The 288358-nt window shown below is 34.5% G+C and overlaps 4 protein-coding genes, 1 long non-coding RNA gene and 1 pseudogene across 7 annotated transcripts; 2 read left to right on the top strand and 4 right to left on the bottom strand.

Annotated features, from left to right (window-relative positions):
- Nucleotides 1-62932: 62932 nt before the first annotated feature.
- On the bottom strand, nt 62933-83881 carry LOC120208642 (protein CHAPERONE-LIKE PROTEIN OF POR1, chloroplastic-like). Of its 3 annotated transcripts, XM_039207861.1 has the most exons (4): nt 83499-83874; nt 82622-82973; nt 81792-81979; nt 62933-62944 (listed from the first exon to the last, which is right to left on the bottom strand). In XM_039207861.1, the coding sequence occupies exons 1-3, from the start codon at nt 83826-83828 to the stop codon at nt 81804-81806; spliced, it is 858 nt and encodes a 285-aa protein (XP_039063792.1). In that variant the 5' UTR covers nt 83829-83874; the 3' UTR covers nt 62933-62944; nt 81792-81803. The 3 variants fall into 3 exon arrangements, with proteins under 3 accessions (XP_039063792.1, XP_039063793.1, XP_039063794.1); XM_039207862.1 differs by lacking the exon at nt 62933-62944 and having other exon boundaries at nt 81635-81979; XM_039207863.1 differs by lacking the exons at nt 62933-62944; nt 81792-81979 and adding an exon at nt 82447-82491 and having other exon boundaries at nt 83499-83881.
- Nucleotides 83882-90660: 6779 nt separating this feature from the next.
- On the top strand, nt 90661-91590 carry LOC120208619. The gene is made up of 4 exons (XM_039207848.1): nt 90661-90738; nt 90974-91018; nt 91260-91340; nt 91423-91590. Exons 1-4 carry the CDS (start codon nt 90661-90663, stop codon nt 91495-91497), a joined length of 279 nt encoding a protein of 92 aa, XP_039063779.1. The 3' UTR covers nt 91498-91590.
- A 232-nt stretch (nt 91591-91822) lies between these two features.
- LOC120208636 (histone-lysine N-methyltransferase SUVR4-like) lies at nt 91823-118489 on the top strand. Its single transcript, XM_039207856.1, has 10 exons — nt 91823-91888; nt 93020-93110; nt 114847-114917; nt 115061-115235; nt 115482-115554; nt 116134-116890; nt 116958-117223; nt 118112-118178; nt 118261-118311; nt 118403-118489. The coding sequence occupies exons 1-10, from the start codon at nt 91823-91825 to the stop codon at nt 118487-118489; spliced, it is 1704 nt and encodes a 567-aa protein (XP_039063787.1).
- Nucleotides 118490-119360: 871 nt separating this feature from the next.
- Nucleotides 119361-193517, bottom strand: LOC120208637 (annotated as a pseudogene).
- A 44154-nt stretch (nt 193518-237671) lies between these two features.
- On the bottom strand, nt 237672-238317 carry LOC120208639. Its single transcript, XR_005524327.1, has 2 exons — nt 238096-238317; nt 237672-237804 (listed from the first exon to the last, which is right to left on the bottom strand). It is a non-coding gene; the product is annotated as an uncharacterized LOC120208639 (long non-coding RNA).
- A 38600-nt stretch (nt 238318-276917) lies between these two features.
- LOC120208613 (sm-like protein LSM5) lies at nt 276918-278400 on the bottom strand. Its single transcript, XM_039207843.1, has 3 exons — nt 278298-278400; nt 277440-277512; nt 276918-277199 (listed from the first exon to the last, which is right to left on the bottom strand). The coding sequence occupies exons 1-3, from the start codon at nt 278378-278380 to the stop codon at nt 277167-277169; spliced, it is 189 nt and encodes a 62-aa protein (XP_039063774.1). The 5' UTR covers nt 278381-278400; the 3' UTR covers nt 276918-277166.
- Between the last annotated feature and the right edge of the window lie 9958 nt (nt 278401-288358).

Below are 288358 nucleotides of genomic sequence, written 5' to 3' on the forward strand. Positions count from 1 at the left end.
TTATATCATGTTCCTTGGTGATTTAAACCTCCAATGATTACAATGTCTTCATCAGCATGCTCTTGGATGTAAAGGCATCTTCATGGGTAACATCATTCATGAAAGGTCACAATGTTTGATAAAGGTGTCCCTTCATGTTTGAGCTACTTATGGTATGAATGAGCCAAAGATGAGCTGGCCATAGGTGACCTGTAGCATGGTGAACATTATGGAAGCTCCTTGTGAAAAGGTATCTCTTGAGTTGGCAACTATTCGCGGAGAGGTACGATTTCACAAATTTTGACTTAGGACATATTTGAAGTTTCCTAAGTGGTAATGATGATGGTATAACTCCCCAGCTGAAATGAGATCATCTTGTAGCTCAAATCTTTAGCTCAATCCAGCTATGAGCTCATGACCTCAAAACAACTTTTCACCAATTTGCTCCTTATGCTCTCCTAATCTTTCCCATGTAAGTATCCTTACTTTTGCATGCTCCATTTAGCTCCAATGTAGCTCCCAAGTGTTGGTCGAATGTGTCTACATGCATAACATAAAGAAATAAACTATGTAAATGAACTTATATAATGTATAATATAAGAATGTGAACTATAGTATATAATAACTTATATCTCATATATTAATGATTAAGTTATTATAATAACCATAGATATTATATGTATGAAAATAACTATGAAATAACATATATATATATATATATATATATATATGTGTGTGTGTGTGTGTGTGTGTGTGTGTGTGTGTGTGTGTAGAGTTAGAATGTTTCTTCCCTTGTAAGGGTGGAATAGACTTGGTAAACATGACGCTGAATTGGATCACATCAGAATTTGTTCAAATATTGCAAGCACATACATGGTGAACAAATTAGGGCTTACAACGATCAAATATTCCAGCCCATATGAATTGCAATGGTTGAACGACGAGGAGGAATTGAAGGTTACTGAACAAGTACATGTTCCATTCTCACTTGGAAGTAACAAAGAAGAGATTCTATGTGACGTTGTGCATATACATACGAGTCATTTACTCTTAGGGAGGCCATGGCAATTTGACAAGCGGGTTGTCCATGATGGTTTCACAAACCAATACTCTTTCTTTCACAATAAAAGAAAAATCATCTTGACTCCACTATCTCCTAGCTGAGTAAATGAAGATCAAAACACCTTGAAGAAGAATATTGAAGCAATGAAATAACAACTTAAAGACAATGCAACTGAAGAATGTTTGGAGAAAATTCAAATGAACAAAATAATTTTGAAGTTGAACAAAATGATGGAGTTGAAAATGATGAACAAATAGTGGATGTCGAAACCATTGGAATATAAAAGAATAAATCTGTAGGAAAAGAGGAGAGTGAAGAACAATTTTTATCTAACCTTACTTATTCTCCTATTCTCTCTTTTGTTTTGCAGGATAATTCAAGAGATATATCTTTTCAAGGAGATGATTCAAAAATCATGGCTTTTGGAAAACCAAAAGATGTGAATTTTAAAGAACCAATATCCATGACTTTTGGTGATTCACAAAACATGTCTCTTGATATTACAAAGGTTATGCAATTTGAAGTTCCAAAAGAAGCATCACTTGAAGTTCTAATAGTTGTGTTTGTTGACAATCCAAGTGCATTGTTAATCGAGAAAATAATTAAGCAACCAACTCCCATTAAACATCCACCCAGGTTTGATATTTCTATTTATCTACTCAATAAATTTTCCTTTACATGTTTTTATTTATTTTGCAACAATTCAATTCATATCTATGGTATTATCTTTTCACTTGGTGATGGCAAAGTCATTCGAGAATGCCTATGGATGAAATGAAAGATCAAGGATGATTATTCTAATCATGAAATTGCATATTTTTTCTTTGATTTTTCGAGTGTTCTAAGCAACACAACTTGTCAAATTGGGAGGCTAGGGGACGTGACCTTCAAAGAGCAAAGAGATACAATGCAAATGGAGACATTTTATTATCCAAAGGACGTGACTTATGAGGATTCTAAGGACATTTCCATTCCAAGAGTTATAACCTTTCATGATTCAATGAATACACCTATTGGTGGACCAATGAACATGACTTTTGGGGACATGATCGTTCAAAGCAATATATCTTGTGATTCAAAAGACATCACTTTTAGCCATCCAAAAGATGTGAAAAGGGATTAAACCTTTAACTTTATAATGATTAATATTTCCCTTACTTATAAAAGTCTTTTTTCTTTTCAGGACAAGGAGGTTCAAGGTACTAATTCATGGTTCATAACTTTTCACTAGGATCATTTCATATATCTTTTCGAAAGGGAATGTGTTGAACAAGTTGCTATTGAATGGATACATTTTAAAAACAAATCAGCGACATTTGAATGGAAAGACACTAAGGAGAAGTCATATTTCGATTTGATGACAAAACGCCTAAAAGAAGGGGATGATGATGTGAGCCTGTATAGATCCAACTTTCTCCATGACTTGATCACACCGTGGATGTTATTCAAAGTTGGTTCTAAGGGAGTTCTTCCTTACTTTATCCTTTATTATCTTCTATATGCATCACATAATGTTATAAGCATGCTTTTGCTCCTAAAATTATGCTTGAATAATCATATGTTATCATTCACTTACATAATATATGATTTTTCATGCATAACATATGTTCTCACATCTTTACTTATCTTTATATTATGTTTACATACGTTTTAGATTCATTTATTATGTTTTTATATCATTTATATATCATGACAACATGTATTCATTCATTCATTAACTCATGTCATGTTTTTTCTAGCTCATGTTATGTTTACATTAGCTCACTAGCTTTAAATCCATGTTTCTTTAACTCATTTGCATGCATGCATCTATTTTCTAGCTCATATATGTTTTCCTAAATGTCATGAACATCCTATGCCTTTTATCTAGCTTATATACATGTTATCTTAGCTTCTAGAAAATCAGTCATAGCTCATATCACTCAAACACTTCAGGACATCATGCATTTTACCTTAAATGAGCTCACACATTGCTTACTTGATTTGTTTGTTGATTCATATAGGTGAAACACAAAGCAAGGCATATTATGGTAGATTGGTTAGCTAAAAGGACAAGCATAGCAGCTCACACTAGCTCATGAATGTTATGGTAGCTCATTTCATCATTCAAGGAGCTTCAACATATCATGTAATTGAACTTAACTGGAGGAGAGCTTTGGACAAAATTACTAAAAAGTGGACTAAAGGTAGCTGGAAGTAGATGTGAGTAGCTGAGGAGCTGAGAAGACCAAAGCTAACTAGCTTAAGTTCATCAACCTATAACTCACCTAATTAGCTACCAAGACACTCACCTAGCTTACCTCGAAGCTAGTTCATCTCTAGGCTGCCCATGGACTTCAAGACATCATCCTATGGTTGCAACCTCACCAAAGCATTGCAAGAAGACCCATGTGCATTCATGTAGGCTGCCATGTGAATCATTCAAGCATGTGCGATCAATGTGACATCAAATAGGCGCCAAAACACCAAGGGATGCTTCCTATTCGGCCAAAGACTCCTTCATCTCCATTTTGGTGCCAAAATAACTTCCAAATGCATTCAAAGCATCCTTAAGACCAAACCAGCACCTTACCATTCGTCCAAAGCATCATGCAGCTTCAAATAGTCATGTATTTAGACAATTAGACATCTAATTATTCACATAGCCCTCTCATTTCCTATAAATTGAGAGGCTACCATCATTTGTAAAACATCTCATCTCATATATAAAAATTACTCTTATGAGTTAATTTCTCTTCAAAGTTCTTTGTGAACTTTATCAATTAAACAAGTATAATTCCTATACTTGTGGTGTCATTTCTTCCATACTGATTCTAAAATTCCTAGATTAATATCTAGTGGGTTGAAGACATTATCACCACCCCTCAAACAAGTTTGTGAAGACCAGGATTGTGCTCCTTAGCATTATTTCTTCTTTAGCGTGTTTGAGATACAACAACAACACCATCTCCATTTCAGCATCAACACCATCATCTTCATCCATCAAGACCATCAATTCCACGGCCATCTCTATCATTTATTTATTTCATTTAATTACTTATCTTTATCATTTCATTAATCTTCCTTTATTAATCATTCTCCTTTTCTTATCTATGTTGTAGCAAAGCTTATAATTCAAGGACATCGGTACTTGTAAATCCTAAATCAGGACACAATAAGGCTATCTACTCTCTTCTACTAAAGCGTGTAGATCACCTTACATCACCTCAATTCAGCTGGAGAGTTGCACCATCATCTTCACCACACAGAGCACTACAAATATGGTCTAGGTTAAATTTTGTGGATTTGTATCTTCTCGCGAAGAGTTGTCATTCTGAGAAGTGCCTTTTCACAAGAAGTTGTCCCAAGACTTATACACATGTCCTTCATCTACGGCCAGCTCATCTTCAGCTCAAACCCATGGGAAGTAGCTGAAATGATGAAAAGTTACCTCACTCAAATGTGCCAAATCACACCTAGTTGCTGCTCATCTACATGCCAAGGAGAAGCCACACATACGCACCCTATGCCGCCCATGTGAGTGCCTCATGACCAGCCCACACATGTGCCATATGTATGGATGAAATGGGAACCAAAATGAAGAGGGCTCTCTCTATTCGACCGAAGCATTATCTTGTTTCAAAGTTGGCGCCAAGATGAAGAGCAAGGCGACCATTCAGCCAAGGACATCTCCTTTCATTAAAACAACATGTATTTACATTTAAAAGTCATGTATCTAGTCGATTGAACACCTATTTATTCAGCCAAATCTATGCAAGCCTATAAATAAGGTTTTGGCATTTCATTTGTACACAACCCTTTGATAATATAAAATTCGTGTGAGATTATTCTCTCTTCAAGTTCTTTTTAGAACTATATCGATTAAGTAAGATTTTCTAAAGTTAGTGGCGTCAAACCCTTCTTTGATACTTCTGGTTCCTAGTTCATATAACTAGTGGGTCAAAGTCCTTGCTACCATCCCTTATAAAACTTATAAGAAACGGATCTTTGCTCCTTTATAACATTGGTTCCTTCTTAGTTTTATAGGATACTATCTATACCATCTTCCATCTCTATATCATGCCTATATCATCACCATCTTCCATCTCCATTTCACGCCTATATAATCACCATCCCATTATCATCTATTCACCATTAAATCATCCTTCATCATCAACAAGGCATATATCCATTACCACCATTGGAGGTCGAATTCATCAACAATTGAAGGATATTTATTCAACTCTTCTGCATCATACTTTGATATCATTTCTTTCCATTTCCTTTCTTATCATTTCCTTTCTTCTTCCATTTCTTATTTATATTTCCATCTTAATCATTTCTTTCTTTTAATTTTTTGCAGATTACCTATCAATTTAAAGTGTAACATTTGGTGTCTATCCTAGATCGGGAAAAACAAGGTTGCCAACTTCTCCACTATTAACGAAGCATGGTTAGCCTTACATCAAGCGATAATCAGAGCTTTATTGGATTGAAAATCAAGTGCTACAACAAAAGCAACAATAAAAAAGAAAAAAAAACAAAAAGAAGAAAAGACTCCTACAACAAATTTAGAGTGCAAAAGAAATAAAGAAAAAGAATAAAATTCAAAGAAAAAGAAAAGTGAAGTAAGTTGCAAAGTACACTAAAAGAGAAGCACATTACAATATGCTCCAACATCAAACTAAAAGGAGGTATCCTTGTTGTTTCTTGTGAAAGAAGATAGTAAGTGTTGCAACTTGAGTTGTAAGTTATCTTCATTTTCTCTTTATTTCATTTCCTTTTCTTTCATCTTTTCTTATTTCATTACATTTTCTGTTCTTATCCTTTCTATCCTACCATATCCATTTCTATTCCTAATCATTCATAAACCGACGCACAAACTAAAGAGACTTGCTCAATCTTGAGTTAGTTCTTAAAAAAGACCCACAAGAGAGAATTGAACTGAAAAAGGCATAAGAGAGGGTGAGATCAGAAGGGGGATCAGAAAAAGCCAAGATATATATCCCTGAGTATAAACACGAGTGTAGTAGAGTGTGATCTGAAATTTTCTTTGGAGTGATCAAGTGAGGTTTTGTGAGTATGCTAGTAAGGTTTTTAATTTTATTTTATTTGCACTAACTATGTCTCAAAGCACCATAGAAAATGCAGGAACACTAAACTTACAAATGCAGACACTCATTGGCGAAATGATGAGAATGTTTCTTGAAGATTTCGATGCTCTTCATGAAAAGATAGATCAACGCCAGGATCTACCACCAGTCCATAATAATGGAGCCCATAGAAGACAACAACAACCATCACCTCCAGAAGAAGATGCTTAAGAAAATTTAGACGATGGAGAACAAGCAGTATTCCAAGGCCCTAGACGTGCCATTGTTGATGACAATTTGAGCAATATCAAGATCAAAATTCCTCAATTCCAAGGAAATACTGATCCTGAAGCCTATCTCGAATGGGAAAGAAAAGTATAAGACGTTTTTAGTTGCCACAACTATTCCGAGATGAAGAAAGTGAGATTGACAGTCATGGAGTTCATAAACTATGCCTTAATATGGTGGGATCAACTTACCCTTAACCGAAGAAGGAATGGAGAAAGACCAGTCTCAACTTGGCATGAAATGAAAGGTATTATGTGGAAACGATTTATTCCTGTTCATTATCACTGAGACTTGTTTCAAAAGTTATAGAATCTTAAACAAGGCCAAAGGAGTGTGGAGGACTACTACAAAGAAATGGAAGTGGCAATGATCCGAGTCAACATTGAGGAGGATTGTGAAGCATCTATGGTGAGATTCTTTGCTAGACTTAATCCCGATATTGCCAACACCTTGGAGTTGTATCATTACATTGAAATAGATGAGATGGTGCAAATGGCAATGAAAATTGAAAGACAACTAAAGAGGAGACATACATCTCGCAATATTGTGCCCACATCATCCAAATGGAGTCCAAACAATAACAAGAAGCCAACTCTTCTCCTATTAAAGATCAAGCCGAATCTTTAAAGAATCAGTAAGTAAGTAAAGACCCCAACCGAGGAAAGCAAATTGCTGAATGTTCAAGAGACATTAGATGCTTTAAATGTCTTGGAAGGGGTCACGTATCTACACAGTGTCCTAACCGGAACATCATGCTCTTACATGGAAATGGTGAAATAGAATCTGAACCTGAAGAAGAAGAAGAAGAGGCACCCATTGACGTCAATGAATAAATAACTCTTGCAAATCCCGTTGATCAAGGAGAAGTTTTGGTAATTAAAAGAAGTTTGAATCTTCAAGTCACGGAAGACAATGCACAGCGAGAGAACACTTTCCATACCCGATGCCATGTGAATGAAAAGGTATGTTTTGTTATTATAGATGGTGGAAGTTGTACTAACGTGGCCAGTACAATAATGGTGAAAAAGCTTGGTTTGAAAACAATGAAGCTGATGTTGATGCAAGCACGTTTGCACCTACAAAAGGAGTACTCTTGAACATCTTTATATAGAATTTACTATATATAAGTTATATACTATATGCTTTTATAATACATTTCATGATAAGAATTCTTGTTATGTAGTTAAAGAATGACTTAGTATGAACACAACATGCACATTGATATTTAAGCATGTTAGGATAGTCTTATAATCATATTAAGCATGATTATCATATATACATCAAGGCAGCATCATTATAATTCATTTCATTAGTTCATATGCATTCATATTAGCTCTTAAGCTTCATGCATTATCTTACACATATTTTGAGGAGATATAATTAGCGCATGACCTTCAAACATAGCTCAAATCACCATAATCATACTTGGCAGCAAGGTATTTAGCTCATTACAACCCAATATCATTGACTTACCTTGTTTCCTTGCACATATAGGTACATTGGAGTGTGATACACGATGAGGTAGCTTGGTGGATGATTTGGACATCATATGCAACTCACAAATAACTCACAAAGTACAAGGCAGCTCATGGAACACTAAGGAAAGCTTGATTCAGCTGGAGAAGCTTAAGGCTAGCTAAACTCAGCTAGTTGGACTATTTGGAGCTGAGTTCCCAAAAGTGATGTAAAAGGTAGCTGAATGTAGCTGAACATGTTGTTATGGAGCTCATAAGGATTCGGCTAGGAAGCTTGTTCACAAACAACCCATGCTTGCTAACTAGCTCCACACTCAAGCTAGCTTGGAAGGAGACACATGCACGCCCAAGATGGAGCACATGACCAGCCATCATCCCATGCACAAGGCACCAAGATGAAGAGACCTCTCCCTATTCGACCAAACATCATCTCCCATCCAATTTGGCGTCAATATGAAGGGACACAAGAGCTATTCAGCCAAGGGTTATTACCCTCCATTTAAACTGAAGCATCGTCTCTATTTGTAATAAAATTATGTCTCTATAGAAAGGTACAAGGCTGGCTGAATCCCCTTGTAACCATTCGGCCATGCCTCTTCATTTCCTATAAATAGGAAAGCATATATCATTTGTAACCACCCTTAACCTTCTCTTTTTTGAGCCATTCACTTGTGCAGGTTGTTTTTCTTCCTTCCTACATCCACAATCAATTGTTAAGGTACAAATTTCTTACATCAAGCGGTAATCAGAGCTATTAGTGGAAGAAAGCAACGTGCAATAACAACAAAAAGAAAAATACAAAAAGAAGTGCAAAGTCAAAGAAAAAGAAAAATCAGAAAATAAAGTGAAGCACTCAAAAGAAAGAAAAATCCAGCACTAAAAAAAAGAAAAAGCAAAGAAAAGAAAGAAAAGAAGTTGAAGCACTCATCAACAATTATCATCACCAAGCAATTCAAGTAAGCCTTTTAAATTGATTGTGGTGATAGAAGGTTGTGAAATGACTTGAGTAAGTAACCCTTTCTGTTCTCTTCTTTATATTTCTAAGCCACCCTTTCATTATATTTGTTTTTCCATTCCTACTAACCCTTTTGCAGTCGACGCCAAACAAGTAGAAATTTACTTGATACGGTCTTGAGTAAAGTTCTCTAGAACTTGGGACAAGAGAATTGAGAGGAAAAAGGCTAGAGCATGTGTGAGATCAGAAGAGGACAAGTAAAAACCATTAAGTCCTAGAGTGCAAACACGAGCGGATTGAGTGACATTCAAGTTTCCTTGGAGTGACTCATGAGGCTTTGTGAGAGTACATTCTGGTAAGGTCTTTTACACATCTTATTATTTTCTTATTTTACTAACCATGTCTTGAAGTCCAGGACGAACCCCTGAAAGACAACAACAACAACAACAACAACAACAAAACCCAATTCCCATATGTATGGGGTAAGGGGGAGGTAGGGTAGTAGGCTGCCCCCAACGCCAGGTTGAGAATAGCTTCCGTGAAAGACCTCCGGCAGTCAGAAAATTAAATATATAGATAAAATGCAATGCATGTATAAATAATTACATAAATACATAGCTAAACAGTATTCATATGCAGTCATTAATATCATATGTGCTTCTGTAATGGGGAGTAATCCCTGCAAAATAATCCCTGCGAAAGAATCTCTACATATAGACAGAAACCTAAGACCCGGCTAAAATTAACAGAGGAATCATGATGAGAATGATACACATGAGACAACGATAGCAAGCCCAGTTCTAATCTTTCATAAATACCAATAACAGAAAAGTATAAAAAGTAAAAGTCATGGAAATTACTACAAATGCATTTAAAAGAAGACAAAGATGATACCCTATAGATGTGACCCACACTACTCGACTACCTAGTCTTAAGCCTCCATAATTTCCTATCATAGGTCATGTCTTCGGTAAGGCCTAAATCCATCAAATCAGATCTCAAGCAGTCATCCCACTTCCGCCTTGGTCGTCCTTTCCTTCTGGCACCGTCGACTGTAATCGACTCTACCCTCCTGACCGCATCCGACGGTAGTCGCCTAAGGACGTGCCCAAACCACCGTAGTCTTCCCTCCCTCATTTTTTCGGAAACAGACACCACCCCTAAGGACATCCTAATAGCATAGTTTTTCGTCATATCCCACAGAGTCCTACCACATGTCCATCGAAGCATTCTCATTTCTGCGGCCTCTATCCTCCTTACGTGATCCTTCTTGGGTACCCAACATTCTGATCCATACAACAGCGCTGGTCTTATTGCCATTCTATAAAATTTTCCCTTAAGTTTTAGAGGCACCTTCTTGTCACACAAAACTCCAGTAGCGGCCCTCCACTTTAGCCATCCCGCCTTTATACGGTGTGTAACGTCATCATCGATGCCCCTAATTTGCAAACTCAAGCAATCATGCATGAAATGGCCAGATTGCTGAAATTAGAATTGGAGCCTTTGCATGATCATATGGACCAATTTGAAGCATCTTTAGGCAATCGAATAGTAAATCTCCCTAGAATTCGATGAAGAAAAGGCTGAAGTAACATCAGTAGCATGAAGAGATGCTCATCGAAATAAAAATGACAACTTCAGCAAAATCAAAGTGACAATTCCTCCATTTCATAGATGAACTGATACTGAAGCCTATCTCGATTGGGTAATCAAGATTGAACACATTTTTTAATGCCAAAATTATACGCAGCAAAAGAAGGTCAGGCTTGCTGCTATAGAATTCATGGACTATGCCTTAGTTTGGTGGGACCAATTGGTGAGTTCAAGAAGACAAAATGGTGAACTCCCTATCAATACATGGGAATAAATGAAGGACATTATGAGGAAAAGGTTCGTGCCTACTCACTATCACTGAGATCTTTACCATAAATTACAAAATTTGAAACAAGGAAGGAAGAGCATTGAAGATTATTTAAAAGAAATGGAGATAGCCATGATCCGAGCCAATGTTGATGAAGACAGAGAAGCAACCATTGCAAGGTTTTTATCTGGCCTAAATCCGGTTTATTACTAACCTTGTTGAACTTCAACATTATGTAGAGATTGAAGAGATGGTACATGTTGCCATGAAAATTGAAAGACAACTCAAAAGGAAATCCTACACTAGGAGCAGTCCAAGTTCGGCCACCAAATGGAAGCAAGAGTCTACCACCTTCAGGAAACCAATTCCAGCACAAGCAAGGATCATATAGAAGTTTCCAAAGCAAAACAAGTGGGCAAATCTAGTAAGGGTAGAGAAAAGCAAACCGGTACTTTTTAGAGATCCAGAGACATCAAATGTTTCAAATATTTTGGGAAAGGACATATTGCTAGTCAATGTCCCAACCGAAATGCCATGATGGTACTTGATAATGGAGATATTGTATCAGATTCTGACGAGCCTATTTTTGATGAGGAACTTAAAACAATGCAAGATGAAGAAACTGAAGAAAATGCAGATCATGGTGAGATGCATGTTTCGAAAAGGTGCCTACAATCACAAACACCCCAAGAGGATATTCAAAGAAACAATATTTTCCATACAAGATGCCATGTCAAGGACAAGGTTTGCATAATGATCATCGATGGAGGGAGTTACACAAACGTAGCCAGCACCCTTATGGTTGAAAAACTTAGTTTGGCAACATTAAAGCATCCCACTCCATATAAACTTCAATGGCTAAATAAAGGAGGTAAGTTAAATGTTACCAAACAAGTTCTAATTCCTTTTTCAGTTGGTAGGTACAAGGACGAGGTGCTTTGTGATATTGTTCCTATGCATTCTAGCCACATCTTTCTTGGAAGACCATGGCAGTATGACAAAAGGGCCATTCATGATTGTTATCAGAATCAATACATTTTTAAGCATGATGGACGTAAGGTACCCTTGATGCCTTTGACGCCAAAAGAGGTACAACAAGATCAGTTCCATATGCGAAAGAGTGTACAAGCATGGCGCAAAGACAAAACCCCAATGAAGAATAAAGAGGAACGAAAAATGACACCAAACTACTTCATAGAGAAACACGATGGTTCAAGGCTGGAAAATGAAGGAGCTCCTACGAAAATTGGTGATGGTTGCAATTTAAAGACACAACTCTTTACTAAGGGTTTTAATCGCCAAAAGGTAAGTAACCCTTCAATTAAAACCTCTTATCTCCTCACTTTTCAAGACCAATCACGTGAAAGGTCACTTCCAAAAGGGATATCCTTAAAGGAAGATCATTCTCAAAAGGTGTCTGTTGGTATATCATATTCCAAAGAAACGCCTAAAGGGAAATCTTATGAAAGGATACCTAATGGAAGAACACAACTATTCAAAGGATGCTTTCTTTTAGAAAGGATATGTGAAACTATGCAAGGACAAAATGAACTCGATTTGAGGATAAATCGCCCTAAAGAAAGGGGGATGATGCAAGCACGTTTTCACCTACAATGGAATACTCTTGAACATCTTTATATTGAATTTACTATATATAAGTTATATACTATATACTTTTATAATACATTTCATGATAAGAATTCTTGTTATGTAGTTAAAGAATAACTTAGTATGAACACAACATGTACATTGATATTTAAGCATGTTAGGATAGTCTTATAATCATATTAAGCATGATTATCATATATACACCAAGGCAGCATCATTATAATTTATTTCATTGGTTCATATGCATTCATATTAGCTCTTAAGCTTCATGCATTATCTTACACATATTTTGAGATGATATAATTAGCTGATGACCTTCAAACATAACTCAAATCACCATAATCACACATGGCAGCAAGGTATTTAGCTCATAACAGCCCAATATCATATACTTACCTTTGTTTCCTTGAACATATAGGTACAATGGAGTGTGATGCATGATGAGGTAGCTTGGTGGATGATTTGGACGTCATATGTAGCTCACAAACAACTCACAAAGTACAAGGAAGCTCATGGAACACTAAGGAAAGCTCGATTCAACTGGAGGAGCTTAAGGCTAGCTAAACTCAGCTAGTTGGACTATTTGGAGCTGAGTTGCCAAAAGTGATGTCAAAGGTAGTTAAATGTAGCTGAACATGTTGTTATGGAGCTCATAAGGATTTGGCTAGGAAGCTTGTTCACAAACAGCCATGTTGCTAACTAGCTCCACACTCAAGCTAGCTTGGAAAGAGACACATGCACGCCCAAGATGGAGCACATGACCAGCCATCATTCCATGCACAAGGCTGCACCACAAGGTTCCCTAGAATACCCATATGAGTGCCATATGACCAGCCCCCATTGGCCTTGAATGTGGTCTCATTTAGGCGCCAATATGAAGAGCCCTATCCCTATTCGACCAAGGGTTATTACCCTCCATTTAAACTGAAGCATCATCTCTATTTGTAATTAAATTATGTCTCTATAGGAAGGCACAAGGCTAGCTAAATCCCCTTGTAACCATTCGGCCATGCCTCTCCATTTCCTATAAATAGGAAAGCATATATCATTTGTAAGCAGACCTTTTTTTATTAATATAAGTGAGATTATTATCTTCCTTAAGTCCTGGTGACTTTTATCGACTTATCAAGTATTTATACTTGTCGTGTCAACCCCTTTCTTTTCACCTTGATACTTCTGGTTCCTAGTTCATATAACTAATGGGTCAAAGTACTTAATACCACCCCTTGAAGAAGTAATATAAAGTTTGGGCCTTTGCCCTCTATAACATTGGTTCTCCTTTGAGTCTTCTTTAAGATATTATCCTCAGAACCATCCCTTTGTTTCATTAGCATAACCATAGCCATATCAACCATCTTTCGCTTCTATCTCTCATTTTAAAATGCCCACCTATTTACCATACGTCTACCACCCTTAACCCTCTCTTTTAGAGCCATTCACTTATGCAGGTTGTTTTGCTTCCTTCCCAGATCCATAATCAATTGTTAAGGTACAAATGCCTTACATCAGATGTGATCCTGTCTAGCTCCAACTTTCTCCATTATTTGATCACACCATGGAGATTATTCAAAGCTGGTTCTAAGGGAGTTCATCCTTACTTTATCTTATATTTACTTATTTATGAACTATGTATTATTATGAGCATACATTGCGATTAGACTATACTTGAATTATCATAACATGAGCATTCATTCATTATATGGTTTGCATCACTGATTGATATTCAAGCATATAATCTATAGTTATAATAATGCTTAGCTTATATAATGCTTTCTTTTGTAGGTACATAGGTGGCCACATGATCGGAGCTAACTTAACGCTAGCATTGGAGTCCAAGAGCTATGGGAACTTAACTAGGACAACTCCGGGATAGCTCAAGATCATTTTGGGACAAAGTTGCCAGCTGACCCCTGAGCTCATAACTGACTTGAGCTGGATTTTTGAGCTAGCTAGAGACCTCATTTCAGCTGGAGAGTTGCACCATCATCACCACCACACAAAGCACTTCAAATATGGTCTAGGTTAATTTTTGTTGAATTGTACCTTTTCGTGAAGAGTTGCCATTCCAAGATGATGTAAGGCTAACCAGGCTTCTTCAACAATGGAGAAGATGGAAACCTTGTTGTTTCCCGATCTAGGAGAGACACCAAATGCTACACTTTGAATTGAAGTAATCTGCACAAAAAAAGAAAAATTGATTAAGTAATTTGATAATTAAAGAAATGAAATGGAAATAATTGAAATAAAAATAAATGTTATCAAAGATGGTTGTGGAAGTATTGTAGAAGAATTCTTCAAGAATTGATGAATTCGACCTCCAAATAATGTTGATGGGTGAATGCCTTGATGAAGAATTAAGGATGATTGAATGATGAATAGATAGTAAGGGATTGGTATATATATAGGCGTGAAATGGTGATAGAAGAAGGTTAGGATATAGGCGTGTAATAGTAATGGAAGATGGTGATGTTATAGGCGTGAAAATGGTGATGGAAGATGGTGATGTTTAGGTAGTATCTTATAAAACTAAGAAGGAACCAATGCTATAAAGGAGCAAAGACCCGTTTCTTATAAGTCTTATAAGGGATAGTATGAAAGGACTTTAACCCACTAGTTATAGAAACTAGGAACCAGAAGTATCAAGTAAAGGGGTTTAACGCCACAAACTATGAAAGCTTGCTTGATCGATATAGTTCTAAAACAAACTTTAAAGAGAGAATAATCTCACAAGAGTTTAATTTATCAAAATGGTTGTTTTACAATTGAAATGCCAAAGCCTATTTATAGAATTGTATAGGCTTGGCCGAATAGATGCATGCCTTTTCAGCAAAGTACATGATTTAAATTGAAAATGCATGATGCTTGGTTGAAAGGAAGTGTCCTTGGCCGAATGGTCTTCTTATGGTTCATCTTGGCGCCAACTTTGAAGTAATGCCTTGGTTTAGTCGATTAGGGATAAGCCTCTTTACTTTGGCAACCATTTAACACACACGTTTGGCACATGTGTAGGCTGGTCATGAGGAACTCACGTGGATAGTGTAAAATACTTATGGTGTGGACTCCTTCATGGCGTGAAGATGAGCAGCAAGTTAGGTGTGAATTGGCATCAAACATGTGTCTAAATGACATGTCATCAATTGGGCAGCTACTAATTATGAAATGACACATTTGTGTGAAGCAACCTTTCATCATTTGAGCTACTTCCCATGTGTTTGAGCTGAAGATGAGTTGGCCATAGATGAAATACATGACGATGAGTTTTAGGACGGCTCCTTGTGAAAGGGAACTTCTCGGATTGGCAAATCTTCGCGAAAAGGTACAAATTCACAAAATTCGACATAGACCATATTTGTAGTGCTCTGTGTGGTGAAGATGATGGTGTGACTCTCCAGCTGAAAAGAGGTCTCTAGCTAGCTCAAAAGTCCAGCTCAAAAGAGCTATGAGCTCGGAGGTCAGCTGACAACTTTGTCTCAAAATGTCCTTGAGCTGTCTCGGAGTTATCCTAGTCAAGTTTCCTTAGCTCAATGATTCCAATACTAGCTTTAAATCAGCTCTAATGATGTGGTCGAACATGTAACTACAAAAGAAAGCATATAATAAGCTAAATAGTATAAGATATAATCATGTAAATATATGGTTCATAATAATAACTTCATACATTCATAATATCATCATCATAACTATAAATATAATGTATGTAAGTTATTATCATAACTATGGTATAAAGAAAGATTAAGTTAAAGAAAATATCCCTTTGATTTTTTACAAAGGTTGGAGATGCAAGTCCATATTTGATGTTGAATTTGATCACATCATCCCCCTTCTTTAAAGCGATTTGTCCTCGAATCGAATGGTGTTTCTTTTCAATGTTCCTCCATTCCATAGTTGTTGTTTCGTCAGAAATTGGGATCCCTTCAATAGGTTCTTGAGTGAGATATGTCCATGTAATTTTTCTTTGAACGTTTATGTCCCTTGATTTCCCAAAAGTGATGTCTCTTAATACTCCAATAGGCATGATCATTAAATCCTCATGGTTCACGTCCATTGGTTCTTCCAAAGACACGTTCTTTGAATGAAAATTTGTGTCCTTTTGATGCTCAAAGGATATGTCTTTTGGATTTCCAAATGTCACATCTTCTAAACCTTCCTTTTGGCAAATGACGTCTCTTGATACATCCTGCAAGTAAAAGAAAAAATCTGCATGTTCAAAGTTAGAATAATCATCTTTACCCTTGCATTCTGTCAATAGACATTCTATAATCAAACACTTTGAAGAATAAGCACTAGTTCTCGGATCATTTTCCTCCATGGTTGTTGCCTTTCCTTTCCTTATAGCTTCAACACTTTGCTTCATTTTGGCTTGATCATTCTGGACTTGTTTAGGCGTTATAGTAGTAAGGATAATATTCTTCCATTTATGGCTGAACGAGTATTGATTGGTAAAACAATCATGAATAGTTCTTTTGTCGAATTTCCATGGCCTTCCAAGAAGTAGATTGCTAGCGTGTATAGGGACAACATCACACATAACCTCATCTTTGTATTTGCCAATGGAAAACGAAACTAACACCTGTTTACTAACATTGAGTTCTCCTCGTTCATTTAGCCACTGCAACTTATATGGCTTCGGGTACTTCATTGTTTTTAAACCAAGTTTTTCCACCATTATTGTACTGGCCACGTTAGTACAATTTCCACCATCTATAATAACAAAACATACCTTTTCATTCACATGGCATCGGGTATGAAAAATGTTCTCTCGCTGTGCATTATCTTCCGAGACTTGAACGTTCAAACTTCTTTCAATTACCAAAGCTTCTCCTTGATCAACGGGATCTGCAAGAGTGATTTCTTCATTGACTTCAATGGGTGCCTCTTGTTCTTCCTCTGATTCAGATTATATTTCACTATTTGCAAGTAAAAGCATGGTGTTCCAGTTAGGACATTGTGTAGATGCGTGACCCCTCCTAAGACATTTAAAGTATCTAATGTCTCATGAACGTTCAGTAGTTTACTTTCCTCGGTTAAAGTCTTTATTTACTTGTTGTTTCTTTGAAGATTCAGCTTGTTCTTTGACAGGAGGAGGAGCTGGCTTCTTGATGTTGTTTGGACTCCATTTGGATGATGTGGGTGCAATATTACGAGATGTATGTCTCCTCTTTAGTTGCCTTTCAATTTTCATTGCCATTTGCACCATCTCATCCATTTCGATGTAATGATACAATTCCAAGGTATTGGCAATTTCGGGATTAAGTCAAGCAAGGAATCTCGCCATAGTTGTTTCACGATCCTCCTCAATGTTAACTCATATCATTGCCACTTCCATCTCTTTGTAATAGTCCTCCACACTCCTATGGCCTTGTTTAAGATTCTGTAACTTTTAAAACAAGTCATGGTGATAGTGAACAGGAATGAATAATTTCCGCATAATACCTTTCATTTCAAACCAAGTTGAGACCGGTCTTTCTTCTTTTCTTCTTCGATTAAGGGTAAGTTGATCCCACCATATTAATGTATAGTCTATGAACTCCATAGCTGCCAATCTTACTTTCTAAATTTCGGAATAGCTGTGGCAACTAAAAACGTGTTCCACTTTTCTTTCCCATTCAAGGTAGGCTTCAGGATCAGTCTTGCCTTGGAATTGAGGAATTTTGATCTTGATATTTCTCAAATTGTCATCAATAATGGCATGTTTAGGGCCTTGGAATGCTGCTTGTTCTCCATCGTCTAAATTTTCTTGAACATCTTCTTCTAGAGGTGGTGGTTGTTGTTGTCTTCTATGAACTCCATTATTACGTCCTGGTGGTAGATCATGGCGTTGATCTATCTTTTCATGAAGAGCGTCAAACTCTTCACAAAACATTCTCATCATTTCGCCAATGAGTGCTTGCATTTGTAAGTTTGGTGTTCTTGCATTTTCTATGGGGCTTTGAGACATGGTTAGTAAAATAAAAGTAAATAAAAAACCTTACCAGCACATTCACAAAACCTCACTTGATCACTCCAAAGAAAATTTCAGATTGCAGTCCACTCACGCTCGTGTTTGCACTCGGGGATATGTTCTTGGCTTTTTCTCTATCCCCCTTCTGATCTCACCCTCTCGTTTACCTTTTACCGCTCGATTCTCTCTTGTGGGTCCTTTTAAAGAACTAACCCAAGATTGAGCAAGTCTCTTTAGTTTGTACATCGGTTTAGAAATGTTTAGGGATAGAAATGGTTATGATAGGGTAGAAAGTTAAAAAAAAATATGGTAATGAAAATAGAAAAAAAATGAAATAATAATAAAGTGAAGATAACTTACAACTCAAGTTGCAACAATTACTATCTTCATTCACAAGAAACAACAAGGATACCTCCTTCAAGTTTGTTGTTGGGCAGATTGTAATATGTTTCTCTTTGAGTGTACTTTACAAATTTGCTTCACCTTTTTTTCTTTTGCTTTGAATTTTCTTCTTTTTTTTCTTTCTTTTGCACTCCAAATTTGATGTAGGAGTCTTTTTCTTTTCTGTTTCTTCTTTCTTTTTCTCTTTTTATTACTTTTGTTGCAGCACTTGATTGTCAATCCACCAAAGCTCTGATTATCGCTTGATGTAAGGTTAACCAGGCTTCTTCAATAATGGAGAAGATGGCAGCCTTGTTGTTTCCCGATCTAGAAGAGACACCAAATGCTACACTTTGAATTGAAGTAATCTGTACAAAAGAAGAAGAATTGATTAAGTAACTTGATAATTAAAGAAATGAAATGAAAATGGAAAGAATTGAAATGGAAAGAAATGTTATCAAATATGGTTGCAGAAGTATTGTAAAAGAATCCTTCAAGAATTGATGAATTCAACCTCCATATAAAGTTGATGAATGAATGCCTTAATGATGATTGAAGGACGATTGGATGATGAATAGATGGTAAGGGATTGGTGGTTATATAGGCGTGAAATGGTGATAGAAGATGGTTAGGATATAGGCGTGCAATAGTAATAGAAGATGGTGATGTTATAGGCGTGAAAATGGTGATAGAAGATGGTGATGTTTAGGTAGTATCTTAAAAAACTAAGAAGGAACCAATGCTATAAAGGAGCAAAGACCCGTTTCTTATAAGTCTTATAAGGGATGGTATGAAAGGACTTTGACCCACTAGTTATAGAAACTAGGAATCAGAAGTATCAAGCAAAGGGGTTTGACACCACAAACTATGAAAGCTTGCTTAATCGATATAGTTCTAAAAAGAACTTTAATGAGAGAATAATCTCACAAGAGTTTAATTTATCAAAAGGGTTGTTTTACAATTGAAATACCAAAGCTTATTTATAGATTTATATAGGCTTGGCCGAATAGATGCATGCCTTTTCGGCAAAGTACATGATTTAAATTGAAAATGCATGATGCTTGGTTGAAAGGAAGTGTCCTTGGCCGAATGGTCTTCTTATGGTTCACCTTGGCGCCAACTTTGAAGCAATGCCTTGGTTTGGCCGAATAGGGAGAAACCTCTTGACTTTGGCGCCCATTTCACCCACACGTTTGGCACATGTGTAGGCTGGTCATGCGGAACTCACATGGATGGTGTAGAATGCTTATCGTATGGACTCCTTCATGGCGTGAAGATGAACAGCAAGTTAGGCGTGATTTGGCATAAAACATGTGTCTAAATGACATGTCATCAATTGGGCAACAACTAATTATGAAAGGACACATTTGTATGAAGAAACCTTTCATTATTTGAGCTACTTCCCATGTGTTTCAACTGAAGATGAGCTGTCCATAGATGAAATACATGACGATTAGGAATCTCGGATTGGCAACTCTTCGTGAAAAGGTACAAATTCACAAAAGTTGACCGATACCATATTTGTAGTGCTCTGTGTGGTGAAGATGATGGTGCAACTCTCCAGCTAAAAAGAGGTCTCTAGCTAGCTCAAAAGTCCAGCTCAAGTGAGCTATGAGCTCAGAGGTTAGCTGACAACTTTGTCTCAAAATGTCCTTGAGCTATCCCAGAGTTGTCCTAGTCAAGTTTCCTTAGCTCAATGATTCCAATGCTAACTTTAAATCAGCTCCAATGATGTGGTCGAACATGTACCTACAAAAGAAAGCATATAATAAGCTAAATGATAAAAGATATAATCATGTAAATATGTGGTTCATAATAATAACTTCATACACTCATGATATCATCATCATAACTATAAATATAATGTATATAAGTTATTTTCATAACTATGGTATAAAGATAGATTAAGCTAAAGAAAATCTCCCTTCGATTTTTTAGAAAGGTTGGAGATGCAAGTCCATTTTTGATGTTGAATTGGAGTACATCACAAGAGGTGCCTTCTCACAATGAGTTGTCCTATGACTCATCTTCATGTAATTCATCTATGGCCAGCTCATCTTCAGCTCAAACACATGGAAAGTATCTCAAATGATGAAAGGTTACCTTCCACAAATATGACCTTTCATGACAAGTTGTTGCTCATTGAAGACCATGATCCTATGGTTGCAACCTCACCAAAGCCTTGCAAGAAGACCTATGTGCATTCAAGTAGGCTTCCATGTGCATCATTCAAGCATGTTCACTCCATGTCACATCAAATTGGTGCCAAAACACCAAGGGATGCTTCCTATTCAGCCAAAGACTCTTTCCTCTTTATTTTGGCTCCCAAATAACTTCCAAATGCATTCAAAACATCCTTAGGGATGAACCAACACATAACCATTCGGCCAAGAGCATTTATCTTCATTAAAATTATGTATTTTCATTAAAAATCATGTGTTTCAAAGGGTTTTCAACATTAGCCGAACCATCATGTGTCTATTCGGCCTAAACCCTTTGAAAACTATAAATATGCTATTGTATTTCCATTGTAAACTCAACCCTTTGATAAATTAAAACTCTTGTGAGATTATTCTCTCATCAAGTTCTTTTTAGAACTATGTCGATTAAGAAAGCTTAATTCTTAAGTTTGTGGCGTCATTCCTTCGCCTTGATACTTCTGGTTCCTAGTTCTTATAACTAGTGTGTCAAAGTCCATACTACCATCCCTTATAAAACTTATAAGAAACGAGTCTTTGCTCCTCTATAGCATTGGTTCCTTCTTAGTTTTATAAGATACTATCTTTCATCACCATCTTCCATCACCATTTTCACGTCTATATTATCACCATTGCATGCCTATATCATCACCATCTTCTATCACCATTTCTCACCTATATCATCACCATTCCCTTACCATCTATTCACCAATAAATCATCCTTCATTATTAACAAGGCATACGTCTATTTCACCATTGGAGGCCGAATTCATCAACACTTGAAGGATATTTATTCAACACTTCCGCAACCTACTTTGATATCAATTATTTCCATTTCATTCCTTATCAATTTCCATTTCTTTCAATCCTTATTTTCATTTGATCATTTATTCTTTTCAATTGTGCAGATTACTTTCAATTCAAAGTGTAGCATTTGGTGTCTCTCCAAGATCGAGACACAACAAGGTTATCAACTTCTCAATTATTAAAGAAGCATGATTAGCCTTACATCAAGCGGTAATCAGAGCTTTGTTGGATTGATAATCAAGTGCTACAACAAAAGTGACAAGAAGAAAAAGAAAGAAGAAAAACAAAAAGAAAAAGACTCCTATAACAAATTTGGAGTGCAAAAGAAAGAAAAAGAAAATAAAAACAGAAATTCAAAAGAAAAAGTGAAAAAAGTTGCAAAGTACACTCAAAGAGAAGCACATTACAATATGCCCAATAACAAACTAGAAGGAGGTATCCTTGTTGTTTCTTATGAAGGAAGATTGTAAGTGTTGCAACTTGAGTTGTAAGTTATCTTCACCTTCTTACTATTTCCTTTCCTTATTCTTTCATCTTTTCTTATTTCATTACTTTATCCTTTTCTTAAACCTTTTTTTTTCCTACCCCTATCATAACCATTTCTATACCCTAACCATATTTTTAAGCCGCCGTACAAACTAAGAAACTTGCTCAATCTTGTGTTAGTTCTTTAAAAGGACCCACAAGAGATAATAGAACGGTAAAAGGAAAACGAGAGGGTGAGATCAGAAGGGGGATACAAAAAGCCAAGACTATATCCCCGAGTGCAAACACGAGTGTGAGTGGAGTGACATTTTAATTTCTTTGGAGTATTACTACGAGGTTTTGTGAGAGTGTTCTTGGTAAGGTCCTTTTACACATTTCCATTCTTTATTTCACTGACAATTTTTCATCTTTTCAATGGAGTATGAACAGCAAAGAATGAATGCATTTCACACTCGTTGCAATGTAGATGGTAAAGTTTGTCTTTTAGATATTGACGGAGGAATTTGTGCAAATCTTGGAAGAACATACATGGTCACGAAGTTGGGACTTACAACATTCAAATATCTCAGTCCATATGTTTTGCAATGATTAAATGAAGATGAAGAGTTAGAAGTCACAAAGCAAGTTGTCATCCCGTTTTCAATTGGAAAATATCAAGATGAAGTTCTTTGTGATGTTGTACCAATGGATGTTGGACATATACTTTTGGGAAGACCGTGTCAATTCGACAGACGAGCAATCCATGATGGTTTTACAAACAGATTTTCTATAACCCATAATGGCAAGAAATTCACTTTGACGCCAGTTTCTCCTAGTCAAGTAAATGAAGACAAGCACCATTTGAAGAAAAGAATGGAATCATTCAAAAACGTTGAAAATGATGAAAATCAGAGAGTGGATGAAGAACACATTGGAATTAAAAATGAGAGGAATGAGATTGGAGCATAAGAGGAGACTTTTTAACAAATTTTATCTAACGTTACTCCTCCTATCTTTCCTTATGTTCTGCAGGGAAATTCAAGAGATGTATCTTTTCAAGGAGATGATTCAAGAATCATGGCTTTTGAAAAACTAAAAGATGTGACTTTTGAAGAACCAATAGTCATAACTTTTAGAAATTCACAAAACATGTCTCTTGATATTTCAAAGGTTATGCCATTTGAAGTTCCAAAAGAAGCGTCACTTGAAGTGCCAAGAGTTGTGTTCGTTGACATTCCAAGTACATTGACAATCCTGAAAAGAATTCAACAACCAACTCCCATTAAACATCCACCCAGGTTTGATATTTCTATTCATCTACTCAATAGTTTTTCCTTTACATGTTTTGATTTATTTTGCAACAATTCAATTCATATATATGGTATTATCTTATCACTAGGTGATGGCAATTTCATTAAAGATCAAGGACGACTATTCTAATCATGAAATTGCAGATTTTTTCTTTGATTTTTTGAATGTTCCAAGCAACACAACTTGTCAAATTGGGAGGCTAGGGTAGGTGACCTTCAAAGAGCCAAGAGATGCAAGGTAAAGGGAGACATTTTATCATCCAAAGGACGTGACTTATGAGGATTCTAAGGACATTTCCATTCCAAGAGTTATAACCTTTCATGATTCAATGAATACACCTATTGGAGGACCAAGGAACATGACTTTTGGGGGGATATGATAGTTCAAAGCAACATATCTTGTGATTCAAAAGACATCACTTTTGGCCATTCAAAAGATGTGAACAGGGAATATACCTTAAACTTTCTATTGATTAATATTTCCCTTACTTATAAAAGTCTTCTTTCTTTCCAGGACAAGGAGATTCAAAGTACTTATTCAAGATTCATGAATTTTCACAAGGTTCATTTCATAGATCTTTTCAAAAGGAAACGTCTTGAACAATTTTCTATTGAATGGATACATTTTGAAGTCAAATCAGCAACATTTGAATGGAAAGACGCTAAGGAGAAGTCACATTTCGATTTGAGGACATATCGTCCAAAAGAATGGGAGGATGATGTGATCCAATCTAGCTCCAACTTTCTCCATGATTTGATCACACCATGGAGGTTATTCAAATCTGGTTATAAGGGAGTTCTTCCTTACTTTATCTTATATTTACTTATTTATGCACTGTATATTATAAAAGCATACATTTGCAGATTAGAGTATACCTGAATTATCATAACATGTGCATTCATTCATTTTATGGTTTGCATCATTGATTGATATTCAAGCATATAATGTATAGTTATAATATAATATTCATTCATTATCATATGATGCATGAGTTATTATTATAACCTATAGTCCACATCTTTATATTATAACTTATTTACTTTAAATACTTAGCTTATATTATGCTTTCTTTTGCAGGTACATATTCGACCACATGATGGGAACTGACTTAAAGCTAGCATTGGAGTCCAAGAGCTATGGAAACTTGACTATGACAACTCCGGGATAGCTCAAGAACATTTTGGGACAAAGTTTCCAGCTGACCCCTCAGCTCATAGCTCACTTGAGCTGGACTTTTGAGCTAGCTAGAGACCTCATTTCAGCTAGAGAGTTGCACCATCATCATTAAGACACATAACACAACAAATATGGTCTAGGTCAACCTTTGTGGATTCGTACCTTTTCGCAAAGAGTTACAATTCCAAGAGGTGCCTTTTCACAAGGAGTTGTCCTATGACTCATCTTCATGCAATTCATCTATTGCTAGCTCATCTTAAGCTCAACCACATGGAAAGTATCTCAAATGATGAATGTTTACCTTCCACAAATATGACCTTTCATGACAAGTTGCTACCCATTGAAGACCATGACACCTAGATGCACGTTGGAAGCTAAGTCACGCCTAGTTGCTACCTATCTTCATTCCATGGACTTCAAGACATCATCCTATGGTTGAAACCTCACCAAAGCCTTGCAAGAAGACCCATGTGCGTTCAAGTAGGTTGCCATGTGCAACGTTCAAGTAGGTTGCCATGTGCAACATTCAAGCATGTGCACTCCATGTGACATCAAATTGGCGCCAAAACACCAAGGGATGCTTCCTATTTGACCAAAGACTCTTTACTCTTCATTTTAACGCCGAAATAACTTACAAATGCATTCAAACATCCTTAGGTCCGAACCAACACATAACCATTCGGCCAAGAGAATTTATCTTCATTAAAATTATGTATTTTCATTAAAAAAACATGTGTTTTCAAATGGGTTTCAACCTTAGCCGAACCATCATGTGTCTTTTCGGCCTAAAACCTTTGAAAACTTTAAATAGGCTATTGTATTTCCATTGTAAACTCAACCCTTTGATAATATAATCCTTGAGAAATTAATCTCTCTTCAAGTTCTTTTTAGAACTATATCGATTAAGCAAGCTTATTCTAAGTTTGTGGCGTTATTCCTTCCCCTTGATACTTTTGGTTCCTAGTTCTTATAACTAGTGTGTCAAAGTCCTTACTACCATCCCTTATAAAACTTATAAGAAACGAGTCTTTGCTCCTTTATAGCATTGGTTCCTTCTTAGTTTTATAAGATACTATATGTTCATCACCATCTTCTATAACCATTTCACGCCTATATCATCACCATTCCCTTACCATATATTCACCATTAAATCGTCCTTCATTCATCAACAAGACATACGCCTATTTCACCATTGGAGGCTGAATTCATCAACACTTCCGTAACCTACTTTGATATCAATTCTTTCCATTTCATTCCTTATCAATTTCCATTTCTTTCAATCCTTATTTTCATTTAATCATTTCTTCTTTTCAATTTTGCAGATTACTTTCAATTCAAAGTGTAGCATTTGGTGTCTCTCCTAGATCGAGAAACAGCAAGGTTATCAACTTGTTCAAAGGTAAATGGAAGTGTAGTGTATAATGAATATTGGTTAGGAATCGATTAATGATGAATCTTGGTTAGGAATTGATTAATGATGAATCTTATTGATGTATTTATTCCATGTGTGATATGGTATGAAATGTGAACATGTTATGGGAATAGTGAATGTGTTGCATTGATGCATAGTGATTTCAAAAGTGTGATTGAAAATGAATATGTATAAAGTGATAGTGAACATGGATGAGACAACATTCTCGTTGTCCATAAAAGTATGGTTGATCATGACAACCAAAAGTGAAAGTGTTTTAAAACGTGTTTGAAAGTGTATAAGTGAAACTATGCATCATTTACAACTACTCTTGTTGAACTTGGATTAATTGGCTATTTATTCTTAATGCGACCTTTGGATATAAAAGACATGCCTAGGAAAGAATACTCTAAGTGTTTTGTACAAGTGTAAGTGTTATCGAGATTATAAAAGATAAGGTTGGTGTATTGATCTTTGCTCCGAGAAGAATACAGGGCAAGGTTGGTTCGTCGAGCCTTGCTTCGAAAGTCATGGGATTTGGTCCTATATGATCACATAAATAAAATGGGAGACGTATAGAATCCTTTTATCCAATGAGTCAGTTGTATTTTGAATAAATGCCATTGATATTTTAATGAAATAAATTTTGCATCGTGTGTGACTTGGCCAAAAAGGTAATTGTGCATGTGTATATGTGATGGCTAGTGGAAATATAACAATTATAGGCGTGCATACATTATGGAAATTTTGTTTATTTATGATGCATGATGCCATAACTTGAGCTTATATATGTTGAAGTGAATGTATATAGGGCCTGCCTTTAGCTTTGAGTGGTACATTACTTAGAATTTTTGTTATTCATTGGGCTTCTAGCTCATACTCGCTATTTAATACCTTTTTTAGAAGACTAGTTGTTGTGTCGGAGACAAGGAGCATACACTTGAGGTTATCGAGCAAGGCAAAAGTGAATAAAATTTATGTGTTGGTTTTCCCTAAATATAGAAATATGGGATCCTTGGGATTTAGATTTTCTTGATATATTTTGATGTAATAATGATGTTGCTAGTTGTGGAACATTGAGTTATGATGATGGATGTTACTTGGTTGGATTTAAGGAATTGAATTGTTGTAATTCAGGCCTTAATATGCTTGTGTGTGAAGAGTTTCCAAACGTTGATGTAAGATTTAAATAAGTGTTTGGTGTGCATAAACAAGTGACATTAGTTGTACTAAGCCTATTAGACTTATAGAAAGCATTAAATACCCACCCAAAATGTGTAATTAGACTAGGTGACTTGTGCTTTAAGTGAAACTTTATGCAATATTTGACTTTTGATGCCAAATTCTTGTATAGTGTTGTATTTCTCTTTATAAAGGAAGCTACAAGTGTATTTTTATATATTTTATATGATATGATAGTATCCAGGCATGTATCTAGCCCCTATGAATAATATGTGGAAGTTTGGTAACTTAAATATACATGTTCTTGAGAATTATGCACTTTTCCAGAAAAATGATCGATCCCTTTGGTGAAATGATTGATCCCTTTTCAAAAAGGATCGATCCCTTGGTTTGAAGGATCGATCCCAAACTCATTGTTTTGCTTAGAATCGATCCTCATGAAAAGAATCGATCCCTTCACTCTATAACCCGATGAAAAGTGGAGAAATTATATTCATTAAATGTATGAAATGTTTCTAAGTCTTATGTTGACCCCTTCATGTTTGTGTGAGTTCAAAATGGTCTAGAAATTGATTTGTTAATTAATGATAGCCCTTAAATTATATTTTGTTGATACTTGAGTTTTCACCCTTAAATATATCTAATTTCATGATGAGATTTTCAATTGTATGTTGGTTATTGGTACATGACTTTTGAAATGTTTACATCTGGTCCTTACAATCGCATGATTAATTAAGTACTCAAATGATGTATGATTGGTATGAAATTTTGTATGTCATTAATTAATAACTAAATAAAACTGATGGTAATCCCAATTTGATGATTGATTGTCGAATTGTCATGGTGATATGATATATTGATTTTACCCCCATTTTAATAATATTGTCATTTCGTGTTATTTCGTTGTTAGTAAACGTTGTCTTTGATTTGATACTTTGCTGCCACGTGTTTTAATATAATGATTTAAATTTATTTGTTTTCACGTAGTGTGTATGATAGGATTTTGTTTATCCAACATGATCAAAGCCTAATGTGCACTCATGTATCAGGGTCTATTTCTAGACCGAATATGGGGCGTTACATTTGTTGAGCATTGTGAATGTTTATGATTATCTATGCATTGTATACTAGGTAGGAAATCGGAACCACATTGACATAATTGGTTTGAAAGTTTTTTTAAGTTTTGTCTTGATCATCGGTGCACTTTTTACCTAGTTTGTTTGATTTTGTAGCGTTTAGAATAGTTTTGATACCATCGTGTCGTGCTATTTTGGGTGCTTTTGGGGGTAATTATCCTACCACCGAAGGTAATGCAACTAAGATAGGGAGTGGTTCTTATGGACCCCAACCAACAGCTCCATAATCAAATCCTCCTATCGATGTGTTAACCGAGGCGATCATCGATGCCCTTCACCGAGTCATTCCTAAGGTTGTACATGCTCTTATGCCAATGCCAGTGGGTAGAGAATTTGTGGTGTTTATCGGACGAAGTCGATAGTTGCTGAGGATTGGCTCGAAAGTGTGGTGTGTATCTTGGATAAAATGGGTTGTCCTGACGGTGAGAGGTTGGGTTGTGTGGTATCATTGCTGCAAGGTGATGTGCATCATTGGTGGATAACAATTAGGAGGAGTTTCACTGAGGATAGGTTGACTTGGTTGTATTTCCTGGAAGTTTTTAGGTGAAAGTTCTTGGGTGTGTGGTATACCGATGTAAGGTTGAGTTTGTTTATCTAAGTGAGTACACCAATGAGATAGTTTTGACAGAGCTAGAAAGGTGTAAGACGTTCAAAGATAGTCTCATGAAAGAGATCCATCCTTATTTGGTTACCGGTTCTTCAAAAGTGTTCAACATTTTAGTGGGCCAGGCTAGAGATGTTGAGAATACCTTGGGTAGTAGTTCTACTCGTGAGTTTGCTGGAAAGAGACTGGGAGATGTTAGTTCTCAAATTCGTTAGGCAAAAAGAGGTCAGAGTTTCGATCATTATGATTCTCGTCAGAGATAATTCGATTACGTATCTTCTTCGATATGTGGTTGGCAGTAGTCTCCACTTTGTTTGATATATAACTGGAGGCATGCATGTGAGTGTTAGAGACTCACTGGTGGTTTTTTTTATGGAGATGTGGGTCATCAGTTGTGATATTTTCTAAAAAGGCTTGAGTTTCTTGATAATGCTCATGTTCTTGCTAGAGGAGGCGGACGTATTGGTTATGGAGGTAGAGGTCGTGGACATGCCGGTGCAGTTTAGACTGGTGGTCCTAATGTATGTGATTCGTGAGATACAGGATCGTGTTCCGAAAGATATGATCACATATACTTTTCTGTTAGAATATTTTCCTTTATTGGCTTTGATAGATTCCAATTCTATGCATTTTTATATTCTTAGTTGTTTAGCTAGTTCTCTGAGTGTTCCTATTAGTGTTAAGAATATGGGTTTGGTGGTGATTGAAGCGTTAGGAGAGAGTGCACTCATGGATCAAATGTATTGGATGTGTCATTCGATTATTCAAGGTGAGGTGTTTCCAGCAGATTTGATGGAGTTGTAACATGCGATTTTAAAATCACCGGATGGAGTTGAGTTCGTAGTTATAGGTGAGAGACCAGAGTTCCTTTCTAGTGTGGTGTAGGTGTTGGACGCGACTAAGATGTTAGATCGTGGTTGTGACGTTTTCTTTGCTTAAGTTCTTAATTCGGGTGGTAAAGACTTGCGGGTGCAAGATATTCAGATGGTTAAGGATTTTCCTAATGTGTTTCCTAAAGAGCTTACGGGTTTACCACTGGATCGTGAGGTAGAGTTTTGCATTGAAACGTATATCGATTTATCTCCTGTGTCTATTGCTCCCTATCAAATGGCAACTAATGAGTTGAAAGAGTTAAAGGCGTAATTGCAAGAGTTGTTAGATTAAGGGTTCATTTGTCTGAGTATTTCTCCATGGGGTTCTCCTGTATTGTGTTTTAAGAAGAATGACGGTACGATGTGCATATGTATCGATTATCGTCAGTTGAATAAGTTGACGATCAGTGACCAGTATCCTTTTCCGATGATATATGACTTATTTGATCAGTTTCAGGGTGCTAAAGGGTTTTCTAAGATTGACTTTCATTTAGGGTATTAATAGTTGAAGGTTACTAAGTTGAATGTGATGAAGACAGTGTTTCAGACGCGTTATGGTCATTATGATATTTTGGTGATGCCATTTGGGTTGACAAATGCACCTGCTACTTTTATGGATCAGATGAATCGTGTGTTTCATTCGTTTCTTGATCATTTTGTGGTGGTGTTTATTGACGATATTTTGGTGTATTCATGTTCAAATGAATAACACGATTCAAATCTTAGGATTGTTTTGCAAGTATTAAGGGAGAAGAAGTTGTTTGCAAAGTTTTCTAAGTGTGAGTTTTGGTTAAGTGGTATTTCTGGGTCAAGTTATTTGGCTAAGGGTATTGGGGTTGATCCGAATAAGATTAAGGTGATAGTTGAGTGGAAGTCGCCTAAGAGTTCATTGAGGTTCGTAGTTTTCTTGGGTTAACATGTTATTATCGTCGTTTTGTGGAAGGTTTTTTGCTTATTATTGCTCCTTTGATGAAGTTGTTACAAAATAATATTAAGTTTTAGTGGACGGAGGAGAGGCATAATAGTTTTAAGAAGTTGAAGTTGGTGTTGATGGAGGCTTTCGTTTTGGTGCGCCAGTGTCGAGAAAAGATTTTTTTGGTGTTTAGTGATATATCTATTACCGATCTTAGGTGCATGTTAATGTAAGATGGTAGGGTGGTTACTTATACATCAAGGCAATTGAAGTCGCATGAGCGTAACTATTTGACTCTTGATTTGGATTGTGCCAAGGTAGTGTTTGCGCTAAAGATTTGGCATCACTACTTGTATGGTGAGAGGTGTATCATTTACATTGATCACAAAAGTCTCAAGTTCCTCCTTACTCAGAAGGAGTTGAATTTGAGGCAAAGGTGTTGGGTTGAGCTGTTAAAGGAATATGATTGCTCGATTGAGTATCATCTAGGTAAAATGAATATGGTTGCGGATGTTTTGAGTTGTAAGTCAACGAGTTAGTTGTGGGCTTTGATTGCATGTTTGATTTTGTCCGAGGATGGAGCTTTGATCGCTGAATTGCATATTAGGTTTACATGGTCACAATGTATTCGTGATTTGTAATCTAGTGATAGTAAGTTAGAGGCAAAGTTAAAGCTCGCGAGAGATGGTTCCGATGGTGATTTCTTGTTGAATTCTGAAGGTATATTATTATGTTTTCGAGGTAGGTTGTGTGTTCCTGAAGATTCAAGTTTGAGGCGTGAGATTTATTTAGAGGTACATAGTGGGCCATTTATGATTTATTCGGGTAGTAAAAAGATGTATCGGGATTTGAGAGAGTTGTATTGGTGGCCGGCGTTGAAGCATACAGTTGTTGAGTTTGTTAGTCAATGTTTGGTTTATTGGCATGTAAAAGCCAAACATCAGTGTCCCTCAGGTTTACTTCAACAAATTAGTGTTCTGGAGTGGAAGTGGGAGCGTATTATATTGGATTTTGTTATGGGTTTGCTATTGACGCCATCAACGAAGGATTCTATTTGGGTGATTCTTAATCATTTTTTAAAGAGTGCACATTTTCTATCGGCGTATGATGTTTTTGCTTCAGGGTTTGGTGGAGTTGTAGATAGTGGATATAGTATAGTTTCATGGTGTTCATTTTTCAATCATTTTGAATTGGGGCCGTAGTTTACGTCGAGGTTTTGGAAGAGTTTGAATGAGGCTTTGGGTTCGAGGCTTAGTCTTAGCACAACTTATCATCTGCAGATGGATAATCAGTCGGAGCGTATAATTCAAGTTTTGGAGGATATGTTTTGGGCTTGTGTTATAGATTTTGTTGGTTCTTGGGAGCGATTTTTTCGTTGGTAGAATTTCCATATAATAATAGTTATCATGCGAGTATTCAGATGTCACTTTTTGAAGCGTTGTATAGTCGTAAGTGTCATGCTCCTTTGTGTTGGTCAAAGTTGAGTGGGAGGCGTGTTGTTGGACCAGATCTAGTTTGGGAGGTGGAAGATAAGGTTAAGTTGATTTCGGAGCATTTAAAGGCCGTTTTTTTTCAGGAAAAGGTCTTATGTTGATATAAAGCGTCATGAAATCGAGTTTGTCGTGGGTGATTTTGTGTTCTTGAAAGTTTTACCTAGGAAGAAGGTGTTATATTTTTTGCATAAGGGTAAGTTTAGTCTAAGGTTTATAGAGTTGTATGAGGTGCTAGAGCGCATTGATCCAATTGTATATCGTCTTAGGCTGCCACCAGAGCTTAAGCGTATTCATGATGTGTTCCACGTGTCGATGTTGTGTAGGTATCGGTCGGATCCTTCTCATGTGTTTGCGACAGATGAAGTGGAGGTTCGTGCCGATCTTTCTTATAAGGAAGAGCCAAATAAGATTTTGGTTAGCGATGTGAAAGTGATTCGTAATAAGTTTGTTTCATTAGTAAAGGTATTATGGTGTAATCTAAATGCTGAGGAATCAACATGGGAGTCTGAAGAGCTTATGAGAGCTCAATTTTTGCAGGTTTTCTATTAAGGTAATTTCGAGGATGAAATTATTTTTAGGGGAGAGTGTTATAATATCCCGAAATCGGGTCTCATAGTTTCGAGTCGATAGACGGGTTAGTTTCTGGATTTTTGGTAAAAATAATAATTTAGTGATTTTGAAGTGGTAAATAATTTTGGAAGTGGTTTAAATTGTTTGGAATTATTAATTTCTATATTTGGAAATTAATAATTTAATTTTAATAGGTGACTAAATCGAATAGTTTTAAAATTATGATTTTAGTGATTAAAATGTAAACATCACAAAATCAAAAATATATGAAGCTTATTTTACCAAGGTTTATGTTAAGGGTTTCTTCCTAAAATATTTGTGTCTTAATTCCTCATTTTTGCCAAAATTCCATCTATATTCATTTTCTAATATTTTTCTCATTTTTATTTTTGTTTGTGCTTAACTGTTCATTTCTCTCTTTTCACAAATTCTATCGCATCTCTTTTCTCCCAAAATTCTCTCAAGCCTTCTCCCTTGGCTGAAACCTTTTTCATTTTCTTTTAATTCCTTTGTCAATGATTTCTATCTCTTTCTTCTTAATTCGCTTTTATAATCAAAAGATTGTTCATTTTCCTTTTCTTTTGATTTTTTCTTAATCCTCTTTGGTGATTTCCATTGATGATCATTCATTTCCTTTCTTCTCTTTTTACAACGAAGTAATGGTTCTCCCTTGGTTCTTTTTATTTCTTCAACGATTAATGATCTATGTGATTGATGCTTTTGATTTATCACTATTTTTTAAAGAGGATTTGTGGATTTAAAGATGATTTTCAGAGTTAATTAAAGAGCTATTTTTTATGAATTGATTTTGAGGTTTTCTTGACATAATTGAGGTTTTTTGGAGTGATTAAAATCATGTTAAATCAGCTTTTCATTTTATTATGGTTTGGATATCGATTTAATGAAAACAAGTGTGATTTCAATTTTTTTGAGAATCCAGTAATTGATTATGGTTTCTACTAATTTGGATGGGTTAAGTGGTGTTTTAGAGTTAATTTTAGTTGTTCTTGATTACCTTTAGGTGAGGCAAAGTGGTGTTAAGGAGTTAGGAAGCTTTGATTGCAAGATCAGTAAGTTTTTCAGTTGTTTTGATGTTATTCACTATAGTTTGGCAGCAGAATTTTAGACTCTATTTGAGTGCCTTTTTGATGTGTTGAATTGCTTTTCAAAGTGTTCAATAAATTGGTTGTTTAGAAAATTTGGTGCTTAGTGTATTGGTGATCGTTTCCTAAGTGTGTGGAAGTCGTTTTCCTTAGCGGACAACAAAGGTGAGTAACTTTCATTCTTTGAGTATGGATTTGTTCAAAGGTAAATGAAAGTGTAATGTATAATGACTCTTGGTTAGGAATCGGATAATGATGAATCTTATTGATATATTTATTGAATGTGTGATATGGTATGAAATGTGAACATGTTATGTGAATGGTGATTGTGTTGCATTGATGCTTAGTGATTTCAAAAATGTGTTTGAAAATAAATATGTATAAAGTGACAGTGAACATGGATGAGACAACATTCTCGCTGTCCGTAAAAGTTTTGTTGACCATGACAACCAAAAGTGATAGTGTTTGAAAGTGTATAAGTGAAACTATGCATCATTGACAACCGCTCTTGATGAACTTGGATTAATTGGCTCTTTGTTCTTAATAGGACATTTGGATATGCAAGGCATGCCTAGGAAAGAGTACTCTAAGTGTTTTTTACAAGTTTAATTATTATCGGGATTATACGGGGTAAGGTTGGTGCGTTGAGCTTTGCTCTGAGAAGAATACGGGGTAAGGTTTCGTCGAGCTTTGCTCCAAAAGTCGTGGGTTTTGGAACTATGTGAGTTAAAAAATAAAATGGGAGACGTATGTAGTCCATTTATCCAATCAAAGAGTTGTATTTTGAACAATGACCATTGATCTTTTAATGAAATAAAGTGTGCATTGTATGTGACTTAGCCAAAACAATAATTGTCCATGTGTGTATGTGATGACTGGTGGAAATATGAAAATTATTGACTTGTATATATTCTGGAAATTGTGTTTAATTATGATGCATGATGTCATGACATGAGCTTACATATGTTGAGGTACAAACAAGTGAGAAGCGAATGCATATAGGCTTGCCTTTAGCTTTGAGTGGTGCATTACTTATAATATTGGTTATTCATTGGGCTTTCAGCTCATACTCGTTGTTTAATACCTTTTCTATAGGACTAGTTGTTGTGTCAGAGGCAAAGAGCTTGCACTTGAGGTGAGCGAGCAAGACAAAAGTGAATAAAACATATGTGTTGGTTTTCCCTAAATATGGCAATATGGGATCCTTGGGATTTAGATACTCTTGGTATATTTTGATGTAATAATAATGTTGTTGGTTTTGGAACATTGAGTTGTGATGATGGATGTTACTTGATTAAAGTTGAGGATTTGAATTGTTGTAATGCATGTTTTAGTATGCTTGTGTGTGAAGAGTTCCAAATGTTGATGTGTGCTTTAAATAAGTGTTTGGTGTGCATAAATAAGTGACATTAAGTGTACTAAGCCGACTAGACTTATAAGAAGCCTAAAATGACCCAAAATGCATAATTGGACTAGGTGATTTGTGCTCTAACTGAAACTTTATGCAATCTTTGACATTTCATTCCAAATCCTTGTCTGGTGTTGTTTTTCGTGTTATGAAGAATTCTACAAGTATACTTTTATATATTTTAGGTGGTATGATAGTATCCAAACATGTATCTAGTCCCTAGGAACAATTATGTGGAAGTTCTTGAGAATTCTACACTTTTCTAGAAAAATGATCGATCTCTTTGGGGGAAAAGATCGATCCATTTTCAAAAAGGATCAATCCCTTGGACTGAAGGATCGAACCCAAACTTATTGTTTTGCTTAGAATTGATCCCCATGAAAAATGATCGAGTAAGCTATTTTGGTACCGATACTATGTCAGTATTGATACCAATATTGATTATCATAGTGGGAGTACTAATACTCTCCTTATGTTTTTGAATTTTTCAAAATCCAGTATATCATTTTGTATTGATACTCCTTCCAATATCGATACTATTTATGATAGTATTAATGATACTCCCTTGATCAATATTGATACTATCTTTCCCCCAACGACTATACTTTTGTATTTAATGTAGGTAGTACCGATACTCCAAGAATGAGTACTAGTACTCAAGGCATTTAGGAAACATCTATTAACTCCCACAATTACCCAAACGACTAGAATTGAATGAAGGGGGTATAAAAACAAGATTTCAAGTCATATGTGAAGACAATAGATCAAAGAGAAAACCAAAGCAACCACATGGAGTCAAAAATTCAAGTCAATATTCTCAAATATTCTTTTTGCTTTTAAGAACACTTGTTTACTTCTTTGTTTTATTATTTTAAAGTGTCATATTTGTTCTAAATTTTGTAAACACATTTCTTGTAAGGGATTTTTCAAAGTTAGCTATTTGTAATTTCTTCTTAGGATGGGTTGTACACTTGAGACTTTGGGGTATAAGACTAGTGTGTTATAAGATTACACCTTATTCTAAAAGGTTTGAACAAATTAGTGAATTTGTTGAAATCCTTAGTGTGAAAGCTAAGGTAGTGGATGTAGACTTAATTGAAGAAGTTAAACCACTCTAAAATTGCTTGTGTCAAAATTTTCATTTTCTTACAAAAAGCTTTCATCAATCTTTTTATGCCAATTCACCCCTCTTGATTATTTCATTGGTTCGATTGAATCAACAATAATGCTTGTTTAAATAAAATAGTTTAGCATTGTAAAGTTGGTAAACAAAAAATAATATAAACATGGTAAATAAAACATCTTTTTTGTACATAATTGAAAATTATTTATAAATAACTTCACTTAATACAATAATTACTTAATTAGTAAATACATATTCATACATAAGTGAAAACTATTTATAAATTAATATTTTTTCAACAATTATTTTAATTTTTATCAGCCATATCTTTATTTTGTTTACTACTTCGGATTGGTAAGTCTTCATATTTGTCTTTTGTCTTCTTCTTCTTTTCATGTTTCCTATAATTATTTTTATTTTTCATAACTCTCTATAAGTCGTTTGCTACATTGAATTATTAAGTTGTCTTCTTCTTCTCGATTTTCATCGACTTTTTCAACTCTTCTTCAGCTTCCGCCTTCTTCTTATCTTCTGAATATGAGCTTGAATCCCAATCCTCAAAGCTCGAGTCATCAAAACCATAGTCATAATTCAACAAATAATACCCAACTTGATGCCACAGATTCATTTTTTGATTCTCAAAACTTTGTCTTTTTTCTTATACAAATACCATCAACTTTATACTAAAAATTCCCAATATGTACGTTGTCGATGTGATGAGCTACACTTTCATTATCTATTACCCAACAGTCAGGTAACGACTTCAAATTTTAAATTCAAAATAAACTCGTCACTCCCACGTGACGAGTTCCACTGATTTTTTCATATATTTTAAAATAAATAAAAATATATTATTTAATTTTAAAAAATATATATATTTTAATGAAACTCGTCACATTGACATGATAATATTTGAAAAATATATTAAAAAAATTTATGATACAAAGTAAATAAAATATGTTGTAAGACATGAAGTAAATTTGAGTGTTTGTTCAGTGATAGGAGCACGACGTAACAACATTGAAGACCCAAGTTTGATCCCTTCCAACTACTGTTTTCCTTATAATTTGTTTTCCAGAAGGTCTTTAGTTAAAAATCAAATATATAAAATGTTGTAAACTATTATTAAGTGGGGAACTTGCTCAGTAATTTAGACGAAGGGAGCTCTAGGTTGTTGGCTCAATTCTCCATTGGGTACCCGTACCCCAAGATTTTCGGGTCACAAAAACTAGATGCGTCCCAGCTTGTAAGAGGCGGGTACCCAGGTTTACGGGTACCTAATCAATTTTTATTTTATTTTTTTATTTATATTATTTTTTAAAAAAAATCCACATGAAAAATATAAAATATAAAACTCTAAATTTTATAATATATAATATAAATATAAAATTTATAAATCTAAATTATATAATCTACAAATAAAAATTTAAAAATATGAAAATTAAAATAAAATTATAAATAAGTTTAAAATAATTTGTGATTAAAAAGAAATTATTTAAAAAATAATATAAATGTTAAGGTAAAAATAATTTGAAAACAATATAGAGATATAGAATGGATAGAGTGAAATAATTTTGAAAATAAAAATGAAAAATTTAATTTAAAATAAAAATAGTAATAAAAAAAAAGGAGAATCAGGTCGTGGGTAGCGGATATTCGATTAAAGGTAATTTTGTGACCCGGGCCTAATCCAAAAATCTATAAAAAATAATAGGCCAAATACCTGACCCAAAAACACATGGTCGACAAATAAGCATGTCGGTTTCTTTTGAACAACCCTACCCCAGTTGCAAATGATAACTTCACAACATTTTGTATTAAATAAGGTGGTGACATGTGTCACCATCTAATTGGATACGAAATAAATAAATTGAATAATTAAAATTAAAAAAATATCCTCTAATTTGGTTGTGACATGTGTCACCACCTAATTGATGTCTAAATTTATTAAATTAAATTATGAAGAAATTGATAAAATATATAAATATTGAGGATCAAATGTGTATTACATCAATTTTATTAAATGTTAAGTCAGTACTTCCATTAAATGTTAGCGATAAGTAACTTGATTGAATGTATTTAAATAATTAGATGATCTGATTGTTAAATTTAGAAAATGATGGTCAAAATAACAAGATACAATATTTAATTTGTCAATGATATAATTTACCTAATTGATGAACAGTGGATAATTTCTTCCAAACGGCGAACAACAAGGCTCTTGGGATTTGTTGCCCTTGTCTGAAAGCAACTCGTAGAATATATGGCTTTCTTTAAGTAGTTTAGGACCTGTTTGTTTGTTTCTTGTACTTGAAATTTTGAAACACGCTTTTTTTTCATTTTTAAGTGTTTGATTGCGAAAAATAGGTTGTTAATGTAATTTATTTTTCTAATCAATTCAATTTTCTTTTCTTTTTTTTAATTTTTGAAAAATTAATTAATGTATGATTTTTCTTAAATTATTTTATTAATTTTCACTTTAAAGTATAAACACTAAATATATTTATTGTTTTATATATTTAATATTCATATATTATTTTACTATACTTTAATAAAAATATTAATTATTAAATTATATCTATCGATAATTTTAATAATATAATATTTTTTAATGTTATAATTACATTATTATAATATATAGTATTGTATTTTTTTAATAATATATACTAAATTATTAATAAAATTAATATTATTTTATTAATTCTATAAAAATTAATATTATTGAATTATTAAATATTTAAAATATACTCCTTAAAATATAATATAATATAATATTTTTATTTTAATATTAATTTTTAATATTTTTATTTTAATAAATGATTAATATAATTATGATATATTATTCTTATTTTAATAAATAATTATTATAATTTATAATTATTTTGTTTTAATAAAATATATTAATTTTAATATTTTTATTTATAAAATTATAGATATAATATTTTAATAATAATATTGACATAAATAATATTAGATAAATTATTCTAATATTTTAAAAGTAATATTATTTTTTAATAAATATTTTTTTATATTTATAATAAATAGTTTCGAAAAAAATTTACAATCAATGAAAATGATTTACGCAACATCATTTACTCACTGTAATAAAATGATTTCTAGAAAATATTTTTCAAAAGATGTAATTTATTTTTTAGAATTCATTTTTTCTCTGCTTTTCGTAAAACAAAATACGATTAGTTTGAAAGCAATATAGAAGAGTAGTAGAGACACGAGACAATCAGTAATCATAAGCAAAAAACCAACGACTTATAAAGCAGTTTGTTCAAGTTTTATACTTAATCTTAGGTCATGCAATACTTGCTCCTCCAACTTATCTCTCATTTCTTTACTTTAATTTATACATTTGATTGATATATGCGTGTGTGATGTGCCAAGTTTGAACTTCTTTCTCATGCAAGCACTGCATTTTACCTACCAAGTATCAAAACAAAACAAGCTTTCTTTCTGACTATAAAAATAATGCAAGTTGACAAAAGGGTTCATTAAAAATTGAGTCTTTTTCTTCATCATAGGGTATTCATATTTTGTTCCTTGTTTTAATTTAAAGGATGATATAAGTGTATGTTTGAATTTGATGATGATGCAGTTAACCATTGCTATCAACTCCACTTTGTATGCATCTCTGGTTTTGTTCTTTGTTCTGTGTTGCATTGTCCGTTTGTTGTTTTTCCAATTCCGTTAAGTGAAAAGAAGCAAGCACTTGCGTATTGGAACTTGTGAGAGAAATACCAGGTTTCTCTTCCATCACTCTCTGCTATTTGGTTTTCAGTTTTCAACAAAAGAAGCTATCAATTACATGCATTTTTTCGAACATTTTTCTGAATATTATTGCAGGTCATTAGGATGAACATCTTTCAGAACCTCATGGAGAGACTAAGGCAGCTGGTGGGTCCTAAAGGATGGGACTATTGCGTTCACTGGAAACTGAGTGATGATCAAAGGTCGCGTTTACATTTGAAATTTCGAAGGATGAAACTAATTGAGCTTTTTGTTGCCAGACAAGTATATATATAGTTTTTTTCTCTCATTGGTTGCAAGAAGATTATGCTTCTAGGTTTCATAAATGGACATTAAAATTTAAATGTTTTCAAAACAGGTATGTGAAGACCAAGATGTGTTAGATTATATTGTGACCCTATGCAACGTGTCATTAGAGAAAAGCTCAATGCTGAATTCAAGTTGCATGGATGTACATTTCAATGTACTTGGTGCCCAAGCATTGAACGAGTTTCAAGCAAAGCCTCATTCAAGCACTGATAATGATCAAAAGGATCCCATCAATCATTTCCATTCGCCATTGGTGACGACACTGAACACTCTAAACCTGTCGTATGAATTCTCCATCGATCAAATTCGATCGACAAACACCCTGCAGCAGTGCCATTATCTTTCAGACGATAAAACCGACAAGATGGATGCATGTATTGAAGGGTCTCACGATGTATTCCTTTCGGACAAGGTTTTTAATCCACATATGGATAATGGACTTCAAGAGATGGATCCATTGGATTCGATGATGACCAATGAATCAATCCTTATCCAAGGGAATGAAAAGGATGTTAGAAAAAACGCACACATTAATCCGTGAATGATATAGAAAATAATAATGAATAAATATCATTATAAAATATCAAAAGTACGAAGTGATAAAAAGAATAAACTAGTTTACTCTTATCTTGAGATTGTTATCCGAGGTAACAATTTGAGATAAAATCAATCCTGAGAAAATAAACCAAAAAGGTTAAACTTCTTAGAAGATAAGATAAAAATAAATGGAAATAAAATACTCCTATCGGAAACAGTTGAGGCATGTCGCTACACGGTTTCCTTAAGACATATTTTTGGCCACTTTTTTGGTGCTTGAGTTCGTTGATCGTCTGTCTCCTAGGATACAACAACTAATGATTAGCTACAGTAGCACATCTGCACAGATAACGAACGATTCTTTCCTTTGACTATCACTGAAAAAATTAAAGAAGAGAAAACTTTTTCATGATAAAAGAAGTTCTTGAAAAATTGAGTTGTGAGATATGTTAAGATGTGAAAAAACTAACATTTTACTAACTATTTATAGGGGATTTTCAAGAGATATTTAATCCAACAAAATATCTTTTAATATTCAACATTAAACAGATAACAATATCTTTTAATTTGAAATATTCTAAAGATAAATCTCCTTTTACCATTTAAACTTAAATAAGTATTATTTTAATTTGAAATATGCAAAAGTATAAAATTATCTTTAATAATCAAAGTTAAAAATGTAACAAATACATTTTTAAGTTGACATATTCAAAGAGTAATTATCATATTAATACTCAAATTAAATAATATATTTAATTTGCAATGATCAAAAGGTAAACTCATTTTATTAGTCAAACTTAAACCAATATTATTTAATTTGAAATATGCAAAAGTATATAATTATCTTTTAATATTCAAAATTAAAAATATAACAAATACATTTTTAAATTGACTTATTAAAAGAGAAATTATCCTACTAATATTCAAATTAAAAATTATCTTTTAATTTGTAATAGTCAAAAGGATTGAATTTAATATAAATATTAAGTCCATCAATTAAATTCACCATTTTTCCAACAATCCCCCATATGAATGAAATTGATGATTTAATCAAAAACATTTTGGCACGATATGGTGATAGCCTCTATGATTGATAGTTGCATAGGATAGATAAGTGTCCTCTTTTGAACCTTCCCTTGTGACAGTATGTTTACTTTACTGTTAAACAATAGACGTGATATCCTTGAACTGTTCTGTCGTTTGTGTAAATGATGACATACTTCACAAAACTACCCCTCTGACAAGAATTTAATTCTCATGGGTATGTCCTTAAACCCATGGACATCTGTCTGATTCTGTAAGAGTTTGAAAGAACTATGCACAATAGTCTCTTTGAAGCGGTCCCACTTCACTCTCATATAAGTGACTTATGTTGCTCAGCTCACCGCAACACACAATGATCATTAAAATCCTAGCTTAGCCTATACCACTTTGATCCTTGTTTACATTATAGGAACATACTTTGGATAAGAAACCCCCACAGAGACAGTACAAAAGTTATACAATTAGATTATCCCTTTGAACCTAGATCTTGGGATCTCCAGTCAACAAGGTGGGGTTTTCCTTCACATAACACCTTTAAATTTCATGGGCTTTAGTCACATTCCTTTAGATGTTTTCTCAACTTGATCTCAATTTAACCCATAGGTTAGCAAATCCATAATGTTATCCTTTAATCTTACAAAATCAACAGAGATAACTCAATTTAAGATCAGTTGTCTATGGTATTATGTCGACGACACATTTGTCTCGACTTACCATTATACTTGCTAGTCACAATATAAGCATACTATAGGCACATGTTTAAGCCATTTAAGAATATCCTCTAAGAAATTCCAAAGATTTTCAACTTATTCTCCATACTTATCTAGAGATTCAAACTCATATTTCATTTTGAATATGGTTATAATCATTTTCGTATGGATTTGTGTAGCTCGACTTTTCCTTCTAATGTGAAATATATTCACTTGTGTCGTTGATATCTTCAAATTCCAACTAGCATCACTTTATCCTTCTAAGATAGTAGGATAGTCAATGAAAATACAATCCATCATTTAGTATTTATTTTTATTTATTTTGGCAATATGACAATTACCTTCTCAAGACACCCCACATTTTCAAGTGTTTGTATGACACATGTTTTCAACCTTTACATAACTCACGTGATGTCTTGTCCTTTTTCCTTTCCTGGGTACCTTAATTAAAAAGTAATTAGTTGACAGAACAACTTCTCTACCCCACATGTTATGTGACAACTTAGAACTTCTTAGCATTGTTTTCATTGTTTAATTTTTCTGCTTTGCTACTCCATTTACTAAGGAGAATATAGTGATATCACTTCATGAGTAATATCATGTTGTGCACACTTCTTACCATCTTAATCTATTTATTAAGTTGGTTTTCAACTTAATATTTATAGAAAATATTTTTTTTCTATAACTTTGTTTTGCTCTTTTAGCAAATACACATAGCAATACTTTTTCTATCATCAATGGAGATAATAAAGCATGTATTTTCCCTCGTCTATGCCATTATTACGAAGTTTAAGAACTTGGTCACATAATTTATTAGTATCAGCGTCTTCTGTTTTGTATCTATGTTTCAATTGTACACCTTATATTGTGTATGTGATAATACAATCAAGATGTATTTCCAACATAGGAAGTCATAATACTTCCAAAATCTGGTAACAATGTTTACCTCGTCATTTCTAATAATAGAAGGATCATCTCACATTTGGTCAAATTCACCATGACCAAATAAAATAACATTCTTATGTTATCACATATTTAAATTCTATTCATATAATTTTACAAGTTTCTCATCGCGACTCATAATCACCAACAATCACGATTTTGTTCAACACAATAAACTAGAATTAATAATAATTCCAACAATAAACCAAAATTAAATTTTGATTTATTCTATCAACAGAATTTAGTCATGAACTAAACTTCTGAAACAAATCAGTAACACGGTTGTTGCTTTCCAACGATTTCTATAGAAATCAAATAATTCTATTAGACGACAGAATTAAAATCCCAATTGATTTTAAACAAAAAATCAAAAGATTCCAGTAAACAGAAAATTAATTCTTGTTTATTTTCGATTTTGTTATTGGACAGAATCAAATATTCTGAAACAAAATCAGTAACCAAAGTTACTTCCACGACAATTTCTGTTATACAGATTTGTCCAGTTTGAGATTTTAGCAAACCCGTTAAGACGGCAGGATAAATCCCGAAACAAATTTATTTGCTATCTCAATTTCCCATGATATCTGAGTCGTTTCAAATTTAAAGAAAGGTAGAAGAAAGAGTTCGGAATCATTTCAGATTAAAGGGAAATATTCAAATTTCACCTACCTGATTGACTTCATCATTGTCAATCAAAACTTGAATTCTTGATCATTAACTTCACCATTGTTAATCAAAGACCAAATCATCAAGATTCAAGGTGTGTCCCACAAAGTGTGCAACAGCAGAGATCTTGCAAAGATATTGGAATCCAATTATTTGAATCCCTACACAGAAATTAATAGAGCTATATCTCACATTAAAATTAAATTCAAAAATATTCCTCAAAGAATTTGAAATTCATAAATTCAAAATTGAAAGAAACTTATCTTTGGCGTAAATTCCTCTTGATTTTCACCTAATATTTTTTTTGCCGAATTTTTGGCACTTCCTTTATACACAACTAGGATTAAACTCACAAATTCTATATCATGTCGGAAAAATAAAAAAAATGAAATATGTCTTAAGATTGTTCGAAAAAAATACGCACATTAATCCGGGAATGATATAGAAAAATAATAATGAATAAATATCATTATAAAATATCAAAACTACAAAGTGATAAAAAAAAGAATGAACGAGTTTACTCTTATCTTGAGAATGTTATTTGAAACAACAATTTAAGACAAAATCAATCCTGAGAAAATAAATCAAAAATGTTAAACTTCTTAGAAGATAAGATAAAAATACATGGAAATAAAATACTCCTTTTATTTTGATCTATCGATTGGAAAGAGTTGAGGCCTATCGCTACACAGTTTCCTTAAGACAAATTTTCGGCCACTCCTTTGGTGTTTGAGTTTTTCGGTCGTCTGTCTCCCATGATACAACAACTAATGATCAGCTACAGTAGCACACCTGCACAGATCATGAACGATCATTGCCTTCGAATATAACCGGAAAAATTAAGGAAGGGAACTTTTTCAATATAAGAGAAGTTCTTGAAAAACTAATTTGTGAGATCTGTTAAGATGTAAAGAACCTAACATGTTTACTCACTATTTATAGGGGATTTTCAAGAGAGATTTAATCCAACCTAATATCTTTTAATTTTCAGCATTAAACAGATAACAATACATTTTAATTTGAAATATTCAAAAGATAAAACTCCTTTTACCATTTAAACTTAAATAGGCGTTATTTTAATTTTAAATATACAAAAGTATATAATTATCTTTAATATTCAAAGTTAAAAAGGTAACAAATACTTTTTTAAGTTGACATATTCAAATAGTAATTATCCTACTAATATTTAAATTAAATAATATATTTAATTTGCAATGGTACAAAGGTAAACTCATTTTACTATTCAAACTTAAATATATATTATTTTAATTTGAACTATATAAAAGTATATAATTATCTTTTAATATTCAAAAGTAAAAAGATAACAAATATATTTTTAAATTAACTCATTAAAAGAGTAATTATCGTACTAATATTCAAATTAAAAATTATCTTTTAATTTGCAATAGTGGGAAGGACAAATTCATCAATTAAATTCACCCTTTTTCCAACAAAGGACTCTGTAAAACAAGAGAATGGACGGTCGGATTTGATTCAGATTGCAGCGATCAGAACGATGAAGAAGATGATTCAAGGTACCAATGGAGAGCAGGGTCCAAAGGACAGTCCAAAAACCTTGTTGCTGAGAGAAAAAGAAGGAAGAAGCTTAATGAAAAACTCTATGCTCTTCGATCTTTGGTCCCTAAAATCTCTAAGGTGCTTAATTTTCAACTGTCTTATGTAGATTTACACCAAAATATATATGTTTTGACACTGCAAATTCTTCAATGTTAGCTGGATAGAGCTTCAATACTAGGAGATGCGATTGAGTTTGTGAAGGAATTGTAAAACCAAGTGAAAGAACTCCAACATAAGCTTGAACATTTAGATAACGATAATGGTGCTAAGAAAACAAGCACGAAATCGGAGATCTTCTTACAAAATGATCAAATCCATGTATATTCTAACCCGAACACGTCAACGTATCCCATAGCTATCCCATTGGAGGCAATGGCATTGTCTCAAAGGCACGAAACCAAGATGTGGACATTTGTACCGACAGGACACGGCAAATGGAGGTAAGAACAAATACATATACATATATTCTCATCGTTTTAATGGCGTTTTTTTAAAGAGTGTACTTTGTATTAATAATGCAAAGTACACCACCTCAAGGATTTCATTAAAAAACCTCCTTAACCCTAAATGGAAGAAAAAGAGTGAACCAAGAGGTGGAAAGGATCATATATAAGGGTAACACTTACATAAAGCATTGCATACCCCAACCCACATCAAAAACTCACACAATCACACATACAATCCAATCAGCATAAAGAAATAAGAGCAGAATGGACAACCGAAACTGATCTACCAACGAAACAACATCAAAGTGGAGTGACCAAAACTAACACAACATAAAGTCTCTTTGTAATCAAAACCATATTCGTGGGTATATATTTTGATTATTAGGCGAGCTTTATATCATTAAATTGTCACATTAGAGTAAATTTTAATTTTATAGATCTAACGACATTTAATAAGTGACTTACATGAAGGCAACTTATATGTTCTAGTTTTCTCTATAGCATGCGATTCTTTTAGAAGAGTTGTTTTCAAAATAAATTTAATGACGCCTCATAAAATGTTCGAGATTGTAGAAGAGTGTGAACAGAAAGGATAGTCTCTTAAATGAACGAAAGGAGTTCTTGGGTAATACAAGAATTTGAAAGAATTTTGGTTAAGGTGACACTTGAATAATCAAACATGAAAATCTCTTTGAAGGATATATCATTAGTTGTTGGAGAGATCTCAAGAGAAAAGCCTATATTAGTATCATTAGGAAACAACTCAACTAAGAGATTAATAAATGAAAATACAGAACAAGGTGTAATAGAGAATTGTGACATAGTAGAAAGCATCTTATGTTCTCAAAAAACATGATGAGAAATATGTAACTTTTTGAGATTGAATCCCAACATCTATATTCTTTATGAGTAGCGGAATATCCAAGAAAGTAATATAAACTAGATTAAGGTTATAATTTATTATATTCATGAGATTCTAATGAACAAAAACACATTTAAATGTTTTAAGTAAAACATAATTAGTAAAAATTCTAAAAGAAGTTTATAGAGAGATTGATCATTAATGATTGATGAAGGAAGTCTGTTGATATTGTAAAAAATTATATGAGCAGCCTATCCTAAAAAATATGTTCTGGACAAGAACAAGAAATGAGCTAGGTGTGACATATATGTTTTTGTTTAGCCCTACCATTCTGTTGTGAAGTATTAGGAATAAAATGTTGGAAAATAGTACTCTGTTCTTCTAAAAATCAGAGATGATTATGTTCTTTGTACTCAATAGTATTATATGTTCTTAAAATTTTAATAATGCAAGAAAATTGAGTCTTGATCATGCAAGCAAATGTTAATATAATTTAGATAATTCAAAACTATTATGCTTGGGGGGAAAACCAAGTAAAACGAGAAAAATCATCAATAAATATGATAAAATAATATGAACCACCATAAGTAGCAATAGGAGTTGGTCCCCAAACGCCAGAATGAATCAAATCAAATGGTACTAAAACAACGAAATTACTAATAGAAAACGGTAAAGAAGTTTGTTTTGCAAATTGATTGACAATCCAAATGTTCATCATTCACATTGTCTAATTTATCATTGAAAATTAAATGACATGAACAACTAAAAGAAACATGATCCAATTGAGAGTGTTGTTAGGAAATTGGGAGTGAAAAAATAACCAAAGTGATATATGTCATAACCATTTTTTAAAACAATTAAATATTATTTAAAAACAATTATGACTTTTATTTGAAAAATTGACGATTTTGAATTGATTAGAATTAAATGGAAAAGGAGTTGCAATCGACCTTTGGGTTAGGTAGGTTGAATACCTAAAAACATCTTTTAAAAACAATTTTAAGAAAAAATCATTTTTAGACAAAAAAACCGGTTTGCGTTTACAAAGATTCGATTAAAACGGTGTCGCTTACATGTTGTCGTAATGGTGGAAAGTATGAATCGAATGTAAAGTTAAAATATGATCCGTTTATTGAACGTTAATTAATTTGCTTCGAATTAATTAATTAGATAAAATTCTTTAACTCGAAAAGATATCTCAAAATTAGCAATCCTCCATCGGAAAAACTATCTCGCCTATTTCTTATCAGTAAAAGAATATTCCCTCCTCATCGATTTTAAAAACGCGAATCAAATATAAATAGAAGATCAACTTTTGTGTAAAATAAAATGAATTGCTACTTAGAAAAACAAGCATTGAATTATCCAACTTAAAATAAAAATGAACTAATTACTAAAATAAAATCATTTAATTTCAAGTTCACATTTCGTTCAAATGTCGTATCAGATCGCACTACTTCAACCAAGCAGTGCTTTCCAGGCTCATTCTACAAATCGGTATTCTTGAAAAACATTCGAGTAATATTTAAATAAAGAAAAACCATGGAAACAAATACGAATGGAAAAATGTGAAATAAAACATATACAATAACCAATAATATACATATGTTTACAAATAACTACATAATATGTAAAATATTCATACATAAATGATTAAAATAAAACTAAGTAAATATTATAACCCAAAATACAAAATAAACACATAAGATGATTTCAGGGGCCAAAATGATATTTAACCAAACTTGAGGGGCTAAACAGTAACTAAAAATAAACCAGAACCCAGATCACAAATGTCAGATAATACAGGTACTAGAAATGAAATAAACCCATAACTAAAAATAAGGACTAAAATACAATGAAAGTAAAACATACACGCATAATTCAAGATTCAACCCAAAATACAAAATAGTGACCAAAATAAAAGTTTTATAAACACAGGGTACAATGTATAAAGTAACAAAAATAGTAACAATAAATAGCCCAGTGACCAAGATGCAAACTTTATAAATACAGGGCACGAAATACAACATAAATAAAATACAACAACTGCCCATAACCAAACTTTACAAAACACGGAGACCCCCCGAACGTAATTTGACCAACCATTGAAATTACATCTTGATCCCTCTTCAAAACGATGTCGTTTGGACCTTACATATAAGGCTAAACCAAATGCCTCAGCTCGTTATGTTTCCCATTTCTTCATCTCCCTCCCTCTCTCTAAAAATCATATAACCCCAAACGCTCTCCCCTACCTTATCCTCTGTCTCTACCTCTCCGTCTTCCACTGAGAATGACAGCCCCCAACTCCCCGACCACCATAGATCGATGGCCACGGGGAGTTACACATACCCCAGAAACCACACTTTCAACCCTGAGACTTCATTTACCCTTAAAGTTATCCCCCTTTGCTAACCTAAACCCCAGAGAAAACCAAATAACCTTGAACCTAACAAGCCTAAAAAAGAGACAGTATTTACCTTCGGAGAGGGATGGATTTGGCTCCGATGATGTCTCTACAGTCCGATCTACAAGGTAAGGTTTGTTTTTCTTTCTTTCATTTCTTTTTTTATAGTTCTTGTTTTCTTTTTCTCTCCTTTTTTTCTAGGTTAGTTCCCTGTATTTGACTTCGTGTTCCTTTGTAATCTTTTTGTCTCCTTTTTTTAAAACCCCTCTCCCTCTTAGATCTAAGATATCATTTTCTTATGGTTTCTGAAACCTAGGGTATGAGTGCCCTGTTCTAGCCTGTGATATTCTAGATATCCTCGGGATATCTATAGATTTATTTTCTATTTTTTTCTCTGATTTGTTGTCTATTTTCACTATTGACATGATTCTTTGTCTTCATTGGTTACACAGCGACGTCAAAGGTAGTTTGTGGCAGAAGCAACAAAAACGACGACGACAACAGATGCACTGGGGTTAAAACACTAAACTCACTGAGTGATCTAGACCATTGGATGGGTCCATATCCAAGGGCTGCAGTTGAGCGACGCTGGAAATCCACCTCAAACCCTAATGTGTTTAGCATTTCAGGTCAGGTCGGATCTGGGCTCCGGGTTGCAATCGGGCTGAGTCTGATGGGTTATAGTTTTGTTGGGTCTTGTACTGGGTCGGGTTATTGGACCATCTCGGGTCAGGTTTTGTACTGCTTGTGCTTCGGTGGTTTGGGCTATACAAAAAATGTAATATGTAAATAAGAAAATAATAATAATAATAATAATAATAATAATAGTAATTAATTAAAATAAAATAAAAAAGGCCCGGACAAAAGTGGGTGTCTACTGCTACCCCTCTTTGTACATTCTTATGTTAACAAGAATAGGACAAAGACGAAAAAGACAACCAGTTTTTGTCCAGTTCTCTTTTTTGGTTTTGTAAATTTTATATGTTTATTGGTGGGGATGACACTACTCATACATGATGAAGAGGTCTGGTCTTCTAAGGGTTACACGACTCCTACGTGATGAGGAGATCTGGTCGATGGATGACACGGTTCCTACGCGATGAGGAAGACTAGTTATCTATGGGTGACATGACTCCTACGTGATGAGGAGGTCTGGTCGGGGGATGACACAGTTCCTACGTTATGAGGAAGGCATACCATCTAAGGTTGACGCAGCTCCTACGTGATGAGGATATCTGGTCGGGGGATGACACAGTTCCTACGCGATGAGGACGGCTGGCCATCTTTAGAGATAATGGTTTCAAGAGAAACCGACTCAAAGATGATGCTTCAAGAGAAGCTGTCTCAAGAGAAACAAAATTCGTTTCAAGGGAAATGTTCTCCAAGATTCGTGTTTCAAGAGAAACAATCTCAAGGGAGAAAAAACTTTGTTTCAAGGGAAACGTTCTCAAAGATGGGTGTTTCAAGAGAAATCGTCTCAGGTGAGACAAAATTCGTTTCAAGGGAAACGACTCAAAGATGATTGTTTCAAGAGAAATTGCCTCAAGAGAGACAAATTTCGTTTCAAGGGAAACGACTAAAAGATGATCAATTTTGTTTCCAGTGAAACAATTTCCGAATTTGTGTTTTAAAGAAAAACTATCTCAAGTGAGACGAAATTTGTTTTGAAAGAAACAATCTCAAATGAGATTAATTTTGTTTCAAGTAAAATAACTTTTATAATTTGTGTTCCAAGGGAAAATGTCTCAAGTGAATCAAAATTTGCTTTGAAAGAAACAATCTCAAGTAAGACAAAATTTATTTTTAGAGAAAACTGCCTCAAGCGAGACAAACTTTGTTTTTAAGAAAAATTGTCTCAAAAGCGACATGCATTCTGCTTGTTCCTACATATCGTGGAAACCTTCAAAAGATTTGATCATTCACTTCAGGATGTTGAATCTCCAAAGATTCTCCAATATTCGATGTTGAATCTCCAAAGATGCCTTATCATCCATCATTTCTTGCTTCAACACTGATTCTAAGCATAAGGTTTGTGTATGAGAGCCACATGTCAACTACCAATATCTACTTGAGAGAGATTGTCTTATTTGGAAAATGTTTTTCTTCTTCTTTTATTTTTAAAATTCTAAAAATCTCAATTAAAAGGATTTTAAAAAACGTTTAATCAAAGATTTTGAAAATATTTCCCCTTTCTAGGTTTTACAATTGAGGTAAATCATAAAATAAGAGTTCATTAGATATCAAAGAATTAATTACACTTTTAATCCTCCAGTAAATTATAGTTATTTGACAAGTGTCAAGATCAATGTTATCTTTAAGGTATGGTTAAGAAAGGATGGGATAAAAATGTCTCAGGTTGTTATCTTTGGTCAAAGGTTTGGCTTTCTTATTTCTTTGATTATTCACTGATCTGATGGAGTAGCTTCTTTGCTCATCTACTGGAATTGTTCTCCGACTCCAAGCTCTCATGATCACATTCGAGTTGTGCGATGCCTTATCAAGGGATTTGTGATATCATCTTCTATACAACAGTTGCACAGTCTTTATATTTTAGCCACCTTTTCAAGTTTTCAAATCGAATCCTCCTTTGGTTTCAAGACGTTATTCAAAATTTACATCTTGAACCCCCATTTGTTATTTTTTTACTATCATGCATTAAATATTTTAGAAAACCTTTTGTAAATAAAAGATTAATCCTGACGGGCGGGATAAGATCTGAATATAGTCTCTTCTTCTTAGAAATCCATGTATGATTAGAAGGGACTTTTTAGGAACGTAATGTAGGCCATGGTTGGTTATGAAAGAAAGGGATAAATAGGCCAAAACAAGTGTTTAAGGGTAATTGAACCAAAGATCAATTCATTCTAATGCATTCAATCTTGTCTTGCTCAATTGAATCTGCTCGTATGCGTCCTTTATGATCTTTTGGTGAACTGATCTTCGAACCGGTCGTACTTGATCAATCTTATGGTTTGAAGCTCGATGTGTCATTTGACTCGAGGGAATATTTGCATGTACTTCTTGTTCTTTTTTTATTTGTTTTTCTTCTCTTTGTTTTTTCTCTATTTGTTTCTTTCTCTTTGTTGTTTTTCTTTCCTTTTTTCTCTTTGCTCTTTGTTTTTTTTCTTTCTGTGCTTTTATCTTCGCCTTGATTTGATCTTCTCACTTTGCATTTGGTTCACCTTTCGGTATCTTATGTGGATTGATGTCTTCACTCATACGGGCAGATTTAGGCTCAAAGGGGACACAAGGGATATATATTTCCTTTTGTGAAGGGATAATAAAAGAAAGCCATTCATCATTTCATACACAGAAGTCTTTACAGAAGAGGTATCCCCAGGGGGATAGATTTTCAGGATTAATTTTACTTACATGAAAACAATGTAATTGATGTATGATAAAATTATTTTGAATTAAATTTCTTTTTTTTCTTCTTGCTTCCAGTATGTATCAATTGTACAAGCTTAACTTAAGAAAATTGATGTGATATGCCCCACGTTTTGTCTTCTTAGAAGAAGATTTATGTTCAAGTGAACATCTTGTACTTAATGCCTTTAAGCTTTATTGGTAGAAGAAAATGTCTGTTTTGCATCTAAGAATACGATGGTGTTACTTTATTGGCTCAAAGAAAGGTACGGATATGACTTTTTATGTCATGAAAAAGATAAAAGCAATATTTTAAAATCTCAAAGAGATGTAATGTCAAAATTTGGTCCTTTGGTAGTGACCATGAATTATTTCAGGAAAAGAATCGAGAGATTTTATTTTAGGGGTTTAGATAAGATAAGAAAGGTATAATCTTGCTATATGTCAAAAATCCATAATTCTTGAAGAAATAAAAGAATCTGTAATTCATTTGATATTTGAAGAACTAAATATTAAAACTTGTTCAATTATTCAACCTTAGAAGGTAGCATAAGTTCAATCATTAAAAGATTAAGCAAATATGAAAGACAGAATAAAAATGAGTCCAAACAAAACAATGCTCTCAAAGAAAATGGTAGATGTAATGCCCCTATCATTCTTCGATTGTCCATGCCCTTAAATCCATTGGGTTCTGGATCTTGCGCTTCAGTGCTTTACAGTTTTCAATGGAATGTCTGGAGCTTCCTATGTGGTAACTGCACATGACTTCAACAACATAAACCTCAGGTTTGGGGAACTCTTTTCTTATATCATCCTGGAACGCTCAGTCCTACAATAAGCAAAATAGCTCCCACCGTACTGATTTCAGCTTCTTGCTTCTATTCTCAATGTAGTTAGGACCACTTCATCAAATCCTCCATGGATTAATTTCATGTTTTTATGAATGATGCATGTGAAAAATGCTTAAAAATAAAATACAGATGAAAAATGCAAAGATGCAAATAATGATGCAAAAATGTTGATCCCAATGATGAATATCTTAGAATAATTTTCACCAGAAATAAAAGCTTTCACATTACAAGGCAGACGACTTTACAGACATGCATTCGCTTTGATGGTTGAGTCTGAAGTGGATCACTACTTCGTCTTGGATCTTCGTCCTTGAAAATGATGCCCCTCAAGCATTGTAGCTTAACTCCGTTAATGCCTCGATGGTGCTGAAGTCAATGTGTCTCTCTTTATGACTAGTAATGAAATGATTGTAGATAAGAATCTACAGCTGGATTACTTCTCGGATCAATGAATCATCATTTCAATCTCAAATGATGCACGATATTCGAGTAAGTCTCATTTATGTACTCTGAACTTCTTTTAGTCCTTGGTGCATGTCTGTGTATTCGACTGCTTGATTGAAATTTTTTATCTCTTCTTGTGAAAATTTTCTCTCGAATATCCCCTTGCTGATCAACACTCTTTCATTATGTCATGTTGATGCAAATCAATGCAAAAAAGGTTAAAATGACACAAACAAAAGAAAAGAATGAGTTAATACAAGTAAGATAATTGATACTAATAAAATGTTATTCAGAAATAAATATAGCACCTACCTGACATGATATCTACCCGAAAAGATTAATTAAATAACAGTCCTACCCAGACATACCATCTACCAAAAATGATTTTTCAAGAAATTAATCCTAACAACATGGTATCTAATTCGCATGCTTTTATTTAATAGAATTTAAAGAAAAAAAGGAAAGGTTAAGAAACGCACCTCCTTTGTGTACACTTAGTTTGGGTCCCTACTGACGGACAGAGGTTCGATATGTCTATACCTAGGGTGATTATTCTACGGTTCACTATATGCATGGTTTTGGCTCTTGTTGAGACGTTTCTCTGTCCGGCGATGGAGAGTGTAAATAGTACACCGAAAGATATAACTAGTCTCGAAAAAATAAGTGTTTATCCTCCTTGAATCAGATGGAACACCAAGTTGTAGAGTCGCCACCAATCTTTTAATTTGGTGAGATTGGTCACCAAAATGTCATATTATTCTAATAAAATTCCTAAGAATAATATTAAAATAATATAACTCGGGTCTGCTTACCAGAAAAATGAGTTCGGGAGTCAATTACGTATGGGGAAGGATTAGCACCCCCATAACGCCCAAAATTAGTACCGGTATTTATTAATTAGTGTCTTTGCAATAAATTTTAAATTTGTTTTTTAAATTTAAATTTACAAATAACTTAATATAGATAAATACTTAATATTTAATATAAATATTATTAATTATAATATTTAATATTAAAATCATATCAAATTAATTTAATAAATTATGTATGATAATAATCCTAATAGTAAAAAAATCAATAGTAATTAACCATATAATAAATATAATCGATGATTAATACATAAAATAATAATATTAACTATTATAATTCGAAATAATACTTAATGTACTAACTATGTAATTTACCCTAGATTATTAATCATGAACCAGAATATAAACTTATAAATATTTAAGGGCTAAACATGTAATTTAACCTAAATATGTAAAAATATAATAGTGATTAAAAACATAAATAAAAAAATTGAAAAAACGAATTGATAAGAGTAAAAACCTGTTTTGTGACCATAATTGAATTTTACAAAACCTATAGGGACCCCAGAAGTGATTTGCCCACATGTTAATTACTCAGAAGCCCCTCCCCAAAATGACGTAGTTTTAGAGAGGGTATAAATAAACCCTAACCTAGCCATTAAGGCCATTTCTCACCATTTTCCCTCTTTTACTTCTCTCTAGACTTCCTCACCGGAGAAAGAGTCGACCACTAGCCGGTCACCGATCTCCATCGTCGACAGCCACCGCCGACCACTGCTCATGGTGGCCGAAAAATACCAAAACATACCAAATCAAAGCCCAAAATATTCTAAACATAAATTCGGTCTCCTTTTTACCTAAATCCCTACCAAAATTTGTAGATCTACGTAAATACGTTTGGCTTTTAGAATTCCCAATAACGTCGAAGCTCCTCGGACAATGGTAAGCGTTCCTTTCGACTTATCTGCTGCTATGGTTCTTTGTTTATTACTTGCTACTCTCGTTTTTCTATTTTCATCAATGTAGTTGTGTCTCTCTTCTTTCTTGTTGTTGTCTCTTTTCTTTTTTGTTGTTGTCTTTCTTCTTTCTTGTTGTTGTCTTTTGTTTGTTTTCTTGTAGGGTCGGGGTTTATATAGCCCCTGGAAATCGACCATCGTGATTATCCCTACCAGTGAGTCACCGGACCTACAGAGGTGACTCACCCTAGGGTGATATGCTGTGTAACTCTTTTGTGGCATCTAGAATCTTCGGGATAGATCTGGAGAGGCGGCGACGTTGGATTAAAGCAGTAGAGGCGGTGGCGAGATGATAACCCTAGGGTAATGAAATCCTAGGGTTCCTGCTGGAGGACTGTGGATCCTTGGATTTTTCCTATGATCGTGAGGTTGTGAAAGAGCGGCGGCACTGGAGAAGATAGGACAAACCCTAGCTGCTGATGGGTTTTCTCGTGGTCCTGGTGGATCTGGGCCTAAACTGGTTGCTGAGCCTGGATCAAATCTTTTGGGTTTGAGTCTATATCGGGTTCGGGTTTTATTGTAACCGGGCCTGAATTTGCTTTGTAACCGGGCCTCTTCACTTGTAATTTGGGCTTCCAATTATAATATTATTTAATATTAATAATAATATTATTATATAATAATATACATAATATTAACGTTACTTGAATGAAAACTACTGTCGACAGCTGCCCCTCTTTGCTTATTTTTGTGTTAACAAGAATAAAGCAAAGATAAAAAAACAAGAAGTTTTCGTCGAGTGGTTTTCATTCTTGGTTGAGAAATTCATTCCACTACTATTTAGTGGAGATCAAACTTTGATCTCGTTCTTGCTTCACTACTCTTTTGTGAAGGCTGAATGTGACTCGAAAATAACTTGCTTCACTACTCTTATGTAAAGGCTGAATTGCATTACTTCATTACTCTTTCATGAAGGCTTAATACTTTGCTGAAAAATCCGTTCCACTACTCTTCCGTGGAGAGCGAATTTTGATCTTGGAAATAATCTTTATACTTCACTACTCTTTCGTGAAGGCTGATTCAAGGTTGGAATACTTCATTACTCTTCCGTGAAGGTTGAGTTGCATTGCTTCATTACTCTTTCATGAAGGCTTCATACTTTGCTGAAAATTCGTTCCACTACTCTTCCGTGGAGAGCGAATTATGATCTTGGAAAGAATCTTTCTACTTCACTACTCTTTTGTGAAGGCTGATTCAAGTTTGGAATACTTCACTACTCTTCGGTGAAGGTTTGGTTGCATTGCTTCATTACTCTTTCATGAAGGTTTCATACTTTACTGAAAAATCCATTCCACTACTCTTCCGTGGAGAGCGAATTATGATCTTGGAAAGAATCTTTCTACTTCACTACTCTTTCGTGAAGGATGATTCAAGGTTAGAATACTTCACTACTCTTTCGTGAAGGTTGAGTTGCATTGCTTCATTACTATTTCATGAAGGTTTCATACTTTGCTGAAAAATCCGTTCCACTACTCTTCTGTGGAGAGCGAATTTTGATTTTGGAAAGAATCTTTCTACTTCACTATTTTTTTGTGAAGGCTGATTCAAGGTTAGAATGCTTCACTACTCTTCCGTGAAGGTTGAGTTGTATTGCTTCATTACTCTTTCATGAAGGTTTCATACTTTGCTGAAAAATCCGTTCCACTAATCTTCCGTGGAGAGCAAATTTTGATCTTGGAAAGAATATTTCTACTTCACTACTCTTTCATTAAGGCTGATTCCAGGTTGGAATACTTCACTACTCTTCTATGAAGGTTGAGTTAACTTAAGAAGAATCATCTTGCTCGAGAGACTGACAAATGACCCAAAGGATTTACAAATTACCTGAAGGCTTTACAAATGAGCCTGAGGCTTTACAAATGACCCGGAGGCTTTACAAATGGTGGGAAATAATTTACTAGGTAAGATGCTTCTTACTTTTCAAAAATTTCATTTTCTAAGAAATTAAATGAGAAACTTGTTGATTAGGCATGCCCCAAAAGTAATGATTCTTCTGTGGACTACATCCAAATGTCTGCCTTTTAAAACATATTTCATGTATTCGGGATTTGGATTCCACCTTACATTTATAAGGTATTTTGTCCCTGCACCTTCTTAAAAAATGTATTTATGCAAATACAATCAAATGTATCAATGAAATGCATGATTTTTATACAAATAATGTTTTTACGAATGCATCAATCTTCATTTGACCCCAAAGTTTGACCTTCTTTCACTCAATCATTCCTTTGATTTCTGAATAACCATCTGGTCAACTTGTATCTTTATGTCCTTTTTTATTTTAAGAAACACTGTTTCATTTATTTAACTCTTGCCATATTTAGAATTATGAGCTTATTGCCCCATTTTGTCTTTGATAAAACCAGCTTTCTTTACCTGAACTTGTGTAGAAATCATTAAAGCTTTATGTCTTTGAAAAGAGAATCCACCATCTTTGCAAAATGTAGATATGACTATGCCAAACTCAGCAGATATTTAATCAAGATATCAACCATGTCTATTATGACTTGACTTTTGAAACACATCAAAAGAAGGATTTATCCTAATTCCTTTCATGTCTTCACATCTAATCAAATCTCAAAAAAGGCTATTCAAATCATATCGTGTCGAGATGTTTGACCCATCGTTCAATCATAGTCAGTTCCTCTATTTTCTTATTATTAAAGTTCCAACGCTCTTTCATGGAAAGAAATCTTAATCATTTCTAACCTTGGAATTGAGGACAAACTTCATCTTATATCAACCACATGATCGTAACAATGGTTCAGCACCATAATCATTGGTTCGTAAAACATTTGACAATACATTCATCCTTTCCTATAGCTTATGCCTAGATTTCTCAATCAGGGAATTCTTTACATGATGTTCAGAGCTTTTTATATTATGTCACAATGATACTTCAATAAGAATACAAGTGAGATGCTTTAACTTGTTAGCATCATATTAGGGAACATTTGACAAAACATTCATCATTTCTTGTGAATCTTGTAGGGATAATGTAATCACATGGTAAACAAAAACAGTTAGGTATGGTCAACTCTACTCATTGTTTCACCATTTTCATTCTTCATACCTTTCTATCTCATTGAAAATATTTGCCCAAATCAATTATCTTTCCATGAATAGGGTTTTTAGCATGCCCCTGTATTTTGCTAATACAAACGTTACTGATGTGATCGTTCAAAATACCCTGTTGGATCATTTTTGTCTAAAATGGGCCTTCAGCATGCCCCAACTCTATTTCATGATGATGTGAGCTTTCATGATGTCCCAACATTCGAAGTTGTAAGGTTCACTCTTAATGTCCACTTGATTTGAATCTTGTGACTCCCTTGTGATCTAACTTTGATATTATCCCATCGTGGGTACTTGTGGCTCTCTTGGTGCCAAAATTGTTCATTTTAAATGTTTTCATTCTTTCTTGTGAATGAGGTGATCATCTTTTCTTTACAGGTTGTCACACAGGGAATATTATAAGTCCATTTCCCCAAATTTTTTATTTCTCAGGCCACTTGCTTTCAAGAGTGTGAAATGTTTCATCATTCTGGCCTTACTCATTCTTACTTTAGGATACTTTCTCATTTGAGATTATCCTATTTGAAAATGTTGTTCCTCCTTTCTTTATCAAAGAATGAAAGAATTTTGGAAAATATTGCCGCTTACAGGTTCACAATAGAATCAAATCATAACTTCAAAGAATATAAAAAATCAACCACTTTTACTATTTCAAAGTTATAGTTCTTTGACAAGTATCAAGATTGAGAGGTTAGTTTCAGGTTGGCTACCCTATTGTCTATGTTTACATCTTAGTGAATATGTCACTCATCTTTCACTCTTTTGTGAACATTGTCACATGCCTCACTTTCTTGACTTGGTATTTTTTTAACCAGATGTGTACAAAATGACACAACTAGCATAATAGTTACTAGACCTTCTAAAGTACTTCCATTTCAATTCTTTGAAATATTTGATTCTATCCAAGGCAGTGTGAAAAAATCGGTCTAGCAATGAAATTTCTGTGTGCACATGTGTGAAGTAGACTTCATTGGCTATTTTAAACTTATCCATAAAGCTAGGGCTATTAACCAATTGCTCTAGAGGGACAACTTTACTACATATATGACTCTTACTTCTTTAAAGAGAACCTGTATATTCTCTGTGTTTGGTGGAAATCAGAAAATTTCATCACTAAATTTCAATTCACCAGCAATTGACTTTAAACTATATTTTTCAAAGTTTCATCATTGAATATCATCAATAGAAAAGTAATCTAGTCAGCTTTGCAATTTCACAAAAAGATATCCCACATTGTACACTTTATGTGTAAATACCAAGCTCTTTTGTTTAATTCCTTGCATTGGAGAAAGCTCTCTAATATTTGTAAAAGGGTAGTGTTTGGGATGTATTTCTTTTGAGGTAAGGTCAGGTTCCTTTTTTTACTTGTGTTCAATCTTGATACTTTTGTCAAAGATGTATAACTCTAATTGTAAAAAAGCTTTTAATCTAATGATATTCAATGAACTACAAGATTGCAAAAATGATTCAATGCTCATAACCTTAAAAACAACACATTTTTATTACAAAAGGTGGAGAAAGGAACAAAAACATGTTCAAACAAGATGTTGCAAAATGAAAGGTACAATAGTGGTAGATAACAACTTCCACTGTCTCATTATTCCTTGGCTGTTGGGGGTATAGTTAGACCAGGATCTTTGTCCATATTTGCCCCCCATTTCTCGATCATTTCTTGGGTTGCTTCTTTGGATGAACTTTCATATATACAAATTTTTGCTTTCTTCTAAGCTATTTCTTGGCCAAATCCTGTCATCATCTTTCCTGACTGACAGTTGGGCTAAGTTTGAATTTCAGAACCAATCTCTTTGTTGATGATATTTGTATCCTAGTTCTCGATATTCCTTACAGATGTGATTGGAGTAGTACTCTCTATACTATTTAAATTACCCCTACTTCCCTTGATTTCAGAAAATCTGATATAGGTGTCAAAGGTGTTTTCATAATTGTATTTGCTCTATTCCTTTTTAAACTTGTTGGCCAATCTCAAATTACTTTTCCTTTTGTTTTTTCATTTCTTCTTTTTGTTTCACTCATCAAAGAAGTATCGAGAATTAAATTAGCCATGCATACTTCATCTTCCTTGGCTTTGCCTTGTTCCCCATTTGTTTTGACACTATCAACTTCATTATGGGAGTTAACTCCCAGATGTTTGATCAAAATGGATTGACTATTGGCATCTACTTTTAATACTCTATGAGCCAGAAGATCTTGAACTCGTCGTTTGAAGTTGCCACAATTTTTGATGGAGTGTCCTCGGATTCCGACATGATACTCAAAAAAGACTTTTTCATTATACCACCTTGGGTAAGGAGGTACTAAAGGTTTAGCCAGACATGGAGCAATAAGTTGGGCTTCATGTAATTCAGCATATAACTCTTGTTGCATGAGACTAAAGAAAAATAGGGTAGAGATTCCCTTGATATGACCGTTTCTTTACTATTACTTTCCTGAAAATGTTTGCTTTGAATGTTTGACTTTTGACCATTTTCATGAGAGAGATGATGATTTCAAGATTTCTCTTTCTCGACTAACTTTGAGTTTCTGAGAAGCTTAGGTTTCCCATTTTTGAAACATAACAACCATTCTACCATAAGGTCTTGAACTTTTATTTTTAGAATTATGCAATTTTCTGTAGAGTGACCAAAATCTCTAAAATGATAATTGCATGAATTCTTGACATTTTTCCAATTTGGATGTAAATAAGTACTAGGAGGAATGGGTGTCACAAGACCACTTTCAAAGAGAAAGGGTAACAACTCTGAATATGAGATTGGAATTGGAATGATATGTGTCGTCATCTTTTCCTTCTTTCCTTTTTTAATCCTTTTTCAATGGGACTTATTCCATATTTTTCTTCTTTGAACTAACTTCAATTTCCATATCCTCTATCATATTTCCTGATCCATAAAGATGAGTTAGATTTCTGAGTTCCACAATAGGTTATTGGTCATTTGTCATAATATCAGTAATTGCATCATTGAAATCTGGACTTTTTCCCAAGGCTTTTATCTTTTCATGCTCAATAGAGTCTTCTAACATCTTCTCCCCATACAGTAGAGTAACCATCGTATTCATTAGCTTAGAGATCTGTTCCCTGGACTCAGCTTGGAACATTCTTGTTTCTTTAAGCATTTCTCGTTGGATTTCTATAAGTTGTTCTTGGATTCTTTTGATCTTTCCAACTCGAGCTAATATTCCAATTATTGCTTTTAATCTTTTTAAAGACTTGCCCCTGATTTTCAAAACTTCTAATTTCAAAATATTTCACTGATTTCTTCCATGTCACACGTTATCATACTATGCAAAACATGAATCTAAATACAAATATAAATGTAAATGCATGTATGAAAGAGTGTAATTCAAGTGTGATTATCTTAAAACAAATTCAATTGAACACAAAAAAGGTTTTTTTAGTACATCCAGAGTATAATTACATATAAGGGATAACTTTCACTCCTAATTTTTCTATTTCCTTAAAAAGCCAAGTTAATTTCCATTTATGCTCCAGAATTGAGTTATCATTCTACTCCAGCTCCTTTGTAAAGTCAGCTAAGTCTACCAGCTTGAGGGCCACCTTGCTTGCTTGAGCAGCAACTTTCTTCATGTCATTATATTTCTTTTGAATCTTACCTGCCATTTCTTAAAGTTGTAGACAATATTGCTCATTTTCTTTATTAGAGAATCTTTGTGTTCAAGAAGTTCTTGTACCATATCTCCATAATCATCCACTATTTTCATCAATACGTGGTTTTGAGTTCTGATAGCTTTCAGTTCAGCATTAATCTCACATTGATGGATCATATATGAAGTTTTCATATTGGTTATATCCTTCTTCAATATCTGGTTTTTAGCTTGACATTTTTCCAAATTGGTGATGGCTGCATTGCACAATTCTTCAACAATTTGTAAGTCACAGGAAAACTTCTTTTCTTGATCCTCATGTATCTTTTTCCAGTGATTAGCATCACTCTTCAATTTAATGATTCATGCTATCCATTCTTCTAGGACATTTCCTAGTCCAACATATTTGAAGGTTTGACTGATTTTTTGAAAATAATTAAGCATGGCTTCGACCTCTGTGCTCAATTTCTTGTTTTCGTCTTTCCAAAAACGAGCTTGAGCTTCATAAAAACTCTTTCCCTTGCAACTACTTCTATTGATGCTCTTACCATAAAATGCTTTCGATACCAATTTAACAGGATTTTTATGTGGATACCCCTCCATTATTTTAAAAGCCTTCTCAAGATACCCTTCTTTAGCTACTTTTCAATTTACTTGATCATGAAACCCTTTGTCCATAATGAAAACCTTTGATTCTGATAATCACTCTTGAATCCACACCCTTGAGTATGTCATGATTATGCAAAATACAAACAGAACAATTAATATATGCATCTCCAGAATAAATAAAGATAAGAAAACTGGTTAGTACCAATTAATGAAAAGAAAAGATCATATCTATTATATATATACATCCTAACCTCATGATTTCTAGTTCCATTCTTTATTTAGAAAATAAAATAAAAGGATCAACGTGCTTTCCCTTGTGTGCTAACATTTTAAGACATATTTGGGTTAAGTTCCACTTAGACTCAAGTTCTAGATTATATTATATGCTGAGTTTTGGTTTTAGGGTAGAAAGGTCAACGAATTATCCTTTGTTGGTGTCCCCTTGGACTGTCAAGCGCTTAATCCTGGTCCATTACAGACTTTCAAATTAAGTTCAATTCGAAGGAACACACTTCCTTATGTCCATACGGAGGTGAAAACCACACGAGGAACATAAGGTGTGAGTTCAAAGAATGGTTCCCTATCCCATACGGAGGTGAAAACCATATGAGGGAGTAGTTTCTCATTCGAACTAAATAGGATAAGAGTGGGGTTTTATCTCATGTCATGAATGCAGTGCACAGTGGGTGAGGAAAAGCATAAAAAGGAATAAAGTAATGTACACCCTATTATTCTATTTTAATGACCCAAAATTAAATCTGTATACACAAAAAACAAAGAGTTAGTAAGTTAATTAAAATAATCATAACAAAATTAAAACAAATTTATTATTTTATTGCAAAGACAAATAAAACTGGTGGCTGGACTCTCTTTTTTAATTCCCCAGTGGAGTCGCCAAGCTGTCGAGACGTTTCTCTTCCCGACGATGGAGAGAGAAAATAGTACACCCAAAGGTGTAACTAGTCTTGAAAAAGTAAGTGTTTATCCTCCTTGAATCAGTTGAAACACCAAGTTGTAGAGTCACCACCAATCTTTTAATTTGGTGAGATTGGTCACCAAAATATCATATTATTCTAATAAAATTCCTAATAATAATATTAAAATAATACAACTCGAGTCTGCTTACCAGAAAAATGAGTTCGGGAGTCGGTTACGTATGGGGAAGGATTAGCACCCCCATAATGCCAAAATTGGTACCGGTATTTATTAATTTGTGTCTTTGCAATAAATTATAAATTTTCTCTTTAAATTTAAATTTACAAATAATTTAATATAGATAAATACTAAATATTTAATATAAATATTATTAATTATAATATTTAATATTAAAATCATATCAAATTAATTTAATAAATTATATATGATAATAATCCTAGTAGTAAAAAATCAATAATAATTAACCATATAATAATTATAATTGATGATTAATACATAAAATAATAATATTAACTATTATAATTCGAAATAATACTGAAATAAGGTACTAACTATGTAATTTAACCCAAATATATATAAATATAACAGTGATTAAAACATAAATAAAAAAATTGAAAAATCGAATTGAAAAGAGTAAAAACCTGTTTTGTGACCATAATTGAATTTTACAAAACCTATAGGGAACCTGAAAGTGATTTGCCCACATGTTAATTACTCAGAAGCCCCTCCCCAAAACGACGTAGTTTTGGGGAGGGTATAAATAAACCCTAACTAGGCCATTTCTCACCATTTTCCCTCTTTTGCTTCTCTCTCTTAGAGAGAGAAGCTCTGACTTCTCTCTAGACTTCTTCACCGGAGGAAGATTCGACCACCAGTCGGCCACCGATCGCCACCATCGACAGCCTCCCCCGGCCACCGCTCATGGTGGTAAAAAAAATACCAAAACACACCAAATCGAAGCCCAAGATATTCTAAACACAATTCCGATCTCCTTTTTACCTAAATCTCTACCAAAATCCGTAGATCTACGTAAATACCTTCGGCTTTTAGAATTCCCACTAATGTCGAAGCTACTCGGACGATGGTAAGCGTTCTTTTCGACTTATCTGCTGATGTGGTTTTTTGTTTACTTCTTGCTGCTCTCATTTTTCTGTTTTTCTCAATGTTGTTGTGTCTCTTTTCTTTCTTACTTTTTTCTCTCTTCTTTCTTGATGTTGTCTCTCTTCTTTCTTTTTGTTGTCTTGTGTTTTTTTCCTTGCAGGGTCAGGGATTATATAGCCCCTGGAAACCGGCCATCATGATTATCCCTGCTGGTGAGTCACCAGACCTACAATGGTGACTCACCCTAGGGTGATGTGTTGTGCGACTCTTGTGTGGCCTCTAAAATCTTCGAGAGAGATCTGGAGAGGCGACGACATCATGGCAGTGTTGGATTAGAGTAGTGCAGGCGGTGGAGAGATGATAACCCTAGGGTAATGAAACCCTAGGGTTCCTGCTAGAGGACTGTGGACCCTTGGATTTTGCCTCTGATCGTACGACTATGGAAGAGTGGCGGCGCTGGAGAAGATAGGGTAAACCCTAGCTGTTGATGGGTCTTCTCACGAGCCTGCTGGATTTAGGCCTGGATCAAATCTGTTGGGTTTGAGTCTAGATCGAGCTCGGGTTTGATTGTAACCAGGTCTAAATTTGCTTTGTAACTAGGCCTCCTCACTTGTAATTTGGGCTTCCATTTGTAATATTAATTAATATTAATAATATTAATAATAATATTATTATATAATAATATATATAATATTAACGTTACTCGGACGAAAACTACTATCGACAACTCTAACAGGAAAAGGGTACCCGAATTATCCTTGATGTCAGTGCCCCTTGGGCTGCCAAACCCTCGATCCTCACCCATTAGAGGTTTCGAACAGAACTAGTTTAATTCGAGGGGTGACAACTGTCATTTCGGTGTCAAAATAAATTCCTTTTTCTCAATTAATAAATAAAGAGATACGTAGTATAGAGAAATAAGGGTTGAATCCTCAGGGACTTAGAAAATCACAAATTTATGTTTGAATGGTTTTTAACCAGACGAAAAATAGTAAAATGGGGGGGTTTGCAATATGAGATTTAAATAGTAAAAACGAGTAAATAAATTAAAGCAATTAAAGTAAAAATAGGATGATGAAGATTGTGAATAAATATGGTAAAAATTGCCTCAAGCTTCGCTTTGATTCAATTTCCATTAGATCATCGAATAAGATTTTCTCTTCGAGATTCACGTCGGTTACTTTGTCTACAAGGGCTATCCCCGTGACTCTATCTTGTATACCAAACACCCAAGTCAATCTTTGATTCCGGCTTCAATAATTGATTCTAATGACATCAATTGTCGTAGATCAATTATCATTTAAGTTCGTAGCGTCTGACTCCGATTAAGGGGTATTTTATTTCTTCAACTCAAATTACCTGCACGTTGACAATTATCACACGACTTGCAAAACAAGTAAGCATCACAGAAAATATGAGGCCAAAAAAATCCGCATTCCAAAATTTTATGAGCAGTTCGCTTCGGTCCAAAGTGTCCGCCACACGAATACGAATGACAAAAATTTAAAATTGAGCTTACCTCGCTTTCAGGAACACACCGTCGAATTACCTGGTCTGAACAATGCTTCCAGAGATATGGATCATCCCAAATGAAGAAACGAGATTCTCTCTCGATACGGTTTACATCGGATCTCGTTAAATCAGATAGCAATTTACCTGTAGCTAAGTAATTAACTATATCTGTGAACCAAGGTGTTGACTTTTGCGCCATCATCAAGCTTTCCTCCGGGAATTCTTCACGAATGGGAGGATCAACTATAGTGATTGGAAGCCAGCTTAAGTGATCGGCCACTAAGTTCTCACATCCTTTCTTGTCCTTGATTTCCAAATCGAATTCTTGGAGGAGTAAGATCCAATGGATTAGTCGTGGTTTCACCTCTTTTTTGTTGAGAAAGTACTTCAAGGCTGCATGATCAGAGAAAACAACAACTTTAGTGACAAGAAGATGTGATCTAAATTTATCTAATGCAAAAATAATAGCGAATAATTCATTTTCGGTAGTCGAATAATTCCGTTGTACGGAATCTAAGGTACGGGACGCATAAGCGATAACGTGAGGCTCTTTCCCGATCTTTTTCCCGAGCACAGCTCCAACACTTCCATCCGAAGCATCACACATAACTTCAAAGGGAAAGTCCCAATTTGGCGGTTGGACTATGGGTGCCGAAACCAACTTTTCCTTTAATATGTCGAATGATTCTTGGCATTTTTGGTCGAAATTGAAGATTTTATCCTTCTGTAAGAGCTCGCACAATGGTTGCGCCACCTTAGAGAAGTCCTTAATGAATCTACGGTAAAAACCTACATGACCGAGGAAAGAACGAATTTCCCTCACCGTAGTGGGGTAAGGAAGTGAACGTATTATATCGGTTTTTGCCTTGTCTACCGCAATTCCTTTAGATGAAACAATATGTCCTAGAATTAAACCTTTATCAACCATAAAGTGACACTTTTCATAATTCAAAACAAGGTTAAATTCTAGGCACCTACGTAACACATTTTTCAAATTTAATAGACATTCCTTGAATGAATTGACGTAAACAGTGAAGTCATCCATGAAAACTTCAGTACCTTTCTCAATAAAATAAAAAAAAATACTAATCATACATCTTTGGAATGTGGCAGGTGCATTACAAAGTCCGAAAGTCATACGTCGGTAAGCGAAGGTGCCAAAGGGGCATGTGAATGTCGTCCTTTCTTGATCTTCAGTTGCTACTGGAATCTGGAAGAAACATGAAAATCCATCAAGACAACAATAGTGAGATTTACCGGCTCATCATTCTATCATCTGATCTATGAATGGAAGAGGAAAATGGTCTTTTCGAGTTAAAGAATTCAACTTCTTGTAATCGATGCAGACTCTCCATCCATTCTAAACTCGTGTTGGCACAAGTTCCCCTTCAGAATTTTTGATCACAGTAACTCCTATTTTTTTAGAAACTACATGTATCAGACTTACCCATTTGCTATCCAAAATTGGATATATAATATCTGCATCTAGGAGTTTTTGTATCTCCTTTTTTACCACTTTCATCATTGGTGGATTTAGCTGGCATTGACCCTCACATGTTGGTTTTGCGCCTTCTTCGGTTTTAATTTTATGCATACAAGTAGATGGACTCAATCCTTTTATGTCAGCGATGGTTCATCCTATAACCTCCTTGTATTGGCGCAAAATCGAGATCAAGTCTTTTTCCTCCTCCTCGTATAACCCTTTTGATATGATTACTGGCAGAGTGTTGTTTGATCTGAGGAAGGCGTATTTCAAGTGATCAGGAAGCTGTTTAAGTTCAACTTCGGGTGCTTGCAGAACAGAAGGTAAAACTTTAGTCTTATAATAAATCAAATTCAATTATGTATGATCATAATTCACGTTTTCATCATGACCCTCTAGCTCCCTGCATATATCAAAGGAAAAATTAGTCTTTAAAAATTCATCAGCCAAAGGATCAATTAAATCAACAGAATTTAAACTTTCCACTTTATCAGGATATCTCATTGCCTTGTATACGTCAAATTTAACGATCTCATCGTCGAATTCCATAGTTAAAATTCCGCTCCTCGCGTCAATTTTTGTGTGTACAGTGCTCAGAAAAGGGCACCCCAAAAGAATATCAGATTATGTGCTCGTGAGATCATTCTCCATGTCGATTATATAAAAATCGATGGGAAATATCAATTCGTTTACCTCCACCAATACATTCTCTGAGAGTCCTTCAGGATAGATCACTGACCTGTCGGCAAGCTGTATCGAAATCTTTGTTTCCTTCAAAGGATCGTTAGTGACCATTTCATAGAAAGATAGAGGCATTACATTAATTTATGCACCAAGATCACACATAGCTCGCTTAATCTCAACCTTGCCAATTTTACAAGGGATTGGGAACATACCTTGGTCCTTCAGTTTAGGTGGTAACTTTCGTTGGAAAACGGCTGAGACGTTTTCTCCTAGGCTTACTTTCTCGACTCCAGTAAGCTTTCTTTTTGCTGTACAGAGATCCTTTAAAAATCAGGCATACCTTGGAACCTTCCGAATAACCTCAATGAGAGGTATGTTAACTTTCACCTTCTGAAGTACGTCTAATATTTCCGTTTCCTCAATTTTTTGTCCTTTTTAACTAACCTTGATGGAAAAGGTCATCGTAGGGGGATGGTGTCAGGTTGTCTATTTGTTCTTCGTTATTCTTTTTCTGGGACCCTGAATCATCAGTCTTTTTCTCCTTTTGGGTTGCTTCGTTTGATGCAACAGGTGGTGCCACTACTGTACCGCTCCGAAGAGTGATGGCACTGACGTTCCCCCTCTGGTTTACTTCAGTTTGAGATGGAAGTTTACCTCGTGATTCCAAGCGACCTACGGTTTGAGCCAGTTGGCTCATCTGCTTGTCTATCTCTTGTAAGTGGGCTTTAGTATGATTCTGGAATTTTTCCTAGGATAGTGCTAACCTCTCGACAATCGACTCTAGTGATTTCTTTTGCGGTTGTTGTTGTGGTGGAGGTGGTCTCGCTTGACAGCCTTGATTTGGTCTTGAGTTCTGAACATAGCTGAAATTCGGATGATCCATCCATCCTGGGTTGTATGTATTGTCGTAGGGATTATAAGCTCTTTGGGGAGGACCCGAAAAATCCCCGATTGTATTGACTTGAGATGCTGCGTCATCTTGAATCAGTGGACAACCTTCTGTCGAATGATCAGGTAATACACATATTCCACATAATTGGTTTTTTCCTATCTTTCCTGCAACAAGAGAGTTTACGACTTCGGTTAACTTGTCTTTTTTATTTTCTAAGGAAGATGAACTTATCTCATGAACCCTTCGAGAAGGTTCATTATTTGCGTGAAACTGTTGGGAGTTTGCAGCCATCGTCGATATTAAGTGCCTTGCCTCGGTGGGAGTCATATTCATTAAAGCTCCGCCGCTGGCAGCGTCGATCATCTTCATTTCCAGGGGAGATAATCCTTCATAAAAGTGTTGAAGGAGTGTTTGTTCAGTTAACCCGTGTTGTGGGCAACTAGAACATAACTTCTTAAACCGCTCCCTATAGTCGTAAAGTGACTCTCCATCAAGCTATTTGATTCCGAGTATTCTTCTTCGTAGTTCACTTACTTTTGCCGTAGGGAAAAACCTGTCAAGAAAAAGATGAGTCATGTGAGCCCACGTAGTATTAGAATTAGGAGGAAGATAAAATAACCACTCCTTAGCTGAATTGGCTAAGGAAAAAGGAAAAGCTCTAAGTTTTATTTGGTCCTCGGTTACTCCCTGTGGCGTTATACTGGAGCAGACCATGTGGAATTCCTTGAGATGTTTGTGTGGATCCTCGTTTGGCAATCCGCGGAATATAGGGAGGAGATGAATAAGGCCAGTTTTCAACTAGTATGGAGTTTCGCCTTGGGGAAAATCAATGCTCAAAGGAACTTGTTCAGTAGGTGTCGTGGCTAACTCCCGAATAGTAAGTTCGGCCATCGGATTTGTATTACCTGAATTTGATTCTTCTTCTGGGTTTGTTTGTTGTCTCTTTCTTTCCCGAAGTGTCTGTGCGTGGAGTCTCCTAGCTTTAGCTTCTATCTCCGGGTTGTACTCCAGTAATGTGCCCGGATTAGTCCTGGTCATAAATCAGAAACAAACAAAAATCAGTAACTTTGGCGAAGTCCCCAGCAACGGCGCCAATTTGACAACTGTCGTTTCGGTGTCAAAATAAATTCCTTTTTCTCAATTAATAAATAAGGAGATACGTAGTATAGAGAAATAAGGGTTGAATCCTCAGGGACTTAGAAAATCACAAAATTATGTTTTAATGGTTTTTAACTAGGCAAAAAATAGTAAAATAGGGAGGTTTGCAATATGAGATTTAAATAGTAAAAACAAGTAAATAAATTAAAGCAATTAAAGTAAAAATAGGATGATGAAGATTGTGAATAAATATGGTAAAAATAGCCTCAAGCTTCGCTTTGATTCAATTTCCTTTACATCATCGAATAAGATTTTCTCTTCGGGATTCACATCGGTTACTTTGTCTACAAGGGCTATCCCCGTGACTATATCTTGTATACCGAACACCCAAGGCAATCTTTGATTCCGGCTTCGATAATTGATTCTAACGACATCAATTGTCGTAGATCAATTAGCGTTTAAGTTCGTAGCGTCCGACTCAAATTGTTACTTTGTCTATTTTATTTTCTAAGGAAGATGAACTTATCTCATGAACCCTTCGAGAAGGTTCATTATTTGCGTGAAACTGTTGGGAGATTGCAGCCATCGTCGATATTAAGTGCCTTGCCTCGGTGGGAGTCATATTCACTAAAGCTCAGCCGCTGGCAGCGTCGATCATCTTCATTTCCAAGGGAGATAATCCTTCATAAAAGTGTTGAAGGAGTGTTTGTTCAGTTAACCCGTGTTGTGGGCAACTAGAACATAACTTCTTAAACCGCTCCCAGTAGTCGTAAAGTGACTCTCCATCAACCTGTTTGATTCCGAGTATTCTTCTTTGTAGTTCACTTACTTTTGCCGTAAGGAAAAACCTGTCAAGAAAAAGACGAGTCATGTGAGCCCATGTAGTATTAGAATTAGGAGGAAGATAAAATAACCACTCCTTAGCCGAATCAGGTAAGGAAAAAGGAAAAGCTCTAAGTTTTATTTGGTCCTCGGTTACTCCCTGTGGCGTCATATTAGAGCAGACCTTGTGGAATTCCATGAGATGTTTGTGTGGATCCTCGTTTGGAAATCCGCGGAATGTAGGGATGAGATGAATTAGGGCCAGTTTTCAACTGGTATGGAGTTTCACCTTGGGGAAAATCAATGCTCAAAGGCACTTATTCAGTAGGTGTCGCGGCTAACTCCCGAATAGTAAGTTCAGCCATCATATTTGTATTACCTGAATTTGATTCTTCTTCTTGGTTTGTTTGTTGTCTCTTTCTTTCCCGAAGTGTCTGTGCGTGGAGTCTCCTAGCTTTAGCTTCAATCTCCGGGTTGTACTCCAGTAATGTGCCCGGATTAGTCCTGGTCATAAATCATAAACAAACAAAAATTAGTAACTTTGGCGAAGTCCCCTGCAACGGCGCCAATTTGACAACTGTCGTTTCGGTGTCAAAATAAATTCCTTTTCTCAATTAATAAATAAGAAGATACGTAGTATAGAGAAATAAGGGTCGAATCCTCAGGGACTTAGAAAATCACAAATTTATGTTTGAATGGTTTTTAACTAGGCGAAAATAGTAAAATGGGGGGTTTGCAATATGAGATTTAAATAGTAAAAACGAGTAAATAAATTAAAGCAATTAAAGTAAAAATAAGATGATGAAGATTGTGAATAAATATGGTAAAAATTGCCTTAAGCTTCGCTTTGATTCAATTTCCTTTAGATCATCAAATAAGATTTTCTCTTCGGGATTCACGTCGGTTACTTTGTCTACAAGGGCTATCCCCGTGACTCTATCTTGTATACCGAACACCCAATGCAATCTTTGATTTCGGCTTCGATAATTGATTCTAACGATATCAATTATCGTAGATTAATTATCGTTTAAGTTCGTAGCGTCCGACTCTGATTGTTGCTTCTATAACCGTCATTTCCGATCTCAATTCCCTCTTGGCAAAACTATCTCGCCAAGTGTGTTCCCAGGAAATCAAATTGCTTTCTATAAGCCGAATCTTTCTCCCACACATTTAATCATGACAACCTCTTGACCAAAGTCAATCTTTGATTTTGAAAACTGTTTTGATTTTGAAAAATAAGCGCAGAGATTGAGAGAGATATTCCAAAGATATTAAGGGACCGTTTCAATTCTCCCATTGGAATTGAATCATCGTGACAGCTCTCGGCTTTTGAAAAGTTTAGCTAAGCATGACAAAAGTCATACTTAGCATTTTGAAAACAAAGCTTGAAAATAAAAGAAAAAAGGGAAAAACTTGAAAAGTAAAAAGAGAAAACTTTAATAAAACTAGAGAGAAAATAATAATGTAATTTGAGTGATGGGTTTAGGCTTACCCCAAGTGGGTATTTATAACCTCTCAAAGCCTAAAGGATAAGTAAAGAAAATAATAAAATAATACAAAAGATAATTGTTTTTAAATTTAAATTCAAACTTAAACTAGTCTCCAAATGCAACTCTACTCGTCAATCTTTCAAAAGGCGTGCGGATGAAGTCTTCTAGAAACCGCCGCTGACTGGACCTTCTAGAAACTGCCACGTCAGACCGCGTCGTGTCCAGAGTCGTGCCCATGTCTCCAGTCATGACCAAATAATAAAAAAAAATGTAGAATTCGCATGTTTTATCACTAATTTTGGAAAGTAAGGACGTGCACGAAAATAGGCATAACACAACCAAATCAACAACAATGACTTCACAAAACCGAAGAAATAACGAGCAAAGATTAACTATTCTGAACACTCATCAAGGGGATCCGCTGCCTTATACCCATATGAGGAATAAATCCCTGCGAAGGTATAAGTATGCATCCCATGGGTTATTTGCTAAAACTCATATGAAGAATAAATTATTACGAGAGTAAAGCATTCACCCCTGACATAATTGGGTTGAAGCTCGTGTCTAGAGCTCATGTTATGAAAATGCACGTGATGTTTGTGAGGAGGAACGTACCTACCTTTGACTAAAAAATAGAAAAGAAAAAATCTCGACAAAAACTTGGACAGAGCTAAAAGAAAAAAAATTCAAATGTTAGTATGACAATTAAAAATGAAGCAATTAAAAACTTCAATAAATGGATCATAAGTTAACTAAAGACTCAAACTCATAATTTCCACCACAACAACAATGTGTAAGCGGCTTACAGCCTGACTCTCTAAAAAAAGTCCCCAGTAGAGACGCCAAGCTGTCATAACCATTTTTTTAAAACAATTATGACTTTTATTTGAAAAATTGACGATTTTGAATTGATTTGAATTAAATGGAAAAAGAGTCACCATCGACCTTTAGGTTAAGTAGGTCGAATACCTAAAAACGTCTTTTAAAAATACTTTTAAGAAAAAAATCATTTTTAGACAAAAAACTAGTCAGTGTTTACAAAGATTCGATTAAAATGGGTTCGAGAGTTAGTTATGCGTGGTGAAGGATAAGCACCCCCACAGCGCCCAAAATTGGTACTGTGTCGCTTACACATTATTGTAATGGTGGAAAGTATGAATCGAATGTAAAGTTAAAATATGATTCGTTTATTGAACGTTAACTAATTTTCTTCGAATTAATTAATTAGAGAAAATTCTTTAACTCGAAAAGAAATCTGGAAATTAGCAATCCTCCATTGGGAAAGCTATCTCGCCTATTTTTTATCAGTAAAAGAATATTCCCTCATCGATTTTAAAAACGTTAATCGAATATAAATAGAAGATCGATATTTGTGTAAAATAAAATAAATTGCTACTTAGAAAAACAAGCATTGCATTATCCAACTTAAAATAAAAATGAATTAATTAGTAAAATAAAATTGATTTATTTCAAGTTCACATTTCGTTCAAATATTGTATCGAATCGCACTACTTCGACCAAGAAGTGCTTTCCACGCTCATTCTACAAATTGGTGTTCTTGAAAAACATTCGAGTAATAGTTAAATAAAGAAAACCCATGGAAACAAACACTAATGGAAAATGTGAAATAAAACATATACAATAAATAGAACCAATAATATACATATGTTTATAAATAACTACATAATATGTAAAATATTCATACATAAATGATTAAAATAAAAATCATTAAACATTATAACCCAAAATACAAACAAAATAAAGACATATGATGATTTCAGAGACCAAAATGATATTTAACCAAACTTGAGGGGCTAAACAATAACTAAAAATAAACCAGAACCCATATCACAAATGTCAAATAATACAGGTACTAGAAATGAAATAAACCCAAAACTAAAAAAAAGGACTAAAATATAATGAAAGTAAAACATACACGCATAATTCAGGATTCAACCCAAAATACATAATAGTGACCAAAATAAAAGTTTTATAAATACAGTGTATGAGTGCCCTGTTCTAGCCTATGATATTGTAGATATCCTTGGGATATCTATAGATTTTTTTCTGTTTTTTCTCTGATTTGCTATCTCTTTTCACTGTTGAAATGATTCTTTGTCTCCATAGGTTGCACGGCAATGTCAGAGGTAATATGTGGCAGAAGAAACAATGACGGTGGTAACAGATGCACTGGGTTAAAACCCTAAACTCCCTAAGTGACTTAGACCGTTAGATGGGTCCAGATCCAAGGGTTGCAGTTAAGCAGCGCTAAAAATCCACCTAAAACCCTAATGTTTTTAGGTTTTGGGTCGGGTTGGATATGGGCTCCGGGTTGCAATCGGGTTGAGTCTGATGAGTCACGGTTTTGTTGGGTCTTGTACTGGGTCGGGTTATTGGACCCTCTTGGGTCAAGTCTTGTACTGCTAGTCTTCAGTGGTTTGGGCTCCAGTATTGGGTTACACAAAAAAAGTAATACGTAAATAAGAAAATAATAATAATAATAATAAATTAAAATAAAAAAAGACCCGGACAAAAACGGGTGTCTAAAATATCAACATAAATAAGACATGCACGAGAGACGAGATTTAACATGGTTCGGTCTTACCTACCTCCACGAGCGAGATGAACATTAATTCAATATAAACATAGAGAATACGAATAGTACATATACATGATATCACATTTATCCCAAAATCCAGTATAGATACTAAAACCTTGTATATCCTAAAACACTCTTCCAACGTTCCTACAAAACTATATCTGCAACATAAACCCAAAAGTTACAGAGATTATAAAATAATTCTTTCTCACATTACCATTACTCTAAAGGATAAGACATAATCTCTATTTATATAGTCAAATAGGTCACCAAGAATAATTCTCTCTCACGTTACCATTACTCTAAAGGATAAGACATAAACTCTAAAATAAATATTTGTTTTATTAAATAAACTTAAATACCAATCTTTAACCACTATAATTGTAATACAATTTAACTTAATCACCAATTATAATTTAGGTCAAAATATAACAAATCTCCTCCTGGACCAAAATTTCATTTAAAAAAAATTGATCTCCAAGTCTTCAACAACTTCGATCTTTATGTAAGTCGTATATTCATTGAAACACTGTTGTCAAGTCTTCAACAACTTTAATTCTTACGCAATATCCATCGAAGTATCACTAGATCAATCAGGAATTACTCCCCTGTGACTAAAAACTCATTGTATCAAATTTTTCATACATGTCTCCAAAGTCGCTAACAAAATCCGTATCAATTAACAAATTCCTTCAAAACTCCATAGCTCGAACCATAGCCAATGATACCAGTTGTTAGGAATTTGGAAGCGAAAAAATAACCAAATTAATATCAACATAAAATAAGACATGCATAAAAGACGAGATTTAACATGGTTCAACCTTGTCTACCTCCATAGGTGAAATGAACAATAATTCACTATAAATTTAGAAAACATGAAGAGTGCAAATACATGTCCAAAACCCAGTATATCTAAAATACTATTCCAACGTCCCTACAAAACTATCTCTGTAACATTAACCCCTAAAGTTGCATAGATTCCAAAAAAAGATTATATCTCTCCAAAATAATTATTTTTTATATTACGCTAAACAGGGGGGTTAGAAAAATTATTTTGAGGTGTCAAATTTAATTAAAAAATATTTTTGACGTGTCAAAATATTTATTTTGGGCAGTCAAATTTAAAAAATATATATTTTAAGGTGTTAAATTTGTAAATTTCAAAAACTTTGGGGTGTCATATGACACCCCTCGTATAAGGTTGGCTTCGCTAATGACTCTAAAAACTAAGACATAATCTCTATTTATAGAGTCAAATAGTTGGCCACCAAGAACTCATATTCTATAAGAATTCTTGCCTAAAATAAATATTTATTTTATTAAATAAACTTAATTACTAAGCTATCTTTAACCACTATAATTATAATAAAATTCGACTTAATCACTAATTATAATTTAGGTCAAAATATAACAAGTGTGAATAACAAAAGATGATGCAACATCTATTGAAGAAGGAAATATTTAAGGAGAAATGAGCTCAAACTAGCATGTCCCAATAATCTATTTTGTTTAAGGATCTTGAACAAAACAACTAGAAGAAGAGAAATGAACTTCAGAACTCATATCTCATAATTAACATGCTGACATAAATTAAGATTGAATTTAGGAATAAGATATCGAAAGAGGGAGACTGGCAATTAACTTATGGTAAAACATTTTTTAGTTAAATTGTGTCATATGATAAAAGAATTTTCATTAGAATTAAATTTGGATCGACATACGATCATGTTTAATCAAATTTTACGGAAAAAAGAAGAAAGAGGCCACTACTTAGATGGTGATTTAATAAAAGAGGCCTTGAACTTTGAAATTTTCTTGTGAAGTATGTGATGCTATCATATTATAATGATAATTCATAGTTGAGGGTGTTCTATTAACTCATAATGAAAAAAATTATAGTTGAGGAACATTTCCTTTTTGTGATTGTGGAATGCAATGTCAAAAGAGGGCAAGGAAAACTATTTCAATTTGAGACATAACTCATGACTATGTGAAAAATCTTTGTTATCTTACAATTGGGTATCATGGATGAATGTGAGAAAGAGTCAAGATGCTTTGTTTCCTGCAAGAGTTCAAATCTTACTCCACATCTGATATTTTGAGACCAAAACAAAGTAGGATTAGAGAGTCATCAAGCATAAGTTTTGGACGGATTGTATGAGATAATCAAGATGACCTGTGTTGGTGATGCTTAGACACTATCTCACATTGAGTGGGAAATACGAGTGGCACGGGTATTTATAATGTTTATTATTCCCTTACTTGTTGAGTGATAGAGCCCGACTCGGAACGTGGTCGTGATCGTATATAATGATTTGCTGTTTTATTGTGTCAGTTATAGAAGTTAATTACAGAAAGACTGCTTTGTGGCGGTTCACTTGTTTATGACAGTTATTTAAACAAAATTAAAATCAGATTTATTTCTTATTTTCACTTTGTCCCTAAGCTCAGCCTATAAATAGAGAGGCAATTTTAGCTTCTCAAATAATCACAATTACTCTCAATACTCTAAAGCTTACTTCATTTTTCTAGTGAAGAGAAGAGCAGTACCGTCGGCAGTCCACTCTAATTTTAGGGTGTATGAATTCTTGGAGCGATCGTGTTAACCTTGGGGGACAGTTCGCCTATTGAATCGATTACACAAATCAGAATGATTTTTTTTCTAAGGCAATGGTTTCACCACGACATGATTTTTCGTTGTTCACTTGTTGATTTTATTTTTAATCTGCTATGTCAATACTAATAGTGTGATTTTGCAGTATTCTTTTGCAACAACCTAGAGAAAGCTATCTTTTCATTTTGACAGACCATCTAAATGGTTGAAGTAAGGTATTACGATATCAAGTGGAAGAGATTGTTATGCCTTAAATATAAAAAAAAACATAGTTTTGTATTCATGACCACGATGTCACGAGATTGAAAAATTAAAATCAGATTTATTTCTAATTTTTACTTTGACGTTTTTGTCCCTAAGCTCAGCCTATAAATAGAGAGGCAATTTTAGCTTCTCAACTACTCACAATTCTTCTCAATACTCTAAAGTTTAATTCATTTTTCCGGTGAAGAGAAGAGCAATACCGTCGGCAGTCCACTCTGGTTTTCGGGTGTATGAATTCTTGGAGCGATCGTGTTAACCTCGGTGGACAATCCGCCTATTGAAGCAATTGCACACATCGGGACGATTTTTTCCTAAGGCAAAGGTTTCACTACGACACGATTTTTCGTTGTTCACTTGCTGATTTTATTTTTAATTTGTCATGTCAGTACTAACTGTGTGATTTTGCAATATTCTTTTCCAACTACCTAAAGAAAACTATCTTCATTTTGACATACCATCTAAATGGTTGATTAAAAGTATTACGAGATCAAGTGGAAGAGAATGTTATGCATTAAATATAGAAAAACATAGTTTTGTTTTCATGACCACGATGTCACGAGATTGAATAAAGGAGAATATTATGCTTGGAGAGAGAATTTCACCAATTTGGATCACAAAGAGAATCCAAAACACACCCAAAACTACTTTTATACCTAAGTATGGACATTTAGATTTCTTGTTATTATATTGTGTTAACCAATGTTTTTGTTGATTGTGTTTTTGTTGATTGTGTTTCTGTGTTTAATAATGAAAAATATATTTCATTATTGTTATAAAAGAGTTGATGGTTTTCTATTTTGGATGACATCATGATTTATAGCTCAGCTTTGAAATAACATTGGGAACTTTTTCAATTGGTGTTAGAAGAGAACCAAGTGGGTATTAAATTTGTGAAAGATTACTCTCTAAAGATTACAACACTCAGTCATAACCCACAATAAGACAGTTAGGTAATAAGAGTTCATAGTGAATTCAACTACAACTTTGAGCATAAGACAATATCTAGGGTGATCAAATATGGCCTATGATGTGGGTAAAGCCAATTGAATTTTTTCAAGGTTGTCATAAAATTTGTGCTAGAACAAGCCTCACCCTGAATTGGGTATTGGTTCAAAGGGAGCTTTTGGCTCTTATCGAGGATGCTATTGTTGGGTACTAGTTGATCAAGTTGAATATGTTTGGACAATGTATTCATGGAAGGGGTCGATATAATTTCAGTTGGGATATGTCTAACATGTTCTAATTCTCATAGATTAGAACCATTATAGTGCCATCGGAAGTGGTTAGTCTAGACCTTATCATGCGTGACACATCTCCGGAGCTGCCATAAAGTGGTAGGTCCACGAAGGGCAACACTCCAAGAAATTCATCATATGATTTTAAAGATGTAATGTTGTTTAAAGTGCGAAGTACATAACAGTGGAGATTCCTCAAGGTTACAATCTTAAAAGCATCAACTCAAGAACAACACACAAGATAACAATGTGAGGTAAGTGGGTGTACTCTACCCAAAGCTATGGTTTTGGATGTCCCATTAAATGAACCACAACCTTAATTCTTAAGGAAAAGTAATGGATCATATGAGAATGGTCAACTCTATATAACAAGATGATTAAGATGTAGTTCAGTGTTGATGAAGACATCGACATAGTAAGTGGGGAGGATGACACGACTTATCATAGACCATGATATCATTTTGATTATAATTTAATAGTGGATCAAGCAGATATGATCATAATTCATTGGATAGGCAACCCCGATGGTATATCAAACCTTGGGAGCATTATGCAGGGACAATCGAGTGGGGAATAGTGACGCAACCAGGTAATATTAGACAAGGACACGCTTGTAGAATGACCATTGCAGTCCTTTACAAAGTGTCCCGGATTGAGACATTCTAGCATCCATTGGTGTCATATTTAGTACGTTTATTTATATTTTTAGGGGAAATGATTTGATGTCAGGTCTCCACCATCTCCTTACCTTGAGCTAACAATTGGAGCTATTATGGTGTAAGCGACATTCTTTTAAACTCACGTTAGGTCTACGTGTGCAAGTATTGAGATCAAATGGATGGTAAAATATCTAAGACAGAAAGAAATGATTCAGAGCCTAAGGGCGCAATACCACACTATTAGTTGAGTTGTGGGGATAGATTATAACTTTCACTAGATCCCGCGAGAACTCCCATCCAAAGTCTTTCGGCACTTAGGATCATATAGCTAGTGTACTGATACGCAGGTCGTCTATTTTGAACAAATCATTACATGAATGGATAAATTGACTGGAGAGTATCCCTTTTCTAAGTGTCGCGTAGTTTAATGACCAAATAAATCTAGATTCAATCATCATGTATAAAATTAACTTGTTTGGGATACATCCTTTTCAAGAGTCGACATAAGAACCTGACCAATAGGTTATGTCCGTAACACATTGCAACACGTTAAACCAAAACCCAAGTGTTCGATGATAGACGTGAATGAATGGATAAATTGATTGTCGGTAGTAACTCTATCGTGTATGAATTTTAAAAAAAAATACCATGGTAACCATATATGAATAAATTGATTGTCGGAAGTAATGTTACAAATGGTAATGGCTAATACAAACAGGTACATACAGAAATCCACCAACAATTTGGTAGGAATGCATGAAAGAAGTGATCGAACAAAAATAATAATCACATATTAGAGCATAATATTTTATCAGGTTTTCAGAGGGAAGGAAGTTTCACCATCTTCTATTTGTAGTTTTGTACAACATGCAATGATACACATCCTAGAAAAGCTTGATTATGATCATGCAAATGAATAATTACAGGTTCTACAATTTAGATTCCAGTCATTCCACATTCTCTTATTCCTACCTTAGATACAGAGAAACCAAGAACTGCAAGAAGAGTATGAATTCACTAACAACGGTAGCCGGTAAGTGTATTCCGAGAAACGGGACGATATCTACCTGCAACCAGTTTTCAACAGCTGATCCCACCACTGCACCAGCAACAAGTCCCCCTATAGTAATCAATGTAGCCTTGCCTGCAAAGATAAGGAGGAAAGGAATTAAGATGTTTTTCTCCAAACAGAAGTTTAAACAAATTCAAAATTTGTACAATAATTCAGTCTAATATATTGGCATGCTTTGGCATAAAGGGCCATAAAGTCTCAATGGCATGCCAACTTCCGTTGGCTTTTAAGGACTTCAATAGCATAGCCTAAGTTCGACTCAAGGAAAACAGAAAAGGTATGCTCAAATAGAGAAATGAACTAAAAATCCTGAAAAATCACTAGACAGGAACACAGAGAGAAGGGTTGGAAATACAGAATGATCATAAAACCACTACAAATCTTCTTCCACGCATTATGAAATGAAATTCGGAAGTTTTTTAGTAATGTGTTTCCGCAAGCAATATACCCTGCGAAATATAAGTCGCTAATAAAAAATATGTGAAATTTGTAGTAAACTGCCAAAGCATCATATACACATTTCACCATTATATACAATTTTGTAGGTTCTTCTGCTCTTCTCTTTTACTCCCCCTTCATCGTTTCTTTCGTTGAAATGGAAAAAACAAAAATGTACCAAGTAGCAATTACTGGATTTTCAAGTTTCACAAAAGTAACAGATAATTAAACTTTCTATAGCAAGCAATATAATCCATGTGCAAGAATCCTCAGTACCTAACTTCACATTCTTTCTGGTCATAAAGTACAAGGAAGCTCCAAAGCTACTTGCTAAGATAAGCCCCGGAACATCAGGTCCGGCGTAAGGAATCACAGAGGACTCATTCACATAAGTTAGAACCATAAGAGCCCCATACACACTGGCTTGTATGCCCAATTCAGTTGAAACTGGAGTTTCAACTGACACGGGTAAATTCTTCAAAGTTGTTTGCACCCACCGAGGCATTGATCGCACCCCGGGAGGATTAACAGGTTTAACATCTGCATATCTAATGCTTCTGTCCACGACATTCCCGGCACGTCGTTGGGTTAAGCTCCGCATGAGCAGCATATCATAAGCAGCCTCAACCTAAAACAAAAACACAAACAACCATATCAAGCCGATACTGAAAACATACAGTTCATACTTATTTTGGGGGGGGGGGGGGAATCAACATTTGTTCTTTGCCTACAAGCATCATAATTTCACGTCATGGAAACAATGTAACAAGCATTTGTCTAATCTAGAAAATGTGAAATGCCCATCAAACACTATCCAATTAGATAGAACAGTAACAAATGGCAAATTACATGCTATAAAGAACACTTTTTTTTTCTTTTCCTTTTTTTGGATGGGTAGCTGTAAAGAAAATTAATTACTCTAAAACGAAAAAAAAAATCAAATCCAGAAAACCGACACAAAGAAAAAACTCAAACCCCAATTTCGAGAACAGAAATATATGCAAGAATCTGAAAATTTAAACAAAGAAGATTGGAAATGCTAACAGTAGCAAAATAAACAAATTTAGACAAGAAAAAGTTGAATATTTAATTACCCAAATCTACTGAACTTTAGAAAATTCTCAAATTGAAAAATGAATGGCAAGGAATTAACCTGAGCAATAGCTTCCTGGTCATCCTTAATAGAGGCCACAATCGAATTCTTGGCGCGAAGAATATCATCAAAAGAAGCACTTTCGGAAACTCCAAGGAGCTTGAGAGCGTTCTCAACAGACATCTCAAACGGAGCGGAGTCATCAGCTCGTGAACCAGCTCGAGCGGCTAATATTCGCGGGGCGTGGACGATTGTCGCGATTCTCCAAGGCTCGGTGTTCGCGGGCTTAAAAGAAGGCTGGGTTTGGTTGGGAAAGTTGACCGGTGGTCTAGGAATATGGGTGCCTGGAATTAGACGGTTCGGCCGGACGGAGAGTGTGGTTGCAGCCATTTTTCGAAAGAAAAAAAAGAATGAAAAATGCCTTCCTTTTATTTTTGGGACAATCAAAGAAAAAAAGATTATGCTTGAACTTTGGTCGGCCGTAGGTTTTCTTTTGATTAGGACCGTTCGGTTGCCTGACCAAACAGTTCTTGTAAATTTTGAGTAAAAAAATAGTGCAGTAAAGTTTGATTTAAACAGTTCTGAGCTCCTAGTGGCGTCGCTTAAGACAAAAGAGATGATATGTTAAAAAAACAGCTCCCTCCCCCATATACGGTTACGAGAATAATTATTTTCTCATATAAAACATTTATCATATTATTTCTTAAATTAAATTTCTTTTATTGATTTAAAGATATCATATAGTCTTAAAATCTTCTCCATTTATTTAAAAATGTCATATAGTTGTGGAGAATTCTTCATTTATCTAAAAGATAAAATCTTCATATTTAACTTAAAAACATATAAAACATATGACGTCTTTAGTTTAATACTGTACAATCCATCTTAAATGAAGAAATAATTTTTAAATTAAATTATATTGAGAATTAAAAAAGCCACTTATATTATCTCAGCAATTTTCCAGTTAAAAAACATTCAAAATAAGATTAAAATTTGTGGCCATTAGAGTAAGCAGTACGTGTACACGTCTCAAATATTTGGACAGTACCCTAGCAAACAAAAGAGACAAGGAAAAGTCATATGGGGGCAGTTGAAAGGCGTTACTTGTTACGACATTGAAGAACAAATGTCGACAGATATAGCAATGAGATTTGGATTTATTTTTACAGAGCTAATTCTGTTAAGAGTCCATTTTGATGGAGGAGACAACAAAATTAAAATCAACGCAAGAAAACAAAGTAGTTGTGGTTGGGCTGCTCACCATCTCTGCAATCAAGTTCTTACTATATTTGCTTGTAGGGTACTGCTGCCTTTCCTTGATTAACTTTTCATTAGGGCAGTAAATGATATGATAAAGATAGATTGTGGGTTATTCTATATCAATTATGCTAAACTTGATCAATTTTTAAATAGAATAGATTCAATTTGAACTTTAACTCGACTTGAATTCTTAACGAGCTAAAAGTGAGCTACTTAATATCTAACTCGAAAATTGGCAAGTAACTCGAAAGTACAATATGTTATATTTTTAAATTAGTATTAATATTAACATTTAAGTTATTTTTAAAAAAAATATAATATAATGTTTTCATGTACTTACGGTTTAGGTTCGAGTTCGAGTTTAAGCTTCAATCAAGCTAAGTCTAAGAATATTTTGAGTTCAAGTTTTTTCAAGCTCGGGTCAAGCTTCAATTTTTATTTAATTTCAAGTTGAATTTGTAAATTTTATGCTCATATGCTTTCGAGTCGAGTTGGACTTCAATTTTTTTATTTTAAGTCGAGATTGACAATTTTAAACTCGTAAGTTTTTTAGTCTAGTCGAACTTAGTTTTATACTTTTCGAGTCAAATCGAACTCAACACTATGAATGGGCACGAGACCTTTGTAGATATTATTTTTTGGGTTAACTACATGATTAATCATTTATGTTTGTGTTTTGTCCACTTTTCCTCACTGATTTAAAAAAACATAATATATGGTCACTTTCGATTTATTTAATTAAGATGTGGTCATCACGAGTTAACTGTCATTAAATATTTTGATATAATCACATCGGTCCCTATTATTTATATATTCTCTTAATTTTTTCCTTCTTTTAATAAATTAAAATAATTTTAATCTTTCAATCGAATGATGCCATGTGTCATTGGTACCACGTGTCACTAGTACCACGTGTCACATTCGGTTGGAGGACTAACTTTTCAAAGTATTGGTGAAAAATAAATATATTAGATTAAATTAAAGTTAGTCCTCCAACCGAATGGTGATAGTGACAGCAGTGACATGTGGTATCATTCGATTGAAGGATTAAATTTATTTTAATTTATTAAAAGTATGACTAAATTGAGAGAATATATAAATAACATAGACCAAATGTGTGATTATACAAAAATATCATGTCACTTAATATGTTAACTGTTAACGATAGTTAACTAGTAGTGACCACATCTTAATTAAATAAAAATAAAAATGACCACATCTTAATTAAATATAATCGAAAATGACCATACATTTTTTTAAATGAGCGAGTAAGGTGGATCAAATATAAAGATAAGTGATAAATCATGTAGTTAATCATTTTTTTTCAATTAAATCCTTATTTTTATTGAATAAAAGTAATATTTTGTTATAAATATATTATTTCGAGTCAGGTTAGGTCGGGTTCGGATTTTATCTTAAAATGATGGATCGAGTTCGAGTTGGGTTGTAATACCCCAAGTATCCGATCGGTGATCATAATGAAAGGAATTAAAGTTTGGATGATTAAATTGAATAAATGATAAAGTATAAGAAATGATTTAAATTTTTTTATCAAGACCAAATAGTAAGAATGGAAGATTGTAAGGGTGTTTTGGTCCCTTAGAGGGAAATGGATTTAAGATTTATTTTTAATAGAATATTTAAAATAAAGGAAGAAGGGGAAAAAGGGATAAACAAGCTAAGTTCTCTTCTTCCTCCCCTGTTGCTCGTGCTCTCCTCCATAACCAAAGGTAAGGCTTCATTTAGCTAGTTTTTCCTTTCGCTTTTGGTTTTTTCTTGAAGCCTTAAGTGTGATGGAAGCTTAAGGAAGGTTTAAAGAAGATTAAAACTAATAAATGGATGACATATTGGAGATTGAAGAAAATTAGTTTTTAAGTGATTTGTTGAAATATGAGTCTTTATTAATGTTTACAAGCATAATTGACTTGTCAAAGAAGTAGATAAGAGATTAGAAGCCTTGGATGTGATTAAAAACATGTTAGAAAAAGTAGTATGATTCTTGGTTGGAGATGTTCTTTGGAGATTTTAGATATTATAAGAAGCTAAATGAAGGAAAGTTAGTTGAGATAAGTAAAAAAGAGCTTAATAGTATTGTTGGAGGTAAAAGTAAGGGAATTTGACGAAATTTGGGTAAAAATCGAGCTAAAAAATAGAAAATCTGGGTAAGGGTATCGATACTGTAAGAACAATACCGATACTATAGGTTTAAATTTGAAGAAATATGATGAACATTATCGATACTAATACAATTAGTATCGATACTGATGTGGGTACCGATACTAAAAGAAAGGTATCAATACCATGGATTCCAGAATACGTAAATGGTATCGATACTGAAAGGGAGTATCAGTACCATAGTATAAAAGTATCGATACCATAGGAGGGGTACCGATTCCAGTCAGCCTGAAATGTTAAGATATGATGAAATTTAATAGAATTTGGAAATAATAGTACTTTTGAGTATTATTATAAGTATAAATGTTAGGAAGTATACTAATATTTGTATTGTATGTATAATTATGGATACTTGTGTAGATCAAAATCAAGCTCATGAGTCTAGCAAGAAAAATGGCAAAGATAAAGTTGTCGATTAGTCGAACATCAGTAAGGCATCCTATTGAGGCATAAAAGGTGAGTACATTAATTATGTACTTATATGTTATGATAGTCATAGATGCATTTTGCTTAATGTTGTATTGTATTTACCGAATGAGCATTATGTGTGCAACCTAATAATTCATAATAAGTTTATGAATTTTCGTATTGGCACTATGTGTGCAACCTAAGAAATTCATAATAAGTTTATGAATTCCGTATTGGCACTATGTGTGCAACCTAAGAAATTCATAATAAGTTTATGAATTTCCGTATTGGCAATATGTGTGCAACCTAAGAAATTCATAATTAGTATATGAATATCCGTATTGGCACTATGTGTGCACCCCACGTAATTCACAATGAGTTTGTGAATTATCGTATCCGCACATGTGTGTGAAAACCACTAAATTTATAATGAGTTGAAATATCAATTTATATTTTGATAGTTATGGTATATGGATTTTCTAAAAGAACATTTACCTCATTGTTATTACACCTCACTAAGTAAATACTTAACGTGTATTTATTTTACGCGTAGGTTTTAGCAAGCAGAGTAAGGAGTGCATCTGACATTGGAAATCAAGAGTCGCCTCATCAGTAACTGTGCGACAGCTATGTCTATTTTTGATAATATTGTCGGCATGTAATAGAATTATGATAACGCTTTGAAAAGTATTTGGTTTATAATGATGTAAAAAGATAAAATGTTTGAACATTAGATTTTTGTTTACATAATAAAGTTTAATGAGTGTTTTATTATTATTAAATTAAAATGTTTTATGAAAAGAAACAAAATTTTATTGGTTTTCAAAAGAGGAATTTTTTTAAGAGTAATATGACATCTGTGTCTCGTATACGAAAACGTATGTGAGAAATGGGTGTATAATTTTTTGATCGGGTTGGCTTGACCAAAAATTCGAACCAACCCAACTCATGCCCATCCCTCCTCAACACTACTCGAATTCAACTCGACTCGCTTATAGCCCTACTTTCCATTTTATGGTGTTTGTTTCATGGATTTGATGATATTATTGTTGATTGTGATGGATGTATTGTCACTTGACACGATTTCCAGGGACGAAGCTATATAGGGATTGGTCCCTCCCAAAATATTTTATTTAATAAGATTAGGTCCTTATCATTTTAAATTTAAGTAAAATTAGACTTGCTCCCCTTAAAATTTCAGATTAAATACATAATAATTTCTTAGAATATTGTTTTTCCCAATATATAATCCTGGTTTCGTCCCCAACCACTGTTACATTAAAACAAAATCAAATAATTGAAATATTATGTTTGGAGATATTTAAATTCAAATCCTTTAAAGATTAATGTTAAAGTTGAAGTACTAGATCAACTTTTGAGTTTTTGTTATATTTTAACAAAGATAATATTTATATCAAACTATAAATTACACTAGATCCTATTAACTTTAGACGTGTATCATTTATGCCATTAAATTTTTAATTATAGCACTAAATCTTAATTTTGATTTCAATTATATCACTTGTCTGTTAAAATCCAAAATGTGTGATGACATGAACAAAACATAATTGTTTTGTTGTGACTATTGATGTCTAAAACGACGTTGTTTAGGAATTAATCTTTAGGGTGTATTTATTTTGCCACTAAACTTTTAAATAATTTATTTTTAAGCATTGGACTTTTTCTGTCATTATAAATAACCAATCCCTCCCATCATCTTCTGCGAGAAGATTAGTACCAAAACGTTCATATTTCACCCATCTTTCAATTTTAGGAGTGGTTTTCCACAAAACCTACTAAAAATCATTGAAATTAAACAAAAAAAATCATCATTTTTAACAGTTTAAGGGTTTTCTCATATTTGAGTGGGTTAGGGTGTTTGTTCAAAAATCTGAATGATGAGAAGCATCATTTCAAGAAGACGATAAATATACCTCAAATCTAGCCTTATCAGATAACCATCAGATGATATCGAAGTATTACCACGTCGAACATTAAACAAATTTTCATCAATTTTGAGTGATTCTCTTTAAAAACAATCTTATAAACAGAAAGAGGAGTGAAACAAGAACCTTTTATACTAATCTTATTGCGAAAGATAATCGGTGATGGGAATGATTGGCATCCAACGGGGGTCAAAAAATTTAGTGCCAAAAACTGAAGCTTTTAAAGTTTAGTGGCAAAATCTATATACTCATAAAGTTCAATGCCTAAAACGATGTTGTCTTAGTCATCAGTAACCATTCCAAAATGATGTCATTTTATTCACTTAATCATAGTGCCTAACTATGATAATGTTCTAATCATAATATACATCCATATAAATAAATATTTGTAACGCTCCTCATTGAATGTATACAAAGTTAATGTGTTGATTAGAACCTAACTAAGATAAAATCCTCATGGGAAAAATATTAATGAAGGAAAAAATACTACATCAAAATGGGTTTTTAGCGGCGTTTTTAGAACAAATACTAGTAAATACTTGTATTTTAGTGGTGTTTTTATATAAACGCCACAAAATATTGTACTTTATTGGAGTTTTTGTATAAATGCCGCTAAATATTGTACTAGCGGCGTTTTAAGCACAAACACCATTAAATACTCGTACTTCAGTGGCGTTTTTATATAAACAATGCTAAATATTGTACTTTAGTGGCATTTTTATATAAACGCCGCTAAAGACCCATACTTTAGTGGAATTTTTATACAAATATCGTTAAAGACTCATACTTTAGTGGCGTTTTTATACAAATTCCGCCAAATACTCATACTATAGTGGCGCTTTTATACAAACCCCACCAAAGACTCGTACTTTAGTGGCGTTTTTTGAATAAACGCCGTAATTTATCAGTACATTAGTGGTGTTTGTAAATACAAATACCGTAAAGTTATAGTTTCTAAGTCCCACACTCTTTTTAACCCTTTTTCATTTTTTTCTAGAGATGTACCTGAAATACAAATCCAAGATGATGAAACCCCGAGATCTAGCGAAAGAAGCCAAGCTAAGGACCCACAAAAACCTGAAGATGATTACAAAAGGGGGAAATTTTATTAGCTTTGTCTTTCTTCTCTGTCCGAACCCTAGAAGAAGAAGAAACACCTAAAAGTTCCAGCTTTCTTCTTCTGCTTGCTTTAGAATTCTCTTGAACTTTCTCTGATCTACCATTTCTACCCTTTTACTCTCTTCAATTCCTTTCCATGTCCCTTCTCTTCCAACCTTTTTCTCTCACTCTTCATTTCACAGCTCAATTTTTCTTCTTTCCTTTTTAGTTTTAAATTTTGCGAGGTTTTGGTTTTTATTTGAGTTTGAAAATATTTTTGTATTCTTTTTACTGGTATAGAAGCGTGAGTGAGTTGAATATAAAATGCAGGTTATATGGATATTCGAGAGAAAGTTCAACTTCAGTTAGGTCGCGTTGAAGAGGAAACTAAACGTTTAACCATGATTCGTGAGGTAACTTTAAACAAAATTTTACATTTCTCCCATTGTTTTGACTTGAAAAGCTTAAAACTTTAAGACTCAATTTCTGCAAAATTCAGAGTTTATAGGCTCACATAGTGATAGAAATTCATGATCTTGGGATGGATTCGAAAATTATGGAAAAAGGTGTCTCAAGTTTAGCATTTTATGTGTTTTCCTCCATCATAGCTATTAAAGAGTGCCTTATAAAACCATGTAAATCTTTCAGGAGCTTGAAGCACTGGCAGATCCCATGAGAAAGGAAGTTGTCATAGTGAGGAAGAAGATCGATGCAGTCAAGAAATAATTGAAACCATTAGGGAATACCTGCCAGGAAAAGGTACAAATTCACCACACTTTGAGACCATTCAACATTTTTTAAAATTCATCGAAAGTAATGTTATTCTCCCTAAAGCATCTGAGTTGTTCACATCCGAGTTGGAATAGTTGTGTCCTCAGTTTTTATACAGAGAGTATTAAGTATTTAAAATCCATGGTATTGAAATATGTTACAGGAAAGGGAATACGAGGAAGCCCCGGAGGTGTTTAACGATAAGAAAAAAGAGAAAGTACAACTCCTCACCAAATTAATGGAGGTTAGTTTCTATATTGTAATGTCAAAACTGAATTCAAAATATGCAAAAAAATTGTTGTTATATGTTTTAACTGATTGAACAGCTAGTGAGTGAAAGTGAAAAGTTGAGGATGAATAAGCTGGAAGAACTCAGCAAGAACATAAATTCAATACATTAATCTAACCCTCTCATGTTTTTAACTGACTAGGTTTGTGTGATGTATCTAAGGTTACTTTTATATTTACATATGGTTGTGTTACTTTTTTTTGGGTGTTTGACGTACTGTATGGTGAATCTTTCTTTGTATTGTTTTTCCAATTAGCAATTTTTTTGGGTCATTCAGGTTAGATAGGTTACTGTTGTCTTATATATGCTTGTCCTAAACTCTTAATGTAGTGGTGTTCATGGGCTTGGCCGGATTCGAGCCTAGTTTCTCATGTGGTGAAAGTATATTGTATGTTTCAGATGGAATATGCCATATATATATTGATAAGTCTGTTAATATGGATATGATGAAGCAGATTGTTTTGGATGCAAAAATAGATTATCCAGCTGCTTGCAATGCAATGGTAATTTATTATTCATTTGTCTATTTATTTCTGAAATTTATTCTTTGAGGCTATATTATGTTTGAATATTTTCATATCGTGTTCAGCACATTGCATAGTTCTTTAATGATTCACTTTTACTTCAGGAAACTCTTCTTGTCCACAAGGATTTCAATCTTCGTTGCATATATAATTTGTTTATTTAATTTTCTAGATTTCTCTCAAATAAGTGATACTGATTGCGTAAGCTTTTTTTTCTTCTAATTTTAGTTTTTGCTTCCCAGATATTAGCTTAATATATCACATGATTCGTGGGCTAGGAACTATCAAACTCTACGTGGCCTATAATGTGTTGGAGGTGAGAACAACAGCTTAACCTAAGAACTATGAATGCATTTAAGAAGCTCATAACAGACGATGAATATTTACCATGAACAAAGTTGTGGACTGTCTGAGATTTTGGTGCTTCGTGGATTTAGATTTTAATCTTTGACTAGAGATGCTAGATCCTAACAGACTCAAGGTGTTTACAATGTGACATCTCGGTGGTGTCAATGATTGGAGTTCAAATTGGTTTTTCTAATGTAAGGAGACACCAACTTTAGGCAACTGATTAACAGATTTTTAGACGTTGAGAAGTAAATATTATTTAAGTTATATATTGAAAATGAGAAATTTAAGCTCTCACTCTCTTAATCATTAAACTTGATAAGTGAATTTTGCTTAAACGATTGCCTATTATATCTGATAGCATGTAATTAGAATAGTGTTATTTAACAATGTCTTTTAAAGTTGTGACTTGGGAAATTTCTCTTCTGAAGGAGAAAAGCATAACTTTTAAGTGAAGAGTATCTCAAAGAAAAGGATTAAGGTCGTGGATTTGGAGTAGTTAGCATGGCTTCTTATGCTTAAAATAAGTTCTTTTCGTTTGTAGTACATTAAATATTAGATAGTCTTTTAGGGATATTTTTGGATTAGTGACATTGGTGGTTTCATTATTTTATACCTCTGTTGTAGAATCTTTTTCTATCGCAATAAACTGTTGTGTATGTGTGTGATTTTATCATCCATGTTGATTCCACAGAACTTTGTATATTTGGCTGGTATTCTTGCTGAATTTTGTATAACATTGTCTCTTGTGTCCATATGCAGATGTTTCTTTCCTCCATTTGCAGTGCACATACTGATTGTATCATTACAGAAGACTGGGAAACTACAGAAGTCTTCCTGCATCAAGTCACAGGTAAGACCAGCATGTATAATATTATACACATGCTAAAAAAATAACAAGAGAGAAATCCCCAATCAAAATTTATCATTACAAACTTTCAATAGTAAACGTTAACTAGGAATTTATAATTTATTCTGAAAGTTACATATGCTATTATTTATCTTGTTTTGGAAATTAATACAAAGGTATGGTCAAAAGTTTAACCGGGGTAATGTAGTTTTTAAAGTTAGTGTCATTTTCCTTATACTGAATCCATATGTTTGAGGCTATTGGTGCTTTGACATGTTCAATGCAAATATCAATCCTGGCTTTGCCTCTATTTTGCATTTTGATCTGAAAACAAACATTTAGCTGATTACCAAGTTGGTCTTCATCAGATTTACTTCACATATCTTTTTCCCTAATGTGCATATCTTTTGGTACTTGTGATATGATTATTTTAATATAAATAAATTGTAGAAAAGATGAGGGGGAAAATTAATTGCTACATTAGAGAACTATATTTGATGTGAAAGTTAGCATTGGAACTGTAAGCTGCCTGTTATTTGTACAAGTGCGAAACAAAAGGGCAACAAAGTGTATAAGAGATGTACTTACCATATGTATGCATGCATTTTTAGTTTTAATATGTTGTAGCCCTTTTACACTATGTAGCATGCTGCATGTGAATCTTTATTTAACCTTTATAGATGTTTTGAGTTGATATTCATGGATATTTTCCCTGACTTTTGACTAAAAATTTGCACTTTATGATAGTACATATTTCATGAATTATTAACACATGGATCCTGAAGGCAAGAAATTTGGAGGAGGTAATATTGTTTAGAATCATGTTTTTTCTTCTAGTTTATCTTCTTGTAATATATTGTCTCTGAATCTATTGTTTTCATTTTTTGTTTGAATTGAAGGTACATTCCTGATGTAAATAATCAACTGAAGTTGCAGGTTAATACAAATTGCCACTAGAAGATTGTTTTTTATTCTAGTGAACAATGTTTTTTTAATTGAAAGAGAAAGAACCTAGACTAAACTCTAGTGAACAATTTTGAACTATGTTACATTTTAATTTAATTATATAAATTTTGATTTATTTTTCAACATAATTTGTTTTGTAATTAAATTTTAAGTTTATTGTTATTAGATAATGCTATAGAATATTAATTTTACGTAATATAAAGTAGAAAATGATATATGCGAAATCAGTTAACTATAGTGGCGTTTGTAAATAAAAGCCACCAGAAGCCAGGTTGTTTTGCGGCATTTTGTGAAGAAAACGTCACTAATGGCCACATATTTGTGGCATTTGTAAAAAAACCACTATATACATAGTTAATAGAGGTGTTTTTTTAACAAAAACGCCGCTAAATATCATAACATTAGAGACATTTTAGAAAACAAACACCACTAAAGATAAGGTAATTAGTGACACTTTCTTAAAAACACCGCTATAGATCTTGACCTTTTACGACGTTTTAAGAAAAATGTTGCTATAGAGCTTGACCTTTTGCAGTGTTTTTAAGAAAAATGTCGCTATAGAGCTAGACCTTTTGTAGCATTTTTTGTTCACAAACGTCGTTACCTTTTGCGGTGTTAGTTTTAGCAACGCTTCTTGCGACATTTTTACATATGCTGGGAAAGTATTTAGCGGCGCTTAAAAACTCCGCTAAAAACCTATTTTGCTATAGTGAATAATATACATATATATTCTTTATACACGTAATGCGTTGCCTCATTGAAAACCTTATCAGAAAAACTCAGGTCCCGTTTCATGTGGCTTTTTAAACGCACTTTTAGGTAAAAAGCTCATTTTGACCGCAAAATTAATGCTTGGTAAAAAATTTAAAAAAAATCCGGTAGAAATAGTTGTTTCCCAACCGCAAAAGCTATGATTTGTAGTTTTTTCATTTTCAACTTTGCATTAGGAAACAAATTATAATTTTACCCTTACTAATGCATGGGCTCCACTCAATTATGTATTTAAAGTTTATTTTAATAATTTTATATTAACATCCTTAAAAAACAATGTATTATTTAATAATTTATTTTAATTACTTAAAAGTAAATAAAATTCATGGTTTATATATAAAAATTCACTGTAATTTGCAAGCACTAATGTATTTTTTGTAATATTCTTTTTGTCAAAAAAATATTTAAAATATTATTTCATAATAATTTTAAATTCACATGTTAAAAAGTATTGATAATATATTTTTAATAAAATATTTCATTTATAAAAATATTAATATGAGTTTGTTGAAAACATTTTGATATACTAAACAATTTTGTAAATTAATTTTTATAAATTTTAAGATTATATTCGATTCAATTATTCGAATATACACAATTATTACTTAAATTTTTAAAACATCGATTTTTACTCCTTAATGAAAAATTGAGATCTATACTGGAAATAATTTTGAAAGAATTTTTGCTAAAGGTTTCAAACTTTAATCGAGTCAAAAACTCAATTTTAATATGGTAGTATCGATACTGCTAAGGCAATACCGATACCGTGCTTATAGAATCTCAAAATGGTACTGATACCATGCATGGTATCGATACCAAGCAATATAGCAGTACCGATACTATGGTTTCAGTACCGATATTACTCCTTTGGTATTGACTCTAATATTTTATAGAATCTCAAAATGGTACCAATACCATTCTCTGGTATCGATACTACTCTATATAGTAGTATCAATACTCCTTGAGAAAATATCGATACCATTGCTTTACAACGATCAATTTTTTTGTATTTATTGCAGATAGTATCGATACTATAGATATAGTATCGATACCAATAGCTTTTGAGCAACATTTAATGCGGAAAAATTGCCCCCAACAGCTCTATTCATTCCCACAACAACGCAAACAGTTGGAATTGATTGAGGGAGTATATGAACAAGATACCAAGCCATTTGTGATGACAAGAAACAAGAGAGAAAGCCAAAAACTTCAAGTGTGAGCTAAATCAAGTCAATATTCTTCAAATATTCTTTTTTCTTTCAAAGAACATTACTTGTACTCATTTGTATTCATTTCTCAAGTGTTCTTATTTGTTCTTGAATTGTGCAAACACATTCCTTGTGAGGTTTTTATAAATTTGCAAATTTGTAATTTTTCTCTTTGAAAGAGTGTCTCAAGAATTTGAGGTAGAATTCTTGAGGGAGTTGTAATGTTACACCTTATCCTCAAAGGTAGATACAAATTAGTGAATTTGTGAAAATCCTTAGTGTGGATAGCTAAGACAGTGGACGTAGACTTTGGTTGATAAACTCGAACCACTCTAAATTCTTGTGTTCATTCGTTTTAAATTTTTTCTCTTAAGCTTCAATAAAATTTTAATTGCTAATTTACCCCCTCTTGGCTATTTCATCATTCGATTGACTTAACAATTGGTATCAAAGCTAGACATATTGGAAGGTTTAACCACCTCTTGAGAAGATTCTAAAGGAGTTCAATCGTCATCAAAGTCATCAATGGCCTCTTCATCAAATTTCGAAATTGTTTGTGATTTTCAACCCATCAACAAGCCTTAATACTTTAATGGAGCCAACTATGCCTATTGTAAGAATAGGATGAAGTTATTTATTCAAGCTAGTGATTTGGGAGCATGGAGCATCATAATGAAAGGTCAATTTACTCCAACTAGAGATATGGAGATGTGGAGTGAAGAAGAGAAGAGACGTTCCAGCTCAACGCAAAGGCAATGCACATTCTATTTTGTGCACTTGGGCCCGATGAATATGGGAGAGTATCATCTTGTTCCAATGCAAAGGAAATATGGGACAAACTTGAAGTTACTCATGAAGGTACAAATGAGGTAAGAGAAACTAAAACTAGTCTTCTCAATCATAACTACGAAAACTTCAAGATGAGGCCGGATGAAGACATAAAATCTATGACCGATCGATTTTCGATTATTATCAATGGTCTCAAAGGCTTTGGAGAAGATATTCCAAATGATAAGGTAGTTAGAAAATGATCTACAACATTCCCAAGTCATGTAAATCCAAGAAGATCGCCATAGTTGAAGTAAAGAATCTAAAGACTCTCACCTTGGACGAGCTCACTGGTCTTTGCTTACTCATGAAATGATGGTAAAAGAAGAAGAAGATCAAGAAAAGAAATATGAATAAAATAAGGAAATGGAAAAGAAGAAAAAGATTGGGGTTGCTCTAAAATCCACTAAAGATGAGAGTGACTCAAATGATGAAGATGAAGATGAAGAAATGGAAATGTTTGCCAAAAGATTCAAACGTTTCATGAAGTCAAACAAAGGAAGAAGATTTTAAAGAAAAGAAAGCTTCAAGAATGAATCCAATGAGAATTACCCCATAATTTGCTATGAATGAAAAGCTGGGGCATGTTAAATTTGATTGCCCATAATTAACGAAGAAGTGATCCTCCAAGAAGAAGAACAAAACACATGTAGCTACATGGAGTGATGATGAGTTATCCAACGAAGAGGAAGAATAAGTAGCTCACTTGTGTCTCATGGCTGATGCAAACACTTTTTCACCACATGCAAAAGGAGTATTCTTAAACCTTTTAATGTTTTACTTACTTTATATTATTATTATCTATATCATAATCATACATATCATGCTAAGGTTATTAGTTATGTAAATTAATAGCTAAAGAGTAACTTAGCATATCCACATCTTTATGATTGATGCACATTATTATTTCAAGTATGTTAAGTATGTTAGATTAGCCTTGCATCCATTTAAGCATGATTCATTACATTCATGAAATGGCAGCATGCTTAATCATTCATTTGTTAGCTCATGTGTATTCATTTTAGCTCCTATGTCTTAAACATTTGCTTACATATGTTATATAATTATGTACTTAGCTCATGACATGCATACATAGCTCACCAGATCATATTCATGCACGACAGCAAGGTAATTGGATCCTATAAGCTCAATGCCTTTTATTTACTTTGTTTTCTTTACACATGTACGTCCATGAAAGATTGGCACACATTGGGGCAGCTTGTTGTAGTATTTGGAATCCATATACAGCTCACAATTAGCTCACAAACATCATGGCAGCTCGTGGAACACAATGCAAAGCTCAACTCAGCTTGAGGAGCTCAAGGCTAGCTAATCTCAGCTAGTTGTACTATTTGAAGACAAGCTGTTGAAAGTGACATTAAATGTAGCTGAACATAACTGAGTGTAATGCTAGGAAGCTTGGGAAATCATGACTAAGAAGATCTTTCACCACCAACCCACGCATTGCTAGCTAGCTTGACACATGCAAGCTTGAAGATAGCTCAACTCACGCCCAAGTCTTCATCCTATGCATAAGGCTACACCATAAGCCTCCTAGAGAACCATGTTCACTCCTTATGACCAACCAAGCCATGAGCTATGTGTGTTCCTCTTTTAGGTGCCAAGAGGAGTTGTTGCATAACCATTCGGCCAAGCAACCCTTACCATCTAAATTGGCGCCAACATGAAATGACTCAAGCACTATTCAGCCATGAGACATGCCCCCTCCATTCAGCCGAACCATCACCTATGTATTCATGTTAATTATGCAATTAATTATGTTATTTTAGAGGGACACAAGGGTTGGCTGAACCACCATGTATCCATTTGGCCATGTCCCTTCAAACTAGAAATAGGCTATTACATTTCATTTTTAATCACACCTTTCATTTTATATAAGTGAGTTTATTCTCTTTTCTCAAGTCCTTGTGACTTTTATCGACTTATCAAGTAAGTTAATTACTTGTGTCGTTAACCCCTATTCATTGATACTTATGGTTCTTATCTCCTTATAGAAAGTGGGTCAAAGTCTTTTGTTACCACCCCTTAGATAGATTTGTAAGGCTGGGTATTTGCTCATTATAGTACTGGTTCTTCCTTGGTCTTTCTAAGATACTATCCTCACCAACCATCCTTTGTTTCATCACCCATACCATAGCCATATCAACATACTTCCCCTACCAACTTCATAAAATAAATAGCCCTCTAATTCACCTTTACATCTACCACCAAGCCATCTCTTTGTACCATTCACTTATGCAGGTTATTTTGTTTCCTTCCTAGACCCACAATCAATTTAAGGTAGGATTACCTTACATCAAGCGGTATTCAAAGCTTTTGGTGGAAGAAGAAACGTGCAACAACAACAACAAAAATACAAGAAGAAGTACAAGTGAAAGAATAAAAAATCAGCAAAGAAATTGCAAGCACTCAAAAAAAGAAAATAAAGAATAAAAGAAAAGAAAAATGTAAAGAGAAGTTGAAAGCACAAATAACAAGTTCATCACCAATCCATTCAAGTAAGCATCTAAAATTGATTATGGCTATAGAAGGGTTGTGAAGTGACTTTGTGTAAATAACCCTTTTATTCTCTTCTTTTTTATTTCTAAGCCACCATTTTCATTATATTTTGCTTTTCGTTCCTACTAACCCTTTTATAGCCGGTAAACTTTACTTTGGTATAGTTTTGAGTAAAGTTACTTAGAACTGGAGATGAAGAGATTGAGAGGAAAAAGGCTTGAGCGTGGGAGACTAGAAAAGGACTAGTAAAAGCCTTGAAGTCTTAGAGTGCAAATATGAGCAGATTGAGTGACATTCAAGTTTTCTTTGGAGTGAACTCGTGAGGCTTTGTAAGGTCATTATTTGGTAAGGAATTTTTACACATTTTATTTTCTTCATTTCACTAATCATGTCTCGAAGTCCATGACGAACCCTTGGAAGAGAAACCCCTAACTTGCAAACTCAATCAATTATGCATGAGATGGCAAGATTGTTGAAACTAGAGGTGGAGCCCTTACATGAAAGGATTGATCAAGTTGAAGCATCTTTAGGCAATCAAAGGATAATTCTCCCTAGAATGGAAGAAGAATTTGAGGAGGAGTCTGATGTAGAGCAAATAACCCAAACAGCAAGAAGAGATGTCCATAGAAATCTAGGGGAAAGGTACTAAAATGATAACTTCAACAACATCAAGGTAACAATTCCTCCATTTCAAGGACGAACTGATCCTGAAGCTTATCTTGACTGGGTAATCAAAATTGAGCATATTTTTTAATGCCAAAACTACATGGAGCAAAAGAAAGTAAAGCTTGGCACTATGGAGTTTGTGGACTACACCCTCGTTTGGTGGGATCAATTAGTTAGTTCAATAAGAAGAAATTGTGAATGCCTAATCAATAATTGGGAAGAAATAAAGGCCATTATGATGAAAAGGTTCATGCCTACTCACTATCACCGAGATCTTTATCATAAGCTTCAAAATCTTAAACAAGGGAACTAGATCGTTGAAGATTATTTCAAGGAAATAGAGATAGCCATGATTCGAGCCAATATTGATGAAGGTAGAGAAGCAACCATGGAAATGTTTTTATTTGGCTTAAATCCCGAAATTGCTAACTTTGTTGAACTACAACATTATGTAGAGATTGAGGATATGGTACATGTAGCTATGAAAATCGAACAACAAATTAAAAGGAAGGTCTTCAATCGGAGTAGCCCAAGTTCGACCACCAAATGAAAACAAGAGCCTAATATTTTCCAGAAGCCAGCCCCAGCCCAAGTGAAGGAAAATGTTGAGATATCCAAAACAATTCAAGTGGGTGAATCCAGCAAGGGTAAAGAAAGACAAACAAACACTTTCGAGAGGTCTAGAGACATTAAGTGTTTCAAGTATTTTGGAAAAGGACATATTGCAAGCCAATGTCCCAACCGAAATACTATGATATTGCTAGATAATGGAGATGTTATCTCATATTCTAAAGAACCTGTCCATGATGAGGAACCATAAGCAATCCATAAAGACAAAACGAGAGAGAATGCTGATTATGGAGAAATGCTTTTGTCAAAAAGGTGTCTCCAATCACAAACAATTAAGGAGGATCTACAAAGGAACAACATTTTTCACACAAGATACAATGTCAAGGAAAAGGTGTGTATAATGATTATTGATGGAGGGAGTTGCACAAATATAGCCAGCACTATTATGGTGAATAAACTCGGCTTGACAGCCTTAAAGCATCCAACTCCATATAAACTCCAATGGCTCAATGAAGGAGGTGAGTTAAACGTTACTAAACAAGACCTAATTCCTTTTTTAGTTGGTAGGAGGATGAGGTACTTTGTGACATTATCCCTATGTATGCTAGCCACATTCTACTTGGGAGGCCTTGGTAGTATGAAAAAAGGGCCATTCATGATTGTTATCACAACCAATACTCCTTTAAGGATGAATGACATAAGGTAACTTTGGTGCATTTAACTCCTAAATAAGTCCAACAAGATCATATACATATGAGGAGGAGTGTCAAAGCCTTGCGAAAAAATAAACTACCATTGAAGATTGAAGGTGGACAAGACATGAAACTGAACTTCTTCATGAAGAAGTATGATAGTTCGATGCTAAAATTTGAAGGGATTCCAATGAATCATGGTGATTATTGGGATTCAAAGTCACAACTCTTCATCAAGGGTTTTGATCCATATCTTCAAAAAGTAAGTACCCATTCATTTGAAACATCATATCTCTTCACTTTTTCAAGACAAACCAAACGAAATGTCACTTCCAAAAAGGATATCCTTAGAAAAAGATATTTCCAAAAAGGTACATGTTGGTAATTCATATTCCAAAGAAAGGCCTAAAAGGAAATCTTGTGAAAGGGTACCTATTGGAAGAACACATTCATCCAAAGGATACTTTCTTTTTCCAAAAGAACGTAAAGCTATGCAAGAATAGAATGATAAATACTTTAAAGGCTTCAATTTGAGGACAAATCGCCTTAAAGAATGGGGGGATGATGCAAGCACATTTTACCACATGCAAAGGGAGTATTCTTAAACCTCTTAATGTTTTACTTACTTTATATTATTATCATCTATGCCATAATCGTACATATCATGCTAAGGTTATTAGTTATGAGAATTAATAGCTAAAGAGTAACTTAGCATATCCACATCTTTATGATTGATGCACATTGTTATTTTAATTATGTTAAGTATGTTACATTAGCCTTGCATCCATTTAAGCATGATTCATTACATTCATGAAATGGCAACATGTTTAATCATTCATTTGTTAGCTCACGTGCATTCATTTTAGCTCATAGGTCTTATACATTATCTTACATATGTTATATCATTATGCACTTAGCTCATGACATTGATTTACTTTGTTTTCTTTGCACATGTATGTACATGAAAGCATGGCACACATTGGGGAAACTTGATAGAGTATTTGGGATCCATATGCAGCTCACAATTAGCTCGTTAACATCATAGAAGCTTGTGGAACACAATGGGAAGCTCAAATCAGCTGGAGGAGCTCAAGGCTAACTAATCTCAACTAGTTGGACTATTTGAAGACAAGTTGCTGAAAGTGAAATTAAATGTAGCTGAACATAGATGAGTGTTATGCTAGAAAGCTTGGGAAATCATGGCTAAGAGGATCCTTTACCACCAGCCCATGCATTGCTAGCTAGCTAGAAACATGAAAGCTTGAAGATAGCTCAACTCACGCACAAGGCTGTTGCACATGTTTGGTCTTCATCCTATACATAAGGCTACACCATAAGTCTTCTAGAGAACCATGTGCACTCCTTGTGACCAGCCAAGCCATGTGTTATGCGTGTGCCTCTTTTAGGCACCAAGATGAATGGTTGCATAACCATTCGGCCAAGCAACCCTTACCCTCCAAATTGGCGCCAACTTGAAAGGAATCAAGCACTATTTAACCATGAAACATGCCCCCTCCATTCATTCAAATCAACACCTATGTATTCATGTTAATTATGCCATTTTAGAGGGACACAAGGGCTGGCCAAACCATTATGTATCCATTCAGCCATGTCCCTTCAAAAACTATAAATAGGCTATTATATTTCATTTGTAAGCACACCTTTCATTTAATATATGTGATATTATTCTCTTTTCTCAAGTCCTTGTGACTTTTATCGATTTATCAAGTAAGTTAATCACTTGTGGCGTCAACCGTTATTCATTGATACTTATGGTTCCTATATCCTTATAGATAATGGGTCCAAGTCCTTTATTACTACCACTTAGAGAGATTTGTAAGGTTGGGTTTTTGCTCATTGTAGCACTAGTTCTTCTTTTGTCTGTCTAAGATACTATCCTCACCAACCATTTTTTGTTTCATCTTCCATAACTTATCCATATCAACATACTTCCACTCACAATTTGCTCACAAACATCATGGCAGCTCGTGGAACCCAATAGGAAGCTTAACTTAGCTGGAGGAGCTCAAGGCTAGCTAATCTCTGCTAGTTGGACTATTTGAAGACAAGTTGCTGAAAGTGACATGAAATGTAGCTGAATATAGCTAAGTGTGATGCTAGGAAGCTTAGGAAATCACGGCTAAGAAGATCCTTCACCACCATCCCATGCATTGTTAGCTAGCTAGACACATGTAAGCTTGAAGATAGCTCAACTCACGCCCAAGGATGCTGCACATGTTTGGTCTTCATCCTATGCATAAGGCTAAACCATAAGCCTCCTAGATAACTATGTGCACTCCTTGTGACCAGCCAAGCCATGTGTTATGCGTGTGCCTCTTTTAGCCGCCAAGAAGAATGGTTGCATAACCATTCAGTCAAACAACCCTTACCCTCCAAATTGGTGCCAACTTGAAAGGACTCAATCACTATTCGGCCATGAGACATGCCCCCTCCATTCAGTCCAACCAACACCTGTGTATTCATGTTAATTATGCAATTAATTATGTAATTTTAGAGGGACAGAAGGGCTCGTGGAACATCATGGAACACATTAGGGCAGCTAGTTAGAGTATTTGGGATCTATATGCAGCTTACAATTAGTTCACAAACAACATGGCAGCTCGTGGAACTCAATGGGAAGCTCAACTCAACTAGAGGAGCTCAAGGCTAGCTAATCTAACCTAGTTGGCCTATTTGAAGACAAGTTGCTGAAAGTGACATTAAATGTAGATGAATTTAGCTAAGTGTGATGCTAGGAAGCTTGGGAAATCACAACTAAGAAGATCCTTCACTACCAACCCATGCATTGATAGTTAGCTAGACACATGCAAGCTTGAAGATAACTCAACTCACGTCCAAGGCTGCTGCACATGTTTGGTCTTCATCCTATGCATAAGGATACACCATAAGCCTCCTAGATAACCATGTGCACGCCTTTTGACTAGCCAAGCCATGTGATATACGTGTGCCTCTTTTAGGTGCCAAGATGAATGGTTATATAACCATTCGGCCAAGCAACCCTTACCCTCCAAATTGGTGCCAACTTGAAAGGACTCAAGCATTATTCAGCCATAAGACATGCCCCCTCTATTCAGTCAAACCAACACCTATGTATTCATGTTAATTATGCAATTAATTATGTTATTTTAGAGGGACACAAGGGCTGGCCGAACCACCATGTATCCTTCCGGGCATTTCCCTTGAAAAACTATAAATAAGCTATTACATTTCATTTGTAAGAACACCTTTCATTTTATATAAGTGAGATTATTCTATTTTCTCAAGTCCTTGTAACTTTTATCGACTTATCAAGTAAGTTAATTACTTGTGGCTTCAACCCCTATTTATTGATACTTGTGGTTCCTATCTCCTTATAGATAATGGGTCCCAGTCCTTTGTTACCACCCCTTAGAGAGATTTGTAAGGTTGGGTATTTGCTCATTGTAGCACTGGTTCTTCCTTGGTCTTTCTAAGATACAATCCTCACCAACCATCCTTTGTTTCATTACCCATACCTTAGCCATATCAACATACTTTCGCTACCAACTTCATAACATAAATAACCCTCCAATTCACCTATACATCTACCACCAAACCATCTCTTTGAGCTATTCACTTATGCATGTTGTTTTGCTTCCTTCCTAGATCCATAATCAATTTAAGGTACGAGTACCTTACATTAACGGTCATCGAGGGAGAATCTAAGGTAACCTCTAACTCATCTACATTAAATGAATATTCCTTTGATGAGTTACAAGAGGTTTATGATGAGTTGGCCTTGAAATTTGAGATCATACTTTCAAAACATAAGAAAAATATTTCAAAATTGAAAAATGAAAATGATCTCTTATCCTAGACCAACAATGAACTCGAAAGTAAGGTCAATGATATAAAAGTCAAAATAGAGGAGTTTGAAAAGAAAAATCATGACTTGCATAACCTACTTTCAAAAGGTCACGATGATCATAAAAAGAAACTTGATGATCTTAAAGCTTCTTTTAACAAAGTTGGATCAAATCAATTTGAAAAAGGAAAAAATTTAAAATCCAACTATGTTAGAAATAATTTTAGACCATACAATCATAGAGGTCACCAAAGAACCTCAAATGGGAAAGTTATTTAAAGTATATGGATCCCTAAAGAACTCATTACTACTAAAGACAAGGATATCCTAGAAAAATGGATACCTAAGGGGACTAGATTATTGGGAACTAATGCCTATAGACCCAAAAGAATTTGGGTACCAAAAATCAAAACTTAATCTATGTTTGTAGGTGGAGGAGCATTACTACAAGACACAAAACAAAAGCTCAAAGTCATGGTACCTTGATAGTGGATGCTCGAGACACATGACCGATGATAAGAGGTGGTTCTTGGAGCTTAATGCTAAATGTGGAGGAGTAGTAACCTTTGGTGCCAACTCAAAAGGTTACATTGAATGAATATGTTCTATTGGTAATAACTCTTCCATACTTACTGAAAATATTTTATATGTAAATGGGTTAAAGCATAATCTTCTTAGTATTAGTCAATTATGTGACAAGGGATACAATGTCTTATTCGATTCTAATGGTTGCAAAATTGTTGACATTGCATCTAATAAGATTATGCTTGTTGGTCATAGAATAAGAAACATTTACATGGTCATCTAGGTAATATTGACATGTCTAATATATGCTTAGTTGCTAAAGATGAGCATGATTATTGGTTGTGGTATAGGAAACTTGGACATGTTAGCATGAGTGTTTTACAAAAACTTGTTCAAGGAAATTTTGTAAGAGGCTTGCCAAAATTGAAATTTAATCATGCTAAAATTTGTGATGCATATGCTAAAGGAAAACACAAAATAACTTCCTTTAAACATATTAATGATGTATCATCTAGTAGAGTATTACAATTGATCCATATAGATCTTTTTGGACCTATTAGAACTACTAGCTTGGGTGGAAAATAATATGCATTTGTATTGGTTGATGATGACTCTAGGTTTACTAGGGTTCTTTTCTTAAGTACTAAAGATGAAGCTTTAGAAAGTTTCATCACTTTCTCTAAGATAATCCAAAATGAAAAATGTTACTCTATTTCAAGTGTTAGGAGTATCCATGGAACCAAATTTGAAAATCTTGGGTTTGGTGATTTTTGTAATTCAAATGGAATTACCCATAATTTTTCAGCCCCTAGAATCCCTCATCAAAATGGAGTTGTTGAGAGGAAAAATAGAACTTTAGAAGAAATGGCTAGGACCATGCTTTGTGAAAATAATTTGCCAAAATATTTTTGGGCGGAAGCCACAAATAACGCTTGTTATGTGATAAATAGAGTAATGATTAGGTCTATTTTAAAGAAAACTCCATATGAACTTTTCAAAAATAAAAAGCCTAACATTAGATATTTTCATTCTTTTGGATGCAAGTGTTTTGTTTTAAATAATGGAAAAGATAATCTTGGCAAATTTGATGCAAAAAGTGATGAAGGGATTTTTCTTGGTTACTCTTTAAATTCTAAAGCTTATCGAGTATTTAATAAAAGAACTTTAGTGGTAGAAGAGTTAATACATGTTGTTTTCGATAATAATCCCTCTCCGAGGAAGGATTCTTCTGTTGATGATGATGTAGGTATATTAAATCCAAATGACATGGGAGAATCATCATCTAAAGAAGAAGTGAAGAATGAGGAAACTCAAGAAGCTTTCAAGAATCTAACTATAGAGGAAAAGGAGGTCACATACCCAAGGGAGTACAACTATGTCAAGGATAGTGAGATTTTGGGTGATCCATCCAAAAGGGTAACCACTAGATCTTCTCTTAAAAACATTTGTAATTATGTTGCATTTATCTCATACATAGAGCCTAAGAATATCAAAGAAGCATTAAATGATGAACATTGGATTATGGCTATACAAGATAAGTTAAATCAATTTGAGAGAAGTCAAGTATGGACATTAGTTGAACGACCTAATAATAAGTCTACTATAGGTACTAAATGGGTATTTAGGAATAAACTAGATGAAAGTGGTAATATGTGAGAAACAAGGCTAGACTTGTTGCTCAAGTGTATACTCAAGAAGAGGGCATATATTTTTATGAAACATATGCTCACGTAGCTAGGATAGAAGCAATTAGAATGTTATTAGCATTTCCATGTTTTCATAGATTTACATTATTTCAAATGGATGTTAAAAGTGAATTTTAAATGGTTTTATAAAATAAGAAATGTATATGGAACAACCTTTCGAGTTTGAGGATTCAAAATTTCAAATCATGTTTTTAAATTAACAAAAGCTTTTTATTGTTTAAAACAAGCTCCTAGAGCTTGGTATGAAAGATTATCAAATTTTCTTATTGAAAAAGGTTTTTCAAAAGGGAAGGCTAACACTACATTGTTTATAAAATGCAAAGGTAAAGATTTGTTAGTAGTTCAAATTTATGTTGATGATATAATTTTTGGTTCTACTAATGATTTTCTTTGCCAAGAATTTGCTAAGCTAATGCAAGGTGAATTTGAGATGAGCATGATGAGGGAGCTTTCATTTTTCTTGGGGCTCAAATCAAGCAAAAAAAGATGGCATCTTCATCAATCAAGCAAAATACATCAAAGATATGCTCAAGAAGTTTGTATTGGAAAATGTAAAACCCCAAGCCACTCTTATGAGCTCATAAACAAAGCTTGACAAAGATGAAGAAGATAAGTACGTTGATGTTAAACTTTATAGGTCTATGATTGGATCTTTGTTTCATCTTATCGCAAGTAGATCGAACATTATGTTTAGTATTTTCTTATGTGCTAGATTTCAATCATGCCCTAAGGAGTATCACTTACATGCCATTAAGAGAATCTTTAGATACCTTAAGGACACTCCTAGCATAGGACTTTGGTATCCTAGAGACTCTAGCTTTAGCTTGCATGCCTTCTCAGATGCGGATTATGGAGGTTGCAAATTAGATAGGAAAAGCACCTCTGGTACATGTCAATTCCTAGGAAATATGTTAATTTCTTGGTTTTCAAAGAAACAAAACAGTGTTGCACTATAAACCACCGAAGTGGAATATATTTCATCCGATAGTTGTTGTGTACAAGTTTTATAGATGAAAAAACAACTTTTAGACTATGGAATTGATGTGGTTACCATTCCTATCAAGTGTGACAATACTAGTGTTATTTGTCTCACTAAAAATCCCATCCAACACTCTAGAACTAAGCACATTGAAATTAGACATCATTTCATTAGATATCATGTCTCAAAAGAAGATATAGTTATAGAATATGTAGATACTTTGCACCAAGTAGTGGATATTTTTACAGAACCTTTAGATAAAGAAAGAGTTTGGACACTTAGTAGATAATTAGGTTTAACCAACCTACCTTGATTTTGTGTTTAAAATAACTTTTGTACTTTTATGAATAAAGAAAAATACATGCAAAAATGACTTCTTTAATATCTTCTATGCTATTAGTTAGGGGGAATTTATGATTTTTCATGAACATTAACAACATGTTCAAATTATGCTTAAGTGTATGATTATTTGCTTGAACATAATTGATTTTTCTCAATTAGAGTTGCCTATACCACTATTCTTGTTTAAAATTGCATCCTATGTGTATATTTGCAAATTTTTTGAACCATTATGTGCACTTAATATCGATATTGTTCATATAATATCGATATTGTTCTTACTTAGTATCGATACTCTTCATCCAGTACCGATACTCTCGATAGGGTATCGATATCATGGTATTGATACTACTCAAGATTTGCCTTGAAGTATCGATACTCTTCGAACAGTACCGATACTACTAAATGATTTTAGGCTCTAAATCCCTAAAAATAACATCTTTTGCCTTCAAACCCTAAAACAAACTCTCAGTCATTCTCTTTCTCCTCTCAACCCAAAATTTCCATTGCTTCAATCCAACATTTGCAAGTCGGAATTTCAGTGTTCTTCAACTTCTAAACCTGCTACTATCATCAAATTAGTGCATTCAATATCAAAATCTCATCTCAATCCAACTTTCAAGGTAATTTTTAACCATATTTTATTTCTTTTTTAATCTAGGACTAGTTTTAGATAGTTTTAATTTAAATTAGTGAATGGGAGTCACTTATTTTGTAGTTTTACACTATGTTATACAATTTGTTTCTTCAAAATCATCATAATTTCTTCAAAATCTTCATAATTTCGAAAATTTTAAATTTAAAAAAAAATTGTGTTTTGTTTGATTATATATGTATATACTATTGTTTTTCAAAAATTGTTTTTTCACAAAGTTTTTTTTCTTGTAGCCCATTATAATTTAGTTCTAGGTTACTTTGAATTGAGGACTCATAATGAGTTTTGGTATTAATTGTTTGAACACATATGTTGTCTATTTTCAGGTATATTATTTTGATTTTAGTAACATGTCTCATAAACGCCCTAGATCATCCTCTAGTCGTGTCAACCCTCCTACAAATACTCCTCTTAACCCTCAAGAAATGAATATCCAAAACTCATGTTTCAACAAACCCAATCATAGAAACTTTTATTCCCGGTACCTAAATCATTTTGAGTCTTATCCTATTAGGGGAGAACGTCTTCACTCTCTTAAGGCGATGCAACAAATAAATTTCAGATATTTACCCATTCTCCAAGCTTAGAAATTAGACAACACTTTTAAAGTCAAACCCGTTGTCTATAACCAGCTTGTCCGTATTTTCTATTCCAATGCAATTTGTGTCCAAAATGAATCTCGTACTCAAACCGAAAGTATTCATCCCTATCTTTTTGGAGAATACATTACCATTGATTCTGATTCTATAGCTCATGCTTTTGGTTTAGAAAATATAGGAATAGATAACGAGCGAGATTTCGTACCTTCATCATATCAAGTCGGAAAGAGTGCGAGTGTCCAAGACTATCACGAACAATTCCGACACTTAATAATCTCTTGGTGGTTTCGACCATCCAGAGGTAAGTACTCCACTTTCCGTAGTATAGATATATGGTGGATACATTGTCTATAAAATAATAAAAGAATAAATCTTGCTCAAATCATCTTTGGAGAGCTAGTAGAAACCGTCAATAATGTACCTTCTAAGAGAGTCGAATCTTTAGTATACAGTTATCTACTTAGTAATATGTTCATCAAAGTCGGTCTTAAAGTATACCTAGATGTTGCCATCCTTTTTAGTACATAAATAGACTTTACCTCTCTTAGAAAATCTAGATGGACTGGGGACAACATAACTTGGACAAGATCAACCAAGAAGACTCCCAGTGCAAGTTTTTCATAAGCAGCTCCGACTCTAGTTCCTTAACTCGATGACGTTTTACAGGATGTCGATGATCCTGTAAATCGTGTTCCCGATGATGAGCCTAATAGAGAAAGTAGTATGATGCCTCCATACTTTCGATCGCTTATGGAGACATTGGATCTAAGGTTCGCATCCATGGAGTCCCATTTTACTGCTATGGGAACTTAGTTGTCTAAACTACAATAGGATACTCGAGCTACATTCGGCACAATGAATAATAGATTCAATGTAGTAGATGATAGGCTCGATGCGCTTACTAGAGATGTGGCATCTTTTAGAGCACATCGATACAATCTTGATCCACCATCGGATGTTTGAGCTTACTACTCTTTGCTAGTTATTCTTAGGTTGATTTCCTATTGTGAACCTTGAATGTTATTTGATATTTTGATACTTTGGATTTGGTTGAATATTTCTGTTTATGGATTATTGATTTTATTTATAAGGCTTTGCATTTCTTATTCATCATTTTGCGTCATAGTATGTTTATGACCATGCCCAAATATATATTGAATATTGTTAATGTTGACTAACCTCTTTTGGTCATCTTGATCTTCAGATCTATACTTATATCTTGTTTATACTAAATGAGTCTTTTTGATTTAACAAAAAGGGGGAGAAATATTAAAGTAAGGGGGAGTAATTTTCTCACAAAGAAAATCTTAAAATTTCTAAAAGGTTTTGTTATATCAAAAGGGGAAGATTGTTGAAAACATTTTGATATTTTGATATACCAAACAATTTTGTAAATTAATTTTTATAAATTTTAAGATTATATTTGATTCAATTATTCGAATATATACAATTATTACTTAAAGTTTTAAAACGTAAATTTTTACTCCTTACTTAATGAAAAATTGAGATATATACTAGAAATATTTTTGAAATAATTTTTACTAAAGGTTTTGAACTTTAATCGAGTCAAAAACTCTATTTTAATATCGTAGTACCGATAATGCTAAGGCGGTACCGATATCGTGCTTATAGAACCTCAAAATGGTACCGATACCATGCATGATATCGATACCAAGCAATATAGTAGTATCGATACTATGGTTTCAGTACCGATACTACTCCTTTGGTATTGACTCTATATTTTTCAAAATTTTAAAATGGTATTGATACCATTTTCTTGTATCGATACTACTCTATATAGTAGTATCGATACTCCTTGAAACAATATCGATATCGTTCCTTTACAATGGTAAACGTTTTTGTATTTATTGCCGATAGTATCGATACTATAGATATAGTATCGATACCAATAGCTTCTGAGCAGTATTTAATGCGGGAAAACTGCCCCCAACGGCTCTATTCACTCCCAAAACAACTCAAACTGTTGTAATTGATTGAGGGAGTATATGAACAAGATGCCAAGCCATTTGTGATGACAAGAAACAAGAGAGAAAGCCAAAACTTCAAGTGTGAGCTAAATCAAGTCAACATTCTTCAAATATTCTTTTTGCTTTTAAAGAACACTACTTGTACTCATTTGCATTCATTTATCAAGTGTTCTTATTTGTTCTTGAATTGTGCAAACACATTCCTTGTGAGGTTTTTATAAGTTTGCAAATTTGTAATTTTTCTCTTTGAGAGAGTGTCTCAAGAATTTAAGGTAGAATTCTTGAGAGAGTTGTAAGGTTACACCTTATCCTCAAAGGTAGATACAAATTAGTGAATTTGTGAAAATCCTTAGTGTGGATAGCCAAGGTAGTGGACGTAGACTTTGGTTGATAAAGTCAAACCGCTCTAAATTCATGTGTTCATTTGCTTTAAATTTTTTCTCTTAAGCTTCCACAAAATTTTAATTGCCAATTCTACCCCTCTTCGCTATTTCATCCTTCAATTGACTCAATAGAGTTATCTTAAAATATTTTTTATATTTTTTTATTATAGTTTAAGTTGATATATTTTATATATCATAATATTAATAAGTGTAAATATAATTTAAATTCTATATTTTTTAATTTACAACTTAATGTCTATAATGGACATTTTATCTTTTTCAAATCACTTTTTAACAGCAATCTCAAATAGTTAAATTTTAAACTGCACTTTTAAAAGTTCTTTTGTATCACACTTTTAAAAGTCACTTTCAAAAGCCTTACCAAATTGGCTCTCAATGAGACAAAACCTTAGTTAAGAAAAAAAATGTGTATTTTACTTTCTCTCTCTCTCATGATAAAACCATTTAAGATCTTTATGTTTTCACAATTCAATCTTGGATACAATCTTCAAATTTTAAAATAAATAATGTATTAGTGAACAAATCTTCTAAATTACTCCTTAAATAGATTCATCAAATACTTATATTACTATTCTTTTAAATATCATGGGGGAGAAACTTTAAAGAAAAATATATTTACTTTGATGTATCTTCTTTTCAATCGAGTTGTACATTATACATTATTTTCGTACAAGATAGTTGACATCTTATTATACGGAAACAAATCACATATCTTCTTAATGTGTTGGATCAATAATCTTAGTCAATTACATTCTCAACTTATCTTATGCATGTCAATTATTTCTACATGATTTGTATAGACATCTAATAATATTTGAAGATCTAAGATCTTGTAGCACTTAAACCGTGTTTTTATACCAACAATGTTGCTTCCATACCAATAGTTTATTTTCTCTTCAAGATAAAAATTATCTTTATTCACATTTTTGCAATCATCGTGATATTCAATAGATATAATATATTTATATTGAATCTATTTAAGATCCTTTTAATATGTGTTCACACATTCAAAGTTCATATTTAAGTATTCGATCTATAAGTTGAGACAAAATTTGATTTCAGGATTCTGTATTCCGAATACTCTTTTTAAACGATTAAAATGTTTTTGAAGCACTTTAGGATTTTTTAATTTATAATTCTTTAGGAGTTCGAATTCAAAGTATACAATAATTTTTATATTTTGATCTTGATGTTTTATAAAGAAACATGAGCGAGTTGGATCATCATTACAACCTTCAACAAATATTTATTGAGTTAGATATGTCACATACGTTCAAATTGATTCATTATACGCATATTTGTACAAACTTTTAAAGAATTTCTAGATACTTCTAATATTTTATTAACTTAAATAAACATTCTCACTCCCTAAGTAGGTATAGAAAATTATAGTTTCATAGGAGACGTCTTGAATCCAAATCAGGAGTGCCAATAGTCTTTTTGGCCGATGGAAAACCAATAGACTTAAGTGTAAACCCTAAAAACTGAAAATTTAGAAATGCAATCCCTAACCCTAATAAATATATTAGGTCAATAACATTCTCTAAGTTATTCCTGTTCTTTTGGTCAATAGTTAAGGCCGGCCCATTAGAAATCCCCCAATTGTATTTGTACCAATCTAAAATTACTTGGCGTGATAAAACCAAAAAAACCAAATACAAATCAAGAGTTTGATTACAACCCTTCATTGCCTAAAGCAGAAGTTTCAATTCTTTCGCTAAAACAAAAACCCTAAAGTCTTGTATAGTTTATTGTTTATAATTAATATTTGTCAAATATCATCCGACGGAATGTTCTCCTTCAATCTCAAACAACTAACGTAAAAAATATAATTTTTTCGTAATATTCCATGTTTATTGGAGTTGTTTCGTATCTAGCGCTGTTTCGTTTAGGTTTTCGTATGTTTGTTTGCTGCAGCAAGTAGTGGGTATATATATATATATATATATATGGCGGCTGCAAGTCAAGAAAGAATATCACGAGCCTGTTCAGCTATGGAGAATATAAACGGCGCTCCACTAAAAACAGTGAGTGATTCTTTGAAAAGTTCAATGACGATAATAATAGGGAGTTTATTGAAGATAATCATGACAATTTTTGTTTTCGAGTTTTTGCAGGAGAAAATAAAAGATCTGGAAGATAAGGTATACACATAAAACTGGGTATTGATTTCATTATATCAATGAAAACATGAGGTGTTTGATATACTATTACGATCAGCTCCTACTGGAAGCAAAAGATGATCGAAGAATCTTGGAATTGAAGCTTATAATCAGGGTTTTAAAAAACGGTCCGCGACCGTGATTTCGGCCGCGATATAGCGGTTTCGTCGCCGTCCGAGTTACCCGCGACGGCCGTAATAATGTCCGCGACAGCAGCAATAGCGCCCGCAACGGCCACAATCGCAGTAAATTTGAAATAACCGAAAATACGACAGTGACCGTGATTTGAAGCCCTGCTTATAATCAAAACGCTACAGGATTGGACCAAGTTATTGAATTATGGTCTGATGACGCTGAAGCAGATATTGTAGTGAAAAGGTGCAGGAGGGTGATCGAAGAGGGGCCTTTTGAACCATACTGCTGCAAAAGATCCTAGATATCTAAGGATAAAGAAAAGGAAACAGATTATAATCAGGTCTGTGATCATGGTGGAAAATTATGTAAGCGCTCTGGTTCAACTTTGGGAATAAGCAAACTGATGGTTCGGTGAAGAGGACTAAAACCTGGGCTTTATCAAAAGGGGAAGCACAATTAACTGGTGTTTCTTTTAACAGTTACCTCCGGTTGTATGGACAGAACCAGAATCAGGCGTTGCATGAATCTATACCATCAGATAGTGGGGCTCCAATTGCTTCTATTCATCAAGGTACGTGCATATTCTTCTACTTCTAATAGTCCATTGTATGAGAAATGATTTAACCAGCAGTACATATACATATATACTCCTTGGGAATAATTATTAGAAGGTAAAATATCAAAAAATGCCTATAATTGTCCTTTCTTCTTGCTAGTAAAAAGTAAATGAAATGAAAAAAAAAGATACAAATTTCATGGTCCAACTTGTTTCCCCTTGGGATTTTATATGTTGGATGGCACTGCTGATTTTGTGCAGATCAAATTTCATGTGAATTTGGTTCTTCCAGTAGAAAAGTTACAAATGTTAAGGTAGAGGGGGTCTATCTTGGGTGAACGTAGTCGTAATTGTCATGACACATCTCAATTAGATATCGTTTATGTTACGGAATACGACTATCGGATAGAGTAAAATCGTAATTGATAATTTGATAAAATAAAAATAAAGATAAAAAAGACACAAATTTTACGTGAAAAACTCTCTAAATAATATAGAGTAAAAACTACGGGTAAATGTATAAGAATTTTACTATGAGAAAATAGGAATTACACTTCTCTCGATTTAACAAAGAGAAAACAATAACAATTCTCTCTTAATAAAAAATAGAAAACAACTTTCAAGAAAATTCTCTAAATTTTATAATATTAAAAAAAACTAAAATAATTTGAAATAATTTTAAAGTTAAATAGATTTAAATATTTATAATTAAAGCTATTAATCTTATAAATACCTTAAAATATAATGATCAAATATATAATTTTATAATCCAAGAATTTCAACAATTCCTGCCATTTTTTGACAATTCCTCCTTTTTTTTCGTGCTTTCGGTGCATGTGCATTAGCACCAATTTTCAACAGTTTCGTCTGACAATGGAGCCATCTAAATCTTCTTGACGTACAACTCTTCCAGAAAAGACATTTTGGACTCGCCGAATCTGGAAGCAATCATGACGGAAGTGGAAAACGAATATCGAACCATTTACAGAATCGCAGACCCAGATTTCTCCGTGTTTAAGCTCATGCAAGATATCTGCAAACGTTGTTCATCAGCACAACTTTCTAAACAAGAGATTTTAAACACAAATGAGCCTGCAATGACTCCAACTGCAGTTGATAAAGAGACCCAAATCTCCCAACTGGTTCATGGCTGCAGACTGAAGGCTGTCATGAAGAATCTGCAGGACATAACCCGTGGAGAAGAAGGTGTACAAATACCCTTGTTGAACGACAATGGTGCCATGGAATTGCCAAACTTTTTCTACATTTCTAAGAACTTAGTGTTCAAAGATGCTTATGTGAGTTTTTCATTAGCTCGTATATCAGATGAGAGTATTTGTTCACAATGTGTTGGTGATTGTCTGTCATCGGACATACCATGTGCATGCGCCGGAGAGACCCGAGGGGAATTTGCTTACACAAAAGGAGGATTCTTAAAAGAAAAGTTTCTAGACGAAGCCATAACAATGTCACGTAAGCCTAAAAGACAACACTTTTATTACTGTGAAAACTGCCCTTTGGAGAATAATCCATTGGAAAAGTACAAAAGAAACAGGGCATGCAAGGGACACCTAATGAGAAAGTTCATCAAAGAATGCTGGGACAAGTGCGGCTGTAACAAGAAATGTGGGAACCGTGTGGTTCAAAGAGGCATCAGAGCTTCTTTGCAGGTTAATTTCTTGTTTCTTGTTGCCGATTTTGTCCATATATATATCTCTAATCGGCTGGTGTGTTTAGGTGTTTGGCACCCAAGAAGGGAAGGGTTGGGGGCTTCGAGCCGTGAATGCATTGAAGAAAGGGACATTTGTGTGCGAGTACGTGGGGGAGATTGTAACCAACCATGAACTGCATTTGAGAAATAACCAGAGAAGTGGAGAGGAAGAGCATACATATCCTGTGTTATTGGATGCAGATTGGGGCTCTGAGCGTGTTCTCAAGGATGAAGAAGCTCTTTGTTTGGATGCTACTAACTACGGTAACTGCGGCAGATTTATCAATCACAGGTAACTCAACTATTCCATTTCTTATGGTCATTGCTTTTCATATCATTTTTTTCCTCTAAAATTAATCAACATAATCCGAAACGGATATTAAATATGAGAATTTGGGTGATTATGCAACTGTCTAACATACTGTGAATTTTAATCTAAAATGTTATAATGTTCTATTTAAAAAAAAATTACAACCGATAATAATTTCAGATAATAATTTCGGTTACAATGGAGAATGTCACATTGCGATGTACTCTAACAAAAAATGCTACATGTATGCTATAAAAAGTTACATAATTGATAATATATCAGATACTATCAAATTGTTTTACTGGAAATATTTTTACGTTGCAACTGAAATAGTCATGCAATAGGCATAATTTGTTATGAATGATGTAATAATTTTAGAGTAAATTATACATTTAGTACTTAAACTATCAGTTTTTATCCGTTTTAGTACTTAAACTTTTATTTTTTTTAAAACCATATCTAACATTCAATTTTTGTTTCATTTTAGTATCCTGTCGTTAAAAACTTAACACACTTAGTAAAACTATCAGTTTTGGTCCATTTTAGTACCTCAACTTTTAATTTTTTTCCAAAATTTAACGTTAAATTTTGAATGTGAATACTAGAATGAAACAAAAACTAAACTTTAGATATGATTTTAAAAAAGTTGAAAGTTTAGGTATTAAAACATATTAAAATTGATAATTTAGATATTAAACACATAATTTACTTTATTTTTTTTATTTCAACTCGAAATGTATTCAAAATTATTTTAAAAATGTACTCTTTGATAACTTTATTTTTAGTTCTAATTGATTTATGTCGTTCTCTATCTTTATATTAGTGGATTGTATTTTAGACTGATAAGATTTTTGAGAAAAAAAACCGCAGGTGTTTTGATTCAAATTTAGTGGAGATTCCAGTGGAGATGGAGATTCCAGATCATCATTATTATCATGTGTGATTTTAATATTTTAATTTATATTCTTGTCTTTTTAATAGTCTTCAAGTAGCTCATATTTCTTTCTACTGCAAAACAGCTCGCTTTTTTCACGGCCAGAGATATCGAAGCAGCTGAAGAATTAACTTGGGTAAAATTTAAAAAGAAAAGCTTCTTTTCTTTTCATTTATTTTTTATTTTATTGCTCAATGCAATTAACCATTCAGATTGATCGATTGCAGGATTATGGCATCCACTTCGATGACAAAACTCATCCCATTAAAGCATTTAATTGCAAATGTGGAAGTAAATTTTGTCGAGACAAGTAAATTTTCATTTTATCTACATTTTATTGGTCTTGTAATCGTTCTAATACAAATGTTACTTGCATATACATACATATATGTGGATTGTATTCGAGTCATCGTTATTAGATTATTTCATTAGAATTATTTCATTAGAATTATTTTGAACTAAACTATTTTAAATTAAATTAATTTAATTCTAGATAATTGAGTAATTCTTCACGGTTTAAAATATGCATTAATTGGAGTTGCTTATTTAATTTGGTATCTTAACTTTGAACTTAAACAATCCAAATATCCAATAAACATACATAATCACTTGTTTTTAGCGTTACTACTTTTCTCATTTAAGTACTGGAATGTTTTTCGATTAATTTAGATGCTTAACGTTATAAAAATTATATTTTAAATACATATATCGTAAAAATTATTAAAAAAATTCGTTGAATGATGGTTAAGGTACTTCAATTAATGCACATTTGTTAAAAACAAAGAGTTGTATTAAACACCATGATACACTGAGCGTTTCATCGATCCAAAAATTGGTAACTAATTTAAAACCAAAATAAAATATTAAACATCTACTTTAAAAAAATTAAACACTTTGAAAAAAAATTAAACACCTAAAATCAATTAGAAATATAAAAACACTTACTTTCAAAAGGGAAAAAATACAAAGCTTTAGATTTTAATTACGTAATTTAAGTCAACCTATTTCCTTTTAAATAATTTTAAATTTAAATAATACTATTTAAATGCTATTAATTTTAAGGAAGTTTGATCTCATATGAGCTCTTCTTCAAAATATTTATTGGTTTAAGTTTAAATAAAATTGCATAATTCTATATATTATAACTTAACCAATTTTAAACTTAAGAATATTTTCATCATTCAATTTTAATAATTAATTTGTTCAGACATTTATATACATGCACATGTACAGATAGATGACACATACAGATACAACTTTCCAAGATATTTACATGTTCCTAAAACCATGGCATCCACCATATATACATCTTCCCAAGGTTCTTGTGAGAGGCTGCCTCGGCAATCAAACGACGGGCCTGACCTTCCACAGCTAGCGGTAGAGACGGTGCGGCTCCAACGCCGATAACAACCCCTTGTAACCTCGCCTCGATAGAAACCTGTTGAACTAGTAAGAAAGGAGATGATCCAAACCTGTGCATGCGGATTCTGAACTTCTACACCACTGGATTTGTGAGACTTTGTCCACTCAAAAAGAGGATCATGAATGAAAGTTTCAAGAACTCTCATCAAGGTTTCCCTATGTGTCCTCATAACTGAGTGTTATTTCACAAATCCTCAAAAAGATGCCCTCATATCCAGTGATTCCCAGTCCATCAATTATGTTCTGTGCATTCCATGTCAAATGCATGTGATTCAAAAATTACTAACACTGCAGTACTACATGCTCTAAAACCGAGATCGGGAATAAGACTAAGATTTTCATTCAACGAATTCGAGTAATTTAGCGAATCATGGATAACCAGTTATGGTGCAAAATTGCATGAATCCATGAGTATTTACCTGGGTTATGTTGGTCAAACTTGCAGGTGCCATAAATGACAATAAGAGAAATTGGTTGCCAAATTGGTTGGCAAGCCAACAACCCAATTGATGGTGCATCCTTTGTTGAAAATAAGGAAAGTCAATTAAATGAATTAGTTGGTAGAAATTGAATGGGGGAGGCTTCTGCATCTATAAATAGCTCACCCCAACAAGTTCTTAATCAATCTAAGCAAAAAAACACAAAAGAAAAGCTTTAGTGAGAGAAAATTGAGAGCAATTTTCAGGGTGTAATTGGGTTGTGAATTGTGAGTTTTTTTGTAAACACCTTTAAATTTTCTCCATTTAGTAAAAGATCTGCAACAGTCGTAGGCATAATTGACCGAACTCCATTATCAATTTCGTGTGTTATTATTCCGCTTTTATTTCGCATTCTCATTAATTTGGTTATAGGAAATTTACTCGTTTAATTTTCCAATAGCTGGTATCAAGAGCTTTTGGTGGTGAATTTTGTCAATTTTTTCTGCGAGGTTACTATTCATATGAATAGTGAATTTCGTGAAAAGTAAAATTTGGTCGGCGATACGAGTTTGTTGACGGAGGTGTTCTAATACACGGTGGTTCGCGTGAATTGTCAGAAACGATCTAAAAGAAGCTAGATTCGAGTGGGAGCGATGGCTGCAGACGAAGGGAATATGAAAATCGAGAAGTTCAAAGGTGCAGACTTTGGCTTTTGGAAGATGCAGATTGAAGATTTTTTGTACCAGAAAAAGCTATATCAACCTCTCTCATGAAAACAACCAGAGGGCATGAAGGATGAAGTCTGGGCTATTCCCGACAGACAAGCCCTCGGAGTTATCCGACTAGTGTTATCCCATAATGTTGCTTTCAACATAGCAAAAGAAAAGACCACGGCAGGTTTTATGGCGGCTCTCTCCAGTATGTATAAGAACTCATCGACCTCAAACAAAGTTCACTTGATTAGGCGATTATTCAATTTGAGGGAAGGCGGAAGGGGCATCAATGGCTCAACACCTAAATGAACTCAACACAATCACAACCCATTTGAGTTCCATGAAAATTGAATTCGATGATGCAATTCGAGCTTTAATTCTCTTATCATCTCTACCAGACAGTTGGAATGCTACTGTTACAGCAATCAACAGCTCGTTGGGAAATAGTAAATTGAAATTCGACGATGTTCATGATCTGGTATTGAGTGAAGAAATTCGATCGAGAGAATCGGGTGAAGTATCAAGCTCCTCATCCTTGCACACGAAGTCTAGAGGGAGAACTTTATAAAGAAATCCAAATCGTGGCAGATCAAAATCTAGAACGAGAAAATTAAGAACGAGAAAGAAATATTTTAGCTGTTATAATTGCGGCAAGAAGGGTAACTTTAAAAGAGATTGTCGAGCACCGAAGAAAGATATCGGCCCATAAGAATCTACCAACGTGACAGAGGAAACAGGTGATGCCATGATTCTAAGCGTCAACAGTCTGGTTGATTCATGGATCTTGGATTTAGGGGCATCTTTCCACGCCACCCATGCCAAGAAATCATGGAGAACTATGTCAGTGGTGATTTAGGGAAGGTTCATCTAGCTGATTATGAAACCTTGAAGATTGTCAGAAAAGGAGACATCTGATTAAAGTTGCTAAACCAGACCACCTGGAAGCTGAAAGGAGTGAGACATATTCCTAACCTAAAAAGAAATTTGATTTTTGTAGGACAACTTGATGGAGAAGGATATTGTACAACCTTTTCAGGCTGTGAATGGAAGATTACCAATGGAGCACTCGTCATTTCTCGTGGTAAAAAGACTGGTACTCTCTATGTAACCTCAAACTTGGAGAATATCATTGCTGTAGTAGATGCTGATGGAAAATCAAACCTATGGCACCAAAGGCTTGACCATATGAGCGAGAAAAGGATGAAGACACTTTTGTCAAAAGGGAAGTTGCTGAGTCTAAAGAGTATAGATGTCAGATTATGTAAGGATTGCATCTTTGGCAAACAAAAGAAAGTCAGTTTTGCAAATATTGGCAAAACACCTATCGTAACCGATTTTCGTCCGGGCACGAAATTTTTAACTTGGTGGGAAAAATAAAACTAATAAATAAATGATTTTGATTTAAAATATATTTTGGGAGTCGCCATTGACCTTTTTGAGTTAGGTAGGTCAAATACCTAAAAACAATCTTTTAAAATAGTTTTTAATAAAACATAATTTAAAAGATAAAATTGATCTGCGTATAACCAAAAATTTTAGTAAAACAGGATTCGTGGTCGATTAATTTTAGGGAAGGATTAGCACCCCCTATAACGCCCAAAATTGATACTTTATTAATTATAAATTGTCTCTATTATTGAAAATTTAAAAATTCAAAGATATATTTAATTTATGATCTTGTTATTTCGTATTTTAATCGGATAATTCTAAGGAAAAATATATATAATTTTTTAAATAGGACATTTATTTATTTAAGAATATCAGAAAAGGGCTTCTAGTTGCTTTAAGACAGCTCTTTTCTTCGATATTAATAAATAAAATAAATATTAAAAAATGTAATAATTTTTCCTAAAAATAATTTAAATAAAACTAAATTATAATTTTCATAATATTTAATTATTTAAAATACCAGAATAGGGCATCCAGTTACTTTAAGACTGCCATTTTCTTGGATATTGAAAATAAATAAACATTATTAAATAAATAAATAAAAATATATATATTTATAAGACTAATATAATAAAATAATAATTAAAGTAATGATTTAAAATATATTAAAAAATAATAATAATAAAAATTAAGTTAAAATATAACTAAACAATGACTAAAATAAATAAAATTGAAATAATAATAATAAAACGTAAAATATTTAAATTAATGGACATAATTCGAATCATTATAAAAATATAATTACTAATAGTATAATTAACCCTTAATTATTAATTTAGTGATTAAAATATAAATCCTTAAAATTAAAGGCTCTAACTCTAATAATAAAAAGTCATAGTATAATAATGTAATTTAGCCTTATTTAATTAATTAGGTTAAAATAAATGTTAATAAAATTATAAGGGACTAATATGGTTATTTATTATAAATATATAAACCTATACTGGAAAGGACCAAAATAAAATACAATAAACTTACGAGACCAAATTAAAAAGTTCAGAAGTTAGTTTCAGTGACTAAAATAAATAATTACAAAACTAGGATGGTGGCGGAAAGTGTTTGCCCATAAGCGAAATTACAGAAACACCCCCCAAAATGACGTCGTTTGGGAGAGGGTTTTTAAACCCATAAATGGCCGGCCCTAGGCCATCTTTCTTCATTTTTCTTTTTTCACTTCTCTCTCTCTAGGAGAGAAGTTTAATTTTTCTCTCCACTCTCTCATCAATTCCCTCACCGGAGGGAAAAGAGTTCCAGCCGGCAGCCGCAATCCAGCACCGACCACCACCTCCGGCCACCGTTCACGATGGACGGAAAATTACAAATATACCCAAAATCAAAGCCTTGATTATCCTAAAGCTAAATCCGGGGTTATTTTAGCCTAAAATGCTATAAAAACTCATAGATCAAATATTCTTTACTTTCGACCTTTCGGTTCTAACGACGTATGGAGGCTCCGGCGAGGTAAGTCTCTCGGCTTTTTTCTTTCTTTTGAGTTTGTAGCTGTAGATTGCTTGTTGTTGGTGGCTTCTTGTTTTTTCTCTCTTTGCTCGTGCCGATCTGTGTTCCTCTTCTTTCTTGCTGTCGATCTCTGTTGCTCTCGTTCTTTTCTGTTTTCTTCCTCCTCCTCTTTTGCAGGATTTGATGGCTTTTTATAGCCACCACGGAGCCTTGCTCGTACCAGTTACAAGGGTAAAGTTTGGTGAGTCACCGAACTTCCAGTGGTGACTCACCATTGGGGGCGACGTGTGCGGCTATGGCTGGGCCTTCTAGAGCCTTCGGTTGGCGTTGTGGCAGCGTGGAGCATCAGAAACGGCTGGAGGTGGCATTTGGCATAGGCGGTGCCGCGTGTTTTCCCTAGGTTATCATAACCCTAGGGTTTTGTCTGGAAGCATCAGGACTGTTGGATCAGATTAGATCCAACGGTTGAGGATCTACGGCGGTTGGGGTTGATGGAAACCTTAATTTGGTTTTAGGATTTAGCAGGGCTTCTGAATCTGGGTTGTAAACGGTTGGGCCAGAATTGGGCCTCCTCTTGGGCTTCGGGATTAATAATATGGGATCCATATTGTAATTTGTAATATATATTTTATTTAATAATAATAATATTATTAATATTAATAAAATTGAAAAATTAGTGTCTACAACTGCCCCTATTTGCTCATTCTTGTGTAACAAGAATAGAGCAAAGACGAAAAAACAATAATTTTTCATTCGGCTTATTTTAAGTAATATGGAAATGTTGAAAACATTCTGCCCAGAGGTCTTATGAATGACCCTGAGGCTTTAAAATCAAAAAGCTCCCGAAGGCTTTTTGAAAACATCATGCACTGTAGGTCTTACAGATGACCCTGAGGGTTTAAGATCAAAAAGCTCCTGAAGGCTTTTTGAAAACATCATGCACTGTATGTCTTACATATGACCCTGAGGGTTTAAGATCAAAAAGCTCCCGAAGGCTTTTTGAAAACATCATGCACTGTAGGTCTTACAGATGACACTGAGGGTTTAAGATCAAAAAGCTCCTGAAGGCTTTTTGAAAACATCATGCACTGTAGGTCTTACAGATGACCCTGAGGGTTTAAGATCAAAAAGCTCCTGAAGGCTTTTTGAAAACATCATGCACTGTAGATCTTACAGATGACCCTGAGGGTTTAAGATCAAAAAGCTCCCGAATGCTTTTTGAAAACATCATGCATTGTAGGTCTTACAGATGACCCTGAGGGTTTAAGATCAAAAAGCTCCTGAAGGCTTTTTGAAAACATCATGCACTGTAGGTCTTACAGATGACCCTAAGGATTTAAGATCAAAAAGCTCCTGAAGGCTTTTTGAAAACATCATGCACTGTAGGTCTTACAGATGACCCTGAGGGTTTAAGATCAAAAAGCTCCGGAAGACTTTTTGAAAACATCAAGCACTATAGATCTTACAGGGAAATCGTTTTCTTACTTTTCAACAATTTCATTTTAGAAAAGATAAAATGAGAAACTATGGAAATCGTTTTCTCATTATTTTTCAAAATAACATGTTGATTGGGTAACATGACCCAATCTCAAGATAAGGCTGTTGGAAATAGTATACTAAGTAAAAAAACTAAGGAAATCATTTTCTTACTTTTCAACATTTTCATTTTAGAAAATATAAAATGAGAAACTATGGAAATCGTTTTCTCATTAATTTTTGAAATAACATGTTGATTGGGTAACATGCCCCAATCTCAAGATAATGCTCATTTTTGTGGATTACGTCCATCTATTCTTCAGATGTTTGCGTGATTCCTGTATTTGCGGTTTTGAATACCTTCTTCTTGTATGGTATATTTTACCATGAATCTTCTTGTTCTTCTGAAGATCTGTAAAACTTCATGTTTGAATGCACTCAGATGTATCAATGTAATGCATTGTCTATTGTATAAATGATATTCTTATGAATGCATGAATGTTGATGCAATCTTCATTTGACTTCAAAGTGGTGAACTTGGTTTTCCTTCACTTCATCATTTATTTCCAGGGTTACCTCTGGATATCAGTGTAGAAACTTATGCTATTAAGCTTGCATTTCTGCAGAATCATTTGATCAACTTGTATCTTTGCGTCTTCTTTGCTTCATGAAAGTCTCAGAAGAAATGTTTCATTTGTGGAACTCTTGCCGTAGTCAGAACTATGAACTTGATGCCCCATTTTGTCTTGGATAAAATCAATTGCTTGGACTTGTGCAAAAATCCAATAAATCTTTCATCTTCGAAAAGAGAATCTATCATCTTTAAAAAGAGAATTTATCATCTTTGAAGAATGTAGATGTAGATATGTCTGACTCAGCAGGGATTAATTAGGAGAGTAGAGTCTGTTCTAATTTGACTCTTTGAAACATATCACAAGGAAGATTTATTCTAATTCCTTTCATGTCTCCACATATAATCAGATCTTGAATAAGGCAACTTGGACCATATCATATTGAGATGCTTAACAACAACCTGTTGTTCAATCATAGTTGGCTCCACTAGTTTCTTGTTATTAAAATTTCAGCTTCCCTTCTTGTGGAAACAAATCTTCATCATATCTCATTTCTAATCTTGGGGTTGAAGAAAACATACTTTATTTTGGATCAATAGATGGAAACCATATGATCACAACATTGGTTTAGCACCATAATTATTGGTTCGTATTTGACAGCACATTCACCCTTTCTTGTGGCTTCTGCTTGGATGTAAAACATTTGACAACACATTCATGATTTCCTGTGGTTTCTGCCAAGATTTCTCAATCATTGGAACTCTTTGCATATTTGTTCAAAGCTTGTGTATGATGTCACAAGATCACTTGAGAACAAAACTCAATGGGAATACAAGTGAGATATTGGTGTGTTTCATGACCAAAACTTGATCAAATTCACAAAATATGCTAGTGTCGAACTGAATAAGAGACACTAACTGATCTTGATATCATCTCGGGCAAAGGCAAAAGTGATATTGATCACGCTTTCTTCTGTAATGAGCGTTGTAAGAAGTAGAAACACACCCACTATAAGAGTCATGTATGGAAAGATATCCGTAGAATTCTTGATGCTGGGGATGAAACGCACATGATAAACCAAATAGATGAAAACCCAGTTCAATCTGGCTGGCAATGATAACCCCAGTAACAGCGGGAATAACAGTAATGTAAGTGAGTCGAGTCTCCCTTTCCAATGTCATCGATTAAGTGAAAACTATTGTGAAAAACAACTTCGTAATCCCAACAGTATGGTTGTAACTAACTGCCAGGAATCTCAAAGAAATATTTCCAATCATCACCGATACACATAATACAAAATTCAAAGCTGAGATCTTGAGGAACTGAACCCTGGATCGAGTAGTCTGCCTGGGACCATCTTTATCCATGATGTAGTTTAACAAAGAACACACTGTTATGTGACACATGGTTTAAGAAGATTAGGTATTTGAAACCATACTTGCTGAGTAGATATTTGTTCAACAACAATACCCTGATGCAACTGCCTGATGAACAAAACAATAATGTATAGTTAGCTCCACTGTTACTGTTTTACCATTTTCATTCTTCATTCATTTCTGTCTTATTGGAAATATTTGCTCATGTCAAATGATCTTTAACATATGACGATGTGGGCCTTCAGCATGCCCCAATATTGGCTAACACAAATGTTCAAAATGTGTCAACATTCTTGATTCTGATTGAAAGAGGTTTTCAGCATGCCCCCAATATTTGTTTCTTGTTAATCTGAGCCTTCAAAATAACCCACATGGATCTGTCTAAAGGAACCTTTAAAATGCCCCAACATTTGCTGATATAGATGTTAAAAGTGTGATCAACATTATTTCTTGCTGAGATGAGCCTCCAAGAATGCCCAAATATTCATACTGACGGGGGCCTTCAGAATGCCCCAATATTCTATTTCTGGTTGAAATGGGATTTCAAGATGTCCTACATGGATCTGTCTAAATTGGGCCTTCAAAATACCCCCGACCTACTAAACTGTAAGGCTTACTCTAAACGTCTGTTTGACTTGAATATCATGATCCCCACGAGGTCCAATTTTGATAATGCACTGTGGTGGGTACTTGTGGCTTTATTCGTGCCCCAAATCTGTTTATCTTGAATACTCTCATTATGGTGTCACTAAATAGTAGTGTTATCAAGTAACTGGAATTCTCTTCATGTTGTCACAGAATTAAGAAGTAATCAATCATTCTAACAGAAACATCTCAGATATGTGTCTTTTCTGGAGGAGTCTAGTAGGACAGAGCGGTATAAATCGCTTAGTAATCCATTCCAGGCTGGCACAGTTGCTTATCATCTTTCAGTGAAGGCTATCTCTGAAATATACTTTTAAGTGGGAGAGAAACCAATTTCGGCGAACAGTAATTTGATGCAATAGCAATACTACATATACAGTGGTACCGGCTCTTCAAAAATCTGACCCAGATAACATGTTGATTCTGATAACTACTCATCTGATTATGAAGTGATCTTTCAGGATGATTTCACAGATATTGATAGTTCTTCTGATACCGAGGAAATCCTGAATTCAGACTCTGATGAGGAGAAAAAATTGTTATTCTTGATAAAAATGGAATACTCAGAGGTTGAGGCTTCAATAGCCATGAAGAGATGTAGTCCGGATTCATCAATGGTAGAGTTGACAGATTTTATATGTGCTGCTCAAATGTCTAAGGCTGCTGACGCACTTCTTCTGGTAGAAGATAGGAAGCCATTTATGCAATGATCCCAATTACAAGTAAAACTCGGGCTATGATTTTTTTTTAAAAAAGAAGAAGCAGAAGAAGCTTGAAAAGAAGCTTCTTAATGAAAACTATCATGTAGTTCATCTTTCAAATCCAATGATTGGTTTTGAGGTTCCTCGCGAAATAGATCAGATAACTCAAAGAACACTTCCAGAAAATGCTATTGGACCTCCTTATTTCTATTATGAGAAAGTGGCACTTGTTCCAGTTGGTTCTTGGACTGAAATGTCAAAGTACTGATGTAGAGCCAGAATTTGTAGATTCGAAGTATTTTCATACTGCTGCACGAAAAAGGGGCTATGTTCATAATCTACCAATTGAGAATAGATTTCTTCTTATTCTGCTTCCTCCATGCGTCATACATGATGCTTTTCCATTGACTAAACATGGTGGCCTACCTGGGCTTCAAGAACAATGTTGAACTGTTTACAAACATGTACAGGAAGTGCCAAATTGACAGAAAGGATCCGTAAGGCTCTTGAAGCTTTTGATGATGAGCCACCTTCGAGTGTACAGAAGTATGTTCTTTATGAATGCCGAAAATGGAATCCGGTATGAGTTGGAAGGCATAAAGTTGTTCCGCTTAAATTTGATGAGGTAGAAATGCTTATAGGTTTCCCTAAAAACCATACACGAGGAGTAGAATCTGCTAGAGACATGTTCCCCGGTAGTATCAATGTCCTGTCTCTTTTCTTTAGGATCAGTGATGCAGAGGTTGTCTTCTACTTTCTTGGCATACTTGTAACAACCTTACTTCAAAAATGTGAAGTGCTTCATTATTCTGGCTTCGTTCATTCTTTTTCTACAACAGAGGTAGAATAAGCAACAATTGCTTCAAGGACCTTCCTCATTTGAGGTTGTCCTGTTTGAAAATGTTTTTTCTCCTTTCTTTATTGAAGAATGAAAGAATTTTTAAAATATTGCCCTTCTCTGGTTCACAATAGAATCAAATCATAAACAATGAGTTTAATGAATATCCAATAAATCAACTACACTTTTAAATCATTCAAAAACCATAGTCCTATGGCAAGTGTCAAAATTATTGACTGATTTAAGGTGTAGGTTAACTCTAGTAAAGTAGGTTCTTTCAAGTTAGCTCGGTATGTTGCTTTGAGCTTCCACTAACTTGAAGAAATGATTGTTATGCTCATCTTGTAGAGATACTTCTTGATTCCAGAATCTCAGGAACATCTTTGGGATGTGTGGTGCTTCATTAAGAGCTTAAGATCATCTGTTATGTCGTTGTTGCACCATTCAATATTCGAACCACCTTTTCAGGTTTTCAAATCGAATCCTCCTTTGGTTTCAAGATGTTATTTAAAAATTTACATCTTGAATCCCCCTTTACCATTTTTCATTTCATGCATTAAAGATTTTAAAAACCAATTTTTGCAAATAAAAATCAATCTTGAGAGGCGGAATGAATTCTGAAGATATTCTATTTTAATTAGATGCCTTCAATCTTGCTTTGCTTAACTTGGATCTGCCTTGCTGGGGATTTTTCCATCATTTGGATCCTTCTAGATTGCCAAATTTCGGGTTCATTTCTGTTTTCTCATATCTCTAGCATTTCTTGGTCTTTTTGTTTGTACTTGATCAACCTTGTAACTTGAGGCTCCATGAGTCACCTATCTTGATTCAATTTCTCCCTTTTTTCCCTTTTCTTTTCTTTTTCTTTTTTCTCATTTTTCTTTTTCATCTTTTTTTTCTTTTTACTTCTTCTTTCTTTACTGGATGAATATATGACTTCAATTTCTTTGAGCGTCTCCTTTTCCTTTTATCCTTTTTCTCTCAAGCATAACATCTCTTGACAGAATCCGAGTTTATTTGGTTTCTCAGAACTTTCCCATCCATTTTTGTCAAGATCAACGCTTCTCGGGAAAAGGGCCCTTTTTACAACATAGGTCCCTTCCCAATTAGGCATTCATTTTCCACAGAAATCTTTATGTAAAGGTAATACTAGATCACACTCTAAGAACTCTCTCGGATGTACTTTCTGTTCGTGATCTTTTATCATCCATTTCTTATGCATTTGCTCATGGTAAATAGCTTTCAATTGGTTCTCATCAATAAGGTTTAATTGATCAAATCGAAATTGGATACATTTAGTCTTTTCCAATTTTTCCTCCTTTAGGATACAAAATAATGGGATCTCAACTTCAATTGGTAATACTGCTTCCATCCCATAGACTAAACAATAAGGTGTTGCCCCAGTAGATGTTCGCACAGTAATTCGATATGCGTATAAGGCAAAAGGTAGCTTCTCGTGACAACCCTTATAAGCTTCAGTGGTATTTGTAATAATCCTCTTAAGGTTCTTATTTGCTCCTGCAACTGCCCCATTCATCTTTGGGCGATATGACACTGAGTTGGCGTGCTTTATCTGTACGCAAAGTTTAGTCATCTCATACACTAACCTTTGTAAAAAGAGGTATCTCCAGGGGGAGGAATATTCAGGATTAACTTTACTTACATGAAAACAATATAATTAATGCATGATATATTTATCTCAATTAATCACTTTTTCTTCTTTGAGTATGCCCTAATAACTCAAAATCATCTTTAACAAGTTGGTCCATGATGCCTCATCTCGTCTCTTATTGCAGTAAGATTCATAGATAATTGAAAGTTTGGTTCTTTTGAGGTTCTTTTGGTTTATGATGGTTTTGTATTTGGAAGGATAAAAGTGTGACTTATGAAGTCGTGTATGTGGTGGAAGGTAGTATAATGAATCGATCAACTCTACCTGAAAAAGTAAACATCTAGAGTTGGTGTCTCAAAAACATGTAGAGACATTTCTTCAAAGTCTCAGATGAATGTAGTGTCAGGATTTGGTTTTGATAAGGGTTAAGTAATTGGCGTTGAATGGGATATGGAAGATATAATTTTACCACTTGCCAAAGATCTATAACTCTTAAAAATTTAAAAGAATATTTAATGTACTTGATACTCAATAATATCAAGATTAAAACTTGATTCCTTGTTCATAACCATAAAAGCAACACAAATTTATTTATTGCGCAAAAATTGGAGGAAGGAACAAAAAACAAGTTCAAACAAGATGCTGAAAATGAAAGGTACTACAGTGGTAGATAACACTTCCACTTATTTATGCATCATTACTTCTCTAATGTCGGGTGTGTAATAGGATCAGGGTCATTGTCCTCATTTGCCCCCCATTTCTTGATCATTTCTTGTGTCAAAACTCCTTTGTCAACAAGCATCTCTATTTCTTTTAACAGTTGCCTACAATTTCCCATGGAATGCCCAAATACTCCCAAGTGGAAATCACAAACACTACTTTGATCATAGCTATGAGCAGAAGGGTTTCGTGACATTTTCATTGGTCTTGGTGTGATGTACTGACCTTTAACCAAATGAAGGTATAAGTCTGAAATGGAAGTTTGGAACACTTCCAAAGTTTTTCTTGATCGTGTGACTTTCTTTGGTCGATCCGAACAATTACTTGCTCTTTTTCTTTTGCAATTGCGGGAACTCTGGATATGACACTCATTTACATCATCCGCTTTCGCTTTTTGATCTGTCGAGCTCTTGGATGTGACTTTTGAGTTTTTTTTACTGATTACATTCTCAATTAAATCTTCACTTGTCACAAGATTCTCGAATTCCTTCGTAGGATTTGCATGCATTAACTCGAACAAAGGCGCTGGAAGGGAATCACGAAACATACGTGATATCTCTTCTTCTAACATAGGAGGTTGAACTTGTGCTGCCACTCCTCTCCATCTTAAGGCATATTCTTGAAATCTTTCATTGGCTTTCTTCTTTATTCTTCGAAGATTCAGACGTGTTGGAGCTAGGCCTTTAACATACCGATATTATCTTAAAAATGCATCAGCTAAATCAACCCATCTCTTGATCTGTTCTTGTGTCAACTGATTGTACCAGACTACGGCTGGGCCAACAAGACTATCATGGAAAGAGTGAATTAACAGATCATCAGAACTTAAATCTCCTTCCATTTTTCTGCAAAACATTCTCAAATAGATTGAGGGACAACTAGTGCTATCATATTTCTCAACATCAGTCATTTTGAAATCATGGGGAATAACCAAATCTGGAACCAAGCTGAGCTCTCGTGCTTCTATTTCTTTGTGGTGGGAACTAACATCTTTCATGTTTCTGATTGCTTTCTCCACCCTCTTAACTCTCTCCTCATATTATGAATAATTAATGAGGCTATTCTTTAGGTTTGAGTGGGATGCCTCAGGGTATGCTATCTTTCTTGACTCCTCAATCTGATAGCACGATTTCTCTTTGGCAGTTATCTCTTCTTTATTAGATTTCATTCCCTGAATAATTCGATTTGATCCATCTGGTACTGAATCTGATGCTTCTTTCCTTATATCCTGAGGTAACCCTGACAATTGTTCTGGCCCTTGATCTTGTAGTCTTTCATAAGATTGCTCCATTGTTTTCATGATGATGGTACAGTAAAATGAATGAATGATCTTGGTTTTACTGTTACAGAAACCTTCCATGAATTATTTACATGTTTTTAATTAATGTATATAACAATATTTAAAATAACAAATGTAACGTAAATATGAAAATGCATAAATGTAAAAATAAGAATGCAAACTGTGCAATGCCAAAGCAAACACAAAAGTATAAATGCAAGATAAAAATGCAAAGATGTGAAATGCAAATGTATGTATGAAAAGATGTTACCCAAGAGTGATCATCTTAGAACAGATTTCATTGAACACAAAAGCTTCGGTACATAAAACAAAACTTTTACATGTAGGGGATTGCTTTCACTCCTAACTTCTCTATTTTCCTTAAAAGCCAAACTAAATTCCACTCATACTCAGGTGTGGAGTTATCCATCTGCTTTAATTCTCTCACGAAGCCAGCTATGTCCACCAGCTTATGAGCCACATTGTTTGCTTGAGCAACAACTTCATTCATGATATTATCTTTTTCCTTCATCCTTTGTGTCAACTCTCGAAGTTGTAAACAATGTTGTTCATTTTCTCTTGTGAGAGAATCTTTATGTTCAAGAAGTTCTCGTACAAGATCCCCATAATCATCTAAATATTTCTTGAATGTCTTGTTTTTGGTTTTAGTGACTTTTAATTCACTATCGATCTCAAGCTGATGAATCTGATATGATGCTTCCATGTTGGTCATAGCACTATTCAACATTTGATTTTTTGCTTGACATTTTCCCAATTTAATGATAGTTGTATTGCATCTTTCTTCTGCAACTCGTGAATCATGAGAAAACTTCTTGGCTCGTCCTTCATTTATGTTGCAATTCTTTTTCAGTTTGGTGACCCCTGTTATCCACTCTTTTGGGTGTTTCCTATGCCAGTATTTCGAAAAGCTTGATTGATCTTCTGGAAATCTTCCTGCATGGTTTCCATTTTGGTGCTCAATTTATTGTTTTCCATCTTCAAATGACGTATTTGATCCTCAAACCTCAATAAATCTTCTTCTTTCTGGGCGCCCCTACTGATACTCTTACATTTGAAGACTTTTGGTATTAATCTAGCAGGACCTTCGGTTACCAAACTAGGTCAATCCTTTATCATAAATTGTAAGGTTTCATGATCCAAAAGACTTTGGACTCGACGTTTGAAGGCAAGACAATTCTCAATAGTATATCCTTGAGCTCCGGCATGATACTCACAATAAACGTTGATGTCATACCAATTCGGATACGGAGGTTGGAATGGTTTTATGTAGTACGGAGCCACTTCTCGTGCTTCAAGTAGTTTTTCATACAACTCTTTATATGATATAGGGATAACATCAAAATGAGAACCACCTTTTATCATGGATTGAACCTGAGTTTTAGACGTCGGGATCAGACTAAACTTCATCGATTTCAAATTACATGATTTCTTCTCATCTCTGGGAGCTTTTACAGTTGTCATCATTTCTTGGGTATCTCCAGACAGTTTGTGAATACGAATGATGATTGTCTGTAATTTCTCTAATTGGTTTAAAATCAGAAGTCTCTTGCATATCTGAAATTGCAGGATTATTGACCTCTCTCTCTTTTTGTACAGGGGTCTCTTTTCCTTTGGCCAAAACAGATATTCTACCCATCATCTTGGACATTTGCTCTCTTATTTCTCGTATCTCCTTTTTCTCTTCAATGGGCATACGATCTTTGGGTACATAGCTCTCCTCTATCTTCAGAGTTTCCTCAGGATGCCATTCCATGGTTGCGTCATATTTTGTTTGATCATAAAACTTTTTGTCCATTTATGATTTCTTTCCAATTTGATGAACAGTCTTTCAAGTCAACACCTTTTGGTTATGCTATTATCATGCAATGCAAACGAAAGAAATCAATATAAACAAGTTAGAGCAAAACAAAATATATGAAAAATAAAAATGGGAAGGAAAAAATAAATTGGTTAGTACCAAGAAAGATTCTATCTATCAAGGTATATAATGTATCCTAACCTCATGCTTTCTAGTTCCATGCTTTGTTTGGAAAAATTAACCTAACTGCATGATTTCTAGTTCGCATGCATTTATTTAGGAAAAAGAAAGGAAAATAAAATAAATTAAAAGCTAGAGCTTATTTCTCCTTTGTGTATACATACGGACAGAGGTTCATTACAGTCTTAGATCCGGAGAATTTCTAGGGTCTATTATATGCAGGGTTTCAGTTCTAGGAGTAAAGGTACTCGAATTGTCCTTATTGATGCTCCCTTGGGCTGTCAAACCCTCAATCCTAGTCCATTACATACTTAAGCGGATCGAGTTCAATTCGAGGGGACACATTTCTCTATGCCTGACACGGAGAATAAATTCTCACGAAGATATAGAGCATATGAACCCCGAAAGTTACTTGCTAGGTCTGACACGGAGAATAAATTCTCAAGAAGACGTCGCTTTCACTCCCACTTAAAAGGGACAAGCTTGATTACAAAACTTATGTTATGCAATGCAAGTGTTGTGTGTGAGGAGAAATATTCAGACATTTGACAAACAAATAAAAAATGAAATTTAATACCTTTAGATAAAAAAACAATCATAAAGAAGAATATATAAAATATTATAAAATAATAAGTATAAAAATTTTAAAAGAAAAGAATTATAAATTAAATATATGAATTTTTAATTTCTAATTAATAGAGACAATTTATAATTCATTTAAAAGCTTGAGTGGTCCCCAGTGGACTCACCAAGCTGTCGTAACTGGCTTTCGTATGGGCACGAAATTTTTAACTTGGTGTGAAAAATAAAACTAATAAATAAATGATTTTGATTTAAAATATATTTTCGGAGTCGCCATTGACCTTTTTGAGTTAGGTAGGTCAAATACCTAAAAACAATCTTTTAAAATAGTTTTTAATAAAACATAATTTAAAAGATAAAATTGATCTGCGTATAACCAAAAATTTTAGTAAAACAGGATTCGTGGTCGATTACGTTTAGGGAAGGATTAGCACCCCTATAACGCCCAAAATTGGTACTTTATTAATTATAAATTGTCTCTATTATTGAAAATTTAAAAATTCAAAGATATATTTAATTTATGATCTTGTTATTCGTATTTTAATCGGATAATTCTAAGGAAGAATATATATAGTTTTGTAAATAGGACATTTATTTAATTAAGAATATCAGAAAAGGGCTTCTAGTTGCTTTAAGACAACTCTTTTCTTCGATATTAATAAATAAAATAAATATTAAAAAAAGTAATAATTTTTCCTAAAAATAATTTAAATAAAACTAAATTATAATTTTCATAATATTTAATTATTTAAAATACCAGAATAGGCATCATGTTACTTTAAGACTGCCATTTTCTTTGATATTGAAAATAAATAAACATTATTAAATAAATAAATAAAAATATATATATTTATAAGACTAATATAATAAAATAATAATTAAAGTAATGATTTAAAATATATTAAAAAATAATAATAATAAAAATTAAGTTAAAATATAACTAAACAATGACTAAAATAAATAAAATTGAAATAATAATAATAAAACGTAAAATATTTAAATTAATGGACATAATTCGAATCATTATAAAAATATAATTACTAATAGTATAATTAACCCTTAATTATTAATTTAGTGATTAAAATATAAATCCTTAAAATTAAAGGCTCTAACTCTAATAATAAAAAGTCAGAGTGATAATAATGTAATTTAGCCTTATTTAATTAATTATGTTAAAATAAATGTTAATAAAATTATAAGGGACTAATATGGTTATTTATTATAAATATATAAACCTATACTGGAAAGGACCAAAATAAAATACAATAAACTTACGAGACCAAATTAAAAAGTTCAGAAGTTAGTTTCAGTGACTAAAATAAATAATTACAAAACTAGGATGGTGGCGGAAAGTGTTTGCCCATAAGCGAAATTATAGAAACACCCTCCCCTAAAATGACGTCGTTTGGGAGAGGGTTTTTAAACCCATAAATGGCCGACCCTAGGCCATCTTTCTTCATTTTTCTTTTTTCACTTCTCTCTGTAGGAGAGAGAAGTTTAATTTTTCTCTCTACTCTCTCTTCAATTCCCTCACCGGAGGGAAAAGAGTTCCGGCCGGCAGCCGCAATCCGGCTATCGATGAGGTAAGTCTCCCAACTTTTTTATTTCTTTTGAGTTTGTAGCTGTAGATTGCTTGTTGGTGGTGGCTTCTTGCTTTTTCTCTCTTTACTCGTGTCGATCTGTGTTCCTCTTCTTTCTTGCTGTCGATCTCTGTTGCTCTCGTTCTTTTCTGTTTTCTTCCCCCTCCTCTTTTGCAGGATTTGATGGCTTTTTATAGCCACCACGGAGCCTTGCTCGTACCGGTCACAAGGGTAAAGTTTGGTGAGTCACCGAACTTCCAGTGGTGACTCACCGTTGGGGGCGACGTGTGCGACTATAGATGGGCCTTCTAGAGCCTTCGGTTGGCGTTGTGGCAGCGTGGAGCATCGGCAACGGCTGGAGGTGGCATTTGGCATAGGCGGCGCTGTGTGTTTGCCCTAGGGTATCATAACCCTAGGGTTTTGTCTGGAAGCATCAAGACCGTTGAATCAGATTAGATCCAACGGTTGAGGATCTGCGGCGGCTGGGGTTGATGGAAACCCTAATTTGGTTTTAGGGTTTAACTGGGCTTCTGGATCTGGGTTGTAAACGGTTGGGCTAGAATTGGGCCTCCTATTGGGCTTCGGGATTAATAATATGGGATCCATATTGTAATTTGTAATATGTATTTTATTTAATAATAATAATAATAATAATAATAATATTAATAAAATTGAAAATTTAGTGTCTATAATTCCCAAGGCTGAAAAGTTGGAGTTGGTTCATACTGATGTATGGGGACCATCTCTAGTTTCATCTCTTGTAGGCTCGCTATATTATGTCACCTTCATCGATGATTCTACAAGGAAGGTGTGGGTTTATTTTTTGAAGAATAAATCAGAAGTTTTCACTTCAACAAATTTGTTAATTTATGACAAAATTTTCATATGACGTTACATATATCGTCACAAAACATATTATAATGTGACGCTTTTTATTTTCGTCATATTTATTGATTAATGGTATATCTTTTACGATAATTTTAAAAAGGATCATTGATTTTTGTCACTATATGTTTGGCGCCAAAATCTTCCCACCAATTTTTTTGGTGGGAAACCTTTTAATGACATTTAGATAAAATAATGACGTTGTAAAATCGTCTCTAATGAGAAACATGTATTAGTGACGATTTATTATAATGACGATTCAATTTGAATTAGTGGCGTTGCACATTTTTCACTAATAAGTTTTATTCGTGACAATTTAATTTGTCATATTTTATAAGATGCTAAAAGTGACATTTTATTATTGTCACAAAAGTGACAATTTAATTATTGTCATATTTGAAGTCTGCTTGCTTATTTTGTTTGGAGAAGCTTTACACGTGAACCCATTATTTTTTTAAGTTTAGGAATTGTAACTTTTTTTAATAATAAAAAAATTTCTTTAATATTCAATCCAAAAAAATTCTTTAAAACATATTAAAATATTATTTAATATATGTTAAAAGACATTTTCTTTTAAAAATACATATAAATAAATATATTTATCTAAATTATGTAAATTGTTTTTAATAACTATTTAAATTGAATATTCCTTATTTTTAATAACTATTTTAAATTATTTAAATTATTTCTCCATATATTTTGGTGCAACAATATTATATAGTGACAAGTTTTGTAACTATATGTAATAGTTATTGTTATAGAAAAATTATTACAAAAAATTATTTTTTAATTAATAAAATATTCAAGTTTTTTTATAAGAGAAAATTAAATTTACAGTTATATATTTAATTATAATGATAAAATAAAATTATAATTATAAAAAACAATATGTTAAATTTTTTTTAAATTTTTTCTAATAATATATATATAATTAAATGATATTTTAAAATAAATTATAATAACAAAATATATTATCAAAAAGTTCAGGTTCTTATTTATTTATTAAAAAAATCATTATTCTAATTTTAAAATTTAAAATACACAAAAAATAAAATATAAAAATAGTAAAAATGAAAATTAAATTACTAAAAAACTGAACAAATTATATATATATTGAGTTGGGAATGAACAAGCTAACTTAAGCCCTCAGGTAAGGCAGTCTGTGTAAGTCTTGAACAATATATATTAATCATAGTTGGGCAAATTTCCTATTAAAATTTTTACATTAAGTTTAAGTAAAGTTTAGTTCCGTTTATCATGTTATATTCACTACAATACTATTCTTTGTTGTATAACTATTTTTAATATTTTCATTATATAGTTTCATAATGATTAATGATGGAAGCTTTTGGTTAAAGGGTCATGTTAATTGTTTTTTTCTCTAAGTTTGAGGGTAGCATTGAATGCAACAGTAATTTGATGGCCAAATTGATTTTTTTTTAAATGTACAAGATCCTTAAGTATTTTTTTCTGAAAATTAATATAAATTAAATAAATATTCATCGGTATCGATGACCCGAAAATACGGGTACCTAGGTTTTATGGGTATCCAACTTTTAGGTGCCCGCATATTACTGGTTAAGAAGTAGACCGAGTTTTTGACACAAAAAAATTTCGAATACTTGAAAAAGCGAGTACCTAGATATGAACATCCCTAACTAATACAGATGATAAAAAAATCATGTATTAGATTTACTACGATTATTTTTATTTACTATAACACATCGAAGTTTAACCATAAATTATTTTTACTACACGGATTTTATATACGATTTTTATCATTTTTATTAATAATTAATATTATTATAAAATTTGTTTTATATTTTAATATTATATGAATCTCTTCAGAACCATAATGTTCTGAAGATTATACTTTTATTATTTTAAACAAAACTGAAAGATTGTAATGTCCTAATTTCAATTAGAAACGTCAAAATATATACATTGTACATTGAGTATTCTAAGCCTAGAAATTAGGAACTAATTAGCAAAGAATAAGACATAATATTCACAAGATTATCGCATTTACAAAAATAGGAGATATGCACAACTATAGAATATATTTATCAGATATTCTAACACACCCCCTCAGTCAAAGCGAGAGGTTCACGAACGCTGAGACTGTCCCAAAAATCTTCAAATAAAATACGAGGTAGGCCCTTCGTAAAAATATATGCAATCTGATAACGGGAAAGAACATGTAGGACTCGTACTTCGCCTTTAGCGACATTTTCCCTGACAAAATGAATGTCCATCTCAATATGTTTGGTACGCTGATGTTGTACCGGGTTTCCTGATAAATAAATGGAACTCACATTGTCACAATAAACCATATTAGCTTTATGAATAGGACAATGAAGCTCAAGTAATAAATTTCAGATCCAACAAGAATCAGAAACTACATTAGCTACTCCTCGATACTCTGCCTCAGCACTGGAGCGTGACAAAGTTGATTGTCTTTTGGACGACCAAGATATTAAATTGTCACCTATAAAGACACAATACCCGGAAGTAGAACATCTAGTATCTGGGCATCCTCCCCAATCTGCATCAGTATAATAAATGAGCTTGTGGATTGAGGATTTATACAGATGTATACCATAAGACAATGTGCCCTGCAAGTAATTATCTTTCCACTTGACATGTTATAGCATTTCGAACCTCTATGATTTGGGGAGGGACCTAGATACACACAAGGAGTGGACCTTTCTTTCAATTTATGAATAGAGGTGGATGGGAAGAGAGGAAAACATAGACAACCAAAGATACGTAATTCCGAGTATATGGGATCACATTGGTATAGAACTTGAGTTGGAGACTTAAATCCTAGAACTTTGGTTCGAAGGATGTGTAGGAGATATGTGGCCATCTCTAAAGCATGATTCCAAAAGGAAAGAGGTAAAGAAGCATGAGCAAGTAAGGTCCGGATTATATTGTTTATAGATTTTATGTGGTGTTCGGCTTTTCCATTTTGAGGTGATGTATGAGGACAAGAAAGATGGAAGAGCATGCCATGGTTATTAAAAAACTCTTTTAAAGTGCCATTAATATATTCCGTGCCATTGTCACATTGAAATGTCTTAATATCACGAGTAAATTGTGTACGTATTAGACTATGAAAGGATTGGAACAAGTGTTTGACTTGAGATTTCTTAGCAATGGGAAACGTCCACAAGAATTTAATGTAATCATCAAGAAAAAGAACATAATAACAATGGCCAGATGTACTCATGACAGGCGAAGTCCAAAGATCACTGTGAATAATATCAAAAGGAGAAGCAGTTATCGACATAGAATCATAAAACGGTAACTTAGAAAGTTTCCTAAGAGGGCAAGATAAACAAAAAGTTTTACAAGCCTTATTACAATCAATAAAATATTTACTTCTAAGAGACCTAAAATTAACATTATCGGGATGTCCTAGACGGTTATGCCAAATATCAGATGAAATAGTAGTAAAAGATGAATTATTGACTGGAAGAGTGGCTTGATTAATGAAGAATAGAGGATAAAGGTCACTGGTACTGTCACATCTCACTAGTCTGGCTCCCGTCTGTAAGTCATTAACGGAAAAACCAAGGGGATCAAATTCAACGGAAACTGAATTATCTTTGGTGAAGTTACGGACAGATATTAAATTTTTAATCAATTTAGGAGCATGTAACAAATTGTTCAAGTGAAACAGGGGGTAAAGGCGAGGCAAAATAGTACTACCGTAACCAATAATTGAAACTAGATGTTCACTACCCACAACAATGTTATTATGTTTAATGCTCGAATTTAAATAAGAAGAAAATATATCTTGGTCCGAAGTCATGTGAGATGTACTGCCGGTGTCCATGTAGAAATTTCGATCCGGCTGAGAGTGGGATAGAGCATTCATCGCTGCCTCGATGTCCGTAGGAGTGTAGCTACTGTATGGAGATGCTGGACTGAACGAAGCTACTGCAGTATAGGCTTGAGGACGTGAGCCTAGTAGTCCAGGCCTAGTAGGACTTGACCCAACAGTAGGAGCAACACCGGTTTTTGGGGGCCAAGATGCAGTAGAGTATGGGCATAGTGGAGGGTTGGGCCACTGAGCCAACCAAGGTGCCCATTCGACCCATGGTTGTTGCTGCCAATTGAATGGCACAAGCCCATGTTGTTTTTGGCCCACTTGGCCATTTCCATTCTTGCTCTTCCCAGAAGACTTAGTGTTCGATTTTTTTTACTTGTTCCCCTTAGATGTCGAACGTGATGAAGCAGAGGTGCCAGAATCTGAGCCTGCAACAAGAGCGGCTTGGTTACCGGAGCTTCCTTCCTTCGCCAAGCGATTCTTAATGGTCCGCTCCGCATGCTTGAGACGGGATCGACAACTTTCAAAGGAGGGTAGAAGTTCTTGGTTTTGAATGATGTCAACCGTTCTGGCATAGGCCTCATGCAGCCCGGCCGTGAGTTTGAGAACCAATCTACTGTTGGAGAGAGGGGCATCAACATCGGCAAGGCGATCGACCAAGGATTTGATGTGATTACAATAGCTATCAATTGACGAGAAATTGCCGAAATCAAGGTCCGTAAGTTCTTCTTCAAGGTGGGTAGCCCGAGAATCCTTGTTGTCCTGAAACATCGATTCGAGGCGTGACCACGCCCCTTGAGCGGTGTCATCTTTAAGCAAGATAGCATGAAGGAGGTCCATGGAGATAGTCCCATAAATCCACTGGAGTAACGCGGCATCAAAACGCTTCCATAAGGTCGGGTCGGTTGCTTTGGATGCGGCATAGGCGGTGATATCCTCTTTCTCCGTAGGAGGGATAATGTGGTGATGTAAATTATAAACCCTAACAAGAACCTTGAATAAGGCCACCCAAGAATGATACATACTGTGCTCCGTATCCAATGTGATAGGGATTAGGAACTTGACATTGGTTATAGTGAGAGCGGGATAAAACTTAGGTGATGCGAATATTTGAGAGTGCAGCGGAAGAAGAAAAAGATGGGGAAAGAGAGGTGGTAATTAGGGAGATTTTGGATCGTAGAAGGCTGATACCATGAAAGATTGTAATGTCCTGATTTCAATTAGAAACTTCAGAATATATACATTGTACATTGAGTATTCTAAGCCTAGAAATTAGTAACTAATTAGCAAAGAGTAAGGCAGAATATTCATAAGATTATCGCCTTTACAAAAATAGGAGATATGTACAACTATAAAATATATTTATCAGATATTCTAACAAAAACAGTGAGCCATTATCAGAAATAGTAAATAAACATTCAATGACCAAATTAGAAGAAAAAAAAATAGACCACAAAAGAAAATACGTGAGACTACAAGGTGTCTTGTCCTAATTAGACCAAAACTTTTAGGAGAACACAAAACCCCTAGCCTTTCCCGGATGTTATTTTCTCCTTTTTGTGCACCGCATCTCTCTTCTCCCCTCTTTCTTTTATTTTTTACCATTTGTAAACCTTAACCCCAAAAAGATTAGAAAACTCTCAAGTGTTCCTCTACTCTCCACGGCTGGGACTCCTACAATCTCTGGTTCATTGGCGTCAAATCCTTAATTTTTTATGACAAATTAGGATTTTTTATCAATGACTTCCTCGAAGAAATACTACGAGGAGAAAAATTGCTTTCTTATCCAATGCTTCATTTTCTTTAAACATCATGAAATTGCATCTTTCATGCGATATTTGTCCTTAAATTTTGATAATTTAATGGACTTGAGACGGAAATTAATTGTGCAGAGAGGACAAAGAGGAAGAACCAGAGCAACAGAAGTACAGAGACAGAGCTAAGGGACACATCTGACCTCCATTCTACGATAGGGGAAGCTAGTTCGGTGGATATTCATCATGTTCTGGAGTTGCGGTCTCCAATTATTATTAAGGTATAAAGAATGTCTAGTTGCTTTCTAATAATTATGTTTTGTATGTGAAACAATAAAACAATACAACCTTTTCTAAAATCATATTAGTGTAAATCCATGAATGGATGTATCAGTATATTTTCAAACATTGATGTTGTCTGTTGAACTATTAGTGCATTGCACATTGAAGTGAAATCCCTACCTTACTAACATTCTTTCAGTGGTTGAATTATCTTATATCTCTATTTCTATTTTGATATTGTGCATTCTGATTGAGAAGGACATATAAGCAAAATTTTGATGATAAACTTAATTAGAATCATGGAAGAACTAAGACCCTTCTCTGATACAATGAACAATGAAATAGAAATTTCTTTCTCGAGTGGATTTAATGCTACTTCTAGTCTGTAACTTTAGATTTTTGGTTCTATTGGTATTGTTTTGCTTTCTTTTGGAATTCCTCATTCTGTATCCCTAGCATTGATTTTTCTTTTCTAATATGAAGAATTTTTCATTTTGTTCTTTCTAGTTCCCCTTATGGTTCTTTTGTCCAAACCGCATACTTTGTTGCAATGAACTCATTGATTTGAAAGAAAATAAATTGTGTATTTAAAACAGTTGGTACTATAATGCCTCATTGTCTATAACCCTGTTTTATGCAATTCAGGGTGTTATAATCCACTAATTCCCTTTATATTTTGCTTTCAATTCAATAACTTATCTAAATCCCCTGACAATTACAGTTTTCTCCAACTCAGATCAGAGTGTCATACTGCAATTAGTTGCTACATTGACGACAATTATAGTTTTCTCCAACTTAGATCAGAGTGTAGATACAATCGAGTTAAAAAAAGAGTTTGAAGAATAAAAAAGATGAAATTAATAACTATAAGTCAAATTTTGAATTGATTCAAAATCAAATGGAAGTTATGAGATCTACTTTGTTAGCTGTTGGAATTCAAGTGCTATCACTTCAATTTTCAAGTAAACAATATAGTTAATCAAATAAAATTATTATATAATATTAATTGTAGTAACTAATGTTGATTATTTTTTAATTTGTAGCTTCAAATGATACCATGAACTCAACATCAACAGAATCACAACTGACTCAAGGTTTGGACTGAGATTGCTACAACGAAATATTCCACAAGTCATATTATTATCATATTATTTTTATTTTCTGTAAACATTTAAATATTTTTATATTTATAGAAATGAAATTATTGTGTATTTAGTGAAATATTTGTCTAAATCTTATTATTTTGCAATAAGTTAACTATTTTATTTTATTTATTTAGATTTGTATAAATAATTTTATTTTAATATATATTGTCATTAAAATGTCATAGAATATAAATTGTTTGTGTTTTGCTACAATATCTTTTCGTCACATATAAGTTGATTTTAATGCATTATTTGTGTTTTGCTACAATAATCTTTTCGTCACATATAAGTTGATTTTAATGCATTATTTGTGAAAATATAAATTATCAATAACGAAATCTTATTTAATTTAGTGACGTAACCAACTGTCATAGAATATAAATTATAAAGTGATGTTATGCGTAAACGTCATTCATAATATTATTAGGTAATATTTATATTATGTCACTGAAAATGTGACAATATCTCTTTCGTCACATATAGGTTGATTTGAATGTATTATCCATGACTATATAAATCATCAATAACGAAATTTTACATAATTTAGTGACATAATTAGTTGTCATTGAATATTAATTATATAGTGACGTTATATATAAATGTCATCCATGCTACTATTAGGTGACGATATACTACGTTACTAACAATGTGACAATTTTCTTTTCGTCACGTATACATTGAAATTATTGTGTTATTGGTGACGATATGATTTATTAATGACGAAAATGTACATCATTTGGTGACAAAAGTAATTTTCACTGAATGCAAATTAAATTGTGACGTTATCCATTAGCGTCACTATATATTTAACAATACATGACGATAACACATACATCACCACTTTTGACATTTAGTGACACACCTAGGGTGACGATTGTCGTGACATTGACTTTTACATCACAAAATACATCTAGTGACATAAATTGATGTTTTAGTGACAATAACCTACATGCCACTAATAAAAAAAATTTGTTGTAGTGCTTTGATACCTTCAGAAAATGGAAGGCCATAGTGGAAAATGAGATTGGTTTGAAAGTCAAGCGGTTGAGATCTGATAATAGAGGAGAGTACAGAGATAGTAGATTCAGAGAATTTTGCGCAAACAATGGGATCAAGATGGAGACAAAAGTTCCCATGACACTGCAGTAGAATAGCGTAGCAGAGCGCATGAACAAAACTCTAAATGAACGTGCCAGAAGCATGAGGATACATGCTGGCTTGCTCAAATTGCTATAGGCTGAAGCTATCAACACTGCAGCTTACCTGATCAACTGTGGGCCCTCAATTCCCTTGGATGGTGGAATACCAGAGAAAGTTTGGAGCAGAAAAGAAATAAACCTTTCACACTTAAGAGTGTTTGGTTGTATTTCTTATGTACACATAAATTCTGCTGAAAGAAGTAAACTTGATACTAAGTCCAACACATGTGTCTTTGTTGGTTACGGTGGTGATGATTTTGGTTACCGGTTTTGGGACTATAAAAATCGAAAGATCATCAGAAGCAGAGATGTCATTTTCAATGAGAATGTGATGTACAAAGACATGTCAACCATAGAATTAAGTAGCTCCAATACCGAAGCTGAAACAAAGGAATTTGCTGAGTTTGAGGAGATTTTTGGAAATGATGTTCAGATCAATCCTGAAGCAGTTCAAGAAGAATCAGGCACACCAGAACTGAGATGCTCCTCCAGAATTCCTAAACCAACCCAACGTTATTCGCCTTCTTTGCACTACTTGCTGCTGACTAACAATGGTGAACCAGAGTGCTATGATGAAGCAATGCAGGTGGAGGATTCAGTCAAGTGGGAGTCTTCCATGAAAGATGAGATGGACTCGCTTATGTCAAATTAGACGTGGGAATTAGTTGAATTACCATCATGCAAGAAAGCGCTCCATAACAAGTGGGTTTACAGGATCAAAGAAGAGCACGATGGGAGCAATATGATCAAAGAAGATCACGATGGGAGCAAACGCTACAAAGAAAGAATTGTTGTCAAAGTTTTTCAGCAAAAAGAAGGTATTGACTACAATGAAATTTTCTCTCCAGTCGTGAAGCTGTCTACAATCAAACTGGTGTTGAAAATTGTAGCTGCAGAGAATCTACATCTTGAGCAGTTAGATGTAAAGATAGCTTTCCTTTATGGTGATTTGGAGGAAAAATATATATATGAGGCAGCCAGAAGGCTTCATAGAGGCAGACAAGAAAAACCTGGTATGCAGGTTAAAGAAGAGCTTGTATGGTTTAAAACAAACTCCTAGACAGTGGTGCAAGAAGTTTGATAGCTTCATGGGTAGCAGCGATTTTACAAGATGCTAAGCATATCATTGTTGCTACATCAAGAAGTTTGACAACAACTTCATTATTTTATTGTTGTACGTTGATAACATGCTCGTTGCAGGCTCAGACATGCAAGAGATTATAAACTTGAAGCAAAAATTGTCGAAGCAAAAATTGTCGAAGCAGTTTGAAATGAAAGATCTGGGCGCTACAAAGAAGATTCTTGGGATGAGGATTAAGAGAGACACAAAGTCGGGGACTTTGATGTTATCACAGGTTGAGTAAATCAACAAAGTACTCTCCAGGTTCAACATGCAAGATGCTAAACCAGTAAGTACACCTTTATGTGTTCATTTTAGACTCTCCAAATAACAGTCACCAAAGACAGAGGAAGGACGTGCACTCATGGTGAAGGTGCAATATGCCTCAGCAATTAAAAGTCTGATGTATGCCATGGTTTTGTACTAGACCAAATATTGCTCAAGCAGTGGCAGCTGTTAGCAGGTACATGAATAATAAGGGTAAGGTACACTAGGAAGCAGTCAAATGGATCCTTAGATATCTACGGGGTACCACAAACAAAGCAATTTGTTTCAAAGGTGGAGATACGATACTGACAGACTATGTAGATACTGACTTAGCCGAAAATGTTGACATCAGAAGAAGCACTACAGGATATGTCTATAATCTAGGAGGTACCACAGTGAGTTGAGTTTCTCAACTACAGAAGATAGTTGTTCGCTCCACAAATGAAGCAAAATATGTCGCTGTTATGGAAGCCAACATGGAGATGGTTTGGCTCCAAAGTTTCTTGGAAGAGTTAGGCAAGAAACAAGAAAACAATGTCTTGTATTGCGATAGTCAAATTGCTATCCATCTAGCGAAGAATCTGTCTTTTCATTCCAGGACGAAGCACATACAATTGCGATATCATTTTATCCAGTTTCTTCTGGAAGATGGGATTTTGAAACTTGAAAAGGTTAGTGGAGCTCAAAATTCGACAGACATGTTAACAAAGACGGTGACTACAGACAAACTGAAGTTGTGTTAAGCTTCAATTGGCATGCAAGAGCAACAAGACCAGAAATGCTGCTGCATTGATCGAGGTGTGAAAACATATTAAAATTAGTCTTTAATTGAGAGATTGTTGGTCAAACTTACAGTTTCCATAAATGACAATAGTAGAAATTGGTTGCCAAATTAGTTGGCAAGCCAACAACCCAATTGATGGTGCATCATTTGTTGAAAATAAGGAAAGTCAATTAAATGAATTAGTTGGTAGAAATAGAATGGGGGGAACTTCTGCATCTATAAATAGCTCACCCCAACAAGATCTTAATCAATCTAAGCAAGAAACACAAAAGAAAAGCTTGGATAAAAAAGCTTTAGTGATAGAAAATTGAGAACAATTTTCAGGTTGTAATCGGGTTGTGAGTTGTGAATTTTTTTTGTAAACACGTGTAAATTTTCTCCCTTTAGTAAAAGATTTGTAGCAGTTTGGAGACGTAGGCATAATTGGTCGAACTCCGTTATTAATTTCATGTGTTATTATTCCGCTTTTATTTCGCATTCTTACTAATCTGGTCATAGGGAATTTACTCGTTTAATTTCCCAACAGGTTAGCCTGAAAGGCACCAGCTCAGGCTTCTCCAAATGCAATCCCTTGTCACATAAGCAACTAAAATCGACATGAACACAGTCACCTGTGGTAGAATCGAGAAGAACGTTCTCCCCATGCCGTTCACCAAGACCCACAATATGCCCAACCATGAACCAAACAACTGTTGTGTGCATAAGCAGCTAACCAAGCAGCAAGCTCTGAAAAAGTAGTCAAAAACCATTGTTGGAAAACTGGGGATAACATTGGAAGAATCTTGTTCTTCAACATCTCATCTTCTGGTATTTTACCAGAGCATTGATCATAAATCCGTTTAATCTGGGGATTTGTCTTCTGCTGTCAAATTTGCTACATGTGATATAAATGTCTTGAAGAATATGACGTAGACCTTGACTACGGGGAACCCATTCCACCATGCCACAGTCCTCTGTAAGAGGAATCACCGCAAACGTACGAATGTATAACTTCCTCCTACGACTTTCAGGGTACTTTGACAGTAAGCGGTTTATCATTGCAGTAAACTCCATCATGCGGGCATCTTTCCTTAGGTCATCTTTGGGTTTGATGAGGAATGGACGTTCAATGCCATCACTGCCCAATAATACAATCTGAAAATACATCAATCGCATCAGGGTTACAAAGATGATATAACACTTCACTATTTAGACTCCTCTGACAATTGATTTATAGAATGTAATGGAGACCACATTCACTAATAAGTGAAATACCATAGAAACTATAGAAAAACTATGGCGTAACTATCTAGTTCAGAAATCTACCTGATTTAGAGTCTTGAATTTAGACCAGAACAATAAGAAAAAGGATGGGGCTTACATGGTATTTCAAATACTATAAAATTCCCGGTACAAATATAGGCATTTTATTTTAAATTTCATATTGCTTTCTCAGTCTACCTAAAATATAGGCGCTAGACAAAGTTATGACATGAGATATAGGCAGGTGATTGGTGACCCAACCAAATAAACAAGTACAAGAAAAAAAATTAAAGGAAAAAATATCCCTCTTTTGGAAAAGAAAACCAGGAAGTGGGAATTACATACTTTCTTAGGTCGCTGAAGAGATGAAAGAATCTCAGCCTCATCAGCTATTCCAGATATCGTAGGGAGCTCCACACCAGAAAAGATATCAGAAGAAAGAGATTCAGTGAGATCCGCATCGTAGGTTGGCAGACTGACAGTAAGAGATTGTTGAATTGGCATGACAATTCCAAGAGGCATCATCCCTTTCAATGCACTAAATTCAGTTGAGATATTAATATTCCTTGATTTTGACTGGCCGGAATGGAAACACAGCTTGATAAGATGATCAATCAGGCTAGCAAACTGCACAAACAAATTGTTACCACTAGTACCATGGCTAAAACCTTTCCGTGCAACTTGAATGATTTCTGCAGCTGCTTCCCACCTAGAAGGAACTGTGGACTTTGAAACTGCTGCCATAATCCATAGTGCTTGTTGTGGATTTTTCTGAACAACAGAAATGATGATGTTCTTGACCAATTTAACAACATCTTCATTTTGGTGGCAAATTCTAGAAACCAGCTGAGGTAGGTCTGTTAACCACTGATAGGTTGGCAAATCCTTCAAACAGCCTCGAATTATACTAGTTACCTGCCAAAAGATGAATCACATAAACAGTGTCCATCATCAAGGAATAGCTAAAAAAAGTGTCACTGCTTTTAAAAGAAATAACAGAAAAAGTTTATACTGATTTGTTGAACCTAACTTCCCTTGGAGGTTTTTTCAAATCCTTATTAGAGGCAGCTGCACTTCGCTGATAAATGCTCCCGAAGTCAAACCACAGGGTTAACAACCTAGGAAGTGCTTGAAAAAGATTTTTGTGACCTCGATGAAGCCCCTTTGCATAAAATAAAAGTACATCAGAAAGCTAATACCACCAGTGTTTTTCAGTGTTCGAGCTTGAAGTAGTAATGGCGATGCTGAGGGAATTATCCTGGGACCTAACTCAAAATTCTCTTCTTGACGCTTCCTGGCATCAACAAGTACTTCATCACAATATTTAGCAATATAAAAGTATCCTTTCTCCCACTTGGGTTGCAGTTCCCTCACCCTGGAATAAAGACTTATTACATCCTTCTGATGCTTCGGCCAAGTGTAATGAATCCACTTAGAATATAGGAGGGTTTTCGCTCTCTCTTGGTTTTCATTCATAGCTTGAGTATCATAAGGTAAAGGTTGTGGGTTAAGCGGAACCAATGAAAGGCTAGTAATTGATGATATTGCTGCAGAGCCTACAACCTCCACTGGCATGTAGACTTGTTACATCCTCCTGCTGCTTCTGCCCAGTGTAATGAATCCACTTAGAATATTGGAGGAGGGTTTTCGCTATCTCTTGGTTTTCATTCATAGCTTGAGTATCATAAGGTAAAGGTTGTGGGTTAAGCGGAACCAAAGAAAGGCTAGTAATTGATGATATTGCTGCAGAGCCTACAATCTCCACTGGCATGTTCAGAAGAGGTTGCTGCAACTCAGCAATGGCACCATTAGAGCATCTAGTGCTCCATAGAAGCTTAGCCTTTTCCATGTGAACATTTGGTACGCCAGAAGCCTGTGCCTCTAGAATTGCTTGGTTGGCTGTTTCATAATGGCCAGCCAAACGACAGAGCTTTGCTTATTGAAGCCAACAGTTCCCAACTTGAGCACCAAGGCTACTGGCACCAAAAACCAGTCCCCTAAAAGCCAACAATGGCTCCCTTGCCCAGAGCGATGGTTGTGTAAACCTAAGTCTACTTTCCCAGTTCCCCATGATTTTTGAGAATCCAAAACCACCCAGATGAAATGATTTCTCCAGGAAAGATGAAAAGAGTATGGAAGTCCTCTAGCTCTCATAGCAAGTGAAGCTTAACAATATTTGGATAAGCCCGTGTATAAGAATCCATGCCTGCAGCAGCAAGAGAAGCAATGAGAGATTGTTTGGATAGTGCAATTTTCTCAGCAACAGAGAACTGATCCTTCTTCATCATTGACTGCAGAATCTTCGCCACGTCCAGGTCAAAAGAAGCATTACTTTCAGAGCTGCTACATAGTAAGCCCTCTTCATCTGCCCCACTAAGGTACTCATCCATCAGGTCCCACCTTCCAAGCCTCCATGCAGCCTGCACACCCTTCATGCACCAAGTTTTCTTGTATTTGGGTATTCTTGAAATTAGGCCATCCACATGAGTAACCATGGCCTGAAGATGGCACATATTTAATAAACAGTTGAGAACATCAGAATGCCTCTGAACAGAGGTCGGTTCCATCTGCAAGGCCTGCTCACAAACTGTCAAAACTTCTGCCCAGTTTCCATCCTTTTTGTTTATTAAGAGTTAATCCTGTGCACTTAGCGACTTACGTAAGCATGCTAGTCCTAACAATCCATCAGGTCGTCCAGACAACTGTATATTTACATCAGATATGGGATATCTTCATCTTCAAAAATGCCACTTCTCACGGCAGACGGATTAAAGGAACCTGATCTTCCTCTCACAAATGATTCAAAGAACATTAAAGATCTTGCATAGGCCTGACACCTGAAAGAAGCCCTAGCAAGGGTAACCTTTGGAATTGCACTTAAAAGCTCAGAAACATGTTTACACTGTACAAGTAGTTGATCTTAACTTGCAGATAAAGCCAAACATTGATCATTAGACTTGGATGCCTGCTGGTTTGATGCTGATGATAAAGACTGAAAGAGAGCAAGCTCTTGTTTAACATCATCCACCCACTGACCAAGATTATCAAGAAGAGTAAAAACTGCTTGAATGCAAACTTCACTCTGTCCACTAGTCACTCCATAAACAGCTGTTCTCTGAGCTGCAGCATTAAGAACTGATTGGATTTCTTCTGTAATACCATGCCGAGCCTCTTCCGTGCCATGACAGACAGCATTGAGGACTAAATATGGCAGTAGATACATTGCTGTTTGCATATCATGGCGAACTAAACCTCGACAAGCATTAAATATACTTGCACGAGATCCGATTGCATGTACGGTCAGCTTTTTTATCCAAGAGAAAATCCACCTTCTGAATGACATTGGAGGTCTATAAATTGGTGCCGCAGATGCAGAATCAGCCACATTTGGAAGCTGAAATCTAGAGGGCAAGCAAGGGGCAATTATCTCTTTAACATAATTAGAAAACCGATCCCATAATTTCTGACCCCTACTATTGTTCCCACTGCTACTATCAGAAGCCTTGATCCCCAAGGAACTGGTTTTTGAAGGCTCTTTATCCTTCTTAGCCTGTGATATAGAAGCAACATTCTCATCTAGTGATGCCTCACAACCTGCAATCTTTAAAACCTCTTGTATAGCCAAAGCAGCAGAGTCCTGAACAACGGTGTCGGGTGCCGCCCTGAAAGCCCTTGCTAGATGCTTATGAATCAACTCAAATGTAAGGTCATCGTTTGAGCATTGAATTTTAAAGCGTTGGCATGAAACATTCCTTAATTTTGCAGGGTCAACTGCACCAAAAGCTCCAAGGCAATCGGCACACATTAATTTTAGCCGCTGTCCTACTACAATCCTTGATTCCTCAGCACAACCTCAGAGCAAAGATGATATCAAAGAGCTCAAAATATCCATGTCTGAACCACCTTCACCATTTACCAGAGCTGCGACATCTTCCTTTCTTAATTTCAGCAACTTGCTCAACTCACTGACTACCATATATCTTACATTCAGGTTCTCATGATTCAGACCAGCAACAACATCTCGTAATTGAATTTTCAGAGTCATTGCTCCACGGGCTTCTTGTATAGCTTTGTTCACTTCCATTAAAGCTGGAATACTGGGCAAAAGAGGAAACTCATGAATACGCTCTTTCAAAATAACCCTGTTCTTTAATACAAGTCCTTCTAGAATTTCCACCACCTTATGCAAATTTGCAAACGAATTATCTGTATCTTTCTCCAGCAAGGGTATAAGAGCAGAAAAAACTTGAGAAATTACATTTTTAGTGCTAGATGGTGGTACCATTGCCAACTGCACAATGAAATAATGCAATACAGAGAGCCGTTCAGATTGGAGTGATTCTTTACAAATAGCATGCATGAGAAGCACCATTAACTTTGGTACATAGGTATTCAGGTGTGATAGGCCACGTCGTTCCACAAGACTCCGTAAACCAAATCCCAAATATTTGGGATGATCCGTTACGTGAAGAAGGCATGCAGCTTGACTGGGTCAGTAAGCATGACTGGGTCCGTGAGCATCTACGCAGGAGGCGCGCATGAAGTTAGCACGAACGCACGAAGTGGATGATTTCCGTTAGTGTCATTCTATTTTTAAGCTTTGTTTTATTCTGTTTTAGGCTCTGTTTTCATGAGCAGCAGTTTCGGTTCTTAGTCCGCAAGTCAGTCCGCATTTCTATTATTGTTTCCTTTTATTTCGGTGTAATTCTGCTATTTAAGCAGAAGAGAATTATTAATGAAGTATCAATCATTGTTGAGTCAATTTGTGGTACTTTCTCACCAGAAGAGAACAACTATCCTACCATATTTAATTTATCATATGTGTTGGGACCTATCAATTGGCCTCAGAGCCAGGTTCATTTTACTATGGGAACCAATAAAGAGAGAATTGAACATCTGGAGGTCGGACTCGGTGAAGTTCAAGAGGGGCTACACCGGATGGAGCTGGGCATGGCGGATCGATTGCGACACGTTGAAGAGACTCTTAACCGTCTCTCCGAGGTGCTCCTTGCCAACCAAGAACCTCCAAACCAAGGTAATCAAAACCGTGAAGGTCACAATGGGGGACGACTTGTGGTATCCTCCAAAACAACAAAATTAGAATTTCCACGATTTTCAGGAGATGATCCTACGGAATGGTTCAACCGAGTAAACCAGTTTTTCGAGTTCCAAAATACTCCCGACAACCAAAAGGTTTCTTTAGCATCTTACCATTTGGAAGGAGAAGCCAACCAGTGGTGGCAATGGATTCGCCGGACTTTTCAAGACGAAGGTCGAGTTATTTCATGGATCGATTTTGAAGAGGAACTCTGGGCGCGTTTTGGGCCATCAGACTGCGAAGACTTTGACGAGGCTCTGTCCCGTATTCGGCAGACGGGTTCCCTGCGTGATTACCAACGGGAATTCGAACAATTAGGCAACCGGGTCAAAGGTTGGACACAGAAGGCTTTGGTGGGCACCTTCATGGGTGGTTTGAAGACAGAAATTTCGGATGGAATCCGTATGTTTAAACCACAAACTTTGAAGGATGCTATACGTTTTGCAAGGATGAGAGATGATCAACTAATGAGACAAAGGAGGATCTTACGACCTGGCCCTCCATTACGAGCTCCCCCAGTTCTTCCACCAGCAAATCGGGCAGCACCTGACGCTCCAGTTCGACGACTGAGTTGGGAGGAAATGCAGCGACGACGTCTTCAAGGTTTATGTTTTAATTGTAACGAACGTTTTACTGCAGGTCATAGATGTCAAGGGCCCCGGATACTAATGTTGGAGGGCTACGAGGACAATAACAACGTTATCTATGATGAAGTCAATGAAGAAAGAAATACGGGAAGACACCAGGAGGAGAATCTAGAACCAGAGATTACATTGCATGCATTAACGGGCTGGTCAGCGCCCAAGACCATGCGAGTAGCAGCTAGAATCGGTGACCACGACGTCATTATATTAATTGACAGCGGATCGACTCACAATTTCCTGAGTGAGCGTTTAGCTAACTTGCTGCGATTACCAGTGATTCCAACAGAGACTTTTCCCGTTCGGGTTGCTAATGGAGAATCTCTTAGATGTCAAGGAAGGTTCGAAGGGGTACGAATCAATTTGCAGGGCACTGTGTTTTCCTTAACTATTTATTCCCTACCTCTCACAGGATTGGACGTAGTACTTGGGATTCAATGGCTTGAATTACTTGGTGCCGTGGTGTGCGACTGGAAACAGTTGACCATGGAATTTTTATGGGAAAACCAACCCAGGAGATTAGTCGGCGTCGACGGGCAAGACATCCAAGCCGCGTCACTCAAGGAGCTAACCAAGAATTGTCGCCCCAGTCAAACGCTGTTTGCGTTATGCTTCCAGATCGCTCAAGCGGAAACACCGATGAATATTCATCCAAGCATGCAAAAATTATTGCAGGAATTTTCTGATCTGTTCATAGAGCCCTCATGCTTACCACCACCAAGGGAAGTGGACCACTGTATTAATCTTAAGGAAGGAACCGAAGCAATAAACGTTCGGCCTTATCGGTACGCACATTATCAGAAAAATGAGATCGAAAAATAGGTCCAGGATATGCTGCAATCGGGCCTTGTTCAAACCAGCACTAGCCCATTTTCATCACCCGTATTGCTAGTAAAAAAGAAAGACGGGAATTGGCGCTTTTGCACAGATTACCGGGCACTCAACGCCGCAACCATTAAAGATCGATTTCCGATACCAACAGTAGATGATATGTTGGATGAGCTCCACGGTGCTGCATATTTTACCAAACTCGATCTGCGAGCGGGCTACCATCAGGTACGCGTTAAACCAAATGACGTCCATAAAACTGCTTTTCGGACACATAATGGTCATTACGAATACTTAGTAATGCCGTTCGGTTTATGTAACGCACCTTCAACATTTCAAGCTATCATGAACTCCATCTTTCGTCCGCATCTTAGAAAATTTATATTAGTTTTCTTTGATGATATTCTAATCTATAGTCCGGATTGGGACCACCATTTATTACATGTAAAGCAAACCTTTGAAATATTAAGGCAGCATCGATTCTTTGTAAAATCTAGCAAGTGTGCATTTGGGCAGCAAGAACTGGAGTACTTGGGCCACATCATCACTAGTCAAGGCGTGAAAGTGGATGACAAAAAAATTGCTGCTATGGTAGCCTGGCCACAACCCACTAACATTTCGGAACTACGTGGTTTTTTAGGCTTGACAGGTTATTACCGGAAGTTCGTCAAAAACTACGGTATCATAGCTAGACCTCTCACCAATCTTCTCAAAAAGGGGCAATTCGGATGGCATGAGGAAGCTGGACGTGCCTTTCTTGCTCTCAAACGGGCCATGACGACCACTCCTATACTGGCCATGCCAAACTTCAATGAATCTTTTACTATTGAAACGGATGCGTCAGGAGAAGGCATCGGAGCAGTTCTATCTCAACGTGGCAAGCCAGTGGCATACATGAGCCGAACTCTCGGAGTGGCTAAGAAATCATGGTCGACGTACGCTAAGGAAATGTTGGCTATCATCGAAGCCATACGTACGTGGCGGCCTTACCTTCTAGGCCAGAAATTCTATATTCAGACCGATCAATGCAGCCTCAAATATTTTTTAGAGCAGCGAATAGCAACTCCGGAGCAGCAAAAATGGGTCGCTAAGCTGTTGGGTTACGATTATGAAATTACATACAAACCAGGCCGAGAGAACTCTGCAGCTGATGCTCTCTCTCGAAAACAGGGCAGTCCCGTCCTTCAAAATATTTTTTTTCCGCAAGTTAGCTTGTGGGAAGAAATTAAAAGAGCTGCAGAAAAGGACCCCTACATCCAAGCAAAAAGCCGTGTGGCCACAGAACAACCTGGAAGTTCGTATACGTGGTGCAAAGGACTCTTACGCTACAAAGGCAGGATTATTGTTCCAAACGACACAGCTTTACGGGCTAAATTGCTGCACGAGATGCATGACACCAAGGTGGGGGGTCATTCGGGTGTCTTACGTACATTTAAGAAGCTGGGACAACAATTTTACTGGCCGGGGATGCATGGAGCAGTGCAAAACTACGTAAAGGGATGTGAAGTTTGCCAGAAAATTAAAACCGAAACCTTGGCTCCAGTTGGACTCCTTCAGCCACTACCCATTCCGTGCCAAGTATGGGACGACATCTCCCTAGATTTTATTGAAGGGTTACCGACCTCACAAGGAAGAGACACCATAATGGTAGTTGTCGACAGATTCAGTAAGTCCGCACATTTCCTAACCTTAAGCCATCCTTTCACTGCAAAAAATGTGGCAGAAAAATTTGTCGAAGGCATTATCAAGCTTCACGGAATGCCCAAGTTAATTGTTAGTGATCGGGATCCGATTTTCATCAGCAATTTTTGGCAAGAATTCTTCAAGATGTCGGGCACCAAACTGAAGCTCAGTTCCTCATACCATCCCCAAACGGATGGCCAAACGGAAGTCATCAACCGTTGCGTCGAACAGTATCTACGGTGTTTTGTTCATCAGTGGCCACGGAAATGGTGTTCATACTTACCATGGGCTGAATATTGGTACAATACAACATACCACATTTCGACTGGAATGACTCCTTTCCAAGCGCTGTATGGGCGGTTACCACCCTCTATTCCGACGTACAAAGATGGTCTCTCTCCAGTAGACGAAGTTGACCAACAACTCATGCGCCGAGATGAACTGCTACGGCAATTAAAGGTTAATTTAGAGAGATCGCAGAATCGAATGAAGCAGTTGGCAGATCGAAAACGGAGGGACATTACGTTCAATATCGGTGACTGGGTGCTGTTGAAGCTACATCCATATCGCCAGCAAACGGTCTTTAAACGGATCCACCAAAAACTTGCTAGCCGTTTTTTCGGACCCTATCAGATTCTCGAGAGAATTGGGCCAGTCGCATATAAATTACAGCTTCCGGAGGAAGCACGCGTTCACCCGATGTTTCATGTATCGCTACTTAAAAGCTACCAGCTTAATGAGGACGTCAATCGGGAGAGGGCTGAAACTAAACGAGTGGAGCTACCACCTTTCTCCGACGATGGGGTAGTCATCTTAGAACCTCAAACTATTTTAGATTACCGATGGCTCAAGCAAGGGACTCAGCTGGTTGAAGAAGGCTTGGTGCAATGGAAACACCTTCCACCCGAAGAGGCAACGTGGGAATCAACAGCCAAGCTGAAGGAAATGTTTCCGCGTCTGGACCTTGAGGACAAGGATCCGCTTGTTGGGGGAAGTAATGATAGGCCACGTCGTTCCACAAGACTCCGTAAACCAAATCCCAAATATTTGGGATGATCCGTTACGTGAAGAAGGCATGCAGCTTGACTGGGTCAGTAAGCATGACTGGGTCCGTGAGCATCTACGCAGGAGGCGCGCATGAAGTCAGCACGAACGCACGAAGCGGATGATTTCCGTTAGTGTCATTCTATTTTTAAGCTTTGTTTTATTCTGTTTTAGGCTCTGTTTTCATGAGCAGCAGTTTCGGTTCTTAGTCCGCAAGTCAGTCCGCATTTCTATTATTGTTTCCTTTTATTTCGGTGTAATTCTGCTATTTAAGCAGAAGAGAATTATTAATGAAGTATCAATCATTGTTGAGTCAATTTGTGGTACTTTCTCACCAGAAGAGAACAACTATCCTAACATATTTAATTTATCATCTGTGTTGGGACCTATCAAGGTGTGAACCCATCATTTTGATTAGCATCTCAATACGTTTCAAAGCTTGCTTCTGCAGTGAAAAATCCTCTGAATGAAGCATTTTTCTATCAATATTGTTAAGGAGTCCCACAAAATGATTCCTCAATAAGCCTGGAAGGTCCTCAGCATCAGTCAACACTCTAGCAACCTTTTTTATCATATGCGGCACTTTATCTAACCTATATAGAAGGCAATCAAAATTAGTACAGTGCCCAACAACACTTAAAAACACTACAACACTTACACTTTTTGTGTTATCAGTAAAACATTGAAATTCTGACTGTCATCCAAAAAGATAATACAATGTAACTGAGGAAAAAAAAAAGGATATGTGCACAGAGCTAATGAAATGAAGTAAACAACAGACCATGCAAAGTCAAGCCAACATGCACCATCACAAACACAGAGCAAAGTTCATGCAAGGGATATAAACGGGTATTTTGATTAAGGAAGAAAAATAATGAATAAAAACATTTGAAAAATCTAGCAATTTTATTCATAAGATTCTAAGATTTAATGGAAGGTTTATACCTATTGTTTATCTCATTCAAATCACCACCATCAAGGAAGCATATAAGTTCATCCAGAAGTGCACGCAATGCAACTGCAAAAATCTCTCGGTTATTAGAACCAGTTTGTGCATGGTAAAATCGTAAAGCAGAAAGCAACTCCTCAACTGTTTGGTGTAGAGAAAAGGCAGGGACTTTTGGTAGCCAATTCACTATCAGAGGTACCACATTAATGTTTAAGCACTTGGCCTTATCGTTTAAGGTTTCAACTGCTTGATTGTTATCCTGCTGTGACACTACAAGCTTTGGAAGAACAATTGGAATCATCTTGTTAAGTAGCTCTTTAGTTTCAACACCAAGAACTGCCTCTGCAAACTCTTTCACCATTTTTGGATGGCTTGCAAGAGTGGTACATAGATAATCAAATACCTTATTGCGAAGATAAACAGATTTAGAAAGCAATACTTCAATTCCTCCATTAAAATGAAAGCAACAACCTTTGTGTGTTAGTCGTGATGCATTCATTCTCACAGTCAAGTATGGATTGTCCAGTTGATCAACCAATAAGATAAGAGAACAGAGGAAGAGTTGCCTATAAACATCAACTGTCATCATAATTTCTGCAGCGGATTCCAGAAGAGTCTCTATTATTTGGGGATCTTTAGTGGCAGCCAGAGCATTTTTTAATTATATCCAAGAAGTTTTCCTCACTGCTTTTACATGAAACCTTCCCATCTGAAAATAGAAGACTCATTATTGGATCTTGAAGGAATGAATTAATCTGAGTGCAGACTTCTTTCTGTTAAGCAGCAGAAAATCAATGCATTTAACCCACTCTGTTCTCAATTTAAGCAGAGCATCCTGAGGACCATGTAAAAGGATCCTTCGAATAGCTGTAACATAGGCAAGCTGAACATCTTCGGAAGATTCATCGTTAAGTAGATTAATATATAAAGAATGAAGATAAACAAAATCAAAATTGTGACCACTCCCCAAACTATTTGGTTCCTGCGGGAGTATGATTTTAGAATTTGGCTCATCCTTGTGCAAAACACTTCTATCACACTTTGAACACCAAAAACCTTGTAGCAAATAATCTGATGTCAACCTGTTTCTCAAATTTGATATTTAAAAATAGTTTGCAGGAACATTTTTCTATTCCATCAACATCATGGGAAGATCCATAAAGGCATGATAACAATCCAAGACAGTACGGAATCACTTTCCTCACCTCTTCATGCTTATCTTTCTCCAAGGACCTGTTTATTCAAAGGGTGCATGATCGCATGTACATGTGTGTGTTGTGGCACGCAAATCTGTGCAAGTATATACAATCGATGCAAGTAACATATTAGTGAGTGAGTTATCGTCTCTACATGAATTGGTGGGAATTTTTAATGTTTACTACAACTAGAACTAAGTTCACTAATTAGTCCTAAAATTCTTGCCTAAAAAGAAAAGCAAGCAGTATCAAATGATATGAACATATGGAACAATATTGTTAAGGTGAGAAAAATTATAAAGTGAAGTGAGCATAAAAGTTTGGTCGAGGCAATAAAGATATGCAAAGGTAAACAAATAAAAATTGTCAAAGCAAATAAAAGTGTTGAGTTTAATATAATATGAAAAACCTCACACAATCAGACTTCTAATGGAGCACTTGGGTTGGATTTGCTATGGCGAGAAATTATTCTACGTCTAGGATGATTTAGCATGTTATGTATATGATGCTCGACAGGATTTACTAGAGTATTTCTAGAACTTTTGCTACGACAATACTACTCAGCGTGAACTACAACCCTTGGTTTGTCAAACTGTTGCTGTGACAATAGCCCTCAGCGTAAACTGTAGCTTTTAGCCTATCTTACTCAAGCATTCACTATTTTTAGTTGAATGAAACTCTCTCCTTATCTCTAACGCGGATTAGAACCTCACCATCCAGAATTAGTTCTCTTGTTCACGTAGATCAAACCTAACTCTCTCGATGTTAGGTATCAACTCCTAGAAAAATGACAATCTCTCAAAAGATCTTACAAAGACTAGAAATGTTTTTTCGTGGCACCAGACAATCTCTCAAAAACTCTAACAGTGTCAAAGTAAAAGTTTAAATAGTGAACAAAACAACACCTAGCATAAACAAACTTCACCATTAATTAACAATAAAATACAATATCATCCAAGCATCATCCAACACCAAATAAAACAGTTTATGGTGTGGTAAATATCATTTCAAAAATTATTATTTAAGTACAAGACCTTAATTGATATGGAAATAAATAACAAAAGGAAGAAAAACTCCCAAAACAGAGCTCTGCCATGACATTTGGACCACCACCATGACTGCTCCGGCGACCAGCCTCTCTCGAGGGCCTGGCCGCTCCTCCAATGAAGCCCGACTATGGAGGGCACCAAGGACAGTTGAATGGGGACGGTAGAAAAAGTGAGTTGCTGCAGTCGCTTACTCCAAGCCTCCCTTTTAGGGCATATTCTTCTCTCTTCCTCTCTTTATGAAGAGATATAATGGGGTATTTATAGTGGGAATTTTAGGGTTTAGTGCCCTTGTAAATTCCCTAAATACCCTCAGTTTCATACCCATTGTGTGAATAAAACGACAGTTGGCAGTGGTCTCAAATTCCTTGATGAGGGTATGATTCCAAGTGAGGTCGATTGGACAGTTGGCCAAGTGACGTCAGCAGTTTCGTCTTGTGTTGCATCAGACTAGCAAGATAAAACTCGCCTTGGCAAGAAAATTTGTTCCTCATTGTCATCTCCTTATGTTCCACAGGCCCTGACAAATTAATTTTTCCCGGCAAATGAATTATTCCTTAGTCATTTCCTGCATCATCACAACCAATAAACAACCTTTCTCCTCAACAACATCAGATTATTCAAATAAACTTTGCCTTGGCAAAACTTATCCACCACATACAAATATGTCCTAAATGAAGCTAAAATGCTAAATCAATGGCTTTTAGACATTCAATAACTTAAGTAAAAAGACACAAAGCACAGTCTTTTTACGTAGTTATCACCCCCAAACTTAAGCTATTATTTGTCCTCAAGCAATGGATAATAATCAATGGAAAAATAAAGTGTCAGGACAAAGTATAAATTACGACAATCAGGTGGTCTAAAATTTCAGCCCTCAACAATAAGTTTGGCCTCAACATGCTAAACTTAGTAAGAAGTCAAGTACCATTCCCTAGGTCAGGAATCTTTGACAGTGTGTGCTCTTGATTGTATCTAGTCTATGCTTAACAAAATTAGAAAACTCTTAAATAAGTTATTTTGTTTTGCTAAGGCATCAAATTATTCATTAAGAACAATTTCATTCATTTTTATTTAAAACGCAACTTCAAATATTTTTCATTTGCTTTTTTTCACTGCTTCAAGGGGAGTCAGCTCATTACACCTACCGTCCCACACTCTAGGTGAAAGGGAGCATAGCTTCCACCCCTGAGCTAGTCAGGTAGAGTCATCCTGTGATTGTTTTCCTTTACTCATGTGCCGAGGTAACCATTTATTTAAGTGATTTTCTAGGTCATGTAGTCGCATAAAGGAGTGTCCCTCTACAGTTATGCCAAAGCATTTATTTGCAATTCAACACAATTTAACATACTAAAGAGTTCAACTTAATTTTTTCAATCATTTTATGCCAAAACAAACTAAAAGTTCTTTCCTAAAATTTTTCTAAGTACCTAAAACAGAGAAAACATACAATCGTGTTGACAGGATCACAAAGAGTCAAATCCTAAGATCGATTCTATACTTTCACATCATGTAAAATACTTCTGGCCTAGGCAATAAAAATTTTCTTTATCATTGGGCATCCTCGTATTATTCCAAACAACTATCCTAACATAGTGCATGTCATGACAAAAAAATTATTTCTACCAATTATTATCAATGCAAGTAACTAAGTGAGAAGCACAACACCTCCCCCAAACTTGAGGGATGCATTATCCTCAATGCATGTAAAAGGTAAAATAATTAGTCTAAAATGCGATGCAAATGCAAATGAAAATGAAAAATGGTACCTTATTTTGATGGGGTAGTTCTGCTAGACGCTCGGGTTGAGCGATAATGGAGATGACATAGCAATACGACCAGCGGAGCGCTTGAGACGACGTCAGGTCCTGGGAGAACTATATGGTGGTGGCATATCCTCGGTTGGGGAGGTCTCAGCAGGTGCGTGTAAGGGTTGACTAGCTTATTACAATAATCGGTTCATTGTTCAGATCTGTTGGCTGGTCAGTAGCTTGTTCAGTGGTTGGTTGTTCATCAATGGGTTCAACAAATAATATTACCATGGTAAAGTCTTCTTCTTCGAAAAATTCTGATAGAATTTTCTGAGTGTGCTCTGAGGATGAAGAGGTCGAACTGAGGTACTCAGCCGTCTAGCCTTGGCCTTCTTCATAGATGGGAGAGGCATGTGTAGCAAGAAGGGTAACATCAATTGGGGAATCAAACTAAATGTTTTATATCGAGGCAAAAAATGTGCTACCGCCTGTGGGTACTGACTTGGACAATATTTCCGCAGGAAAAGACGGTAGATCGTCATTGGTAACTGGTAACAGTTCCTTGAATAAGACGTTAAGCTGTGTATCTCTTACCTTGGCATAACTAAATAAAGTCTGCATGTGACATTCCAAGCATTCTAGTTTATCACTTGTCTCTCAAGTATTGGTGACCATAGCCGCCATTCTTGTTGTGGCTACAGATTTTACACCTCGTTCTAATCCCTCACCTGAAGCATTATAGTCGAAACTCATTAACTCAGGCACCTTCTCCCTGTTGATGCCCTCCTTGGATTTGATGAACTCTTTCAAGGGCTCCTCGGGGACCTTCTTATTCCTGCAGAGATCCGTAATTAGATTATGAAAAAGTAAATTAACTTTCGGCTGTTTGGTGAACTCATGGACTTGTTCGAAGATAATTTTTCCCACATCAATCTGTAACACCCATTTTCAGTATACTTTTCCGTACATAAGTCATAAGTGTTACATGACTTTTAAAAAAATTCACCCATTTGTAAAACCCATAAGATTTTGTTTCGAAATTTAAAACCAAAACATTTTAGTACAACAATAAAACAGTCGTTGAAACATATTACCAAAGTTATAGCTTTAATACATTACAAAACATTTTTTCTTAGTTTCAATTACATGCCAACAAATTTTCAAAATAAATATGATTGTCGTACAGTTATTGATAAGAGTCAACCTTAGATTGATTATAGCTACTACTGCACCCCGTACCCGATTATTCCTTGCTTTTACCTACGCATGAAATCAACACACGTTAAGTATTTACTTAGTGAGACATAATATTGTAAAAAATCTAAATTTTTTACATAAGTATCTCATGACTATTTAAAGACGAATTAAATCGCATACTCCATATGGATCAGATAAATCATTCTCAGTTAAACCAGATTTCTTTCATACAATCATCAAAATTATTCTTAGTAGGCATAGCATACCTATCTTTCTGTAAATTTTCCCAATTTTTCTTTATTTTCCCCATGTAAATTAAATGAGAAAGTAATGTACATGTATTGCACCAAAGTGCCAAATGATCCTTTATCTTTTATAATTATCATGAGCGGCACCTTATATACTTTTAATACATAGTTATGCAATTTCATTTTTGGCATCCTTTCATGTCAATTATGCATTGTTCTTCATCTAACTTGCATTAGTGGAACCTTTATGCCAAATGCACAGTTAGGCATTTAATCTTTTACTCAAAGGTATTTAACCTTTCATCTAACTGGCATGATTGACACCTTTCTGTCAAATGTACAGCTAGGCATTTACTCTTTTACTCAAAGGTATTTAACCTTTCATCTAACTGGCATGATTGATACCTTTCTGTAAAATGCACAGCTAGGCATTTAATCTTTTATTTTAAGACATTTATACCCAAAAGATTTTTCATAGTATCAATTCCACACACATTATAAACATATATCATATAAGGTAAAAATACATTAATTTAAACATTTGAGGTGAATTAATTGTGATTCTCCCTCAACCAATATAACTACCATATATGCACTCACCTAGCCTGCCTCACTATTATATCCAAAACGCAAATCTGACTACTCACGACTTTGCCTTTGCCTTTTGTTTTGCTTGACTCGGGAGCTTGATTTCGATCTACTCAAGCATCTATTAAAGACATATACCATACAAAATGTTAGTATATTCCCAAACATTTACTTAAACAATACTCAAAAGTACTATTATTAAATTTTCTACAACAATCTCAGTATATCTTAAAATTTCTGGCTCAATAGTATCGGTACCCCTACCATGGTATCGATACTTCTATACTGTGGTACCAATACTCCCTTTCAGTATCGATACCATTTCTACATTATGGATCCTTGGTATCGATACCTTTCTCTTAGTACATATACTTCTATACTATGGTACTGATACTCTATTACAATATCGATACCATTTTTGCATTCTGGAATCAATGGTATCAATACCTTCCTTATAGTATCGATACCCACCTCAGTATCGATACTAATTGTAATAGTATCGATAATGTTCAACAGATTGCTTCCAATTTAAGCCTATAGTATCGGTACTGTTCTTCCAGTACCAATACCCTTACCAAGATTTTCCATTTTTCAGCCTGATTCTTACCCAAAGTTTGTCAAATTCCCTTATGTTTACCCCTAACAATACTATTAAACTCTTCTTTACTTATCCCAACTAATTTTCTTTCCTTTAGCTTCTTATAACATCTAAAATCTCCAAAGAACATCTCAAACCAAGAATCATACCACTTTTTCTAACATGTTTTTAATCATATTCAAGGCTTCTAATCTCTTAATTACTTATTTGACAAGTCAAATATACTAATAAACATCAATAAAAACTCATATTCCGACATCTCATTCAAAAACCCATTTTCTTCAATCTCAAATAATCCATCCATCTCTTAGTTTTAATCTTATTTAAGCCTTCCTTAATACTCAATGTTTCAAGAACCAACCAAAAACGAAAGGAAAAGGTAGCTAAATGAAGCCTTACCTTTGGCTATGGAGGAGATCCCTTACACGGGGAAGAAGAAGAAGAAGAGATAACTTGGTTGGCTTTAATTTTCCCCTTTTCCCCTCTCAAATCCCTAATAAGGAAAATAAATTTTAAAATTCATTTCCCCTTAAAGGACCAAAATGCCCTCTTTATTCACCCATTGTTACTAATTAGTCTTAAACACTATTCCCGATCATTTCTTATCTTTTATCATTTATTCAAATAAATCCTCAAATTTTAAATCTTTCCAATAAAGTCACTGACATGGTATTTGGGGTATTACAATTCTCCCCCTTAAGAAAATTTGTCCTCGAATTTAAAAACTTAATGCTTTTACCACAACATTCCAACTAGAGAAATCGTTTTGATACACGATTCATTGATTTCTCGAGTCCAGATCCTTATTGGTTCTTTTTCATAATTCAAATTTAATTGAATCTTTATTTTCCTCAATGTAAGAACATGAGATGGATCTGATTGGTAATTAATAAGCAACAACACATAAAAATATTATAGGTTGTGTCCATTTCGGGAGGCAAAAAATAACTGATAAAATCTCAAAGGGTTCAAAAATTATCGGACTCAGTCCAAACCGCAATACTTCCTTCCAAGGTGATGCTTTCAGAAAAACTTTATCACCTTCTTGCTATTCGATCTCTTTTCTCTTTAGATTAGCATAAGACTTTTGTCAATCAAAATCGATCTTAAAAATTATCTTTAGTAACTTTCATTTATATTCCATTTCTTTCATTAATTCATGCCCAACTAGATTTCAATCTTTTTACTCAAACCAATTTAATGGTGTTAACCCTTTTTCCCATATAAATCTTTGTATACAACCATCTTGATGTTCAACTTTTTCTCTAATAGTACGTTAGACATTTTGGTAAAATTTTCGTGGTGGCTATTTTCAAACCAGTCCACCAAACCAACTTTTTAAATCTTGGCACTTCTTGATTCCGCCTGAATGCATAGTCAACGGACTTAATACCTCAGAAAGAATATCTTCTAAATTCTTAATAATCAGTAATACAAAGTCTCCCACGATATTACGAACATCTGTCGAACCTAACCTTAAAAGTCCTTAATCTCTTCATTTTCTACTTATAAAATTCTTATCAAGAAATTTTCATTTTTCCTTTATAATTCACTTATCAGATCTAATAAAAACATTAGCTTCATCTTTAATTCATCCCACAATGCCATTTTCATTCAACCCTAATCGCACATCCATAGCTCTTAATACTACAAAAGGTTTCTGACCAAGTATCTCTGCAACAACATTGGCCTTTCCTGGAAGATAATCAACGATAATTCCATAATTCTTTAAATGTTCTATCCATCTTTTCTGTATCAGGTTCAACTATATTTACTTTCACAAGTACTTTAGGCTTTTGTAATTAGCACAACTATAACACCGCTTACCATCCAGATAATGGTTTCAAATCTTTTAAGGCAAACTCAACTGCTACGGACTCTAAATCATGCATAGGGTAATTTCCCCTTGCGAGTCTTTAACTTAATCGAGGAAACCTTTTTACATAAGCACACTTCCTAAGATGTTGGGATAGGCATTATTAAAAACCACATAATCCTTACCCAACTCAAGTTGAATAAACACTAGCGTCTCTATTAAAATTCTCTTCAGCAATTTAAAACTCTCTTGACCCTTCTTCGTTCTTCGATAGTAACCAGCAAGCCCCCAAAGAAATCCAAACTTCATGATCATTCTTTGGGAGTTTCCAATTTACTATAACATGAGTTTCTCTTAGGATCTACTCTTATACCTTATGACAAAACAACCTGGCCAAAAGAAGCCATCTTTGCTAACAAGAATTTCACATTGGGATAGTTTGGCATACAAGTTCTTCTCTTGAAGAGTCTTATTTAACTATCAAAATCTATGCATAACCACATAAATTTATCTTTATTTTCACTAATAATACAAATACTTCCCAAGATGAAATACTCGGGCTGATAAAACTTTGATAAATTAACTCTTATAATTAAGCCCCTAATTTTCTTGGCTCACTTAAGACTTTTAATATGGAATCAGAGAAACATGTTCAATACCTTAATAAACATGAACTTTAAATTCCACCTATCGATCTGGAGGTAACCCAATAAATTTGTTTGAAGAGACATATGTAAATTCCCAATTTTATGAAATTATCAGACAATTCTATTTTAATTATTTGAGTATCTATCACATTATCCAGAAAAGCTATATATATCTTTCTGACATAATTTTCTTCACAATCATTATCGATGTCACCTTGAGCAATTATTTCACTTTCTCTCCAAAAACTATAATTTACATACTCTCTACATCTTTCTAAACTAATTGTCTCTGAAGACAAACAACCTATACCCAATATGATTTTAACTCATCAAATGATAATTCCATCAGATTCAATGGGAACATAGCCCCTGGAATCTATATTAAATGTTTACTACCTGTCCAACTCACACTTGTACCATGACCCACTAGGGTTTATCGCTATCATCTCACTCGAGATTAAGTTGAATAGAATACTTATTTTAAAATTTTTCATTTCCTTCTTGAGGTAATCCGTGTAACCTTTCCGGATCCATTTAAAATATTCTCGAGCAATTGAAACATTTTCTATCTTAACTATGAAAGTCTAATTATCCAAATCATTTAATAAGAAGACTTGACAACTTTGTAGCAATAACCTCATGGCAATTAATGCTAAAATTACACTAGTATTTATTTTATTCTTTTTCATATCATTACGAACTTGACACTTTTCCAAGTCCTCGAGAATTAATATCAATTTTGAATAATAATTCATTGAAGTATGAAATGGGTAGAAAATCTATTTTCACAATTCACCTTCTAAAGGTAACTCTATTAGGTCCATAAAACTTAACATTTATTATTAAATAAACTCATAATTAGTTGATCCATTAATAGCTCATCTTTCTATAAGCTTTTAGCGGTCAATGCATTTACCACTTACTCATTTCTTATTATTCAAATTAACACTACTTTAAATAATTTAATGCTTCACTTAAATATTTCTCAATTATTTAAATCTACCTGAAGAAACCTCGAAATCATCACTAAATTCAAAAATCTCCTCTGGATCCTCATCTAATTCAACTTATCTTTTGTCGATTTTGATCTCGACATTCTTTTCAATAGTATCTACTTTCTTACCTTTGTCCTTGGTTTCCAACATCTATTAAGACATACATAATAATAACACTCAAATTAATAAAGAGTGTCATCAATCACACTCTAATTGATACCATATCAATAAATTTGACAATCTCAATGGCATGTAATCCTTTTTCTCAATTCAATTTAAACTCCATTTCGGACGAGAATCGGCTAAACTTGTAGCTCTGATACCAATAAATATAACACCCATTTCCAGCATACTTTTTCGTACACAAGTCATAGGTGTCACATGACTTTTAAAAATATTCACCCATTTGTAAAACCCATAAGATTTTGTTTCCAAATTTAAAACCAAAACATTTTAGTACAACAATAAAATAGTTGTTGAAACATATTACCAAAGTTATAGCTTTAATACATTACAAACCATTTTTTTCTTAATTTCGATTACATGCCAGCAAATTTTCAAAATAAACATGATTGTCATACTGTTATTGATGAGAGTCAATCTTAGATTGATGATAGTTGCTACTGCACCCCGTACCCGAGTAGTCCTTGCTTTCACCTACGCATGAAACCAACACACGTTAAGTATTTACTTAGTGAGACATAATATTGTAAAAATCTGAAATTTATACATAAACATCTCATGACTATTTAAAGACAAATTAAATCGTATACTCCATAAGGATAAGATAAATCCTACTTACTTAAACCAGATTTCTTTCATACAATCATCAAAAATTTTCTTAGTAGGCCCAACATATCTATCCTTCTGCAAATTTTCCCAATTTTTCTTTATTTGCCCTATGTACATTAAATGAGAAAGTAATGTACATGTATTGCACCAAGTGTCAAATGGTCATTTATCTTTTATAATTATCATGAGCGACACCTTATAAACTGTTAATACACAATTATGTAATTTCATTTTTGGCATCCTTTCATGTCAATTATGAATTGTTCTTCATTTAACTTGCATTAGTGGCATCTTTTTGCCAAATGCACAGTTAGACATTTTCAAAGGTATTTAACCTTTCATCTAACTGGCATGATTGACACCTTTCTGTCAAATGCACAGCTAGGCATTTAATATTTTACTCAAAGGTATTTAACATTTCATTTAACTGCATTATTAAAATATTTCTGTTAAATGCACAACTAGGCATTTAATCTTTTACTCAAAGGTATTTAACATTTCATATAACTGGCATGATTGACACCTTTCTGTCAAATGCATAACTAGGCATTTAATCTTTTACTGAAAGGTATTTAACCTTTCATCTAACTGGCATGATTGATACATTTCTCTCAAATACACAGCTAGGCATTTAATCTTTTACTCAAAGGTATTTAACCTTTCATATAACTGGCATTATTAACACCTTTCTGTCAAATGCACAGCTAGACATTTAATCTTTTACTCAAAGGTATATAACCTTTCATCTAACTAGCATGACTGACACCTTTCTGTCAAATGTATAGCTAGACATTTTGTTTTTTATTTTAAGACAGTTATACCTTAAAGATTATTCATAGTATCAATTTCACACACATTATAAACATATATCATATAAGGTAAAACATACATTAATTTAAACATTTGAGGTGAATTTATTGTGATTCTCCCTCAACCAATATAATTACCATATATGCACTAACCTGGTCTGTCTCGCTATTATATCCAAAATGCAAATCTGACTACTCAGTGACTTTGCCTTTTCTTTTTATTTTACTTGACTCGGGAGCTTGATTTCGATCTACTCAAGCATCCATTAAAGACACATACCATAACAAATGTTAGTATATTCCCTAACATTTATACTTAAATAATACTCAAAAGTACTATTATTAAATTTTCTATAACAATCTCAGTTTATCTTAAAATTTCTAGCTCAATAGTATCGGTACCCCTACCATGGTATCGATACTTCTATACTTTGGTACCGATACTCCCTTTCAGTATTGATACCATTTCTACATTTTCGATCCTTGGTATCAATAACTTTCTCTTAGTACCGATACTTCTATACTATGGTACCGATACTCTATTACAATATCGATACCATTTATGCATTATGGAATCAATGGCATTGATACATTCCTCATAGTATCGATACCCACCTCAGTATCTATACTAGTTGTAACAGTATCGATAATAGTTGTAACAGTGTAGATACTGTTAAGCTGATTTCTTCCAATTTAAGCCTATAGTATCGATCCTGTTCTTCCAGTACTGATACCCTTACCCATATTTTCCATTTTTCAGCCCAATTCTTACCCAAATTTGGTCAAATTACCATATGTTTACCCCCAACAATACTATTAAACTATTCTTTACTCATTTCAACTAATTTTATTTCCTTTAGCTTCTTATAACATCTAAAATCTCAAAAGAACATCTCAAACCAAGAATCATACCACTTTTTCTAACATGTTTTTAATCATATTCAAGGCTTCTAATCTCTTAGTTACTTCTTTGACAAGTCAAATATACTAATATACATTCAATAAAAACTCATATTCTAACATCTCATTCAAAAACCCATTTTCTTCAATCTCAAATAATCCATCCATCTCTTAGTTTTAATCTTATTTAACCCTTCCTTAATCCTCTATAATACTCAATGTTTCAAGAACCAACCATAAACAAAAGGAAAAGCTAGCTAAATGAAGCCTTACCTTTGGCTATGGAGGAGAGCCTTTACACGAGGAAGAAGAAGAAGAAAAGATAACTTGGTTGGCTTTAATTTTCCCCTTTTCCCCTCTTAAATCTCTAATAAGGAAAATAAATTTTAAAATTCATTTCCCCTTAAAGGACCAAAATACCCTATTTATTCACCCATTATTAATAATTAGTCTTAAACAATATTCACAATCATTTCTTATCTTTTATCATTTATTCAAATAAATCCTTAAATTTTAAATCTTTCCAATAAAGTCACAGACCTGGTATTTGGGGTATTACACAATCGATTGGTCGTATATGATGGAATGGAGAAACAATAATCGCCGTAATAATACAGCTATGTTGTGGGACGTAGGCATCAGCTTACCCTTTAAGAAGTGGTTCCACAACTTCGTGATCGACTTAAGGGCAAGGCGATCGACATCATTCTGGTTGGGGCGTTCCCTTTGAATTTGTCCCATCCAAAACATAAGTCTTCCAATATACCATCATAAGTTCTAGAGTTAGCTTCGGTAAGGAGTTTCTTATTGTGGTTTTCAACTTTGCTAAGTTTAAAATATCGATTGATGGTAGAGGGAGTGAACCGAATGAACTTTCCTCGAACATAAAAGAGTGATGGGAAGGGTTTCCCATATGCGCATAGAACTCCTGGACCAGTGCTGGCGCCACCGCCTTTAGGTGTCGGGAAAATTTATGCCACTTATGTTGCCATGTCCATCACCTCAGGCCCAAAAGGTTCCTCATCGGCCTCAAGTAGTACAAAGTGATCTTCTAGATAGACATGGTGTTTCTGCAACGCGCTAAATTTGTTCTCAGCCTCAACACTTTAGAAGTGCTGAAAGATTGTTGCAGCGGCGGAGGAGGTGGAAGCACCAGGGTTGGACATGGATCGAGCCATGACAAGTTTAGTGAAGAGAACAAGGATTTTGGACGACAACTATAGAGGTGTTTGGGGAAAGATGAAAAATCAAAGGCAAAAATAATATGAAGAAGAAAGAGAAACGGTGAAAGAAAAGAGTAAAGTAGGTAGTTTTGGAGAAAAGAGTGAGTTAATAGGCGGTTTTATGGGAATAAATAAGTAAAAAGTGAAAAATGAAGATAGAGTAATTAATGAAAAAGATTTGTGATGGGATAAAAAAATAAAAAAAATTAAGGGAAAAAATTTTCCCTCTCAAAAGTGTTGCCTAAATAGTTTTTTAGGGTTTTACTTCCCTCTATATATTAGTTTGAACCCTATGTTGCATGTATACAAAGACCAAAAGAGAATATTAGGAAATAAAAATAAATAAAAAACCCGCGCATAATAATATAAATAAAAATTATTTATGTATATAATGCAAATTATGTTACCTAAGAAACAAATCACATTAAATGTTGTCTCATCATCCAAGTTTGTGATTTCAATTGCTCTGTGGCTATATACTTGATGTACTATAAACGATCATGACAACCTGAACTTTAGCTTGCTTGGGAACAACTTGAGCCTTCAATTATAGAATAGTACTTGTTGGCTCGAAAAGAATTGTAGAGGCAAAATTATTTTATCGTGCCACTTCTTCTTCTTTTCTTTGTAAAGATAGGCATCTCATATGCTTGAGCTCTAAATTTGTCTATCTCGTTTAACTCTAACAATCACCTTTCTCCAGTAACCCGTGCTTCCATATTAAGTTTCTTGATGATAAAAAATGTCTTATGTTCTAGTTCCACGTGCAAGTGACATGCCTTGCCATAGACTAACTTGAATGGAGACAACCCGAGTGGTATTTTAAATGCAGTGCGATACACCCACAGTGCCTCATCGAGCTTTGGCGATTAATATTTCCATTTGGGATTGACCACCTTATCAAGGATCTGCTTGATCTCTAGGTTGGAAACCTAAGCCTGCCCATTTATCTGGTGATAGTATGCCATTGCAATTTTATGGCGCACTCCGTACCTTTGCAGTGCCTTGGCAATTAATTTATTGTCAAAGTGAGTACTTTCATCACTGATAATTGTGCATGGTGCTCCAAAATGAGTGAATATATTTTTGTGCAAGAATTTCAATATAGTCTTGGAATCATTGTGCGTTGTTACAATGGCTTCAACCCATTTGGACACATAGTCCATAATTAAAAGTTTGTACAGATCACCAAAGAATGACGGTCAGGGTCCCATAAAATCGATTTACCATACATCAAAGAGTTCAACCTCTAAAATATTTTGGTATGTCATATCATTTCTCTTCGATATATTCCCTGTGTGTTGGTAATGGTCACATGACTTATAGAAGTCGTGCACATCCTTGAATAAGGTGGGCCAATAAAAGACAGATTGGAGAACTTTTACAGCAGTCCTTATCCCACTAAAGTGCCTTCTAAGCTAGATTGGAGAACTTTTGCAGCAGTCCTTAACCCACCAAAGTGCCCTCTATACGGGGATGTCTGGTAATGAAAAATGGTCTCTTTGTGTTCTTGTTCAGAGACGCACCTCCATATTATTTGATCACCACATTTTTTGAATAAGAATGATTTATCCCAAAATAGTGGCGTACATAATGTCTGAACTTTTTTCGTCCCTGGCTAGATAAATCTGGACGCATAACACCACTAACAAGAAAGTTAACTATATCAGTGTACCACGACATTACCGCGGCAAATAAAATTTTCTCATCAGGAAAGTCCTCTCTAATATCCATGTTATGGCAATTATTTTTGTTCTCTAGCCTAGGCAAGTGATATGCTACTTGGTTTTCAGTACCCATCTTATTCTTCACCTCTATATCGAATTCTTGCAGCAAGAGTATCAATCTAATGAACTTAGGCTTTGCATAATTTTTATTTACAAGGTACTCAATGGCAAAGTGATTAGTATCTACAATTACCTTCATTCCTATAAGGTAAACCCTAAACTTATCAAAAGAGAATACTACGACAAGTAATTCTTTTTCAGTGGTGGTATAATTAAGTTTTGCATCATTAAGGGTATGACTAATAGAATAGATGACATAAAAGATTTTACCTTTTCTTTACCCTAGCACTGCCCCTACAGCATAATCACTTGCAACACATAACAACTCAAATGGGGTGTCCCAGTCAGGTGGATCAGCAATTGGTACCGAGGTAAGTTTTTTCTTCATGTCCGTGAATGTGCAGTGGCATTCCTCATTGAACACGAACGACTAATTTTGTTGTATTAGAAGATATAAAGGCTTTGAAATTTTTGAAAAATCCTTGATGAAACACATGTACAATCCTGCGTGCACTAGGAAACTTTTTATGCCCTTCAAAGTGGTGGGTGGAGGCAGATTCTCAATTACTTCCGCCTTGTCTTTATCTACCTCGATGACTTGGTGAGAAATTTTGTGTCCCAACACAATTCCTTCTGTCACCATAAAGTGACATTTCTCCCAATTTAGCACAAGGTTGGACTCCTCACATCACTTCAACACTTTAGATAAATGGTCGAGGCATCGGTTAAAGTTATCGCCCGAGACAAAAAAATCATCCATAAATATTTCCAAGAAATCCTCCACCATGTGTGAGAAAATGGCTACCATGTACCTCTAAAAAGTTGATGGGCATTACATAGTCCAAACGACATCCTCCTAAAGGCATAGGTGCCATATGGGCAGGTGAAGATGGTCTTCTTCTGATCTTCAGGTGCTATGGCGATCTGATTATACCCAAAATACTCATCAAGGAAATAGTAAAATTCTTTACCTGCTAACCGATCAAGCATATGATCGAGGAAAGGAATGGAGAAGTGGTATTTCTTTGTCGCTTTGTTGAGCTTTCTATAATTCATACAAATCCATCAGCCGGTGATGGTTCGTGTAGTCAAAAGCTCATCATTATCGTTCTTTACTACGGTCATGTCACCCTTATTCGACACGCATTGAACTAGACTGACCCAATATCTATCGGATATGGGATAAATCACCCCAACATCGAGCCATTTAATGATTTTCTTCATCACCACTTTTTTCATTATAGGATTAAGTGTCTTTTAGGGTTCTATAAAATTATTATAACACTCGTCTAGTTGGATCTTATGCATGCATATGGTAGGGTTGATTCCCTTCAAGTCTATTATAGTCCACCCGAGAGCTTTTTTGTGGTGTGATGAAACATTCAACAAACTACCCTCTTGCTTGGGGTTAGACTAGTAGAAATTATAACTGGTAAAGTATCATCACTACCTAGATAAGCATATTTCAAATGTGATGGAAAATGTTTAAGTTCTAAGGTATGTGTATGCTTTATTAATGGTTTTGAAGGAATAAATTCATTAAAGTCAAGGGGTTCGAATCTCATACCTGGTCTAGCTTGAAGTAAGCTAGATTGTTCCTTCTCTAATGAATAATCCTCGGACTCCGCATTTGTTTTATCTTTAGTAAATCTTTCATCTGCTTTAATCAAAGAAGTTTTGCCTAGGCAAATATTTTTGTATACCTCTTTATGAAAATTTTTCCTGGACCAAAATTATTGTGTCTCTCTGACTGTAAAATACCGCCTTGGTGAAAAGGTTTACACTCCTCTATCTGAGAAATATTATCTCGGCACAGAGCATCATACTCATCCAGATGTAAAAATTTGTCGTGACCAAAATTTTCTGTTTCATCTTCTTAATTTGACTCAGTGTATCCAATGCAATAACATTCTTCAGAATCATCAACATATTTAAGAGTGTTGAAAATATTGATAGTGACACTTTGTTCAGGCACCCGCATTATGAACTCTCACTTCTCACAGTCTATTAGGACGCGCCCAATAGCTAAGAAGGGACACCCAAGAATAATGGGTGTATTTTCATCGGCCTCACAATCTAGAATGAGAAAATCTGCTGGAAAGACAAACTTGTCCACTTTAACGATTACATCTTCAATTCTGCCCTCAGGATGAACATGTGATATGCGAGCCAGTTGCAAAATCACGGAGGTTGGTTGAGTATTACCCATTCAAAGCTTCAAAAATATAGGCTTGGGCATCAGGTTTACTCTTGACCCCATGTCACAAAGGGCTCTCCCAACGTAGTTATCACTGATGGAACATGGTATAATAAAGCTGCCATGATCTTTTTGCTTTGGCGGAAGTTTACTCATTATTGAATAATATTATGTCACCGTGGCAAAATTTTCTATTCTTTCCACCTATATTTTTCGTGATAATGTCCTTCAAGAATTTGGCGTATGAAGGCATTTGATCAATGGCTTCAAGTAGTGGAACATTGATGTACAGCTGGCCGAGAACATTAAAGACTTTCTGAACTAGATATCGTCATTATGCTTCTTCAACCGCTGAGGGAAAGATGGTGGAGGTCTAACTTCATCTTTTGCACGTGGAGGTAAAACTTTTGCCTTGGCAATAAATTTTCCACCATCATTGGATTGACTTGTTGACCCCTCGTCCTTTTCCTTCTCTTCAAGCAAATCTTCTTGTTCAGCATGTTCAGCTTGACCTTATGGTTTTTTCTATATAGTGCCTTGACTAGAAATTTCTTGCTTCTTTCCCTCAAACTTGTCATCAAGATTAATTTGGGTACCACTCCTAAGTGTAAGTGTCATAACCATTTTTTGAAAAACAATCAAATATTATTTTAAAAAACAATTATGACTTTATTTTGAAAAAATTGATGATTTTGAGTTAATTTGAATAAAATTAAAAAGGAGTCACCATCGACCTTTGGGTTAGGTAGGTCGAATACCTAAAAACGTCTTTTAAAATAATTTTAAGGAAAATCATTTTTTAAGAAAAAAATTGGTCTGCGTTATCAAAGATTCATTTTAACAAGTTCAGGAGTCGGTTACACGTGGGGAAGGATAAACACCCCCACAACGACCAAAAATCAGTACTTGATCGCTTACACGTTGTCGTAATGGTGAAAATTATGAATTAAATATAAAGTTAAAATATGATCCATTCATTGAATATTGATTCATTTATTTTGAATTATTTATTAGGGAAAATTATTTAACTTAAAAAGAAATCTCGAGATTAGCAATAATCCATCGGGAAAACTATCTCGTCTATTTCTTATCTGTAAAAAATATTCCCTCCCCGATAAAAATGCTTATCGAATATATAAACTGAAAATTCACGTTTGCGTAAAATAACATAAATTGCCATTTAGAAACATGCATTGCATCATTTGAATTAAAACCGATTAGTTAGCACTAAAAATAACTTTTATTAATTTCAAGCTCTCATTTTGTTCGAACGTCGTATCATATTGCAACACTTCAATTAAGTGATACTTTCCACGTCCGTTCTACAAATGCAACTCTTGAAAATATTCGAATAATATTTATAGACAAAGGCATACAATAAAAACAAATTCGAATGGACATAGGTGAAATGAAATATTTACAATAAATAAAGCAAATAATTTTTAATTAATATAATACAAATGACTACATAATATGTAAAATATGTACACGCATAAAAGGACTTAAATTAAAAACAAATGAAAATTACAGACCAAAGTAAAATGGACAAAAATAAAGCATTTGATAATTCCAAGGACCAGAATGGGAAAAACAGGAACTTGAAGAAGCTAAACAGTAATTACGAACAAACCAGAGCCAAGATAAAAAATATTAAATAATAAGGTACTGGAAATGAAAATAACCCATTAATAACATTAAGGACTGGAATAAAACAAACCAGAAACATAAACGGGCAAATAATAAATAATCCTAAATACAATAATATTAAAACAGTGACGAAAATGAAATATGCATAAATCATAGGGTCAGATTCGAATATCAATAAAAATAGACAACACATGAAATCAATGACTAAAATTAAATAATCACAAATATTGTAAACAGAGTCAAATATAAGCGAAAATAGTATGATACATAGGATGGTGACTTAAATATAAATGTGAAAAATTAAATGCTTCAAAAGGAATTATACAAAGCATGGATTAATAGTCAAAATAGAATGATACAAACGACCAAGGGCCTAAAATGCTATTAGCCCATGTGTGAAAATACGCTGAACCGCCCATACATGATGTCGTTTCAAGAGCCATATATATATGGCTAACCAAGGCCATAACCGACCATAACCCTTCATTTCTATTAATTTCAAACTGAGATAAAAGAGAGAAAACTCAAAGCTCTCTCAACTTTCTCATCGGGGTGAGAGGAATTCTCCACCGCCGACGGAGGTCAAGACGGAGCTCACGGTGGTTTACGGTGGCCAGAGATAGGCAACCACCCCAAAAAATTCCTCTCCTCACACTCAACCTAGATCCTAGCACCTTCTAGCCTAAAACCGACCTTAGAGCCCTAAAGCTAGCATTTTACCTTTCGAAGACTCGAAACCCGGTGACTCTTAGGCTTCCAAAGCTTCAACCCGAGGTAAACGTCTTCTCTCTTTGCTATTTTTCCTCTGAACCCCAAATAGTTTCACCCTCATTTATTATCCCTTTTTTGAAATTGTTTGTATGTTCTTTTCTTCGAGTTTGTTTGTTTCTTTCTTTTTCTTTTTTTTCTCTCTGTTTTCCTTTTTATTTCCTCTTTTTTCTGATCTCCTTTCCTTCTAATCTTTTTCCTCCTTTTTCTTTTCTGGACTCTGTTTTTATGTTGCATCTGGATTCCTGTTCTGCTTCAGAGAAAATAAGATACGAATACCCTATTTTCGACTTGTGGCAGAGCCTGAGTGCATTGGCATAACATTTTATTTGCTTTCATATTTTTATTAGTTTTTTCTACCATTTCTTTACTGTTGATGTTGAAATTTGTCACTGTTGGTAAAACGGCAGTATCAAAGACGGTCGTAGGTGGTAGCAGTAACAGTGGGAACGTTAGCTCTCTAGGGTTTCAAAAACCCTAGAGTGTTGATACTGGGACGGGTCGGATCCTGGGAGACAGTTCTGGGTTTGAATAGAGAACTTCAGTTATCATTGATGTTAACTGATCTTAGATTGTTCACATGTCAATGGAACATCCTATTACCAACAATTTGTAGCACACACACTAATACACATCGAGAACTTTCTAATTAGAACAACAAATGATCATGCCATGAATAGAGAGTAACTACTTAAATTATGAGTGTTATATGTAGAAAAAGGAATGCAACCAAATAGATGTAAAAAGATCATACAAGAATGGGTTTATATATGAAATTTCCAAACAAAATGAAAATAATAATAATAGCCTAACAATAAGTTGAACTGGCTAATAATAGTCTAATGAAGAGTTATCAAACTTGTTGATGCAAGAATCTAGTTACTTTAGAAAGAGAAAGCCTTTATGCATAAACCATAAAAGGATGACTTCCTTGCAGCAAAAATCATCATTAGTATGAATTGTGTTTTTAATATAGCATTTGAATGAAAGTTCACGTTACATAACTGAACCTCACTATAAAAATCAAACAATAAAAATGATGCCAGATAAGTAAATGAAGAAATAAGTTCTACTTCCTACTTACCCCAATCTTTTCAACATGTTTGCTAGTGTATCAAGACCAGACAAAACCACATTAACTGGCATAGAAACAAAATCTTCTTTTCTTATTTCTTCAACTTCATCATGAAGAGCTAAGTTTAGAACTTAAAAACCAGTTCTAGAAATAAATGATGGACCAAGCTTTGATGCAAATTGAATAAAGATGTGTTTTGCTTTCCACAGAAAATAATGCTCATGGACCACTAGAGCATGGGTCCATGGAAGTTTCAGCACCACAATTATGTATACCTCATCATTCTCACTCTTCAACAGATTTTCTTCAAAGAAAAAAGACCCTAATTAAAACAAAAATCATTGTAAACGATCGAGGATTGAAGGCATTTTAATGAGAGAAGTTCCCACTTCTCTATAAGTTTAGGACTCTTTCGAGTTCTCATCAGTTCTTAGGCGCTTATCTGTCACCCTCTACATTCTCTCCCCATCGTCATTCATCGTCCGTCGACGCTTATCATCATCGACTGCCGTTTACCACCACACTCCGACCATCGTTCATCATCATTTTTCTCAAGGAAGTTTGTCTCGTCACTGTGATTCCAATTTCAAGCTTAGTTTTGTGAGAAAATCCTTCAATCGGAGAAGATCTACCATTGAAGGTCGTGATTCTTCATTTTCCCCATCGCATAATTTTTTGGGTTTTCTCCACCTTCTGACCATAACCCATGATACATATGCTATGAATAAACTGGTAAAGGCTTCGTTGCGTTTTTCTTGAAGTTTTTCAGTGTCCCCTGTTGAAGTTCCAGGTGGTTTCTACTCTGCATGTTCAAAAACTCCTAAAAGTTGGAGTTTGAACATGTTTTCTGGTCTCATCTTTAAGTTAATTTGTGAAATATGAGCGATCGTTTCAACAGGGTTTGTTCTAGAACCAAAAACAATGACGAGAGGAATGAAGCAGTGTTTGGAGGAAGGACAATAGTTCATGGGGGAAGGAGAACTACATATTATCTAAAAAAGGGAGTAGGTTGGGTGTTATACGCTCTTTGTTGAAAATATTCCTGAGAATCTTCACTGGAAAAAGCTTGGCTCTCTTTTTTGCATCCATGGAAAGGTGATTGATGCTTTCATTCTTTCTAAAAAAAATATGTAAGGGGGTTCATTTTATCTTTATCAGATTTGCTACTTTAAAAGAAACCAAGAAAACAATTTTTAGGATGGACGACTCTTTCATTTTTGGATGCAAAATTGGTGTTTCGATGGAAAAATATAATCCCATGAAATCATTATGGAGAAGAACAACTCCATCCTTTCATCGGAAGGATAGGGAAGTTGTTGACAAGAGGAGTGTTCTATCCTAGATAGAAGGGGTGGTTGAAGAAGATAAACTACGAGTTGGAAAATTACGTCGTGTGTTGGTGTAAAAACTTTTCTTCCATCCGGAACCTTGCTACACAGATGCATGAAAAAGACCTTAATGGTTTTTCGTTCATGAGAGCTACTAGAAATGTTATCTTATTGTGTTTTGAAAACTCGATGTTAATTAACATAATGAAGATCGAGAATTCGGAGTCTCTGACAGTGTGGCTTGACATGTTTGAATCATGGTAAAAAAACTTGGAGGTGGAGAGTCAACATATTTGGTTAGTTTGCGAAGGGATTCCATTTCATGGTTGTTGCTGGGATACCTTTACAAACATATCAGCAAAGTGGGGGAAAATTATTGCTACATATGAAAATTCTCAATATCCTTTATCCTTTGATCAGAAAAAATTCAAATTTTCACAAATACCATATCTAGAATTGATGAGGTAGTAGGATTAAAGGTTGAAGGTTAATCGTTTAAAGTCCTGGTTCACGAGATCGATTCGAGTTTCAAGCCTATTCCTTGGGTTCCCAAGGAAGATGAAGAAGACAATGTTGGCATCTAACAACGACAAATCCGAGAATTCCAAGTTGAGCATGGCTATATTGACCTACTCTAATACTCAAATTAAAGCTCCTCCTCCTGGTCAAAGTTCCCCTAAGGCTACACCGGGTCCCTTTCCACTTGGATGCTAGAAAATTTATCAAATCATCTTGGGAAGGATGTTGTACTTGGCGGTGGAACTATCGGTGGTGAGATTGATTTAGCTTTAAGGTCATGCTCAGTTTCGGAGTCTTCCTTGCCTAGTTCCCTCGATCAATCAGATCTAAACGTTGTGGAGTCTCATGCCCTGGAAGACGGTATTAGTATGGGTTTGTTGTTTTCTAATGGGGAAATAGGTAATTCAGTCTGGTTGCAAGGAGAGGATATTGGGAAGGGCCCAAAGCTTGAGAAGAAAAAGAGAACTCGCAAATCTAAAAGGAGCAAGCAAAAAGGTTGCTTAAGTGTCTCGGAAGAAGCTTGGGTGTTGGTCTATTAGCGGTTTTTAAGGGAGTTTTAATTGATTGGATTGTATTGCTTCTCCAAATATATAGTTGGTTCGCATGTTAGAGTCGGTTATTTTTTCTTCTCATTAATGGATTTGGGTGTTGTTTTCAGTTATTTTTGTATTTAGTGATGTGAGGTTCGATATAGGTGTGAGTTGGTATCGGATAGGGATGTCCTTGTTTTATTTGGCTGTTTGAGGGGGGCTTTCTTAGAGGTTTTATAGTTTTTCTTGATTTGGTGTTTGTATGTAGATTGGTGCACTCTTTCCTCTAAGGTGTACTGGTTTGATTATTTAATAAATCTTGAGGTACTCTTTTCCACTTTCCAATTTTCGTTGACATACGATTTAGACTGTTGAAGATTATGAAGAGGATTTTTTACGAGACCTCCAATTCTTATATACAAAAGGGCCCCTAATTAAGAAATGTAGGAAAAAAACCACAATAAGTATCAGAATATATGTCCATAATTAAGCTTTAACTAAAGTACATGTTCACAAGGGGAAAGTTATTCAAGTTGCATAAGTCACAACCAATCTGATTGAGATTAAGCTTAATAGAATTGAAATGTGTTAAAAAAACTAGTACATAGAAGAAAAGATTATCAAAAACTATATCAATAGAGAGAATCAGAGAAACGATTAAGGTATAATTTCATTTAAATGCATATCTATATAAACTTGATTTTTGAGGATGTATATTCTTGGTGTATTCAGAGATGAGATATATGAGTACGAGTATGAGTCTTACTTAGCAAAACTGAAATATATTGGAAGCTATTTTCTTCATTTAGAGACTTAGAAGGCACATTAAATTTTCAAGCTTGTTAGTAGAACATATTCCTAATAAAGTTTCAGTGAAACTTCTGATGAAGGTCAATCTACTTTCTTACCTTGTATAAGCAGCATACTATGAATTCCTTCCAGATACATGGAAATATCAAGATTCCACTCTCTTGCTTTGCCTGCATGACATCAACAAAATAAAATGAAAACCAAGAAAACAAGTAGGCTGACAAGAATTTTGCATTTTGCATATCTAAGGTTACCTGCACACATATCCAAGGTATCCAAGACAGCATCTAACGAAAGGTGTAGAGTGACATATTGGTCTGAGGATGTCTACAAAAGGAAACAGAAAGCTGGCTTAGAGCTGTTAATGCAACTTCTGGTCTTAAAGCTTCATTCTTTACACTAGGAGCGTCTAAAGTTTTAAAAATTAAAGAAACGACTCATGCATAGAGTTTGCGTATCCTTCTCCTCCATATGAAATGATATTAGTAAATTTAATATCCCCTGGAACATTAGTGTTAGAAAACTTAATTTCTCCATCCATCTTTTGGCGTTTAACGTAGAAATCATCAGCATCATTGATATGTCTTTTCTCTCCAACCTTTTGACTTGCCATTAGTTTATCACTTGAGATTGCAAGACCAAGTTACTATGATATGCTCTCCCTACATCATGGGGACCAAGAATGGATATAGAAACTTCAAGACAATCAATCAACAAAATGCATGGTTCTGGACAACAAAGTAGATTAATATGGGATTCAGGCTTCCATATATGTGGGGGGGCAAGTTCTTGAAATACTTATATATACAGTACCCAAAGCAACTTGCAAATGCATATAGATCTATGATTACTCAGAAGGTAGTTGTATCTATACATATATTGTTTGATTATAAATAATAATTGTATTCTTGAAACTTTATTTACCATACTTTTGGTTCTCCACATTGAGCGAGGGAAAACATTAACAAAATTTTCAGCAGTTAACATGACAACATCATCAGGACAACTAGTGTGCACTGCCCTAAGGCAATCACCTAAGCACGAATCATATGATGTGTTCCTGAAAAGGAATCACATTAGAACACTAAGAATTACAGCTATAAAAAACCTATCAGCACCTAGTGTCACTGGCATAAGAATTTTACATGAAGAATAAATAATCAAATTCAAGCATACATGTAACTACTTGTTGCTAGAGCTCTAGTTATAATCATCTACATAGTCTAAGCCTTCCAAAAGGTGACCATCATTTCCAAAACAAGAGCCAAAGGTCAGAATTCCTCATACAATTATAACACAAAAATCTACAAGTTGTTCATGGGGTGCCAGTGTGAATTGACCGTTTACCTTGTATAATCTTTTAGATAAAGTACATTATTTGATTCTCGTTAATTAACGATAAGCACTCAATTCCGAACAAGATGCTTGGAACTGATAAAAATGGCCACAGAGAAACCATCTTAGTTGGAAGTTTGCCATTCGAAGTTAGTAACTAACTGACACAATATATGTTACTCATCAAGCTCACAAGCCTAATTAATACGATACAGGATATGGTTATAGTCCTAAGAATTACAAGTCAATCATTGCATCAGAAATTATAATTATTTCACATGGTTCCTACACAATTGGATAGTGGCTTCTTAGGAACTTTTTATTCTTCAATTATACGTTCCTACAAAAAAAAAACAAAAGCATCAGAAATTAGAATGTGAACCTGAATACAGGAGTCCCTCTTTGTCCTCACCTAATATAGTGCATATTGAGAGGATTAAAATCTCATGTGGAACAGTTTCATAACTCATCAATGATCCAATGACACAAGCATAGTCAAAATATACCTTCAAAAAAAATTTAAATTCAGTCACTGTAACAAGTGGATAGTAGACACCAAGTGAACGAACGCATGCAGCAGAAACAAATGATGTATTCATAAGACCTTCCACATATAGGGTTCTTTCAGTTAAGCATTTGCTAAGAAATTTTATAATGTGATCCTGTCTAGCACCAACTTTTTGCATGACATACATCATTGAAGATCCATCAAGCTCAATATAAGGGAGTTCTACCTTACTTTATATTATATATACTCCTTTATGCACTATATATTATTATGAGCATACATTTGCATATTAGACTATACTTGAATTATCAAAACATGTGCATTAATTCATTATGTCCTATTGTTTGCATCATTGATTGATATTTATGCATATAATCTATAGTTGTAATAATAATATTCATTCATTATCATATGATGTATGAGTTTTTATTATTATAACCTATAGTTCACATCTTTATAATATGCACATTCTTATGACTTTATAATAATTCATATACTTAGCTTATATTATGCTTTCTTTTGTAGGTACATAGGCATTCACATAATGGGAGCTATCTTAAACCTAGCATTGGAGTCCACGAGCTAAGGAAACATTACTAGGACAACTTCAGGATAGCTCAAGAACATTTTGGGACAAAGTTGCCAACTGACCCCCGAGCTCATAACTGACTTGAGTGGACTTTTGAGCTAGCTAGACACCTCATTTCAACTGGAGAGTTTTACCATCATCAACACCACACAGAGCACTTCAAATATGGTCTAGGTCAACTTTTGTGAATTCGTACCTTTTCGCGAAGAGTTGCCATTCCAAGAGGTGCCTTTTCACAAGGAACTGTCCTAAGACTCACCTACATGTCCTTCATCTATGGCCATCTCATCTTCAGCTCAAACACATGGGAAGTAGCTCAAATGAGGAAAGGTTGTCTTACAAAAATGTGACTTTTCATAATAAGTTGTTGTTCCATTGATGCCATGTCACCTAGACACTTGTTGGATGCCAAGTCACGCCTAACTTGCTGCTTATCTTCACGTCAAGGAGGAGCCACACCATAAGAATCCTATGCCACCCATGTGAGTGCCTCATGACCATCCACCCATGTTCCATGTGTGTGGGATGAAATGTGTCCCAAAATGAAGAGTCTTCTCTCTATTCGGCCAAAGTATCACCTTGCTTCAAAGTTGGCGCCAAGATGAACAACAAGGAGACCATTCAGCCAAGGACATCTTCCCTCATCTAAGCATCATTTACTTTCATTTTAAGACATGTATTTTTCCGAAAAGCCTTGTATCTATTCGGCCAAACCCCTTGCCTGCCTATAAATAGGCTTTGACATTCATTTGTAAACTCAACCCTTTAATAAATTAAAACTCTTGTGAGATTATCCTCTCTTTAAGTTCTTTTCGAACTATATCAATTAAGCAAGTTTATTTCTTAAGTTTGTGGCATCAAACCATTCCATTGATACTTAGAGTTTCTAGTTCCTATAACTAGTGGGTTCATGTCCTTACTACCATCCCTTATAACTACTTATAAGAAATGGGTCTTTGCTCATTTATAACATTGGTTCCTTCTTAGTCTTATAAGATACTATATTTCCATCACCTTCACGCCAACTCTACCACCATTCCATTACCATCTTCATCATCATTGAAGCATCATTACTTCAAGGCAATGTCCAGCAATAACATTGGAGGCCAATTTAAGTTCCATTGAAGGATACTTCTTCAACACTTCCGCAGCCTACTTTGATATCATTTCTTTTCATTTCATTTCTTATCAAATTCTATTTCTTTCGTTTCTTATTTCTAATTAATCATTTTCTTTCTTATATTGTGCAAATTACTTATCAATTCAAATTGTAGCAATTGGTGTCTCTCCTAGATCGGGAAACAACAAGGCTGTCAACTTCTCCATTATTGAAGAAGCTTAAATAGCCTTACATCAAGTGGTATCAGAGCTTAGTCGGATTGAAAATCAAGTGCTGCAACAAAAAAACAAAAGAAAGAAGAAAAAAAGAAAAGAAAAAGACTCCTACATCAAAATTGGAGTGAAAAAATAAAGAAAAAAAAGAAGAAACTTCAAAGCAAAGAAAAAGAGAAGAAAAATTGCAAAATACACTCAAAGAGAAGCACATTACAATCTGCCCAACATCAGACTAGAGGGAGGTATCCTTATTGTTTCTTGTGAAGGAATATGGTAAGTGTTGCAACTTGAGTTGTAAGTTATCTTAATTTTCTCTTTAATTCATATCCTTTTCTTTCATCATTTCTTATTTCATTACATTATTATTTTTCTTAACCTTTCTATCCTACCTTTACCATAACCATTTCTATACCCTAACCATTTCTATAGCCGATGCAACAAACAAAGAAACTTGCTCAAATATTGAGTTAGTTCTTTAAAGGACCTACAAGAGAGAATTGAGCTGTAAAAGGAAAATGTGAGGGTGAGATCAGAAGGGGGATCAGAAAAAGCCAAGGAACATATCCCCAAGTGCAAACACGAATGTGAGTGGAGTGCAATCTGAACTTTCTTTCGAGTGATCAAGTGAGGCTTTTGTGAGTGTATTGGTAAGGTTTTAATTTATTTTTATTTCACTAACTATGTCACAAGAATTGTTTGATTTCCATACAGCCTCAAGACAAGTTCTTATCATTAAAAAGGCTTTAAGCACTCAAATCATAGAGGATGTTCAAAGAGAAAACATCTTCCATACTCGTTGTCATGTAAAAAAACAAAATTTGTTTCATGATCATCGATGGAGGAAGTTGTATGAATGTTGCAAGCACTCTTATGGTGGAAAAGTTTGGCTTTAATACCTTTAAGCATCCAAATCCATATAAACTTCAATGGTTAAATGACGATGGAGAAGTAAGGATCACAAAGCAAGTTGTCATCCTGTTTTCAATTGGCAAATACCAAGATGAAGTTCTTTGTGATGTCGTACCAATGAATGCTGGTCATATACTTTTGGGAAGGTTGTGGCAATTCGACAGATGAGCAATCCATGATGGGTTTACAAACAGATATACTATCACCCATAATGGTAAGAAATTCATTTTGACACCACTTTCTTCTAGTCAAGTGAAAGAACACCAAACTCATTTGAGAAAAAGCATTGAAGCAATGAAGGAGCAATTTGAAGAAGAATGTTTTGAGGAGAAAAGAACAATTGGAAATGAATCTGTTGGAGTTGAAAAAGATGTTTTGCAAGTAGTGGAGCAAATTAAAAGTGGCAAATTTGAAAAGGATGAGTGTAGAGAAGAGAAGCAGAGTGAAGGACAAATTTTACCTAACAAATCTTCTTCTACTATTTCTTTTTCCTTACACGATATTCAAAGAGACATATCTTTTCAAGCTGAAGATTCAAGAAAAATGTCTTTTGAAGAACCAATAGGTGTTACCTTTGGTAATTCACAAGACATGTCCTTTGACATTCCAACAGTTATGCCACTTGAAGTTCCAAAAGAAGCGTCACTTGAAGTGCTAAGAGTTGTGTTCGTTGACATTCCAAGTGCATTGCCAACTATGAAAAGAATTCAACAACCAACTCCCATTAAACATCCACCTTGATTTGATGTTTTTATCCATCTTGTTAATAGTTTCTTATATTTTAACTTTGATTTACTTTGCAGGAATTTGAGTTATGTACATGGTATTATCCTACCTAACATTAATGACAAGATCCTTTGTCATTATAAGCTTGATTGGTGCATTGAACTCAAGCATATCAAGAAGTTTAAAAGGTTAAGACTCTCCACAAACCATCATGATGATTATAAGAGTGGAGATGAAGAGTTACATATTATTTTTAAAGAATATGATGTGTCGAATCAAAGAGTGATACAAGAAACAAGATCTATCACCAAAGGACACATTGCAAGTTCCTATTCCAACAAAGAAAATTTATTTGAATTGTAGGAGATTCCAAATGACACAATTTGTCAAATGGAGGAACCAAGAGGCATGATCCATGTAATCTTAAGAGAATTATATTTTAAGGTGCCAAAAGCTATAAATTTTCATGATTCAATGGACATGACTTTTGAAGAACCAAACAATATGTTTTTTGGGGTACCAAGAGATATGATTACTCAAGACAATATGTTTTCAAAAGACATGTCTCTTGTCCATCCACCAAATATAGGCAGAGAGTATTTTTTTCACTTATTTATCATTAATCATTCTCTTACTTATGAGATTCATTTCCCTTTTCAGGTCATTGACATTCAAGGAACTTATTCAAGGGATGTGATTTTTTATAAGAACCCTTTCATAAATATGAACTAAAGAGGCAAACCAGCAACGATTGAATGGGCATATAATTTGGAGAAGTCACCTTTCGATTTGAAGACAAATCGCCCAAAAGAAAGGGAGGATGATGTGATCCTGTCTAGCACCAACTTTTTGCATGACATACTCACATCATTGAATATACATCAAGCTTAATATAAGGGAGTTCTACCTTACTTTATATTATATATACTCCTTTATGCACTATATATTATTACAAGCATACATTTGCATATTAGACTATACTTGAATTATCAAAACATGTGCATTCATTCATTATATCCTATGGTTTGCATCATTGATTGATATTCATGCATATAATCTATAGTTGTAATAATAATATTCATTCATTATCATATGATGAATGAGTTGTTATTATTATAACCTATAGTTCACATCTTTATAATAAGAACATCCTTATGACTTATAATAATTCATATACTTAGCTTATATTATGCTTTCTTTTGTAGGTACATAGGCGACCACATAATGGGAGATAACTTAAAGTTAGTATTGGAGTCCACGAACTAAGGAAACATGACTAGGACAACTCAAGAACATTTTGGGACAAAGTTTCCAGTTGACCCTCATAGCTGAGTTGAGCTGGACTTTTGAGCTAGCTAGAGACCTCATTTCAACTGGAGAGTTATACCATCATCACCACCACACAGAGCACTTCAAATTTGGTCTAGGTCAATTTTTGTGAATTCGTACCTTTCACGAAGAGTTGACATTCCAAGAGGTGCCTTTTCAGAAGGAACTGTCCAAAGACTCACTTACATGTCCTTCATCTATGGCCAGCTCATCTTCAGCTAAAACACATGGGAAGTAGCTCAAATGATGAAAGGTTATCTTACACAAATGTGACCTTTCATAATAAGTTTCTGCCCCATTGATGCCATGTCACCTAGACACTTGTTGGATGCCAGGTCACGCCTAACTTGTTGCTTATCTTCACGCCAAGGAGGAGCTACACCATAAGCATCCTATACCACCCATGTGAGTGCCTCATGACCAGCCACCCATGTGTCATGCGTGTGGGATGAAATGGGCGCCAAAATGAAGAGGCTTCTCTCTATTCGGCCAAAGCATCACCTTGCTTCAAAGTTTGCGCCAAGATGAACAACAAGGAGGCCATTCGACTAAGGACATCTTCCCTCATCCAAGCATCATTTACTTTCATTTTAAGACTTGTATTTTGCCGAAAAGCCTTGTATCTATTCGACCAAACCCCTTGCACACCTATAAATAGACTTTGACATTCATTTGTAAACTCAACCCTTTCATAAATTAAAACTCTTGTGAGATTATTCTCTCTTTAAGTTCCTTTAGAACTATATCGATTAAGCAAGCTTATTTCTTAAGTTTGTGGTGTCAAACCCTTCCATTGATACTTAGAGTTCCTAGTTCCTATAACTAGTGGGTTCAAGTCCTTGCTACCATCCCTTATACCGACTTATAAGAAACGGGTCTTTGCTCATTTATAGCATTGGTTCCTTCTTAGTCTTATAAGATACTATATTTCCATCACCATATTCCATCACCTTCATACAAACTCTACCACCATTCCATTACCATCTTCATCATCACTGAAGCATCCTTCCTTCATCATTGATGAGGCAACGTCCAGCAACAACATTGGAGGCCAATTCAAGTTCCATTGAAGGATACTTCTTCAACACTTCCGCAACCTACTTTGATATCATTTCTTTTCTTTTCATTTCTTATCAAATTCTATTTCTTTCATTTCTTATTTCCAATTAATCATTTTCTTTCTTATATTGTGCAGATTACTTATAAATTCAAGTTGTAGTATTTGGTGTCTCTCCTAGATCGGGAAACAACAAGGCTGCCAACTTCTCCATTATTGAAGAAGCTTGAATAGCCTTACATCACTTTATGATCCAAGTTGCAAAAGGTTTCCATCTCTTTCTTCCCAAGAGGTTAATCAAGATGCCAGGGTCATCAATTGGTTTACTCTTGTTGTTAGAACACATAGACATGTTGAATCACTTAAATTTCCTGAAAAGGATAGCTGGAAACACTTTAAAGTTAATCTTGAGGCTTCTGTAATACTTGAGTTTACCAAAGAAAAGGATGCTATAAACAAAATATCTGGATGAATACAAAGCTGAATTAGATTTCTTTTAACTTTTCCAGACGCATCATACATTATAGTCAGGATGCCAAATGACGGAGTCGCCATGTATTAGAACAAATGCAGATCATAAAATAGAACTAGTCAATTATATAAGTAAGCAGTCACCACAGAACATAACTTGAAATCCTTACAACTTTTACCTTCGATGGCACACATGACATCAATGAAAAGCATCCAATATGCATCTCGAGATCCAGTACGAAGGATTCATAGAAGGAGTCCAACTGTTTCAAAACTTACTCCATGTCGAGAACTGAAATATGGAGATAATCCTTGAAAATACAGGAAAATATATAAAATAAAGAAAAACTATGAAAATGCAATTGAAAAATTGAACAAAACACAAATACATGACGAAGAGACGTCCTAAAAAATGCATCGAACAATTGAATTTAATAGAATCGTCAACCTAAATGCAGGTCCAGCATAAAATGGCAATATCCGACCAATCACGGGCAGCACAGCACTGGCTTTGCCATGATAAATAACTCCAGTAAAATTCCATGCCCTGCGAGAAATGAGCCTCAACACATCTATGAGACTTCTCGTTCGTTGGCTGCAACATGTGGAACAGCAACAAAAATAAAACCATTTATAAGTGAAGTCGCCAATTTCATGAAAACCCATTAAAAACGAGAGAAAACTAAATTATTAGCCAAGAGAACATAAAAAAAGTAAAAAGAAAGGGGGGGGAACCCAGAAAGTAAAACCCATATTTCATGCAGACATAAAGGTCCAAAAAAGAAGGGGAAATGGTTTTGGAAAGGGAAAGAGGGAGTACCAGAAGAAGAGGGAACAACGTAAGCGTGGAGAAGATTGGGAAGAACAGCACGGAATCTGGTCTCTAAAGCATCATCGTCGGAGCTACTGTCAATGTTGTTTGAAGGAGTGGAAGAAGTTGCTGCAATGCGTTGACGAAGTTCGTGAACCAAACTCGACAGATTCCTACTGTTACTAGTAGTAGTACTAGTATTAGCCATTGCATACGTTCTCTTCTCTTCCCTCCCAATTTTTAAACCTTGCGAATTTGGCTCTTTTTTTCCTTTTTCCTCTTTTCACGCTCGCTCACGCTTTGCCGCTTTGTTGCTGGCCAGCCCTGCCCTTTTTAGATTCTGTCGTCGGATCGGACCTTAATTGGGAAAGTTCCAATAGAAATCCGGTTTTTATGTTATGTGCTCCATCAATTTCACTTTTAAATGGCTAAAAATTTCTATATGACCCATTTATCTGGCATTTTATCTTAATTTAGTATCTTAACCATTTTATTCTCAATTTGATACTTATACTCTCACTCCGTTAACTAATTTGATATTCGTAAGCAAAAACGTTAAGTCCTATATACGTGACATCATTAGATAATGATAAAATATTATATGAATCTTTTCATTATATATATATATATATATATATATATATGATTCAACTAATAAAACTTATATCAATAATCAATTGATTTAACGAGAAATGTTCTGGATCCTTTAAATATTGCCAGTGATTCGAATCCTTATACTTGTAAATGAAATATTTTGAATTTAAAGGGTAGCTTTTATCTTTACAATATCTTATTTGAATTAGTCGATTAATAAATTAAAAATATTATATGATCATACCAAAAGAAACTAATAAAAAATATTTTTTTAATTTTAGATTTTCATGAGAATTTCAACGATGAATCTTTTTTTTTATGTAAATATGAAAGTAAGCAATTATTTGAAAGTTAATTATGAATAAATTAGTGATTTGAAGGGAAAAAAAGTTAGGTAAGCGATTTTTATTGGTTGGGATTAAAAATGACATGATGAGAAGTGTTAATGAAATAATTTCCCAAGAAAGTGGTATTCCTTTATTATGTAACACCATTCTCGTTATGGGACCAATGTGTTTATTGTTAGGATCCTAATAGATCACTACTACTAAAAAGTTCCCTTTCTATGAAGAATTTGACAATTTAATACGAAATAAGTAGTATTAATCGCTTATTTAACAAAGATTTCATAAAATTCTCAAAAACAAAAAATGGAGCTCTATTTATCAGAATATTTTCCAAAATAAGGACACATATTTCAAAACAACTTATACACCAAAAATATATTGCCAAGACCAACACTTCAAAGTATACATGGATACATTTAGCCTAGCAAAAAAATCTAGAATTGTACTCTAAGAAGCGAGGATTGGGATCCCACAGTAATAGTGCTCCAAGGATGGACGGCTACTTCTATATACCTGAGATGGTAACAAGTTAAAGGATGAACCACTAGATCTCAATAATAAACAATTATTCTAAGGGATTCATACATTATATAATAAATAATGTAACGAGAAAAAAATGTAAGTTATGAAATCTTCATGTAATGCCCTAGATCCTGGATCAGGAGTTTCAGCTGATCTAAGAGGGTATTGGATGAACCCATTAGTTTATAAGAAGCCTTAATCCAAGTTTGAGTAAGTTCGATCTTGGTTTGGGCCCATATAGAGTTAAAAGAGGTATTTTTTAGTGGAGATCAAAAGTTGAAGGACCAAAGGGTGATTACACCATTTCATATTTTGAAAGGTTGATCTCACATCTGTTTTCTTCTATTTTTCACCACTCTTCTTTGTGTTCTTCATGTCGTCTTCCTTTCTTCTTCATCTCCATGAGTTGAACAAAGGTTGACGATTTTAGTCTTGCAAGCCTAGATCAGAAATTCCAAGGTCATAAATGGAATCTCCTTCTTTTAAGCTTACATTCAAGCCATTAAGATCAAGTTTTGGCCATAGAAACCAAAAGTTAAATTTAGTGGGAGTTTATTTTCCCAAGAGTTTCAACCCATTTTTGGAAGGATTTGGACCTTAGATAGTGCTTTTAATCCCTCAATGAGCTTTAAATTGAGATGGTAACCAATTTCCATAACCCTTGTATAGTGAAAGAGGTGGGAGAAAGCTCTAAGGCTAGAGGAAATGAGAAATTGGTCCTTGGTTGATTGAGGGCATTTTCAACAGCTAAGAAGCTAATGCAACACATTCACAACTTCTTCATACCATTTTTGAGTCAATAGAATGTATCTACTAATAAGTGATGAGTTCTTGAAGCATGAGTAGACATTCATGGTAAATCTTGATTGAAGGTGTTAATCAGCATGCTTATTGACCTATCATGACCCATATTATCATACATAAAATTAATTAACACATAGGCGCATGGGAACCTAATAAGGATTTTGAGAGTTGTGTGAAGACATTTTCGTGCCTAAGTGGGCCATTTCTGGGCTTAAGTATTGATATTGATATTGTTCTTCAGGTAGCCTAAAAATAAGGAGTTTCAGATTAGGGGTATCTGTTGAAAACATTTTGATGTTTCGATATAACAAATAAAGTGTTATTGAATTTTAAGATTTTATATTCAATTTCAAATATTATATTCATTTTAATTATTCAAATATTATAAATATTAGTCTAAGCTTTCAATGATCATTTTTACTCCTCACCTAAATGAAAAATTGTGTTCCACTGTTAAAATAGTTTTGGAATAAATTTTACAAAGTATTTCGAACCATAATCGAGTCAAAATTGAGTTTTAAGTAGGGTAGTACCGATACCTCATTGGACAGTATTGATACCCTCCAAACATCGAATGCAAAAGAGGTAATGATACCCTACAAGGTATCGATACCCTTATATAGTAGTACTGGTACCATGGTTATGGGTACCAATACTACTTACATGATTTTGACACAAGACAAACATCGAATGCAAAATGGGTACCGATACCATGAGAGGTATCGATACTGTTTGGTTTTACAATGGTCAAAATATTTGAATTTTATACAGGTAGTATCGATACCCTATGAAGGAGTACCGATACCCATACGCTCTCAGCAGACTTTTCAAATGGATTTCACACTACAATGGGTTTATTGACTCCATGATCATCTTCAACGTCTAGAATTGATTAGAGGTGTACTTAAACAAGTCTTGAAGCCCTTGGTGAAAGATAGAAGCTAGAGAAACAAAAGAGAAAGCCTTAAACATCAAGTTTGAGAAATTCAAGCCAACATCCATTCAATATTCATTTTGCTTTCAAGAACACAATTTGTGCTCAATCGTATTCATTTTTTAGTGTTATTTCTTTGTTCTAGAATTGTGCAAACAATCTTACCTTGTGAGGTTTTTCTTCTAAGTTTACGAAATTTTTAATTTTCTTTTTGAGATAGAGTGTCTCAAGAATTTGGGGTATAATTCTTGAGGGAGTTATAAGGTTACCTTTGTCCTCAAAATAAAGACAAATTAGTGAATTTTTGGAAAATGCTTAGTGTGGATATCTAAGGTAGTGGACGTAGACTTTGGTTGAGAAAGTCGAATCACTCTAAATCACTGAGCAAATATTTTTATTTTCTGTCAAGCTTCCACCAAAATTTTATTTGCCAATTCACCCCCTTTTGGCTATTTTATTCGATCGATTGACTCAATAATTGGTATCAGAGCTACACTCATTTGAATGTTTTACCACCTCTTGAGAAGATTTGGGTAGAGTTCAATCAATATTCAAGTCATCAATGGCCTCTACATTAAACTTCGACTTCGTTATTGATTCTCAACCCATCAACAAGCCTCATTTCTTTAATGGAGCTAACTATGCTTATTGGAAGAATATGATGAAGTTCTTCATTCAAGCTAGTGACATGGGAGCATGGAAAATCATGATGAGAGGATACTCCGAACCATCCATAGAACCAGACATGTGGTGTGAATAAGAGAGTGGATTATTCCAGCTCAACTAAAAAACAATCCATATTTTATTTTGTGCACTTGGACCAGATGAATACGAGAGAATTTCATCTTGTTCAACTGCCAAGAAGATATGGAACAAACTTCAAGTCACACATGAAGGAACCGAAGAGGTAAAAAAAACCAAAATTAGTCTTCTTACTCATAGCTATGAAAATTTCAGGATGAAACCAGATGAAGACTATAAAGATATGACAGATAGATTTTTCGTGATTGTCAACGGTCTCAAGGGATTTGGATAAATAATCCCTAATGAGAAACTTGTGAGAAAGATAATATATTCTCTTTCAAAAGCTTGGTAATTAAATAAGACTGCAATTATCGAAGCTAAAGACCTAAAGTCTTTAACTCTTGATGAGCTTATTGGTTTTCTCCTCACTCATGAAATGATGATTCAAGATGAGGTAGATCACGAGAAGAAGGATGGTACAAAGAAGGAGATGGAGAAAAAGAAGAACGTTGGTATTGCTCTCAAATCCACCAAAGATGAGAGTGATCCTTACTATAACGAGGATGAAGAAATGGTATTGCTTTCCAAAAGACTCAGAAAATTAATGAAGATAAATAGAGGAAGAAAATTCCAACGAAATGAAGGCTTCAAAAATGAGTCCAATGAGAAGGACCCAATCATTTACTATGAGTGCAAAAAGCCTAGGCATGTTAAATATGATAGCCCACAATTGAAGAAGAATGGTCTTTCAAAGAAAAATCATAAATCACATGTGGCTACTTGGAGTGATGACGAATCATCCGATGAAAAAGAACAAGAAGTAGTAAACTTGTGTTTAATGGCCTTCGGGGGGATTCTCAGGTAACCTCTAACTCATCTAATTTAGAAGATTATTATTTTGATGAGTTATTAGAGGAATATTATGGGTTGAATTTTGAATTATGACAAATTATTTTCAAAATACAAGAAAGATATTTCAAAATTGAAAAATGAAAAAGATCTCATATCCAAGACCAACATTAATCTTAAAAGTAAAATTAAAGAATTGCAAATCAAAATAGAAGATTTTGAAAAGAAAAATTCGGATTTGTAAAACTTACTTTCAAGAGTAAAAGATGATCATCAAAAAAGAAATTGATGATTTTAAAGCTTCTTTCAATAAAGTTGTATCAAAATGTTTTGATAAGGAGAAATTTCAAAATCCAACTATATTAGAAAGAATTTTATATCTTACAATCATAGAGTTCCCCAAAGAACCTCGAATATTAAAATCATTAGGAGTATATGGGTTCCTAAATGACTCAATACTACTAAAGATAAGAATATCCTAAACATATGGATACCAAAGGGGATTAGGCTTTTAGGGACTAATGAATATGGACCCAAAAGAATTTGGGTACCAAAAATAAAAAATTAATCTATGTTTTTAGAAAAAAGATCATTACTTCAAGGCACGAAATTCAATCTCAAATCATGGTACCTTGATAGTGGATGCTCGATACATATGACCGGAGATAAGAGTCAGTTTACTGAGCTTAACGACAAAAATGGAGGAGTAGTAACCATTTGTGAAAACTCAAAAGGTTACATTGAAGGTATATGTACTATAGGTAATACCTCTTCCATACAAATAGAAAATGTATTATATGTGAATGGGTTAAAGCATAATCTATTAAGTATTAATCAATTGTATGATAAAGGATACAATATCTTGTTTAAATTAAACGGTTGTAAAGTTCTTGACATTGCATCTAATAGGATTATGCTTATTAGTCATAGAATAGGAAACATATACATTGTGCATTTAGATTCTATTAATATAAATAATTTATGCCTAGTTGCCAAGGATGAGCATGATAGTTGGTTATGACATAGGAGACTAGGACATACGAGCATGAGTGTTTTGCAAAGGCTTATTCAAGGCAATTTAGTAAGAGGTTTGCCAAAGCTAAAATTTGATAAAGATAAAATCTGTGATGCATATGCAAAAGGAAAACATAAAAAAGATTCCTTTAAATCCATTAATATTGTATCAACAAGTATAGTATTACAATTGATTCACATAGATCTTTTTAGGTCACTTAGAACTACTAGCTTGGGAGGAAAATAATATGGTTTTGTATTGGTATATGACTATTCTAGGTATACTTCTTAAATACTAAAGATGAATCTTTAGAAATTTTTATCACTTTTCAAAAGTAATCCAAAATGAAAAAGGTTACTCTATTTTAAGTGTTAGGAGTGATCATGGAACTGAATTTGAAAATCTTAGATTTACTGATTTTTGTAATTCAAATGGGATTAACCATAATTTTTCAGCACCAAGAACCCCTCAACAAAATGGAGTTTTTGAGAGGAAAAACATAACTTTAGAGGAAATGGATAGGACCATGCTTTATGAAAACAATTTACCAAAATATTTTGGGCAGAAGCAACAAATACCGCTTGTTATGTAATTAACTGAGTAATGATTAGGCCTATTTTGAAGAAAACTTCATATGAAATTTTAAAAATAAGAAGCCTAACATTAGTTATTTTTATCCTTTTGGATGCAAATGTTTTGTTTTAAATAATAGTAAAGACAACCTTGGAAAATTTGATGCTAAAAGTGATGAAGGAATTTTTCTGGGTTATTCCTTAAGTTCTAAAGCATATCAAGTATTTAATAAAAGAACTTTAGTGGTAGAAGAGTCTATCCATGTTGTTTTCGATGATAATCCCCTTCCAAGGAATGATTCTTATGTTGATGATGATGTAGGTATTATAAATGCAAATGACATGGGAGAACCATCATCAAAGGAAGAAGTGAAGGATGAGGAAACACAAGATGCCCTCAAGAATCTAACCATTGAAGAAAGGGAAATTACATACCCAAGAGAGTACAACTACGTTAAGGATGGTGAGCTTTTAGGTGATCTATCCAAAGGGGTAACTACTCGATATTCTCTTAGGAATATTTGTAATTATGTTACATTTATCTCATGCATAGAGCCTAAAAATGTTAAAGAAGCATTAATTGATGAAAATTGGATTATGGCTTTGCAAGAAGAGTTAAATCAATTTGAGAGAAGTAAAGCATGGACATTAGTTGAAAGACCTAGTAATAAATCTATTGTAGGTACTAAATGGGTGCTTAGGAATAAGCTTGATGAAAGTGGTAACATAGTGAGAAACAAGGCTAGACTTGTTGCTCAAGGCTATACTCAAGAAGAGGGAATATATTTTGATGAAACATATGCTCCCATAGCTAGGATGGAAGCTATTAGAATGTTGTTGGCATTTGCATGTTTCAATGAATTTAAATTATATCAAATGGATGTTAAAAGTGCATTTTAAATGGTTTTATAAAAGAAGAAGTGTATGTGGAACAACCTCCTAGTTTTGAAGATTCAAAATTTCCAAATCATGTTTTTAAATTGACAAAAACACTATATGGTTTAAAACAAGCTCCTAGAGCTTGGTATGAAAGATTGTCAAATTTTTTAATTGAAAAAAGTTTTTCAAAAGGGAAGGTTGACACTACATTGTTTTTAAAATGAAAAGGTAAATATTTATTATGTTGATAATATAATATTTTGATCAATTAATGATGTTTTTTGCCAAGAATTTTCTAAGCTAATGCAAGGTGAATTTGAGATGAGCATGATGGGTGAGCTTTCATTTTTCTTGGGGCTCGAAATCAAGCAAAGGAAAGATGACATATTCATCAATCAAGCAAATTACGCTAAGGATATGCTCAAGAAGTTTGGATTGGAAAATGTCAAACCCCAAGTCACTCGTATAGGCTCATCTACAAAGCTTGACAAATATGAAGAAGGTAAATGTGTAGATGTTAAACTATATAGGTCTATGATTGGCTCTTTGCTTTATCTAACCGCAAGTTTAAGACTTTAGATACCTTAAGGACACTCTTAGTTTTAGACTTTGGTATTCTAGAGACTCCAATTTTAGCTTGCATGCCTTCTCAGATGCGGATTATGGAGGATGCAAAATAGATAGGAAGAGCACACCAATACTTGTCAATTCCTAGGAAATATGCTAATTTCTTGGATTAAAAAGAAGCAAAATAGTGTTGCATTATCTACCACTGAAGCGGAATACATTTCAGCCGGTAGTTGTTGCACACAAGTTTTATGGATGAAACAACAACTTTTAGACTATGGAATTGAAGTTGGTACCATACCTATCAAGTGTGAAAATACTAGTGATATTTGCCTCATAAAAATCCCATCCAACACTCTAGAACTAAACACATTGAAATTAGACATCATTCATTAGAGATCATGTCAAAAAGAGAGATGTAGTTTTAGAATTTGTAGATACTTTGCATCAATTAGCATATAATTTTACAAAACCATTAGACAAAGAAAGATTTTGGACACTTAGGAGAAAATTATGTCTCACAAACCTACCTTGATTTAGTGTTTAAAATAATTTTAGCACTTTTAATGATTAAAAAATGCATGTAAAAATGAAATTTTTGAATGCCTTCTATGCTAATATTTAGGGGGGAGATTGTAATCCTTAGTGAAAATTAATAGTATGTTCAAATTAGGCTTAAGTGTAGAATTGATTGATTGAACATAATTAATTTTCTTGATATGAGTTGCCAATACCACTAGAACTGATTAATTTTTCATGCTAAGTGTTTAGATACAGATTTTTTACAATTTTGTGCACTCGGTATCGATACTGGTCACCCAATACAGATACTTCTCTTGCTAGGTATCGATACTACTAGCATAGTAGTGATACTTCTTCAATAGGTATCGATATTGTTCTTAACGGTACCGATACTCCTTGAATGTGTATCGATACCCCTCGAGGGGAATCGATACCTCCTGTCGGGTTTAGGCTTTAAAATCCCTAAAATTTCATTTGGTCGAAAAACCCAAAAAACATCAAGCACTCCGCTGTTCCTCTCTCTTTCACCACCAAATTACCACATTACTTCATTCCTTTGATTTCAAGTTGGAATTCAACAGTTTTCAACTCCAAATCCTGCTAGTATCATTAAAATCGTGCCAACAACACTACATTTCACTCAATCTCAAAATTTTCAAGGTAATTTTTCTAAACCACTATTTTATTGATTTTTGAACATATGACTAGTTCTAGTTAATTATAACTCAAATTAGTGATTGAGCATTTCATAGATTTTAGTTTTACACTAGAATCTACAACTAATTTTATCAAAAATATAAATTTTCAGAAATTTTTTTAAATTTTGAAATAAAAAAATGTTTTTGATTTAATTGTTGTTTTGATTTAATGAAAATTATACATATTATAATTTTTCAAACTTATTTTTCAAAATAGTTTTCAAATTTGCCCATTAGACACTAGTGTTAGAGAACCTTGAATATTCAGGATTAATTTTGTTGAATACATTTGTTGTTTAATTGTAGGTATCACATTCCTATTCCGATTTAAACCATGTCTAAACGAGCTAGGTCTTCATCTAGTTAATCAAACCAACCACAAAATCCACCTCCTATTCCACCTCAAAATCCTATCCCTAATGAACCCAAAATGACTATCCTTAACTCTTGCTTTAACGAACCTAACCGTAGGGGTCTCTACGAAAGGTATGTTACCCATTTTGAGTCTTATAACATTAGGGAAGAACGTATCCAATCTCTTAAGGCTATGGTAGAAATGAAATTCAAATACCTCCCTACCCTTAAAGTGTGGAAGTTTGATAATTTATTCAAAGTTAAACCCGTTGTCTATCAAACACTTGTACGCATTTTCTACTCCAATGTCGTTTTCATACAAAACGAGTCCCAGACCGCCACTGAAAGTATTTGGTCCTATCTCTTGAGACAATACATTAATATAGACTCAGATTACATTGTTGCAGTCTTTGGATTAGACAATCCAGGGTTAGATAATGAGCGAGATTTAGTGCCTTTTCCTTATTAAGTCAAGTCTAGTGTGAGTGTTTTAGAGTACCAAGAACGTTTCCTTCATCTTATAATCTCTTGGTGGTTTAGACCTTTCGGAGGAAAATACTTCATGTTTAGTGCTCTTGACTTATGGTGTATACATTGTATCCAACATAATAAGAAAATAAATCTCCCTCAAATTATCTTTGGGGAACTAGTAGGCACCGTAAACAACATTCATTCAAAACAAGTAGAAACTTTAGTTTATGGTTGCCTACTTAGTAATATGTTTATGAAAGCCGATCATAAGGTAGACCTAGATGTAGCCATCCCACTTACCTCCGAAATCAACTTTACATCTCTTTGAAAATAGGGATGGACGGGTGACAAAGACAATTGGGTTTGCTCAACTAAGGAAACACTTGGTACTAGCTCATCACAAGCTGCTCCAGCTCTGGCTCCGGCTCAAGAGCTTGAAGACCTTTTATAGGATGTCAACGATCTCGTAAATCAACCCGAAGATGAGCCATCTAGGCAAGACAGTACAATGCCTCCATAATTTTAGTCTTTTATGGAGACATTAGACTTGAGGTTCACATCCTTGGAGTCCCACTTGACTGCTATAGGAACTCAACAGTTGGAGAATCAAAGGGAAAATTGAGCTCACCACGAAGCAATGGAAAATAGATTCAATATAGTAGATGAGAGGCTCGATGCACTCACTCACGATGTTGCTTTCCTTAGAGCACATCGATTCAATCATGATTCTCCTACGGATGATTGACCTTTCTTGCTAGTTTTCTTTTAGTTGAACCCTATTTTGAACCTAAGCATTGCCTTAACATTTTGATGGATTTGTTTGTTTGGATATTTTGTGATTTGGATGTTTGATTTTGAATGATTAATTTTTGAAATTAAGTGAATATCTATGTTGATTTCTTAGTTTTTTAATCTTAGTACAAATATGACCAATACCAATTGCATATTGTTTATGAATATTGATTATGTGGACTAATGGCTAAAATTTCTCTTGGCTTGATCTTAGCAGCTTAAAATATACATTAATTTGGATATTTTGTTTAAAATTTATAGTCTTTTTAATTTAACAAAAAGGGGCAGAAATATCAAAGTAAGGGGGTGTAATTTTGAGTATTTTTCAAAGAAAATCTTAAAATTTCTAAAATGTTTTGTTGTATCAAAAAGGGGGAGATTGTTAAAAGCATTTTGATGTTTCGATATAACAAATAAAGTGTTATTGAATTTTAAGATTTTATATACAATATCAAATATTATATTTGATTTAATTATTCGAATATTATAAATATTACTCTGAGCTTTCAAATATCATTTTTACTCCTTACAAAAATGAAAAATTGTGTTCCACTCTTAAAATATTTTTGGAACAAATTTTACAAAGTATTTTGAACCATAATCGAGTCAAAATTGAGTTTTAAACAGGGTAGTACCGATACCTCTTTAGACAGTATCTATACACCCCAAACATTGAATACGAAAGAGGTACCGATACCCTACAAGGTATTGATACCCTTATATAATAGTACTGATACCATGGTTATGGGTACCGATACTACTTACATGATTTCGACTCCAAGACAAACATCCAATGCAAAATGGGTACTGATACCATGAGAGGTATCGATACCGTTGGTTTTGCAACGGTCAAAATATTTGAATTTTATACAGGTAGTATCGATACCCCTATGAAGGAGTACCGATACCCATACGCTCCAGTAGACTTTTCAAATGGATTTCACACTACAATGGGTTTATTGACTCCATGATCATTTTCAACGTCTAGAATTGATTAGAGGTGTATTTAAACAAGTCTTGAAGCCCTTGGTGAAAGATAGAAGCTAGAGAAACAAAAGAGAAAGCCTTAAACATCAAGTTTGAGCAATTCAAGCCAACACCCTTTCAATATTCATTTTGCTTTCAAGAACACAATTTGTGCTCAATCGTATTCATTTTTTTAGTTTTTTTTCTTTGTTCTACAATTGTGCAAACAATCTTACCTTGTGAGGTTTTTCTTCTAAGTTTGCAAAATTTGTAATTTTCTCTTTGAGAGAGAGTGTCTCAAGAATTTGGGGTATAATTCTTCAGGGAGTTGTAAGGTTACTCTTTGTCCTCAAAAGAAAGACAAATTAGTGAATTTGTGGAAAATCCTTAGTGTGGATAACTAAAGTAGTGTACGTAGACTTTGGTTGAGAAAGTCAAACCACTTTAAATCACTGAGTAAATATTTTTATTTTCTGTCAAGCTTCCACCAAATTTTTATTTGCCAATTCACCCCATCTTGACTATTTCATTCAATCGATTGACTCAACAATAACGATACTAGATCAACAGGTATCGATATCGTCAAGATAGTATCGATACTCAAGGAGGGGTATCAATGCCCATTTTAGATTTTAGATTCTAGTAGACAATTTTGGTATCGGTACTCATGGGAGTATAGACACTAAGGGTAGGGAATCAATACCTTCAGTATGGGTATTGATTCTGAGTTATTTTTCAAAACATCGAAGCAAAATTTGATATCAGTGCTTAGGATAGTATTGATACCCTAACTTCGTAGTATCAATACTCTAACTAAGGGTATTGATACTACCCATTCTTCACAGTATCCAGTAGTCGTTTAGTATCGATACTTAGGGGTCAATATTGATACTATAAGGCTCAATAACAGTACCATAGTACATTTTTGGGCAAAAAACCCAAGGAAATTAAAATTAGAATTGAGGGCCCCAATAAAAATTGAATACCATCGAATAAAACTATAAGTGAGAACCTTAATAAGTACAATTACAAATATAAACAATATCAACTAGGTGACAAAAAATTGGCCTTTACTTGATGCTCGGGAAATGACCAGACACCTGAGTTACTATATTCATATGACAATCATATTATTGTAAAAAAATATATGGATGTGTATAAGCTAGTGCGCGAGGCACTTTTGTGGCTAACTAGGGACTAGGCCCAAACATTTACGAGGGGTAGGTTAGTTGGGTGTTTTTTTTGATGCAAAAATTTCATATATCACTCTAGGTAGACTATAGGGGTGTGTGTCCTAGGATGTCGCAACTCTCCGACCACATTATGATTTCTATCTTAGTTTCCTTGTACAATATGTGTGCATATTCACTTCCTTATTTTACTTGTTGGCATGAGCATCAAATGAACACATGTAGTATGGTTTAGTTGTTAGTATAACACTAGGCTAGTGAGCTCAAAGTTCAAAATTTGTTTCTGTGTGCAGGTTCTTAGGAGGTGAATTCAAGGAGCTTATCATGTGGTCAGGATTCCAAAAAGTTTGAGTAGCAGAGTATGTCTTGAGTCTTTTCATAGAGTGCTTGTATTATTCATAGATCTTCTTGTACTTGAGTCGAAACTTTATTTTAAACACTCATTTGTATTATTTTGATATTTGTATTTGGGACCTCCTCCTTTTAAACTCAATTACTTATGTTGGATTTATGGAATGGTCTTTTAATGATGTTTTACAAAGGTTTTAAAGAAAAGTTTTGGGTTGTTACTTATATTAGTCTCGTGTGAGTTTCTAATCGGTTGACCTCAAGTCATATTGGATTAGGGTGTTACTTCATGATATTCTTTCATACATTATAAATTAATTAAGTCTATTAATTTATCCAATTTATATCACAAGTTTTGGGTATCATTCTTAGTAAAGACTTATAAAGGCATAATTATGTATCTCCCTAAAGAGGCACTTGATATTTTCTTTGAGGGGTCTCGTGCAAGACACTTGGTATAATCATGATTACGTACTTTCATGGGAGTCACTCCAATATTCCGGGGTTCCCGTTTGAGACACATGATATAATCATAATTATGTGCTCTCGTTTGAGTCATTCTAATCCTTCAGGACTCCCGTATGAGACATCTGGTATAATCATAATTATGTGCTCTCGTGCGAGTGACCTAGAATAAATATATTTAGCATCAATTAATAATTGTTATTTTTCTCTTATACATTATCCCTTACCATACTCCATCAATATCGTCTTTAATTTGTTTTTCAAATAATTATTCCAAAATTTTATAAAACTTCACGCTTTTTGTTATTGGTACAGAGATAGAAGTATTGATATAATTACCCCAAGTGTCAGTATTGAGGATGGTACCATTATCAAAATGGTATTATAGAATTTCAAAACTTCCAAAGTTTATATAGGGTATCAATATCATTAATCCCATTATTGATACTTCGATATTAATACTCGTTTATTGGTATCAATATTAAGAAGAACAATATTGATATCGCCTTGATATTTTTATACCCCAAATTTCTAGAAGTCTCACTAGTACTGATATTGTTCTAACCTTCGATATTGAAATCCAGATTTTCTGATTCTTTGAAGCTTAAACATTTCCAAACTACCCATGAGTCAATACAACAATTCTTTATTCTAGCTTGTCATTACTTATTTACAACTATATGAAATTACATAGAATAAATGTTTATTATTTTTAACAAAATAGTTTAGATGGAAACTCCCTTCTAAAATCTTCAAGCTTTTCCTTCTCCTAGGTTTGAGATGGTCCCCCAATTTCTTTCTCTTCAATAGGGAGAGATTAAACCAAAAGAATGCAAATATGAAGCTAATAAACATGTAAATTTCTCCCCAATCTGATTTATAAGAATCATCATATACATATATTCATACATTAATAAGTCAACTTACTCTTACCTTCCTCAAGCTCTTAACAACATAAAAAATCTAAGGACAAGAAGTATTGGGAGAAGAGATAGAAATCTAATAAAATCTTATTCTTTTCTTCTTTTAATTTCTTCACACTCCACGTATAAACAATAATAATAAGGACAATGATTATTTTTTTAGTTATAGGGGAAAATCACCCCCACAAGTCCTCTCATTCCTTTGTCTCTCAATTTCCCACTCTTTTAGGCTTAGAAATTGAGCTCCCTATTTAAAAAATCTCTATTATCCCATCCAAATAACTTTACCTTGAATTAATGTCCAATTATTTACTAGGTTCAAACTCGACCATCACAAATCTCTCCCACTAATGAAATTTCATCATCAAAATTTACATGGATTCAATAGGTATGGATATTAGAGTTCCATTGCCTCCTCAGGTTCCCAAGTAGCTTTTTCCACTCCATAATTTCTCCATAAAACTTAAAGGAATTTGCTTATTTCGTAGTTCCTTAACTTCTTGAGCCAAAACTGTGATGGGCTCTTCTTCATAGCTTAAATTCGAGTCCATTTCTATGTGTTATAATGGTATAATATGTGAGGAGTAAGATCGATATCTCCTTAGTATGAATACGTGAAAGATGTGAATTCCTTCTAAATTTGGTTGTAACACAAATCGATACGCCACTAGTTCGATTCTCTCTAGTATCTCATAAGACTCAATGAATCGAGGGCTCATATTACCTTAATGTTCAAACCTCAGTATCTTATTCCACAGAGACATTATAAAAATACTCACCTACCTCAAGTTCTATATCCTTTTGCTTCAAAGCAACGTAAGACTTTTGTCAATTGAAATCTACTTGTAATTTATCTTGAATTAATCTGAATTTTTTCTCTGTCTCTTAGATTAGTTCTGGACCAACTAACTTTCTTTCATGTAACTCAATCCAACATAGGGGTGTCCCGCACTTTCTTCCATAACATGCCTCATATGGGGCCACTTGAATACACGATTAATAGCTATTATTCTATACAAATTCCACTAATGGTAAATGATCCATCCAACTTCTTTCGAAATCAATTATAGAACATATGAGCATGTCTTCCAGTGTTTGTATAACCCACTCTAATTTTCCATCGATTTGAGGGTGAAATATTGTGCTGAAATGCAATTTGGTCCCTAAAGCATCATGTAATTTCTTCTATAATATTGATGTAAATCGAGGGTCTTTTTCAGATATAATAGTGATGAGTACTCCATACAACCTCATAAATGTACAATTGTGTCAGTCTCTCCAATGTGAAGTCTATTCGCACCCACAAAAAATGAGTAGACTTTGGCAGTCGATCCATAATCACCCAAATATCATTATGTCTTCATCAAGTCATGGGTAGACTAGTGAAAAATCCATTGTGATTCTATCCCATTTTCATTGTGGTATCTAGATCAGTCGATGAAGGCCCGAAGGCACTTGATGTTCATGTTTGACTTGTTGGCATACCAAACACTTTGCTACAAATTCAGACACTTTTCTTTTCATCCCTGGCCACCAATAGAATTGTCTCAACTCTTCATACATTTTTTACTCTCAGGATAAATGGAAAATGGACTATTATAAGCCTTTTATAAAATATTCTCTTTTTACTATTTGTTTTAGGAAACACATAATTATCCCTTAAAATATAATGTTTCACCATCCCTCTCTTCATATCCTTCAACTTCACCTTGCCTCACTTATTGACGTTTGGCCATTATATTTTAATCCAATTATTGAGTCCCTTGTACTTCTTGTATTAGTGTTGGTTCAACCCTACGTTTGACTATCAAACCACCATTCTCTAAGACACTTAATCTATAAAACATAGCTATCAAACTCCAACATCGCCTTACAATTTAAAGCATAAGCCACTATATTGTTCTTTCTTAGATAATAATCAATGATATAATCACAGTCTTTGAGCAACTCAATCCACCTCCGTTTTCGTAGGTTCAACTCTCTTTGGGTGATAAGATACATCAAAATTTTGTGATCGGTGAAAATATGACATTTTTCTCCAAATAGATAAGGTCTCCATATTTTGAGTGCAAAGGCAATTGCAGGCAATTCTAAATTAGGAGTGGGTTAATTACTTTGGTGTGGATTCAATTGTAGAGATGCATATGCAACCACTTTTCCTTCTTGCATGGGTAAAGATCTCAATCCATTCAAGGATATGTAAGTATAAAGTATAAATTCCTTTCCTAATTCTGGTTATTATAACTGGAACTTCGGTTAATATTCTCTTTAACTCATAAAATATAATTTGCTACTTTCTACTCCACCTAAAAGCTATCCCTTTCTAAAGCAACTGAGTCATTGATGCAACGTTCATTGAAAATCCTCTAACAAAACGAAAATAGTATTTTTAGGTGGTTCCCATTCAATTATTGCCTTAATCTTTTGGGGACTAGCTCGGATACCTACCATCGAGACCATATACCCCAAGAAGTTCACTTTCGATAACTAAAACTCATATTTGTTAAATTTTACGTTCTCTCGGAGAGTTTGAAGTTTAAGTCGAAGGTGTTTGTCATGTTCCTTCTCATATTTAGAATACACTAAAATATTTCCAATAAAAACCTTTACAAATTGATCCGAAAATGGTTGAAAATTTTGATTCATCATGTCTATAAAAGCTATAAGTCATTTGTTAAGCTGAATGGCATCACAAGGAACTTATAACACCCATATCTATATCAAAAGATTGTATTTTGTTCGTCAGTCTCCTTAACTTTCTGTTGATAATATCCTGACATTAAATCAATCTTCAAAGAAAACTTGTGTACCCTTGGGTTGATTAAACAAATCACTTATCCTTGGAATCGGGTACTTATTCTTATCCGTCACTTTGTTCAATTATCGGTAGTTATTACATAACCTCATCAAGTCGTCTTTCTTCTTGACAAACAATAATGGAGCTCCCAAAGGCGACACACTTAGGTGAATAATTTCTCAGTCAAGTAGTTCCTGAAGTTGATTTTTTAGTTCTTAGAGTTTCATTGGTGCCATTTGGTAAGGAGCAATAGAAACGAGTGTATTACCTGGATATACCTCTATTCTAAACTCTAACTCACATTCTAGAGGTAATCTCGGTAATTCCTTAAGGAATACATCTGGGTTTTTGTTCTACGATTCACACATTTTCCAAACTCGTGGTTGGCAATTCAAAGTTTAACACATACACTAAAAATGCTTCCCCTGGCTCAAAATTTTATAAGCGGTCAAGGTCATAGTCTCAGTTATTTAATCTTACATCGTAAGCTTGTGTTATGTTCATACAACCACTCTATTCCCAAAATCAAGTCAAACTCCTTAAAATAAAGTTCCACTAAATCAACAGGGAATACTTGTCCTTGGATCTCTATCGGACAATGAGGATACACCTTATTCACTAACACATCTAAGCCTGATGGGCTAGATACCCTAACCTCTATCTTTAACCCTTCACTTGGAAACTCTTTTCCCTTTGTGGCATCTCACAAATATAAGAATACAAGCAACCCATATCCATCAAAGCATTGAAAATATTGTAAAAGTACATGAAATTACATAAGTTGGCTCGTAATCCTCTCGAACCTTCACAGTGTATTGATGAATAGTCACTCAAGTGTTGACTCGATTCATAGATCTAACGACACCCCTATTTGGAAACCCTGACAAAACACTCACTCCACCTTGGGATGAACCTCTGCCGCTTTAAACAGAAGTTGTTGATCTTCCAAAATCGGCAGGTGTAGTTTTCTCAACTTTAGGACAATATCTAATAAAGTATTTCAAAGACCCACATGCATAGCACCCCTGATTTTTTCACTAACACTCATTGGAATGCCTCATCTTACAAAAGTTGCATTCAGGTATGGATGAAGTCCTATCTGACCCTTCGAAACTAATTAGAGAGGTTGTATTGAGTAACCTCTTTATCTGCCTTAAAAATGATTTCTACCAGACCTTTTAGATGAGTTAGAAGCTAAATTCATGAACTCTCGAAAATTATTAACTCTCATTACAAATGACTGGGAGGCTCCTGATGGATCCAATATTATTTTCCTACATGCATTGGATACTTCCATAGATCTTTTCTTCATATTCAACATCCTTTCTATCGCTTTAGCTTGTCTAGTTAGCTCCAAAAATATCTTAGGGGATCTGCAGCTAGCTATGTATGTATATCAATGTGAAAACCTCTAAGAATCTTCAATACCTTAATGATTCAATTGATATCAATTCATGAGCATACCGACCTAATCAGAGGAAATCTCTCTCATATGAAAAAACGAATCTATCACCCTACACTAAGTATGAAAATTGAAGTCGTAGGTCATCTATATGAGCTTCCTAATATATTTTTATCTGAACTCACTCAAGAAGTGTTCTCACGTTGGATGTTCAGGTTGAAGGGTCATTTTTATTGTTTTCCACCAATCAATGACATCCCCTTGAGAAGGGAAGTTGCACATTCCAGGTTACCCTCTAGGTTAGATGTAATTGTCTCAAAGTCCTTTGAGTTTCACATAAGCATTGATCTACCATAGGTTATCGTCACTAGACCTATAAAACTCAATGGGATCTAGGGATGACATTTAAGATTCTTCGTAAGAATGTATTTAACTTCTAGAATTATGCCATGTAACACCCAAATACCAAGGATTCGAGCATTACACATAATCATCGAAGTGACTAACCATTCTTTTTTTACTACCCTAAAAATATACTCACTTTAAAAACATTTACGTAAGATACGAAAACATAATCATTTACAAAAGTAGGGCCCTAATTTAAAAAGTTGATAAAGAAAATAAATAAAATAATAATTAAAATATTACAAGTTGACTCATTTCAAATCATGACCTATACATTCCTATAAAGTCATCATCACTATACTTTGGTACTCCGTTGAGACTCTTCTGATGTTATCATTATCACCTCGCGCTTCACGAAACCTAAAACCTATGAATGAAACACATTCAGAATGTTGAGCTAGCAAATTCCGCGCCACACAAGACCTCTATTATACTACATGTATTCATAAAATATGTATGTTAACAAGTATAGTAAGAGAAGCAATACTACTATGTCATCAATGCTATAAGGCATCTATTCAAGGTAAATCTACTATCATAATTGTCTAAGTCTCATGCTTTCTTTAGTCTAATGCTAAGGGCCCGCCATGAGTATACATGTACTGGTCTCTAATCAATATGTCATGCTACTATACATCATCATATACAACACACAATCATCAAACACATAAGCTGAGGTAGGCATCATGGTTTGGTCGGAGGGTTTCACTACATCTCGGGACACACACATCTCTAGCCTACCTAGTGTGAAATTAGAAATTTCTACATCAAAAACAAATACCTGCTAACTTACTCCATCGAGTCTTGGAGCATTTACACCCATTTAGAAACTGAACTACCTTACGCATTAGTTAACCTATATATCTTGATATTCTAACAAACAAGACGATTGTCGTATACACATAAGCATACAAGGGTGGTCATAGGCCATAAATATCAATTGATGCTACACAAGAACAAATAAGGTAGTTTGAATACTCACTATCATAAGTCAACATAACCAGGTGAGGTTATCCCCTCACCCGCTACAATCTCACTCATTATCTCCTTTAGAATGTTATAAAAGGGATTATTAGTCTTTTATATCTATTAGCATATTAAACAACTATATTATGATCATTTGACACTAAGGGTGTTTTATAATTTTATGACAAATATTGTTACTACCATTCACTTGTTGTATTATCTACTAGCCTAACGTTTGAATTAGGTTCGTTATTTAGTGGTAACACCCTAATTGATCTCATCATTTTTTCCCTGATTCACCCTTGAATTGGAGGGATGACTTGTACACTATCGTCAAGCATAAGTAACTAAGGTGTCTCTGCTGTTTCCCGAGTATCTAACAAGGACATAAGTTTTATGATGTCTTACTATATAAAGTTTTCAAGCTTTTATTGTATTTATTTGTTCTTTTCACTTGTAAGTTCATTAGAGGAGTTTTGGTGGTCCTACACCTCTTCCCGAGCCTTTAATCTAAAGTTGGGTTTCTTGCCCAATTTAGTATGATTGTATCGATACTAAGTCCTTTAGTATCGATATTGGCCCTTTAGTATCGATACCCACCCTCAGTATTGATACCAAATATGTGTTCTGCGATCTAAAAAGGCCTTACAATATCGACACCCCTACTTGGAGTATCAATACTTCTTTTAGGGTATCATTACCATCTTGGGTAATGATACCAAATCTGGCTACTAGAATTTGACTTAATGATGGTATCGATACCTCACCCTTTGGTATCGATACATGACAAACAATATCGATACTCTATGATTGAGTATTGATAATACCTATCCAAAAACCCTGATATTATTGATTTATAATGTTCTTATTGAGTCTTCATCCCTCTCTTTATAGAGCTAAACGTCTCATATCCTAAGGGCAGTTTACTAACCTCCCACACTTGAGCTAGGTGCTCAATCTCAAATGATATTAAAATCCTCACTCTTGAGTTTATTTGACCTCTTGAAGTTGCTAAACCACTTTGGGTATTGATACCAAGCCTTCGGTATGGATATCAGTTCATTTGATATTGACACCAACTTATCCAATATGGATACTGGTCCTCCGGTATGGATTCTAGTCCTTCGGTATGGATTCTAGTTTATCTAGTATGGATAGAAGCGGTATCAATACCAATCATCTATTATCGATACCGAGCTTCCGGTATCGATACTACAACCCTTAATATCAATACCAAAGGACCAATATCTATACCAGTTCATCTAGTATCAATACTAGCTCATCCAATATTGATACCGAGATCTAGAAAACCCATTTTCACTCAGGATATGAACATTATTGATACATGTTCATCCAATATCGATATTGTTACTAAGAAACATATTATTTTGCTCCGGAAAGACCCCCAAACTCACTCCAAACACTTGTTTTAAAGTCTAAGTTGATTATTAAAGCTTATAGAAGTTATTAGGGGCCATTATACATAATTCTTACACCAACTTAAGACCAAAAACGTCCATTTCAACATATCAAGTACATAAGCCCCACATGCTCTTCCACTCCATCCAAGCAAGCAAACTTATGTAGTTGACATACAAGTTGTAATGAAGAGTTATAGTGTGTTATCTCAACTCCTAGCTACCCAAATACCTTTCTAGATTCTCCAAGAATCAACCTTTCCAAGTCCTTACTCTTTGGGGGGCTCCTTAGACCATTTTTAACACCCATAAGGAAAACAATGATTCCAACATGAAAAAGAATGATACTAGTTGTTAAACAACAACTAAACCACATGAAAAATAAATGGAATCAAGGGAGTAAGCCTTTGGAGCTCAAACCCTTCCCAAATCATCCATGTTTTTCTTTAATGGTAAAATCACACTTTAGGTCCTCCTACATTCTTTCTAAGCTTAAAAATCCACTTTTTATCTTGTACAAGGCTAGTTTCTTACCTAGTTAAAATCAATTCCAATCTAATGGACCTCCATGCTATAATAAATATATTAAATAAATTCATGGGTCATAGGACCGACTCAACCTAACGTTCTAATACTAATAAATGTAACACTCTTTCTATTATGGGACTAAGGTGCTACATTGCTAGGATCCTGATAGATCATTACTACTAAAAAGTTTCTTTTCTATGATTGTTTTGACAATTTAATACGAAATAAGAAGTATTAATCACATATTTAACAAAGATTTCATAAAATTCATAAAACAAAACATGGAATTCCATTTATCAGAATATTTTACAAATTAAGAACAAATATTTCAAAAACATCTTATACACCAAAATAGATTCTCAAGACCAACACTGCAAAATATACATGGATACTTTTAACCCAACCAAAAAGAATCTAGAATCGTACTATAAGAAGCGAGGATTTGAATTCCACGTTGATGACTCTCCAAGGGCAGACAATTTCTATATGCATTAGATGGTAACAATTTAAAGAATTAGCGAGCCTGTAAACACCCGTTTTTTGTCCGGGTCGATAAAACATTATTAAATTATTATTATTATTATTATTATTATTATTATTATTAATTAAACATTTTACATTTGTGTAGGCTACTCAAGCCCAGCAAATTTGGAGCCCAACACTCAAGCCCTAGAGTCTAATTACAAGGTGCCAGCCCATATTCAAATACCCAATACCCAATAACAGTACCCATATGCAGACCCGAAGCCAGGCCCGACCCGTGCCCAACTCTGGTCCAAATCACTCAATAATTTTAAGGTTTCTGAAACCCTAAGGACATCTGTCGCTGCTACTCATCCCATTCCATTGTACACACCGCCGCAACAGTGCCAACCTTCTCCAACCATCACAACAGTGAACGCCGAGCAATCTTCGAGCATCCAAAGCCACCATCGTCACTGCTTGTGTCATGTAGCAACCACAATAACACCATATCTACTCCAAAATACACTGAATATATTTTTAATCAAATAAAATCTCAAAAATTCAGTGCAATGCTTTACCCACTACTCAATATCAGTGGAATAGTCAATACAAGCACCTATAAAATATGACAAAAAGCAATCAGAAAGAAAGGGGGGAATTCCAAGAAAATTGATTCGAACAGAAATCGAACCGAGTAAAAGAACCATTTTTGAGGGGCTTTCGAACAGAAAAAGAAAAACAAAGAGAGGGATAAAACCATTACCTTGATCGGAGAAGCATCCAAAAGTCGTCGCAGTTATGTTTTTTCGAAAGGTATTATTTTAGATCTAAGCTTGTAGGGTTGTTTCTAGGCCAAACTAAAGCGATATTCGGGGAGTAGGGAGCAAGAGGAAGCTCTTGGGACCTTTTGGTCCCTCCTGCCATCGTGGTGGACCCGTCGTACGCCGCCGTTGGAGGTGGTTGTTCCCTCCTTCTCCAATGAGGGGAAATTGAGAGAATTTTTCTCTCTCTATATATATCTCTCGGGCAAGAAAGAAAAAAATGAGGAAGATGAGAGAATTAAGTCCAATTTTGGGCTTATATAGTCCGATCAAAACGGCGTTGTTTTGAGGAGCACCATTTCTGTAATTTCACGCGTCGATAAATTACATTTAAGATCATTCGTCATTTATAATTTTATTTTCTAGCCATTTACTTTACTTTATTTTGAACATTAATGTTTAATATTTTTAATTTTAGTCTTATTATTATATAGTATGTTAATATTTGAATTTGGTCACGTAGTTTATAATAATTCTAATTTAGTCACTGTTTGATATTTAGGATAAATTATGGATTATTCCTCCATGTTTCTTGTCATTTTATTTTAGTCCTATAAGTATTTTATTGACTATTTTCATTTTTAATATTTGTAATATTTAATATTTATGATTTTGGTTCTAGTTTATTTAAAACTATTAATCAGCCCTTTTATTAATACAACTTTGTTTTCATTGCATCAGTCACTTTGTTCATTTATAATATTTGAAGCTAGCTTAAATATTTGTGTTCATGTTTCGACTTAATATAATTTTCCTAGATGAGTGTTTTCATGTTTAGCAAACATTTCATGTTAATTTATTATTTATTTAAACAACTTGTTTGACTCTTTTGTTGCTTTCTCGTGATAGTGGAAAAATTATCATTTATTTTGTAGCTGTGAATTTGTATAGAGTGGTTTATGTTTGTCTGTGGGGTGTAATTTGTTTTCCTTATTATAATTTATTATTTCTTTAATTTAAACATCAATTTGCTTGACTTTTAGTGTAATTTGTTTGATATGTATGTTTGTCTCATTTATATGTTCATTTGGTAGTTTATATACCTATATGTGCGTGTAGATGATAATTTTTAATTAATTAGTTGCATAATATGGTTTATACATTTTTATATGACTATTTTATTATTTCTCACGTTAAATACAAATCTATACATGTTGCATGTGTATGATAGTTTATTAAATATTTTAATATGCTCATGATTTTATTTTATTATTATTATTATTTATATATTAAATATATAATTTGATAAAAATATGATAATGATCTTTCAAATGGAGAATTCATAAAAACACACCTTGACTGACAAAGAAGGTATTTTCGAGAATTATTTGTGCAAAATAATATCATCAATATTCAATAAATGAATCATAGTTTAACTTTATATTTGATTCATTATTTCTACCATTACGACAATATGTAAACGACACATTACCAATTTTGGGCGTTGTGGGGTGCTAATCCTTCCCCACGCGTAACCAACTCCCGAACCCGTTTTAATCGAATTTTTGGTAAACGCATAACAACTTTTGTCTTGAAAAATGATTTTTCTTAAAATTATTTTTAAAAGACGCTTTTTTAGGTATTCGACCTACCTAACCGAAAGGCCGATGGCGACTCTTTCCAATTTAATCCAAATTAATTCAAAATCAACCAATTTCTAAAATTAAAGTCGTAACTATTTTTTAAAATAATTAAACGATTGTTCCGCCGAAAAACGGTTACGACAGCTTGGCGATTCCGTTGGAGATTTTTTTTAGAGTCAGTCTGTAAGTTGCTTATACATTGTTGTGTGGTAGAAATTATGAGTTTGAGTCTTTAGTTAACTTATGATTCTTTTATGGAATTTTTTTAATTGCTTCATTTTTTGTTATACTAACATCTTGATTTTTACTTTAAGATCTGTTCAAGTTTTTGTCAAGAGGTTTTGTTTTTCTTTCAAGTCAAAGAGTTCCTTTTCACACACATCACGGGCATTTACATTACATAAGCTCTATACCCGAGCTCTAAACCCTTTTTATGTGGGGGCAAAAGCAACGCCTTCGTGAGAATTTATTCTCTGTGCTGGCCTAGCAAGTAACCTTCGGGATTCATATACCGTATGTCTTCGAGGGAATTTATTCTCCGCACAGACATAAGGGAATGTATCCTCTCGAATTGAACTCGATCCGCTTAAGCCTATAATGGGTGAGAATTGAGGGTTTAGCAGCCCAAGGGGGCACTAACATCAAGGACAATTCGAGTACCTTTTTCCTCATAGAGCCGAAACCATGCATACAGTGAACCGTAGAACGGTCACTCTAGACATACCGAACCTCTGTCTGGTACCCAAAATAGGTGTACACAAAGGAAGAGTGTTTCTGAACCTTTTCTTTTTGCTTTAAATACTGTTGAATAAATGCATGTGAACTAGAAATCATGTGGTTAAGTTTATTTTTCAAACCAGCATATGAATTAGATATCATGTGGTTAGGATTTTTTTAAATAACAAAGCATGCAATGGTAGGTTTTATTTAATGATTACGATACTTATTATTTTGTTGTACTAACCCATTTTTGTATTATGTCTCTTTTATTTTGAATTTATTGCATTTGCATCTTCATGTCATTCAAATGTGTTAATTCCGAAGTGATTGACTAATAAGAAGTATGGTCATAATGAGACAAGAAATTCTTAACCATGTAGTCAAAATCGGGAGATCCAAAAATGTTCAAATGATCCATGAAGAAGGTCATCTGGTGAATGAAAAAAATCTAAAGATGATTGAAGATTTCCTTTAAAGGTGTAAAGGTCGAGATGCTCCCTCAGGAGATAGATACAGTCATACAAAGGACGAGAAGACCCTTCACAAAGACATGAAGACTACTTCGCATTGGAAATAAAAATGGAGATTTCAATATTCAATTTAAGGACATCAGACATCGTCAAATGTGATAAAGTACACCGAAAACTTTGTATGCAATGTTATATTACATGAAGAGTACGACTCAAGGAAATGAAGAGTTTCAATTGTATTTCGCATACATGGTGTAATGAAATTTTGTTGTCTAAATGAAGGTTGTTCTATGGTGATCACTTTTGGAATTAACACCTTGTGCATTTGCATTAGCATTTGCATTCTCGTTTTGTATTAGCTTATTAATTTATTTATTTTGTTATTTGCTCCTATAATAATTCTTGTCATCTTTTTATCATTTTCCGTACTAACTAGTTTATATGTTGTTTGTTTTTCCTTTTTTTCTTGCATCACATGTTAATGAAATAAAAGGTGTCGTTTCTGAGTAGTCACCAATTAAAAGGTTTTCACAATGGACAAGGGGTTTCATGATCAGGTAGGCCATGATACAAATAGAAAATGGCATCTAAAAGAAGTTACGAGAAGAGTAGAGATTCGTACATCCAGAGAAGAACAAAGTGAACTGCAATAAATCAAGGAGAAAATGTCCAAGTTGATGGATAGAATAGTTGTGTTGGCCAAAGAAAAAGAGATTTCTACCAAAGGGAGAAAAAACTTGACAAGAATAATTATGTAATACAAGAGGCCACTTTTGAACAAGGTAATCCAAGCGAACTTGAGGAGCCACGAGCAATCATTGTCTGCATTAACAAGTTGTCAGGAAATACAAAGAAAACAATGACAACGGTAAAATTGTGAGTAAAGGTGGATGAAGAAAAGCCACATGATCATTTTAAACGAGGTCAATTCGCGTTCACTAAAAATCTAGACACCCCCAAAGTCCTGTGAAGGGTAATAGGAATCCAACTACAACGGTTCAGTATTTGAAGCCAGCTTCAAAAACTAATGTTCACTTAATAGAGACTCACCTCATTGATGATTGAAAGATAGGAGGTAGTGACCTTTACTTTGATCTGGCTCATATCTCATACAGAGATTTATACAACAAGCTGTTAGAAGCACGAGAAGTGACCCTACAGTATGTGAAGCCTTTGCAACCTCTATATCTGGAGTGGTATGATGCCTATGCCAATTGTGAATATCACGCAGGAGCTCAAAGACATTATATCAAGACTTGTGTTACCTTCAAGCGTCGAATTAATTGCTTACTAGAGCATGTAGTATTGGAATTTGAGAATAAGGGTCAACCGGGTTCAATAGTTGAACATCTGGTCGAGGCGAAACTGGGTGAGTCCAAGGAAAAAAGCATCAGTAAGGGTATCTAAAACGAAGAGCCTCTATTGAAATATGAAGCTGAAATACCTTAATTGCAAAATGAAAAGGACATTCTAAACAGAGAATTGAAAGCCATGCAAGATGGTTTTCAAAGAATTAATCAAACCTTTCAAAGTGTTGGGTTAGGAAATACTCCAGAAGAGTGGGCAAAAGAAGCCTCTAAATTGAAGAGTGGTGTCGAACAATGGAAAACAATTGTAAAATACATGAAAAAAGAGCTAAGAGGTGCTCTCGTGATTTGCAGATTGCAGAAAATGAACATAAAACAACCTTACAAGAGTTAGGGATATGGCAAACAAAGAATGAAATGTTGAGAACAACCCTTACCGACACAGAAGCCTGGTTTCAAAACCATAATCGTAAGAAAGATATTAAACTCGAAACAAGTAGAGCCGATAATAAAACAATGACAGATTTGGTACATGATTATAGAAATCTTGCACGAGAACTTCATGACCGCATCGAGTCTCTTACTAGAGAGAATTATCAATATTGCTTACAACTTCAAAGGTTGAAATGTAAAGTGGAGAAAAAACACAAGCTATGAATGAGGCGGTTACTCAAGCAAGCAACGTGGCTCATAAGTTGGTAGAGTTTGTTGTCTTTGTAAGAGATTTGAAGCAGATTGATGGCTCATTACCGGATCATGCTTGGAAGATAACATGGTTTTTGAACGAGATAGAAAAGCTAGGAGCCAAAGCTATTTATTATTTGTAGTTTGCCTATTTGATGTACTGAAACCATTTGTGTTCAATGAAAGTTTTTTTAAGATGGTCAATCTAGAATGACACATTTTGTACCTGTATTTAGCATTTGCATTGGCATTGCATGTATTTATTTAAGCATTTTATATATATTAATTATAAAAACACAAAAATAACTTATGGAAGATTATGTGACAGTAATAACAAGATCATTCAATCATACTACTTCCTCATCATCATCAACAAACAAATGGAAGTAATGGAGCAATCTAATAAGGAATCTCAAGATCAATTGCAAGAGTAGTTGGTTAGGTTACAACAAAGTACGAAGAATCAAGCATCGGGTTCTCTGCAAGGTGCATCAAATTAAATGATGCAGGTGTTGGTACCATGAGCTGTTGGTAAAGAGATAATGAAGGATAAAGGAAATCAATTTCATCAGACTGGTACGTCAAGAGTGATAATTTTCCCTAGAGTATCTAACTCAGACCTAGGGAAGAGCCTCGTCAATTATGAGAAATTTGAAGACGAATTGAAGTGCTTAGAAGAAGCCATTAAAGATATGAAGGTCGTTAACGTCTTTCACAAGGAGTTAGAAGCTAGAGAACTCAGTTTGGTCCATGATTTGGTTATCCCACGTGAATTTAGGTTGCCTAATTTTGAAAAATATGATGGCACCAATTGCTCCTTAATTCATTTGAAAATGTTTTACAGAAAGATGGACAGGTACTTGTTGAGTTAATCGATTGATGGAATTGGCCAAGAGGAATTGGCAATTAAAAATTTGGTGGAAGCTTTTGCAGAAAATTGAAAGTAATTGCACATCGATTTAGAGTGGTTTGACTTTCTCAATCAAAGTCTACGTCCACTACCTTAGCTATCCACACTAAGGATTTTCCAACAAATTCACTAATTTGTTCTTTCTTTTGAGGCCAAAGAGATAACCTTACAACACCCTCAAGAATATACCCCAATTCTTGAGAACACTCTTTCCCAAAGAGAAGATTACAAATTTGCAAACTTACAAGGAAAACCTCACAAGGTAAGATGTTTGCACAATTCTAGAACAAGAAAAGAACACTCAAAGATAATTACAAATGAGCACAAATGGTATTCTTGAAAGCAAAAATGAATATTGAAAGGAAAATTGGCTTGATTTGCACAAACTTGGTGTTTGATGCTTTCTCTATTGTTTCTCTATAATTTCTTGTTGATCAAGGGCTTCAGAACTTGTTTAAATACACCTTGAATCACTTGTGAACGTTGGGGATGATTAGTGAAGATCATATAGCCGTTTTAGTGTGAAAACAATTAATAAAACAGTTTGGAGCGTGGGGAGAATCGGTATCCCCTATGGGGAATCGGTTCCCTAAGTGTAAAATTCAAATATTTCGACCGTTATACAAGGGGGGAATCGGTACCCCCTGGGGGGAATCGGTTCCCTCCGAGCATTCTGGATTTCTCGGAGCCAAACCATTCAGGGGGAATCGGTTCCCTCTGAGCAATATGGAATTTTTGGCTTTGAAATGGTTCGAAATACTTTGTAAAATTATTTTGAAATTGTTTTAAGATTAAAACTTAATTTTACACTTTGAGTAAGGATTAAAAATGATCTTTGAAAGATTTGGAATAATGTTTTGATATTCGAATAATTCTATCGAATATACTTAGAAAATCATTTGGAAAATCTTAAAATTCATTTAACTTAATTTGTTATATCGAAATATCAAAATGTTTTCAACAATCTCCCCCTTTTTGATATGACAAAACATTTTAGTAATTTTAAGATTTTGAAATCAAGTTTTGAAATTACTCCCCCTTACTTTAACACTTCTCCCATTTATCATTTAAAAAACACTTTAACACTTCTCCCCCTTTTTGTTAAATCAAAAAGACATTTTAAATGATTTAAACAAGGTTTTGAAATCATTTAGCCAATTGATTATATATAATATAAGCTGCTAAGATCACAAGCAAGAGAAAACGTTAGCCATTAGTTTCATAATCAATATTCATAATTAATGTGAAATGGCAAAATTGGTCATATATCTAATCATGAAGTAAATGATGCAATAATGAATAAATTTAATCACACCAAATAGATTATTTCTCACCATTCATAAATCCAAACAAATTCAAAGTCAATCAATCCATAAATTCAAACATTCCAAAATATTCAAAATGTTAAAACAAGTTTGGAGTTCAAAGCAGAACATTGAATCACATATCCGGATCAGGAGGAGGAAAACGAGCTCGCATAGCGGCCATTTCGTTAGTGAGGTCATTAATACGTGCGTTGGTTGCTTCATTATTTGCACACATTTCCCAAAGAATTTCTAATTGTTGAGCTCCCATTGTGGATAAATGGGACTCTATAGAAGTAAAGCGTGAATCCATAGTAGCGTATCGAAAATCGAATGTCTCCATAAAGGATTGGAAATATGGATGCGTTTGTTGTGCTTGCTCTTCGGGCTGCTCCTCGGGCTGCTCAGGTTCATCTTCGGCTTCATCGATGTCTCGCATTAATTGCTCAAGCTCGAGATCTTCGTCAGCTTCGGGTGGAGCTTGTGAAGAACTAGCTCCCGGAGTATTTGCAGAAGATCGAACCAATTCACCGGTTTCCTTATCCTTAATCCATCCCGCTCTCGTTAAGGAAAGAAGGTTAATTTGTTTCTTAAGGGGAAAAATGGCATCTAGACCGACTCTAGGCCCAGCTTTGGAAAATAGATTACTCAAAATGCTACCGTAAACAAGAGATGAACATAGTTTTTTGTTAGGAACAAGATTTACGGTTTCAACAATTTCAGCAAAAATAATCTGAGGTAGGTTGATTTTAATATTGTTTTCGAAACAATGTAACCACCAAAGATCTAAGGCTCTAAGAGTAGAATAACGACCTCCGGATGATCGAAACCACCAAGAAATCATTAGATCAAGAAAACGTTCATGAAGCTCTAGGACACTTGCACTATCCTTTCTTTTATAACGAGATCCTAAAACCTGTTTTTCATTTGAAATCCCATCATTATCTAATCCAAATGTATTGGCTATGTAAGCCGAGTCAATATATAAGAATTGTCCTAGAAAGTAGGAACGAATTCCTATGGTTTCAGCTTCAGTTTGGTTTCTAACACAAACGGCATTAGAATAGAAAATACGAACAAGTTGATGGTAAACGATGGGTTCAAGGTCAAAGAGTTTATCAAATTTCCACTCTTGTAAAAGATGAAGATATTTAAAATTGATAGCTAACATAGCTTGACGAGAAGGAATACGTTCTTCCCGGATTTTGTAAGAGTCGAAATATTGATAATACCAAAAACGATGATTTCTAGGACCAGGATGAATGAAACACGAATTTTGAATAGCCAAATTAGGATCAATAGGATTAGGATTAGAAATTGGAATAGGTGGAGAATTGGAATAGGTGGAGGATTTGGAGGTGGATTTGGTTGACGGTGTGAACGACTAGATGAAGACCTAGCACGTTTAGGATTGGACATGGTTTAGAAAATCGGAATAGAATTGATAACCTGCAATTTAGAAAACACATGTATGCAATTCAATCAATCCCAAAACTCAATTGAGTTCCCAATATTTCAAGGTTCTCTAAATCAATCCTAATGGGCAAAGTTTTTGAAATTTTTTTTTTGAAAATATGGTTTTGAGAAATAATATATGTATAGTTTTCATAACAACAACATAATTTAATCAAAACACAATAATTTGAAAATTAACAATTTTTTTTTAATTTCGAAAATTTAAAAAAAATTTGGGAAATTCTTGTGTTTTTGATGAAATTGGTTGTAATATCTAGTTTCTAATCACTAAAAAACCAATGCCCGATCTAAAGTTCATCCTAGAACTAATTAAAACAAGTCCTATGTTCAAAATCAATAAAATAGGGAGTTTAGAAAATTTTACCTTGAAGGATGAGATTGAGTGGATTTTGATGTTGTTTGCATGATTTTAATGATGATTGCAAGTTTAGGAGATGATATTTGAAGTGAATTCCGATTAAAATCGATGATTTGAGGCAAGAATGGAGATAGGGAGAGAGTTGAGAGGGAACGGCGGAAGAGAGAAAAATAAGAGAGGTTTGAGCAAATATTGGGTTCTGCCCGTGTTAAAACCAGAACCCCAGGGGGGTATCGATCCCCTGTGGGGGGAATCGGTTCCCCTTCAAAGGTGGAATCGGTTCCCTCATGGGGGATCGATTCCCTCTGCACCAAAATTCTAAAATCCGATTTTAAATACTCAAAATGCTAAATTAATTTCCTCTAGTGGTATCGGCAACTCATATATTGAAAATTAATCATGTTCAAATAATTAAATTAATCTTTAAACGATATTTGAACATAAAATTAATTTTTCATCACGAATCATAAACTCCCCCTAACTAATAGCAATGAATGCAATCAAAATTTGCTATTATAAGCATTTTTCATTTATTATTAAAAGTGCTAAAATTATTTTAAACACTCAGTGAAGATAGATTGGTCAAACCTAATTCTCTCCTAAGTGTCCAAAATCGTTCCTTGTCTAAAGGTTTTGTAAAGATATCCGCTAATTGGTGCAAAGTATCAACAAATTCTAGAACTACATCTTCCTTAGTGACATGGTCTCTAATGAAGTGATTTCTTATTTCAATGTGCTTAGTTCTAGAGTGTTGGATGGGATTTTTAGTGAGACAAATAGCACTAGTATTGTGCATAGCAACTACCAGCTGAAATGTATTCGGCTTCAGTGGTAGATAATGCAACACAATTTTGTTTCTTTGAAAACCAAGAAATTAGCATATTTCCAAGGAATTGGCAAGTACCGGAGGTGCTTTTCCTATCTAATTTGCATCCTCCATAATCCGCATCAGAAAAAGCCATCAAGCTAAAGCTAGAGTCTCTAGGATACCAAAGTCCTAAACTAGGAGTGTCCTTAAGGTATCTAAAGATTCTCTTAACAGCTAGTAAATGTGATTCCTTAGGGCATGATTGAAATCTAGCACATAAGCAAACACTAAACATAATGTCCGGTCTACTTGCAGTTAGATAAAGTAGAGATCCAATCATTGACCTATATAATTTAACATCTACACATTTACCTCCTTCATCTAAGTCAAGCTTTGTTGAAGAGCTCATTGGAGTGTCATGAGGTTTCCTATTTTCCAGTCCAAACTTCTTGAGCATATCTTTGACGTACTTAGCTTGATTGATGAAGATGCCATCTTTTCTTTGCTTGATTTGGAGTCCCAAGAAAAATGAGAGCTCCCCCATCATGCTCATCTCAAAATCACTTTGCATTAGCTTAGAAAATTCTTGGCAAAGAACATCATTAATAGAACCAAACATTATATCATCAACATAAATTTGAACTACTAATAAATCTTTACCTTTATGTTTCAAAAACAATGTAGTGTCAACATTCCCTTTTGAAAAACCTTTTTCAATTAAAAAATTCGACAATCTTTCATACCAAGCTCTAGGAGCTTGCTTTAAACCATAAAGAGCTTTTGTCAATTTTAAAACATGATCCAGAAAATTTGAATCTTCAAAACATGGAGGTTGTTCCACATACACTTCTTCTTTTATAAAACCATTTAAAAATGAACTTTTAACATCCATTTGATATAATTTAAATTCATTGAAACATGCAAATGCTAGTAACATTCTAATTGCTTCCATCCTAGCTACGGGAGCGTATGTTTCATCATAGTTTATGCCCTCTTTTTGAGTATACCCTTGAGCAACAAGTCTATCCTTGTTTCTCACTATTTTACCACTCTCATCAAGCTTATTACTAAATAATCATCTAGTACCTACAGTAGATTTATTACTAGGCCTTTCAACTAATGTCCATACTTTACTTCTCTCAAATTGATTTAACTCTTCTTGCATAGACATAATCCAATGTTCATCATTTAATGCTTCTTTAATATTCTTAGGCTCTATGCATGAGATAAATGCAACATAATTACAAATATTTCTAAGAGAAGATCGAGTTGTTACCCCTTTTGATGGATCACCTATAATTTCACCATCCTTGACATAGTTGTACTCTCTTGGATAAGATACTTCCCTTTCTTCAATGGTTGGATTCTCAAGAGGATCATGAGTTTCCTCATTTTTCGTTTCTTCTTTTTATGATGGTTCTCCAACGTCATGTCTAACATCATTTGTATTTATAACACCTACATCATCATTTACACAAGAATCCTTCCTCGGAAGGGGATTATCATCGAAAACAACATGTATAGATTCTTCTAAAACTAAAGTTCTTTTATTAAATACACGATAGGCTTTAGAGTTTAAGGAATAGCCCAGAAAAATTGCTTCATCACTTTTAGCATCAAATTTGCCAAGGTTTTCTTTACCGTTGTTTAAAACAAAACACTTACATCCAAAAGGATGAAAATAACTAATGTTAGGCTTTTTATTTTTGAAAATTTCATATGGATTTTTCTTTAAAATTGGCCTAATCATTACTTGATTTACAACATAACAAGCGGTATTTGTGGCTTCCGCCCAAAAATATTTTGGCAAATTATTTTCACAAAGCATGGTTCTAGCCATTTCTTCTAAAGTTCGATTTTTCCTCTCAACAACTCCATTTTGTTGAGGGGTTCTATGTGCTGAAAATTTATGGCTAATACCGTTAGAGTTACAAAATTCAGTAAATCCAAGATTTTCAAATTCAGTTCCATGATCACTCCTAACACTAGTTATAGAGTAACCTTTTTCATTTTGGATTACTTTTGAAAATGTGATGAATTGTTATAATGCTTCAACTTTAGTATTTAAAAATAGAACCCAAGTATATCTAGAATAGTCATCTACCAAGACAAATGCATATTGTTTTCCACCTAAGCTAGTAGTTCTAGTTGGCCCAAAAAGATCTAAATGGATCAATTGTAAAACTCTACTAGTTAATACATCATTAATGGATTTAAAAGAAACTCGCTTTTGTTTTCCTTTAGCTCAAGCATCACAGATTTTATCATTATCAAATTTAAGCTTAGGCAACCCTCTTACTAGGTCTCCTTGAATTAACCGTTGCAAAACACTCATGCTAGCATGTCCTAGTCTCCTATGCCATAACCAACTATCATGTTCTTCCTTAGCAACTAGGCATAAATTAGTCATATCATAAGAATCTAAATGCACCATGTATATGTTTCCTATTCTATGACCAACAAGCATAATCCGATTAGATGCAATGTCAATGACTTTACAACCATTAATTTCAAATAAGACATTGAATCCTTTATCGCATAATTGACTAATACTCAATAGATTATGCTTTAATCCATTCACATATAAAACATTTTTAATTTTTATGGAAGAGGTATTACCTATTGTACCAATACCTTCAATGTGACCTTTTGAATTGTCTCCAAAAGTCACTTCTCCTCCATTTTTGGCGTTAAGCTCAATGAACCGGCTTTTGTCTCCGGTCATGTGTCTTGAGCATCCACTATCAAGGTACCATGAATTTGAATTTGTTTCCCGTGCCTTGTAGCAATGCTCTTTTCCTTACAAATATAGATTAATTTTTGATTTTTGGTACCCAAATTCTTTTGGGTCCATATTCATTAGTTTCCAAAATCCTAGTCCCCTTAGGTATCCATTTGTGTAGGATATTTTTATCTTTAGTAGTAATGAGTTCTTTAGGAACTCACATACTTCTAACGATTTTTCCATTAGAGGTTCTGTGGGGACCTCTATGATTGTAGTTTCTAAAACTTTTTCTAACAAAGTTGGATTTTGAATTTCCACCTTTTTCAAAATGTTTTATTCCAACTTTATCAAAAGAAGTTTTAAGATCATCAATTTTCTTTTCATGATCATCATTGATCTTTGAAAGTAAATTTTGCAAATCTAAATTTTTCTTTTCAAACTCTTCTAGTTTGATTTGCAAATCTTTGATTTTACTTTCAAGATCGTTGTTGGTTTTGGATATGAGTTTGTTTTCATTTTTCAATTTTGAAACATCATTTTTATATTTTAAAAATAATTTCTCATAATCCAAAGCCAACCCATTATATTCCTCTAATAACTCATCATAGGATAAATCATCAAAATCGGATGAGTTAGAGGTTACCTTAGAATCTTCTCCAAATGCCATCAAGCACAAGTTAGTTACTTCTTGTTCCTCTTCATCGGAAATTTCTTCATCGCTCCATGTAGCCACATGAGCCTTGTGTTTATTCTTTGATTTACCCTTTTTCTTCAATTGTGGACAATCATATTTGACATGCCCTGGCTTTTTGCATTCGTAGAAAATGATTGGGTCCTTCTCTTTCGGTTCATTTTTGAGGCCTTCATTTCGTTTGAATTTTCTTCCTCGATAAGGTCTCATCATTTTTCTGAACCGTTTGGCAAACAATGCCATTTCCTCGTCATCGTCATCGTCATCGTTATTCAAATCACTCTCATCTTTTGTGGATTTAAGAGCAACACCAATGTTTTTCTTCTTCTCCTTCTCCTTTGGTGTCTCTTCAATATTGTCGAGGTCCACCTTATCTTCGAGCATCATTTCATGAGTGAGGAGTGACCCAATTAGCTCTTCAAGAGTTAAGGACGATAAGTCCTTAGACTCGATGATTGCCGTCTTCTTTGATTGCCACGATTTTGGGAGGGAGTAGACTAACTTCCTCACAAGCTTTTCATTTGAAATGATCTCCATATGATTTAAGACCATTGACAATCGTTGAAAATCTATCCGTCATAGCTTTGATATCTTCATTTGGTTTCATCCTGAAATTTTCATAGCTATGCGTTAGAATACTAATTTTAGATTTCTTTACCTCATATGTACCTTCATGAGTGACTTGAAGTTTGTCCCATATTTCTTTGGCGGTTGTACACGATGAAACTCTTCCGTATTCATATGGTCCAAGAGCACAAAAATGATATGGATGGCTTTGGAGTTGAGCTGGAACATTCTTGTCTCTCCTTTACTCCACAACCTTGGATGAGTGAGAGGTTTGATGTATCCTTCTTCTACAACATTCCATGCTCCCATGTCACTTTCTTAAATGAAGTACATCATTCTATTCTTCCAATAGGCATAGTTAGCTCCATTGAAGAAAGGAGGCTTGTTGACGGGCATCGAGTCGAGACCGGAGTCGAAGTTTGAAGCGGAGGCCATTGATGACTTTGATTATCGATATAACTCTTCCCGAATCGACTAAAGAGGCGATTAAACCTTCAAATGAGTTAGGCTCTGATTCCAATTGTTGAGTTAATCGATTGACGGAATTGGCCAAGAGGGGGGTGAATTGGCAATTAAAAATTTGGTGAAAGCTTTTGCATAAAATTGAAAGTAATTGCACAGCGATTTAGAGTGGTTCGACTTTCTCAATCAAAGTCTATATCCACTACCTTAGCTATCCACACTAAGTATTTTCCAACAAATTCACTAATTTGTTCTTTCTTTTGAGGCCAAAGAGATAACCTTACAACACCCTCAAGAATATACCCCAATTCTTGAGAACACTCTTTCCCAAAGAGAAGATTACAAATTTGCAAACTTACAAGGAAAACCTCACAAGGTAAGATGTTTGCACAATTCTAGAACAAGAAAAGAACACTCAAAGATAATTACAAATGAGCACAAATGGTGTTCTAGAAAGCAAAAATGAATATTGAAAGAAAAATTGGCTTGATTTGCACAAACTTGGTGTTTGATGCTTTCTCTCTTGTTTCTCTATAATTTCTTGTTGATCAAGGGCTTCAGAACTTGTTAAAATACACCTTGAATCACTTGTGAACGTTGGGGATGATTAGTGAAGATCATATAGCCGTTTTAGTGTGAAAACAATTAATAAAATAGTTTGGAGCGTGGGGGGAATCGATACCCCCTATGGGGAATCGGTTCCCTAAGTGTAAAATTCAAATATTTCGACCGTTATACAAGGGGGGAATCGGTACCCCCTGGGGGGGGAATCGGTTCCCTCCGATCATTCTGGATTTCTCGGAGCCAAACCATTCAGGGGGAATCGGTACCCCCTTGGGGGGGAATCGGTTCCCTCTGAACAATATGGAATTTTTGGCTTTGAAATGGTTCGAAATACTTTGTAAAATTATTTTGAAATTGTTTTAAGATTAAAACTTAATTTTACACTTTGAGTAAGGATTAAAAATGATCTTTGAAAGATTTGGAGTAATGTTTTGATATTCGAATAATTCTATCGAATATACTTAGAAAATCATTTGGAAAATCTTAAAATTCATTTAACTTAATTTGTTATATCGAAATATCAAAATGTTTTCAACAATACTTAAATGGTGATAATTTGTTGATTCATTTCTTCCATGATAGTCTTGCTGGCCCAGCTGTAGTATGGTACAATCATTTAAACAGAGAGCAGATCAAGACATGAGTTAACCTAGCTAATGCTTTTCTGGGGCAATATCGATATGTTAAAGGCTTAGCCCCAAAATGTCATGACCTTCAGAGGATAAAGATGAGAGAAACTGAGAGCTTTAAAGAATATGCCCTAAGATGGAAAGAAGTGGCAGAACAAGTTTAGTCTCCTTTGTTAGAAGAAGAAATATCATGTATGTTTCACAATTCTCTTCCAGCTCCTTTCTTTGAGTTAATGTTGGGAAATCCGACAAATGGATTTAAGGATCTTATGGTGGCTGGAGAGTTAATTGAAGATGCAATCAATAAAGGAAACTTGAAAGTCACTTCCAAACGTCCAACCGATCAAAAGGAAAATGCTGATGCACAGCCGCAAAAGAAAAGTGGCAGCAAGTTACTCGAGTCGTCCAAAGAAAGTCCCAAGATCGAAAAATACTTTGAAAGTGTTCCAAACTTCTATATCAGATATGTATCCCCATTTGGTTAAAGGTCAATACCTTACATCGAGGCCAGTGAAAGTGCAACCAGACCCTTCTGCTCACAGCTATGATCAAGATAGTGTCTATGATTTTCACTTAGGGGCATTGGGGCATTCTACGGGAAATTATAGGTTGTTGTTGAAGGAGATAGAGACATTTGTGAAAAATGGGACGTTGACACAAGAATTGGTAAAACAGTGGATGACAAGCTCAAGTGGGGCATCAAAGCACATAATGTAGCATCTGTTTGTGGGGTGTCAAAGCATAAAATGTAACAACCATTTGTGGGGCGTCAAAGCACATAATATAGCATTCGTTTGGGTCAGGTGTTACTATATCAGATTAGTAATGGGGGCATCCTAATTAGGAAGAAGTCATTTCATGAAACTTCAAGTCATTTTCAGCATCTTGTTTGAACTTGTTTTTTGTTCATTTCTCTGCCTTTTGTGTAATAAATAAATTTATGTTACTTTTATAGTTATGAGCAATAAATCAAATTTTAATATTGAAATTTTTTGGATATCAAGTAAATTAAATATTCTTTCATTTTCTAAAGAATCCTAGATCTTTGGAAAGTGGTAAAATTAGACCTTTCATATCCTATCCAATGCCAAAAATACAATTACTTTATTGATTTTGACCCTTACCAAATCCTGACCCTACATTTATCTGAGGATCTGAAGTAATGTCTCTACTTGTTTTTGAGACAACGAATCCATATGTTTACCTTCTTGGGTAGAGTTGATTGGTTTTTCACCATATACACGACTGCAAAAGTCACACATTTGTTCTTCATACTGGTGAAACCAACAGACCTCAAAAGAACCAAACTTTCGATTATCCGTGAATCTTCCTGCAAGAAGAAACGAGATGGGGCATCATGGACCAACTTGTTGAAGAGAATATTGAGTAATTGGGGTATGCTCAAAGGAAAAAAAAAGGGATTGATTTAAATAATTATATCATGCATTAATTACATTATTTTCATGTAAATAAAAGTTAATCCTGAATATTCATCCCTTGGGGATATTTTGTTTACATAGACTTCTGTGTATGAAATGATGAACGCCATTCTTTCATTTATCCCTTCGCAAAAGGAGAAAAATATCTTTTGTTGTCCCCATTTGAGCCTGAATGATTTTTCTTTTGATTCAACTCTAAGAAAGGATCACCCTCCACATTGGGGGTAAGGTGAAGGATATTTGCTCACATGAATAAAAATTGTCAATCCAGTTTTATTACGAAGGCAAATCTCCATTAAGTAAAGAGAGTTTTGAACCACAAGGAAGGTCAAATATGAGGTGCTTGAAGATCAAATCCAGTCAAGAATAACAAATGCAAGAGTAAAAGGAGGTACTCAAAGCAATTGAAGTCTTATACTCATCCATCAGAGAAAAAGGAAAGGAAAAAAAAAGAAAATAAAGAAAATAAAGAAAAGAAAAAAAGAAAGAAAAAATGAAGAAAAAAAGGAGAAAAAAAGAAAGAAATGAAATTGAATCAAGATAGATGATTCATTGAACCTCAAGTTTTAAGGTTGATCAAGTTCAAAGATTCATATTCAACAAGAAGCACAAGAAATGCTGAAGATATAACAAAATTGACAGTATAGAGGGATCTAGAAAAAGAAATGATGAAATACAAGTAGCAATGCAGATCCAAGTCAAGTAAGGCAAGAATGAAGGCATCATTATGAATTGATCGTTGGTTCAATTACCCTTAAACACTTGTTTGGGCTTTTTTATCCATTTTTTTTCATAACCATGAGCATTACCTACGTTACGTCCCTGAAAAGTCCATTCTAATCGTACATGGATTTCTAAGTAAAAGAGACTATCTTCAGATTCTATTCCGCTTCTCAGGATTAATTTTTATTTACAAAAATTAGTTTTAAAAAAATATTTAGTGCATGATATTATAAAAGGGGGTTCAAGATATAAATTTTGAATAATGTCTTGAAACCAAAGGCATATTGGAGTTGAAAACCTGAAAAGTGGATTGAATATTGAATGGTGCAACAACGATATAAGAGATGATTTTAAATTCTTGATGAAGAACCACACATCCCAAAGATGTTCCTGAGAGTCTGGAACTAAGAAGTATCTCTACGAGATGAGCATAACAACCATTTCTTCAAGTTAGCGAACGCTCAAAGGGACATATATGCTGGACAAACCTGAGAGACATTACTTTACCAAAATCAACCTACACCTTAAACCAATCAATAATTTTGACACTTGTCATAGGATTATGATTTTTAAATGATTTAAAAAAGTAGTTGATTTATTTGATATTCATTAAACTCATGTTTTATGATTTGATTCAATTATGAACCTGTAATAGGAAATATTTTACAAAATTCTTTCATTCTTCAATAAAGAAAGGAGAAAAAACATTTTCAAATAGGACAATCTCAAATAAGGAAGGTCTTTGAAGCAAGCTGATGCCTATTCTACCTCTATTGTAGGAAAAGAATGAGCGGTGCCAGAATGATGAAGAACTTCTTGAGAGCAAGTTGTCTGAAAGATCAGGAGGGCTGGAAGAGAGAACTTGTAACACTCTCTTGTGACATTATCAACAACCTGATAAGAAGAGGATGATTGTCTCATTCGAAAAAAGGTCACATATCTCAGTGCATAACAAAAAGGTAAGAATACAACCAGTCAAGCAGAAGATGACCACTTTATTCAGAAGAGGCACATATATCAGATAGTTATGTCAGAAGGATTGATCACTTCTTAAGTTACTTAATTTTTTTTAGCAACACCAGAATGAGAGCATTCAAGATAAACATATTTGAGCACAAATAGAGCCACAATAATCCATAAATGGGGCATTATCAAAGTTGAACCTCGTAGGAATCATGAGATTCAAATTCAGTGGACATTGAGAGTAAACCTTTTGACTTGAAGGTTGGATGTATTTTTGAAGGTCTATATAATCCATGTGGGGCATCTTGAAGGCTCACATCAGCATGAAAAAGACAGAAGTAATCCATGTGGGGCATTTTGAAGGCTCACACTAGCATGAAAAGGTTGGGATATTTTGAAAGTCCATTTCAACCAGAAATAAAATGTTAGGTATTTTGAAGACCCATTTCAGATAAAAAAAATTCATGTGGGCCATTTTGAAAGTTCATATTGAAGGCTCATATCAACAAGAAACAATTTTGAACGTATTTTGAATTTGCATTATTCTGGTAATTTGATGATGGCAGTTAAAGTATCCTACTTGCGGTTTCACTGAGCTTTGTTCTTAAGTGACGTCCTACAAAAGCTCCAAACACTATGAAAAGAGCATCACTGATTGAGAAATATGAGCAGAAGCTACAGGAAATGATGAATGTGTTGTCAAATACTTTACAAACCAGTGATTATGGTGCTGAACCAATGTTGCAATCATGTTGTGTTTCTATTTGTGGACTCAAGATGAAGTTTATTTTCTTCAACCCCAAGGTTAGAAGTGAGATATGATGAAGATTTCTTTCCACGAAAGAGGTGATAAAATCGTAACTGCAAGAGACTAGTGGTATCAACTAAGGCTGAAAGATGGGTTGTTGTTAAAAACGAGCCTCATTTGATGTTTGACTAGATGCGGTGACATGAAAATTTGGATAGGTCCTCCTGATGTCGAGTTTCAAGAGTCAAATCATAATTGACGCAACTCTCCCTTTGATCTTTACGGAGTTTAGCATAGTCTTATGCATAGTCTCTGAAAATAGGGCAACACAGTCATATTTCTGATCGTAACAAGAAGTTGAGAAAGAAAATGTTTTCTCCTAAATGAAGACAGAAAATGAAGACGACAAGAAGAGAGAAAAAGATTAGATGGGCCTTCAAAAATGCAAGTTGGAAATTATGAGTTGCTATATGAATATTTGAGTAGACTTTGGGAAGAAGTGATCAAGTAGAAGAAGACTGAGATGGCCACTTTGAAGTCAAATGAAGATTGCATCAACATTTTTTGCATTCATAAGAACATCATTTGCATATAAAAAAGTCATGCATTACATGTTGCATTTATATTTCATGTATTAAAGCATGTTTTTACAAATTTTCCAAGAAAATAAGAGAAGAAAAAGACAGAATTCAAGCCTTGAATGAAGGGAAATATATTTCGATTGGCAAAACCTCAAGAATTGACGAGCCCAATCCAAGAAGAATCTTTACTTTGATGTGCGGTCACATTACCCAAACAACATGATGTTTTCAAAAGATTTTTAAGAAATTAAGCCTGATTTTCAGGGGTTTCTTGATGATGATTTTCAAATAATTTTATAAGAAACTAAGCTTGAGGGACCATCATGATATGTAGGGGTTCCTTGATGATAAGCTTGAAGGACTATCGTGATATGTAGGGGTTTCTTAATGACAAATTTGAGGGACCATCGTGATATGTAGGGGTTCCTTGGTGACAATTAAGAAACTGAGCCTTCAAGGGTTTCTTGATTTTTAAGTCCTTCAGGCTATCCATAAGACCTTCAGTGTAGGATGTTTTCAAATGAGATCTAAGAAACTAAGCCTTCGGAGGTTTCTTGATTTTTAAGTCCTTCAGGCCATCCATAAGACCTTCAGTGCAGGATGTTTTCAAATGAAATTTTAGAAACTAAGCCTTCGGGGGTTTCTTGATTTGTAAGTCCTTCGGGCTATCCATAAGACCTTAAGTGCAGGATGTTTTCAAATGAGATTTTAAGAAACTAAGCCTTCGGGGGTTTCTTGATTTTTAAATCCTTCGGGTCATCTGTAAGTCTTTCGAGCATGATGTGTAAATCATTCGGGTTATTTGTAAGTTTTTCGAGCAAGATGATAAGTCCTTCAGGCCATCCATAAGACCTTAAGTGCTGGATGTTTTCCACATTTCCATTTCTTGATTCACGACATTTCAAATCAGTGATGAACCTCAAAACAACAAAAAAAGATCAAACAAAAACTGGTTGTCTTTTTTCATCTTTGCCCTATTCTTGTTAACACAAGAATGTGCAAAGAGGGGCAGCTGTAGACACCCGTTTTTTGTACGAGTCGATAAAACATTATTAAATTATTATTATTATTATTATTATTATTATTATTAATTAAACATTTTACATTTGTGTAGGCTACTGAAGCCCAGCAAATTTGGAGCCCAACACTCAAGCCCTAGAGTCTAATTACAAGGTGCCAGCCCATATACAAATACCCAATACCCAACAACATTACCCATATGCAGACCCAAAGCCAAGCCCGACTCGTGACCCAACTCTGGTCCAGATCACTCAATAATTTTAGGGTTTTTGAAACCCTAAGGACATCCACCGCCGCTACTCATCCCATTCCACTGTACACGCCACTGCAATAGGGCCAGCCTTCTCCAACCGTCACAATAGTGAACGCCGAGCAATCTTCGAGCATCCAAAGCCACCATTGTCACTGTTTGTGTCATGCAACAACCACAATCAGACCAGATCTACTCAAAAATCCACTGAATATATTTTTAATCAAATAAAATCTCGAAAATTCGGTGTAATGCTTGACCCACTACTCAATATCAGTGGAATAGTCACTACAAGCACCTATAAAATATGACAGAGAGTATTCAGAAAGAAAGGGGGAATTCCAAGAAAATTAATTCGAACAGAGATCGAATCGAGTAAAAGAACCATTTTCGAGGGGCTTTCGAACAGAAAAAGAAAAATAAAGAGAGAGGGATAGAACCCTTACCTTGATCGGAGAAGTATCTAAAAGTCGTCGGAGTTGTGTTTTTTTGAAAGGTATTATTCTAGATCTAAGCTTGTAGGGTTATTTCTAGGTCAAACTAAAAGGATATTCGATGAGTAAGGAGCAAGAGGAAGCTCTTTGGACCATTTGGTCCCTCCAGCCACCGTGGACCCGTCGATGAGTAAGGTTATTTTCTCTCTCTCTCTATCTCTCGGGCAAGAAAGAATAAAATGACGAAGATGAGAGAATTAAGTCCAATTTTGGGCTTATATTGTCCGATTAAAACGACATCATTTTGAGGAGCATCATTTCTGTAATTTCATGCGTGGATAAATTACATTTAAGGTCATGCGTCATTTATAATTTTATTTTCTAGCCATTTACTTTATTTTATTTTGAACATTAATGTTTAATATTTTTAATTTTAGTCTTATTATTATATAGTATGTTAATATTTGAATTTGGTCACGTAGTTTATAATAATTCTAATTTAGTCACTGTTTGATATTTAGGATAAATTATGGATTAGTTCTACATGTTTATTGTCATTTTATTTTGGTTCTATACGTAATTTATTAACTATTTTCATTTTTAATATTTGTAATATTTAATATTTATGATTTTGGTTCTTGTTTATTTAAAACTATTAATCAGTCCTTTTATTAATACAACTTTTTTTTCATTGCATCAGTCACTTTGTTCATTTATAATATTTGAAGCTACCTTAAATATTTGTGTTCATGTTTCGACTTAATCTAATTTTCCTAGATGAGTGTTTTCATGTTTAGCAAACATTTCATGTTAATTTATTATTTATTTAAACAACTTGTTTGACTCTTTTGTTGCTTTCTCGTGATAGTTGAAAAATTATCATTTATTTTGTAGTTGTGAATTTGTATAGAGTGGTTTATGTTTGTCTGTGGGGTGTAATTTGTTTTCCTTATTATAATTTATTATTTCTTTAATTTAAACATCAATTTTCTTGACTTTTAGTGTAATTTGTTTGATATGTATGTTTGTCTCATTTATATGTTCATTTTGTAGTTTATATACCTATATATGCGTGCAGATGATAATTTTTAATTAATTAGTTGCATAATATGTTTTATACATTTTTTATATGACTATTTTATTATTTCTCACGTTAAATACAAATCTATACATGTTGCATGTGTATGATAGTTTATTAAATATTTTAATATGCTCATAATTTTATTTTATTATTATTTTTATATATTAAATATATAATTTGATAAAAATATGATAATGATCTTTCGAATGGAGAATTCATAAAAGCACACCTTGACTGACAAAGAAGGTATTTTCTAGAATTATTTGTGCAAAATAATATCATCAATATTCAATAAATGAATCATAGTTTAACTTTATATTTGATTCATGATTTCTACCATTACAACAATATGTAAACAACGCAGTACCAATGTTGGGCGCTGTGGGGGTGCTAATCCTTCCCCACTCGTAACCGACTCCCGAACCCATTTTAATCGAATTTTTGGTAAACGCATACCAACTTTTGTCTTGAAAAATGATTTTTCTTAAATTATTTTTAAAAGACGCTTTTTTAGGTATTCGACCTACCTAACCCAAAGACCGATGGCAACTCTTTCCAATTTAATCCAAATTAATTCAAAATCAACCATTTCCAAAATTAAAGTCGTAACTATTTTTTAAAACAATTAAACAATTGTTCTGCCGAAAATCGGTTACGACAGAGCCCAATAATAAAAAATTATTCTAAGGGATTCATACATTATATAATAAATAATGTAACGAAAAAAATACAAGTTGTGAAATCTTCAGGATATTATTTCAGACGTGATCAATAAAATAAGTCTTACTCTATCCAAGCCATATCACAAGTTTTGGATTTCATTCTTAGTAAAGACTTGTTAAGGCATAATTATGTATATCTCTAAAGAGGTACTTGAGTTTTTAGTAAGGAGATCCCGCGTGAGACAACCTATATAATCATGATTAGGTGCTATTGTACGAGTAAATCTAATCCTTCGGGGCTCTCATGCAAGATACCTAGTATAGTCATAATTAGGTGCTCCTGTACAAATCATTCTAATCTTTCGGGGCTCCCATACAAGAAACTTGGTATCGTCATGATTCGGAGCTCCCGTACGAGTTACCCAAAATAAATATATTTAGCATTAATTAATAACTCGTATTTCCCCCTTATCCATTGTCCCATACCATACCCCATCAATACCATCTTTAATTTGTTTTTCAAATAATTATTCCAAAATTTTATAAACTTTCATGTTTATTCGTATCAGTACTATACTTACCCAAGTATCGATACTAAGGTTGATACCGTAATCAAAATAGCATTATGAAATTTCATAATTTCCCAAGTTACTGTAAGGTATCGATACCATCAGTCTCGGTATCGATACTCACCTATTGGTATCAATACCAAGAATAACAGTATCAATATCGCCTTGATATTTTTATACCTAATTTTCTAGATGCCTCGCTAGTATCGATACAGTTCTAATAATATCGATACTGAAAGCCAGATTTTTAGATACTTTTAAGCTTAAACATTTCCAAACTACCCATGAGTCAATACAATGATTTTAACATTAGAGAAGACCCTTATTCTATCTTGTCATTACTTATTTAATCACAAAGTATAAATGTTCATTACCTTTAACAAAATAGTTTATATGGAAACTCTCTTCTTAAATCTTCAAGCTTTCTCCTTCCTCTTAGTTTGTGATGCCCCCCAACTTCTTCCTCTACAATAGAGAGAGGTTAAACCATAAGAATACAAAGATGAAGTTAATAAACATGTAAATCCCTCCTCAATCTGATTTGTAAGAATCACTATATACATATATCCACACATGAATAAGTCAACTTACTCTTACCTTCCTCAAGTAGGGAAGGCAAACAGGCAGGGCGGGTGCGGATACCCTATCCTCTATCCACATATTTTTCTAATATTTTCATATCCATCACCAACCCACTACCCATAACGGGTAAAATTTTTAAATCCATGCTGTCGGAATCGTCTTTCGGTTGAGCCCGGAATTGGGCTTCGACTTGGAAATTGAATTGGAGTCGCCACCGACCATTTTAAAATGAGTTTAGGTGGGTCGGACACCATATTACTTGATCTGCACTGTACCAGAAACGTGTCGGGCTCGGGAGTCGGTTACGGTCAAGGAAGGATTAGCACCCTTGAACCTCCCTTTCGGTACCAATTAATTTGTCGGTTGTCTTAGTTGCGAAAATTTAAAATTAAAATTAAAATTAAAAAGCATTCGATTCAAATTACTTACCTTTAGATCGGTTGGAATTTTTCTAAAAGAGATCAAAAATGTTAGATGAAAAGCTAATAATGAACAAATATTAAATAAATAATATGGGAAAAAGTAATGAAAAATAAATAAAACAGAAAATAAAATTTAATAAAAAGAATAATAATAAAAAAGGTTAAATATTAAAAAAATAAAGAAAAAAATATTAATATAGAAATAAAAAAATAAAGATGAAATAAAAAAAGGATCAAAATGAGAAATTTAATAAAACAGTGTCTAAACCAAAGAAAATGAAAAAAAAGGAATAATGACTAAATCTAAACGTCCAAAAGATATCTGGGTCATTTTCAAATAGAACATAGTTAGGGACTAAAATGTAAACATGTTAAATTAGGAAGCCAAATTGAAATGCTGCAAATTAAATTTAATGACGTTTATGGAGATTATACAAAATCTGAGGACCGTATATGAGGTTTATCTATTTTTGAAATTGTACAACGGTCCCTCCCCAAAACGACGTCGTTTTGGGAGGGACAAAAGTAGGTATAAATGGCTCAAAATGAGCCCTCAACCCTCATTTGTATCAAATATCAGGAAAAAATGAAAAAAAAACCTTTAAAATTCTCTAAAGCTCCTCTACCGGCCAAACCTCGGCCACCACCCAGTGACTCTCTCCACCGTACCGCCGTCTCTAACGACAACTGGGCAAAACCAAAACACCCCTAAACACTCTCCTTAAACTCGTGAATACAAAATCCAAACCCAAATCGCCTAAAGCCACTCCAAACGTTGTAGATCTAGCCCGAAAGTTTTGAGTTTTACCTTTCTCAGTGTGTCCCTTCGACTTCCTAGCGAGATCCCTTCTTTGTAGCCTCGGATGGCTCTTTGTATGGCAGTTGGTTCTTCACGGTATTTGATGTGTAGATGGGTATTTGGTGTTTTGTGTTTATGTTTTTGGCTTTGTTTTTTTTCGATGTGGTGGTTCGATGTTTTTGGTTTAGTGTTATGTTTTCCACTGTGGTGTTGTGTTCGATCTCTATTGTTTGCTTAATGGTTCTATCCCTCGGTTTACCCTGTTTTTACCGATTGTTTGTGGGTTCTCTCGTTTGAAACCTCTGTGGGTTCTCGATGATGGCTTGGCTTTCGGTGGTGATGGTACTTGGTACTGTTGATGGTGGTTTTTTCCCTGGTTTTGGACGTGGCTTTGTGGTTGTATTAACAGTGTTGTACCGATTCCCCCTCTCGGTTCACCATGGTGGGGTATTTATACCCACCCCAAAGGTGGCCTACTCCTGTGATAACGGGGTTGTTCCCATGTTCTTCGATCCTAACGTCTTTCACGTTACCGAGAATCCCAGGATGGTGTAGCCCCGGTTTTCCCGGCTGGCCGATTCGCTATTTGACCATTGGGTTCCTTTGTGCGGTGCCTGTTGACTGAGACAATGAAATGTTAGGGTTTTACAAACCCTGAGCTGGTTCAGGCCCGTTCTGGTTGGACTGTTACTGTCATTGGACCCAAAATAGATCTTGGACTTGGACCCTAAAAAAATGAAAATAAAAAATAAAATTAATAATAATAATAACAAATAAAAAAGTAAATAAATAAATAATATATATAATAAATTATTTTCCAAAAATCTATAGAACATATATTTTCAAAAGTATTTTAAAATTATATATATTATAATTTTTTTAAAAATGTTTTCAAAATTATATAGTTTTAAAAATGTTTTTAAAACTATATATTATATAAGTTTTCAAAATGATTTCAAAATTATATAATATATATGTTTTCAAAATGTTTTTAAAAACTATATATTTTTCAAAATGTTTTAAAAAATATATATAATATATATTTTCAAAAATGTTTTAAAAAAATATATATTATATTTATTTTCAAAATGTTTTAAAAAACTATATAATATATAAATGTTTTCAAACATGTTTTCAAAACTATATATTATATATATATATTTTCAAAAACCATTTGCAAACTATATATTATATAGATGTATATGTAATAAAATGGACGAAAATGAGTGTCTACAGGTGCCCATCTTTCTTATTTTTCGTGAAACAAAAAATAGGACAAAGACAAAAAGACACAAATTTTCGTTCGGTGGAGTTGAAAAATTGACGCTGAGAGAATAACTCCCTGTCGAATTGAGTTGCAGATGGCTCCTTCATCGCGAAGTCGAGTCCATCTCGAAATGATATAGAATTGAAGACGCAGTTTGGGATTTGAATCGGGATGCGACTTCTCATTGCCCTTTGGTCTTCTTCTCGGTTTAAAGACCTTGGTTTGAAAACTCGACTGGGAAATAGTTCTTTGATTCCACCATGTGGTTGACAGGCCCTTGAGCTGAGTGAAATCGAACTCAAAAGGTCTTCGTTGACAGATAGCTTTTCTCGGCTTAAGCTATGCTACCGGAAAAAGGGCTTATTGTCGCTAAGGCACGGTTAAGCCAGGTCTTCTTCTCGACTTGAAAACCTTATTTGCAGCTGGAAAGTAGTGTGATTGAGGTGTCATCGAGCTGAATGGAATCGAACTCGATAATTTTATTGACAGATAGACCTTTTTGCCTTGAGGTATGCTGTAAATGATGTGCCTTGGAGTTGAGCGTAGTCAAACTCGAAGGTTTTTGGTAGACAACCCTTCTAGCCTTGAGCTATATCGTAAATGATATGCCGTTGAGCTGAGTGTAATCGAACTCAAAGGTTTTTGTTGGAAGATAACCCTTCTTGACTTGAGTTATGCTGCAAATGATGTTCCCTCGACGCTGAGTGTAATCGAACTCGAGGGTCTTTGGAAGATAGCCCTTCTCGACTTAAGCTATGCTGTAAATGACATGCCGTAGAGCTGAGCGTAGTTGAACTTGAAGGTCTTTGGTTGGCAGATAACCCTTCTCGACCTAAGTTATGCTACAAATGATATACCTTGGAGCTGAGCGTAGTCGAACTTAAAGGTCTTTTGGTGACAGATAACCCTTCTAGCCTTGAGTTATACTGTAAATGATGTGTCCTCGAAGCTGACTATAATCAAACTCGAGGGTCTTTGGCAAATAGCCCTTCTTGACTTAAGCTATGTTGCAAATGATGTGCCTTGGAGCTGAGCATATTCGAACTCGAAGGTATTTGTTGGTAGATAACCCTTCTTGACTTGAGTTATGCTGCAAATGATGTGCCCTCAAAGCTGAGTGTAATCGAACTCGAATGTCTTTGACAGATAGCCCTTCTCGACTTAAGCTATGCTGCAAATGATGTGCCTTGGAGCTAAGCGTAGTTAAACTCGAAGGTCTTTGGTGACAGATAACCCTTCTAGCCTTGAGTTATGCTGTAAATTATGTGCCCCCAAATCTGAGTGTAATCGAACTCGAAGGTCTTTGGCAGATAGCCCTTCTCGACTTAAGCTATGATGCAAATGATATGCCTTGGATCTGAGCGTAGTCGAACTCGAAGGTCTTTATTGGCAGATAACCCTTCTTGACTTGAGTTATGCTACAAATGATGTGCCCTCGAAGCTGAGTGTAATCAAACTCGAAGGTCTTTGGCAGATAGCCCTTCTCAACTTAAGCTATACTGCAAATGATGTGCCCTCGAAGCTGAGTGTAATCGAACTCGAAGGTCTTTGGCAGATAGACCTTCTCGACTTAAGCTATGCTGCAAATGATGTGCCCTTGAAGCTGAGTGTAATCAAACTTGAATGTCTTTGGCATATAACTCTTCTCGACTTAAGCTATGCTGCAAATGATGTGCCTTTAAAAAATGGCTTCCCTTCACAAGTCTAAGCTGGTCATAGTTCTTCAGGTGGTTCCTTTGAGCAAGTATGAACCAAATGAGACGATCTTTGAATGACTCCCCTTTTACCGAAAGCTCACTAATAAATTCTGGCAGCCGGATATCTTCCATTGTGGAATTGAAATCTGGCTTGAAGAAGTTAACTGGAAACATGCCGCTCATTGTAGAGTTGAGCTGGACTGGATTTGTTCTGAATTGGTTCTCAAACCTATCTGAAATTGATTATGAGATCTGTAGATATGTCAAGTCGGTTAAGGTGTAGCTTCTCACTACTGAATTAATCAACCACCATCATTCTTTAAAGGCGATTGTGAATCATGTATCCTTCATCCTGAAATCGAAACTTGACTACAAAAGCTGCAAAAAAATAACGTATGCTAAAATGATGAATGTGATGCACCTAAGTATGTCTAAGATGCATGCAACATGAATGAATTATGTTTTATCTCTTGGACGGAGTCTCGTGCTTTGTCTTCCAATCTGGTCCTTGGAACCGCTTGTGCCCCATTCTCTTTTCGAGCTTTGGCTTTACAGACCTTTCATATCTGAGACTGTTCTGTTTGAATTTTTTTTCCTTTTTCTTATTTTAGGAGGGAAAATGATAAAAATACTGTAAAATATTGTTCGCAATTGAATCAAATTGTAAATGTGAGTTCAAAGATTATCAAAGGAATCAAGAGCTCTTTTAACGCTTTCAGAGTTACAGTTCTTTGACAAATGTTCAAATGGATGAGTTGGCTTTAGGTTGGCCTCCTTTCTAAGGTTTTGGTAACCCAAAATGTCATTTTTTTTAAATATCGCAACATGCTTTTTCTTTGGCTTGTCATTTTAATTGGAAGCGGACAAAATGACGCAACTAGCATGATTAATTACTAGACATTTTATTTTGATCCTCTGAAATCTTTCGTTTGTTCAATTTTGTAGGCTCCTCTAACAAAGGTAGTGCAGAAATATCAGTCTAAAAATGAAATCCTTGAGTGCTCGTGTGAAATTGACTATAACAGGTGTTCCTTAACTCCCTTAGTCCATTTTATCAAAACTTCTTAATTAGATAAATTTGATTTAATTTGTCGTTATCTGGCTAGCTGAATCCATAAAGCTGGGGAATTTAACTAATTACTTTAGAGGGACAACTTATCATTATAATCAGTTTTATCAAGTTAACCGAAGGGTTCATCTCATCACAAAGTCTTCGGTCGGACAATATCAGTGGAGCAAACACCGAATTGCCAAGTGTTCGAGCAATGTCATGGTTTGAACGTAATCTACTCATAAGGCCAGGGCTTTCAAGTTTCCTCTATAACCAATTGCCTTAGCGGAATAGCTCAATTTTACTGATTTAATTTCTTAAGATTGTCAAAAAGAACCTGATATAGTCTAGGTGTTGTTGAAAGTAAAAAATTTCATCTTTAGAGTTCAATTTTCAAGCAACTGACCTAAACTAGATTCACTTACTCGACTATTTCATCTGTAAAGATCATGATCATCACTGAACGTCTTAAATAAAAAGCATAGTAATGTCATATGCAAAAGGATGCCCCATGTTGTCCGCACCTTATGAAAGGAAAAGGTTATATTGGTTAATTGCAAGAGCAGGGTACGATGTTTGAGTGTATGTTTTGGGTAAGGTCAAAGTCCTTGTTTTAAATCATGTTACTTCGTCAAAGATCTGTAACTTTGAACCATTTACAGAGTTTCTTAATTCAAATGATATTCAAAGAATTGTAAGTTTGCAAATGTGATTCATTGCTTAACATCTTTAAAGTAACATAAATTTCTTTAAAAAGTCCTTATAAAAACTTGAGAAAAAATGGAAAAAAACAAACTCAAACAGAATGCCTCAAATGATGAAATGATCTTCCTCACTTGGATGCCCCCAAGTTGTTGAAGTTGATCTAGTTCTGGTTACGTGTCTTCTGTACGACTCTCTTGAATGCGTAACAGTTCTCAATTGTGTGCCCTGGGACACTGCCATGATATTCACAATGTGCATTCTCATCATACCACTTGGGGTATAGAGGCTTCATGGGTTTCACCGGGTATGGTGACACTACATGGGTGTCAAGAAGTTGATGGTAAAGCTCTTTGTAGGTCATGGGAATATGGTCGAAATGTTCCCTTTCCTGCCTTGGTTCTCTGGAATCTTGTTTAGAAATACCTAATGGTACAGCTGCAGTTAATTTTGGTTTGGAGATTGTAACACCTTTACTGGCATGGTTGATGTTGTTAATCTCTCCATCTCGCTCTCGCATAGGAGGTTTCCTATTGGCCTCCCCATAACCAAGTCTGAAAAGCTTCTTGATGTGATCACAACCAGGTGCCCAAAGTATGGAGCCTTCAGGGTCTATACGAAGAGCTTTGGGATTTCCTTTTCATCCAAAGGTGGATGCACTTGTACAGCCAAATCTCTACACTTTTGTGCGTATTGCCTAAAATTCTCGTTATGCTTCTATTCCATGCATTGTAGCATAACTCGATCTGGCCTTATGTCATTGATATGCTTATATTGTTCTAGAAATGACTTGGCCAGGTCCTTCCAAGTCTTGATATTTGATTGGCTTAGCTGGTTATACCACTGGATAGTTGAGCTCGACAGACTCTCCTAGAAGCAGTGGATCAGGAGTTGGTCATTTCCTCCATATCCTGTCATCTTACGGCAGAACATGGTGATGTGGGTGGATGAACAACTGTTCCCATCAAACTACTCGAATTTCAAGGACTTAAATTTCTGAGGAAGAACCAAGTCTGGGACTAGACTGAGTTCTGCAACATCGATTTCATGATAGTCATGGTCTCCTTTGACTACCTTCATTTGGTCCTCCAATTGTTTGATTTTTTCCTCCATCTTCTTTGCTTTGTCCTCTTCGTCCAAATCTGGTACATGGTAATAACTCGGATTGTTCTTAGAGTTAAATATAACAGTTTGTATCTCTGCAGTAGATGGGGTTTTTGCTTTTGCAGTGGATAAGTCCTCTTGAAGTTTGGGTAAGATTCCAGGTGCGATAATCACTCGTGGGGTAGGTGACTTAGCTACCCCTTTCGATGAACCTACCCCAGGTGTACTCGCTTGCTATAGACCAGACAACTTGGCCACAATTTGATCAACCAAGGACTCTTGATTTTTCATAATTGTATTCAGAGTACTCAGACTACTCTGGTTTATCTTATCTTCAAGTTCTTTCTGTAATTTGGCCATGTTCTCCTCGATTTTATCGATTCTTGCTTCTATCTTCTTATTTTTCAGGCGAGTGTTATGCGGATGAGGTGTGTCCAATGCTTGAGGTGGTGTATCCAGTATGTGTTCCCTTTGATGAGACATGCATATGTTAGTTAATGCGAATGTAAAGAAAAATAACAAAATGCAATATATGTCTAGATGAATAATGCATGCAATGTTCGAGGCATTAATCCAAAAATGTGTATGTTATTAGAAATAATCCTTATTGGGGACAAAAGTGTTTTATCTTTTAAGAGACGAAAAATAATTTGATAGCTTCTGACATGTTGACTAGTCTTCCGCCTTCATCCGTCACCGGTTGAATAACCTGTCGAACCGCTCTGGCTTCTCTGGATAAACCGTGCAAATGACGAGTTGTTTGCCCAAAAAAAAGAGTCTCGAAGGACTGCACCTCCGGCTTCCACTCTCTGCTGAGTCTGTTCCCTAACGGCAACACCATTGGAGCCCTCCATCGATAGAAACTATCCGAAGTTTGCTTCTTGAATTCGTCAGCAATGGCATTCAGCTCAGCTAGGGTTTCGCCATCTTGCCCCTGCAACCTCTGCCAGTCAGTTCTTCAAAGATAGACTTTTATTGTGCTTGATGTAGACCCAGTTCATTCTGAGTCATTTATAATGCAACAGAGTGATATACTCTTTAATTGTGGGCACCACGTCTTATGGATAGAATGTGACACATAGTCACCTTGCAGACTCTCTACATTTTATCTATTGTATTATAACCCCTTTTTCCATTAATGTAGATTATTCATGTTTAACAAATACGTTTTTGGTGGATCAACACCTCGTTTTAAATTATGTGAATGATGAAAACAAAATAAAGGAGAACAAAAAATAAAAAGAGTTAGTGAGGTAAATCAAAACAATAATAAAAATGAAAAATCCTACCCCACATGATATCTACCCCACATGCTTATTATTCCTACCCGGACATGATCTCTATTCCGCATGCTAATTTCAAACAAATCCCAACCAGATATTAGTCTAGTTTGCATGCTTTGAACAGAAAATAAAGCAAGAAGTAAACCAACCTAGGGTTTGGAAATGAGGTTTTGGGGTGGGCTATAATTCCCTGTACTCTCCCGGTTTAGGTTCTAAAAGAGGCACTTGAGTTCTCCTTTCCGGTTCCCCCTTGGGCTTGCCAGACCCTTATTCCTAAGCCTATTACAAGCTTATATGGACTAAGTTAAACTCAAGAGGAATTATTCCCATATGTCATACAGAGAATAAATTCACACGAAGGCATAAGGTATATGAATCCCGAAGGTTACTTGCTAGGCCCATACGGTGAATAAATTCACACGAAGGCGTCGCTTTCACCCCCACTTAAAAGGGTTCGGAGCTCAGGTATAGAGCTAGAGATGATAATTTTGAAAAATCTAAAATCATTAAAAAAAAACGTCAGTACAACTATTTACTTGAAAAATAATCAAAGGTAAATAATTAGAATCGAATAAATAAATTAAAATTAAAATTTAAAACTTTCGTTAAAAAAGACAACTGAAAATTAATTTCGGCCTGACTCACTTACCTGTCCCTAGCGGAGTCGCCAAGCTGTCGGAACCGTCTTTCGATTGAGCCCGGATTTGGGCTTCGACTTGGAAATGGAATTGGAGTCGCCACTAACCATTTTAAAATGAGTTTAGGTGGGTCGGACACCATCTTACCTGATCTGCACTGTACCAGAAACGTGTCTGGCTCGGAAGTCGGTTACGGTCAAGGAAGGATTAGCACCCTTGAACTGCCCTTTCGGTACCAATTAATTTGTCGGTTGTCTTAGTTGCAAAAATTTAAAATTAAAATTAAAATTAAAATTTAAAAGCATTTGATTCAAATTACTTACCTTTTGATCGGTTAGAATTTTTCTAAAAGAGGTCGAAAATGTTAGATGAAAAACTAATAATGAACAAGTATTAAATAAATAATAGGGGAAAAAGTAATGAAAAATAAATAAAACAGAAAATAAAATTTAATAAAAAGAAGAATAATAAAAAAGCTTAAATATTAAAAAATAAGGAAATAAATATTAATATAAAAATAAAAAAATAAAGATGAAATAAAAAAGGGATCAAAATGCAAAATTTAATAAAACAATGTCTAAACCAAAGAAAAGGAAAAAAAAAGAATAGTGACTAAATCTAAACGTACAAAAGATATTTGGGCCATTTTCGAATGGAACATAGTTAGGGACTAAAATGCAAACATGTTAAATTAGGAAGCCAAATTGAAATGCTGCAAATTAAATTTAATGACAAGAATGGAGACTATACAAAATCTGAGGAACGTATACAAGGTTTATCCATTTTTGAAATTGCATAACGGTCCCTCCCCAAAACGGTGTCGTTTTGGGAGGGACAAGTAGGTATAAATGGCTCAAAATGAGCCCTCAACCCTCATTTGTACCAAATATCAGGAAAAAAACGAAAAAAAACTTTAAAATGCTCTGAAACTCCTCTACCGGCCAAACCTCGGCCACCGCCCGGTGACTCTCTCCACCGTACCGCCGTCTCTAGCGGCGGCCGAGCACACCCAAAACACCCCTAAACACTCACCTTTAACCCGTGAATACAAAATCCAAACCTAAATCGCCTAAAGTCGCTCCGAACGTCGTAGATCTAGCCCTAAAGGTTCGAGTTTTACCTTTCTCGGTGTGTCCCTTCGACTGCCTAGCGAGATCCTTTCTTTGTAGCCTCGGATGGCTCTTTGTATGATGGTTGGTTCTTCACGGTATTTGATTTGTAGATGGGTATTTGGTGTTTTGTGTTTATGTTTTTGCCTTTGTTTTTTTTCGATGTGGTTGTTCAATGTTTTTGGTTCAGTGTTCTGTTTTCCACTGTGGTGTTGTGTTCGATCTCTGTTGTTTGCTTGATGGTTCTATCCCTCAGTTTATCGTGTTTGTACCGATTGTTTGTGGGTTCTCTCGTTTGAATCCTCTGTGGGTTCTCTCGTTTGAATCCTCTGTGGGTTCTCGATGATGGCTTGGCTTTCGGTGGTGATGGTACTTGGTATTGTTGATGGTGGCTTTTTTCCCTGGTTTTAGCCGTGGCTTTGTGGTTATATTGACAGTGTTGTACTGGTTCCCCCTCTCGGTTCACCGTGGTGGGGTATTTATACCCACCCCAACGGTGGCCTGCTCCGGTTATAACGGGGTTGTTTATATGTTCTTCGGTCCTAACGTCTTTTACGTTGTCGGGAATCCCGGGATGGTGCAGTCCCGGTTTTCTCGGTCGACCGGTTCGCTATTTGACCATTTGGTTCCCCTGTGCGGCGCCTGTTGACTGAGATAATGAAATGTTAGGGTTTTGTAAACCCTAGGCTGGTTCAGGCCCGTTCTGGTTGGACTGTTAATGTCATTGGACCCAAACCAGGTCTTGGACCCTAAAAAATCGAAAATAAAAAATGAAATTAATAATAATAAATAAATAATATATAAAAAATTATTTTCCAAAAATCTATATAATATATATTTTCAAAAGTATTTTAAAATTATATATATTATAATTTATAAAATGTTTTCAAAATTATATAGTTTTAAAAAATGTTTTTAAAACTATATATTATATAAGTTTTCAAAATGATTTCAAAATTATATAATATATATGTTTTCAAAATGTTTTTAAAAATTATATATTTTTCAAAATGTTCTAAAAAACTATATAATATATAAATGTTTTCAAACATGTTTTACAAACTATATATTATATATATATTTTCAAAAACCATTTGCAAACTATATAATATATAGACGTATATGTAATAAAATGGACGAAAATGAGTGTCTACACGTGCCCACCCACTTGAGTACATTCTCAAATCCACCCCTACACCCACTACCTAATTAGATACCCATTATCCATCCCGCAACCGCCTGTACTCACTAATAACCGCCTAGTTGCAACCTTACATATTACATACGTAACAAAATATATAAAAAAATACATCCATTAAGAAGCATAACAAAATAAACCAAGAATTAATTAAGTTTATACCCTAACATTTGGTTAAATTACATGTCATGTCCTATAAAATCATAAGATATATAAAATAGTCTATGAAATTATACTAAATTAATAATGATCCAAAATTTACATGATGGATAATTAGTGTGCGGGTGGATATGGGACGGACGGATACGGGGTGGGTGGATGCAGAGCAAGTAAGGTCTTAAACCCATCACCTACCCACTACACACAACATGTATGTCTTTTTACATGCACACCCGCCCACTACCTACTAAATTTATATCCATCCCCGTTCCAATTAAAACAAGTACAGTGCGAAATCTACGAAATTGTACATGTATGTCATCTCTATCCTCAAGCTCTTAACAAAACAGAGAATTTAAGGATGGGAAGTAACGGGAGCGGTGAGAGAAATCTAATGGAAAAAAATTTCTTCTTTACTTCTCTGTATTCCACGTTAAAACAATAATAATAAGGACAATGATGAAAATCAAAGGGGAAAATCACCCCACAAGTCCTTTCATTCCTTTGCCTCTCAATTTCCCATTGGGCTTAAGAACTTGGGCTCCCTATTTTAAAAACAAGGTTCAAACTTTTGAAATCACCCCCCAAGTCTTTTCTTTGAATTAATGTCCTAATATTTACTAGGTTCAAACTCGACCATCACATGTTCGAATAAAAATTTGTCTGCAGTATCTGATCCGGATTAGTCGATCAATAAATCAGATATAGCTGCTTATACCAAAAACAATGTGTCTTATTAACTTTTTTATCAAAAATTATGAAAACATATTTTTATAAAATTTTAAGGAAATGTTTTTAAATATATATTTTATAAAATTTAATTATTTATAATATTTTATGGTCAAAATTTTGAAAAAAAAAAGTTATCTACTAAATTTTTTTATTTTGGTAGGATGGTAAATACTTATTATTATATTGATATAAATCATAAGTATTATCCACCTATCTATTTAATAGTTTAAATAAAGACTAATCATGCTAAGTAAGATAGAATTATAAGGGTCACAAAATTTATAATTAAACATTTAAAGTTATTGTTTTCCTAAGAAACTCAAACCATGGGTCTTAATTAAATTATAATAATTTTATTTGAATATTCAGTGGCAAGAAATTGATAAAAATGTGAGAAGACAAAATGATATCATAAAAAAAAGAAAATAATACTATATAACTAGTTCTTCCCTGAAAAAGAAAATTGTGATATATTCAAGCATCGAATGTTAAAGTTAGGAACAAATATATAATTTTAGGTTAGGAGATAAATTTATAAATTAAAAAAATTATTAAAAAAATTTAAAAAAAATAAAATATAAAAAAATTTAAAATTTTCATGGAGCTATTTTCGATTCATCTCTCGTTGGAGCCTCGTTGGAATCCTCCAACACTTAACAAGCACCGTGATAATATTCATTACACAATAGACAATGAAATTGATTAGTGAGCAAAATTCAAAACTTGTTTCATATTTAGAGATGGAGGAGCCAACATTTCTTTTATCTGCTTTGAAGAGTTTGTTTGTTTCACGAAAAACAGATTTCGAAAAATAAATTTTGTAAAATGAATTATATTTCTTAAAACATATTTTTTTAAAAATTATTTTACAGTGTTTGAATGATGTTGTGTAATTTATTTTCGACTAGTTGGCAAAATTTTTAAAATTTCTTTACTATAAACATTAAATACAATAAATAATATTATTTATTAACAAAATAATATTATTATTTTTCAAATATTAAAATAATCTATTTAATATTATTTATTTCAATATTATTATTAAAATATCTATAATTTTATAAATAAAAATATTAAGATTATTATATTTTATTTAAAATTAAATTATTATAAATTGTATTAATTATTTATTAAAATAAGAATAATATATTATTATTTATATTAATTATTTATTAAAATAATAATATTATTAAAATATTAAAAACTATACTATTAAAATAAGAATATTATATATGGAAAACCTTTTTCGTGGTGGAAACCCTATCTTGTTATTAGTCGGCATGAAAAGATGGCATAAATGAAAATGCATAACGGTGCATTATCGACAAGAAAGGATGTCATAAATGAAAATGCATAATGGTGCATAATCGGCATGAAAGGATGCCACAAATGAAAATACATAACGGTATATTAACGGCATATAAGGTGCCACTCATGGTAATTATAAAAGATAAATGACCATTTGGCACATTGGTGCAATGCATGTACATTACTTTTTCATTTAATGTACATAGAACAAACAAAGAATATTGGGAAAAATATACAGAATGATATGTATGTTGGGCATACTAAGAATAATTTTGATGATTCTATGAAAGAAATTTGGTTTAACTAAGAAGTATTTATCTGATACTTATGGAGTATGTAATGTAATTCGTCATTAAATAGCCATGATATACTTATGTATAAATTACAGTTTCTTTACAATATTATATTGTAAATACTTAACGTGTGTTGATTTCACGCGTAGATAAAAGCAAAGACTAGCCGAGTAAGGGATGCAGTAGCAGCTATCATCAATCTAAGGTTGACTCTCATCAGTAACAGTAGGACAATCATGTTTATTTTGAAATTTGTCGGCATGTAATCGAAATTAAGAAAAATGCTCTGAAATGCATTTAAAGTGAAAATTTTGGTAATATGTTTCAATGATTGTTTTATTGTTGTACTAAAATGTTTTTTTTTTAAATTCGAAACAAAATTTTATGGGTTTTACAAATGAGTGAATGTTTTTAAAAGTCATGTGACACCTATGACTTCTGTACAGAAACATATACGGGAAATGGGTGTTACAATCCTATAACTCATATAATTCAAATTCATATACATTTGATGAGTTACAAGATGCCTATGATGAATTAATGTTAGAATGTGAAATCATGATTTTCAAAACATAAAAATATGCATTGAAAATTGAAAATGACACGCTTTTTAAGACTAATAGTAAACTTGAAAGCAAAGTCAATGGCATTTACAATAGAATATAAGGGTTATTTAGAGACTTATTGCTACAAAAATATGAATATCTTATCTTCATGGATACCCAAGGGGACTAAATTGTTTGAAACTATCAATGGAGCCAAAAATATTTGGGTACCAAAATTTGTATATTTGTATATTGTAGGTGTTTTGAAGTTATTGTGAGCAAAGCCAAACTATTTTGGAGCTTTAAAACACATTAAGGAATGACACTTGAAGAAATGGAGTCTTAACAAATCAACATTATTTTAAGTGGTAAAATGTTGTAATTTTATACAATTTTATGTATCTATATGATCATATATATTTTTTTACTTGATTGTATGTCCTCACATAGTGTCATATTACAATTAGTTAGAAGGAGTTGATATTGCATGAATTGTATCTTTGGGGCCTTATATGCTTAATTTGTTAGATTTTGGCCTTAAATTATTTTTTTATGTTTTTTACCTTGTTTGTTCTAACTGTCTAATTCTTAAAAAAGGTCATAATATACACTTTAGTAAAGTAACTAGCAAAGCAATTCAATTTCGTATCAAATTATAATTTCTAGTGCCTAAATAAGTTTCTAGTGCATTTTATAGTCTTAAAATCATTAGGTGCTTATTCTAGAAACTTTTTAGGGTTAAAAAAAGTCAAATTTAACATTTTCAAGCCTTTGGTATCGAGACCACTAGTTTTGTATACACCGAAATTCCAGTGGTCATTTTTAGTATCGATAATGTGTTTCAGTATCAATACCCTTTAGAGAGTCTCGAGACCGTCTGTCTCAATTTCGAGACTAGGACCCCTTGTACACGTTTAAAGCCTGATTTTATCCCAAAATTCCTCGTTTTTATAAAACCCTAAATGACCATTACTCAAAATCCTATCAAATCCACTCCCCTCAAATCCATTTTCACTCAAACTCATCACATTCCCATCATATCTTATGGATTTACTTCAAAGGACTCATAAAAATCCACCATCTTCATAAAAATTTGAGGTAATCTCTTTTAAACCTATAATTTTAATTTTCAAAAGTATTGCTTAAAATTGTTTTTAAATCATGTTGTTAAGTTACTTTTGATTCTAGAAAGGATATATACATTGTTTAAACAAATTTCCATTACTTTAGCAACATGCTTCTTTAAAAAAATTCAAAATTTCCATTACTTTAACCTATGTAATTTTTTAGCAAAATTGATAAAATTGATTGACTTATTGGGTTGTATTATATGTGTTTTCATTGCAAGAGGTTAACTCACCAATTTTTCTTAGAACTCTTGTTTTATGTTTTTCCACAAAGTGTTCAATAAAATTCCAACACAAATTTTCTCTTTTTATAGCATTGTTTTTGTCCAAAATGTCTCCTAGAACAAATCTAAAACTTCTTAAGACTAATGGCACTACTCTTTAGGGTCAATCCTTAAACTCTACAAGTTTTGAAAATGCTTGCTTTCGGGATCCTAATGCCCTTGACTTATTTAATTAGGTTTTCAAAACAAAACCCCATTTGAATCGAATGAACCATCAATTCGAATTTTCTTATGTCATGGGTTTTTCAATTTACCATTTTTGAAACCTTTTTATTGAGGGGATGGATGGACTTGTTTAGAATTCCTCCCAAGGTTAATCTAAATCTTGTTTGTGCTTTCTTTTCAAACGTTAACTTACTTAATGAGGAAGATAATGTTAACAAGGTTATAGGGATATAGTTGTATCTTATGGGAAAGATATTTACTCTTAGTCCTTCTTCCATTGCCTTCTTTTTAAATATAAATAATGATGATGATCCTTTTAAGGATAATACTTATGTTCCTATGGAAAGACTTCAAAATGATAGCCTACCTCCTTTGAGTTTCTCGATTGTCTTCTCTTGCTTCTCATTACGTGGTTTTTTTCTCCCTTCCAGTGCTAAAGCTACCAATATGCGCACTTGTGATTATTGATGGTTTTAACATATAAAAACAACATCCGTCCAAATTTTTTCCATGATAATATTTTTAGAGCTTGTTGACGTTATCTTAAAAGGGACAAATTACACCAAAGTTATTCCATACGGTTGTATTCTTAGTTACATATTTAGGGAAAAGCTTATAATTTTCACCGCCTATAACTCTTCCATTCCACTTGTTAGTGTTATCGATCTAAAATTAACCCATAAGGCCAATTGAGATTTCGATGAAAATATCGATGAATATGGTCCTTATTAAAGACAACTCGTGGACATCATTGAGGAAGAAATAAATGAAATGGATGAGCCATCGATGCTACCTCCTCAAGAAGAAATCTCGATGAAAACTATGTATGATGACATACTTCGAGATAGTGGAAACTTGGATGCCTATATGACTATTATGGATCATCGTTTGGACTCACTCGATAATGGCATTCGCTCGATTCTTCATCACTTGATGCCTCCTTCTCCTTTTCCACCGCCTCATTAATAATAGGGTTGAACGACTATTTTTAACCGTTAGGATGGTTTGTTTTGTTAGAGTATGCCCAAAAACCAATCATACGATGATTGTAATGATACATTTTATTTACCGATTTTATTGAATAAATGCATTGCCACTATTATTTTCAGTTATATATATGTTTTTAACATAAACTAAAAGATAATAAAGTCCATATAATAACATTATTATTATTATTAAAAGATCCTTAGTCAAGTATTATTATGGGCATGGACAATAATAATACGCTTAAGACTAACATGTTATTGATTGATGACAACGAGTTGTAATTAACATAAAGATGTCAGAATTGATACATGATTATATTGTTAGAGAACAATGTATTGGATTAACCCACCATGAGCATATGTCTTGGATTATTATGTGACGATCATAACATTGCTCATGGTAATGACTATATGTATGATCCTCAGACTTGAGATCAATTCCATCCCAACATATATTGTTGTATGTTTTGATACAGTTAAACATGCTCCGTAACTGGTTGTACTATAAAGACTGTTATTGAATATATCTCGATATATGTAGTGGGGTGTGTATGATTAAGATAGGATTTGTCCTTCCTACATAATAGAAAATTTATCACAGGCCACTTGATTGAGTGAGACTAGAAATGCATGGCCATGCTCGAATAAGTTGATATGAGATATCACAAATTATTCGTTAATTATAGTCTACTCCAGATATCAAGAAATAATAGATGGGCTATACAAGTGTGACTATTCCAAGACTTGTACCTATTCTAGATATAAAGGACAAAAGGATGTAATACATAAAAGAGTTAATCATGAAGATGATATGTCGAATCATAATTTCTTGTAACTTAGGTGACAATAATATATTGCTAGATGTCACTCATTGTATGTAATATTAGAATTGTTCTAATAATTACTACTAATGTTATAAGAAATTACAAGGTCACACCCTAGGATTGAAATAAGCAATGATGTACAATTTGTTGTACGTTACTAAAATATATCTAGAGTTAATATATATATATATATTTTATATACATATGATTTTAATTATCCCGAATATAATAAGTAAACATTAAAAGAATATAATTCTTATTACAACTCTTTTAATGGATATTTAAATAAATGCTAAAGAGTGTAATTCAGATTATAAGTATTTAATGGATATTTAATTTGAATTAATTAAATAAGAATTTAATTAATTCGAAATAACCAAAAATCCCTAATATGTTAGGGTAACTCGGATATTTATAGTTGTGTAAGGTCTAGCAACCATTCTATCTTCAACCGTTTTCTCAAAATTGCTTTTGGGAAAAGAAAAATTTTGCTGTCAATCGGGTGAATTGAGTAGTGGTCGAGACGTATTTTCGTGGAGGCTTACGATTCGAACCGTTCATGATCACCATTAATCGATGTTGTTTTTCAAGGAACCCACTATAAGTATTCGTATCATTTCCTTCCGATTTTGGTTTTTCGTAATTGGATCGCTGGTGAGACCGTCGAGTTTTGTTTTAGCTGCGCCATGGGGTGCACCGACGCTCCCAACAGGTTTCAATACCAACTACTCGGTATTGATACCAAATGTGCATGTGGGCTTTAAATACTCAAAATTAATGAATCCAACGGCTCTAATCAATCCTCCAAAGCTCCAAAGGCTAGAATGATGTTAGAAGACATAAAAAAAGATCAATATTCAAATGGATAACAACAAGAAAGTTAATTACAAGAAAACCAACACAAAAAAAAGTTTTAGAGCTAAAATATCATACTTCTTTGTAATACACTTGTGAGCATCTTGTTTATTTTTTCTCAAGTGTAATTTGGGTGTGTGCTTAATTAGTTGTAAACATGTTTGCCTTTATGAGGTTTTCTTTTGTTTGTTAAATTTGTAATTCCTCTTGTGGAGGGAGTGTAAAGCAATGTTTTGGGGTATAAACATTGTATGTCATTGTAAGGTTACACCTTATACTCAAAGGTTAGCAAATCTAATGGAATTGAGAAATTCTTAGTGTCGATGCTAAGGTTGTGGATGCATATTTTTGTTTAGAAAGTCGAACCACTCTAAATTCCTTGTGCAATTTCATTTTTTGGTTGCTTCCACCGTAAAATTTTTTAAAAGGCCAATTCACCCCCTATTGACATTATTTGGTTGATCGTTAGCATATCAACTTGTTTGTCCGTCATGGTGGACTTGAATAAGCCATTACGTTTGAGTATTGACATTGATAATTTTTTTTCAAAAGTTGGAGTATGAGGGGCTTACTCAAATTTGCTTTGGTTGTGGTATCTACGATCATTCGAAGGAAAATTGTGCTACTTTAAATCCTCCGATTGAGGGACCTAGTAATATGGATGTACAATAAATATTTGCACAAACTGCTGAACCTCCAGCGACGGACCTTTATGATCCCTGGATGGTCGTACCTAATCGAATGCAGTAGAATGTTCAAAAGAAGGATGTCAAGAGTAATTGTTCTCGAGTAGAGCATGCTAATGGCTCAAGGTTTGTGGCTTTAGGTGGAGATGGGGAAGTTATAAAAATGGTATAAGTCTCGAATAAAAGTGAGGTGTCGAAGGTCTTGGGTCCAACTAAGGGGTCTCACGGGTAGAAGGGTAAGGACAGAGTAACCACAGGAGGATCCTCTAGATCAATTACAAGAAATGATATCTATATTTAATGTCGAACCCTGACAGCAAGGCACAAAAGTCAAAGGTTGTTACGAGCACGTCCATTGATATGGAATTCATTTCGTTGGATGCTGATAAGGTAGCAAATGTTTCTAAACATCAAGTTGGTAGAGATGGAGGAAAGCACGGTATAGTTTCCATTGTTGAGCCTGGTTTAGAGATCAAAGAAGTGGGAACTAAGAAACAAGGTAGGAATTGATCTAATGGAAGTAAACATGGTTGGGATATCAATCGAAAGAGAATTTTAATATGGAAGCAGGTGGATAATCGGTCGTAGTCTCAATCAGCGCCTGCTGAGTGGGTGTGACAGTTATTGTAGTAGCTGGATGGCTTGGGAAATCAAGCTATGATGCATGAAATCAGAAATTTAGCCGCAAGTGGTAGCCAGGTTACTAAAGTGGTGACCATGTCTACGGAAGATGGCACTATTGAAGCTATGAACCTCGACACGGAAGGTGGTATAGCTGTTCATGGAATAGACACGCAACTTGGCGAGCAGTAAGTCGTTTTGTTTTCATTACTTTTTGTTATGTTGTTTGCTTTTTGGAACTGTCAAGTTACAACTAGCCCTACTTTCAGGAGAATCTTTAAAGCTCTGGTTCACGAGAATTGGCATCCAGGGTTTGTAATTTTTATAGACAGCTTTTCACTTCTTCTGGTTCTTCGAGAAGATAATTTGCTTCAAGGGGGCTATTCAACCCTATTAGTCGTGACACGGCTGAGGCTCAGTGTGCTAGGTTTCGATTGAGGAAGTAAGAGGTTCAGCTTTTCATATAGGTAGCCTTAAAGCTCCTGACATATATGATCTTCAAACGGGATTTTATTAGAAGAACTGAAATATCGTTGGAATTTTGGTTCTCCATTGTGTTCAACGGGTCTTCAGGAATGCTATGATTCCCTATAAGCTTAATAAAACGTTGCTCGTCCTTATTCCGAGAGTTCCCAATCCTGAATGGGTTAGTCAATTTCGACCCATAAGTTTGTGTAATGCCAATTATAAGACAATTACTGAGGTTATAGTGAATCATGTTAAACCTTTTGGGTGTTATACAATCAGACTAGTTTGTTTTTGGGAAGATCCATCACGGATAACATAGTTATCACCTAGGATGTTATTCATACCATGCGAAGGAGGCTACGGATGAAAACGCGGATGACTATAAAGATTGATTTAGAGAAAGCTTATGATCGGCTAGAATGGAGTTTCATTACAGACACCTTATTGGATATTGGTTTGCCTTCTCAGTTACGGAACTTGATCATTCATATTGTTTGTCCACACAAATCTTATAGAATGAAGCACAAACTGAGTCTTTTATTCCCTCATGGGGAATTCGGCAAAGTGATCCTTTTTCTCCATACTTGTTTTTGTTATGTATGGAACGATTTACGCAGGTTATCCGGGCGTTTATTGATTCTTAGGAATGGAAACCTCCTAGTATTTCTCATCTCTCTTTACAAATGATATACTACTCTTTCCGGAGGCATCATTAGAGCAGTGTATAGTGGTTCGTCGGGTGCTAGATCATTTTTGTGAGGTCTCTGGTCACAAGGTGAGTTGAGCAAAGACCATCATTTTCTTTTTTAAAAATGTTCATGCCTTTTTACGTGGTCAGATCAGTGGTACTTTTAGGTTCCAAGAGGTAAACGACTTATGGCGCTACCTGGGTGTTCCTTTACTTCATAAGCATGTTACCTCAGAGTCGTATGCCTACTTAATTCAGATGGTGAAGAATAAATTATCAGGATGGGCGGCAAAGAATTTATCATTGACTTACACTAGCAAAATTAGTTCTGGCGGCACTCTCGATTTATACCATGCAAACGACAATCTTACACATGAAAACTTGTTTGGAGTTAGAACGATTAATTAAACGCTTTGTTTGGTGTATTTCTTAGAATAACAAGGGCGTGTATTTGGTGTGGTGGGAGGATATGTGTCGACTAACGTCCCAAGGGCGAACTTGGCTTCATTAATCTAGCTACTCTCAATGATTCGTTCTTAATGAAGATGGTTTTCAACCTTATTAGGAATAAGGATGCTTTGTGGGTCCTTTCCTTCATGCGAAGTACAAATGCATAGAGCTCCTGCCAGAGAAGCTATCCTCGCGTAATTGTTCAAGTTTATGGAAAGGCCTTTGTATGGTGTGGAATGATGTTTGTGACAATGTGGTATATTGTGCTGGGAACGATCGTGCAATAGAGTTTTGGCGCGATCGGTGGTTGTGCTTCATCAGGTAGGGAGTTAACGGTGGAGAGCATGGGGGATGGAGCCAGTAATTGGTTTTGGGATCGTTTCAACCGTCTTTTTCTTGAATTTATTTTGCTCTATATAGCTGAAACTTGAGGATAATAAGTAACGAGGAATTACGATACGGTTGGTTAGCAAGTACAATCGAGTCGCCAATTCTTGATAAGATCGGCGTACAAAGTTAGATGTGGACCAACTGTAGCTGCCAACAACCGTTCATGGAAGGTCATTCATGGTTTCAAAAGAATTCAGAAAGTTAAGATTTTCTTATGGCTTGTTGGGAATAAGCAACTCACTCACTGCCGATAATCAATTTCGGTGTGCCATGCTGCCATTAAAGACACCGATCATGTGTTCAAGGAGGTGTCCGAGGACAATGTTGATATGGGCAACGTTTATCTGAACAGAGCACTTGTATGAGTTCCTCACGTTGGAGTTTAATAACTAGCTGTTGATTAATGTCACACCCCAATTTAGAGGCTAAGTTTTAGAAATTTTAAAGTATTGAATTAAAGCGGTATTTTGAAAAAAATTGAAGATTAAAGTATAAAGTTGTAAAGCTGGAAGACCATTTTAAGAAGTGCAGGAAAATTTATGGACTTAAACTCGAATTTGTCCATTTTGTGTCGGCAAAGAAAAAATAAATGTTGAAAGTTTGGTCTCTGAAAGCAAATCTCCCCCCGTGGAAGAACCCCAAAAGTTTCCTCAAATTCTCTCCCCCGTCGACCCCCTTTGTAGCTCCGATTCTCCACCATCCGGCCATCATTCGTGGATCCGAAACCACCAATAGACTCACCATTGAAAAGAGAAAAGAATCCAACCTTTATTCCGTCGTGAATCGACGACATTAACCGTAAATCTCAACCGAAAGCTTCGTCGATTTTAACTCTATCACCGTTTGTTTTCCTTCGATTTCGGTCGATCTGGCTACCCGTTTATCACACCTCCTACACCATCAGTGTAACACCCATAACCCGTATAATTATACCTATACAGATTATAGATGTCACCCGAATAATTAAAACCATTTCCACTTTTACAAGTGATTTAAAAATTTATTTTCTTAAAAAAATACATCTGGAAATTTTGCTTAAAACGTGGTTACTGTTCAGGCTCCAGTAACCGCTATAGTAACTTCCGAAAATACATATAAATTCATAAAAATTAATCTTTCATCATTATAAAAATTTCCAAAATTTATTCAACAAATAAATTGAACATTTTCAAATTACATGCCACTACCTAAAATCAAATTCCATTGTCGGATATTTTAATGATATTGAAATATACCTCTCGATGCTTGATATCACTTTGAACTCTTTATTCCGCTTTTTACCTACGCGTGAAAATCATCACACGCTAAGTATATACTTAGTGAGGTAATTAAAACATTTAACAATGCAATACAATTCATGCATGATTTTTAATGTAAATTTCAAAATGCCATAAAATCATAATACCAACATATCCAATATTTTACCATTTAATAACCATAAGCTCATAAGCTTATTTTACCAAAATACTTACCATTTGTACCATAAGCTCGTAAGCTTATTTTATCAACATACTTACCATTATTATAAGCTCGTAAGCTTATTTTCATGCTTACCATTTACTAAGAAATAAACCATTATCCATAAATCATAGCCTATATCCCAATATACAACCCTGAGGACCCTGGTATTCGAGTAAAATACCTGCACCGTAGTGCTAAACCTATACTAAGCTTGCGCCATAGTGCTAATCCGGACAATACACATAAGGTCGTTCCCACCACCTACACTAAGCTTAAGCTATAGTGCTAATCCGGACATAAACCTGCACTTAGCGTCTTTATACACTATAGTGCTAATATAAACCTGCAGTTGCTATACTCTATGGCATGCCAACTATACCCTGTCCCTCAATGACTTACTTAGGAATATAGTCTATTTTATTTGATCCAACCATGGCAAAGTATATTATCAAATTTAACATTGGGCAGTTCATACCCGAAAACATTCATGGTAAAATATCATATTTTTCATGATCAATGCATTTTAATTTCATACTCTGACATATCAATGTCAATTTATAAAAATGATATAAAATCATGCTGATATAAATAAGGTCGACTTATCACAAGTGTTCCTATTGATGTATACATCATCCATGTATAATTTCATGCATGTATTGCACTCACCTTGACACTTTATAATTTCAAACATATGTGCCTCACTATTGTCCATAATAACCCTTTCCTTTTATACACGAATTGCTTTGAACACCGAGTAAATCATGATCTGTGCAAAATATAGATTCATAACTATATAAATGTTAGTATTGTACTAACATGAACATATTTCCAAAATAAATTCCATAATCATACTTCAAACTATTCACCACCAACTACTTTAATTCTTATTAATTCTTTTTAATATTGGAACCAACTTTTCCAATTTACTCAAAACGGCCCTTCACCATTTTACCACTTGAATTCTTAATATCAAAAATTCCAGTATTGAAAGGATTATAAACCAAGTACCCATACAAAGGCATAATTACAATAAACACTCCCAATCATTCGAAATTTGTATTACAATCACCAGACTTTCTAAAATTTCCATATTCCGACAACTTGCACTGCCTTTAAAGAATCAATATTTTGTATTGATATACACACTAGAATTTAATTTTGTTTCTTCCGTTGAAAACTATACTCAAATAAGAATCTATCCATATAAATAACTCATTCTAATTCATTATGTACAATTTATGGTGAATTTTCAAAGTTAACCAGCAGAATCTGTTTTGCAGAATCTGTTGTCCTATTTTTCTGATCTTTCCTTGGTTCAAAGTTCATATCTCTTTGTATACACCTTGAAATTGATCCCCGTTTATTTTAAAAGAAAATAGATCGATGTATGAACATAATATATAAAAATAACATCGAAATTATTTTTATATAATTTCTGGTGAATTTTCGAACCTACTGCCAGATTAAACATCCAAACTGTTTTCTTTAACTTCATTCTTAGGTTCTTCATCATTTCTTACAACCAATTCTTTATAATCACTTAACTCTTCATAACCCCTAAAACACAGGAATAAACTTCCCCTTTCATCAACTCAATATGAACTTGAACATGAACCCTAGCAATATTCATGTCAAAATATAGAGAATTTAACGTAGAACATTTTTCCTAACCACACTGAGTCTAATTCTCAAGAAATAGCTTCAAAATTAAAACTAAAGATGTTTACCTTTCTTGCTTGAAAGTGCCGGCCCTTGAGGAAGAAGAAGCTGGAAATGCTCTTCCATGATTGATATTTTATGATAATTTAATCTATCACATGGCAATATATATTATGATAGCATTTGTTTATTCAATCCTATAGGAATTTCCATTTTTGCCATTAATGAATTTCCATATTCACCATAAAACCAAGTCATCTGGTCATTATCATATTACAAAGTCAAATATAAATTAATTTGACTTTTATTTCTAAATTTCTCTTGAATTTTCAAAAATTGCGTTTTAGTCACTAAATTCCACTGTTTCGGTAAAATCTGAAAATTTGCACATATCCATACCAATTTCTCTTATCTAAAATATTAAAATAATATTTCCAACCATTTTATAACATCCTTCAAATTTTTGTAAAATTCCAATTCGATCGAAATTACCGATTCCTTATCGAACTTTAACCCTTTCTAGTTTTTCTTTACTAAAATTCAAATTCCAAAAATATGTTTTCCATAAAACTTCACTCTCAAGAGTAAACCATCTTTTATGGAATACAATTATTTTTAGGAAATTTATTACTTAATTCCCTAGACTTTTCCCAAGTTTTATACTTTGACTGTCAAACTTTCAAAATTTTCATTTTGGTCATAGTCTAAATTTTTGGGGTATTACAATCGGACTCACCGTCACCGTGCGCTGAAAACCCAACTGAAATCGTCGCACCGTTGTTGATCCGTCATCATCACTCGCCGGCCACCATTGGAGAAGTTTGTAAGTTTTAAAATTATGCAATTCGTTATGTTTCGTTGAAAAATAACACTTGCATGAGACTCCAGGGGTCTCGATCTAAAAATATGGAATATTTCATGCCAAACCGGCGACCAGATCCACCGCACGCGCTATGCCCTGCGAGTGGGCTTCGTCTGGCAGCCTGAGGAGTAGGCTGGACCGGTCCGAGGTGAGCCGAGCTGAGCCACTGAGCCGACTAGCCGTTGATCATCGTTGACCGTCATTGACCATTGACCGTCGTTGACCGGACCGTTGACTTTTTTCGAGAACACCTATCCTGACGTTTTTTGACGTCCTGAGTCTATTTTTAGGGTCCGTTTCACCTAATTAGAACCCTGTAAGCTATTTTTCACTGATTAATCACCCGATTCGACCTGTTTTACACAATTAAGCTTCGTTTCTGAAGTAATTTCGATTGCTTTGTATCCGATGAATTATTGAACGTTGAATTAATGATCGAGGGTGATCGAATGGAGATTTTTTGGTCAATCGATATGGCATGAAAATCGAGGTAATATATTACTACCTTTTCATGCTTAATGAAATATGTTGGTATTGGTAAATGCATGAATGAAAATGTTTGGTCTCATCTGGGTAGTTAATTAATTCCTACACTCGATCTAAATGCGGTAAAAAGTCGGTAACTGAATAAAATTATGATGGCTTGTACAAGAAATTAGAAGTTTAATAAGGAATAATCTCAAGTTTAGAGATTATTCAAAAAAAAACAATTAACCCTAGGATCTCTAAATTCTATTTATCCTTGTTAAGAGTTTTAATATCGAAATTACCTTGTTATGAATTTTCGAAAATGCCCTTGAGAGATAAAAATAGTATGATACTCTGAATGAGAAAGTACCCTGAGAATTAGTACCTAACCCGATAAATTATTGATTTAATTATTAAGATCCTACTTTGGTATAGAAAAATCCTGATAATACGCTCGTAACATTTAAGAAGGAATTAACCGAAAATCTTCGAGTTATGAGTAAATATCTAAAGAATAATTTATCGAAGGTGTTCTTTTGTCATAATTGTTCGAAAGGACTAAAATAGATGATAAGTTTGAATTAAATAATAAGATTGGACGGAAGGAAATGATTGAAATATCTTGGATCTGTAAAATGACCAAAATACCCTTGGAATGAAAATGACCCAAGAATATCACCAAGCCCAGGAATGATTGAATACCCTGGAAGGGCAATGAATTGACCAGTCGACAAGTATTAGTTCTGGGAGTTGTTCAGCTCGAGTTGTTCGATAATTCGATCGATCGACATAGATGGTAATTTTCCTGAATCTTCGTTTCTCCCTTATCAGCAAATCACTATGAATATTCTAAGAACCTAATACCTAAAATGCCCCTGATTTTTCTGAATAATAGAATGACTCCAGTAATATCTGAAAACATAAATAAGTCAGATGCAAAGGACTTTAAATACCATTTTGATTTCTTAGTGCCTCCGAAAAATGTCTTAATATAATATGATTATGATAAATCACATTCTGAATAATTGATGATTTCGTCAGCTAATAAACTCTTTCGATAGTGATTCAAACTTACGACATTCTATCGGTATACTGAAAAACTATGTTTCTCTGCCCGATAAGATTATCCAATATCTCCGAATAATATCTCGAAACTCTAGTGTGTTCCCTAATCACATGAATGTTTTATCTGATTTCTTATTTGGATTCTGTTATGATATCTGATCTGAATTCTGTTTTGATTTCTGATATCTCCATTTACTGACGAAAAATGTTTTATCTGATTTTTGTTCTAATTTATGATCTAGATTATGTTTTGATATCTGACCTGAATTCTATTTTGAATTCTGATATCTCCATTTACTAACAAAAAATGTTTTATTTAGGGTATTCTGTGATCTGGTATGAAGACTCTGGCAGGTTCAGTCGTTGAGCTTAATTCCTTTTATAGGTTATGCACCAACTGGTAATTCCTTATGGACCTAAGGCGACCCTTGGATAGGCTCTGCGGCCCTTGGATAGGCTCTGCGACCCTGAGATTTTTCTTAGGTAAGCCTCCATGGCCCCGATAATTGTTTTGGGTAGACTTTCAGGCCCTAAGGTACTCCCTTAGGTTATGTAGTTGTGAGGAACTGCATTGGCATTCGGTTGGAGGGACTACTATGGTTATGAAACCATGTTTTAAATGGTTTTGCGGGAGCACACTAGATAACCTATCATGATCTCCTAAACTCAATCATCCGAAATATTTCCATCCGATCTGAAAGCTTATTGTCTGTTACTACCTGAGATATCAGTGGGACCTCGGCTTAGCCTAAAAATCTATAGATGTCTGAACCAATAAGGAAACATATGATTGTCTGTTATCTGCATGTTCTTGAGCATCATCTAGTAGTTCCGTATTAATGAGCTTCCCAAAGCTCACTCTGTTACTCACATTTTTAGGTTAAAATAATCGTACCAGTGCATCTATCGACATCAGTAAGGGAGTTCCTTCGGTGTTGCTGGCAAAGTATGGTACATGTGTATAGGGGGCATGTAGGTTGTATTTTGTTTTATATACGAGTCTGAAAATCTGTTTTATTTCTTAATACTGATAAAGTTTACTATTGTATTTATAAATGATTTTATGAGTTTACATGTTTTAATAAAAGTTTTAAATTTTTCGCTATGTTTTTTTACTGTGGGTCGGTCAGGTGGCCCTAATGTGAAATATCGGATTGGATCGGGTCACCCGCATTGGTCTGGGGGTGTTATATTTACTGGTATCAAAACTTAGGTTGAGTCGAGTTTTCTGAATAGACCGCCTGGTCGAACGTCAAAAGATGTTTGATCGGTACATGTCCCTAGACTACAATCGTACATCGCTGAGCCAGAACTCCAAGGTCCAGTCCCTCTATATAACGAGCTAATCTAAGTTTTCTATCCGTTAGGGCTCTACCTTTGCATAAAGGACTACCAGTAGCATTTTTCTAAACTCTGTAAAGTACCTTACGAGTAATGTGAGAGTTACTCATTCGAGAAATTCTGACCTGGCTCCGAACATGAAATTAGGATTTGTTAATGCTCTATGAACCTATTATCGTATCCAATGCTGAATTGATCCCACAATGATAAATCCGTTTTGATTCTTTTATTGGAATGAGGAAGAGTTCTGATGAAAATGTATACTCAGCTGGTTAAAGATTAATAGAGGATATGTGCTTCTGTAAAAGCTACAAGAAGACATGGAAGAACTTATGGGAGTTTCATGTCTGTAATTATATGATATGAATGAATTTCGAGGTCGAAATTCTTTTAAGGAGGGGAAAATTGTCACACCCCAATTTAGAGGCTAAGTTTTAGAAATTTTAAAGTATTGAATTAAAGCGGTATTTTGGAAAAAATTGAGGATTATAGTGTAAAATCGCAAAGTTGGCATACCATTTTAAGAAGTGAAGGAAATTTCAGGGACTTGAGCCCAAATTTGCCCATTTTGTGTCGGCAGAGAAAAAAATAAATGTTGAAAGTTTGGTCTCTGAAAGCAAATCTCCCCCTGTGGAATAACCCCAAAAGTTTTCCCCAAATTCCCTCTCTCGTCGACCCTTTTATAGCTCCGATTCACCACCGTCCGACCATCGTTCGTCGATCCGAAACCACCAATAGACTTACCATAAATATGACCTTTATTATGTCGTGAATCGGTGTCATTCGCCGTAAAACTCAACTGAAAGCTTTGTCGATTTTAACTCGATCACCGTTGGTTTTTCGTTGATTTCGGTCTAGCTGGCCACCCGTTTATCACACTCCTACACCATCGGACTCACCGTCACCGTGAGCTCAAAACCCGACTAAAATCATCCCACCGTTGTTGATTCGTCATCGTCACTCACCGGCCACCGTTGGAGAGGTTTGTAAGTTTTAAAATTTTATAATTCGTTATGTTTTGTTGAAAAATAACACTTGCACGAAACTCCCGGGTTGTCGATCTATAAATCTGGAAAATTTCACGTCGAACCGACAACCGGGTCTGCCACACGTGCCACGCCTTGCAAGTGGGCTTCGTCTGGAAGCCTGGGGAGTAGGCTGAACCGGTCTGACCGAATGGACCAATCTAAACTGGCTGGACCGGTTTGAGCCAAGTCAAGCCAAGCCGCTGAGCTACCTAGCCGTTGATTGCCTTTGATAGGACCGTTGATCGTTATTGATAGGACCGTTTACTTTTTTTGAGAATACCTATCCTGACGTTTTTCGACGTCCAGAGTCTGTTTTTTAGGTTCGTTTCACCAAATTCAAACCCGATAAGTTGTTTTTCACTGATTAATCACCTGATTCGTTCTATTTTTCACAATTAAGTTTGTTTCTGATGTAATTTTGATTGCTTTGTATTCGAGGAATTATTGAACGTTGAATTAAAGATCGAGGGTGATCGACTGGAGATTTATTGGTCGATCGATATGGCATGAAAACTGAGGTAATACATTACTATCTTTTCATGCTTTATGGAACATTTGGTATTGGTAAATGCATGAATAAAAATGTTTGATCTCATCTGGATAGTTAATTAATTCCTAAATTCGATCCGAATGCAGTAAAAATTCGGTAACTGAATAAAATTATGATGGCATGTACAAGAAATTAGAAGTTTGATAAGGAATAATTTCAAGTTCAAAGATTATTTGGAAAAAGAATTAATCCTAGGATATTTAAATTCTATTTATCCTTGTTAAGAGTTTTAATATCGGAATTACATGGTTAAGAATTTACGAAAATGCCCTTGAGAGATAAAAATAGTCCCAGTTGACCCTGAATGAGAAATTATCTTGAGAATTCGTACCCAACCCGATAAATTATTGATTTAATTGTTAAGATCCTACTTTGGTACAGAAATTTCCTGAAAATCCGTTCGTAACATTTGAGAAGGTAATTGACCCAAAAATCTCAGAGTTATGAGTAAATATCTGAAGAATAATTTATTGAGGGTGTTCTTTTGTCAGAATTGTTCGAAATGACTGAAATAAATGATAAGTTTGAATTAAATAATAAGATCAGACGGAAGGAAATGACTTAAATAACCTATATCTGTAAAATGACAAAAATACCCCTGAAATGCAAATGACCCAAGAATGTCACCAAGCCCAGGAATGATTGAATACCCTAGAAGGGAAATGAATTGACTAGTCGAAAAGTATTAGTTCTGGGAGTTGTTCAACTAGAGTTATTTGATAATCCGATCGATCGACATAGATGGTAATTGTCATGAATCTTCGTTTCTCCCTTATCAACAAATCACTATGAATTCTCTAAGAACCTAATACCCAAAACACCCCTAATGTTCCTGAATAATAGAATCACTTCGATCATATTTGAAAACATAAGTAACTCAGACGCAAAGGACTCCGAACACCCTTCTGATTTCTTAGTGCCTCTAAAAAATGTCTGAATACAATATGATTCTCATAAATCACATTTTGAATACCAAATGATTCTGTCAGCTAATGAACACTTCTGATAGTGATTCAAACTTCCGGCATTTTATTCGTATACTGAATAATTGTATTTCTCTTTCCTATAAGATTATCAAGTATCTCCTAATAATATCTAGAAACTCTAGTGTGTTCCCTAATCACATGAATGTTTTATCTGATTTATGTTATGATTTCTAATATGGATTATGTTATGATATATGATTTGAATTCTATTTTGATTTCTGATATCTCCGTCTACTAACGGAATTTTTTTTATTTGGAGTATTATGGGATCTGGTATGAAGACTCTGATAGGTTCAGTCGTTGTGGTTAATTCCTTTTATAGGTTTTGCACCGACTGGTAATTCCTTATGGACCTAAGGTGACCCTTGGGTAGGCTCTACGGCCCTGATATTTTTCATGGGTAAGCCTCCGTAGCCCCGAGAATTGTCTTGGGTAGGGTCTCAGGCCCCAAGGTACCCCCTTAGGTTATGTAGTTATGGGAAACTGTATTGGCGTTCGGTTGGAGGGACTACTATGGTTTTGAAAACATGTTTTAAATGGTTTGTGGGGACACACTAGATAACCTATCCTGATCTCCTGAAATCAGACATCCGAAATATTTTCATCCGATCTAAAAGCTTACTGTTTGTTACTACCTGAGATATCAGTGGGACCTCAGCTCAACCTAAAAATCTATAGATGTCTGAACCAATAAGGAAACATATGATTATTTGTTATCTTCATGTTCTTCAGCATCATTTCGTAGTTCCGTATTAGTGAGCTTCACAAAGCTCACTCTATTACTCTTCGTTTCAGGTTAAAATAATCGTATCAGTGCATCTATTGACATCAGTAAGGGAGTTCCTTCGGTGTTGCTGGCAAAGTATGGTACATGTGAATAGGGGGCATGTAGGTTGTATTTTGTTTTATATACAAGTCTGAAAATATTTTTTATTTCTGAATACTGGTAAAATTTACTATTGTATTTATAAATGATATTATGAGTTTACATGTTTTAATAAAAGTTTTAAATTTTCCGCTATATTTTTTTACTGTGGGTCGCTCAGATGGCCCTAATGTGACACTTCGGATCGGGTCACCCGTATCGGTCTGGGGTGTTACAATTAACCTCACCAACGCTGCACAGTTTGCGCCTAATGTGTAGGATTGGACTATTCTGTTTGGTTTGATCAGAATATTAGGTTTTTTAACAACCCTTTGGATGAATACGACACCATTATCGAACAAAGTATGAGACTGCATCTGCTGTGTAGTGAAGCTAGATGAGAAACCAAGTTGTGTCGAAGACTACCAAAAACAAACATTGGCCGAATTGAGGACAGTGTTCTTTGGCAATGCCCGAGGAATGGTTGGGTGAAACTTAATTTGGATGGAGGTTGTAACTCGAGCGATGGGCACACCGCCAGGGGAGTCATTCTAGACAGTGATGGACGTTGGTTAATTAACTTTTATGCGTTTATTGGTATCTCCCCGATTGTGGAAGCAGAGTTATGCGGTGTCTTCATTGTCCTTTGTGTGCATGGGAAAGGGGGTTTCGTCGCGTGATGGTTGAGTTGGATTGCATGGAAGCGGTGCGAGTCCTTCAATCTAATGGAGCTAGTCGCGACACCATTTTCATCATTGCTCACATTATTGATCTTGTTCAGAAGGACTAATATATTTGTTTCCAGCATGTCTCTCGACTAGGTAATCGGGTGGTAGACTGTTTGGTTAAGTTGGCTAGTGTGAGTGACTGAGATTCACCGATTGGAATACCCCATGGCAAAAGTGGGAGCCTTACTGCAGTACGACGAGTCCGGCTCGATGAGTTTATCATTTTTCTTTTCTTTGGGACTCCTTTGGGAGTTAATGTTATGCTGTTCCTGTTTTAAGTAATCTGCGTGTTTTATTTTCCTCCATTAAGGGTTAAAGAGATTTTATTTTCCTCCATTAAGGGTTAAAGAGATTTTTAAAGAGGTGCATATGATACTTTTATTGCATGATTCTCGTTAAATCATACAATATTTACAAAGAAAAAAAATAAGAATATTATTTTATATTTTAAGGAGTATATTCGAAATATACAATAATTTTTTTTGAAATTAATAAATTTATATTAATTTCATTAATAATTTTCTATATTTGAAAATAAAAATATTATATTATAATAAATATAATCATAACAAATAAAAATAATATTATATTATTAAAATTATCAATAAATATTATTTTATAATTATTATTTTATAAAAATGATATTAAAATAATCTATTAATATTAAATATATAAAACAAAAATGTTTTGAGTGTTTATGTTTTGAATTGAAAAGTTCGTAAAATGACTCGTGGAAAATTAGATCGTAATTCATAAAATACAAAAGAAATTCAATTGAGCAGGAAAATGAATTACATTGACTGACTATTTTCTTTCCATCAAACATTGAAAAAATAAAAAAATCAAAAAAAACAATAAACAATCAGACCCTAAATAATGTTTCAAACAGTGGAGCAATAGCTGTTTTATTTTTCTTTTGGTTCGGCGAGAATTGTATCTGCACCTTAAAACTGTTGAGTTGAACACTGTGTTTGAGGTCCATTGTCATAAAAACATAAAGGGTAAATTACATGTTTAATATTTAAACTATTATATTTATTTAATTTTAGTATTTAAATTTTATTTTTTAAATCATATCTAACGTTTAAATTTCAATTCCGTATTCCGTTGTAAAAAACTAACAGAATTGCTAATGTGACATTTTTCATATTTTTTTCAATGATGACTTAATATTATCTTATAGTGACACATTAACACCACCGTTAAGTTTTTAATAACGAAATACTTAAATAAAACATAAAAACTTTAGGTATGATTTTGAAAGAAAAAAAATAAAGTACCAATACAAAATAAAAGTAATAGCTTAAATACTAAATGTGTAACTTACCTTAGCGAATCAATTATTCTTTACTAGCCTACAATATACGAGAAATTATTATATAAACCCTTGGTTCATCCACTTATTTTATGCCACATTATCAATATTTTCCACTCCATATTTGAAAAGTATCTCTCATCTCACATTTTTCAACTTAAGAAAATGCTGAGAAAATTCAGATAAAGAGCAGAAACAGGGTCTAAATCTCTAATAAAATTTAGATCAAGAGCAGAAAACAATGAAAATGAGAATGAAAATGTCGGTTGAGATCATCAATCAAGAAAAAAGATATTCAAAATCAAATAATATTGAAATATGTTTAATTATGTCCAGTCAATCACAAAATGACTCAAATGAAAATTTATGTAAGATTTTAAAGAATTCTAGTGAGAATCCCAGGGAGAAATAACGGTGGAGATGAGACTTTTAAAAGTTTTGCAGCAAAAATGACATTTTTTGCAGCAAAAATGACATTTTTTGCAGGCAACAGTTTCATTTTTTCTTTTCTATTTTTTGGATTCATTACCCAAGTTTCTGCTCCTTGAACTGAATTTTGTTAAAGATTTAAACCTTTCATTTTGCTTTCTCACAATATGCAAGAATTCATATAATAATTCCTCACAATATGCATATGCAAGAAAGGGTTCATATAATAATTTCTCACAATATGCATATGCTATACGCTCCCCAACTGTAGACCAAACACACATGATTCCCTCCACATCTAAACTTTCCCTTTTGATTATGAATATGTTGAAAATTGTAGGAATAAAGCAGGGATTTTCTTCCATTTGCTTACTAAACATAATTGCATTCGATTTTGATTGTTACATTTTGGCAGGATCTAGAACTCAAGTGTTGCTTACTCTCCAACATGAGGCCTCTCATCTCCCTCCATTCAATTTGCAGGTAAAAGTGTTCCAAATTCAGTTCAGGTCCATTTTCTCATTTCATTTTCTTCTTTTATCTCAATACAGACCAGGAGCAATAATGAAGAAATGAACAAAAGTTCTAGTAGATTGATGATTGGATCCACAGCGCCTACCTGCACTTATAGAGAATGCAAATACAAATGTACAGCTGAGCAAGTTCCAGTTGAAGAAAACCACCCAATCAATAGTGAATATCACTATAAATGTGTTTGCCATAGGTCATAAATCGACTACATTGTAAGTTCGAGTTTGACTGGACAAATGTGTTTTCATGGAAGTGAATATATACTAGCCTACCTGTTCCAATTTTTCCAGAGGCTAAACATGATCGTGATGGCTATCTCCGAAGCATCACGGGAAGGATTGTCGCTTCGAAGTAATCTCACTGCCTATAGGTCTTTCTTCCTCCACATAAATATGAAAAATAAAAGAATTGGTAAAACTCAATGTCTGCAAACGGACATAGTAAAGTTTGAAAACCTAGTCATACCCTTCGGAGTAATCTCAATGCCTCATGTACTAAGTTTTGCTTATTATATAACTTTATTTGCTTGCATAAAGCTTTCCGTAGCATAGGATAAGGGTGGCAAATCATGAAAACAATTTTCATCAGAGTAGGGTTTTAGAGGAACTTATAAACCACATCAACTAGAACCTAGCTATTCTTACTTAATGGGCTTGGAGAGGTTGAAGAAGATGGTAGTACAATACAAGTGCATAAATTTTGCCTCTGAAAAAGGCGCCCAAAAATTGTGGCATGATTCAAGATAATTTACCTAGTTACTCGAACTAACATCAATTTCTAAGAAGCAAAAATATTCAACCTATCATATATGATGATGCAGCTAAAATCAAATTAGAGAAAAAAATAACAAAGTTATGATAGGCATGATCGAATCATTAACCATTACAGTAATTGTGGCCAACTGGCCCAACTCTGTCCTATAATCGAACTTGGGAATCTTACATTGATGAAGGTTGAATAACAAGAGGTATCCCATTATCAAACTTTATCATTAAAACTGGGAAATCGACATGGAATCAATGCCATCGAAACAGGAAGCAGCTGACAATCTCATTCTGGATCGGGTGAGCCTCCCGGGACCAGCTGCAATGTACAAAAACGAATTATCACGAGAAATTTCTATACTGAAATTCATTGTAATTCTTCGTGTTGGGCAACATTTGGTTTCCCTTATTCAAATGACTACTTTTAGCCCTAGCTGGAAATCTACACTTCACATGCTTAATCATTTACTGTACTCCCCAATAAATATATGCCAATCCTAAGTAAAGCATAGTCCTAAGCAGAAGTGCATTAACTAAATCAGGAACCGTTAAATCTTACAATGGCAATGTTGTTTCCATTAAGCAGAATTTGATCAAGCTTTGTGATCCGTCTTCCTTCAGAAGTGATCTCACTGTGATATGCAACAAAACAAGGAAGCAATCATGATCAACAAAAATTAGGGGCAAAATTCTCCAATTACTTATACACACATATAATACAAGCATGGGACAGATATGTTGCTAAGCGAACAAAGTCAATCACAAGCACACATTATATCAATTTTCTTTTCAGGCATGTGAGTAAAAAGAATCAAACTACGAAGAAGAAAAACCCTTCGCATGATAAAAGAAACGTGAAGACGAACAATCAAGTGATGAATATTTGGAAACAATATAAAAGAATGCAAAGTGTAGTCGGCTAAGTGAACAGAAACCCAGCCTAAACGAACTTTTTGTCTACATAGATTGCTAGTTCTTAAAGGTTTCTTCTGTAACGAGGATTCTGATGATACAAAGTTATCAGTTATTAAAAGTTTGGCGAGAAACGTGAACTCCAATAGAAGATGTCACTTTTGTGAAGAAAGAGTTCTATATCACGCTCCATCAAAACAAACTTATAAGTCATCTCAGTATTTCCAGTTTGGTTCAGGGTTTCAAATTATCATATATTTTAGATTTTTTCTTTGTATTTTCAATCGATAATTTTATAAGTTCTCCCATTCTAAAATATAGGCAACATGGCTAACATCCATAAATCAAAACCCCAAATTGAAATCTTTCCCATAACTAAATAACCTTATTCTACATAAAACCCTAAAACAAAAGGAAAACCGAAACTTTGCAGGGACAGTTTAAGCCGATATATAATATCTAATCTATATCGAAAGATTCTAAAAGAGAAAATGGATAAATTTACTATTCAATAACATCTTCAAGGACCATGTTAACGTATACATCGAAGCCTCTAAGAGTACCCACGAGCTCCTTGTTACCTTTCATTATAACCCATATTTTGAACCCTATGCACCTGTCTATCAACTCTGAGAAAACAAGCCCAAATCAGCATTTAATACGACTTTCTCGAGAAAGTGAAGGAAAGAAAAAAGAAGAATACTTGATGGAAGAAGCTGCGAGGGATTGTTTTCCATTGCTTTGGAGAATTTACTCAAAAGTAAAGCTCCTAATATTTCTTTGAATTTAACTTTTTTTGAGTAAAAAAACCCAAACCTTTTTTTTTGTATTTATAAAGGACGCACAATCCCTTTTAATGACATATCGAGAGGAAATGAGTTTATTGTTAGAGACAACAACAACAACAAAACCCTATTCCCATATGCAATAGGGTAAGGGGGAGATAGGGTAGTAGGCTGCCCCCAACGCCAGGTTGAGAGCAGCTTCCGTAGAAGACCTCCGACAATCAGAAAATTTAAAATAAAGATAAAATGCAATGTATGTATATATAAATAAATAAATACATAGTTGAACAGTCTTCATATGCCATCTTTATATGCGCGTCTGTAATGGGGGTAATCTCTACAAATAAATCCCTGCGTAAAAATCTCTGCATATAGACAGAAACGTAAGACTCGACTAAATTTAAAAATAGGAAACATGAAGAGAATGATACACAGAAGTCAACGATAGCAAGCTACGAGAAGGAATAATGTCAAATGGGTTAAAACCTAAAGTAAGGCAACACTACTCCGCTATCCTAGTTCTAAGCCGTCATAAATTCTAATGACAGAAATGTATAAAAAGTAGAAGTAATGGAAATTACTACAAAGGCATTAAAAAGAAGACAAAGAGGTTATACCCTATGGTTGTGACCCACACTACTCGGCTACCCTGGTCTTAAGTCTCCATACTTTTCTATCAGAGGTCATGTCCTCGGTAAGGGCTAAATCCTTCAAATCAGATCTCAAGCAGTCTTCCCACTTCCGCCTTGGACGTCCTCTCCTTCTGGCACCGTCGGCTGTAATCGACTCTACCCTCCTGACCGCATCCGACGGTTGTCGCCTAAGGACATGCCTAAACCACCGTAGTCTTCCCTCCCTCAATTTTTCGGATACAGGTACCACCCCCAAGGACATCCTAATAGCAGAGTTTGGTGTCATATCCCACAGAGTCCTACCACATACCCATCGAATCATTCTCATTTCTACGGCCTCCATCCTCCTTACGTGGTCCTTCTTGATTGCCTAACATTCTGATCCATACAACATCGCTGGTCTTATTGCCATTCTATAAAATTTTCCCTTAAGTTTTAGAGGCACCTTCTTGTCACACAAAACTCCAGTAGCAACCCTCCACTTTAGCCATCCCGCCTTTATACGATGTGTAACGTCATCATCTACACCCCCATCTTTATGTATCATAGACCCTAGGTACTTGAAATAATCATTTGAGGGGAGAATGTATCCTTCTATGCATACTTCTACATCTTCATCATTTTGGTTTCCACTGAAGTTTGAACATAAATACTCATCTTTTCAATATTGATCCTTAGACCTTTTTCTTCCAAAGCAGTCTTCCAGGTAGCCAGTTTACCATTCAGCTCAGTTTTTGTTTCAGCTACCAGGACAATGTCGTCAGCGAAGAGCATACACCATGGAACACCGTATGGTGTCGCACAATAGATGTCGTCCATAATCAAGGCGAAGATGTAAGGGCTAAGAGCCGACCCCTGTTGTTGATCGATTTCCACCGGGAATGCCTCGGTATCGCCAACTGTAGTCCTGACGTATGTAGTAGATCTATAGTACATATCATGAATCGCCCAGATATAATCAGTTGGGATCCGTCTCATTTCCAAGGACTTCCAGATCGTATTGCGGGGAACGTTATTATACACCTTCTCAATGTCAATGAACGTCATGTGAAGATCTCTATTTGTTTCCTTATATTTCTCCATAAGCAGTCGAAGTAGATGAATCGCCTCCGTAGTAGACCTGCCTGGCATAAAGCCAAATTGGTTTTTCGAAACCTTAGTAATCTGTTTCAACCTAGCCTCTATCACCCTTTCCCATAGCTTAATGGTATGGATGAGTAGTTTAATACCTTTGTAGTTACCACAACGTTAGGGATCCCCTTTATTCTTATAGATTGGTATCACCGTAGACTCTCTACACTCCTCTGGCATCTTGGTAGTCTCTAAAATAATATTAAAGATGTTGGTCAACCACTTAACTCCCTCTTCTCCTAGGGCCAACCACACAGTGATTGGAATTTGATCTGGACCGACAGCTTTGTCCCTCCCCATCTTTTTAAGAGCCATTTTGACTTCCTCAAACTCAATCCTACTTGTAAGACAGTCATTGTCCGTAGTATGATGGTCGACTGACCCATCAACGGTACTATCTTTACCGGGAGGGGCATCGTCATTAAATAAACCAAAGAAGTAACTACCCCAGACCCTTTTAATATCATGATCTTTCACTAAAAGAACACCATTGTTGTCCTTAATAAACCTAATGCTACCTAGATCTTTTTTCCTATTCTCCCTAGATTTTGCAAGCCTGAAGATGTTATTTTGTCCTTCCTTGGTGTCTAATCTCTTGTACATTTCCTCGTATGCCTTATCCTTTGTTTTAGCCACTGTTTTCTTGGCTTCCCGCTTTGCCTCCTTGTATCTTTGTTTAACTCTCGATCTTTCTTCGTCGTCATTGCATTGTAGAAACTCCTTGAAGCAAGTTTGCTTTGTCTTCACCTTAGTTTGGACTTCTTCGTTCCACCACCACGATTCTTTATGTTCCTTTACCTTCCATGTCGACAACCCTAGGGTGTTTTTACCCACCTCTCTGATGGAATTTGCCATATTATTCCATAACATATCTGCATTATTTGAGTTTGTAGTTCCAAAACCTGAAATAGACAAAACCTTACTCCTAAAGTCATCAGCTGTCGCTCCATGTAAGTTCTTCCAAACGATCCTAGGTTTACCAAGTTAAGCTCTCCTATGAGTGCTCCGCCTGTGGCGTACGCGGAACACCAAAACCAACAATCTGTGTTGTGATGAACATGTCTCTTCAGGGAACACCTTACTGTCAATGCAAGCCCATCGATCCTGATTTTGAACCAGGATGTAGTCGATTTAGGTACAATGTCCCCTGCTATGGAACGTAATCAAGTTCACATCTCTCTTGTTAAAAAAGGAGTTAGTGACCACCATATCGTGTGCAGTAGCAAATATTGACAATATTATAAATATTTATGAGTATTTTATAACGTGTAGTGACCATTTTATATTAATTCAATACACTTGACGAATATTTTGTAACTTTCAAAATTTTAGTGACTAAAAATTATTTTAGTTTAGTTTAGTTACTATTTGAGCACTTTACGTTATTATTTTAATAATATTATAATTTCATAATTCTTTCTCAATCAAGGTGTATCTTTTGAGTTAACTACACATATTTTCAAACTATGATCATCGTTATAAATTGACTTTTAAACTTTTTAATTTCATCTTTAGCCTCAATTTTTTTAATATTTCAATTTCATCCTTGAACTATTACTTTTATTCTAAGTTGATTTTCAAACTTTTGATCATTTCAATTTCATCCTCAAACTATCAGTATATACTAATCATGCCTCAAATTAATAAAGTTATTATAAAAATTGTTAAATATCATATAAACATTAATGTGTATTATATAATAAATATTTTTTTAACAAATTCTAAATCTAATTTTAATCCTACTTAGAGGAGTAGGGAGTGGGGACTCTAATGGAAGGAAAGAGAGTGTTCATAGTGAGTATATAACTCATGACTTAAGAGAATATGAGGGAACAAAGATGAGTAGCTAGGTCAACTAATCAAATTTATTTACTCGTATAATATAATAATATAATATGGTATAAATTGTCAAAAAAATATAATGTGGTATAAACTATAACTAATGATAGATTTAAATAAAATAATATATTAACTTTAAAACATGTGAATAATTATTAACAAATTGAGAGAACAAAAATAAATAAAAAAATGTCAATTTCATTCTAAATAATAACTTTAAAGATGCAATACAAGTTAATTATCGTTTATGCTATATCATATTATTATAAGTAGTTGTGTATTTTTGTGACAGTCGTGTAAACATAAGCACAAATGCTTAAACTGCCAAGATACTGAATATAAATAGTGTATAATATAGATGGAAGAAGTTGAATTGGCATGTCTGCATTTCGATGAATCTTGGTTGCTTGGAGATAGTGGAGCAGGAGAGTTTGGAGGCTGTGGAAGAGATCAATAAACAAAAGTTTTGTTTGATTTCATTCGTTTTTTTAACATATGGAAAACAGCCTATTGTCACTTATTTTATTTATATAATTGTTTTTATTCAATAAACAATAGTGTAGTTTGATTTCATTCGTTTTTTTTAACATGATTAATGTGTAATATATATTTTTTTACTTGGAAGGAGGGCTCAAATCACATCAACTCTAATATAAGGTGGGGCATTTGCATCCCTTATAGCTACATCGATGATATTCGTTGGCACAGAATCAAGTAAAGTAACACCTCTCTGATTTGAGCCAAAACAGTTGTATTATATTATTATCCAAATCAAAGTCACCTCTACACCATATAATCGACAAAGTCCAAGCTCGCCTCGATGGATGGAAAGGTAAATATTTATCACTTGGAGGTCGAACAACATTGGTAAGATCAATCCTTGTAAATCTTTTGATTTATTACCTTTAATTGTTCTGTTTACCTGCTGCTGTGGCTGATTCTTTAAACCGAAGCGTCGCTAGTTTATTTTGGGGTTCAAATGACGGCAGATCCATCCATTGGATAAAGTGGGAGTTCATTAGTAGACCAAGATCACATGGCGGTATAGGTTTTTTTGACATTTAAATTAAAAATCGTGCGCTTCTAAATAAATGGCTTGTTGGTTTTTTGGCAAATTTTGAATCCTACATTGGTTTTGTATAAGGAGGAGGGGAAATTCTTTTGTTATAAATAGAGTCATTCTCCTCCTTAGTTTAGCATCCCACAAATATAAGTATTCTTCTATATTAAAGGCTATTTGTACTATTTCTCTCTCTTTGTAATATTTCCTCTATTAGTGAAATATTATTTTATTAGTGTTCGAGGACATAGGCATAATTTTGGCCGAACCTCGTTAAATTTTGGTGTTCTCTTTTATGTCTATTTAATAGCTATTGTCGGGTATAGTTGTTGTTAATTATTGTCCTATTAAAATTACTTGTCTTGGTAGTTCTGTCTAAGGAGAGTGGGTTTTAAGAGGGACCATTGTGACCCCTCTACTCTTTCCTGAGAATCTACCTTGGGGTTATTTTTAGTACAATTTGTTTCGCACTAGTCACCTAGATAATAGTTTTCAAGGTGAATTTGTTATTATTGGTGGAAATTAACCCGAATTTCATAACAATTGTCATCAGAGCTCTTGGTTTATTTTAGTATGCTCTGTGGTTGCAGCTTAGGCTGATCTTCCACATCAGAAAAATTTCCTTGGGCTAATTGACATTCCGCATTGACAACTATTAAATAGAATTTGTAGCAGAAATGGCAGACGACACAAAAACATCCACATCATCGTCAACAGCTTATTCATCTTCAATTTTGGAAAGAGAAGTTGTGACAAATGTTAGATTTGCAGTGGAGATTTTTTATGGCACCGGTCATTTCGGCATGTGGCAAAGTGAGGTTCTAGATGTCCTATACATTGCTATTGAAGGAGAGAAACCGGATTATGTTGAGGAGAAAGAATGGAAAAGGATCAATAGATTGGTATGTGGTACTATTCGATCGTTTCTTTCTAGAGAGCAGAAGTATACATTTTCTAAGGAAACTTCTGCAAGTAAATTATGGAAGGCACTGGAGGATAAATTTTTGAAGAAAAGCAGTCAAAACAAGCTCTACATGAAAAAGAGATTGTTCCGCTTCAACTATGTACCAGGTACCACTATGAATGATCACATTACTAGTTTTAATCATCTGGTGACTGATATGATGAATATGAACGTGACTTTTGAAGACGAAGATCTGGCTCTGATGTTGATGGGATCACTTCCTGATGAGTTTGAGTATCTTGAAACTACTCTACTTCATGGGAAGGTTGATGTGTCTCTCAGTGAAGTAACTACTGCCTTGTATAGTTATGAATTGAGAAAGAAAGACAAACAAGAAAACACAAGTGTCGAAGCAGAAGCTCTTGTTATTAAAGGCCGTTCGAAGAGTCAGAATAAAGGAAGGAGAAGGAGATCGAAGTCAAAGTCCAGATTGAGCAAAGATGAATGTGTCTTTTGTCAAGAAAAAGGGCACTGGAAGAAAGAATGTCCCAAGCTAAAGAATAAAGGCAAACCTGAAAGGGGAAAGGTTGTCTCAGAATCAAATGTGGTCGAGTATGATAATACAGATTCAGATTTAGCATTCGTTGTTATTCCATCAACCAGTTGTTCCAGTTCATGGTTGTTAGATTCAGCTTGTAGCCACCATATGACCCCCAATAGAGAATGGTTCTTTGATTTTAAAGAACTAAATCGTGGAATTGTCTACACAGAAATAATTTCCCTCTTGACACACTTGGGATTTGTTCAATTCACTTGAGGAATCAGGATGGATCAATCAGAACCTTAACAGGTGTCCATTATGTACCAGATTTAATGAGAAATCTCATCTATGTTGGAACCTTAGAGTCAAAAGGTTTAGAAGTGAGTGAAAAAGATGAGATTATGAGGATTATCTCTGGTGCACTGGTGATAATGAAGGGAATCCGGAAAAGAAACAATGTGTATTACTTTCTGGGTAGTACAATTATTGGGACAACAGTAGTGGAAACTTCTACTGATGAACAGGAGTCAGAAGTAACCAGGTTATGGCATATGCGCTTGGGGCATGTTGGTGAAAAATCCTTGAAATTGCTAATAGATCAAGGATTATTGAAGGTTGCTCGGGCTTGCAAATTAGTTTTTTGTGATCATTACATCAAAGGGAAGAAGACGAGGGTGAAATTTGGAACAATAATCCATGATACTAAAGGTATTTTGGATTATGTAGGGCCTTCCAAGACAACTTCATTGGAGAAACACACTATTATGTCACCTTCATTGATGCTTTTTCCCAGAGAGTTTAGGTGTATACAATGAAGACAAAGGATGAGGTGCTAGGTTTTTTCCTTAAATAGAAAAAGATGGTGGAGACTCAAACAGACAAAAAAATCAAACGTCTCCGTACAGACAATGGTGGAGAGTACAAAAATGATTTATTTCTGAAAGTCTGTAAAGAAGAATGTGTTGTTAGGCACTTCAGTGTCAGATATACACCATAACAGAATGGGGTGGCAGAGCGTATAAACCGGACATTAGTGGAGAAGGTTCGGTGTATATTGTCTAATGTTGGGTTAGGCAAAGAATTTTGGGCTGAGGCTTTGGTCTATGCTTGTCACCTTATCAACCATTTACCATCGACTGCTATTGGTTGTAAAACACCATTAGAGAAATGGTTTGGAGAACCTGCTACAGATCATGATTTCTTACATGTGTTTGGTTCCACTGCATACTACCATGTTAAGGATTCAAAGCTGGATCCAAGAGCAAAGAAGGTGATCTTTATGGGAATCATCTCTGGTGTGAAAGGCTATCGTCTTTGGTGTCCAGAAACAAAGAAAATAATCTTCAGTAGGGATGTTACCTTTGATGAATCTAGCATGTTGAGAAATGTGACTTCAGAAATATTGGAGCAGACAGATGGAACCCCCAAACAGGTGGAGTTTGAAGGAAGCATAATTGTCCCAGCCAGTAAAGAAAATGATGTTGACTCTCCTATGGTAGAAGAAGAGTTAGATGAAGAAGAGGTTCAGACCCAAGAACCTCCATAGCAACATGAATCAATTGCACTCAGAAAGGGAAAGAGGACCATTAGATGACCTTCTCATTATGCTGATATGGTCTATTTTACATCACCAATTGCAATTGATGATGTTCCTACCACTTTTAATGAAACAGTCCAAAGTTCAGAACAAAAAAAAGTGGAGGATCGCCATGAATGAAGAAATGCAACCCCTTCAAAAGAATCAGACGTGGAAACTAGTTATTCTTCCGAAGAGAAATAAGGTAATTGGGTGCAAGTGGGTATATGCAAAGAAAGATGGATTTCCTGACAAGAATAACATCTGCTACAAAGCAAGATTGGTGTCTGAAGGGTACGCTCAAACAGAGGGAGTTGATTATAATGAAGTATTTTCTCCAGTTGTAAAACATTCCTCCATCAGAATTTTGTTGGCTTTGGTAGGGCAGTTGAATTTGGAATTAGTTCAGATGGATGTAAAAACTACATTTTTACATGGAGACTTGGATGAGGAAATCTACATGACTAAGCTATATGGATTCAAAGTTGCTAAAAAAGAAGAGATGGTATGTAAATTAGAAAAATCGTTGTACGGATTGAAGCAATCTCCAAGGTAGTGGTACAAGCGATTTGACAAGTTTATGATAAGGAAGAAGTACACAAAAAGCAAATATGATCATTGTGTGTATCTATACAAGCTACAAGACGGATCCTATATATATATCTTATTCTTTATGTTGATGATATGCTGATAGCTTCTAGGAGTCAGACATAAATTGTGAAACTAAAGACTCAATTGAACAGGGAGTTTGAGATGAAGGATCTTGGTAAAGCGAAGAAGATTCTAGGCATGGAGATATCAAGGGATAAGAAATTAGGGAGGCTTTGTTTGTCTCAGAAAGAATATCTGAGGAAGGTACTAAAATGTTTTGGCATGAATGAGAAGTCAAAACCAGTTAGTACACCTCTTGCTCCTCATTTCAAGCTCGGTGCACCCATGTCACCTAAGGATGATGTAGAACGGGGATACATGTCAAAGGTTCTGTATGCAAGTTGTAACACCCCAATCAATGAAGTATAATTTCAACTACCCAATAATAAATCATATCTGATTGTATCATAGTAGCCTAGTGGGTCTTGCAAATGTGATAGTGATTTGGTTGCAATCTTCTACCTTATCTCATTAAATAATAGTTTATTCAAAATATTTAAAACCATTCATTGATAAGATATTGTGGTGCAAAGTCATATTTGAAACAGAGAACCAATAATCCATTTCGGTTAGTCTATAATTTGATGAATAGACCAACAAAGCAATTAAATAATGTTAATAGAAAAAGAAGGAAATAGAAAGAAGATTCAAAGGAAAAACAATCAGGTGGCCTCTGGAAATGAAGTTTGATAATTGGAGCAATATGTTCGTTCGGTGTCGCTGCAGCTACCTTTTGCATTATCATCTTCGGAACTCAAAAGAGGCAAAAGCAACACCATCAATACCAGAAATTGTTGTTCCAATGTTACACCGATGACAAAGAACCATTTATGAATGTTATGACTACAGCTGGAAATGAAGATAGCACAACGCAAATAGGGAAAGAAGAAATAGGTTGATCCTATATCACGAACGATGCATCATAAATGGAAGCTATGGAGGGTCTCTAGACAACGTTGATATGTCGTAGCTAAGTCTGTCGCCCCTTGGAGCTTCCTCAATTCAGAACTAGACAAAGGGTCCGAAGCAAATTCGAAGGCATACGAGGAAACCATGGTTTCTACTTCAAAATTCGAATGGAGATAAGCGAACCGGATGGGAACATAGAGAGCCTCGGATCTGAAACATTTTTTGTAGATCTACATCTATTTATAAATATTCTCGATGATAAGAGGCTATATTTGTTATAAGGAGAATGAGACGATTCGAATGGAATAATTTGGGTTTCGACTGGCGGTCAGTGAAGACGACTGATGTGGTGTCCACCGGCGGTTAATGGTGGCCGATGATCAACCGTTGCAACCTCCTTGTTTGAGATATGAAGAGCACAAAGGATTAAAAAAATAGAAATGAAGGTTGCATTAAATGAAGAAGTGGTTTCATAATTACTTTTGAAATCACGTGTATGGGGTGTTGAGATAATAAGATGGACAAATCATAGTTTGAG

Source organism: Hibiscus syriacus, unplaced genomic scaffold (assembly GCF_006381635.1).
Source record: "Hibiscus syriacus cultivar Baekdansim isolate YM2019G1 unplaced genomic scaffold, ASM638163v2 tig00016725_pilon, whole genome shotgun sequence".
NCBI classification, from domain to species: Eukaryota; Viridiplantae; Streptophyta; class Magnoliopsida; order Malvales; family Malvaceae; genus Hibiscus; species Hibiscus syriacus.

Coding starts and splice junctions, on each gene's coding strand:
- LOC120208642 (XM_039207861.1), bottom strand. CDS start 83,828: ATGGCTGCAACCACACTCTCCGTCCGGCCGAACCGTCTAATTCCAGGC. Junction 82,974..83,498: donor ACCAGGAAGCTATTGCTCAG/GTTAATTCCTTG, acceptor TTTTTGTTTTAG/GTTGAGGCTGCTTATGATAT. Junction 81,980..82,621: donor CAGAAAGAATGTGAAGTTAG/GTACTGAGGATT, acceptor TTATCTTTGCAG/GCAAGGCTACATTGATTACT.
- LOC120208636 (XM_039207856.1), top strand. CDS start 91,823: ATGGATATGATGAAGCAGATTGTTTTGGATGCAAAAATAGATTATCCA. Junction 116,891..116,957: donor GCATCAGAGCTTCTTTGCAG/GTTAATTTCTTG, acceptor TGGTGTGTTTAG/GTGTTTGGCACCCAAGAAGG. Junction 118,179..118,260: donor CAGATCATCATTATTATCAT/GTGTGATTTTAA, acceptor ACTGCAAAACAG/CTCGCTTTTTTCACGGCCAG.
- LOC120208613 (XM_039207843.1), bottom strand. CDS start 278,380: ATGAAAGGTAACAAGGAGCTCGTGGGTACTCTTAGAGGCTTCGATGTA. Junction 277,513..278,297: donor CTTGAAGATGTTATTGAATA/GTAAATTTATCC, acceptor TGCATATCACAG/TGAGATCACTTCTGAAGGAA. Junction 277,200..277,439: donor ATGGAAACAACATTGCCATT/GTAAGATTTAAC, acceptor TGTACATTGCAG/CTGGTCCCGGGAGGCTCACC.
- LOC120208619 (XM_039207848.1), top strand. CDS start 90,661: ATGGATATTCGAGAGAAAGTTCAACTTCAGTTAGGTCGCGTTGAAGAG. Junction 91,019..91,259: donor TGAGAAAGGAAGTTGTCATA/GTGAGGAAGAAG, acceptor AATATGTTACAG/GAAAGGGAATACGAGGAAGC. Junction 91,341..91,422: donor TCCTCACCAAATTAATGGAG/GTTAGTTTCTAT, acceptor CTGATTGAACAG/CTAGTGAGTGAAAGTGAAAA.